The following is a 288,358-nucleotide window of genomic DNA, read 5'->3' on the forward strand; positions in this document are numbered from 1 at the left end:
TTTAGTAGGCCGGAACAGCCAATTTTTTTTAAAAAAACAGCAGTTAGTAAGAGGCAGAAGGTAGAAGCTCAGCTTTATTCAGTTGAGGACAACACCAGGCAGGGGCAGACCCCTTTAGTAGGCCGGAACAGCCAATTGCATTTTTAAAAATGGTAATTTGGAACTGAAGGTTGAAGCTCAGCTTTATTCAGTTGAGGACAACACCAGGCAGGGGCAGACAGACACCTTTAGTAGGCCGGAACAGCCAATTGCATTTTTAAAAATGGTAATTTGGAACTGAAGGTTGAAGCACAGCTTTATTCAGTTGCAGCTTCTTGGCAATAATATAAAGAAGACGAGACAGGACAACACTCGTTGGATGCCATATCTGTGTTTTCACTGGAAAAAAAACTGTCAGTTAACTACTTGTAGGAGAAAGTTTTTGTAGCTGGAGGCCACTTTTTGTATTGTACCAGTTTTTTGTTGTATGTTTGGAACTGAAGGTTGAAGCTCAGCTTTATTCAGTTGAGGACAACACCAGGCAGGGGCAGACACCTTTAGAAGGACGGAAAAGCCAATTTTTTTAAAAACAGCAGTTAATCTGAGCCAGAAGGTAGAAGCTCAGCTTTATTCAGTTGAGGCCAACTTGAATTAGGGACTGCAGACAGACTTTGCAGGCTGTCCCCTGTATGGACCATGCATCCAATACATTAACCCATTGAGCCACAAAGGACACGTAACCTTCCGTGGCCAGGCCTACAGGTCCATGTGTCTGTTGTCAGGTATACCTTCGGACTGACAAATTGACAGAATGCAAGGACAATGCGGTCTTTAACATGCAGGTGGAGGGGTGGGATGGCTTTTCTCGCAAAAGAATTGTCAACTGGGTAGCTCATAGCGTGGTATATCGTAGTTCATCCTGGCTTTATTAATATTAAATTAAATAAAAAAATAGGCTCTATGCACTTTATAATTGGTTCCAGGGGTACACGGGCAGCAGTGGTCTGGTCAGTGGAGGCCTAGTGGAAGGAGGGACCGCAGACAGGCTTCGAAGGCCTAACATAATTAAATTGGGCTGGCTGTAGGCACTTTATTATTAGTTAAAGGGGTACACGGGCAGCAGTGGTCTGGTCAGTGGAGGCCTAGCGGAAGGAGGGACCGCAGACAGGCTTCGAAGGCCTAACATAATTAAATTGGGCTGGCTGTAGGCACTTTATAATTGGTTCCAGGGGTACACGGGCAGCAGTGGTCTGGTCAGTGGAGGCCTAGTGGAAGGAGGGACCGCAGACAGGCTTCGAAGGCCTAACATAATTAAATTGGGCTGGCTGTAGGCACTTTATAATTGGTTCCAGGGGTACACGGGCAGCAGTGGTCTGGTCAGTGGAGGCCTAGTGGAAGGAAGGACCGCAGACAGGCTTCGAAGGCCTAACATAATTAAATTGGGCTGGCTGTAGGCACTTTATAATTGGTTCCAGGGGTACACCGGCAGCAGTGGTCTGGTCAGTGGAGGCCTAGTGGAAGGAGGGACCGCAGACAGGCTTCGAAGGCCTAACATAATTAAATTGGGCTGGCTGTAGGCACTTTATAATTGGTTCCAGGGGTACACGGGCAGCAGTGGTCTGGTCAGTGGAGGCCTAGTGGAAGGAAGGACCGCAGACAGGCTTCGAAGGCCTAACATAATTAAATTGGGCTGGCTGTAGGCACTTTATAATTGGTTCCAGGGGTACACGGGCAGCAGTGGTCTGGTCAGTGGAGGCCTAGTGGAAGGAGGGACCGCAGACAGGCTTCGAAGGCCTAACATAATTAAATTGGGCTGGCTGTAGGCACTTTATAATTGGTTCCAGGGGTACACGGGCAGCAGTGGTCTGGTCAGTGGAGGCCTAGTGGAAGGAAGGACCGCAGACAGGCTTCGAAGGCCTAACATAATTAAATTGGGCTGGCTGTAGGCACTTTATAATTGGTTCCAGGGGTACACGGGCAGCAGTGGTCTGGTCAGTGGAGGCCTAGTGGAAGGAGGGACCGCAGACAGGCTTCGAAGGCCTAACATAATTAAATTGGGCTGGCTGTAGGCACTTTATAATTGGTTCCAGGGGTACACGGGCAGCAGTGGTCTGGTCAGTGGAGGCCTAGTGGAAGGAGGGACCGCAGACAGGCTTCGAAGGCCTAACATAATTAAATTGGGCTGGCTGTAGGCACTTTATAATTGGTTCCAGGGGTACACGGGCAGCAGTGGTCTGGTCAGTGGAGGCCTAGTGGAAGGAAGGACCGCAGACAGGCTTCGAAGGCCTAACATAATTAAATTGGGCTGGCTGTAGGCACTTTATAATTGGTTCCAGGGGTACACGGGCAGCAGTGGTCTGGTCAGTGGAGGCCTAGTGGAAGGAGGGACCGCAGACAGGCTTCGAAGGCCTAACATAATTAAATTGGGCTGGCTGTAGGCACTTTATAATTGGTTCCATGGGTACACGGGCAGCAGTGGTCTGGTCAGTGGAGGCCTAGTGGAAGGAAGGACCGCAGACAGGCTTCGAAGGCCTAACATAATTAAATTGGGCTGGCTGTAGGCACTTTATAATTGGTTCCAGGGGTACACGGGCAGCAGTGGTCTGGTCAGTGGAGGCCTAGTGGAAGGAGGGACCGCAGACAGGCTTCGAAGGCCTAACATAATTAAATTGGGCTGGCTGTAGGCACTTTATAATTGGTTCCAGGGGTACACGTTCAGCAGTGGTCTGGTCAGTGGAGGCCTAGTGGAAGGAGGGACCGCAGACAGGCTTCGAAGGCCTAACATAATTAAATTGGGCTGGCTGTAGGCACTTTATTATTAGTTACAGGGGTACACGGGCAGCAGTGGTCTGGTCAACGGTGGCCGATTGTAATGAGTGTCTGCCAGTTAGTAGTCCAAAACAACAACTAAATGTGAATGTCTCGCATTAAAACAAAACAAAAACACTAAAGGGTGCAATCATTAGGTTCAGGGGTGGGATCCTCTGCGTTGTTTCAGACCTACTAATTTTGCGCAAAGTATTTACTGTGGTAAATAGAGGACACTGCCCCTGACTATGTTAAGTACCATCATACATGTCAACACAATGGTATTGTCAGTGGCAGGTATGGAAGGATGTCAGCGCATAGACTAAACATTGGTGGAAGTGTGAGAGATAACTGTGGAAGTGGTAGAGCAATGTTTGACCTGGGGGTGGGTGAACTCTCTTGTGGCTGGCGTTACAGGCCCAAGGCCCCTCATGTTACAACAGTGTGTCTGACGTTGGGTGCGCACCACCACCGCCAGAGACACTTTATTGTACTATGAGGAACCCAGTAGCAATGCCGTCGACCAAAAGCGAGTACACCCACCTCTTCAGACAAACAGCAGTCTCACGGGTGCTTGCGCCAAGTCGCGATACCACGGCCCCGTGTGGGGAGTTTGGCCATTTAGGGAGGTGTAAACATGTCGTATGCTGGACAATCAGCTGCAGCAAATTAGACATTAGAAAAGTAATTCACAGTAGTCCACAGGCAAGAGCTTTTCATAGGAAAGCTAGGTGTCAGCCGGGCAAGGTGGGGCAAAAGATTTCGAAATCCAGTTGTGGTTCATTTTAATGAATGTTAGATCGTCAACATTTTGGGTAGCCAGACGAGTCCTTTTTTCGGTTAATATTGAACCTGCAGCACTGAATACTCTTTCTGATAGGACACTTGCTGCCGGGCAAGCAAGCTCCTGCAATGCATATTCTGCCAATTCTGGCCAGGTGTCTAATTTTGATGCCCAGTAATCAAATGGGAATGACGGTTGAGGGAGAACATCGATAAGGGATGAAAAATAGTTAGTAACCATACTGGACAAATGTTGTCTCCTGTCACTTTCAATTGATGCAGCAGTACCTGTCCTGTCTGCGGTCATAGCAAAATCACTCCACAACCTGGTCAGAAAACCCCTCTGTCCAACGCCACTTCTGATGTGTGCACCCCTAACACTCCTAGTCTGTTGCCCCCTTGAGCTCGTGTGAGAACGATCACGTGCGCTGTGTGCTGGGAATGCCTGAAGCAAACGGTCAACAAGAGTTGATTGTTTGGTTGCTAATATTAGTTCCAAGTTCTCATGTGGCATAATATTTTGCAATTTGCCTTTATAGCGTGGATCAAGGAGGCAGGCCAACCAGTAATCGTCATCGTTCATCATTTTCGTTATGCGTGTGTCCCTTTTTAGGATACGTAAGGCATAATCCGCCATGTGGGCCAAAGTTCCAGTTGTCAAATCTCCGGTTGTGATTGGGTGAGGGGCAGTTGCAGGCAAATCTACGTCACTTGTGTCCCTCAAAAAACCAGAACCCGGCCTTGACACGCAACCAATTTCCAGTGCCCCCGGGAAAGGTTCCGCATTAAAAATATACTCATCCCCATCATCCTCCTCGTCCTCCACCTCCTCTTCGCCCGCTACCTCGTCCTGTACACTGCCCTGACCAGACAATGGCTGACTGTCATCAAGGCTTTCCTCTTCCTCTGGTGCAGACGCCTGCTCCTTTATGTGCGTCAAACTTTGCATCAGCAGACGCATTAGGGGGATGCTCATGCTTATTACGGCGTTGTCTGCACTAACCAGCCGTGTGCATTCCTCAAAACACTGAAGGACTTGACACATGTCTTGTATCTTCGACCACTGCACACCTGACAACTCCATGTCTGCCATCCTACTGCCTGCCCGTGTATGTGTATCCTCCCACAAAAACATAACAGCCCGCCTCTGTTGGCACAGTCTCTGAAGCATGTGCAGTGTTGAGTTCCACCTTGTTGCAACGTCTATGATTAGGCGATGCTGGGGAAGGTTCAAAGACCGCTGATAGGTCTGCATACGGCTGGCGTGTACAGGCGAACGTCGGATATGTGAGCAAAGTCCACGCACTTTGAGGAGCAGGTCGGAGAACCCAGGATAAGTTTTCAATAAGCACTGCACCACCAGGTTTAAGGTGTGAGCCAGGCAAGGAATGTGTTTCAGTTGGGAAAGGGAGATGGCAGCCATGAAATTCCTTCCGTTATCACTAACTACCTTGCCTGCCTCAAGATCTACTGTGCCCAGCCACGACTGCGTTTCTTGTTGCAAGAACTCGGACAGAACTTCCGCGGTGTGTCTGTTGTCGCCCAAACACTTCATAGCCAATACAGCCTGCTGACGCTTGCCAGTAGCTGGCCCATAATGGGACAACTGGTGTGCAACAGTGTCATCTGCCGATCGAGTGGTTGGCCGACTGCGGTCTGTGGAAGAGCTGTAGCTTCTGCAGGAGGACGAGGAGGAGGAGGAGGAGGGGGTGCGAACGCCTACAGCCAACTGTTTCCTAGACCGTGGGCTAGGCACAACTGTCCCGAAATTGATGTCCCCTGTGGACCCTGCATCCACCACATTCACCCAGTGTGCCGTGATGGACACATAACGTCCCTGGCCATGCCTACTGGTCCATGCATCTGTAGTCAGGTGCACCTTTGTACTCACAGATTGCCTGAGTGCATGGACGATGCGCTGTTTAACATGCTGGTGCAGGGCTGGGATGGCTTTTCTGGAAAAAAAGTGTCGACTGGGTAGCTCGTATCGTGGTTCAGCGTACTCCATCAGGGCTTTGAAAGCTTCGCTTTCAACTAACCGGTAGGGCATCATCTCTAACGAGATTAGTCTAGCTATGTGGGCGTTAAAACCCTGTGTACGCGGATGCGAGGATAAGTACTTCCTTTTTCTAACCAGAGTCTCATGTAGTGTGAGCTGAACTGGAGAGATGGAGATCGTGGAACTTGCGGGTGTGCCGGTGGACATGGCAGACTGAGAGACGGTTGGAGACGGTATTGTTTCCGCCGGTGCCCTAGATGCAATATTTCCGCCTACAAAACTGGTGATTCCCTGACCCTGACTGCTTTTGGCTGGCAAAGAAACCTGCACAGATACTGCCGGTGGTGCGGAAAATGGTGGCCTTACAGTGACGGAAGGGATGTTGCGTTGATGACTAGCTTCATTGGCCGAGGGTGCTACAACCTTAAGGGACGTTTGGTAGTTAGTCCAGGCTTGAAAATGCATGGTGGTTAAGTGTCTATGCATGCAACTAGTATTGAGACTTTTCAGATTCTGACCTCTGCTTAAGCTAGTAGAACATTTTTGACAGATGACTTTGCGCTGATCAATTGGATGTTGTTTAAAAAAATGCCAGACTGCACTCTTCCTAGCATCGGATCCCTTTTCAGGGATTGCAGACTGAGCTTTAACCGGATGGCAACGCTGTGCTCCAACAGGTTTTGGCTTTGACACGCGTTTTGGGCCAGATAGGGGCCCGGCAGATGGAACCTGTTGCGATGTTGATGCCTGCTGCGGCCCCTCCTCCACCTCCACTTCTGAACTACTGCTGCCTGCACCCTGTTCCCCCAATGGCTGCCAATCGGGGTCAACAACCGGGTCATCTATTACCTCCTCTTCGAGCTCGTGTGCAACTTCGTCTGTGTCACTGTGTCGGTCTGTGGTATAGCGTTCGTGGCGGGGCAACATAGTCTCATCAGGGTCTGATTGTGGATCTGTACCCTGAGAGGGCAATGTGGTGGTCTGAGTCAAAGGAGCAGCATAGTACTCTGGCTGTGGCTGTGCATCAGTGCACTCCATGTCAGAATCTACTTGTAATGGGCATGGCCTGTTAAATGTTTCACTTTCTAAGCCAGGGACGGTATGTGTAAAGAGCTCCATGGAGTGACCCGTTGTGTCGCCTGCTGCATCCTTCTCTCTTGTTGTAGTTTTTGCTGAGGAGGACAAGGAAGCGACTTGTCCCTGACCGTGAACATCCACAAGCGACGCGCTGCTTTTACATTTACCAGTTTCAGAAGAGGAGGCAAAAGAGCTAGAGGCTGAGTCTGCAATGTAAGCCAAAACTTGCTGTTGCTGCTCCGGCTTTAAAAGCGTTTTTCCTACTCCCAGAAAAGAGAGCGTTCGAGGCCTTGTGTAGCCAGACGACGAAACTGGCTCCACAGCTCCAGACTTAGGTGGAATATTTTTATCCCCACGACCACCTGATGCTCCACTACCACTACCATCATTACCAGCTGACAATGAACGCCCACGGCCACGACCTCTTGCACCAGACTTCCTCATTGTTTTAAAAAATTAACCAAAGTAACTTTATTTGTTGCTGTCAAACAACTTACACGGTGAGCTATAACTTCAGTATGATTTCAATATCCCTTAACAGGTTGGTGAGACCACAAGGAAAATCAGGCACAATGTTACACACTCTGTTTTCTGTGGCACAAAATCACAGAGATGACACACACGCAGGACTGTCACTGAAGCACTAATGTCAATATTATTCTCCCACCTAATTTTTTTTTTTTTTTTTTTCTCAGGGAGACTTTAGAAACCAAATAAGATAAAATGTTTTTTTCAGGGACAATTTAGAAACCAAATACTAATAAAAAAAAAAATAAATAGCCTTTCTATGGCCCACAATTAGAGAGAGAGAGGTGGCACACCCAGGAGTCAAGACTGGCACACAAGCTGAAAGGGCAATATTACTCTCTCACTGTTTTTTTATGTATTTTTTTTTTTTCAGGGAGACTTTAGAAACCAAATAATATTAAAAAAAGCAAAAAAATAAATAGGCTTTCTATGGCCCACAATTAGAGAGAGAGAGGTGGCACACCCAGGAGTCAAGACTGGCACACAAGCTGAAAGGGCAATATTACTCTCTCACTGTTTTTTTATGTATTTTTTTTTTTTCAGGGAGACTTTAGAAACCAAATAATATTAAAAAAAGCAAAAAAATAAATAGGCTTTCTATGGCCCACAATTAGAGAGAGAGAGGTGGCACACCCAGGAGTCAAGACTGGCACACAAGCTGAAAGGGCAATATTACTCTCCCACTGTTTTTTTATGTATTTTTTTTTTTCAGGGAGACTTTAGAAACCAAATAATATTAAACAAAGCAAAAAAATAAATAGGCTTTCTATGGCCCACAATTAGAGAGAGAGAGGTGGCACACCCAGGAGTCAAGACTGGCACACAAGCTGAAAGGGCAATATTACTCTCCCACTGTTTTTTTATGTTTTTTTTTTTTTCAGGGAGACTTTAGAAACCAAATAATATTAAAAAAAGCAAAAAAATAAATAGGCTTTCTATGGCCCACAATTAGAGAGAGAGAGGTGGCACACCCAGGAGTCAAGACTGGCACACAAGCTGAAAGGGCAATATTACTCTCCCACTGTTTTTTTATGTATTTTTTTTTTTCAGGGAGACTTTAGAAACCAAATAATATTAAACAAAGCAAAAAAATAAATAGGCTTTCTATGGCCCACAATTAGAGAGAGAGAGGTGGCACACCCAGGAGTCAAGACTGGCACACAAGCTGAAAGGGCAATATTACTCTCCCACTGTTTTTTTATGTATTTTTTTTTTTTCAGGGAGACTTTAGAAACCAAATAATATTAAAAAAAGCAAAAAAATAAATAGGCTTTCTATGGCCCACAATTAGAGAGAGAGAGGTGGCACACCCAGGAGTCAAGACTGGCACACAAGCTGAAAGGGCAATATTACTCTCCCACTGTTTTTTTATGTATTTTTTTTTTTTCAGGGAGACTTTAGAAACCAAATAATATTAAAAAAAGCAAAAAAATAAATAGGCTTTCTATGGCCCACAATTAGAGAGAGAGAGGTGGCACACCCAGGAGTCAAGACTGGCACACAAGCTGAAAGGGCAATATTACTCTCCCACTGTTTTTTTATGTTTTTTTTTTTTTTTTCAGGGAGACTTTAGAAACCAAATAATATTAAAAAAAGCAAAAAAATAAATAGGCTTTCTATGGCCCACAATTAGAGAGAGAGAGGTGGCACACCCAGGAGTCAAGACTGGCACACAAGCTGAAAGGGCAATATTACTCTCCCACTGTTTTTTTATGTTTTTTTTTTTTTCACGGAGACTTTAGAAACCCAATAATATTAAAAAAAACAAAAAAATAAATAGGCTTTGTATGGCCCACTGAATGAGAGATGGCACACACAGGAGTGGCACACAAGCCCTGACTGAGGCCAATATTTTTCTCCCACTGATTGATGTAGTGTTTTTGTGTTGAGGTAGATTTTAGAACACAAATCAAGGAAAAAAATAAATAGGCTTTCTATGGCCCACTCAGTGAGAGATGGCACACACAGGGATGGCACTGTAGCAGAAATGCCAATCTTAATCTTCCACAAAAAAACAAAAAAAAAAACAGGGACTGTCCTACAATTACTATCTCCCTGCAGTAATGTAAGCCAGGTATGGCAGGCAGCAATAGGAGTGGACTGATGCACAAATTAAATAAAAAGTGTGGACAAACAAAAAAGATAGCTGTGCAGAAAGGAAGGAACAAGAGGATATGTGCTTTGAAAAAAGCAGTTGGTTTCCACAGTGGCGTACACACAGCAATACAGCTATCACGGAGCCTTCTAGGGCAGCCCAATGAGCTACAGCGCTGAGGGAAAAAAAAAAAAAATGTAGCTTCCAGTGTCCCTGCACACCGAAGGTGGTGTTGGACAGTGGAAATCGCTACAGCACAAGCGGTTTGGTGGTTAGTGGACCCTGCCTAACGCTATCCCTGCTTCTGACGAAGCGGCAGCAACCTCTCCCTAAGCTCAGATCAGCAGCAGTAAGATGGCGGTCGGCGGGAACGCCCCTTTATAGCCCCTGTGACGCCGCAGACAGCAAGCCAATCACTGCAATGCCCTTCTCTAAGATGGTGGGGACCAGGACCTATGTCATCACGCTGCCCACACTCTGCGTTCACCTTCATTGGCTGAGAAATGGCGCTTTTCGCGTCATTGAAACGCAACTTTGGCGCGAAAGTCGCGTACCGCATGGCCGACAAGCACAGGGGTCGGATCGGGTTTCATGAGACGCCGACTTAGCCAAAAGTCGGCGACTTTTGAAAATGAACGACCCGTTTCGCTCAACCCTACTCAAAACCAGTTCAAGAAAAGAAAAATTTGTGCAAAAATTTAACAAAAATTTTACAAGCGTTTTCTTCTGGAGAATCTCGTTTTCCATGGACTCCGTACAGACTGAGTTCTGTGCTGCAGAAAACCTCAGCCTGGATTGGAAACACCAGGGAATAACGTTCCTTTATTTTTGCTCTATTTTCAATGAAATTATGGCTTAGTAAGAAAAGTCTTGATTTATTTTGCTGTCCTAGCACTGTATCTCAATAACTAGCTGTGTCCTGGGTATATGGGGGACCGGAGGCATATGCCTTTTGTATTTTGTTTAGGTGTCCTTTCTCAGATCTTTTCAGATTTTTCTCTTTCTGGAAAAGTGCCGAGCAATCTTCATACCGTTGGTAGAAGAAACAGTAATAAGTAACTGATTTGTAATAATTTGAGGATATCCTCAAGTCTTGGTGAGTTTTCTCTATCAGGGAGATCAGAGGCATACATGTAGGAATCCCACACAGTTTGCAGCTTTTTATATGAATATGGCGGGTTCTAGACTAGCAATGCAGGTATACCGGACACAGGCCGATAACAAGTGGTGTAACAGGTTTGTCACATATGGTTGGTGCACTCCCCTCCCTTGCAGGGTTTGTTAATGCTGACGTAGAGCAAACAGTGCAGGCAAATGTGGCTCAGGCTCCGGAAGCCGCAGCTTATGGATGACTGCTGCACGGTACATCGGCCTGACAGCACTGCAGAATATTACGGCAGCTGCCAGTCATGAATAATAACCATACAGAGAGCGACTGGCAAGGACTAGTCAGCGAGGTGAGTCCATCGGCAGATGTAGATAATGCTAGAAAAGTAATATTGAAAAATACTATTTCACATCTGGTATTGTGCACCTAATACGCGTGATACCTACACGTAACAGACTCATACAGATTACTCTATTTAACTCTTTGGGCTGGTACTATTAATGCACCATGATCATCCCAGGTGTGTGACTTGTGCAGTGATATTGGCTGAATCAGCCGATCCTGATGAAGGGGGTCGCAATCGATGGCTTATAAACTGAGCCATTGTGAATCTTCAAGGTGATTATATAGCAGTAATGCTGTATAGCACTGTTAATCAATTACTTTACATATGGACAGTGGCGTAACTATATGACCTCCGGTGCACAATTTGCACCTAGACCCCACCTGTATGTTGGTCAGATGTGTGGGCCCTTGTAGAGTTCTAAATCCGATAATGATAAGCGTGCTCGCCATGTAATAATGTTCCCCGTCCTGGCTGTTTCCTATAATAATCGTCCACATCAAGACCTCCATCCTGTAATAATCTCTTTTATCTTAGGCCCCATCCTGGTATAATGTGTCCCATCCTGTGCCCCTTCCTGTTATAATGTCCTCCATCCTGGGCCCGTTCCTGGTATAATGTGTCCCATCCTGTGCCCCTTCCTGTTATAATGTCCTCCATCCTGGGCCCGCTCCTGGTAAAATTTTTCCCATTTTGAGCTCCATCTGGTAATAATGTCTCCCATCCTGGTCCCCTCCCTAGTATAATGACTCCAGTCCTGGGCCCCTAACTGTGATAATATTTCTTATCCTGACTCCTTCCTGTAACAATGTCCCTCATCATACACCCCTTACTGGAATATAGTCCCCGAATTTATAACAATGTCCTCCATCCTGGGCCCTTTCCTGATATACTGACCCTCATCATGGGCCCCTTCCTTGTATATTGCTCCCCATCCTTGGCCCCTTCCTTCTATATTGCTCCCCATCCTGGCCCCCTTCCTTGCATAATGCTCCCCATTCTGGGCCCCGTTTCTTGTATAATGCTCCCCATCCTGGATCCCTTCCTTGTATAATGCTCTTATCCTAGGCCCCCTTCCTTGTATAATGCTCCCCATCCTGGATCCCATCCTGGCATAATACTCCCATCATGAGCCCCCTTCCTTGTATAATGCTCCCCATCCTAGGCCCCTTCCTTGTATAATGCTCCCCATCCTGGACCCCTTTCTGGCATAATACTCCCATTATGAGCCCCCTTCCTTGTATAATGCTCTCCATCCTGGGCCCCCTTCCTTGTTTAATGCACCCCATCCTGGCATATTGCTTCCCATCCTGCACCCCTTTCCTTGCATACTGCTCCCCTTCCTGACCCCCTTCCTTGTATACTGCTCCCCATCCTGGGCCTCGTTCCTTGCATACTGCTCCCCATCCTGGCCCCCTTCCTTGTATACTGCTCCCCATCCTGGCCCCCTTCCTTGTATACTGCTTCCCATCCTGGGCCCCCTTCCTTGTATAATGCTCTCCATCCCGGGCGCCTTCCTTGTTTAATGCTCCCCATCCTTGGCCCCCTTCCTTGTATACTGCTCCCCATCCTGACCCCCTTCCTTGTATACTGCTCCCCATCCTTGGCCCCATTCCTTGTATAATGCTCCCCACCCTGGGCCCCCTTCCTTGTATAATGCTCCCCATGCTGGGCCCCTTTCTTGTATAATGCTCCCCATCCTTGGCCCCCTTCCTTGTATAATGCTCCCCACCCTGGGCCCCCTTCCTTGTATAACGCTCCCTATCCTGGGCCCCTTTCCTGGCATAATGCTCCCCATCCTGGGCCCCCTTCCTTGTATACTGCTCCCCAACCTGGGCCCCCTTCCTTGTATAGTACTCCCCATCCTGGGCCCTCTTCCTTGTAAAATGCTCCCCATCCTGGACCCCTTCCTTGTATAATGCTCCCCATCCTGGGCCCCCTTTCTTGTATGATACTCCCCATCCTGGGACCTCTTCCTTGTATAATACTCCCCATCCTGGACCCCTTCCTGGCAGAATGCTCCCCATCCTGGGCCCCTTTCTTGTATAATGCTCCCATCCTTGGCCCTTTTCCTTGTATAATGCTCCCCATCCTGGGCCCCCTTCCTTGTATAATACTCCCCATCCTGGACCCCTTCCTGGCAGAATGCTCCCCATCCTGGGCCCCTTCCTGGCAGAATGCTCCCCATCCTGGACACCTTCCTTGTATAATGCTCCCATCCTTGGCCCCTTTCCTTGTATAATGCTCCCCATCCTGGGCCCCCTTCCTTGTATAATGCTCCCATTCTTGGCCCCCTTCCTTGTATAATGCTCCCCATCCTGGGCCCCTTCCTTGTATAATGCTCCCATCCTTGGCCCCCTTCCTTGTATAATGCTCCCCATCTTGTGCCCCTTCCTTGTATAATGCTCCCCATCCTGTGCCCCTTCCTTGTATAATGCTCCCATCCTTGGCCCCCTTCCTCCCCTTTGCAGGCCCTCTTCCTTGTATAATGCTCCCCATCCCGGGCCACTTTCTTGAATAATGCTGGAACAATTTCAAGGGTGCTAACAAATTTCGACCATGACTATATGTTACCCAATATTAAAATTCTAATACCAGAAAGAAGTCAAGGAATTATGGAAATTACAGGATCATGCTACCATGGCCTGCAGCGTCCTGTACTTGTCTCCCATCAAGCACATTTGTGATGTCATTGGTCGTGAAATTGCAGAGGAAGCTGCCAGCAGCGGATTGTTGTGAAAACCTTGATGATTTTCATGTAGAAGTGCATTCAGCAGCAGAGCATTCTTCAGAATCATTTGCAGCGCCCCAGAGTCCTGGTCGTTGCAGTACTGTTGCTCCACCACTAAGGGGGGCGATGGTACGTCCGATGGCACTTAAGGAGTTCACCTAACCAGGTATCACAGGCACCAATACACTTCACAGTCTGCCCTCCAGGGGGAGCAAAGGGTGCTATGTATTAGGCCACTCCTCACAATCTGGTAAAACTGGGGGTTGGATAGAAAGTTAGAGAGAAGCTGACTGGGTTGGAACCAGGCAACATCCTGTGGCAGGGGGTGTTGCGGGGGGAAAGATTCAGGGGGGTCCCTGTCAGGGGTGGGATCCTGACAGAGGCCTAGCGAACAAGATAGAGCGTTAAAGAACCGCGCCTGCACTACATTGCGGCAGTATCTCAAGAAAGGACAAGAAGCGAGGTTTATTGTGGAGACGTGAGAAACGAGATCACAGCAAAAAGGAGATAATACCAGTAGGAGTCGTGCCGTAAGATCGAGGCAACATCCTACTGAGGCACGTAGCCGGTGGCTGGAACGCCGAGGAAGTATTGGGCTCCAAGCATTACTTCAAACCAACGGCAGGGCAGTTGACTTTAGGTTGGCAGTCTCATCTAAATCACCTAAGCAGACAACGGAGGCAATTGTGGGAGAGGGGCGACACTAGGGTCCCGGAAGAACTCCAGGCCTACCCGTCATACGGGTGCGTCCTAGCCATATCATCTGGGGGATGGAGAAGAACATCAGAACAGATACGAGTTGTGAGAAAGAACATCAGAAACAGACACAACAGTTGTGAGGACTATCCCGTTGTGCTCAGCAGGGAAGTACTACAACACACAGGCGCTAGTAGGTAGGCACAGATTTCCACCTGCAAAGGGAACTCTGGATGTGCCTTCGGACCGGTCGGTCTCAGCCAGCCCTGTTAGCAGTACTCTGGATTGAGGATCCTGAAGCCTTCAGTAAAGAGGTAAAGAGACTGCAACCCTGTGTCCTCGTTATTCATTGCGACCTGCACCACGCACCATTATCTCATCTTTCATTGGACGCCCCTTAGCAGGGTCACGGACCGGGTCTAGCCACCGTGACAACCCCAAGACCGAGACAGAGAGGCCCGGTACCGAGTACCCCGCGGCCCTGTGTCTGGGGGCGCTCCAAACTAATATCCCCATTCATAGCAGCCAAGGTGTGTAAGTGCAAAGATTTCAGAGAGTGGCGCTCAGACTCAATACTGAATAAGTATAGATGTTTTGAAAATGTCTAAATTTTTTCATAATTTCCATATAATTTATTTATTTATCGATCCTGTGATTTTCATAATTCAAAATTGCCATATTTTGTGTCTTGTTACCTCACAACCTGGAATATCACTACTTAGTTTTTAGGCTTTGCATTAGTCCATGTAAAGAACATGCCTACAACTGTGAACATTTGGTTTTCTTTTTATTGTGAAGCAAACAACAAATGGGTCAAAAATAACTGAAAACTTCAGTGTGCATAACTATCCAGCCCCCTAAAGTCAGTACTCTGTAGAGCTTCCTTTTGCGGCAATTACGGTTGCACTATGGATAAGTCTCTATGAGCTTTCCACATCTTGCTACTGGGATTTTTGCCCATTCCTCAAGGCAAAACTGCTCCAGCTCCTTAAAGTTAGACGGTTTCCTCTGGTGAACAGCAATCTTCAAGTCTGACCACAGATTCTTATTTAGATTAAGGTCTGGGCTTTGAGTAGGCCACTCCAAAACATTTACATGTTTCCCCTTAAACCACTTGAGTGTTGTTTAGCAGTATGCTTTGGGTCAATGTCTTGAAAAGTGAAATTCTCTCCCAGTCTCAAATCACTCACAGACTGAAACAGGAATATCCCTGCATTTCGCATCCATCTTCCCCTCAAATCGGACTATTTTCCCTGTCCCTGCTGCCCAAAAACATCCTAACAGCAAGATGCTGCCACCACCATGTTTCTTTGTGGGGATGGTGTTTGGGGGGGTAATGAGCTGAGTTGGTTTGGCGGCAGACATAGCGTTTACCTTGGTGGCTAAAAAGTTCAATTTTGGTCTCATCTGACCACACCATCTTCCTCCATACATTTGGGGAGTCTCCCACATGTCTTTTGGGACACTCAAAATGTGCCTAACAATTTTTTTCTGCCCACTCTTCCATCTCAATGGAAGGCCATCTAAATGGAGTGCATGGCTTATTGTGGTCGTATCGTATGGACAGATACTGCAGTCTCTGCTTGGGAGCTCTGCAGCTCCTTCAGGGTTATCTCTATTCTCTGTGCTGCAACTCTTATTAATGCCATCTTTGCCCGGGTTGAGAGTTTTGTTGGGCGACCCTCTCTTGGCAGGTTTGTTGTGGTACTCTTTCCATTTGATGATAATGGATTTGATGGTTCTCCGGGGGTCATCAGAGATTGGGATATTGTTTCTGTAACCCAACCCTGACTTGTACTTCATGACAACTTTGTCCTGCAATCCAGCAGAGGGGTGCACAAAAGAACAGGAATGGGGGAAAACACACAAAGGAATTTTATTTTCTTTAAACTGTGGCCATGCTGGCCAATAATGGATGTTTCCGGTGCATTCAGTGCTTCCTGTCCTTAGTGAAGTAGAACAGTCCCAAATTTCTTCAACTAGCGCTTACATGTGATATTTTAACTTTTCTTAAAGTGGCTGTACTCAAACTAGGGTTTCTTTTTACTCACAGCCCAAGAAAAGTTGCCGCTCCCAGGCCTTGGCAGATGATGAACATGGTGCCTGATGAGAGAACTCATCAGGCACCATGCTCACTGGATGGGAACTCTCTACTCCCTCTCCTCTCTCTCCATGGAGCGTAGGGTTTGGGCACGGCTCCCTCCCGAGTCTCTGGTGCCACCTGCTGGACAAGCCACCCCTGAGGCCTATGTGTGGCAGCCCTTGCTTGAGGAGCAGAGGCCGCATGCGGCCACGTGGCCTTCTCGACCGGTACCTCTTTGAGGGTCTGTGAGGTACTTACCGGCCATGTCGCCATCAGGGACTTGAGACGTTCCACCCTGCTGCAGGGCTTCGGCCACACGGTTGCTTCTGCCTTGGGGTTCGGCTGCTGACATGGGACCCTCTGGTGGAACCTTTCATTTCATCAGTCCACCTGTCCACACGTCCTCTGTCGCATCCGCTGCCACTCCTCTCGGACGTTCCTTGTCCTCCACAGAGTGCTGCGCCATACCACTGGCTGTCTCTCTCCAGATGAGATCGATGACGCTCCATCTTTACCTACTTGCTCGCCCTTTCTGTCTCGTCATAGCAATGGCAAGTGTGCACCCATTTCCACAAATCAGCTACAGTTGCTGTCGGTGTGGCAGTGCTGCAGCAGCGCTTGCAAGTGCCAGCTCACCGTCTTGTGTGTGACGTGACCACGCGCTGGAACTCCACAATACATATGTTGGCAAGGCTTTATGAGAAGCAGAGGGCAGTAGTTGAATACCATCTACCACATGCCTGTCGGTATTCAGGTCAGCCTCCGCACATAAGAACTGACGAGATGCCTTACATCTGTGAGGTTCTATAAAACTTTGAGGAATGAACAAAGAGGGTGAGTGGTGATGATGCCATAATCAGCGAAACCATTTCGCTTTTGTGTCTACTCAAACGCTCGCTGCTCACAATTAAAAAGGAAGCTTTGCATGTGGACCAGGTGGAGATGGAGGAAGAAAGTACACAGGGTAATATTACCTAGCCCAGCCTCATCTCATCTTCTCAGTATGGATTGGATGATAATGAGGTGGAGGAGGCTGAGGAGGAGAGTGAACAGGAGATGGTTGCCTGTGCTACAGAGGGTACTACCCACTCCAGCTTCATTCCATCTCTGTGTGGATGGGCTGAGAAAGAGAAGGAGATAGAGAATCATCCTCCTGGTAGGGACAGGAAAGTTTTGCCTGTTGGGAGTCTGCCTTTCCTGTGACCCTCGCGTTATACGCATTTTAGCCAACACTGATTACTAGTTGTTCACCCTTCTCACTCCTTAAAAAATGGGAAAAAAGTATTCTCAGGCCCTCCTCTACATTTCTTCCAGTGTGCATTGCAGTCTGAAGCCCTCTTCTGTGTCTTCCAGTCCCTCCTCCTTAATTTTTGGCAGCCCTTTCATTTAGTGCATAGGCTTTATGGGTCTAGGAGTCCCACTACCTAACAATTTTAACAGCCTGTGTATAAGGCCCAACTTTATGTCTAATACAGGGTGTATCACGGGCTCCCTTCCTTCTAATTTTTGGCAATTTGTCCGCATAGACTTTGTGAGTATCAGAATCCCTCCTTCATAAATTATACAGGATGAGTCTGACCATGTCACACACCACATGCCCAGATTGCCCAGATAGGGTACATACCGTGGCAAAGTGAAGGACAGCATCCAATCCAGGTGAAAAAAGTTTCTTTATTGTGCCAAATGCGACGTTTCAACCATCAAAGGTCTTTTTCAAGCATGCTTGAAAAAGACCTTTGATGGTTGAAACGTCGCATTTGGCACAATAAAGAAACTTTTTTCACCTGGATTGGATGCTGTCCTTTCACTTTGCCATGGTATGTACTCTCCCACTTGGGTCCGGTGGAATTAGGACGGGCATCCCCTTGCCAGTTGTGCTGTCGGCTACCTTCTAATATTTGCCCAGACAGGGTAGTCAAATATTAAAATTACATTTACCAGTAACTACTGGTGGGTATAGTTCTGTTCTATTTCTCCTCTAGTATGTCATCCACTATGGTCATAGGGAACAGGGAAATACAGTGAGAGATGGCCCAGCTATTAAGGGGGAGGAGACGTTTTATTTCTCTTTTTAATTTTGCCTTGTACACTAGTCATTATACAGAATAGAATGTCTCCTGACATTGTTTCCTGTAAAATCCATTTTATCTTTGTTTTTGAAAGCTTTATTGTCAGTCCGTAAAAGTAGAGTAATACTCTGACACCATTGTTCCCAGCAGCGACCTTAGAGTCAGAGATGCGTCCAGGCGTCTTCCACACGTTGTTCCCATTCCATTTGAGGGCTGTTTCCATCCATTTGAGCGATTTTCCTGCCTCCCCAGTTCTCCTAGTAGGGTCTTAAGGACAAATGTTTGAGTTTCTCATTGACTTCCATCATACTCATTACCCAAGTGGGGTCCGTCCAAGTGTCCGAGCTGCTCGATCATTACTGATCATAACCAGTACAGGAGATATACAGGAGCAGACATGTCAGGCTGTGTTCTCACTTACCGCCATGTTTTGAAGCTCCTGCTCCACTTTTTCTGACAGGTGACTTTATTGGGATTAATGGTGCAGGATCGGTGAGCAGTTCTACCTGATTCAGGTTTGCATTAATTTCTGCTTTTATTTCCAAAGGATTTTTATGTGACTTTTATAAAAGTTCTGGAAAACCACGTCTGACATGATGTAATCCTCCGCGCACATAGTAATGATTCTGGAGCAGCACAGACTGGAACATTTCCCTACGGCGTCTCAGTCAGTGATAATGAATTTGCCCCTAATGTAAGAAATGTTTCAGCTTTTTATATAAATAAAATAAATAAATCTTTATTTTTATATAGCGCTAACATATTCCGCAGCGTTTTACAGTTTGCACACATTATCGTCGCTGTCCCCGATGGGCTCACAATCTAAATTCCTTATCAGTATGTCTTTGAAATGTGGGAGGAAACCGGAGTACCCGGAGAAAATCCACACAAATACGGGGAGAACATATAAACTCCTTGCAGATGTTGTCCTTGGTGGGATTTGAACCCAGCTCCCCAGCACTGCAAGGCTAACCACTGAGTCACCGTCAGAGGCGTAGCTAGGGTTTTGGTTCAGGGAGGGTGAAGTTTCTGAGTAGGCCCCTATCCAGGTAACCTTGATTACAACTCGGTGACGCACCCTAATAATGGAGGAGAACCTCAGCAGATGACCGCGCTGTTACTGAAGATAATCTCTATATAAAGACCAAGATGGATATTACCGCCATATGGTCAGTGGTAGATACTCTTTCCGGCTCGCTCCGCCCACGAAGGTACGTCTCCTCCTTCCCCTCGTGCTCCATGCGGCGCGGCAATGGCGGTTTTTGGCGGCAAACTGTCACAGTCTCTGGCACACAATACCTGGCGATGACAGGGCACGCAATCCTGTTCGTGACGCCTCAAGTACTCGGTGCCGGGTCCGGTAGGCTATTAAAGGGGATGTCACGGTGGCTGCGACCCGGTCCGTGGCCCTGGGGCTCAACGTTAAAAATGTTCAAAGTCTGTCGTGACGCCACCTGTGGTGTTCGGTCAGTAGTGGGACCGACGCTGCATTGAAGGGGTCCCCTGGGGGATATTGCGGCAGCATGGGTGTTACACTTCCCACAGGTGAAGCGGGGTCCCCAGGGGTCCTATGGTGTAAGGCGTGGATAGTATGTGCCGTTGAATAAATGGAGGAGACAAGTTGTAAGTCTTTACCTGGTTTACTGCAGATGGTATGCCACAGTCCAGGGCACCGGCAACAGGTATAATAGGAGTCCAGGCAGTCCAGAGACAAGTGGAATACCCTTGGCAGGTCAGGTTGGGGGCCTTCCACTCTGCGCTTGCTGTGTCTGAGGTCCCTGCTGCCAGTAAGTGCTCCAAACAAGGTCCTAGTAGTTTCCGCTGTCCTGGGACAGGTATCTGTATGGTAGGCAGCTTGAGCCGTCCCTTCTGGGGGGGTCTCCACACGGTGAATCCAGGCTCTAGGGTGCTGCTGTACCACAGGTGCAAATGGGCAATGTCCATGTAATCCTATGCCCTCCGGTTCTGCTCTGTGTCTTAGAAATCCACAAAAGCCTGGGGCTCCCAGTAACCGGTTTCTGCGCACTGACTCCTTGTAGGCCTACTCGTAGCCTCCTTGAGTCCTGTGTCTCCTCTCTGCTCCCTTCCTGTCTGTCCTCGCTCACAAGCTGTCTGTACAAACTAATCTGACTCCTCCTCCAAACCAGGATCTTTATTGAGGGAAGCTGCCCTAAACAGGGTTTTGAGCTCCCCCTCCTGGCCTGGATTTGGAAAGTGTGTGTGTGATAACCTGCCAAAGGGAATCTCACTTGTCTCCAGGCATAGCTCTACCCTTCCCGAGAGGAAGGCAGCACTACTGTGGTACCCGAACTCCTGGGGTGCCACATTAGTCCTACAGAACATATAAGAGATCACAGCAAAGTTACAGATAATGACTTACTGCTGACGATCTTTCTGATGGAATCGATCACTTTTCCCTTCTGTTCCATCTGGCCCAGAACGACATGACAACTTCTTCCAGCAACGACTCACCTGCAGAGAATACAACAAGGACACGTTTCAATTCTCACATTCCAGCCATCACCATCTATTCCCAACCTGCACAAACTCCTCATCCTGCTGATACCCCAATACTGAGCCGCTGCTGCCGTATGTGTCCCTATTTCTGCACCAGCTGTGTGGTTCTCTGTACCCTCTAAATTCTAAAGCACCCCTCTATAATATAGTAATGCCAGGTGCAAGTGCCCTAGAAAACAGAGCCCACATTTTGCCCCCTAGGAAGTAATAATGCCCTGTGTGACCCTGTGATAGTCACAGTAACCTGAGTTTCCTTATAACAATAAGTGCCCACTTTACATTTAATAATGTACAGAGTCTGCCCCCCGTACAGCTCCCGTACACACAGTATGATGCTCTCTTATACAGAGTATAATGCACACACACAGTATACTAACCCCTTAGTATCCCCCAAACTGTTTGATGGCTCCAACACTCTATGATGGTCCCTTTACTGTAATCTCCACACTGTATGGTTCCCCCTAGATAGCCTCCATATAGTATAATGCACCAGATCGTCCTAAATGTAGTATAATGCACTCCCCATAAGCCTCCATATAGTATAATGCACCCCCATAGGCCTACTCTATATTGTATAATGCACCCCCATAGGCATACTCTATAGCACAAGGCAGCACCCATAGGCAGATGCTGTAGTATAAGACAGCACCCCATAGGCAGACCCTGTAGTATAAGGCAGCACCCCATAGGCAGACTATGTAGTATAAGGCAACACCCCCATAGGCAGACCAAGTAGAATAAGGCAGCACCCCTATAGGCAGACCTTGTAGAATAAGGCAGCAACCCATAGGCAGACCCTGTAGTATAAGGCATCACCCCCATAGGCCGACCCTGTAGAATAAGGCAGCACCCCTATAGGCAGACCCTGTAGTATAAGGCAGCACCCCATAGGCAGACCATGTAGTATAAGGCAGAACCCCTATAGGCAGACCCTGTAGTATAAGGCAATATCCCCATAGGCAGACCCTGTAGTATAAGGCAGCACTCCTATAGGCAGACCCTGTAGTATAAGGCAACACCCCCATAGGCAGACCCTGTAGTATAAGGCAGCACCCCCATTGGCAGACCCTGTAGTATAAGGCCGCACCCCTATAGGCAGACCTTGTAGTATAAGGCAGCACCTCATAGGCAGACCCTGTAGTATAAGGCAGCACCCCATAGGCAGACCCTGTAGTATAAGGCAGCACCCCATAGGCAGACTCTGTAGTATAAGGCAGCACCCCTATAGGCAGACCCTGTAGTATAAGGCAGCACCTCATAGGCAAACCCTATAGTATAAGGCAGCACACCATAGGCAGACCCTGTAGTATAAGGCAGCAACCCTATAGGCAGACCCTGTAGTATAAGGCAACACCCCCATAGGCAGACCCTGTAGTATAAGGCAACACCCCCATAGGCAGACCCTGTAGTAAAAGGCAGCACTCCTATAGGCAGACCTTGTAGTATAAGGCAGCACCCCTATTTGCAGACCCTGTAGTATAAGGCAGCACCCAATAGGCAAACCCTGTAGTATAAGGCAGCACCCCTATAAGCAGACCCTGTAGTACTGTATAAGGCAGCACCCCTATAGGTAGACCCTGTAATATAAGGCAGCACCCCATAGGCAGATCCTGTAGTATAAGGCAGCGCCCCTATAGGCAGAACCTGTAGTATAAGGCAGCACCCCTATAGGCAGACCATGTAGTATAAGGCAGCCCCCATAAAAAATAAGTAAATACCCACCTCTCTTCTTCCTTGTTCCTCCGAAGCTCTGAGCGCCCGCTCATCTCCTGACAGCAGGCGCTGGTTAGTGACGTAATCGTGCTCGCTGTCAGTGTGGGCGTCGGTAATATTATATGTTGATATTGATGTCTGTATATAATATATTATTATTGATGTCTGTATATAGTATATTATTGTTGATGACTGTATATAATATATTATTATTATTGATGTATGTATAGGATATAGCATATCATTATTGATGTCTGGTTATAATGTAATATATTATTATTGATATCTGTATATAATATATTATTATTGATGTATGTATATAACATTATTGCTGATGTCTGTATATAATATAGTATATCATTATTGATGTCTGTACATAATATGTGAATATATTTTCATTTATATCTGTATATAGTATATAATTATTGATGTCTGTATATAATATGAGAATATATTATTAATATAATAGTATGTGGCTGCGTAGGAAAACAGGAGCCTGATCCCTGTGCTGGTGACGTCACGTGTGATGAGGGAATCCTCCCTGACTGGGAATAGCCCCCGTTCCTCTCCCTGATTGGCTGCCCGCAGTCCAACCCAGACCAACAGCGTCTGCAGGTGTGCACTGCGCATGCGTCCTCCGTGGTACTGGCGCTGTGATTCTTAGGGGGCTGCGGGGAGCCGAAGCGACAGCATGATGAGGAGCGGAGGAGGGGGAGACACGGATGATGGCCGGGACTGGGAGGTGAGGATGTGCCCGCTCCCCTCCGTGTGTAGTGCTGGATGCGGCTGCAGCGTACAGACTATAGGTCACTCCATCATGACCCGTGCAGTGACCGTGCGGGGAGCAACGGACTGTCATCACCCCCAGGCCCCGCACAGTGTACAAGCCGTGTCCTACAGATCAGCACCAGGGGGCAACTATAGTATAGTGTTATAGTATACGGACTGACCGCTCCCCCCACATCCCAGCAGTGTTATAGTATACGGACTGACCGCTGCCCCCACACCCCAGCAGTGTTATAGTATACGGACTGACCGCTCCCCTCACATCCCAGCAGTGTTATAGTATACGGACTGACCGCTCCCCTCACATCCCAGCAGTGTGATAGTATACGGACTGACCGCTCCCCTCACATCCCAGCAGTGTGATAGTATACGGACTGACCGCTCCCCTCACATCCCAGCAGTGTTATAGTATACGGACTGACCGCTCCCCTCACATCCCAGCAGTGTTATAGTATACGGACTGACCGCTCCCCCCACATCCCAGCAGTGTTATAGTATACGGACTGACCGCTCCCCTCACATCCCAGCAGTGTTATAGTATACGGACTGACCGCTCCCCTCACATCCCAGCAGTGTGATAGTATACGGACTGACCGCTCCCCTCACATCCCAGCAGTGTTATAGTATACGGACTGACCGCTCCCCTCACATCCCAGCAGTGTTATAGTATACGGACTGACCGCTCCCCCCACATCCCAGCAGTGTTATAGTATACGGACTGACCGCTCCCCTCACATCCCAGCAGTGTTATAGTATACGGACTGACCGCTCCCCCCACATCCCAGCAGTGTTATAGTATACGGACTGACCGCTCCCCTCACATCCCAGCAGTGTTATAGTATACGGACTGACCGCTCCCCTCACATCCCAGCAGTGTGATAGTATACGGACTGACCGCTCCCCTCACATCCCAGCAGTGTGATAGTATACGGACTGACCGCTCCCCCCACATCCCAGCAGTGTTATAGTATACGGACTGACCGCTCCCCTCACATCCCAGCAGTGTTATAGTATACGGACTGACCGCTCCCCTCACATCCCAGCAGTGTGATAGTATACGGACTGACCGCTCCCCCCACATCCCAGCAGTGTTATAGTATACGGACTGACCGCTGCCCCCACATCCCAGCAGTGTTATAGTATACGGACTGACCGCTGCCCCCACATCCCAGCAGTGTTATAGTATACGGACTGACCGCTCCCCCCACATCCCAGCAGTGGTATAGTATACGGACTGACCGCTCCCCCCACATCCCAGCAGTGTTATAGTATACGGACTGACCGCTGCCCCCACATCCCAGCAGTGTTATAGTATACAGACTGACCGCTGCCCCCATATCCCAGCAGTGTTATAGTATACGGACTGACCGCTGCCCCCACATCCCAGCAGTGGTATAGTATACGGACTGACCGCTCCCCCCACATCCCAGCAGTGGTATAGTATACGGACTGACCGCTGCCCCCACATCCCAGCAGTGTTATAGTATACGGACTGACCGCTCCCCCTACATCCCAGCAGTGTTATAGTATACGGACTGACCGCTGCCCCCACATCCCAGCAGTGTTATAGTATACGGACTGACCGCTGCCCCCACATCCCAGCAGTGTTATAGTATACGGACTGACCGCTCCCCTCACATCCCAGCAGTGTTATAGTATACGGACTGACCGCTCCCCTCACATCCCAGCAGTGTTATAGTATACGGACTGACCGCTCCCCTCATATCCCAGCAGTGTTATAGTATACGGACTGACCGCTCCTATTATACGGGCATACAGCTCTCAGCACATCCCAGTGCCGTCACGTACCAGATGGGTTCACCGTTATTCCAACAAGACGTACCAGCATAGTAAAGTGCCCATATATACTGTAACATACCCACATATACTGCAGTGTACCCACATATACTGCAGTGTACCCACATATACTGTAATGAACCCACATACATAGATACTCTGTAGTGTACCACCATATACTGTAACATTTCCACATATACTGTAATGTACCCACATATATAGATACTCTGTAACGTATCCATGTATACTGTAATGTATCAGCTTATATAGATATTCTGTAGTGTACCCACATATACTGCAACGTACCCACGTATTCTGCGATGTACTCACATATATAGATACTCTAGTGTGCCCACATATACTGAAACATATCCACATATACTGTAACGTACTCACATAGATACTCTGCAGTATATATATATACTGTAATGAGTTTGACGTATACTGCCCTTTAACATTAACCTTGTGAAGTAGGCCGAACTCTGCCCACAAGGGAGGGTATCCCTTGATCAGGGCTTCTCATCATCACCCTAAGTCCAATAACCCCATTTCTGTAGGTTCCATAGTCCAGAACCTTACATTAACTCCCAGAAAGACTTGTGATGCTCCCCTGATGAGTCCACCTGTATTGGTTGATGAAACACGTTGGGAGGGCACAAGACCACACTAGCGAGGGCTGGACCACACGTGGGTACTGTCATTGTTAGGACGGGAGACTTGCACGGGACATGACAGGGTTATTTCTAAGATAAAAGAACCCCTTCTTTCCCCCTATATTTCACTCTTGGACTTTGACGAGCCGTCAAATCCAGGACATTTGGAGGGTGAGACCATTCCATTTTATTACTGTGCACTGATTTATTGAGCACATTTGTTATTATATGTTGTTCAGCACTTGTGTTTGTGTGCATAATTTAGTTACTCAAGAAATGAGATGGCTGCAAGAAGATAAATAAAGCTGTACTCATCAGTCAGAATAAAGTAGCATAAAGAGATATAAAAATGTAACAAAGATGGGACTGCAACCATCTCACAGGCACGTCCAGGCCAACCAGGGAACACCTAAACAGGAGCATCTTATGACGAGAATGGTTGAAATAGCTAAAGAAGTAGAAAGCCAAACCAGGGGGAGTGTTTCACGTGACACATTGTGGCGAACACTGCAGAGGAATGGCATGTATGGAGATCACAAAAAAAGCTTCTCTTAAAGCCACACTTTTTGAACAGTACAATGATTCAAAACACACTCCATCCACCGTCCAGGCTATAAAAGAGGTCGTTCTTGAAGAAGGATGAAAGATAAACGTTGCAGTATGTCGCCAACTTGTTCATTCCATTCCTACAAAACTCGGCGCTGTCCCTGAAAATCATAGAGGTCATACAAAATACTAGATGTAGTTTTAGATGTAGGGTATAACTAATTTTAGTAAAATTGAAGATTTTGCAATGAAAATTATAGTATTAACCTTATTTTCATGTTATGGGTTAAAAAACGTATAAAACTCAGTCTTGTCAAAATTTTAGAAATTGTGCTTATGTTCAGTGAGATACTGATTCAAACCTTACCTTTCAAAGGGGGTGTACTCATTTATGCTTAGCTCTATCTACAGTTGTGCTCAAAAGTTTACATACCCCGTTAGAATTTTTACTTTCTTGGCCTTTTTTCAGAGAATATGAATGATAACATCAAAACTCTTTCTTCACTCATGGTTGGTGGTCAGGTTAAATCATATTGACAACCCAAAACATCCAAATGACCCTGATCGAAAGTTCACATACCCCATTTCTTAAAGGGAATCTGTCACCTAAAATTGGTGGGCTATGTAAATTGTTGTGAATTTGCTTTTTGCTCCCTCTAGTGGTTACTAGTTTTTTGACTCTGGTTTTTCTGTCATTCCTTTTATCCGCACCTGGGTCGTTAGTTAGGGGTGTTGCTTTATAAGCTCCCTGGACCTTCAGTTCAATGCCTGGCAACGTAGTTATCAGAGCTAGTTTGCTGTGCTCTTGTCTACTGATCCTGGTTCCAGTTATATCAGCTAAGTCTGCCTTTTGCTTTTTGCTATTTGTTTTGGTTTTGTATTTTTGTCCAGCTTGTTCCAAATCTATATCCTGACCTTTGCTGGAAGCTCTAGGGGGCTGGTGTTCTCCCCCCGGACCGTTAGACGGTTCGGGGGTTCTTGAATTTCCAGTGTGGATTTTGATAGGGTTTTTGTTGACCATATAAGTTACCTTTCTTTATTCTGCTATCAGTAAGAGGGCCTCTCTGTGCTAAACCTGATTCATTTCTGTGTTTGTCATTTCCTCTTACCTCACCGTCATTATTTGTGGGGGGCTTCTATCCAGCTTTGGGGTCCCCTTCTCTGGAGGCAAGAAAGGTCTTTGTTTTCCTCTACTAGGGGTAGCTAGATTCTCCGGCTGGCGCGTGTCATCTAGAATCAACGTAGGAATGATCCCCGGCTACTTCTAGTGTTGGCGTTAGGAGTAGATATATGGTCAACCCAGTTACCACTGCCCTATGAGCTGGATTTTTGTATTCTGCAGACTTCCACGTTCCTCTGAGACCCTCGCCATTGGGGTCATAACAGTTTGCCAGGCCAGTATTAAATGTTTAATGCATTGCAGAAGAGGGATTATAAGAAAGAAGATTCTGAGTTTTTTTTTTTTTTTTTTCTTCCCCTTTACCTCAGAGTGGCTATGCTTGCTGCAGACATGAATGTCCAGACCTTGATTACAAGTGTGGACCAGCTGGCTACTCGTGTGCAGGGCATACAAGACTATGTTATCAGAAATCCTAGGTCAGAACCTAAAATACCGATTCCTGAACTGTTTTCCGGAGACAGGTTTAAGTTTAGGAATTTCGTGAATAATTGTAAATTGTTTTTGTCCCTGAGACCCTGTTCATCTGGAGATTCTGCTCAGCAAGTAAAAATGGTTATTTCGTTCTTACGGGGCGACCCTCAGGATTGGGCTTTTTCGCTGGCGCCAGGAGATCCGGCATTGGCTGATCTTGATGCGTTTTTTCTGGCGCTCGGTTTACTTTATGAGGAACCCAATCTTGAGATTCAGGCAGAAAAGGCCTTGCTGGCTATGTCTCAGGGGCAGGACGAGGCTGAAGTGTATTGCCAAAAATTTCGGAAATGGTCCGTGCTGACACATTGGAACGAGTGTGCACTGGCCGCTAATTTTAGAAATGGCCTTTCTGAAGCCATTAAGAATGTTATGGTGGGTTTTCCCATTCCCACAGGTCTGAATGATACCATGTCCCTGGCTATTCAAATTGACCGGCGGTTGCGGGAGCGCAAAACCGCAAATTCCCTCATGGTGTTGTCTGAACAGACACCTGATTTGATGCAATGTGATAGAATCCTGACTAGAAATGAGCGGAAAATTCATAGACGCCGGAATGGCTTGTGCTACTACTGTGGTGATTCTACACATGTTATCTCAGCATGCTCTAAACGTATATCTAAGGTTGTTAGTCCTGTCACCGTTGGTAATTTGCAACCTAAATTTATTCTGTCTGTAACTTTGATTTGCTCACTGTCATCTTATCCTGTCATGGCGTTTGTAGATTCAGGTGCTGCCCTGAGTCTCATGGATCTCTCATTTGCTAAGCGCTGTGGTTTTACTCTTGAACCATTAGAAAATCCTATTCCTCTTAGGGGTATTGATGCTACACCATTGGCAGCAAATAAACCGCAGTATTGGACACAGGTTACCATGTGCATGACTCCTGAACACCGCGAGGTGATACGTTTCCTGGTTTTACATAAAATGCATGATTTGGTTGTTTTAGGGCTGCCATGGTTACAGACCCATAATCCAGTCCTGGACTGGAAGGCTATGTCAGTCTCAAGTTGGGGCTGTCGTGGTATTCATGGGGATTCCCTGCCTGTGTCTATTGCTTCTTCTACGCCTTCGGAAGTTCCGGAGTATTTGTCTGATTATCAGGATGTCTTCAGTGAGTCTGAGTCCAGTGCATTGCCTCCTCATAGGGACTGTGACTGTGCTATAGATTTGATCCCAGGCAGTAAATTTCCTAAGGGAAGACTGTTTAATCTGTCGGTACCTGAACATACCGCTATGCGTTCATATATCAAGGAGTCTCTGGAGAAAGGACATATTCGTCCGTCTTCTTCCCCTCTTGGTGCGGGATTCTTTTTTGTGGCAAAAAAGGACGGATCTTTGAGACCTTGTATTGATTATCGGCTTTTAAATAAGATCACTGTCAAATTTCAGTATCCTTTACCGCTGTTGTCTGACTTGTTTGCCCGGATTAAGGGTGCCAAGTGGTTCACCAAGATAGACCTTCGTGGTGCGTACAACCTTGTGCGCATTAAGCAAGGTGATGAATGGAAAACCGCATTCAATACGCCCGAAGGTCATTTTGAGTACTTGGTGATGCCTTTTGGGCTCTCCAATGCGCCTTCAGTTTTTCAGTCCTTTATGCATGACATTTTCCGGAAGTATCTGGATAAATTTTTGATTGTTTATCTGGATGATATTTTGGTTTTTTCTGATAATTGGGATTCGCATGTGGAGCAGGTCAGGTTGGTCTTTAAAATTTTGCGTGAAAATTCTTTGTTTGTCAAGGGCTCAAAGTGTCTCTTTGGTGTACAGAAGGTTCCCTTTTTGGGGTTCATTTTTTCCCCTTCTGCTGTGGAGATGGACCCAGTCAAGGTCCGAGCTATTCTTGATTGGACTCAGCCCTCGTCAGTTAAGAGTCTTCAGAAGTTCTTGGGCTTCGCTAACTTCTACCGTCGTTTTATCGCTAATTTTTCTAGCATTGTGAAACCTTTGACGGATATGACCAAGAAGGGCTCCGATGTAGCTAACTGGGCTCCTGCTGCCGTGGAGGCTTTCCAGGAGTTGAAACGCCGGTTTACTTCGGCGCCTGTTTTGTGCCAGCCTGACGTCTCACTTCCCTTTCAGGTTGAGGTGGATGCTTCGGAGATTGGGGCAGGGGCCGTTTTGTCGCAGAGAGGCCCTGGTTGCTCTGTTATGAAACCTTGTGCCTTTTTCTCTAGGAAGTTTTCGCCTGCCGAGCGAAATTATGATGTGGGCAATCGGGAGTTGTTGGCCATGAAATGGGCATTTGAGGAGTGGCGTCATTGGCTCGAGGGTGCTAAGCATCGTGTGGTGGTCTTGACTGATCACAAAAATCTGATGTATCTCGAGTCTGCTAAACGCCTTAATCCGAGACAGGCCCGCTGGTCATTGTTTTTCTCCCGCTTTGATTTTGTTGTCTCGTATTTACCAGGTTCAAAGAATGTGAAGGCCGATGCTCTTTCTAGGAGCTTTGTGCCTGATGCTCCTGGAGTCGCTGATCCTGTTGGTATTCTTAAAGATGGAGTTATCTTGTCAGCTATTTCTCCGGATCTGCGACGTGTGTTGCAGAGATTTCAGGCTGATAGGCCTGAGTCTTGTCCACCTGACAGACTGTTTGTCCCGGATAAGTGGACCAGCAGAGTCATTTCCGAGGTTCATTCCTCGGTGTTGGCAGGTCACCCGGGAATTTTTGGCACCAGAGATCTGGTGGCCAGGTCCTTTTGGTGGCCTTCCTTGTCAAGGGATGTGCGGTCATTTGTGCAGTCCTGTGGGACTTGTGCTCGAGCTAAGCCTTGCTGTTCTCGTGCCAGCGGTTTGCTCTTGCCCTTGCCTGTCCCGAAGAGACCTTGGACACATATCTCCATGGATTTCATTTCTGATCTTCCGCTATCTCAGGGCATGTCCGTTATCTGGGTGATATGTGATCGCTTCTCCAAGATGGTCCATTTGGTTCCTTTGCCTAAGCTGCCTTCCTCTTCCGATCTGGTTCCTGTGTTTTTCCAGAACGTGGTTCGTTTGCACGGCATCCCTGAGAATATTGTGTCAGACAGAGGATCCCAGTTCGTTTCCAGGTTCTGGCGATCCTTTTGTAGTAGGATGGGCATTGATTTGTCGTTTTCGTCTGCTTTCCATCCTCAGACTAATGGACAGACGGAGCGAACCAATCAGACTTTGGAGGCTTATTTGAGGTGTTTTGTCTCTGCTGATCAGGACGATTGGGTGACATTCTTGCCGTTGGCTGAGTTTGCCCTTAATAATCGGGCTAGTTCCGCCACCTTGGTCTCGCCTTTTTTCTGCAACTCTGGTTTCCATCCTCGCTTTTCTTCGGGTCATGTGGAGCCTTCTGACTGTCCTGGGGTGGATTCTGTGGTGGATAGGTTGCAGCAGATCTGGAATCATGTGGTGGACAACTTGAAGTTGTCACAGGAGAAGGCTCAGCGCTTTGCCAACCGCCGCCGCGGTGTGGGTCCCCGACTACGCGTTGGGGATTTGGTGTGGCTTTCTTCCCGCTTTGTTCCTATGAAGGTCTCCTCTCCCAAATTTAAACCTCGTTTTATTGGGCCTTACAAGATATTGGAAATCCTTAATCCTGTATCTTTTCGTCTGGATCTTCCTGTGTCGTTTGCTATTCACAATGTATTTCATAGGTCCTTGTTGCGGCGGTACATTGTGCCTGTAGTTCCTCCTGCTCCGGTGTTGGTTGAGGGCGAGTTGGAGTACGTGGTGGAGAAGATCTTGGATTCTCGCCTCTCCAGGCGGAGGCTTCAGTACCTGGTCAAGTGGAAGGGCTATGGTCAGGAGGATAATTCCTGGGTGGTCGCCTCTGATGTTCATGCGGCCGATTTAGTTCGTGCCTTTCATGCCGCTCATCCTGATCGCCCTGGTGGTCGTGGTGAGGGTTCGGTGACCCCTCACTAAGGGGGGGGTACTGTTGTGAATTTGCTTTTTGCTCCCTCTAGTGGTTACTAGTTTTTTGACTCTGGTTTTTCTGTCATTCCTTTTATCCGCACCTGGGTCGTTAGTTAGGGGTGTTGCTTTATAAGCTCCCTGGACCTTCAGTTCAATGCCTGGCAACGTAGTTATCAGAGCTAGTCTGCTGTGCTCTTGTCTACTGATCCTGGTTCCAGTTATATCAGCTAAGTCTGCCTTTTGCTTTTTGCTATTTGTTTTGGTTTTGTATTTTTGTCCAGCTTGTTCCAAATCTATATCCTGACCTTTGCTGGAAGCTCTAGGGGGCTGGTGTTCTCCCCCCGGACCGTTAGACGGTTCGGGGGTTCTTGAATTTCCAGTGTGGATTTTGATAGGGTTTTTGTTGACCATATAAGTTACCTTTCTTTATTCTGCTATCAGTAAGCGGGCCTCTCTGTGCTAAACCTGGTTCATTTCTGTGTTTGTCATTTCCTCTTACCTCACCGTCATTATTTGTGGGGGGCTTCTATCCAGCTTTGGGGTCCATTTCTCTGGAGGCAAGAAAGGTCTTTGTTTTCCTCTACTAGGGGTAGCTAGATTCTCCGGCTGGCGCGTGTCATCTAGAATCAACGTAGGAATGATCCCCGGCTACTTCTAGTGTTGGCGTTAGGAGTAGATATATGGTCAACCCAGTTACCACTGCCCTATGAGCTGGATTTTTGTATTCTGCAGACTTCCACGTTCCTCTGAGACCCTCGCCATTGGGGTCATAACAGTAAATGCCCTGTGTCCGGTCCGATGGGCGGTGTTTCCTCTTCTTTCCTTCACCCCTTCCTTCCCCGCCGTCTGCAATATTTTCTTGAATTTGAGTAGGTTTCCTCCGTAGTTCGCACGTGTGCAATGCAATCTTGCCTCGCGCACGTGCATTGTGATTTGCCCAACTGCCGGCAAAGCCCAAAAGCATTACTGCGCATGCGCCAGCGCACTATGTCCCGGAAGTATTTCACTGTGTTCCGAGACATAGTGTGCCTGTGCATGCGCAGTAATGCTTTTCGGCTCTGCCTGCAGTTGGGCAAAGCATACTGCGCGTACGCGAGGCAAGATTGCATTGCACACACCCAAACTACGGAGGACACCTACTCAAATTCAAGAAAATATTGCGGACAGCGGGGAAGGAAGGGGTGAAGGAAAGAAGAGGAAACGCCGCCCATCGGAACGGACACAGGGCATTTACATAGCCTGCGAATTTGAGGTGACTGATGCCCTTTAGTTTCAATGAATTTTATTAAGAGTTTTGAATGCAACATAATACAAACAGGTCTTAATGAAAAAAAACATAGGAGATATCTATGAAATCCCAGATGAGAGCAAATTATTGAATGTAATTCTGGTTTAGATAAACAGAATTAACAAAGACAGACAAACTTGACGAACAAAGGAAAGAGCACATAGGGGAAGGGTATATAAGTATATCCAACAAATTGAAAATGACTTCAGTTAAGTACGTAGAAATGCGTAAGGGGGGGCAGCCCCCAGTGGGTCCGGCAACCAAACAATCATAAATGCGCAGAGTCCAATATAAATCAATTCCGAGCAAGGCCTATAAATAAAAAAAGGTTAAGAAATATAGTAGAATGTGATCAAACAAACATTATGGAGAAAGTGTAAGTGCTTGAGTTAAAGAGGCATCAGAGTCAAGACCAAGCCAAGGTTCCCACACTCGGAAGAAGGCATTCCATTCATCGTTCCTGGTTGCTTGGATGCGTTCATATAATAGGATAGAGTTAATTCTATCTTTGACTAGTGAGATGGAAAGTGAATTAGTTCTCCATCTAGCAGCGATATGGATTTTAGTCGCCATGCAAATGATAGTTACCAATTTATGTAGGTGTTTAGAAAAACCAGGAAATCTTGCCCCCAGTAAAAATACTGTAGGATCAAGTGGGACCGTTCCCCCGTATAGCTTGTCAACTATTGACTTGATCTCGCTCCATAAAGCCACAGCAACCGGACAGTTCCACCAAGTGTGTAGCAAATCGCCTAAAGAATTACAACCTCTAAAACAGGTACTAGGCACATGTGGGTGAATGGCATGAAGTTTCACTGGCACATAATAGGCTCTATGAAGAAGTTTAATCGATGTTTCAGCTAAAGAGGTCTGATAGCAACCCTTTGTTAATGTATCGCAACATCCATGCCACACCTCCAGGGGCAGGACCAGACCCAGATCTCCTTCCCATTGTGACATAAATTTTAATTTTACGTCCTCGTTAGTGGCAATAAGAATAGAGTACACCAAAGAGACCATTCCCCTTCCCATAGGGTCGAGGAGGCATTTCTGTTCAAAACTCGAAGCAATAAAAGGGGTCCCATGTGGTAAGGACTGTCCGGCAAAATGAAGGATTTGGTTTATACGAAAAGTTTCTCCAAATGGAGGCTCAAATTTTTGGATGAATTCTTGTCTGCTAAATAAGATATTTAAGGGAGAGCAGAGTTGTTTGAATGTGGTGATACCTTTCATTATCCACCATGAAAAGAGAGCAGGCTCTAGGCCCGGTAGGAACGTAGGATTGCAAAATAAAGAGGTAAGTGGAGATGATTTAGATTGTAAACCATGTTTGAATCTCTCCTTTCTCCAGAGAATCAGGGAGTGTGCGGAGAAGGGGGCAGTTTCGGAAATATTTTGCGGGAGTCTGCCAGTAGACCACATGAGGCCAGGTAGGGAGAGAGGGCGTAGAAGAAAGGATTCTAAGTAAACCCATCTGGGACTTCTCGTGCCGGCATTAACGGAAGCTAGTTGGGCAATCTGGGCCGCTCTGAAATATAAAGTTAAGTTGGGAAGGGAGAGTCCTCCCAATTTTCTATGTAAAAACATGATGCCCTGTTTGATCCTTGGCCTCTTACCCCTCCAGATAAACTTTGAAATGAGATTTTGAATGTCTCGTAGGACATTCAATGGTACTGCAACTGGGAGGGAACAGAATAGATAAAGGAATCGTGGAAGCGAAACCATCTTAATGGCATGCAATCGTCCTAGCCATGACAAGTTCAGAGTGGACCACCGGGCTAAGTCAGCCTGAAATTTGCTAATTAAAGGAGGGTAGTTTCTTTTGTACAGGGACGACTTATGGGGCGTTAGGTTGATTCCGAGGTAGGTTAAAAAGTGATCTTTCTTACTAAAGCCGAATTGGGCTATAAGATTGTCTTGATCTGCCTTGGGGGTATTGACAAATAAAGCCTCGGATTTCTCAATATTAATTTTAAGACCTGATATTTTTTCAAAAGTGTGAAGAAGGGAAAATAGGTTAGGGAGGGTCGAGTATGGGTTAGTTAGAGATAGAAGGAGGTCATCGGCAAAAAGGCTGACTTTGTATTGATCTCCGAGATCAGTAGGCCCCAGAATATTTGGGTTGATCCTAATAGATTCTGCCAGGGGCTCCATAGCTAACGCAAATAGAGCTGGTGAAAGGGGGCATCCCTGACGCGTACCGCGTTGGATTATTATAGGAGGGGGATTAGTGGTCGGGAGTTTAAGATACGCCGTCGGATGGTCGTAGATTAGTTGTAGGGAGGAAATTAGTTTTTGTGGGAAGCCAAATTTGTTCAAGACTGAAAAGAGGTATGGCCAGGAGAGGGAATCAAAGGCTTTTTCTATGTCCAGAGCAACCATCATAAGTGATTTGTGGGAATGATTTGCAGAGTGAATAATGTTAAGGTTCCTCCTAATGTTATCTGGTCCCTGTCTCAGGGGGATAAAGCCTACTTGGTCTTGATGTATCAATGAGGGGAGAATCCCATTGAGCCTATCAGTGATAATTGATGTAAAAATTTTAAGATCAATATTTAACAAGGATATAGGTCTGTAATTTTTAACAAGTAGGTGATCTTTTTGTTGTTTAGGGATGACTGTTACGTGGGCTACATAAAATTCGGGAGGCATCTGAGAGCCATTTAAAAGAGCATTACAAAAGGCTGCAATATGGGGTAGGAGTGTAACCCTAAATTTTTTATAATACATGGAAGTTAGCCCATCAGGACCGGGGGCCTTTCCCGCCTTCAACTTTTTAATGGCAGATTCAATTTCCTCTGGTAAAATTTCAGATTGCAGTTGTTGGGCCAGTGGCGTCGATAAGGTAGGGAGGGATAAGTTCTGCAGGAATGATTGTAGGAGATGTGGGGGAGAGTCTTTAGGAGGGGAGTAGAGCTTCTGATAATACTCATAAAATGTTTTATAAATAGTCTCAGGATGGGCCGAGACACGGCCAGATTCCTCTTTGATAGAGGATATAGAATTTATAAGTTCCTTTGAACGTAATTGACGGGCCAGCAATTTAGTGGGTTTGTTTGCTTGTTTGTAAAAGGTGGCTCGAGTCCACGCTAAGGCTTTTTCTGTTCTATTGGTCAGGGTCGCGTCTAATTGGAGTTTAACATCGTGTATTTGTTTAATTAAAAAGCGAGACGTAGTCATCTGGTTCGCTTGTTCAAGTTTAGATAGCTTCGTTTCCAATCGACTCTGAAGTTCAGATCTGTTCCTCTTCCTAGTAGACGCTATTTTAATTAACGTTCCAGTGATGAATTTCTTATGGGCAAGCCATATATTGCCCGGGGAGGAGTCTGCGTTCAAATTGGATTGGAAAAAAAGTTTCAAGTCCTCTATGACCTGGGTAGATATCGCAGGGTCTACCAATAGGGATTCATTTAACCTCCATTTATAGAGTTTGGAGGAGATAATGTTAAATTGAAAGACAGATAGGACCGCGTCATGGTCGGACCACGAGGATGGGACATGGCGTGAAAATAAGACAGTGGGAAGGGATGTAGCCGTAGTCACCTGAAGATCAATTCGGGAATAGGATCCATGGGCTGGAGAAAAATATGTGTACCCTCTAGTTGAACCATTAAGTTCCCTCCATATGTCTACCAACCGACTCCCAGCCAGCATGCGAAGAATCTTTTTCCTGTCGGACTTAGGGATATCCGACCGTTTTAAAGAGTTACTGTCTAGGGATGGGTTTAGAGTAAAATTAAAGTCTCCGCACCATATCAAATGGTGGTAAGAAGTAGAGGAGAGTTTGGACAGGATTATTTTGAACGTCGCAAACTGAGAGCCGGCCGGCAGGTAACTGTTTACGATGCAGAGATTATGGCCCTGTAGCGTCCCCTGTAATATTATAAATCTGCCTTCAGGGTCTGAAAAATAGCTGACTAGTTGAAATGGGAAGTTGTTCTTGAGAAGTATGGCTACTCCCCTAGTCTTACGGTCCCATGAGGCTAGATAGAAACGTGAGTAATGGGGATCGAAATATTTAGGAGAGGAAGTGTTAGAGAAATGGGTTTCTTGTAGGCAAAGAATATCGGGTTTGTGCTTATGGTAATCTAAGAAGGCTTTTTTCCTTTTTATTGGCGAATTGAGACCTCTGACATTATGAGAGAAAACTCTACACATAGGAAATGGAAACAATTGTTATCCAAACTCTAGACACCACGGGCGCACCCCTCAACCTAAACAAATGATAACTCAAATCAACAATGGTAAAGAACCAACCTTGTATACTTATAGGGAGAAACATTAGGAAAGAGACAAAATACAGGGAAACACAGAGACAAAACATGAAAACAGATATAGAAACTTGGAACCAATGTCCAAAAGATATGGTGATCTGGAGATTCATATTACCGGAAAATCCAGTAATCACCAAGGGTGGGTGACATGTGAAAAACCCAGACATCAGACCCCTGTAATGGTAAGCCCTAGGGGAGGGGTGGGGGGCAAGGAAGGGAAAAAGGAGAGGGAAAGGAAGAAAAAAAAAAAAAAAAAAAAAAAAGGGAGAGGGGAGGGGGGGGGAAGGGGGAGGGAAAAGAATCGGGAAAGGAATAATGAGAGATCGGGCTTGCAATATAGATCTCCGCAATCGGGGAATCATTAGGATGGAGGCTATTTAGAACTGTAGGGAGACACAATACAGATTCTACTATTGTAGTAAACACGCAAAGAGAAAAAGGAACATGTTCAGCAAGTTGTCGTGATGAAGTCAGATCAGTACACCTGGAGAACAATCATGTGACACGTGTAGACTGGCTCCTGGTTGTGGGAGCTGATGACCATTCTCTGACAGGTCGCGATTTCCTTTGCGGCAAAGGCTGAGTCGATTCTGAGAATGGGATACCAGAAAGTTCTAGTGCCTTTTTTCCCTCATCCAATGAGCGACAGGTGTGTAGTTTATTCTCATAGGTGAAGGATAATGAGAACGGGTATCCCCAGCGATATTTAACTTGCGCCAATTGTAGTGCAGTGGTAACAGGCTTAAGGGCTCTCCTTCTGGAGAGCGTGGCTGGAGCAACATCAGCATATAAGCGCACCGAGGCAGGTAGAGTAGGTAGTGATGAGAGAGGACGTGCAGCATTCAAGATTAGGTCCCGGGATTCCTCATGGTGCATTTTAAGAACCACGTCTCTTGGAATATCAGAGGAGCGCTGCTTGCCTAGTGATTGGTGGATCCTAGTGATATATAGAAGCAAAGGATCCATATCTGGCAAAAGCGCGGCAAATAATGTGGCCGCTGTCTCTTTAAGCGCAGTGATGGACTCGGGCAGTCCGCGTATGCGGATGTTGCCCCTGCGAGACCTGTTCTCTAGATCTTCATTTCTCAGTTCTAATTCATTAATGCGGTCCGCATGGTACCTGAGGGTTTCTTGATCTTCTGCCAGAGCGTCCGCGGTGGCGTCCAACTTCTCCTCCAGGTCTGAGGTGCGCTGGGCAATATCTTGTAGTTGGCTAGCGATGGAATGCATAGCAGATTTAAGTTCTGTTCTAAATGTGTCCTGGAGAGTTTTAGTTAGAGTCGCAGTGGATATGGTAGATTCTCCTGTCTTGTGGGAGTCATCAGTTCCTGTGTCGGCGCTGCCTGTTTGCGAGGAAGCGGGAGTTGGCAGGGAGGAGGACGAAGCGGCCATCTTTCCCGCGCCACCGCCCGCTAGAAGCTCCTTTATAGTGCGGTTTGCTGTTTGATTAGCGTTACCTCTCCTAGGCATCGCGTGCTACCGACCTCCGTGCAGCAATAGGGATTCAGCGGAAGTAAGATTTCCCCGTTCACGGCACTTTAGGGGGGTGTAAATAGATGTCGGGTCGCGGAGCTTAGCAGAGCATATCTGTCTCTGTCAGAGTCCGCGCATGCGCCCTCTCGACTGATGCCCTTTAATACCGTGTATTGCCCGCTCTAACATCAATGACAGCTTGAAGTTTTTTTAGTAGTTGTGGATGAAGTTCTTTACTTTCTCAGATGTAAAGCTACCCACTTTTCTTGGCAATAAGCCTCCAGTTCCTGTAAATTCCTGGGCTTTCTAGCATGAGTGGGTTCTTGAAATCTCCTTAGATTGGCTCAATGATATCAACATCAGCAAACTGAGATATCCACTCCAGAAACTTCATTTTGTTCTGCTGTAGCCAATGACAGGTTGACTTGGCCTTGTCTTTTGGATCGCTGTCATATTGGAACATCCAAGTACGTCCCATGCGCAGCTTCAGGGCTGATGAGTGCAAATTTGCCTCCAGTATTTGCTGATAACGTGCTGCATTCATCTTTCCTTCAACTTTGAACAAGTTTCCTGTGCCTTTTGTAGCTTGCCCATCCCCAAAACATCAGTGATTCACCTCCATGCTTTACAGTAGGAATGGTGTTCCTTTCATTATAGGCCTTGTTAACCTCTCTCCAAATGTAATGTTTATGGTTGTGGCCAAAAAGTTCAATTTTGGTCTCATCACTCCAAATTACCTTGTTCCAGATGTTTTAAAGCTTGTCTTTGTGCTGTTCTGTGTGTTGTAGGCGAGATACTTTGTGGCATTTGTGCAGTAATGACCTTCTTCTGGCGACTCGACCATGCAGCCCATTTTTCTTTAAGTGCCTCCTTATTGTGCATCTTGAAACAGCCACACCGCTAGTTTTCAGAGAGTCCAGTATTTCAGCTGATGTTGTTTGTGGGTTTTTCTTTGCATCCCGAGTCATTTTCCTGGCAGTTGTGGACGACATTTTTGTTGGTCTACCAGACAGTGGTTTTATTTTTACAGAGCCCCTGATTTTCCATTTGTATTAATCACAGAACGCTTCTGACTGGCATTATCAATTCCTTGGAAATCTTTTTGTATCCCTTTCCTTTTATACAGTTCAACTACCTTTTCCAGTAGATCCGTTGCAAATTCTTTTGCTTTCCCCATGACTCTCAATCCTGAAACGTCAGTGGCTGGATGAAAGATGCAAGAATCTGTCTGGATTCCAGAAACTCACTCAGCTTTTATTCCAAGAAGAGGAGAAAAAGGGTGGCATTCACTGGTCTAAAAATCTAAAATTTATTGTGTACAGTCTGCTCTCCATTTGATGTTTTAAAGATTCACAATAAATTTTGGATTTTTAGACTTGAGTGCCACCCTTTTGCTCCTCTTCTTGGACTACCAGTACTGTTTTGCTCTGGGTGGGCACCCGAGAGTCAAGGTACATATGCCTGCAGCATTTTTGGTCTCCAGGTCTGGACATTGTGTCATAGGTGTTGCAGCATTGTGGGTTGCTTGGTGTTTGTGTCACTCAGCTTCTATGCACACACACTAATTACAAGCAAACAAGTCACAGGTGAAGATGTTACCTTTAGTACCGTATATACTCGAGTATAAGCCGACCCGAGTATAAGCCGACTCCCCTAATTTTGACACAAAAAACTGGGAAAACTTATTGACTCGAGTATAAGCCTAGGGTGGAAAATGCAGCAGCTACCGGTGAATTTCAAAAATGAAAATAGATGCTCCATACCGTTCATTATGGCCCCATAGATACTCCATATAAAGCTGTGCCACATATAATGCTCTGCACCGTTCATTATGGCCCCATAGATGCTCCATATAAAGCTGTGCCACATATAATGCTCTGCACCGTTCATAATGGCCCCATAGATGCTCCACATTAAGCTGTGCCATATATAATGCTCTGCACCGTTCAGTATGGCCCCATATATGCTCCACAGAAAGCTGTGCCACATATAATGCTCTGCACCGTTCATTATGGTCCCATAGATGCTCCACAGAAAGCTGTGCCACATATAATTCTCTGCACCATTCATTATGGCCCCATAGATGCTCCACATAAAGCTGTGCCATATATAATGCTCTGCACCGTTCATTATGGCCCCATAGATGCTCCACATAAAGCTGTGCCATATATAATGCTCTACACCGTTCATTATGGCCCCATAGATGCTCCATATAAATCTGTGCAATATATAATGCTGTTGCTGCTGCTGCAATAAAAAAAAAAAATTACATACTCACCTCTCTTGCTGCCCGCAGCTCCTCAGCATCCCGTCTCGGCGTCTCTCCGCACTGACTGTTCAGGCAGAGGGTGGCGCGCACACTAGTACGTCATTGTGCCCTCTGACCTGAACAGTCAGAGCAAGAGGACGAGGAAGACGGAGCGGCGCCCGGCGTGTGGAACGCGGACAGGTAACTATGACATACTTACCTGCTCCCGGCGTCCCTGGCTCCTTATCCCGGACAGCTGGTCTCCGGGTGCCGCAGCCTCTTCCTCTGTCAGCGGTCACCGTTACCGTCATTAGAGGAATGAATATGCGGCTCCACCCCTATGGGAGTGGAGTCCATATTCATAACTTTAATGAGCGGTCCCATGTGACCGCTGAACAGGGGAAGAGCTGCGGCACCGAAGACCGTGGGACGGGAAGGGGGAGCGCCAGGACTAGGTGAGTATGCGACAGTCCTCTCTCCCCCTCACCTGCCGACCCCACCGCCGACCGTGACTCGAGTATAAGCCGAGAGGGGCACTTTCAGCCCAAAAATTTGGGCTGAAAATCTTGGCTTATACTCGAGTATATACAGTATTCCTTCAAACCCATTTGTGTCAATTTCTGCGTATGTTATCAGGCCAAAATCACCAGGGCATGTGAACTTTTGATCAGGGTCATTTGTATGTTTTGAGTTGTCATTATGATTTAAAAAGAGAAAACACAGTAGTTTGACAATAAATGACTTCACCCAACCACTAACCATGGGGAGAGAAAAAGTTTTGGTGTTATCATTCATATTCTCTGAAAAAAGGCCCAGAAAGCAAAAATTCTGCCAGAGTATTATTATTATTATTATTATTATTATTATTTATTGTTATAGCGCCATTTATTCCATGGCGCTTTACAAGTGAGGAGGGGTATACATAATAAAAACAAGTACAATAATCTTGAACAATACAAGTCATAATAGGTACAGTAGGAGAGAGGACATTGCCCGCGAAGGCTCACAATCTACAAGGGATGGGTGAGGATACAGTAGGTGAGGGTAGAGCTGGTCATGCAGCGGTTTGGTCGATCGGTGGTTACTGCAGGTTGTAGGCTTGTCGGAAGAGGTGGGTCTTCAGATTCTTTTTGAAGGTTTCGATGGTGGGCGAGAGTCTGATGTGTTGTGGTAGAGGGTTCCAGAGTAGGGGTGATACGCGAGAGAAATCTTGTATACGATTGTGGGAAGAGGAGATAAGAGGGGAGTAGAGAAGGAGATCTTGTGAGGATCGGAGGTTGCGTGTAGGAAAGTACCGGGAGATGAGGTCACAGATGTAAGGAGGAGACAGGTTGTGGATGGCTTTGTACGTCATGGTTAGGGTTTTGTACTGGAGTCTCTGGGCAATGGGGAGCCAGTGAAGGGATTGACAGAGGGGAGAGGCCGGAGAATAGCGGGGGGACAGGTGGATTAGTCGGGCAGCAGAGTTTAGAATAGATTGGAGGGGTGCGAGAGTGTTTGAGGGGAGGCCACAGAGCAGGAGGTTGCAGTAGTCAAGGCGAGAGATGATGAGGGCATGGACTAGGGTTTTTGCAGATTCTTGGTTGAGGAATGAACGGATTCGTGCAATATTTTTGAGTTGAAGTCGGCAGGAAGTGGAAAGGGCTTGGATATGTGGTTTGAAGGAGAGATCAGTGTCAAGGATAACCCCGAGGCAGCGAGCTTGTGGGACTGGGGAGAGTGGGCAGCCATTTACTGTAATGGATAGGTTCGTTGGGGGGGGTCACGTGAGATGGGGGAAAGATGATGAATTCTGTTTTGTCCATGTTAAGTTTCAGAAATTTAGCGGAGAAGAAGGATGAAATAGTGGACAGACATTGAGGGATTCTGGTTAGTAGGGAGGTGATATCTGGTCCAGAGATGTAGATCTGTGTGTCATCAGCATAGGTGATACTGAAAGTCATGAGATTCTATGAGCTGTCCCAGGCCAAAGGTGTAAATGGAGAAGAGCAGGGGCCCAAGGACTGAACCTTATGGGACTCCGACAGAGAGGGGGCGAGGTGAGGAGGTGGTGTGTGAGTGGGAGACGCTGAATGTCCAGTCTGTTAGGTATGATGAGATCCAGGATAGGGCCAAGTCTGTGATGCCAAGGGATGAGAGGGTCTGTAATAATAGGGAATGGTCCACTGTGTCAAAGGCAGCCGACAGGTCGAGGAGGAGGAGAACAGAGTAGTGTCGCTTGCTCTTGGCGGTTAAGAGGTCGTTGGTGACCTTAGTTAGCGCAGTTTCAGTGGAATGGTGTGACCGGAAGCCAGATTGTAAGCGGTCAAAGAGGGAGCAAGAAGAGAGATAGGAGGACAGTTCAAGGTAGACGTGTTGTTCCAGTAGTTTGGAGGCATAGGGGAGAAGTGATATAGGGCGATAGCTAGATACAGAGGATGGGTCAAGAGAGGGCTTTTTGAGGATAGGTGTGATGGAGGCATGTTTAAAGCTTGAGGGGAAAACACCAGTTGTTAGTGATAGGTTGATGAGATGGGTTAGGGTTGGGATGAAGATTGTGGTGAGGTTTGGGATGAGGTGGGATGGGAGCGGGTCAAGAGCACAGGTGGTGAGATGCGATCTTGAGAGTAGAGTGGCGAGTTGATCTTCTGTAATGGAGGAGTAGTTGGTTTTGGAGGTGGAGGGTAGGGAAGCTGGGAGGAAGGGCTCTGGGGCTTGTTGACCAAAACTGTCTCTGATGTTATCAATCTTCTTCTTGAAGAATGAGGCAAAGTCTTCAGCAGAGATAAGTGAGGAGGGAGGAGGTGCTGGGGGACGGAGGAGAGAATTGAAGGTGTTGAATAACTGTTTAGGGTTGTGAGACAGGGAGGATATGAGAGATGAGAAGTAGGTTTGTTTAGCTGTGGCGAGTGCGGTCTTGAAAGTAGTGAGGGACTGTTTGAATGCGATTAAGTGGTCGTTGGAGTGGGATCTTTTCCATCTGCGCTCAGCAGCCCTGGAAGCTCGCCTCAGTTCTTTGGTCAGGCTGGTGTGCCAGGGCTGTCTGTTGATTTTGCAAGCTTTGGTATGTGTAAATGGGGCAGCAGATTCCAAAGCTACAGCTATTGTGGTGTTATATAGAGCGGCAGCGTCATCCGCATTGTGTATGGAACTTATGTCTGTGAGAGGGAGGAGGGATTCAGAGAATGAATGTAGGTCAAGATGTTTAAGATTTCTGCGAGGGTGTGAAAGTTTGTGGGGTGGAGACTCTAGACATGGAGTGGAGAGAGATGAGAATGTGAGAAGGTTGTGGTCAGAGAGAGGAAGAGGTGAGTTAGAGAGGTTAGATAGGGAGCAGAGGCGGGTGAAGATGAGGTCCAGTGTGTGACCATCTTTGTGAGTGGCTGCAGAAGACCATTGAGTGAGGCCGAAGGAGGAAGAGAGAGAGAGAAGTTTAGTGGCAGCTGAGAGGGAAGTGTCAATGGGGATGTTGAAATCGCCCATGATGATAGTGGGGATGTCTGCAGAAAGGAAATGAAGTAGCCAGGTGGTGAAGTGGTCAAAGAAGATGGTGGCTGGCCCTGGGGGGCGGTAAATGACAGCCAGTTGGAGGTTGGAGGGGGAGTAGATGTGCACAGAGTGCACCTCAAAGGAAGGGAGGGTAACAGAGGGTGGCAGTGGGATTGGGGTGAAGGAGCAGTTATCTGAGAGGAGAAAACCAACTTCTCCACCATGCTTGCTGCTGGGGCGGGGTGTGTGAGAAAGGTGGAAGCCACCGTAAGAGAGTGCAGCAGGAGAGGCTGTGTCAGAAGGGGTGAGCCAGGTTTCGGTGATGGCGAGGAAGGAAAGTTTGGTAGTAACAAAAAGATCGTGGATGTAGGAAAGCTTGTTACAGACAGAGCGAGCGTTCCACAGAGCTCCTGTTAGTGGGACTGGGGAAGCGGGGGCTGGGCGAATGGGTATAAGGTTAGAGAGGTTACGGAAGTTTGTGATGGAGCGTGGATGGGAGGTAGAAATGACTGTGGGAATGTGGTGAGGAGGACCAGGATTTGGAGAGATATCACCAGCAGTGAGAAGGAGCAGAGATAGTGTTAGCAGGTGGGAGCAGGACAGAGCGTGAGGGGGCTGCCTGTGCTTTGAGACAGAGGATTGTATGTTAAGGAACAGTTCTGAGGAGGAGGTGAGATGGATGGGGAGGATTGAAGAGGAGATGAACAGTTCCTTACTTGGTGTGGGGATTGGGGGAGGTAGCAGAAAGTGAAGGATTATAGGGGTGAAAGTGACAACAAACAGAAACATTGTTTGCAGTGACTGGCCAGTTACCTTCAGTTCCAATTCAGGTTTTAATTCTAATGTAATCCACACTTTTAGAACACACTTCTAGAAATCACACTGCAGACTGAAGTCATGCAGACTTGTGCTATGCAATATATGGAAAACTAAGTGCGTTCAGGTGTGGAGCAGAGAGGAGTGGTCTCTGCTCATCTTGGTCAGAGAATTAAGGGTCGACCAGATGCATACAATCAAGACTAAGTAAACAAGGTCATAAATATCACAGAGTAAGTTGGGGGTTAGCTGAAAGGCATACCATCACAATGCTAGGAGCAGAGGAAAGTCTATGTGCAGAGCTGGGTGATGTATTATGTGCACTTCATAGGAGAGCTGGATGAACATACCATCACAATGCTAGGAGCAGAGGAAAGTCTATGTGCAGAGCTGGGTGATGTATTATGTGCACTTCATAGGAGAGCTGGATGAACATACCATCACAATGCTAGGAGCAGAGGAAAGTCTATGTGCAGAGCTGGGTGATGTATTATGTGCACTTCATAGGAGAGCTGGATGAACATACCATCACAATGCTAGGAGCAGAGGAAAGTCTATGTGCAGAGCTGGGTGATGTATTATGTGCACTTCATAGGAGAGCTGGATGAACATACCATCACAATGCTAGGAGCAGAGGAAAGTCTATGTGCAGAGCTGGGTGATGTATTATGTGCACTTCATAGGAGAGCTGGATGAACATACCATCACAATGCTAGGAGCAGAGGAAAGTCTATGTGCAGAGCTGGGTGATGTATTATGTGCACTTCATAGGAGAGCTGGATGAACATACCATCACAATGCTAGGAGCAGAGGAAAGTCTATGTGCAGAGCTGGGTGATGTATTATGTGCACTTCATAGGAGAGCTGGATGAACATACCATCACAATGCTAGGAGCAGAGGAAAGTCTATGTGCAGAGCTGGGTGATGTATTATGTGCACTTCATAGGAGAGCTGGATGAACATACCATCACAATGCTAGGAGCAGAGGAAAGTATGTACACTTTTGAGCACAACTGTATCTATCTATCTATCCATCCATCTGCTACATGCCCATATCCTTATGTATCAGAAATTGTAACATACCTATATCCACGCATCTGCTGTAATGTACGGATTGTCTTCTGTTGTACAGGTGTATATCAAATGTTCTTTTTAGATGTGTTTGGTAGATTTACATCGGAATAGCTTTTTTTTTTTTTTTTTTTTTAGTCCTGACAAGCTTCCACTATCAAATTTACTCTTACTTTTCTGTGTTACTAAGTCCAAATGTAAAGGAAAGCAACAAGTAAACACAACCTGCCCAGTGTTCCCATCAACTGGTTATATAATTTCATATCTTCATATTATTGATGTTTTATATGTTTATAGATGGTGTTGGGGCATCATTGGAATGACTTAGGGCAAAGGCGCACAACATTTTTTGGTCCAAGGGCCACATACTGAATCAATCCCAATAGCCTCAAGAAATTTATATTTGAAAGTACTTACATCGGTACATCACCAGATCACCAGAACCACCATCAGTACATTAATACATCACCAGAACCAAGTTTTAAATATTTGATGAGGATTTGGAAAGTTTCTGCTTAGCCTCTGCTCCAAAATAATCAGTGGGTGAACACTGTAACTTAACCGGATTTTTTGGAGCAGAAACTTGCCAAATCCAACTCATAATCTCAAATCTTTACATTTTGAGGATTTTTTAGTTTTAACATAGCCATAAAATACATTACAGATTGCCACTTGAGTACAAGATCAGAATCACCATCAACATATGAATGCTGAGCAAGAACCACCATCTGTATATGAATGCAGTGCCAGGACCACCGTCTTTACATGAATGCGGAGCTAGAATCACCATCAGTACATGAATGCAGCATCAGAACCACTGCCAGTACATGAATGCGGCGGCAAAACCACAATCAGTTGGTAATGTCAGTTGTACATGTATACAGCACCAAGCTTAGTGCAGAGATGTAATGTCAGGTCAGCCCCATATATAATTGTACTAGATGGTAGCCCGATTCTAACGCATCGGGTATTCTAGAATATGTATGTAGTTTATTTATGAAGATTTTAGAATAATACATTGAATGCACAGGATTCGGCCGGCCGCGACCAATTAGCGAAGCGTGGTTCAAATCCCGTGCCAATTCGCGGCCGGACTGCGCCTGTCACTGATTGTTGCCGGCCATGTAGTATATAACAGCCCACGTAGTAAATAGCACAGCCACGTAGTATATAGCACAGCCCACGGAGTATATAGCACAGCCCACGGAGTATATAGCACAGCCACGTAGTATATAACACATCCCACGGAGTATATAGCACAGCCACGTAGTATATAGCACAGGCCACGGAGTGTATAACAGCCCATATAGCATATAACACAGTATGTTTACAGCCCATGTAGTATATTGCACAGCCCACGCAGTATATAGCAATGTGGGCATCATATCCCTGTTAAAAAAAGGAATTAAAATAAAAAATAGTTATATACTCCCCTTCCGTTGGACCCGGATCCAGGCGAAGCGGTTACCGACGCTCCTCGTGCCCTCCGGTCCCAAGAGTGCATTGCGGTCTCGCGAGTTGATGACGTAGCGGTCTCGCGAGACCGCTAAGTCATCATTTTGCGAGATCGCAATGCATGGAGCGGTCACCGGAGCGTCGCCAGGAGTGGGGAACGCCGGTTCTGGATCCGAGGGGCCGACGGACGGTGAGTATATAACGATTTTTTTTTTTATTATTATTTTTAACATTCGATCTTTTAACTGTTGATGCCGCATAGGCAGCTTCAATAGTAAAAAGTTGGTCACACAGGGTTAATAGCAGCGGTAACGGAGTGTGGCATAACGCGGTTTGTTACCGCTGCCATTAACCCTGTGTGAGCGCTGACTGGAGGGGATTATGGAGCGGGCACTGACTGCAGGGAGGAAGGAGCGGCCATTTTGCCGCCGGACTGTGCCTGTCGCTGATTGGTCGTGGCCGTTTTGCCGCGACCAATCAGCGACTTGGATTTCCATGACAGACAGAGGCCGCGACCAATGAATATCCGTGACAGACAGACAGAAAGACGGAAGTGACCCTTAGACAATTATATAGTAGATTGCTTGAACCTACAATTCTCAGAATGTCCTTAACAATGGTAAAAAGATACCGGGAGATGTTGTTACCAACCACTGCTCCTCTGTCTAATATCACCCCCACATAGCCCCTCTCCCATACTGTCCCTCAATATAATGTCCCCAACAGGTTCTCCTCTGCCCCAGTCCTGGCGCCAAAGTGCTGAAATGTATTCACATCTGAATGTAGCAAGAAGGGAGCAGTGTCTGTGGGTCGCAACAAACTCCTTGGCAGGCTGCATGCGTCCCGCAGGCCTGACCTAGAGGAAATGCTTCCATGTACTGCATGTATTACAGGTTGATGAGCACAGTGGTTATGGAGTAGATTGCTACTTGAAGAAAGTTCAGAAATAAATGCCTCTCGCCAGCTTCTACGTTGTGTTAGAAATATGTATGTGACTGTTTTTGTGCCCATCGTTGGCGTTCACATCATCTGTCTGCTGGCTATAATATACAGACTTCATATGTATCAGTTCTGTATATAGCGGCATTCTATCAGGACAATTCACGCCCTGGGCACTGTTCACATGGGTTTTCAGTGTTTGGTCTGCTTACTGCTTAGTGTTTGGTCATGATTACTATTTATTCACTTTCTTTGTCACGTTGTTCAATCATTACTGATCCTTCATACATGTGATACCTTTTCTCATGACCTTATGAGGACTGACAGTTTCTATGACATTGCTGGAGGGGGCGCTGCAATTACTGCAATACTATTGTACTAGTATAGTGAGGATCTGGACTTTTCCCCACATTTGTGTTTCTTTGTTTTTAACCCCTTCACCCTGAAGCCTGTTTTCACTTTCCTGACCAGGCCAATTTTTTTTTCAAATCTGACCAATGTCAATTTATAAAGGTCATAAATCTGGAACACTTCAATGAATCCCACTGATTCTGACATTGTTTTCTCATGACATATTGTACTTCATGTTAGTGGTAAAATTTCTTTGATATAACTTGCGTTTATTTGTGAGAAAAAAACAAATTTGGCGAAAATTTAGCAATTTTATTTTTCAACAAATTTTTATTAATTTCCCAAATTTAATAAAGGTAAGTGTAAAGGAAGAGGGTAAAAGGAACAAAGGGAACTAAGGTAAAGGGTAGAGGGAAAGAGTGAAAGGGACAAAGGGGAAAGAAAAGACAGGCATACATATACTTCCATATGCTTACAATTTTGCAATTTTAAAACTTCAATTTTTATACCCTTAAATCAGAGAAATGTCACACAAAATCGTTAATAAATAACATTTCCCACATGTCTACTTTATATCAGCTCAATTTTTGAAACATAATTTTTTTTTGTTAGGAAGTTAGAAGGGTTAAAAGTTGATCAGCGATTTCTCATTTTTACAACAAAACTATTTTTCACCAAAAATGTCCTTTTCCTTTAGAATTTCCTTTTTTTTAATTTTAATACGGTTAACTTGAGAAATAGCGTGATACATTTTGTTGTCCAATTTCTCCTGAGTATGCCGATACTCCATATGTGGGGGAATACTACTGTTTGGGCGCACTGCAGGGCTCGGAAGGGAAGGAGCGCCATTTGACTTTTTTAATGTAAAATTTGCTGGAATAATTAGCGGATGCTATTCATTTCTCTTATAGCGCACACAGTTACAGCAGCAGCCGCAAAAAAACCCCCCCAAACCTCCTACTTACCTTCCCTGCCTGCCCTCGTAGCATCCTGTTTCGGCTTCCAGCAGCTCCGAGCGATCACGTGTGCCCGGTGAGTGGAGACAGGTGAATGTTCATTACCATAATTAGCGAGGTCACGTGATCGCTCGGCCACAGAAGCTGCTGGAAGCCGCGTTGGCTTCCTTGACAGCACCCCGATGAAGCCAACATGAAACGCGCTTTGAGGCTCTGCGCTGTGGTACCTTAAGGCACCAGACAATGTGTAAGGACCTAGCGGGCATGGGAAATGTAGATGTTCTTGGGACGGTATGCACTTTACTTGCATTTTGTAATGGTCACCGGCCTATTACCCCAGGAGACCCCCAGGTCTTAATATTGTACCATGCACTATAGCAAAACATGGCAGAGATGCTCACCTGCCTAGGCCTCCAAACAAATGCACTATCAGGATGCAGTGGACCCATGTGGTTAAGATGGAAAAAACACAGGTGCAGCATAACCGATGAGGCAGCCACTCACAACCTACCAAACTAATGGAGGGGGTAGCTGCTTGGCACATTGCTGCACAAAAAAGACTTGTATGTGGTGCCGTTCACACAATGGAGATGCACAGCATCCAGGCAGGCCTAGTAGTGACACCCTTCTATTAGATCAGGCGGGCCTGCCCAGCGCTATCCAAATGCACCCCATGTGAACAGACACCACAGTTTACAAGAGAAAAATGGGTTTCCTCTTGTAAACTGTGGTGTCTGTTCACATGGGGTGCATTTGGATAGCGCTGGGCAGGCCCGCCTGATCTAATAGAAGGGTGTCACTACTAGGCCTGCCTGGATGCTGTGCATCTCCATTGTGTGAACGGCACCACATACAAGTCTTTTTTGTGCAGCAATGTGCCAAGCAGCTACCCCCTCCATTAGTTTGGTAGGTTGTGAGTGGCTGCCTCATCGGTTATGCTGCACCTGTGTTTTTTCCATCTTAACCACATGGGTCCACTGCATCCTGATAATGCATTTGTTTGGAGGCCTAGGCAGGTAAGCATCTCTGCCATGTTTTGCTGTTTTTTCTCATTTTTGGAGGATCTCTGAATCCTCTTTTTGTGCTTTTAGTTACCATGCACTATACCATATAATTGTCTGATGTTTTGGGTGCACATGTCGCTACGCACCCGATCTCAATTCTTTAGTATCTCTAGCACTTTATGCCAAATATGATATGTAAATCTCAATTGTTGATGTTATTGTTAGTGTAAGTGTAAATTTATACACATTTTACATTTTCTATGGTTGTGTTGGACATAGTATTCAGACCCTTTGCTCACTCATTTAAGTCACATGCTGTCCATTTCCTTGTGATCCTTCTTGAGATGGTTCTACTCCTTCATTGGAGTCCAGCTGTGTTTAATTAAACTGATAGGACTTGATTTGGAAAGACACATACCTGTCTATATAAGACCTCACAGGTCACAGTGCATGTCAGACCAAATGAGAATCATGAGGTCAAAGGAATTGGCCAAGGAGCTCGGAGACAGAATTGTGGCAAGGCACACATCTGGCCAAGGTTACAAAATAATTTCTGCAGTACTCAAGGTTTCTAAGAGCACAGTGGCCTCCATAATTCTTAAATGAAAGAAGTTTAGGACCACCAGAAATCTTCCTAGACTTGACCATCCAGCCAAAAGAAGAAACCCAAGATCACTGTGGCTGAGCTCCAGAGATGCAGTAGAGAGATAGGTGAAAGTTCCGCAAAGTCAACTATCACTGTCCCTCCACCAGTTGGGCTCTTATGGCAGAGTGGCCCGATGGAAGCCTCTCCTCAGTGCAAGACATATGAATGCCTGCATTGAGTTTGCTAAAAAAAACACATGAAGGACTCCCAGACTATGAGAATAATAATTCTCTGGTCTGATGAGACGAAGATAGACCTTTTTGGTGATGATTCTAAGCGGTATATATGGAGAAAACCAGGCACTGCTCATCAACTTCCCAATACAATCCCAACAGTGAAACGTGGTGGCAGCATCATGCTATGGGGGTGTTTTCAGCTGCAGGGACAGGACGACTGGTTACCATTGAAGGAAACATGAATGCGGCCAAGTACAGAGATATGCTGGTTGAAAACCTCTTCCAGAGTGCTCTGGATCTCAGACTTGGTCATGCTTGACCGAAGGTTCACCTTCCAAAAAGACAATGACCCTAAGCACACAGCTAAAATAACAAAGGAGTGGCTTCAGAACAATTCTGTGACCATTGTTGACTGGCCAAACCAGAGCCCTGACCTAAACCCAATTGAGCATCTCTGGAGAGACCTGAAAATGGCTGTCCACCAATGTTCACCATCCAACCTGAGGAACTGGAGAAGATCTACAAGGAAGAATGGCAGAGGATCCCCCAAATCCAGGTGTGAAAAACTTGTTGCATCATTCCCAAGAAGACTCATGGCTGTACTAGCTCAAAAGGCGCTTCTACTCAATACTGAGCAAAGGGTCTGAATACTTATGACTAGTGTTGAGCGATACCGTCCGATACTTCAAAGTATCGGTATTGGAAAGTATCGGCCGATACCGGCAAAGTATCGGATCTAATCTGATACCGATACCCGATACCAATACAAGTCAATGGGACTCAAGTATCGGACGGTATCCCTGATGGTTCCCAGGGTCTGAAGGAGAGGAAACTCTCCTTCAGGCCCTGGGATCCATATTAATGTGTAAAATAAAGAATTAAAATAAAAAATATTGCTATACTCACCTCTCCGACGCAGCCTGCACCTTACCGAGGGAACCGGCAGCCTTCTTTGCTTAAAATGCGCGCGTTTACTGCCTTCCGTGACGTCACGGCTTGTGATTGGTCGCGTGCCGCCCATGTGGCCGCGACGCGACCAATCACAGCAAGCCGCGACGTAATTTTCAGGTCCTGAATGCCTAATTCTAGGCATTCAGGATTTGAAAATTACGTTACGGCTTGTGATTGGTCGCGTCGCGGTCACATGGGCGACGCGACCGATCACAAGCCGTGACGTCACGGGAGGCAGGAAACGCGCGCATTTTAAAATTACGTCACGGCTTGTGATTGGTTGCGTGCCGCCCATGTGACCGCGACGCGACCAATCACAGCAAGCCGTGACGTAATTTCAGGTCCTGAATGCCTAATTCTGCATTCAGGACCTGAAAATTACGTCACGGCTTGCTGTGATTGGACGCGTCGCGGCCACATGGGCGGCACGCGACCAATCACAAGCCGTGCCGTCAAGGAAGGCAGTAAACGCGCGCATTTTAAGCAAAGAAGGCTGCCGGTTCCCTCGGTAAGGTGCAGGCTGCGTCGGAGAGGTGAGTATATCCCTATTTTTTATTTTAATTCTTTATTTTACACATTAATGTTGTTTCGATACCGATACCCGATACCACAAAAGTATCGGATCTCGGTATCGGAATTCCGATACCCGATACTTGCGGTATCGGAATGCTCAACACTACTTATGACCATGTGATATTTCCGTTTTTATTTTTTTTTTAAATTGCAAAAATTACTACATTTCTGTTTTTTTTTCAGTCACGATGGGGTGCAGAGTGTACATTAATGGGAAAAAATGAACTTTTTTGACTTTACCAAATGGCTGCAATGAAACAAAGAGTGAAAAATTTAAAGGGGTCTGAATACTTTTCGTCCCCACTGTGTATATCTGTGTATATATATGTGTGTGTGTATATATATATATATATATGTGTGTGTGTGTATATGTATATGTCTTTTCATACTGTGGCATTTGATAGGTCTGCTTCACACGTTCATTTTCCTATTTTATTTTTCATTTTTTGTCATAACTGCAGACGATTCCATTAGTCGATGTGGGTCTGACACGTCTGGTCCTGTCCATTGTTTGGTGGTTCTGATTTAACCCCTTAACGACCGCCGATACGCCTTTTAACGGCGGCCGCTAAGGGTACTTAAACCACAGCGCCGTTAATTAACGGCGCTGTGGAAAAAGTGAATAGCGCCCCCCAGAGTCGGATTTTCTCTGGGGTCTCGGTTGCCGAGGGTAGCCGAGACCCCAGAGAACATGATTCGGGGGTTTTTTACCGACCCCCGAGTTGCGATCGCCGGTAATTAACCGTTTACTGGCGGTCGCAACAAAAAAAAAAAAAACGCGATATGCCGTTTAATTTCTCTGTCCTCCGATGTGATCGCACATCGGAGGACAGAGAAATAGGGTCCCCGATGGCCCCCAATAGCCCCCCGATACTTACCTACCTCCCCCGGTGCTCCTCGTGGGTCCCCATGGGCGCCGCCATCTTTTTTCCGGGAAAAAATGGCGGGCGCACGCGCAGTACGCCCGCCGCCCGGCACCCGGAAGATCTTTGGGGTCTCGGCTGCCGGGGGTAGCCGAGACCCCAAAGAACATGATCGGGGTCGGTTTGCACCGACCCCTGTTTTGCGATCGCCGGTAATTAACAGTTTACCGGCGACTGCAAAAAAAAAAAAAAAAAGCGATCTGTATTTCTCTGTCCTCTGATGTGATCACACATCAGAGGACAGAGAAATAGGGGGATTCGGGGACCCTAACATTCTCACCCGGTGTCCCTGGGTCCTCTTCTGTCTTCTCCTGCCAGCCGGCTTTTTCCTTATGGCGGGCGCATGCGCAGTGCGCCCGCCATCTGCTGCCATCTGCCGGCCGGCAGGAGAAGACGAGTTAGGGCTAAAATTAGGGTTAGAGTTAGGGTTAGGGCTAGGGTTAGGGCTAGAGTTAGGGTTAGAGTTAGGGTTAGGGCTAGGGTTAGGGCTAGAGTTAGGGTTAGGGTTAGGGCTAGGGTTAGGGTTGGGGCTAAATTTAGGGTTAGGGTTAGGGTTAGGCTACTTTCACACTAGCGTTTTTTGGCTTCCGTCGCAATGCGTCGGAGAAAAAACGCATCCTGCAAAAGTGCTTGCAGGATGCGTTTTTTCTCCATTGGCTTGCATTAGCGACGCATTGCGACGGATTGCCACATGTCGCATCCGTCGTGCGACGGATGCGTCGTGCTTTGGCGGACCGTCGGCACAAAAAAAGCTACATGTAACTTTTTTGTGCGACGTGTCCGCCATTTCCGACCGCGCATGCGCGGCCGGAACTCCGCCCCCGCCTCCCCTCACAATGGGGCACCGGATGCGTTGAAAAAACAGCATCCGCTGCACCCGTTGTGCGGCGCTTACAACGCTAGCGTCGGTACGTCGGCCCGGCACACTGCGATGGGCCGAGTACGACGCTAGTGTGAAAGTAGCCTTAGGCTTCTATCACACTTGCGTCGGTACGGGGCGGTCGCAATGCGTCGGCCCGACGTACCGACGCACGTTGTGAAAATTGTGCACAACGTGGGCAGCGGATGCAGTTTTTCAATGCATCCGCTGCCCAGTCTATGTCCTGGGGAGGAGGGGGCAGAGTTACGGCCACGCATGCGCGGAAATGGCGGACGCGACGTACAAAAAAAAGGTTACATTGAACTTTTTTTGTGACGACGGGGCTAAAGTTATGGTTAGGGTTGGGGCTAAAGTTAGGGTTAGGGTTGGGGCTAAAGTTAGGGTTAGAGTTGGGATTAGGGTTTGGATTAGGGTTGGGATTAGGGTTACGTTTGGGATTAGGGTTAGGGGTGTGTTGGATTTAGGGTTTTGATTAGGGTTATGGTTAGGGTTGAGATTAGGGCTGTTTTGGGGTTAGGGTTGTGATTATCGTTAGTGTTGTGATTAGGATTATGGATCGGGTTAAGATTAGGGTTAGGGGTGTGTTGGAGTTAGGGTTGGAGTTATAATTTGGGGGTTTCCACTGTTTAGGTACATCAGGGGGGTCTCCAAACACGACAGCCAATTTTGCGCTAAAAAAGTCAAATGGTGCTCCCTCCCTTCTGAGCTCTGCCGTGCGCCCAAACAGTGGTTTACCCCCACATATGGGGCATCAGCGTACTCGGGATAAATTGGACAACAACTTTTGGGGTCCAATTTCTCCTGTTACCCTTGTGAAAATAAAAACTTGGGGGCTAAAAATCTTTTTTGTGGGAAAAAAAAATATTTTTTATTTTCACTACTATGCATTATAAACTTCTGTGAAGCACTTGGGCATTCAAAGTTCTCACCACATATCTAGATAAGTTCCTTAGGGGGTCTAGTTTCCAAAATTTGGTCACTTGTGGGGGGTTTCTACTGTTTAGGTACATCAGGGGCTCTGCAAACGCAACATAACACCCACAGACAATTCTATCAAAGTCTGAATTCCAAAATGGCGCGCCTTCTCTTCCGAACTCTGCCGTGTGCCCAAACAGTGGTTTACCCCCACATATTGGGTACCAGCATACTCAGGACAAATTGGACAACAACTTTTGGGGTCCAATTTCTCTTGTTACCCTTGTGAAAATAAAAATTTGGGGGCTAAAAAAATCTTTTTTGTGGGAAAAAAAAATATTTTTTATTTTCACTACTATGCATTATAAACTTCTGTGAAGCACTTGGGCATTTAAAGTTCTCACCACATATCTAGATAAGTTCCTTGGGGGGTCTATTTTCCAAAATGGGGTCACTTGTTGGGAGTTTCTACTGTTTAGGTACATTAGGGGTCTGCAAACGCAACATAACGCCCGCAGACAATTCTATCAAAGTCTGCATTCCAAAATGGCGCTCCTTCCCTTCCGAGCTCTGCCGTGCGCCCAAGCAGTGGTTTACCCCCACATATGGGGTACCAGCATACTCAGGACAAATTGGACAACAACTTTTGGGGTCCAATTTCTCTTGTTACCCTTGTGAAAATAAAAACTTGGGGGCTAAAAAATCTTTATTGTTAAAAAAAATATATTTTTTATTTTCACGACTCTGCATTATAAACTTCTGTGATGCACTTGGGCATTCAAAGTTCTCACTACACATCTAGATAAGTTCCATGGGGGGTCTAGTTTCCAAAATGGGGTCACTTTTGGGGGGTTTCTACTGTTTAGGCACATCAGGGGCTCTCCAAACGCGACATGGCGTCCGATCTCAATTCCAGTCAATTTTGCATTGAAAAGTCAAATGGCGCTCCTTTGCTTCCGAGCTCAGCCATGCACCCAAACAGTGGTTTACCCCCACATACGGGGTGTCGGCGTACTCAAGACAAATTGTATAACAACTTCTGGTGTCCATTTTCTCCTGTTACCCTTGGTAAAATAAAAATTTGGAGGCAAAAAGATCATTTTTGTAGAAAAAATGCGATTTTTTTATTTTCACGGCTCTACGTTATAAACTTCTGTGAAGCACCTGGGGGTTTAAAGTGCTCACTACACATCTAGATAAGTTCCTTAAGGGGTCTAGTTTCCAAAATGGTGTCATTTGTGGGGGGTCTCCACTGTTTAGGCACATCAGCGGCTCTCCAAACGTGACATGGCGTCCGATCTCAATTCCAGCCAATTCTACATTGAAAAAGTAAAACGACACTCCTTCTCTTCCAAGCTCTGCGGTGCGCCCAAACAGTGGTTTACCCCCACATATGGGGTATTGACGTACTCAGGAGAAATTGCACAACAACTTTTGTGGTCTAATTTCTCCTGTTACCCTTGTGAAAATAAAAATTTGGGGGCAAAAAGATCATTTTTGTAGAAAAAATGCGATTTTTTATTTTCACGGCTTTACGTTATAAACTTCTGTGAAGCACTTGGGGGTTCAAAGTGCTCACCGAATATCTAGATAAGTTCCTTAAGGGGTCTAGTTTCCAAAATGGTATCACTTGTGGGGGGTTTCCACTGTTTAGGCACATCAGGGGCTCTCCAAACGCGACATGGCATCCGATCTCAATTCCAGCCAATTCTGCATTGAAAAAGTCAAACGGTGCTCCTTCACTTCCAAGCTCTGCGGTGCGCCCAAACAGTGGTTTACCCCCACATATGGGGTATTGACGTACTCAGGAGAAATTGCACAACAACTTTTGTGGTCTAATTTCTCCTGTTACCCTTGTGAAAATAAGAATTTGTGGGCGAAAAAATCATTTTTGTGAAAACAAATGCGATTTTTTATTTTCACGGCTCTACGTTATAAACTTCTGTGAAGCACTTGGGGGTTCAAAGTGCTCACCACACATCTAGATAAGTTCCTTAAGGGGTCTAGTTTCCAAAATGGTATCACTTGTGGGGGGGTTTCCACTGTTTAGGCACATTAGGGGCTCCCGAAACGCGACATGGCGTCTGATCTCAATTCCAGCCAATTCTGCATTGAAACAGTCAAACGGTGCTCCTTCACTTCCAAGCTCTGCGGTGCGCCCAAACAGTGGTTTACCTCCACATATGGGGTATCGGCGTACTCAGGAAAAATTGCACAACAAAATTTGTGGTTAAATTTCTGTCTTTACACTTGTGAAAATTAAAAAAAATGGTTCTGAAGTAAAATGTTTGCAAAAAAAAGTTAAATGTTCATTTTTTTCTTCCACATTGTTTCAGTTCCTGTGAAGTACGTAAAGGGTTAATAAACTTCTTGAATGTGGTTTTGAGCAGCTTGAGGGGTGCAGTTTTTAGAATGGTGTCACACTTGGTTATTTTCTATCATATAGACCCCTCAAAATGACTTCAAATGAGATGTGGTCCCTAAAAAAAAATGGTGTTGTAAAAATGAGAAATTGCTGGTCAACTTTTAACCCTTATAACTCCCTAACAAAAAAATAAATTGTTTCCAAAATTGTGCTAATGTAAAGTAGACATGTGGGAAATGTTATTTATTAACTATTTTTTGTGACATATCTCTCGGATTTAAGGGCATAAAAATACAAAGTTTGAAAATTGCAAAATTTTAAAAATTTTCGCCATATTTCCATTTTTTTCATAAATAATCGCAAGTAATATCGAAGAAATGTTACCACTAACTTGAAGTACAACATGTCACGAAAAAACAATCTCAGAATCAGCGGGATCCGATAAAGCGTTCCAGAGTTATAACCTCATAAAGTGACAGTGGTCAGAATTGTAAAAATTGGCTCGGTCATTAAGTACCAAATTGGCTCTGTCACTAAGGGGTTAATGGAAGCCACAGTTCTAGTATGAACAGAGCCTGAGCACCCGTTCATATGGGACAGAAATATTTGTTTGAGTTTTATGTCGGATTTACACATGAAAAATCTGCAGTGGATTTTAATTGATCGCAGATTTGTTGTGGAATTGAATTATATGGGGAGAAAGAAAATTGCAATTATATCCTCGGTTTGTGTCTCTGTTGTAGATTACAGCTGCCCTCTGGCGTTTCGCTGGCGGTCTCTGTAACATGGTATTAGGTGATGGAGTCTTGTGTCAGCATGTGCCCTCTGCTGCAGTCGTATGTGTTGACGTTTCAGTGTTAGGCCACGTTCAGTATTTGGTCAGTATTTTACCTCAGTATTTGTTTCACTCCTGATTTTGGCTTACAAATACTGAGGTAAATTACTGACTAAAGACTGAATGTGTGAACATGGCCTGCATGCAGAGATTAACCAGGCTAGCGATGCCACCATAGCGCCAGGGGATTGCTATGATGAATATACGGTACTTTTTTTTTTTTTTGGCAGAGACAGAATTGTTTTCTGAAGTGTTTTTCAAACAAAAAATTATTTAGAAAACTCTTTTCTGAAAGTTGGGGGTGGGGGGAAAGGTATTGGAGGTGATTTTTTTTTCTTCTTTTGTTTTCCCTGAAATTTTATGTTTTAATCTGGTTTTTATTGAAAGGAAATTCAGAACAATCAAGTAACAAGGGATTCGGCAACATAACGATTACTGAGTACAAAAAGAAATCTCATTTACAACTGTATATCAAGACCTGTAGCCAACAAGTCCCGAAATAATAGTCCAACAAAACCTGGGATGGATGTAGGAATCCCCTATCCAGGGAGACTGTAGGACCTTTGGCGATACATATGAAGTATCTGCTGAAAGAGAGCCACCCAAACAAGAGAAGCTAGGTCACTCCAAATAATAATGGTATAAACATGAAAGGAAAGAATGAGACGAAGAAGAGGAATAAGGAGGGGGGGACCATGAAGTCTGATATAAAAGGGGGCGACTTGCACCCCTATAATGATGTCCGTCTAACTCTGAAAACAAATTTTAAGCAGTTTTTGTAGTGTTTTTTTCCTGAAGTATTTTGTTACAACCTTTTGTGATATGTTTATTTAGGTTTTGGACTTATTTCAGGAGGAAATCACCTCATAGATCATAGAAGTGATATGAAATTTTTCATCCATCAAGTGCTTTTTCAAAATTTGAACATGGAAAAAAATAAAAAAACCTGAACATATGAACAGTGTAAGGGTATGTTCACATTTTTGCAGTGTTTTTTTCTGCATCAAAACCCGGAGTATTGATAGGAAAAACGTGTACGCTTTGCATGCTTTTACGTGCGTATGTGAAGCATTTTTATTTGTGCTTATTTTCCATTCATTTGAAGGGATGAAAAACACTGAAAAAATTGACATGCTTTAGATTGGAAAAAAAAACAAAAAACACCAAGCAGGTAAAAACAAAAAATGAAATGGGGGGGTGGGGGGGGGGAAAGCATGGAGTGTGTTCTTGAGTTTTTTTTAAATTTCATTAACTTTGCTGGTGGTTTTTGTCGCTGAAAAAAGCAGCAAAAGAGCAAAAACGCCACTTGTGAACATACCCCAAAACATGGTTTAACAACTAAATGAATGGGAAGAATTTTTTTGCGTTTTTTGAAGTGATTTTTAGATTATGTTCTCATTTGAATTTTTTTAATGTGGTTTTTGGGGTGAATTCTACACGTGAAATCTACTTAAACAATCTTCCCATTCATTTGAAAGCGTGCTAGTAGTGCATATGTCACAATTTTTTGTGTGTGTTTAAAACGCCATGTTAATTCTGTGTTTAATTTTCTGCTGGTGAATTGAGGCAAAATAAGTGTATTTCACATATTTTATGGTGATTTTTCATGCATTTTTTGTTTTTTGCTTCCATAACCAATAGTGATGAGCGAATGTGCTGGGATAAGGAGTTCGCTCATCACTAATACACCCGCCATATTAATGCCGCACTATAATTAACACATTAAAAACCACAGACAAAAACTGCGCATCAAAATAGCAGAAACAAGCGCGTGTTTTTACACAACGGTGCAAAAAAAGAAAAAATTTCATCCAGAAAGGTCCAAGTAGAAGGAGCAATAGAGGGCAAGATGGCTGCGTGGTCCTGAACGCTCACGTCTGGTCATGCACCCAGTTCCTCGGTCCGGGTCTCTAGTACTTCATTCTGTAACTTGCTTTCTCTTCTTTTCACCAGTTCCTTGTGTGCAAGAGGAAGCTTGAAAGCAAAAAAGAAGCGCTACTCATCCTCTCCAAAGAGCTGGACACATGTCAGCAAGAAAGGGACCAGTACAAGCTGATGGCGAACCAGCTGCGAGAGCGGCACCAGGCGCTGAAGAGAAAGTATCGGGAGCTGATTGTATGTGCCAGCTTTATTATGTGTGTGGTCCTATCACTGGGAACATGGGGGCGTTAGAGATAAGAATACTCGGCACTCTACTTTTGTTGTATTTTTGATAATCACATTACAACAGCCACACTGTTCAGATTTTACCGTCAGCTAAGCCACATGAGCTTATTTTTTTGCCAGACATGGTATTTTTCTCATTTATAGAACCATTTCCTAAAACATCAATTTTTACTCATTTTTAGGGCCGAATGGGTCAGGGAATGGGATATTATTGCATTTTTTTTTATGTTTTATTTTTCCACTTTTCATTGTAAAATATTTTTTTCTGTAGATTTTACCACTTTCTTGTTTATCCTGTGGCGTAGCATTGCGAGGATAGGTCTTGAGCTTGTGCCATCCTTGCCAAGTAACTGTACTTTGTGGTGTGCAGGACGTGATGAACGTTTACATTGTGGAAAGCAGAGGCGACAACATTGTCATCGCAGTTGTGGATCCATCGTTAATGGGGTTGTATAGGCTTGTGATGAAAGTCAGCAGTCGCTCTATGTGACTGCAGACTTTGACTCCTCACAGTGTGCGCACCGCACACTGTCAGGATACTCCGGTGCCGGCAGCAAGAGCGAATTGACACTTGACCACATGTATGTGATTTGCATACTCCCAGCTACATTCCAGCTATAGCCGATGGCTATGGTCGAGGCTGAGCCTGTCTAGTTGGCATGTGACCTCTTCTATGCAAATCCACTTGCCATCTCTTGACAATCTTGTTCCCTGCAGCGGAGAATCCTGACAGTGTGCCAAGTTCTGAATCTCTGTACTGTACTCCAGTCCTTATCTAGCTTCTTTTCCTCTCAAACTCCACGCTGACAGGGCTGTTACTGCTGCCTCGTTCATGCACTTAGGGCAGCTGTTTGGAACTGCAGGTTTAGCAGATATCTGTACTACAGTGTGAGCATCTCTGCTCCATTCCTCCATGCTCAGACAGGGGGAAAATGTGTACATAGCTGAAACGGCTCTTTAAGGATGGAGATAAACTGAGAGAATAGGAACCTTCTCATAGATAGTAATTAAATAAGAAAGTTTAGGCTCTGCTCAATGAAGGCACAACTATGAGATCGCTGACTCCAGCACAGTGGCAATGGTATGTTGGTACTCTCAGGTAGTCTAAATGGGTCGTCTGACTCATCAGAATCTCGCTCAACCTCATTCTCTCTTTTCCTGTGCTTTGTACTGCCGCACTGCCTAGTCAGTGAGATTTCTGTGTCAAATTGTAAGCCGTCTGTGAAGCCTGTAAATTGAATGCTGATTTACTTTAAAGTACCGTAAGTCTAGAATAATTATAAACTACAAACATCTAAATCATCAGAGAGAAAAAAGATCGTGATTGCCACACATCTGACAAGACAATAAACCCTCAAAAACAGGAGCCTTTTAATATAAGCCAATATAATAGGCCAGAATATGGGATAGCTGCCAATTTAGGGCACTTCCATGGGGGAACATGGGTGTGTTCACCAGGGCGTATGCAGTATATACAGGAGAGGGGTCCCTTTTTATTTTGCCTTTCTTTTTTTGGTATTATGTCACTATTCGACCCTTCTCGTTGTGTGTAGTGAGGGGAACTCGCCTGTGGTAGGTGTGGACAATGACATTAAATATATGTATGTACCGTACATCTACTCTTATTAATAAGACCAAAGAAATTTGGGGGAATGACAAAGTTTAAAAAGAAGAAAAAAACTAAATTTGTGAAAATTTATTATTGTATAACTCTAAGATGCATTGTACAAAAAAAATAGCATTTTGATTCCATATCGTCTTCATTGAGGATTGGTACTCAAGGGCAGGAGTGGCGTCTTCTATGTCTACCTTCCTTCTCCTCAGTGGTAAATCACTGTTTAAAATTTCGATAAAAATGGCCTGCACTCCATAATGGGGTGGTCTGAATATAATTTCATTCTAAATGCCTATCTATTTAATACCATAATGCAATCTATTTTCTAATATACTTGAATTAAAAAGTCCCTACCATTCATTGCCTTACTAGACTCACTAACTTTTTATTTTACTACTAACTTTTTACAAACATCAGTGACCTCCGTTTTAGTGGCTACGCTAGTCCCTGCTCTACTGAGCATATGTCGGTTGTAAATTCTAATGGATGGTCAGTAGATGCAGTATGTACAGTGACAGTGCGCTCTCTCACCAGCTGTGATCAGAAGTAACGTGTCAGTGCACATTGTAATAATACCCAGCATTACATGCAGGGGCAGCTCTGTCTCTTGAAGCCAAGTATTATCACAATGTGCATTGACAGAGTTTTCTCCTTCTGGCTCGTTACTTTAGATCAGAGCCAGCAAGAGAGCGCATTGTCACTGTTTATAAGATAAGAATCTATTGAGCGTCTGTTGGAATTGACAACTGGTGCATGCTTAGTAGAGCAGGGACTAGACCAGCCCCTGAAATGGACATCGCTGATGACGCTTCGTGTCAGAGAGGGGGAAGGAGTTGCGGCAGTGACCATAGCCTCTGTCCCCTGATCGCTTAGCATGCCCTGGGATTCTTAAATGAAACATTATCAATAAGGAATTAGTATAAAAAAAATTAAGCAGTTGGATAGAGCAGTGAGGGAATGGGAGGGACTTTTTAATCACAGTATGTTAGAAAATAGATTAAATTGTGGCATAAAATTGATAAGCCTTTAGGATGAAAATTAATTTGTGTTTTAGACAACCCAATTAAACCTGTATTTTTACTGACATAGCATTTGTCAGCAATAGTGATGAGTGAGCGTGCTCGGATAAGGTGTTATCTCAGCATGCTCATGTGCTAACCAAGAGTCTTCGGTGTTTTTGAAAAATATGTTTGAGTCCCTGAGGCTGCATGGCTTTCGTCTCTTCGACAGTCGCAACACATGAAGGGATTTCCTAAAAAACAGGACATCCATGTATGAGTTGTGGCTGTCGAAAAGCTGCGAGACATAAAGCCGCGGGGACTCAACATATTTTTCGATCACGCCGAAGACACTTGGTTACTGCTGACAAAGTCCCTTTAAGCATCCTAGTTGTCATTGTGTTTAGTGACTTAGATGCTTCAGCTGAATGCAGTAACCATGTAATAATTGTGCTGCTCAGGTTCACATTGTTTTCTATGTATAAACAGTTCGGACACTCCTGTATTAGTGCATTATATGTATTATGTTGGCGGCACGGTGGTTAGAATTGTTTATATGTATTATGTTGGCGGCACGGTGGTTAGAATTGTTTATATGTATTATGTTGGCGGCACGGTGGTTAGAATTGTTTATATGTATTATGTTGGCGGCACGGTGGTTAGAATTGTTTATATGAATTATGCAGGCAACACAGTGGCACAGTGGTTAGAATTGTTTACATGTATTATGCGGGCAACTCGGTGGCACAGTGGTTAGAATTGTTTATATGAATTATGCAGGCAACACAGTGGCACAGTGGTTAGAATTGTTTATATGTATTATGCGGCAACGCGGTGGCACAGTGGTTAGAATTGTTTATATGAATTATGCAGGCAACACAGTGGCACAGTGGTTAGAATTGTTTACATGTATTATGCGGGAAACTCGGTGGCACAGTGGTTAGAATTGTTGTGCAGAGATAAGAGCTCATGACATTGTCCTCCCTGGCAAAGGTTAGTTGGTCAGTAAGGCGATACTTGGTGGAACAGAAACATAGCCTGGTTGTAGCCTAATAATCCTATATAAAGGCTCAGCGTCCATGTCTCCAGGGTGCCGGCTGGAAGGAGCCTATTGTTAGGGCTGACGTCAGGCCATTAGCAGCTGTGTTACTACCCGCTCCTTCCTCTTCACAGTCACCCTTGTATAACACTTAAGGTACCGTCACACTAAGCGACGCTGCAGCGATAGCGACAGCAATGCCGATCGCTGCAGCGTCGCTGTGTGGTCGCTGGAGAGCTGTCACACAGACCGCTCTCCAGCGACCAGCGATGCCGAGGTCCCCGGGTAACCAGGGTAAACATCGGGTTGCTAAGCGCAGGGCCGCGCTTAGTAACCCGATGTTTACCCTGGTTACCAGCGTAAAAGTTAAAAAAACAAACAGTACATACTCACCAGCGCGTCCCCCAGCCTCTGCATCCTGACGCTGACTGAGCTCCGGCCCTAACAGCAGAGCGGTGACGTCACCGCTGTTGCTTTCACTTTCAGTTTAGGGCCGGCGCTTTAGTGTCAGGAAGCAGAGGCTGGGGGACGCGCAGGTGAGTATGTACTGTTTGTTTTTTTAACTTTTACGCTGGTAACCAGGGTAAACATCGGGTTACTAAGCGCGGCCCTGCGCTTAGTAACCCGATGTTTACCCTGGTTACCAGTGTAAAATATCGCTGGTATCGTCGCTTTTGCTGTCAAACACGGCGATACACGGCGACCTAGCGACCAAATAATGTGCAGACCTTCTAGCAGCGACCAGCAATTTCACAGCGGGATCCAGATCGCTGCTGCGTGTCAAATACAGCGATATCGCCATCCAGGTCGCTGCAACGTCACGGATTGCTGGCGATATCGCCTAGTGTGACGGTACCTTTAGGAGAACACAATAGCATTCTGATTTTCAAGTTCAATCCCCATAATAAAATTTGTGCAATTAGGATTTGAGAAGGGAATAATTGTTCTGCTCAAGAAAAGCGTAACAATAGAAAATGGCTGGGAGCTGGGTCAAGAGCCGTAGAGAAAAGCGAGCATTAGAGACGTATGTTATTGCTTGGGGGATGGCGGCATCTGCCAACACATCTGACACTTGATTGCATTCCAAGAATTATCGATCAATACGAAAAAAGCTCCGTAATCACTTGTCACTTGTAGCAGAAGCAGTGTAGTAAGTGTGGCTATCCTCAGCATGGAAGTAGATGGGCCGTGACCTTCTTTCCCAGGGGTGCAACATGGGCAATAAAAAGTTGAAGGGACCTTCAAGTGGGAATCTTTCACCAAATTTGTCATGTTGAGCTGGACACGTAATGCAGTAGTGGCTGCAAAATGGAATTAAAAGTTGTTTTATTTGCTTACTTTTTTTTTTATTTCATCTCCGTTGTGGAGATATCAGCAATCAATTATTTGGCACCTTATGAGTTAACTTTAGTTAAAGGGCTATTCCTCTCTCCAAGATGCTATCCCAATATGTAAAAGGTGAAGTAGTAATAATAATAATAATACCAAATACCTCCAATTGGAAATGTAGTATAATTCTTCTGATTCGCTATGTTCCTTACTCCATGTGCTGTGCGCTGCAGTAGCTTAGGTATCACTATATATATATGTCACTATATGAGTGGTCTTAACCATGGATACCTAAGCTACTGCAATGCCCTGCACTTGGGGTAAGCAACATAGCAAATCAGAAGAACTATGCTACATTTCTAATTGGAGGTAATTGTCAATACTATTATTATTATTACACCTAATACATATTAGGATTGGTTCTTGGTGATGGGAATACCCCTTTAAGTCCAAGTGGGTGTTATTAGATAGTTTTCACTGGAGGCATGTACTTCTGCCTCTTTTATGAGACTGACTAATCATAAGCAGGCAGCAATATATCTTGCCAGCCAGAGTGTGCAGCCTAAATAAACAATGAAGATAATATTCCACAGCACACAAGTATTGAGCTAATATCTCCAGTTATTATGTCCACCCTTCTTGTGGTGTGCAATATATCGTCAGTGTTTATTTAGGCTGCACACTCTGCAGTTGTGTTCTTCCAGTCCTTGGGGTGGTGCAGGGAGTGGTTAGTCTCCCCTCACTATACTGTGAGCGTGCCTGTAATGACTCCCCGACACTTTGATTGACAGCATGCTTTGCACACACAAACTGTAGACACATTCTGCAGAGCAGGCAGTCAGTAATATGCCGGAGAGTGTGCTCCCTGTGTACTGAGCGCCCTCACTGTGCGCTGAGCTCTCTTCACTGTGCGCTGAGCTCCCTTCACTGCGCACCGAGCTCCCGTCAGTGGGCGCCGAGCTCCCTTCACTGGGCGCTGAGCTCCCGTCACTGGACGCCAAGCTCCCTTCACTGCGCACCGAGCTCCCGTCAGTGGGCGCCGAGCTCCCTTCACTGGGCAACGAGCTCCCTTCAATGGGCAACGAGCTCCCTTCACTGGGCGCCGAGCTCCCTTCACTGGGCGCCGAGCTCCCTTCACTGGGCGCCGAGCTCCCTTCACTGGGCGCCGAGCTCCCTTCACTGGGCGCCGAGCTCCCGTCACTGGGCGCCGAGCTCCCTTCACTGGGCGCCGAGCTCCCTTCACTGGGCGCCGAGCTCCCTTCACTGGGCGCCGAGCTCCCTTCACTGGGCGCCGAGCTCCCGTCACTGGGCGCCGAGCTCCCGTCACTGGACGCCAAGCTCCCTTCACTATGCGCCGAGCTCCCTTCACTGTGCGCTGAGCTCCCTTCAGTGGATGCTCCCACCTGCTGCAGAACATTGCATGATCGTGTTTTTGTTGCTGTTGTAATATGTGCTCATGGCATTATACAAATTACCTTAATACATTCCTTACCTAAACAGAACACACACACACTGATTTAGGTGGAGAATATTTTGGCCATGACCTTTTTGAAATCAATAACATACAATAAAAATGATCAATAACTTCCAACTTAATAAATCAGCTTTATCCAAACACCGCAGCTCAGCCACAAAAGCTCAAGCCCGTTAACCCAGAGCTTTCTGTCCATTCAGTTCCCTGAACGACTAATCCCCAGGTCGTGACTATTAAAAAATGGGAGGGCGGGCGAGGAGGCTTCTCCCAGGTGATTTCTCACACACAGGACCCGCAGCGCTCGCTCTCCCCCCTCATATACACAAACCTGTTACCATTTACTGTTAGCCCATCCAATCATGGTACAGTCACCGGGCAGAACACCCATCTACCCCTGATTGGTCAGCACCCCTGCCAACCACTACCATGCCACTAATGCCCCCATGTCCCCTAAAGATTTGGCGGGAAAGCACTTTTCCCCCCAATTAACCTCTTCAGGAGAAGACACATAATACAATAGATAATGCCATGTGTTCTCCTCATGAAGGACCGGAGACCCCCATTATAGCTGACGCTTTCCTTGTGTGGTATTTTAGAGTTACGGCTTCTTCTTTTTGAGGTGGACTTCGTTCCCATACTCATTAGAGGAAACTCATCCAAACTTGTCAGTGAATTATTCCCCTCTCCAAATTGGGAAAGCATGCAGGCCCGGCCTTACCACATGTGTTGGGAGGAATAGCTGCTGACTTAGGAATTGAGCATCACCTTGTCAACTCTAAAAGAAGAACCCCTATTTTTTTTATCATTGACAAACAAACAAATTGAATTAATACACAAGACAAGTTGACTTGGTTGCAAATTATTTGGCCACAGCCTTTATTAAAAATTCACTTACCAAACTTTAAACTTATAACCAAACGTAGCTCCGCAAAAGCTCAAGCCCGTAAACCATATCCAAAACCTGATGTCCATCCAGTTTCCTGAACGACTTACCCCAGGCCTGTGACTAAGCAAAAATTAAGGGAGGGAGCAGCAGTTCCTTCTGGCAGTGATGGGGAATGACAAACCCCCTTCATTGCTGCCTCTTCTTATCCCCCCAGCCTTCCTGCTCCTGCCTAGACTGCCCTATCAGCGGCCATTGCTGGGGGAAAAGCACTACTTCGCCCAGCGACATGCCACGGACAGGCCAAACAATCCCTGATATCAAAAAATACCAGGAAAGCTTGGCGGGAGAACTTTTCCCACCAAGCTTAACCTTTGGGTTACATTATGGCCTGGTAAAGCCATGTATAACCCTCCTAAAGGTCCGGGTTATATCAATCTATTACCCCAGCATTTCCAGAGATTAAAGTGACCCTGTTACCATGAAAAACCATAGACATAAGTAATAGAAAGTTGAATAAAACAATACTTTGATATCTGAAATTTTATTCCAGAGAAATCTATATTTTTCTTAATATGTAAAAGAGCTCTTAAGATCTATGGGCCGGACATAGATCTCCCTGAGAATCTGCATCTCATTTACATATTAAGAAAAATGTCGATTTCTCTGGAAAAAAACATCGGATTTCAGATATCAAGGTATCATTGTATTCAGCTTCCTATGACCTATAGGCCCATATAGACGGCGTAGGAGGGATGATCCTACTGACAGATTCCCTTTAAGAAATCAATGATGTGATTGTGATGTATGTTTTTCTATATTTTAATTATCTTTTATCACTTTTTCTGCTTACAGGATGGAGACCCATCGCTTCCTCCTGAGAAAAGAAAGCAGGTACTATAAAATATCTCATCATCCTTGGTTTTAGGATGTTTTTCCTCTATTAAAAAAAAATCCTAGGGGAGAGTAATAACCCTGCATGGTACCATAAAGAACACACAGGGAACAGAGAGGCGGCTTCTTATCCTAATCGTGTATCATGGGGAACAGTAGATAATCGGTGGGATTTAGGACGACCGCCATGTTGGCTGTCACACAATAACTGCTTCATTACAATGCCTTTTTTTCTTTATTAGTAGATGTCACTGATTCTCTGTTTTGGCACGGGGGGGCTTATGATAAACTTTTGCAGGCAAACCTGGCACAGCTGTTGGGGGAAGCTCGGGAAAGAAGCAAAAAGCTGGAAGTGGAGATGAAAGAGCTGCAGCAGCGACTGGGAGAAGTCCAGGGGGACAACAAGGTGATGGCTTGTCATGTGTTGTCCGTGGGGTACGGCTTTGTGTGGTGGGTCTACGTGATATCTGAGGCTGCCGGTAAAGAGCTAAGCCTCTTTCTACAAAGCTGGGCTTTGTTTTATCCACTGAATGGCGCTTAGCACACAATGATGAGATTTCATCAGAGGAGTCATTGTCCGGTAAGACAACGTCGTATTTATAGGATATCGGTCGCCATAAGCTTGTCCATTTCATGTAGACCATCAGCTGGACCAGTAAGGAGTAACAGGCAGTGGACTGCACTTTTGGAAAACTTTCGATGTGTCACGGGAACATGTGAGAAGTTTTGAACTTTAGGGGTCCAAGCGCAGGCACCTCACCGAGCACCAAAACAGGGTGCGGAAGAGCTCAACTGAGACGGAAAACACACTCCGTATACCGTAGTTTGTAGTGCAGCTGTCAACTACTAGACAGCCATAGTGGGTAAAAAAAAATGTACTCCCCCCTACTCCAGTCCTGCCCATCCAACGATGTCAGCTCTGCTGTTCCTCGAGGGTGATGTGACATTGTTGTGTCAGGCAATCTCTGCAGCATCCCCGGAACAGCATCGGTACAGGAAACGAGTACGGTATTCGCTTTTCTTGGGGGACTTGGTGCCTTAGGAAGGGGTTGTCCAAGTAATGGAGAGCCCCTTTAAGTTTTAGAGGAGCGCAGTGCTCGGCTGTCAGTGCATACACAAGATCAGCGGCAACAGCCTTGATACTCCCATAGCTGCCAGGAGAAAACTGAGATCCTGCCAGTTCCCCCTTTGGGACCACTCTACACATAATGGAGCCCCCCTTGTAGCTACTGTCTCTGAGCTGTGCGCTCGGGAATACGCATTTATAATGACCTCATTAGTATGTATTAACTCTTTCCTCTCAAGATTGCTCTCACTTGGAGGACACACTTCTCGTAGCAGTGATTGAGCATTGGGGCTGACGACATCGTGATTATAACCCCGGACGTAACGCTGAATGAAAGTTTAATGTTTGTGTCTGGGAATACTATGGTGAAAATGTATGCCATTAATGTGTGATGGGCTTGGGTCCATCATTAGCACCCACTTCCCATGTCCAGGACTGACCGCTTCAACAAGCCGTCATTGGTGTGGAGGCGACATGACAGGAGGTCCGCGCACATGTGAACTTGTCTCACATATGTACATTGCCACAGTCGTTGTCAGATTATTTGCTCGTATTTCCTGCAGAGTTGCTCCATAGGTGGCGCTACACTTTAGGGAAGCCATTCTTCAGTTTCCAGCACAGCTCCGGTCCTCTTCGGGAACAAAGACTGTTCTGCGGTTTTGCCGGCTCACACAGCGGATAACGTGTGGAGTGGTCGTGGCTTTCCCGATGTAAGTCCATGAGGGTGAGAATGAGTCTCCATCATTGAGAAGGTGACTTGTTCTGCCCATATAATCCGTCAGCTGGCTAGTCTGGTTTCAGGTCTTGTGGTCCAGAAGAGGAGCGGAGCAGTGCTGGAAACTGGAGAAAACCGCGATCGGTTAGGTATTTGAATACACTTGATGTATTACTTAAATATTTAGAGAGGGTCAGAGAAATAAATGCTGGATGTGCTTTAAAGTAAATCTTTTACCTGTTTTTTTCCATCTAACATGAGAGGAGCACAATGTAGGACTAGAGGCCCTGATTCCAGCGATGTGTCACTTGCCGGGCTGTTTGCTGTAGTTTTGATCTCAGCATTTTTTTCATCAGCAGGAGATTATCACTAGAGGACTAGTAAACCTGCTTCCACATAGTTCACCAGCACCCACACCACTGACTGGCAGTTTTCTGCCTATGCACAGTGCATAGCTGCCAATCAGTGGTGTGGGCGGAGCTATACACAGCTCATCATTCAGAGCACTGCTAGATCTACAGCAGATACAACAGGAATTTTACCAAAATTACAGCACGCAGCACAGTAAGTGATACATGACTGGAATCGGGGTCTCAACATCTAAATTACAAGTATAATACTGTAGTATTGTTGCTGTACTCGTGTGTTTTTATGTCTCCAGCTGTTAAGAATGACCATTGCCAAGCAAAGACTCGGAGATGATGAGGTTGGAGTTCGCCATTTTGCCCCGCACGAGCGAGAGGACCTAGTGCTGCAGCTGGAGAAAGCTAGAGAGCAGGTATTCATTTATTTCGGACAGATATGTGTGGCTCTTTTCGCACCCCAGTGTATGTTTGCTATCTGCACGGTGAAAGCTTCTGGTGCATGCGTTCAATGAATCCATGACTCTCCTCCAGTCACCAGCCAGAGGCCTTATGAATGTTCTGTTGGTCTCCATCGGCCGGTATACATCAGGGTGAAGTTATTTTGCTATATGTAAAGTTCTGTAGATTTTGCAATTCCAAAACTCAGATGGGAAAAAAAGTGGGTTAAAAATCTTAGCATTTTGGGGTTCTCACCTTTTGAAATTGAAAGGTTGTACCCTTCTCTAGTGAATAAAGCTGAAAACCTTTCCCAGCATGGCCCTGGAGGACCGAGGACCACAGGAGGCCATTGTGTTATTTCCAGTGACCGCCTTGTAAAGCATTTACAAAAGGATTTTCCTGTAAAAGAAAAAAAAAAGTAACAGGATCGTGTTTGCATAGTAAGACTTCACTTTTTATCTTTATGCCCTGAAATTTCTAATACATCTTAATAGTGACTAGAGCGTTTTTCTTCTGATACAGAGCACCAAATCCCCTGCATAGATGTGGATGTAATCTGCACATCTTGCTGCGGAGTTCTCTTTAAATAGTGACTATTCCTAAAATCATAAAATCTTGAGCTTACGTCCATTTGATCGTTTTGTTCTATATACTGTAGTACTTCACTATTACACTATATGGAGAATGGTGTTCTACTATGAAGCTAAGCTACAGGTGAAGACAGCCACGATGCCCTTCCTCAGCCATGGGGCCCTTGATCATGATCAGCCAGGGGGTCCTTGATCAGCCAGGGGTCCGTGATCATCAATAGGGGCCTTGATCATCTATAGGGGCCTTGATCATCTATAGGGGCCTTGATCATCCATAGGGGCCTGGATCAGCCAGTTGGGCCTTGAGAATCCATAGGGGCTTGAGCATCCATAGGGGCCGTCAGCAGCCATCCGGATGCCTTGACAGCCTGTCATTATCCTATCAACAATTGACAGCAGTAAATAAATGGTTAAATGGCAGCGATCAAAGCACGCTCTGATTGCTGCTGTCACAATCTGATGCCGGCTGTGTAACACAGCTGACATGCCGGTTATGAGCCTGTTCCATACATGTGGACCCAACATAGGACCTACTATTACATTCAGTCTTAGGAAGGGTTACTAGGGATCTGCGATATGTTTGCCGCCATGTATATGGTTTATAATCCAGAGACCTATAACTCATGGAAACAATTAGCGTTTTGTGTGATCTCGATTTGTTTGAGCATCAGGTGTCTCTAGTTTCGCACATGGTCATATTGTCAAAGAGCCAAAGTAACCTGGAATATACCTCATTTACAAAGAATATGGTATAAAGGGTTAACAATCATCACCTGGTTAGTGATCAGGGTGGATAAAAATCAATGTTTTTTTAAAAAAATAAAAAAAAAATCGGATTTTTTTTATTTAAATCGGATTTTTTTCAATAAACTGCTTTTTGAGGAAAATATTTTACCATCCAAAGGTTCTTCCATCATGAGATAAAGCTGAGTTGTTTAACTCAGTAGAATAAAGGCTGTATATGTGTAACATTCACAATGCCATGCTCTTCCAGAGGTTTCTGTAGGATTAGTGGGCAGTTTCTCTCCTATATTATCACAGACGCTCGCTTTACTTACGCAGTTCTCAAAACTGAATTTGACTCTGCAGAGGTCCCAGCCTCTTCTTCACGGCAAAAATGTTACAACATGAACAGAGTTGAGAAAAAGACCTTAATCCTATTGTTCTACAAACCTATGAATACAGAATATACAGAATCAACCCCTTTAGTGCCAAGTCCAAGAAGTTAGACAATATGTTTCTGATTGTTTGGAGTGGAATAGATCTGCACAACACAAGAAGAATGTGAATCTAAGTGTGAGGAGGAGGAGGAAGGGCAAGCAGACAAGAAAATGAAAGTGAAACTTTGAGCACAATACTGCAGCATAGCCACAGACAGACAAGTCTGGATCTGTTTGTGTGTACGATACGATCTGAGGTTTATTACATTCTTTCCTTATAATGGCAGCAGGCCGTAAAAGAGACCCAGTTTGGGAATATTTTAATGAAGCTCCTTCGCCTATCGGTAAGGCAGGCATGCGTGCAAAATGCAAACGATGCAACAAAGAGATGCAAGGCCTGGTGGCGCGAATGAGGCAACATCATGAGAAGTGCGGTGATGAAGATGACCAAAGAAACACTTCTGAACAGGCAGGATCTTCAGGTTGGTAAACCTTTTTATTGAATCCTATTTCTAAAGACTGAACTGTCATGTGTGAGAAAAATTATATTTCTTATTATTACTGCATGTTACTGTCATTTGGTACAGTTATGAAGAAAAACAAATATTCCTTTTGGGGCAGGGGCAGTGATGTGTTGTGTACAATAAGCTGAAATTGTATAAACAAAATAACAGCAATTACTTTTTTTGTTTAGGGGAATTCATGGATTCTGGAAACTATCCACCTCCAAGATCACCATCATCCTGTTCTACAGTTTGAGTTATCCATCCTGGATAGTGCTTCATTAGCAGCAGCAGCATCATCATCAGACACCCACAGCCACATATCACCATCACCCAAAAGGAAGAAAAAACCTTTACCTCCTGGAACCACCATAGATAGGTTTGTGATAAGAACTAGCAGATTAGAAAAAGAGTTGATTGATGAAAAAATTGCCCAGTTTATTTATGCAACGAACGCTTCTTTCCGTCTGACTGAGAACCCACATTTCATTAATATGGTTCAGTCACTGAGACCAGGATACAGTCCACCCAGCAGAGCTGATGTTGCAGGGAAACTGCTGGATCAAGTGTATGACAGAGAAATGGAGCAATGTGCAACAGCTCTGGAGGGTAAAATTGTTAACCTAAGTATTGATGGGTGGAGTAATGTCCACAATGATCCTATTGTATGTGCTTGTATAACAACAGAAGAAGGTAAAGTCTTCCTTGCACAAACAACTGATACGTCAGGAAATGCACACACAGCAGAATACTTACAAGAAGTGGCAGTAAAAGCTATAACGACATGTGAACAAAAATTCAAATGTCTAGTACGCAGTTTGGTCACTGACAATGCTGCAAACGTATCCAAGATGAGAAGAGATTTAGAAGAGCAGGGAGGGAATACAAAGCTGCTAATAACATATGGTTGCAGTGCTCATTTGCTGCACCTCTTAGCCAAAGACTTAAGTGTTCCAGAAATAAAGGCTAATGTTGTTGAAATTGCTAAATACTTCCGTAATAATCATTTTGCTGCAGCAGCTCTGAAAAGGATGGGTGGAACCAAGCTAACGCTCCCACAAGATGTTAGATGGAACTCTGTGGTGGACTGTTTTGAGCAGTATATCAAAAACTGGCCTATTCTGATGACACTTTGTGAAGAAAATCGAGATAAAATAGATGGCACTGTCACGGCCAAAATCCTCAACATTGGGCTTAAGAGAAATGTTGAACATATGCTGAGCTTCCTGAAACCCATCTCTCAAGCTTTAAACAAAATACAGAAAAATAGCTGTTTTATTGCGGATGCTGTTGAAATTTGGAAGGAACTGAGTGAACACTTAAAAACAGAACTACACATGGACAGAATTAAATTACAAGCAGTAAACAAACGAATGGGATAAGCACTGACTCCAGCTCATTTTTTGGCAAATATTGTCAATATCCAATATCGGGGTCAAAACCTAAGTGCTGAGGAAGAGGAGTTAGCTATGACATGGGTATCCAGCAATCATCCATCTTTAATGCCAACTATAATAAACTTCAGAGCTAAGGGGGAACCATTCAAGAAATATATGTTTGCTGAAGATATTTTAAGGAAAGTCACATCAGTAAACTGGTGGAAGTCACTTAAGCGCTTGGATTTAGAGACTGTTCAAGTAATGATTTCACTTTTAACAGCAGTAGCTTCTTCTGCAGGCGTTGAAAGAATATTCTCTTCCTTTGGACTCATTCATTCTAAATTGAGAAATTGGTTGGGACCCAATAAAGCAGGAAAGCTTGTTTTTCTTTTCCAGATTATGAATAGGAACAAAGAAGAAGATGATGATGAAGATGACGACAAGTGAGCTACAGAGGACAGCAGGGACAGTAGTATTTAAGTTTTTCATGTGTCGGCTGGGCTGACAGACTAAGTTTCTGAAAATATATATATATTTTGTTTAGCCAAATTAGTTAACAAACATGGATGTTTGTTTAAGCAAATAACTTATGCTGTAATGTTGTTATTGTTTCAGTTGAATAAATCTATTTAAATTGTTATTAAGGTCAGGATTATTTTTCTCCTTCCTAAGTAACAGAACACTGGTGTCCAAATATGAATGAATAACCCATTAAACTGGGGAGAAAAATGTAATATAAAAAGTGTTTCTAAAAATCTTCATCTACTTGCATGTTAAAGTAGCAAGAAGTAGTTTAGGTAGAAACTTTGATTTAAATCACTGATTTAAATTAAGCCTTACTGACTAGTGATTTAAATCGTGATTTAAATCAGTTAGATTTAAATCAAATCCACCCTGGTTGTGAAAAAGGCGCTGTATCGTAACGAGAAGATGGGCAATAGGCAAAATGTGAAAGTGATACCGGAATTACTTTATCTTTCGCTAAAGAGGGCAGTGAGCAGTGCTGGGGGCTAGTGAGGGGTGTTGGGGGCTAGTGAGGGGTGCTGGGGGCTAGTGAGGGGTGCTGGGGGCTAGTGAGGGGTGCTGGGGGCTAGTGAGGGGTGCTGGGGGCTAGTGAGCGGTGCTGGGGGCTAGTGAGCGATGCTGGGGGCTAGTGAGCGATGCTGGGGGCTAGTGAGCGATGCTGGGGGCTAGTGAGGGGTGCTGGGGGTTAGTGAGCCGTGCTGGGGGCTAGTGAGTGGTGCGGTGCCGGGGGCTAGTGATCGGTGCCGGGGGCTAGTGATCGGTGCCGGGGGCTAGTGAGCGGTGCCGGGGGCTAGTGAGCGGTGCCGGGGGCTAGTGAGCGGTGCCGGGGGCTAGTGAGCGGTGCCGGGGGCTAGTGAGCGGTGCCGGGGGCTAGTGAGCGGTGCCGGGGGCTAGTGAGTGGTGCTGGGGGCTAGTGAGTGGTATGTGGAGTCACATTTTATAAAGGTCTAAATGTATATTTTCTTTGTAATTTTGACTTAAACATAAAGGGGATATGGCGCTCATAGGGTAGCGCTCATAGCAATCTGCCTTCAACAACCATAGAGGTCTCGAGGAGACCTCTGGTTGTGATGGCAACGCACCGCTGACCCCCGATCACATGACAGGGGTCAGTGGTGCGAGTACTTCCGGCAGCGATTGTTAAATGCCGCTGTCAGTTTGACAGCGGCATTTAACTAGTTAATGGGCGTGGGCGGATCGCGATTCCACTTGTGCCCATTGTGCGCACATGTCAGCTGTTGAAAACAGCTGACATGTCGCGGCTTTGAGGTGGGCTTGTTTTCTTACAGTGACTGTTTTAGCAGCAGTAGCTTACTGCTCGTCCGCCACGCCCCTTCCTGTGATAGGCTCCTCAGCCATGGTCATTGTACATACAGAGCCTGGGGTGGGCGGGGTTTGCTTCCTCAGCTCTGCTGTATTGCTAAATCTAACTTTGATTTTGTCAGAATGACTGCACCCATTTATCTAAGTGATACACTGTTGGATTCAGCTTGTCTTTTCCTACATCATGCAGCTCTCACATGAGGTATCAAAAACCTGCTGACAGATTCCCTTTAAGTGAGATATTTCTTGTTTCATTTATAGGCATTTCTCATTTCCCCAGATTCTAAAGGGCAAACACAGGAGAAATGATGACTCGGATCGTAATGTAATCTCACAGTAAATTCCACGTCCTTTTCGTGAAAGGCTCAATCCAATTCAAAACCTTGACAGCTAAGACTGCCTTGTAGTAATTGGGGCTTACGAGGACCATACATACGAAATAACAGTGATTGACGGGTTATCAACCCGTTTTGCGCCAGGATCTTTATTGGTAGCGTTACTTGACAATAATCTGATGATATGTTTTCTTCCAGATGGAAAGCCTGGAGCACGACCTCAGAGCGGCGCTGGATGAACTCGAGGACGTGAAGCAGGAGCGATCATTCTTCCAAGATAAGTCTGAAAGGTTGAACCAAGAGCTTAACCATGTGCTTGGCGGCCATGAGAAGAGGATCATAGACATCGATGCCCTCTGTATGGAGAACAGGTGGGTCTTCAATAGTGATCGTGGGCTGTAAAAAGTAAATGACCGAGCGACAGACAGACGTATTTATCACAGTGTTAAGGTGGCGGCAAAAAGCTAAAATTTCCAGGCTACAATCATGTGCCTGAACATATGCTCAATTAAGTCCGGCATATGTTTAGTGGGTGTTCGTGTTGTCGCAGGCAATGGGCTGTTAAGCCACACATTACTTTTCTGCTTTCTTTGATTACTTCCTATTTTGGAATCACATCATTATCTAGTTCTATATTATTTACTGCAATAATGTAGAGCTGAGATGTGGAATCATTTTTGCTGTAGAGAAATATTTTGGATATGAGATGCCCGTGCTCCTTCAATAGCGATCAATTGCACTCTCTGATCGCGTTATGCTGACCCTCTGATCGCGTTATACTCACACTCTGATCACGTTACGCTCACCCTCTGATCACGTTATGCTCACCCTCTGCTCGCATTATGCTCACCCTCTGATTGCGTTATACTCACCCTCTGATCGCGTTATGCTCACCCTCTAATCACGTTATGCTCACCCTCTGCTCGCGTTATGCTCACCCTCTGCTCGCGTTATACTCACACTCTGATCGCGTTATGCTCACACTCTGATCGCGTTATGTTCACCCTCTGCTTGAGTTATGCTCACCCTCTGCTCGCGTTATGCTGACACTCTGCTCGCGTTATGCTCACCCTGTGCTCGCGTTATGCTCACCCTCTGATCGCGTTATGCTCACCCTCTGATCGCGTTATGCTCACCCTCTGATCGCGTTATGCTCACCCTCTGATCGCGTTATGCTCACCCTCTGATCGCGTTATGCTCACCCTCTGATCACGTTATACTCACCCTTTGATCGCGTTATGCTTACACTCTTCCCACACTCAATGAGAATAAGGCTGTCGGGGACTGTCTCTAAGAAACTACCTGGCTTCTCACACTTTTCTTTTGGAGGCTTACCAGCTTGAACTAGGAGATGCCTTGACATTACCATGTTAGATTGGGCAAAAGCAAGAAACCTCACACAGCCCCTTTAAAGTATTTTCCAGTTGCAGCTTTTCTACGTTCCTTCCACTATTAGAATGCAACAGAAGGATCTAAATGATGAGTGGAAACTTGTGTTTTATCTCCTCCTTTCGAATCATTATAACTTTATGTCCTTTCAGAATGCACTAGAACAGTTGGGCGATGGAAACACTGGGTGATAGGGAGCTGATGTAATGGTATTAAATGAACCTTCAGGGACTCCGAGTAATACAGTCCCTAAGCGACATCTGCTGAAGAACATTAATGAAAAAGTAGCTTCAGATACAAATATTGGACTGTAGAAAGCAGACGTAGAACTTCACACCATGTTCCCATGCATCTGTATATGTTACATCAGGACAACAAAGCATTCCCTTAATAAAAGGGAAGGTTTCATCAGGATGGTTAATGCTTATCAGGCTTGTTCGTAGGTGTGTAGTATGATATATTTCTATAATGATTTCAACACTCCAATTAATTAATACGAATGATAGAGATATTGATTGGTCATATTATATAATATACAGTATGTGTGTATATCTATCTATCTATCTATCTATATGTACTTTCAAGGAGTATAGCAGATAGCTAATTGAAAATTTGTCCAGCAACATGTCAATTGTTCCAAATGGTCAGTCTAAAAGGAATGTAAATGACCTAGTAATTTACATTTAGTGTACACTTTAAACTTATCTTCAAAGATGAGAACCAATGGAATGGACTTGTTCCCATGAGATGGTATCATGTAAATGTTAATTAGACAGATACGTGTTAGGGTATGTGCACACGTCCGGATTTCTTGCAGAAATTTCCTGAAGAAAACCGGACATTTTCTGCAAGAAATCCGCATTTTTTTTTTGCGTTTTTTTTCCATTTTTTTCGCGTTTTTTTAGCATTCTGCAAGCGTAATTAGCTTGCAGAATGCTAAAGTTTTCCAAGCGATCTGTAGCATCGCTTGGAAAACTGACTGACAGGTTGGTCACACTTGTCAAACATAGCGTTTGACAAGTGTGACCATCTTTTTACTATAGATGCAGCCTATGCAGCATCAATAGTAAAAGATAGAATGTTAAAAATAATAAAAAAAATAAAAAAAATGGTTATACTCACCTGCAGGCGTCCGTTCCTATAGATGCCGTTGTGGTTCAGGACCTTCCATGGCGTCGCGGTCACGTGAGCGGTCACATGACCGGTCTCGACCAATCACAAGACAGTGACGTCATCACAGGTCCTTCACAGCACACCAGCTTTAGAAACCGAAGCGGCAGCATGCAGCGGAGAGGCGGGAAGACATCAAAGGTGAGTATAGGACTATTTTTTATTTTAATTCTTTTTTTTTTTTACCAATTATATGGTGCCCAGTCTGTGGAGGAGAGCCTCCTCTCCTCCACCCTGGGTACCAACCGCACATAATCCGCTTACTTCCCGCATGGTGTGCACAGCCCCGTGCGGGAAGTAAGCAGATCAATGCACTCCTAGGTGTGCGGAATCCCCTGCAATTCCGCGTTTTAATGAACATGTTGCTTTTTTTTCCGCGATGCGATTTTTTCGCGGAAAAAAAGGCTACATTTGCACAAAAAATGCGGAATACACTGAAAATAATGGAAGGCATATGTTAGCGTTTTTATCACGTTTTTATAGCGAAAAAACGTGAAAAATACTGAACGTGTGCACATGGCCTTAAGCCCCGAGGGATGCCAGGTGGTGTTCTTATCTACTTGGCCTGAAGGCTTCAGTACACATACCATGATATAGATAAGAAGCCTTCAGATAAGATTCAATGGTCAGTTTTAACATATAAATGGAAGTATTGCCTGAGACTGGGGAGATTCAGAGACACGGATTGGATGAGAGAGGACACATGTGGCTTGGCTGCTCTTGCTTCCTGGACGATCAGTTATGAACTCCTACCATGCAAATGTAATGTATGACTTATGACTTTATTGATTATGTGCTATTTTGAGTGACTGTTTATATTTATTATCTTTTATTAAGTAAATTCATTTAACCCCTTCACCCCGAAGCCTGTTTTCACCTAAGTAACAGGGCCAATTTTTACAATTCTGACCACTGTCACTTTATGAGGTTATAACTCTGAAACGCTTTAACGGATCCTGGTGATTCTGACATTGTTTTCTCGTGACATATTGTACTTCATGATAGTGGTAAAACTTCTTTTATATGACTTGCATTTATTTGTGAAAAAAAACTAAAATTTGTCAAATTCTGAAAATTTAGCAATTTTCAAACTTTTAGTTTTTATGCCCTTAAATTAGAGAGTTATATCACATAATGTAGTTAATAAACAACATTTCCCACATGTCTGCTTTACATCAGCACAATTTTGGAAACATAATTTTTTTTTGTTAGGGAGTTATAAGGGTTAAATGTTGACCAGCGATTTCTCATTTTTGCAACAAAATTTGCAAAACCATTTTTTTTACGGACCACCTCACACTTGAAGTGACTTTGAGGGGTCCATATGACAGAAAATGCCCAAAAGTGACACCATTCTAAAAACTGCACCCCTCAAGGTACTCAAGACCACATTCAAAAAGTTTATTAACCCTTCAGGTGCTTCACAGGAATTTTTGGAATGTTTAAAAGAAATTGAACATTTAACTTTTTTTTCACAAAATGTTTACTTCAGATCCAATTTGTTTTATCTTACCAAGGGTAACAGGAGAAATTGGACCACAAAAGTCGTTGTACAATTTGTCCTGAGTACGCCGATACCCCACATGTTGGGGTAAACCATTGATTGGGCACATGGCAGAGCTCGGAAGGGAAGGAGCGCCATTTGACTTTTCAATGCAAGATTTGCTGAAATTGAGATCGGAACCCATGTCGCGATTGGAGAGCCCCTGACGTGCCTAAACAGTGGAAACCCCCACAAGTGACACCATTTTGGAAAGTAGACCCTCTAAGGCAGTGATTTTCAACCAGTGTTCCGCGGCACACTAGTGTGCCGGGACACATGGTCGGGTGTGCCGCGGGGAAAGTTCCCCAAACTATGCTTTAACCCTTTCTACCCTTTCAATTTGCGCTGCCTGGCACAAGCATCTCAGTCAGTGCAGGGCCAGGCACACATAGGGGTTAAGGACACAGCCAGCCAGTGTGACATTGTGGGCGGAGAGTTCTCCTGCTCTACTCTCCTGGCTGCAAGCAGTGCTGAACTTATCAGGCACAGGCAGATTCCCGGAGCTGCTACCGGCACCTGAGTGAGTGCCATGCTATCATTATCGTTGTATGTTCTGACAGTCTACTCTGGGGCGGCCATGGGCTGGGCGGCTGCAGCTGACATATATATATATATATATATATATATATATATATATATATATATATATATATATATATATATATATATATATATACTACAGCAGCCACCCAGCCCAGGAGGCCCCCAGCACAGCCTGTATAGATACAGTGTATATAATATATATACAGGACAGGTGCTGGGGGCCTGGGCTGGGCGGCTGTTGAAGTATATACACTGCACAGTACCTCTCCCCTGTATATATACACCACACAGTACCTCTCCTCCTGTATATATACACTGCACAGTACCACTCCTCCTGTATATATACACTGCACAGTACCGCTCCTCCTGTCCTGTATATATACACTGCACAGTACCACTCCTCCTGTCCTGTATATATACCCTGCACAGTACCGCTCCTCCTGTCCTGTATATATACACTGCACAGTACCACTCCTCCTGTCCTGTATATATACACTGCACAGTACCACTTCTCCTGTATATATATACACTGCACAGTACCGCTCCTCCTGTCCTGTATATATACCCTGCACAGTACCGCTCCTCCTGTCCTGTATATATACACTGCACAGTACCGCTCCTCCTGTCCTGTATATATACACTGCACAGTACCACTCCTCCTGTCCTGTATATATACCCTGCACAGTACCGCTCCTCCTGTCCTGTATATATACACTGCACAGTACCATTCCTCCTGTCCTGTATATATACACTGCACAGTACCACTCCTCCTGTCCTGTATATATACACTGCACAGTACCACTCCTCCTGTATATATACACTGCACAGTACCACTTCTCCTGTATATATATACACTGCACAGTACCGCTCCTCCTGTCCTGTATATATACCCTGCACAGTACCACTCCTCCTGTCCTGTATATATACACTGCACAGTACCGCTCCTCCTGTCCTGTATATATACACTGCACAGTACCACTCCTCCTGTCCTGTATATATACCCTGCACAGTACCGCTCCTCCTGTCCTGTATATATACACTGCACAGTACCATTCCTCCTGTCCTGTATATATACACTGCACAGTACCACTCCTCCTGTCCTGTATATATACACTGCACAGTACCACTCCTCCTGTCCTGTATATATACACTGCACAGTATCACTCCTCCTGTCCTGTATATATACACTGCACAGTACCACTCCTCCTGTCCTGTATATATACACTGCACAGTACCACTCCTCCTGTCCTGTATATATACACTGCACAGTACCACTCCTCCTGTATATATACACTGCACAGTACCACTTCTCCTGTACTGTATATATACTGCACAGTACCGCTCCTCCTGTCCTGTATATATACACTGCACAGTACCACTCCTCCTGTATATATACACTGTACAGTACCACTCCTCCTGTCCTGTATATATACACTGCACAGTACCACTCCTCCTGTATATATACACTGCACAGTACCACTCCTCCTGTCCTGTATATATACACTGCACAGTACCACTCCTCCTGTGTATATATACACTGCACAGTACCACTCCTCCTGTCCTGTATATATACACTGCACAGTACCACTCCTCCTGTATATATACACTGCACAGTACCACTCCTCCTGTATATATACACTGCACAGTACCACTCCTCCTGTCCTGTATATATACACTGCACAGTACCACTCCTCCTGTCCTGTATATATACACTGCACAGTACCACTCCTCCTGTACATATACACTGCACAGTACCACTCCTCCTGTATATATACACTGCACAGTACCACTCCTCCTGTATATATACACTGCACAGTACCACTCCTCCTGTCCTGTATATATACACTGCACAGTACCACTCCTCCTGTATATATACACTGCACAGTACCACTCCAAGGAGTTCCCCATTCTGGCCAACAAAGCTATTTTGACATTGCTCCCATTTTCGACCACATATCTATGTGAGCTGGGCTTCTCAAGCTTGACTGCGATAAAAACAAAACAGGGAGACTGAGAACTGTTGAGGAAGAGCTTTGTGTGTGTCTTTCCACCATTCCTGCCAGGATATCCCTTTTGTGTTTATCGAAACAGGCCCAGGTTTCACACTGAGTGAGTATAAATACATTTAGAATCTATATTATTAACTATATGTAGAATATGTACTGTTTTAGTGTCATTTTGTGCCATTTTGGTTGGTGGTGTGCCCCGGGATTTTTTAAGTATAAAAAGTGTGCCGCGGCTCAAAAAAGGTTGAAAATCACTGCTCTAAGGAACTAATCTAGATGTGTGGTGAGCACTTAGAACCTCCAAGTGCTTCACAAAAGTTTATAATGTAGAGCCGTAAAAAAAAAATTCATATTAATTTTCACAAAAAATGATCTTTTTGCCCAAAATATTTTATTTTCCCAAGGGTAACAGGATAAATTGGATGCCAAAAGTTGTTGTGCAATTTGTCCTGAGTACACTGATACTTCATATATGGGGATAAACCACTGTTTGAGCGCATGGCAGAGCTCGGAAGGGAAGGAGCGCCGTTTGACTTTTCAATGCAAAATTGGCTGGAATTGAGATCGGAACCCATGTCGCGTTTGGAGAGCCCCTGACGTGCCTAAACAGTGGAAACCCCCCACAAGTGACACCATTTTGGAAAGAAGACCCCCTAAGGAACTTATTTAGATGTGTGGTGAGCACTTTTAACCCCTAATTGTTTCACTAAAGTTTAGAATGTAGCGCTGTGAAAATAAAAAAATATTTTTTTCTTTCCACAAAATGATGTTTTAGCCCGCAATTTTTTTTTCCCAAGGGTAACAGGAGAAATTGGACCACAAAAGTTATTGTCCAATTTGTCCTGAGTGCGCTGATACCCTATACATGGGGGGGGGAACCACTGTTTGGGCGCACGGCAGAGCTCGGAAGGGAAGGAGCGCCGTTTGAAATGCAGACTTAGATGGATTGGTCTGCAGGCGTCATGTTGCATTTGCAGAGTCCCTGATGTACCTAAACAGTAGAAACCCCCATAAGTGACCCCATATTGGAAACTAGACCCCCCAAGGAACTTATCTAGATGTGTTGTGAGAACTTTGAACCAACAAGAGTTTCACTACAGTTTATAACGTAGAGCCGTGAAAATAAAAAATATTTTTTTTTTCACGAAAATGATATTTTAGCTCCTACGTTTTTATTTTCCCAAGGGTAACAGGACAAATTGGACCACAAAAGTTGTTGTCCGACTTGTCCTGAGAACGCTGATACCTCATATGTTGGGGGGAACCACTGTTTGGGTGCACAGGAGAACTCGGAAGGGAAGGAGCACTGCTTTAGTTTTTCAAAGCAGAATTGGCTGGAATTGAGATCGGACGCCATGTCGCGTTTGGAGAGCCCCTGATGTGCCTAAACAATGGAATCTCCCCAATTCTAACTGAAACCCCAACCCTAACCCCAGCCCTAACCCTAACCCCAACCCTAACCCTAGCCCTAACCCTAGTCCTAACCCTAGCCCTAACCCTAATGGGAAAAAGGAAATAAATACATTTTTTTAAATTTTATTATTTTTCCCTAACTAAGGGGGTGTTGAAGGGGGGTTTGATTTACTTTTATAGCGTTTTTTTGGCGGATTTTTATGGTTGGAAGCCATCACACACTAAAAGACGCTTTTTATTGCAAAAAATAGTTTTTGCATCACCACATTTTGAGAGCTATAATTTATCCATATTTTTGCCCACAGAGTCATGTGAGATCTTGTTTTTTGCGGGACGAGTTGACATTTTTATTGGTACCATTTTCGGCACATGACGTTTTTTGATCGCTTTTTATTCCGATTTTTGGGAGGCCGAATGAACAAAAACCAGCAATTCCTGAAATTCTTTTAGGGGGGGCGTTTATACCGTTCCACGTGTGGTAAAATTGATAAAGCAGCTTTATGTAATTTTTTAATGTTTTGGTGCTTTTACACAATAAAAACTATTTTATATAAAAAAAATAATTGTTTTTGCATCGCTTTATTCTGAGAGCTATATCTTTTTTTATTTTTCTGCTGATGATGCTGTATGGCGGCTTTTTTTTTGCGGGACATGATGACGTTTTCAGCGGTACCATGGTTATTTATATCCGTCTTTTTGATCGCGTGTTATTCCACTTTTTGTTCGCCTGTATGATAATAAAGCTTTGTTTTTTGCCTTGTTTTTTTTTTTTTTTTGCGGTGTTCACTGAAGGGGTTAACTAGTGGGATAGTTTTATAGAGCGGGTTGTTACGGACGCGGCGATAACAAATATGAGTACTTTTATTGTTTTTTTTTTTAAATTTACATAAATAAATGGATTTACTGGGAAATGTTTTTTTTTTCCTTTATTTGGGGATTTTTTTTTTATACATTCTATTTTTTTTTTTTTTACTTTCTACTATTGTCCCAGGGTGGGACATCACTGTATTAGATCAGATCATTGATCTGACAGTGTGCATAGCACTCTGTCAGATCAACGATCTGACAGGCAAGTTTAGGAAGCTTTCCGGCGCCTGCTCTCAGCAGCTCTCAGTAGGCGCCGGCTAGCCCGCGGCCATCTTGGATCCGGGGACTCCTTCCGGATCACCGGAGCAACGCGATTTCATCGCGTTGCTCCGGTGGGAGAGCGCAGGGAGTCCCCGTCCCTGCGCGATCCCCCTCTATGCCGCTGTCACTACTGACAGCGGCATCAGAGGGGTTAAATGCCCGCGATTGCTGCGGAGTGTCAGCTGTCATATACAGCTGACACCCGCACCCGATCACCGCGGCGCTCAGCGCGAGACCGCGGTGATCGGTGCGCCATACTAGTACCGCGGCTGGCACAGATGCAGTGCCCGCAGCGCAGTATTAGTACGGCGCATGTCACGAAGGGGTTAAGTTTATTCAATTGTCATGTGAGCATTTATTTATTCATCACAATTCTTTGAACCGTAACAAAACAGTAGGTTTCTGTGATGGTAATGTTTAAGATACTCCGACATTATAGAAATGTGCAGTGAACTGGATGTGTGTAAGTTTCTGTCTGACCAGTCAGTATTCCAGCTTCCCAATATTTGACCTTGGCGGTGGGTATATCTAGCCATGTTGTACTCGACAACTCCCTGCTCATCTTCACAGTCCTATTTCTACAATGCCTGTTGCTTGTACTCAGAGTATGTGGAATTTTTTTTTGTGCAAATGCATGTTTGTTTGTTTTTATCTACTTCACCCTTACATCTCCCCTCTTCCCCTATTATAGCCACATCCTTCTGACATAACAGGGACTGCCTGCTTAATCCAATACTGCTGATGCTGCTGTAATTAAAGGACTTTTTTTATTTATCCGCCTGAAATGATCCCTGCTTATGCACAGGAACCTTGAAATGATGCTCTATCTTTCTAGAATCGGGGTCTCTGTAACTTTCATGCTGCTCTCAGATTCCATAGCAAAAACATGCTGACAGATTCTCTTTACAAGAACAAATTGTACTTTACTCACCCTCCCCAGGTCAAGCACCAAGTCTCCTCTGCTGCTCCCAGTAACTGTTGTTGTCTGCAGAACTGATGTCACATCAGCAGCGCTGCAGCCAATAACTGAAATGAGTGGCTTTTGCCATCAAATCAGGCAAAGCTGAGCTTGGTGATTGACTGTAGCGTTGTGGGTGTGACATCGGCGCTGCAGCTCTGCAGCGGCGGAGACTCAGTGCTGGACCCTGGAAGGGTGTGTGAAGCAGTCTTTGTTTGTTTTGTTAAACAGACTGGGCTGGGGAAAGATCCTACTCAATATGTAGTAGGTGTAATATTAATAATATTAGCAAATACCTCCAATTAGAAATGTGGTATAGTTCTTCTGATTCGCTTTGTCGTTTATCCCCTGTGCAGGGCATTGCAGTAGCCTAGGTATCCATGGTTACAGGCACTGATGCAGTGACTAGTGATGGCCGAACCCGAACAGTAAAGTTTGGGGTCCGTACTGAACACTTAGTATTCGGGCCCAGACCCCGAACACAGACTTCTCCAGGAAGTCCGTGTTTCTGTTAGTGTTCGGCACCCTGAACATCGCATGTTTACCACACTGCCTCCGGCAGTCAGAGAGCGGCGGTGAGCCAGCAGCTGTGACCGGCGATAACATTTTTACCCCAAGTCACAGGCGTCAGTTGATAAGAGAGTACTACTCCCATCAGCCTATAAATTAACTCCTTCCCGACATGCCCCGTACTAGAACGGCGCATGTCGGGTCCCCTGCTTTGATGCGGGCTCCGGCGGTGAGCCCACATCAAAGTCGGGACATGTCAGCTGTTTTGTACAGCTGACATGTGCGCGCAATAGCGGCGGGTGAAATCGCGATTCACCCGCCGCTGTTAACCTGTTAAATGCCGCTGTCAAACGCTGACAGCGGCATTTAACCGGCGCTTCCGGCCACGCGGCCAGGAATGAGCGCATCGCCGACCCCCGTCACATGATCGGGGGTCGGCGATGCATCAGGATGGTAACTATAGAGTTCCTTTTGACCTCTATGGTTACTGATGCTGCCGTGCTGTGAGCGCCACCCTGTGGTCGGCGCTCATCGCAAGCCTGCAATCTGCTGATCGCTGCTATGTAGCAGAGCCGATCCACTTGTGCCAGCTTCTAGCCTCCCATGGAGGCTATTGAAGCTTGGCAAGAGTAAAAAAAAAAAAAAAATGTTTTTAAAAATATGAAGAAAATAAAAAAATATAAAATATAAAACCACCCCCCTTTCGCCCCATCCAAAATAAAAATAATAAAAAAAAAAATCAAACCTACACATATTTGGAATCGCCCGATCTATCAATAAAAAAAAAGCATTAACCTGATCACTAAACGGCGTAATGAGAAAAAAATTTGAAACGCCAGAATTATGGTTTTTTTTGGGTCGCCGCGACATTGCATTAAAATGTAATAACGGGCGATCAAAAGTGATATCATTAAAAACGCCAGCTCGGCACGCAAAAAATAAGCCATCACCCGACCCCAGATCACGAAAATTGGAGACGCTACGAGTATCGGAAAATGGCGCTTTTTTTTTTTTTTTAGCAAGGTTTTGAATTTTTTTTCACCACTTAGATTAAAAATAACCTAGATATGTTAGGTGTCTATGAACTCGTAATGACCTGGAGAATCATAATGGCAGGTCAGTTTTAGCATTTAGTGAACCTAGCAAAAAAGCCAAGCAAAAAACAAGTGTGGGATTGCACTTTTTTTGCAATTTCACAGCACTAGGAATTTTTTTCCCGTTTTCTAGTACAAGACATGGTAAAACCAATGGTGTTGTTCAAAAGTACAACTTGTTTCGCAAAAAATAAGCCCTCACATGGCCATATTGACGGAAAAATAAAAAAGTTATGGCTCTGGGAAGGAGGGGAGCGAAAAACGAAAACACAAAAACGAAAAAGGGCCGCGGCGGGAAGGGGTTAATAGAGTCCAAGAAAGAATAAGCAAAAACGTCTATTCCTGATAACTACAAACACAACTTCAATCTGCGTACAGAGGCACGACGATAAATTGCAACCAAGTATTATATAGTCAAAAATTCAATATTTATTGTTAACAATAAAAAAATAATAGAATTCAAATGAAATCAAGCTTAGGAACATAAGAGGAGTGCAGGAGCATCGGGACATAGAAATGATTGTCTGCACAGAGGAAATCGCACTACGAAAATTAAGGAAAATGACCAAACATGCAGAGACAATATGGAGTAAATTCTAATTCATAAATTGCAAATAAAGTGCATAGTGCATGAAGCAAATATTAGTAATTACCATAAGCTGTGCATGGGCTTCTGCTGATCATGATGAATGTAGTGAGTGCTAATAAAAATCTAGTGTGAAACTCATAGTGTTGTGAATAGTACAATACCTGTAAAGTGCTTGAGTGCAAAACAGTCCCTGCTGCCTCGCGCTCTCACCCCGACAGTGCCGTTTCGCGTTATGCTTCTTCTATGGCGGCGTGTGTAACATGGATGTAGTGCAGTGTCTTATATGCCTCCAATGTGAGCAACTAACGAGGCGATAATTGGATGTAGAGTTTCATTGCTGGGAAAAAGACCGGGCGCTTCTCCATTACTGATGGTCTGACCCAGAAATGAAAAGACTTCCGCTCAAGGGTTGAATGAAAACCTTGGTTTTGGGGCTTTTTTTATAAGCATTTAGAGATGTTTATATATTTTTCTGTTGTCTTTTTTATTTTTTTTTTATTTTTTGCATTATTTTTTCATTTTTATATTTTGTTTTTTTATATACAGTAATTTGTGTCATTCTGTGTTTTTTCATATGGTTGTTTTTATATATATTAATATTGTTTTTAATACATCTAATAGATTCCAGTTTGATGTAGTGTCTTTTTATCCGAGAATTACGATCTGCACGTTTTGATCGTGGGTCAGTCACGGATATCATGAATGTACTATTGTGTCCAAGTTAACCTGAAGGAGATCAGGACATAGGAACGCTTTCCTTGGAAGTATCTACCTCTATTTTAACATGATGGTGCGAACTACTCACAGTCCATGAATCATCTGATTTTTGTTTGTTTGAACTATGTATGGACATTTTCTTCATTTTATGGTCTACACAAATTTACACATTTTTATTATTTGTTTCACTATTTATTTACATATTATTTGTTATTGATTCTTTATATCTGATTTATTCTCTGTAAATCTAATTAATTTAATTATTGGTAAGGATTGTATTATTTATTAGTATTTATTTTACACATTTCTTTATTAATTTCTGAGTATTTTATACTTATTTATGGCACTGCAGCATTCATACATTCACTTTTCTCTTATCTACTTTTTATGTCTATTTATTTATTGATTTTATTCACAATTCCTGCATTAATTCTTTAGTATTTCATATTTCACCATAGCATTTATATATTTACTTTCCCTTCATTCACCTTTATGTCCATTTAGTTTTGAATACTTCATATAAATCTCACCATGGTTTCAGTGAGCCCTCACTTTCATACACGTCGTTGGTGGGAGGCGCGCTTCTCTGCTCTAAGGTCCCCTTGACTTCCGGTGCTGCGCAGTAGGTACAACATGCGTTCCAGCGCGGAGAGCGGAAGTCTTTTCTTTTCTGGGTCGGACCATCAGTAATGGAGAAGCGCCCGGTCTTTTTCCCAGCAATGAAACTACATCCAATTATCGCCTCGTTAGTTGCTCACATTGGAGGCATATAAGACACTGCACTACATCCATGTTACACACGCCGCCTAATCCACCGATGCCCATGTTCCTGTAAAAAAAAAAAAAAGAATAATAATGAACAACCATATCCCTCACCTGTCTGAAATGCAGATAATCCATACTGTCCCACAACGATTCAGATGATTAGAACGGTCACATAAGTGACTGCTTTCCCCACCAGCCAGCACACACTGACAGGAGCCTAGCGCTGAGTTCCCGCCATGAGAAAGTTCACCGGAGTTCTAACTGAACCCTGGTGAACTCAGTTACGGCACCGCTGCGTGAGAACTTTGATGACAGTGTGGCAAATGACGGATTTTCAGGCTTCCCGTGCATCTGGTCTGGTACCCAATCCAAACATTTTTTAGATGTTCGGCCGGACCAGAACATCCACAGGTTCACCCATCACTAACAGTGACCGTTAGTTAGACATCTCTTAGTGGTCGTAAACATGTATGCCTAAGCTACAGCAATGACCTGCCCATGGGGTATGCGACATAGCGAATCTGAAGAATTATACCACATTTCTAATTGGTGGTATTTGCTAATATTATTATTATTACACCTGCTACATATTGGGATAGGATCTTGTAGATCTCCTGTTCATTATCTGCAGTCTACAGACGCCGCCCTCCTGGTTGATTCTCCGTCTCTCCTCGTCACGGCCGGATGTTCTTCTTCCTTCATCATTGTGCGCCTCTTCTCTCACCTTAGACCTCCTCACTGAGATTCCATCTTATTTTTCTCCAGGTATTTGCAAGAGAGATTGAAACAACTGCAAGAAGAAGTTAATCTGCAGAAAAGCAACATTGTCAAGTACAAGGTAAAGGAAACCGGTTCTTGTTTGTATTTCCTGCAGCTGATTTCTTGCTCCTGTGTAAGTTTGTGTCATAGAATCACGAGCGCAGACTCCTGGATGGATAAACCCGGAGGCGCGGGCTCTCCAGAGAAAACAAGAATGATGAATGTTAACTGAAGTGGGATAACTCATTTAATCATGATTTATTTTTATTTTTTTTCACTTTTATAGCATTTTTTGTCCTTTATAAATTAAATTTTTTGACCATCCAGGGATTTTTTTTATTAATTTTTTTTCCTTTTTTTTTTTGCTGCTCCTTTCTATTTAACCCATGAAAAACATTTATGGCATATACTACAGTGTATGCCATAAATGTCTGATACATCCGCACCCACCTCTAGGACGAAGGGTTCCCTGATCCCCCCCCCCTCCCCATTTTATCTGTCATCTGACCCCCCGGTGAGTGGAGAGGTGGTAGCACATGCTTCGGATCTCTCATTCATCGCTATGGGAGAGTATCTGCTGCCTACAGCAATGAATGGAAAGAGCCGGCACATCGCCAGCACCTGCGCACTCCCTGGTGGTCTGACGCCGGCCAGAACGGGGGATTAGAGGATCAGCATTCTAGAGTTTCTAAAAAGCTTCCGCTCTATTGTCTTGCAATATTTTTACTATATTTTGGCCCTTACATGTGCAATAAGTAAGTCTTTAACTTTTTTGTACAATGATGGAATGTTTAAAATAGTAAAAAATACATTCCATTTATATTTTCTACCGCAGGTTACCCCTATGTTACAACCTGCCCTCTTAGCTCCTGTTGGAGGGAAAATAGCCCTGATACCATATCACGATCAATGGGGGTCTGTGTATAACTTTTAGGGAAAAAAAACACAACAATAATGCATTGTCCCATATGAGCAGAAATCCTTTTTTTATATTTTCGGATGAAGATGACGTTACAGAGCATCCCGAGCTTCGCACCACACCGATATCATTTAGAGGGAAAGTGTCATCTCCTATCCGTGTAACAGCTTCCTTCATTAGAGGTGTGAACATGTCCCAATGTCTCACCCCGGTTATATCACTGCAGTAATTACCGTACACACCATACACGATGCATGCTGGGCCTCCAGGGGCAAATGTACGATTGTTAGAGGGGCTGTTTAAGGGTCCCTGGTTATACTCCCTTAGTTGGCTTTCTTAAAATAAATTTTCTGATGATACATTCCCTTTAGCGTACACTTATTTGTTGTTTGATTTATCCTTCAATTTTCCATATATCTATCTTATATTTAAGTCCAAAATCTTGCAATTTTTCACACTAACCACTAGCCTTATATTCAACTCGCACTTCCTGATCTGCATAGAAGGCTTTTCAGCAGTCTCATTATCGTCACAGACAGGATTACAATGGCAGGTAGCATTTCTGTATACAGTAAATAACACAGGATCTACCCATCATAATAAATAATGTCACTCACTCCTTCCCATTCTGTGCAGAAGGCTTTTCAGAAGTCTAATTATCATCACAGACAGGATTACAATGTCAGGTACCACCTCTATACAGTATACAGTAAATAACACAGGATCTATCTATCATAATAAATAATGTCACTCACTCCTTCCCGTTCTGTGAAGAAGGCATTTCTGCATTCTCATTATCATCACCGACAGAATTACGATGGCAGGTAGCGCCTCTATATACAGAAAATAACACAGGATCTACCTATTGTGAGATAGCGCTCACTAACGGATAGCGGAATACTCGCTTGGCAACGGGATAAATGCACAAGGGCATGGTTTTTTAACACAAAACAGTCTATCCGGTTTATTCAGGTATCATAAACCGCAACCACGAACAGTTCATTACATCACTTCGTATAGGGCTTCATCTCACAGACACTAAACATGCTGGACCTTACTTTGTCCAGTTTCCATGGGTGACCGCATTCCGCTCAGTTCATTAGTTCATAAAACACAATAAGCACCAATAGTCTGTGGAGGTACCTTACGGGAGCTCCTGCTCCACCCGCTGACTCCTTGTCAGTCCTCTCTCCCTGGGAAAGCTGCCTTACAGGGATCACCAACTTGCCTGGCAGGCACACCTCAGTCAGTCCAGACACACCGAAGGGCGGTAGCTTCCCCAACACAGTAGCCTTCTCCGGCTCTGCATGTGCTTGGCCTCACCTCATGATCTTCAGTGATCCAGTCCACACACACAGGACCTCCCAACACAGAGGCCACTCAGGACCACGGCCTTATCAGGTGCTCTTCAGGGATCCGGTCCTCACTCTTGACCTCCCAACACCCAGGCCACTCAGGTCCACGGCGTAATCAGGTGCTCTTCAGGGATCCAGTCCCCACTCTGGACCTCCCAACCCCCAGGCCGCTCAGGTCCACAGCCTCATCAGGTGCTCTTCAGGGATCCGGTCCCCACTCTGGACCTCCCAACACCCAGGCCTCTCAGGTCCACGGCCTCACCAGGTGCTCTTCAGGGATCAGGTCCCCACTCTGGACCTCCCAACACTCAGGCCTTTCCTCTCACAGGACCTACCAGCCAAGAAGCATTCAGGTCCATACACAGGAACCATGTGACCCACACCCTGGTCACATTATCAAGCTGTAACCACTCCCATAGTTGGGTGGTGAGTGTGGCTAGTTCGACCCGCCCAGCTCTTAAACTAGCCCTGCCAGCCTCCCTCTAAAATAACACAATTACTTGTGGGACTACAGGTCCTAGAACAACCTTACATCAGGCTTACAGCGCAGAGTATCTTCCTCTGCGACACACATACCGTCCATTCACAATGCCAGACTTTGTCTCATCACCATAGTTATGCCTGCGACTGCCATGCATTCCTATGTCCTCAATACGCCTCCATGCGTATTCTGGGGAGACCATGCAGCGCCCCCTACCTCTAACAGGGGTCACTGCATCACACTATCATAATAAATAATGTCACTCACACTTCCTATTCTGTACAGAAAGCTTTTCAGAAGTCTCATTATCATCACAGACAGGATTACAATGTCAGATACCACCTCTATATACAGTAGATAACACAAGATCCACCAATCACAATCAGGGCTGTGGATTCAGAATCGGAGGCCATAATGGTGGAGTCAGAATCATTTAAATTGAGGAGTCGGAGTTTTGGCTTACGGACTCCACAGCCCTGATCACAATAGGTGATGTCACAGCTCCCCTCCTCTCCCTCACTGCACAATGACCTTTGTCTTTATGAGGACATGCTCATTAAACACTTCAATACAATTCAGAAGGGACTGGGTTCAGTTATTGCTGCTAATGTGCATGTCCCAACAGGAAGTAGGAATCTAAGATTAGGTCTTGTAGCCATTGTGAAAATTGCAAGATTTTAATTTTTATAGGCAGTGATATCAAATAAAAATGAAACACTCTTTAAATAATAGGTCATTCTCGGATGACACATTTCCATGCACTTCACATTTTACGTAGGCTTCAGGTTTCGTACTAGCATCCCTGTAATGTTTTGATGGTCAAGTAGTAGTGATCCTATAATATTTAATCTAAAAAAAAAAAAAAATGGTCCAGTATGTTTTTTTTGTATGTTTTTTTAATTTATGGGTCAGAGGTCCACATCACCTGCTTCGCTTTATTGAACTAGTGAAATGCTAATGTTTGTTCTGTCTGGATCCGCCACTAGAGGGAGCTCTCCGTGCATTATGTGTACAGCTCCCATTTAACCCCATAATAAATTGCTGTAAAGAGCTCTCCTCCCAGTGATGGGAGAAAGGATTATGTACCCCAAGGCTGGATAACTCCTTTAAGTTATATAAAAAAAAATTGTCCCCAAAGATGGGCAACCTTAAAGGGGTTATCCTCTAGCAACACTTATCCACTACAAGCGACATGTGTCCGCTGGAAAGGTGATATATGTGTGATCTATGGGGGTCCGACTGCCGGGCCCCCACCATTCTCAACAAACAGAGGTCCCTTTTCCCATGTGATTGGAGCAGTAGTGAGCATGTGCGGCCTCTGGTGCAGTCACTCACGCTTGCGCACTGCCACGCGCATAGAGCCAATAATGGAAATGGAGCAGTAGTCACACACCACTCCATTCCTACTTTGGGACCCCAACTTTCGTGATTGGTGGGGGTCTCATAGGTTGTGCATGTATCATCTATTTCAGACATGGCTAATAAAAGTTTGTGAAATAACCCCTGTAATTTACTGAGCTACATTGGAAGAATGACATGTTAGCCTTGTTTTTCTGACACTTTGGAAAAATGAAACTCTTCCGTCATACTGCAAAATATGACTAATATTCCCAGCCAGTATGTGCAGAGCAATTATTTCCCAATACGTCCTTTCTGCATAACGTGATCCATTGTGTTTCAGAATGCGCTGGAGAAGAGGAAGAATTCTAAGTCAAGCAGCAAATCTACCAGCAGCGCCCTGACGGGGGTGCTCTCTGCGAAACAAGGTAACGTATTTTTCGGATTATGACACACCGGACCATAAGACGCACCTAGGTTTTAGAGGAGGAAATTAGGGGAAAAAAACTGAAGCAAAAAATGTGGTCAATTCTGCAATACCTATCCTGGTATGCATGGCCCCCTCATCTCTATCCTGGTAAGCATGGCTCCTCATCCCTATCCTGGTATGCATGGCCTCCTCATCTCTATCCTGGTATGCATGGCTCCTCATCCCTATCCTGGCACGCATGGCTCCTCATCCCTATCCTGGCACGCATGGCTCCTCATCCCTATCCTGGCACGCATGGCTCCTCATCCCTATCCTGGTATACATGGTCTCCTCATCCCTATCGTGGTATGCATGGCTCCTCATCCCTATCCTGGTATGCATGGCTCCTCATCCCTATCCTGGTATGCATGGCTCCTCATCCCTATCCTGGTATGCATGGCCTCCTCATCCCTATCCTGGTATGCATGGCTCCTCATCCCTATCCTGGTATGCATGGCCTCCTCATCCCTATCCTGGTATGCATGGCTGGCCCCCTCATCCTTATCCTGGTATACATGGCCTCCTCATCCCTATCCTGGTAGGCATGGCCCCCTCATCCTTATCCTGGTATGCATGGCCTCCTCATCCCTATCCTGGTATACATGGTCTCCTCATCCCTATCGTGGTATGCATGGCTCCTCATCCCTATCCTGGTATGCATGGCTCCTCATCCCTATCCTGGTATGCATGGCTCCTCATCCCTATCCTGGTATGCATGGCCTCCTCATCTCTATCCTGGTATGCATGGCCTCCTCATCCCTATCCTGGTATGCATGGCCTCCTCATCCTTATTCTGGTATACATGGCCTCCTCATCCCTATCCTGGTATGCATGGCTCCTCATCCCTATCCTGGTATGCATGGCTCCTCATCCCTATCCTGGTATGCATGGCTCCTCATCCCTATCCTGGTATGCATGGCTCCTCATCCCTATCCTGGTATGCATGGCTCCTCATCCCTATCCTGGTATGCATGGCTCCTCATCCCTATCCTGGTATGCATGGCCTCCTCATCCCTATCCTGGTATGCATGGCTCCTCATCCCTATCCTGGTATGCATGGCTCCTCATCCTTATTCTGGTATACATGGCCTCCTCATCCCTATCCTGGTATGCATGGCCTCCTCATCCCTATCCTGGTATGCTTGGCCTCCTCATCCCTATCCTGGTATGCATGGCCTCCTCGTCCCTATCCTGGTATGCATGGCCTCCTCGTCCCTATCCTGGTATGCATGGCTCCTCATCCCTATCCTGGTATGCATGGCTCCTCATCTCTATCCTGGTATGCATGGCTCCTCATCCCTATCCTGGTATGCATGGCCTCCTCATCCCTATCCTGGTATGCATGGCTCCTCATCCCTATCCTGGTATGCATGGCCTCCTCATCCCTATCCTGGTATGCATGGCTGGCCCCCTCATCCTTATCCTGGTATACATGGCCTCCTCATCCCTATCCTGGTAGGCATGGCCCCCTCATCCTTATCCTGGTATGCATGGCCTCCTCATCCCTATCCTGGTATGCTTGGCCTCCTCATCTCTATCCTGATATGCATGGCCTCCTCATCTCTATCCTGGTATGCATGGCCTCCTCATCCCTATCCTGGTATGCTTGGCCTCCTCATCCCTATCCTGGTATGCATGGCCTCCTCATCCCTATCCTGGTATGCATGGCCTCCTCATCCCTATCCTGGTATGCATGGCCTCCTCATCCCTATCCTGGTATGCATGGCACCCTCATCCCTATCCTGGTATGCATGGCTCCTTATCCCTATCCTGGTAGGCATGGCTCCTTATCCCTATCCTGGTGTGCATGGCTCCTTATCCCTATCCTGGTAGGCATGGCCTCCTCATCCCTATCCTGGTATGCAGGACCCCATCCCGATCCTGGTATGATTGGTCCCATCCCGATCCTAGTATGATTGGTCCCATTCTGATTCTGGTATGATTGGCCCCATCCCAGTCCTGGTATGATTGGTCCCATTCTGATTCTGGTATGATTGGCCCCATCCCAGTCCTGGTATGCATGGACCCATCTGAAAAGATGAAAAAAAAAAAAAACCATTACACTTACCTTCCTCCGCTCCCTCGCAGCATCCTGCTCCGGTACCAGCAGCGGCTTAATGCTTGTAAGCAGTGCATGGCAGGGACGTCATGTGCTGCTCACAAGCAGAGCACAGCTGCTGGAATACTCACCGGGAACGTTCATCGGAGATCGTGGTGAGTATCCATTCCTCTTCAGTAGCGCGCAGTGTCAGCCGCCTGCTTCCCGCTGCTGCCGGTGGTTACGTGTGCTGATGCTTAAGAAAAATTAATATTCGGAATATTCATTTCTCTTAAGTATCGGCACACGTGACCGGCGGTGGCAGCATGAAGCCAGCGGCTGACACTGCGCGCTACTGAAGAGGTATGGATACTCACCGCGATCTGCGATGAACAGTCCCGGTGAGTATTCCATCAGCTGCCCTTTGGCTTGCAAGCAGCGCATGACGTCCCTGCCATGCACTGCTTACAAGCATTAAGCAGCTGCTGGCAATAGAGCAGGACACTGCGAGGAAGCGGAGGAAGGTAAGTGTAATGTTTGTTGGTTTGTTTTTTTTTGTTGGTTTTTTTAAATTTCTTCTGATGGGGCCATGCATACCAAGAGCGGGATAGGGCCAATCATACCAGAATAAGGATGGGACCAATCATTCCAGGAAGGGGATGGGACCAATCATACCTGGAAGGGGATGGGACCAATTATACCAGGAAGGGGATGGGGCCAATCATACCTGGAAGGGGATGGGACCAATCATACCAGGAAGGGGATGGGACCAATCATACCTGGAAGGGGATGGGACCAATTATACCAGGAAGGGGATGGGGCCAATCATACCAGAAAGGGGATGGGACCAATCATACCTGGAAGGGGATGGGACCAATCATACCAGGAAAGGGATGAGGCCAATCATACCAGAATAAGGATGGGATCAATCATACCAGCAACGGGATTGGGCCAATCATACTAGAATAAGGATGGGACCAATCATTCCAGGAAGGGGATGGGGCCAATCATTCCAGGAAGGGGATGGGGCCAATCATACCAGGAAGGGGATGGGGCCAGTCATACCAGGAAGGGGATGGGGCAGTCATACCAGAATAAGGATGGGACCAATCATACCAGGAAGGGGATGAGGCCAATCATACCAGAATAAGGATGGGACCAATCATACCAGGAAGGGGATGGGGCCAATCAAACCAGAATAAGGATGGGACCAGTCATACCAGGAAGCGGATGGGACCAATCATACAAGGAAGGGGATGAGGCCAATCATACCAGAATAAGAATGGGACCAATCATACCAGGAAGGGGATGGGGCCAATCAAACCAGAATAAGGATGGGACCAATTATACCAGAAAGGGGATGGGGCCAATTATACCAGGAAGGGGATGGGGCCAATCATACCAGGAAGGGGATGGGGCCAATCATACCAGAATAAGGATGGGATCAATCATACCAGCAACGGGATGGGGCCAATCATACCAGGAAGGGGATGGGGCCAATCATACCAGGAAGGGGATGGGGCCAATCATACCAGGAAGGCGATGGGGCCAATCATACCAGGAAGGGGATTGGACCAATCATACCAGGAAGGGGATGGGACCAATCATACCAGGAAGGGGATGGGGCCAATCATACCAGGAAGGGGATGGGACCAATCATACCAGGAAGGTGTTGGGGCCAATCATACCAGGAAGGGGATGGGACCAATCATACCAGCAATGGGATGGGACCAATCATACCAGGAAGGTGATGGGGCCAATCATACCAGGAAGGGGATGGGACCAATCATACAAGGAAGGCGATGGGGCCAGTCATACCAGGAAGGGCATGGGACCAATCATACCAGCAATGGGATGGGACCAATCATACCAGGAAGGCGATGGGGCCAATCATACCAGGAAGGGGATGGGGCCAATCATACCAGGAAGGCGATGGGGCCACTCATACCAGCAATGGGATTGGGCCAATCATACCAGAATAAGGATGGGATCAATTATACCAGCAATGAGATGGGACCAATCATACTAGGATGTCAGAAAGAAATGAATATTCATTGCCCTCCATGCCCATGGGGGTGGAAAGCAGTGCATATTCATTTCTCTTTAGCAGTGGGCACAGGAGTTAGCCAGAGCCGCCGGCTCCTGCCTCTGTAACCTTCTGCTCTGCCGAAACCGCTCCCCCACCTCCCCACCACAGCCAGAGCCGGTACATCCAGAATATAAGACGCACCCCCCATTTTCCTCCACATTTTGGGAGGAAAAAAGTGCGTCTTATATTCCCAAAAATACGGTACTACTCTGTAGGAATATGTACATTGGATAAGACAGTGTCTAACATAAGACCGGCTCTACAGAAAAGCGCTAAGCGTGACAAGTAGACTCTTTTTATGGAAAACTGCTCGACATAAACTCACTTGCCATAAACGTGTCATGTTTTTTCTTGATGCCACTGTTCTCCTGATTTTGGTGTTACTTTCTTTTTTTTTTTTCCTACACCTTTCCTTTCTTGAGATATGGCCCCCTTTTCCCTGTAGATGAATCCAATCTCTTTAGGCAATTGGGCGTGATCCTCAAGAAGACTCCCACAGGGAAGAGTTGATAGCCACCCCCACTTGGCTGTAAAGAGTTGATTTATATACAGGGAAAAATTGTCTATATCTCCAGAATGGTGAGGCGCAGGAACAAAAGAAAAACAGCACAGGATTCAGGAGAAAATCAGCATTTACATGAAGTGAAAAAATTACGTGTTTCTGGCAAGTGGCAGATCCTCTTTAGTAAGTCATTACGTAGAAGGATATGCCTATGATATGCCGCCATTATATGATCTATGAGGATTCATTATTTGGGACTCCCCAACGATCCTGCGGATATAGGGGCCTCATTCGCTAAGTTTCCATTGGTGTCCCAGTCCCACTGCCCTTCTGGGATTTGTAGTTGGTCTAATTAATGTGAATGAGGCTGTGCTGCTGGTGAGTGATCATCCACGGTGTCGCTTAATTCTCCAGATCCTTAGCGGCCCCAGAGACGAGTATCCCGCCAGTAATAATAGGGTATCTTAGAGATACGCCATCACTTTATAAGTAGGAAGACCCCTTGGATTTGCCCAGTGAGCTGCATTAGTGACATATAGTGACACTGACCATCTGGATAGACTTAATGACTGGGATCTTGATCCGTCGCCGTCTGTTCCTTTGTTTTGTGCAGTTCAGGAGCTGTTGTCAGAGGATCACGGCTGCAGTCTGCCGGCAACTCCACAGTCCATCTCTGATCTCAAGTCTCTGGCCACAGCTCTGCTAGAAACCATTCACGAGAAAAACATGGTTATTCAGCACCAAAGACAAACTAACAAGTACGTGCGCTGCCCCCCGATGGCCCCCTGTGTACTGCCCCCCGCTGCGTCCTGTCCCCTGTGTATTGCCCCCGCTGCGTCCGGCCCCCTGTGTACTGCCCCACTGTGTCCGGCCCCCTGTGTACTGCCCCCGCTGCGTCCGGCCCCCTGTGTACTGCCCCCGCTGCGTCCGGCCCCCTGTGTACTGCCCCCGCTGTGTCCGGCCCCCTGTGTACTGCCCCCGCTGCGTCCGGCCCCCTGTGTACTGCCCCCACTGTGTCCGGCCCCCTGTGTACTGCCCCCCCTGTGTACTGCCCCCGCTGCATCCGGCCCCCTGTGTACTGCCCCCGCTGCGTCTGGCCCCCTGTGTGTTGCATCTGGCCCCCTGTGTACTGCCCCCACTGTGTCCGGCCCCCTGTGTACTGCCCCCCCTGTGTCCGGCCCCCTGTGTACTGCCCCCGCTGCATCCGGCCCCCTGTGTACTGCCCCCACTGCGTCTGGCCCCCTGTGTACTGCCCCCGCTGCGTCTGGCCTCCTGTGTGTTGCATCTGGCCCCCTGTGTACTGCCCCCACTGTGTTCTTATAGGAAAGAAAGAAGAACATCCAAGATGTCTCATCGCACTGCAACAAGGAAGCTCAAGGCTCGGTCATACTGAGCATTTCCTTCAGATGATTGTACGCTGCAGGTCTCAGAATAACTTTTCTCTCTTTTGGGCCAAATGAATCAATAATCAAACATAAAAAGAGAAAAAAAAATCTTATTTTTCTAATGAATCTGGAAAGCTGGTCCCAAAAAGGAGCTTAAGCCCCCTTCCCCAGTGAGACCCCCACAGCACAAGTACTACTCTACTCACGGTCTGTTGGACTTTTACTTTCGATGGGTAATGGAGGACAGCTAAATCTGTGATTGGCTCCTAGACACATATATTCCTGCCTCGGCCATTAAAGGGAATAAAAAAGGAAGATCCAAATTGTACAAGAGATATTTCACAGTGGTCCCTTCAATAGACACATAGGGGGGATTACCATACCATTTAGTGCATGAAAGGAGGGACTTCTGGAACCATCACCATAGTTGCTCCTACAATTCCTATAGACGTCAGTGGAGACAGCCATGTCCAAGCGCTGCCACCGTTCCACTGGTTTCAGTAGTAAAAGTATCCGCTCAAATTTGGTGAATAGAATCCATTTCTGTCCCCATGACCTTGTAAGATGGCCGTTTCTTAGACGTTATCTCGTGTGGGGTGTAAAATCTGATGTCGGCTTGTGTCTCACTTTCCACATTCCTCCAGGATTCTCGGTAACAGGGTGGCAGAGTTGGAGAAGAAGCTCCGGACGTTGGAGGTGTCGGGATTATGGAGTCTTCCTGGTCAGTTCTTTTCTGGATTTATTTTGTAGACTGGATTTATTTCTTAGACCAGATTTATTTTGTAGACCTGTATTATGAGCTAATATTACTAATGTCCATGAAATCGGGCTGAGATTTTCCTTTCTTCCATGGTGTTTTCTGTGTGTAGAGTTGGCCTCGGGCTAAGCCTCCACATCCAACTGGGAATGTGTGAACATAGCAATAATCTTGAAGTGTAAATGGTTAAAATGATTCGGTGGAATGGATTTGTGATTATTTTTGCTGATATAACTTTTGTACAGAAACATACAATGCTGCTTAAAAGTTTTTGAATCCTTCCGAATTTTTTTCATATTTTCCGTATTTTTACTTAATTTTGACTTAAGTGAGAAAATGTTAAACATTGTCATTTTTTTTAAATGAGGAAAATGATCCAATATCATGTCTGTGAATGGCAAAAGTATGTGAACCTTTGCTCTCAATATCTGCTGTGCTTCCCTTGTGCAACAATAACTGCATCTAAATATTTCTGGTAATTGTTCATTAGTCCGGCACATCGGCTCATAGGAATTTTAGCCCATTCCTCCCTACAAAACAGCTACAACTCTGTTATGTTGGTGGGTTTTCTCTCATGAACTGGTCACATCAGATTCTTCCACATTTCTACAGGATTGACGTCAAGACTTTCACTTGGCAAGTCCAAAACTATTCTTCTGTGTCCATTCTTTTGTAGAATGTAGAACTACTTTTCTGCTTTGGGTTGTTGTATTGCTGCATCACCCATGTTCTCTTGAGATTCAGCCATGGACGGATGTCCTGACATTTTGCTTTATAATTTGCTGGTATAATTGAGAATTCACTCTTATATCTATTATGGCAAAACAGGTCCAAACCATGATACTACCACCATCATGTTTTACAAATGGCGTGAGGTTTTCATACTGTATTACAGTGGGTTTTTTTCTCCAAACAAAATGTTGTAGAGAAAAATTGTAAAATCCATAAAGACATCTCCAGAGAAGGGGACATATCTCCTTCTATTTGAACATATAGGATTAATTATAACTGGGGAAGTGAGAAAGAGTTGACACATCACCTCCATTGGTGTAGGACCTCTTGTCGTGAATAAGTAATTACAATATGGGATCTACAGAGAGCCTGCCACCGAGTCTAGGATTTGTACACTCACAAGTGGTCTGAGACGCTCATGGTGAAGTGAATAATATAACGCATTCACTCACATCACCGTAAGGCCAGCATAATACCTCCAACTTAATTGCGGTTAGATTTATGATGCTATCCATGCCATGTTTCATCTCCAGAGAATGATAAAATTGTGACAGGAAACATGATAACAGTATCTCCCGCATGGGACCTTCAGGGGCGACGATATCCTGAATGTTGGGGATCTCATAATCTTCTAAAGACCTAGTACATCCTACCACCAGTCCCGAATATGAGCTCACCAAGGGGAGGTATGTGAGTGTAACCTAGATCTAATAAAAATCAGAGTTTGGGTTTTTGTCATTTGTCAGTTCTGGACATAGTGCTCTGTGGTTCTGTCAGTTATTTTAAGGAGCTGCTCTGACGAGTACATACCTCCGCTTAGCTCTGGGCTATTTCCAGCTTCCAGGTCCATGTTAGGTACTTTTCTCTTGTTGTTCCTTTTATTCCATGTAATTGTATATAGCGTATTGTTTTGCTCCCATTCTGTAACAATATATATATATATATATATATATATATATATATATATATATATTTATTTATTTATTGTTTATAAACAGTACCTACCTTTCCAAATTGAATATATAAAATATAATATCTGTTCCTCTTGCTGTGTAAACCGCACCCCTGAAGCAATACGCTATCTCAACGGGTATCTAATTGGCCTGTATAAAAGACTGGTGGTGGCAGCTAGATCCTTTTGTTTCTGTGGAGTTGGTAGTGATCGTATTGGGGTATAAATATGTATTCCATGTTCCACACGCTCACTGCGAGTTCCCCAATAACCAGCCTAGTAGGGAAAACAGCTGTGGCCTCATCCATCGCTCATCGGTCAATTATGTAATTGTTCTGATGATTGGAGACAGCGGAGTTGCGTCCCCTGACACATAACACTTCTCATTTAAACTAAAAACCTCTATATTACATAGTTACATGGGTTGAAAAAAGACTTGGGTTCATCTAGTTCAGCATTTCTCCACCAGTTCTACATTCTCTATCACTAGATTATTTATAACTCACAATGCCATTTTTTTTGTGAGAAATTCTTCCAGCCCTTCTTTTTTTTTTTTAAGTAACTGCCTTTACTCCCTTATGCGACAGGGCATTCCACAGTCTCTGTAAAAAAAAAAACCCAAACCTTTTCCTATTTAGCTGGCGGAATCGCCTTTCGTCCACCTGTAATTAATACCCCCTGGTCACTTGTAATGAATCAGTCATGAGCCAGTTCTTTGTAGTGAGCACACATCTTGTCGTCAATTCTCAAGAAATTATTAAAGATGCGTTTTTTATTTAGCTCGTTTCGAAGTGACAGGCACGTCTTCTTTCGTAAACATCCCCTTATAGGTGGTTTTTTCTGGAAGAAGTGTCTGTCACTTTGAAACGCATTGAATAAAAACCGCATGTTCAATAATTTCCTGTGAATTGACGTCTTCAATAACTGAAAGCCTGGGAGGTATCCACAAATTCTCCATGTCTTTATCCTCTTTGGTTTTGACAATCCATAGATCCGCAGCTGCTGGACAACGATATAAAAACGAACAAACTCATGGATCAGGTTAGCACAATAATAAGAATGATAAGAATACCTTTTAATTGTTTGTCGGATAAGACCCGATTTGCTCTACACTCTCCATAGTGTTTTATCTCAAAACATTGTTGGAATAGTCTTCTGGCCTCTCCATATGATCTTTAGCAAACTGTAGAATGTTCTTTTTGGAGAACAGTGGCTTTCTCCTTGGACTCATGAACATTTACATTAATGTGAGAGAGGCCCTTAGTTGCTTAGAGATTACCTTGGGTTCCTTTGTGACAACACAGACTATAAAGGTACCTTCACATTAAGCGACGCTGCAGCGATAGCGACAACGATGCCGATCGCTGCAGCGTCGCTGTTTGGTCGCTGGAGAGCTGTCACACAGACCGCTCTCCAGCGACCAACGATGCCGAGGTCCCCGGGTAACCAGGGTAAACATCGGGTTACTAAGCGCAGGGCCGCGCTTAGTAACCCGATGTTTACCCTGGTTACCAGCGTAAAATGTAAAAAAAACAAAGAGTACATACTTACATTCGCGTCCCCCGGCGTCCGCTTCCTGCACTGACTGAGCGTCGGCCCTAACAGCAGAGCGGTGACGTCACCGCTGTGCTGTACTTTCACTTTCACTTTACGGCGCTCAGTCAGTGTGGGAAGCGGATGCCGGGGGACGCGAAGGTGAGTATGTACTGTTTGTTTTTTTACATTTTACACTGGTAACCAGGGTAAACATCGGGTTACTAAGCGCGGCCCTGCGCTTAGTAACCCGATATTTACCCTGGTTACCATTGTAAAACATCGCTGGTATCGTTGCTTTTGGTGTCAAACACGACGATACACGCCGATCTGACGACCAAATAAAGTTCTGAACTTTGTTCAACGACCAGCGATATCACAGCAGGATCCTGATCGCTGCTGCGTGTCAAACTAAACGATATCGCTAGCCAGGACGCTGCAACGTCACGGATCGCTAGCGATATCGTTTAGTGTGAAGGTACCTTAACTTACTTTTGAAGTAAGCTTTGTTGATTGAAGTCTCTGTTTAGAGATTATTTTGGAACCTTATCCAGCTTGATGAGCATCAACAATTCTTCTTCTGAGGTCCTCAGAAATCTCCTTTGTTCATGCCATGACACACTTCCACAAACTTGTAGATTTCTAATCTTTAAATAAAACAGGTCGCCCACTCACACCTAATTGTCATCCCATTTATTTAAAACACCAGACTCTAATTTAACCTTCAAATGTTCTGCTAATCCTAAAGGTTCACGTACAGACGTAATAATGGATAATTTTCATCATGCAAAAATGACTAAGGCTGGTTTCACATTTGCGTTTAAAAATGCAGCGTTTTTTAAAAAAAGCATGTGGTGAAAAAACGCATGTAAACGCATGCAAACGCTGCGTTTTTTAGACGCATGTAAAAAAACGCTGCGTTTTGACGCGTTTACATGCGTTTTTTCATGCGTTTGCATTTTTTAAACGCATGCTGAGAAGTGTGTGACAGCTGCCTATCATCAAAATCAACTAGAAAACCCACTATAAATAGAAATAGCTAGGGTTAGGGTTAGGGTTTGGGTTAGGGTTAGGATCCCTAGGGTTAGGGCTAGGGGTAGCTTTTTATTAGAAGAATGTCCTGGTCACCAGGTCACTGATAAGCCACCCCCCACCATCAAGGTGATAAAGGGATCCAAACCCTAACCGTACCCCTAACCCTAGGAATCCAAACCCTAAGCCTAACCCTAGGGATCCAAACCCTAACCATAACCCTAACCCTAACCATAGTGATCCATAGGGATTGGCTATTATGTTGACCTGGTGACCAGGACATTCTTCTAATAAAAAGCTTTGTTAAATGTGGACACCCCAAGATATACGGTATTGCTATAGAGTACTAAAAATATAAACTCGTAGAGTATTCACTGTCATATTGTTAGGGTTAGGGTTTGGATCCCTAGGGTTAGGGTTAGGGTTAGGGTTTGGATCCCTAGGGTTAGGGTTAGGATCCCTTTATCACCTTGATGGTGGGGGGTGGCTTATCAGGGTGTATTCTTGTTTTTTTCTATAAAAACACATGCGTTTTTAACGCAAGCAAACGCATGTGCTTAAAAACGCATGCGTTTACATAGACATCAATACATTTTTTTGCCGCAAAAAAACGCCTCTAGAAATTACTACATGTTGCATTTCCGCAAAAAACGCATGCATAAAAAAAACGCATACGACGTCAAACGCGGCAAAACGCATGCAAAAAAAACGATAAGTTTTTAATGTTAAACATAGAAAAAAAACGCATGCGGTTTTTTTGGTAAAAACGCTGCAGATCAAAACGCAATTGTGAAACCAGCCTAAGTCTAATATTTTCTACTCATTTGCTTTATTTGTTTTTCTGTATCTACTTTTAAGTACTTGTGTGAAAATCAGATGTAGTTTTAGGTAAACTTTATATAGAAATTGGGAAAATTCTGAAGGGTTCTCAAACTTTCTAGCACCACTGTATATAGCAAATATCTCACCCTGTAAAACCTCAGAGTTCCCAGTAATTATAACCACCAGGGCATCAGTCTGAGCAGGTGAGATGTGACTTTGTGAGTAATGGATGTAAAATGTACAACTAAAAACTGTTGCTCTGTGGAAACCATCAGTAAGCAGGCCCTGTTGGCAATCTTTGTATATGTGCATGAGAAGGCTGTGGCTAAATGGCCGCACTCGTCAGATGACGCAGAGATCATGTCTAATGGTTCTCTATGGGGTCTCATCACATGAATTTCAAATGTTTAGAAATGTGTTGCATTTTCTGTCTCTGGTCGCAAGTCACACACGACTTCAAAGCGGAACGCATGCAGCCGTGACTTAAATGTGATTTTTCTGCAATATTCCGTAATTGGTTCTTAAAGCAAAATCACAAATCTAAAATTGCTGTACGGCCACAAATCATAGACAAGATGCACAACTTGTCTTCGAATTGCTGTTGAACCGCACATGTCACCGTGTGTAGCCCCACCATTTCTGAAAACCCCTTTTTTTCCGAGCTGCAGTTTGTTTTTAAAAATAAACAAACTGTGCTTTGCTCACCCTCCTCTGGTCCAGCTCTGAGCCTCTGCCGCTGCTACCGATGACTGTTACTGCCAGCAGCACTGATGTCACATTGACATCGCAGCAGCTACAGCAGATCCTTTGAGCTCATTCACTGTCTGCAGCGCTTCCGTTGTTACGTCAGACACCAGGGAGCAGAGGTGGACCTGGGGAGGGTGAGAATGGTGGTTTGTTGTTTTTTAAAAAAATGCTGCTGAGGAAGCTACAAAACCTCTTTAATTAATGTCTTAAAGGGGAATGAAGGTTTTGAAGCCTTAAAGGAGAGAGACGCTAAAAAACCATTTAGTAAGAAAAGCGCAAGGTCTCTATATTCTTTTCATTCACATGAATGGAACAGCGGCGGAGATTTCTGCAATAAATCTGCCCCATGTGAACAGAACATGTCTATACAACTTCTACATGGAGTCTTTACACTGCTGAGATGTCGTCCTCTCGTCACAGCCTTCCTGTGTGATCTGAGATGTGAGCACTGTGATGATGTTACATGTGTACTGTGACTTATCACTCTCTCTCTTCCTCCCTTTTCTGCTTCATTAAAGGCCTCAGCTACAATGTGTCTGTGGGATTTGGGCGTAGGTTCTGTGTTTTCTATATATTTCATACAGACTGTGTTTTCTTACTCACCTTGGTGGAGGCTGCTGTTATTAATGGGACTGTGTAGTGTACAAAACCTATTGTGACACACCCGATTATGGATCATGGCCTCACTGGTGTCTGTCTCTTTCTTTCTTTCTTTCTTTCTTTCTTTCTTTCTTTCTTTCTTTCTTTCTTTCTTTCTTTCTTTCTTTCTTTCTTTCTTTCTTTCTTTCTTTCTCTTTTTGTCTTTCTTTCTTTCTCTTTTTGTCTTTCTTTCTTTCTCTTTTTGTCTCTTTCTTTCTCTTTTTCTCTCTTTTTCTTTCTTTCTTTCTTTCTTTCTTTCTTTCTTTCTTTTTCTTTCTCTCTTTCTTTCTTTCTCTTTTTCTTTCTTTCTTTCTTTCTTTCTTTCTCTTTCTCTTTCTCTTTTTCTTTCTTTCTTTCTTTCTTTCTTTCTCTTTCTTTCTTTCTCTTTTTCTCTTTCTCTTTCTTTCTTTCTTTTTCTTTCTTTCTTTTTCTTTCTTTCTCTTTTTCTCTTTCTTTCTCTTTTTCTTTCTTTTTCTCTCTCTTGCTTTCTTTCTTTCTCTTTCTTTATTTCTCTCCTTATTTTCTCTCTCTCCTCTTTTACTCTCTTTTCTCTGTCTCCTCGTTCTCTTGACTTACTTTATATTTTTTTCTTTCCCTCACTTTCTCTCTCTCCTTCCTTCTTTCTCTCTCATTCCTTCTTTCTCTCCTTCTCCCTCTGCTTCTCACTCTCTCCCTTCTTCTCTTTCTTTTTTTCTTTCTATCTTCATTTCTTTCTCTCCTTCTCTCTTGTTCTTTCTCTAACTCTCTCTTCCTCTTCCTCTCACTATTTCTCCCTCTCTCTCCCTCTCTTTCTCTCCCTCTTTCTTTTTTTTTCTTTTTCTTCCCTTCCTTCCCTTCCTTCCTTTCTTTCCTTCCTTCCTTTCTTTCCTTTCCTTCCTTCCTTTCCAAATTGCTCCCAGCGCCATACCAAAGAATCCTGACAGTGCGCACACTGCGGATTGTAGGATGCACAAGTCTGCAGCCAATTGGAGTGACTGCAGACTAGGGATGAGCGAATAGCTTTGGATAAGAGCTTATCCGAATAGCTGCCTCGGGAACCCGGATACCTGGAGCGCTCCCGATAATCAGCTGCATGTGTGTCACTTCTGTGTGACAGTCACAACACATGCATGGAGAGCCCAACAAACAGGCTCCCCATGCATGTGTTGTGTTGTGAATAGGCAGCTATTCGGTAAGCGCTATAGCTATTCAGATAAGCTCTTATCCGAAGCTATTCGATCAACCCTACTGCAGACTTGAACCCCAAGTCTGGAAAACCCCATTACAGGCAATATGACTTCAGAAAATTACCTATTGTTTAAATCTGTTTTGTTGTGTGTTACAAACATTTGTTTTTATACCATGATCTTTATTAAAGACCAAAATGAGTAATCTGGCAATTTTCATACCGGACTATTTTAGACTCATGTTGTTACATGAACAGCAGTTCGGTAGTTTCTTTATGATCAGAGGCCGGATGACAGTGACAGGTAGCACCTCTGTATACAGCTGGTAACACAGGATCCACCAATCACAGTAGGCGACGTCAGTGTTCCTCTTCCCACAGGCCTAATATTGTACCCCAGGATCCTCCATACACGTTACCATGTCTGTCTGGTGTCACACACAATCCGCCATGGTGGCCTCTTGTCATAGACAGCCTCTATGGAGCGTGGAACGCATTGTTTTTATATCAGATTTTAAAGGAAATTAACCCCTTGTTTAAGTCAATTGTTAATCCTTTCCCATAGAGGCCAATTTAATTTTTGTACCTTCTTTTTCTTCCCTTTCTTCTAGGAGCCATGTTTTAGCTAATTTTTATTTTGTTTCGTTTTTAACTTTCACAAACCCAGATGAGGCTTTGTTTTTTTTGTAGGACGAGTTGTTGTTTTGATGACACCAGGACACCATACACCTTACCATATATTGTACAGAACAACTGAAAAACAGGCAAAAAACAGTAAATGGGGTGAAAAAAAAAAACACAAAAAAATTCCAACATATTTTTTATCAGTTGTTTTAGTAGTGTTTACTATGCAGTATAATTAGTATAAATGGCTGCAGCCCAGCATGAATAACTGATTTATGTACGGTTTTGTTTGCTTTTTTATTTTTTTATTTAACAATTTGCACAATTTTGAAATTTGTAAAAAAAAAAAAAAAAAAAAAAGACTTTGTTGTTGTGTTGCCAACAACCACCTATAAGGGGATGTTGCCAAATTTTGGGGGGGAGCCAAGGTGACTAAGAACCAATGGCCTATGTTCAAGTAAAATTCAAGACAGATGGTTGTCACCATGATCATATACAGAAGATGAAATTTTAAAAAAATCTCTAATAATAATGAGTTTAACTGGAAATCCTGATGTTGAAGCTCATTTGATGAAGAAATCTGGGACTTTCTAATTTTGCTTAAGAAAACTAGAACATGTGCCGGAAATTATTCTAAGAGCTAACTTTCCAGAGTTTCTGATTTTGGCCCACTTGCATAGATTTTTTTTCTATGTGAAAGTCAATTGTACTACTCAAGAACATCATTTTGCCTGCATATCTACTATATGTGTGGGCTTATTATAGTGCTTTGGAACAAAGCACTATACTGTTATTCCACCGTGGTAAACTTCTTCTTATTCTTATTATTCAGTCCGCACGTAATGCGGCCCGAACCGCTAAACTCACAGACTCCAGTGAGGTGTCATTTCGAAGCCAGCGTCCCCAAGAGGTGTGCTAAGTATTTTTCGTGTCGATCGGATTTGTAGTTTTGGCGCAATTTGCGTTTGAAAAAAGTGTCTCAATGCGTTTCAATACGGAAATTTTCCAATACGTTTATAATGGGCCTGATTTCTGAGGCAATTTCTAAAAATAACTGCCACCTGGCTGATTAGCTCATTGATATGCGCAGTGAGACCCAGTTACTATGCCAACGCCTATAAACTCTACATCAGCCCACCAGGTCACAAGTTTTGTCAGATAATATCAGCTCTTAAAGTGACAGTACAGCACAATTACAAAGCACTATCTGTAGTCTTATCATTATTGCCCCGCTCACCAAATCGGACCCAGAGTGGCGCGGCCCGCCAAATCGGACCCAGAGTGGCGCGGCCCGCCAAATCGGACCCAGAGTGGCGCGGCCCGCCAAATCGGACCCAGAGTGGCGCGGCCCGCCAAATCGGACCCAGAGTGACCCCGCCCGCCAAATTGGACCCAGTGGCCTCAACCCTGAGGGACTACAACTACCAAACCAGCGCCTGAGGGGCACCCAAGTGTGAAAGTCTTGCAGGGGCAGCCCGGGCACCATTCCAAAGCACTATCTGTAGTTCCTTCAGGAAATACCCATCTAGTTAACCAGTTGCTATACCTTTGGTCTACCAGTGTACAGTCATGGACAAAAATTTTGAGAATGAGACAAATATTAATTTTTCCAAAGTCTACTGCTTCATTTTTTCTAATGGCAATTTGCATATACTCCTGAATGTCAGAGTGATCAGCTTAACAGCAATTACTGTACTTGCAAAGTCAATATTTGCCCAGAAAATGAACTTTAACCCCCCAAAACACATTTCAACATCATTGCAGTCCTGCCTTAAAAGGAGCAGCTAACATCGTTTTAGTGATTGATCCATTAACACAGGTGTGGGTGTTGATGAGGACAGGGCTGGCGATCAATCAGTCATGATTAAGTAAGAATGACATCACTGGACACTTTAAAAGGAGGCTGGTGCTTGGTATCATTGTTTCTCTTCAGTTAACCATGGTTATCTCTAAAGAAACACGTGCAGCCATCATTGCACTGCCCAAAAATGGCCTAACAGGGAAGAGTATCGCAGCTACAAAGATTGCACCTCAGTCATAAATCTATCGCATCATCAAGAACTTCAAGGAGAGAGCTTCCATTGTTGTCAAAAAAGGCTCCAGGGCGCCCAAGAAAGACCAGCAAGCGCCAGGACCGTATCTTACAACTGTTTCAGCTGCGGGATCGGACTACCAGCAGGGCCGAGCTTGCTCAGGAATGGCAGCAGGCTGGTGTGAGTGCTTCTGCACGCACTGTGAGGCGGAGACACTTTGAGCAAGGCCTGGTTTCAAGGAGGGCAGCAAAGAAGCCACTTCTCTCCAGAAAAAACATCAGAGACCGACTGATATTCTGCAAAAGGTACAGGGAGTGGACTGCTGAGGACTGGGGCAAAGTCATTTTCTCTGATGAATCCCCTTTTCGATTGTTTGGGACATCTGGAAAACAGCTTATTCGGAGAAGAAGAGGTGAGCGCTACCACCAGTCTTGTCTCATGCCAACTGTAAAGCATCCTGAAACCATTCATGTGTGGGGTTGCTTCTCAGCCAAGGGAATCGGCTCACTCACAGTCTTGCCTAAAAACACAGCCATGAATAAAGAATGGTACCAGAATGTCCTCCAAGAGCAACTTCTCCCAACCGTCCAAGAGCAGTTTGGCGCCCAACAATGCCTTTTCCAGCATGATGGAGCACCTTGCCATAAAGCAAAGGTGACAACTAAATGGCTCATGGAACAAAACATAGAGATTTTGGGTCCATGGCCTGGAAACTCCCCAGATCTTAATCCCATTGAGAACTTGTGGTCAATCATCAAGAGACGGGTGGACAAACAAAAACCAACAAATTCAGGCAAAATGCAAGCATTGATTATGCAAGAATGGACTGCTATCAGTCAGGATTTGGTCCAGAAGTTGATTGAGAGCATGCCAGGGAGAATTGCAGAGGTCTTGAAGACCTATTGGTACTCATAATATGATTGCAAATATATTTCTGTATGTGATATAAACATCAGACAAACACTAATAAAAACCAGAGGGCAGCAGATCATGTGAAAATATAATTTTGGTGTCATTCTCAAAAATTTTGGCCATGACTGTAGCTATGCTTACCAGGTGGGCTTGTGCTATTGATACTCATTCACTAAATCAATGGGTCAACCTGTGATTTGGGTGAGTGTGCCAATTACAACTTCTTCTCACAAAATTAGACTATCATCAAAAAGTTAATTTATTTCAGTTCTTTGATACAAAAAGTGAAACTCATAAATAGTCATTACAAACAGAGTGATCTATTTTAAGTGTTTATTTCTGTTAATGTTGATTATTATGGCTTACAACCAATGAAAACGCAAAAGTCAATATCTCAGTAAATTAGAATACTTTATAACACTAGCTTGAAAAATGATTTTAAAATCCTAAATGTTGGCCTACTGAAATGTATGTTCAGTAAATGCACTCAATACTTGGTCCTTTTTCATCAATTACTGCATCAATGCGGTGTGACATGGGGCGATCAGCCTGTGGCACTGCTGAGGTGTTATAGAAGCCCAGGTTGCTTTGATAGCAGCCTTCAACTCGTCTGCATTGTTGGGTCTGGTGTCTCATCTTCCTCTTGACAATACCCCATAGATTCTCTATGGGGTTAAGGTCAGGTGAGTTTGCTGCCAATCAATCACAGTGATACTGTTGTTTTTAAACCAGGTATTGGTACTTTTGGCAGTGTGGACAGCTGCCAAGTCCTGCTGGAGAATGACATTTCCATCTCCAAAAAGCTTGTTGGCAGAGAGAAGCATGAAGTGCTCTAAAATTTCCTGGTAGACGGCTGCGCTGACTTTGGTCTTGATAAAACACAGTAGACCTACACCAGCAGATGACATGGCTCCCCAAACCATCACTGATTGTGGAAACTTCACACTAGACCTCCAGCAGCTTGGATTGTGGCCTCTCCACTCTTCCTCCAGACTCTGGGACCATGATTTCCAAATGAAATCCAACAAAACCTTGGACCACTGAGCAACAGTCCAGTTCTTTTTGTCCTTGGCCCAAGTAAGACGCTTCTGGCGTTGTCTATTGGTCATGACACAAGGAATGTGACACTTTAGCCCATGTCCTGGATGTGTCTGTGTGTGGTGCCTCTTGAAGCAATGACTCAAGGAGCAGTCCATTCCTTGTGAATCTCCCCCATATTTTTGAATGGCCTTTTCTTAATCCTTTTAAAGCTGCGGTTATCCCGGTTGCTTGTGCACCTTTTTCTACCACACTTTTTCTTTCCATTCAACTTTTCATGACTATGCTTGGATACAGCACTCTGAACAGCCAGCTTCTTTAGCAATGACCTTTTGCGGCTTACCCTCCTTGTGGAGTGTGTCAATGACTGCCTTCTGGACATCTGTCAAGTCAACAGTCTTCCCCATGATTGTGGAGACTACTGAAACAGACTAAGGGACCTTTTTAAACGCTTAGGAAGACTTTGCAGGTGTTTTTTGTTAATTATTCTAATTTACTGAGATAATGACTTTTGGGTTTTCATTGGCTGTAAGCCATAATCATCAACATTAAAGGGAACCTGTCACCCCCAAAATCGAAGGTGAGCTAAGCCCACCAGCATCGGGGGCTTATCTACAGCATTCTGTAATGCTGTAGATAAGCCCCCGATGTATCCTGAAAGATGAGAAAAAGAGGTTAGATTATACTCACCCAGGGGCGGTCCCAGTACGATAGGCGTCGCGGTCCGGTCTGGGGCCTCCCATCTTCTTACGATGACGTCCTCTTCTTGTATTCACACTGCGGCTCCGGCGCAGCCGTACTTTGTCTGCCCTGTTGAGGGCAGAGCAAAGTACTGCAGTGCGCAGGCGCCGGGCCTCTGACCTTTCCCGGCGCCTGCGCACTGCAGTACTTTGTTCTGCCCTCAACAGGGCTGAAAAAGTAAGCCTGTTTCGGAGCCGCAGCATGACTAAAATAAGAGGACGTCATCGTAAGAAGATGGGAGGCCCCGGACCAGACCGCGACGCCTATCGGACCGGACCGCCCCTGGGTGAGTATAATCTAACCTCTTTTTCTCATCTTTCAGGATACATCGAGGGGTTATCTACAGCATTACAGAATGCTGTATATAAGCCCCTGATGGTGGTGGGCTTAGCTCATCTTCGATTTTGGGGGTGACAGGTTCCCTTTAACAGAAATAAACACTTGAAATAGATCACTCTGTTTGTAATGACTATATAATATATGAGTTTCACTTTTTGTATCGAAGAACTGAAATAAATTAACTTTTTGATGATATTCTAATTTTGTGAGAAGCACCTGTATATGGCAGATTCTGGAGAAAATTCTGAAGATAACCCACCACCTGAAGTATCTAAACAGATTCTTATTCCCCTCTCCTCGTCTATGACATATGCACCCTTAGCCAAACTGACCATGCATGTGTACGCCCACCTTAGCTCTGTATGTTATCTGAGCTCCAGCACAGTAAATTTTAGTAATGGAAATCAAGGAGATCTTTTTATGTAAATGATTTTGTTTCCATACACATATTTTTTTAAATAATTTTTCAAGGATGATTCTTTTAATTTTTCATGTCACTCTCCTTGTGGTGGAAAAAAAATCGAAATCTTGAAAGTTAAGCCCGTTGTTTGGCTGTCGGCTACCTTGCCCGACAGTCCTGTACAGAGGAGCCGTGACAGCTGCTATCATACTTCTCTGATTGCGGCTTATCTTGTCCAGAACAAAAGGATCGACAGTCTTAAATCAGATAGTCGGGAGGTCCACGTAGAAGTAAGACCGTTGGCCGAGGCGGTGATAACAGTAGTTTCAGCAAACCGTCTAATTTGTGAGGGGGCCTTAAGGTCAATTTGGCCACTTAACCACATTTCCGCACACTTATGCGACTGTTTCGGTAACCCCAATGGAGAGAACAACCTTTTCCAATAACACTGATTCTATATCTCTTGGCCATTTTGCATATATTTTAGATTGAGATCATGATATGGCTTCATTGTTTTCCTCGGGATTAGTCCGATATATTGTAACTTTCATTGTCTTTGGTAATTCCATTTCATTTTTTTACTTTTTACAAAAACCTACAAATTGCTTGTTTCATCACCGTAGGAATCAGGATAGAAGTTTAGAATAGAATATAACAAATGAAGTCGGCATTTGGGAACAAGCAGACAGCTCTGGGCTTCACGATGAGAAATCTCAAGTACAGAATGTGTTACATTAATGTTCAGTAACCTCACCATCCATCATTAAGCCACCTCGCTTTACGATGTCAAACGCTCCATAAAACTCTATAAACATTGAGCTTTGGATAAAGGACATTCAAGGGGCCAACAACGAATGTGTATGTATAATGCACAATATCTTTAAGAAAGGCTTTATTAATTCTCAGAATCTTTGGTTGTAGGTGGAGTGGTTCTAACAATGATAAAAAAAAAAGTATTTTTATTGTCAAAGTGATGGCCAGTATCTGACAATAAACTTCTGAATGTGCAGGTCTTCCCACCTTCATGTCAGTAGTTTATGGAAACACCTTAATGAGGACATTTTCACTTCTACTAGTTTGGTGGAATTTATTTATGTTGTTTTTAAAGTCAAAACTAGCACTACATTTTTATGTTCCACTCTTGGCATCGAAATGGCACGTGAGAAGGCAACCTCAGCATCATACACCATAGACTGTGTGGACATGTTATCAACTTTTCCGCATGTCATTTTCGTCACCATTCTTTCGGATCTCTTGATAGGCTTTAAATTTCATGCTCTGACTTGTTTATTCCACTTCCATGTTTCTGTCGGATTTATGTTTGAGGTTGTGACTTGTTAGAAAATAAATCTGGTCAGCTCAAGTTGTCTTGCAGGGTTTTCTATCTGGGAGTATGAACTTGCTAAGTCCTTTAGATGCCCTCAGAGCCGCCAAACTTTTCCTAAGCAAAGTCACTTTTGGAAAAAGTGGCGGTCTTAATGTTGTTCTTTGCGGTGGCGTTGTTTTTTTTTCCTATAAAAGTGAACGACTTCCAAAGGAAGCAAGAAACCATAAATCCAACTGATACATAATTCATTTGTGGATGGGTATTCCCGTTGACAACGTAGAATACTAAACTAGTAAAGACCCATGTTAGCCACTCCAAAACGAATATACGGTAAATAATCAGCAGAAAGGAAGTGTTTTAGCTAAAAATAAAAAACTTTCGTTGTATACAAAATTGTAAAAAAAAAACACATGAAAGTCAACACATAACGACGCACACCAGTACTGAGTGACCAAAAAAGTGCATAGTAAGAGATAACAAAAGGATTAATCTATATGTCAGAAACATTCAGTTATAAACATTTATCTGACACAAGTAAATTGGACAAATATCAAAACTAGTGTTTGCCTAGGGTGCTCAGGTGTGCAGCGAGTGAGTTTGCCTAGGGTGACTGGGTGTGCACCGAGTGAGTTTGCCTAGGGTGCTCAGGTATGCAGCGAGTGAGTTTGCCTAGGGTGCTCGGGTGTGCACCGAGTGAGTTTGCTTAGGGTGCTCGGGTGTGCACCGAGTGAGTTTGCCTAGGGTGCTCGGGTGTGCACCGAGTGAGTTTGCCTAGGGTGCTCTGGTATGCAGCGAGTGAGTTTGTCTAGGGTGTTCGGGTGTGCACTGAGTGAGTGTGCCTAGGGTGCTCTGGTGTGCACCGAGTGACTTTGCCTAGGATGCTCGAGTATGCACCGATTGAGTTTGCCTAGGGTGCTTGGGTATGCAGCGAGTGAGTTTGCCTAGGGTGCTCGGTTATGCACAAGTGAGTTTGCACCAAGTGAGTTTGCCTAGGATGCTCAAGTATGCACCGAGTGAGTTGCCTAGGGTGCTTGGGTATGCACCGAGTGAGTTTGCCTAGGGTGTTCGGGTGTGCACCGAGTGAGTTTGCCTAGGGTGCTCGGGTATGCAGCGAGTGAGTTTGCCTAGGGTGCTCGGGTATGCAGTGAGTATCGCGGGTACTCAAGGGACATGTTCGAGGCTCCCTGACGAGTAGTGGATAACCCCTTTAACTGCTTCACAGTTTCTAAATCCTGAAGCTGATGAAAGCAATACGAAAAGACTGAACATGTGCGCAGCATGTCATTTTTACATTGCTGTACATTTTGTGTAGTTCTTTTCAGATGGAATCCGCCTGAAAAAGACATCCTTCGTCAATTTTTCTGAATTCATATTGCCCTCTACCTTCTAGGGGTTTTCTTTGGAGGATCTTACACAACTGCCAAGGTAACACAGCTCAGTTACTTTAGAACCACCTCCTTCATGTTAATGGCTGATTGGCATGAAACTCCTTTTTCTTGGCACACAAGTGTTCTGCAGCAGCTGAGGTGTGTAGCTTAAGGTACCGTGCCCTGCGTGCACAATGTGCGTTGTTATCTGTCGCTTCTATCCATACTTGTACTTGTGAGTGTTCTCGTAGATGACCGCAGTGTGTACAGACTTCATACATGATTTGTATCCTCAGATCCCATGATCCCATTTAGTCGACACTGTCCATAATTAGTGAAGATTTTCCCCGTATCCATCCAGTATGACACATTTTTTCATTTTTGCGATGCTTGCTGGTAAGAGACATGGAGAGATAATATATACAACACATGACAACTGCTAGGTAAGGCTGTAGCTGCTCAATGAATGTCACACATAGCTGGTAATATAACCACTAGGTCATTTCACTTTCCCAAAACTAAAAGTGATCCTAAAGGGTTTCAACAAAATTGATGTTTTTTTTCTAAAAGTAGCACCACAGTGGTCGATCTGCTGTATCGCGAATAAGAGCTCAGTTCCATAGAAGTGAATAGGGTCCGAGCCACAACACATCATCTGTTGTCAGAAGTTGCACTGTCTTCGGCAGAAAGAAGCCACGTTTTTCCTATCCTGTATGAACTTCTTAACACAATTTAGACTGAAATAGGTTTTAGAAAAGCTTTTCATATAAGTTGTGTTAGTAGTAAAAAAAAAAACGACTGTGCTTAACTTACCCTCCCAGGGTCCAGCACTGAGTCGCCACCACAGCATCCTGCATCTTAGATTGTTTCACGTCGAAATCACTGCAGGCAATCGGAGCTCAGCGGCTCCATCTATGTAGACTTCACAAGCGGCTCAGAGCTGCTGATCTCACTGATTGGCTGTCGACATGACGTCCGCGCTGCTGACAATCACAGGCATCAGAAGGTGGAGACTCTACAACAGACTTGAGGAGGTTGAGTGAAACCAAGTTTGTTTATTTACTAATACATCTTATAGGAAAAGTGTTTCTGGAAGGGGTTGTCCACTTTTAAGAACGTGTTGGGTTTCCAACATTGAGGATGAGCATCGCAACCATGAATTATAATCTCTTCTTCCATTATCACCCATTTTACCTCATTAAGTGAACAACATTTTATTTATCATCTTGGTAGGGGGGGTCAAATAGTTTTTTTATTAATCTGAATATATTTCTATTATGTTTGTAGGTGGTCGGGACACAATATCATTACATGATCCAACAATGCCAACTACACAGAGACCAAAGTCACCGATGATGACTTTTACTGATGTACCTTGCCACAAACCTCTGATCTATGAAGGTAATGACTTGATGTGGTTGTACTACTTCTTTGACCCCAAACAGTTGTTTAAAAACCTATAAAAATAAGCTGTCTACAGTGAGAGAGCTGTGATCTGATGGACATGTTGCATTCCTTATGCTTTGTCTAAGGTGGCTTCTTCTATGGGAGCCTTTACTGTTTATGGAAATCCTGGCTATGAGAAAAAGTTAGTAAATAAATTAAGAACCAGTGATGGGTTGTATTTAATAGATTTTTTGTGTGTGTATTTGTGTATAGCACGCAGACAACCTGACGTGGAGAGATGTCCTACTGATGTGGACAAGCCAACCAAAAAGAAACCCAATCAGTTATTAGAGAACTCTCAAGATCCACTTGGTCATACTTACGAGAACATGTATCTTCATCCCTTAATACCTCTTCTTTGCTCAGAGCAAAAGGAATTGGAGACATCTGGGGAGCAAATTATTGACCTGGCTGAAGAACTGGCTTCTGTTGAGATGGAGGAAAACCACATGATAAGTTCTGACGGAGGCCACACTATTGCAGAAGATCCACCTCCTCTGGATAGTTTTGATACTCCATCGTCCAGTCCAGAACCCACTGAAAAACTAGAAGAGGAGCTTTTATCACCATCCAGCTTGGATGTAACTCAAGAAACGGTTGATGATAGTTTGGAGAACATTGTGCTTGAAAATGATTCGGACAGAAAAAATGACTATTCTGTATCTCCCGAACTGGATGAACATTCAATGACCGTGTGCAATTCTGAAAGTGTTCAGTCCACAGATGACCAGGGGTCATGACTACGTGCGCCAAGCTTCCAAAGATGTACCATATGTGTGTAAGGACCTGACTTGAAATACTGTGCAACATGCTGGAAAAATTCTAATTTCATGAAAGTCTGGACATTTCATTGGTTAGTGATTTTGGACATTTAATATTGGTATTTGTATGGTGAAGAAATGGCGGTGGCTTTGTCTTACAGTTTATGTTCGTGTGTGTGGACTTGTTGAAATGTTTGCAAACCAGAGATGATGGACCAATGATTTTGCACAGTCTGGAACAGTCAACCACTTATGTATGGCAATATTTGGCTAAAATATTTGGTAGCCACCTTATGAACAATCCCTTAGAAGTTTTGAGCTGTGTCCACATTAGCGCAGGTTGCCCACATTGGTGTGGATTGCAGAAAGTTCCAAAAGTTGATTGTTTAAGATAAAAAAAAAAAAAATCCATCTACTTACCTTCCCAAACTTCTGTCACTACCATGCCAAAGTCTCCCTGAAGAACCCTTACTGGTAATAACACGTTATTGCTGGACACCAGTAAACTGAGACCAGTGGTGAACCAGGGATACCTTGATATGGTAATGGTAGAAATTTGGAATAAGGAGTACACTTATTTATTGTATTTTTTTAATTCCTCATGATTTTTCTACAGGTTTCCAGGTAAACCTTATAAAATAAAATAAAAATCCCTACACTTATTAACTGTAAAAATCAGCATAATTTACTCTACAAAATATTTAGTTTAAATGGCAACAAAGCCCTCTTTGCTAAAAAAAAGACAAATTTTCTCATCAAAATAAATAATTATATTAATTCCTTTTAATATAAGAATTTATTTGAACCCTTAAAGGGAACCTGTCATCAGGTTTGTCCCATGTCAAATAAGGCCTGTACATTCCAACCTTGATGTACAGCATTGTAATATGCTGTATATCTGCCCCCAATCCAGCCTGAAAGACGAGAAAAAGACCTTTTATTATAGTCCCCTGGGGACAGTTGGGTGCAGTGGGCGTCACTGTCTTGGTCCAGTGCTTCCATCGGACCGGACCGCCGTGTAGGGGAGTATAATAAAAGGTCTTTTTCTTGTCTTACAGGCCGGATTGGGGGCACACGTTATATACAGAATTTTAGAATGCTGTATGTCAGGGCTGAAAGGTGGTGGCCATATCTCATAGGACAAACCTGGTGACAGGTTCCCTTTAAATGGCGCAGAAAGAAAATATTACAATTCATTCTCCTACATACGACAAAGCCTCATATGAACATGACATTAAAAAATAAAAATAAAGTTGTCTTCTAAAATGTGGAGAGGCAAAAACAAAAAAAGCTAGGCCTCTTTCAGGCTGGATCGTATTCTTTACTAATATATCATTAGTTCTGATCGTAGTCGTAGGGACTTGCTTATATTGGGGTTATCAAGCATTTTAGGCAAAGTGTGTCCATACATTTTTTTGGGTTGGCGGCTGGTTGAAACCAAAGGACGTGGAGCGATTTCCCAGCGTCTTCAGCAATCACTGATACTGACACTTCCATTGCATTTTAAGTAAGAAAAGAACATTTCATTAAATTATTTAATTTATGTTCCAAGGGTGTATTATGCTGACCTGACTATTCATCCCTTCCGCGATATTTCCTGTTTGTATTTCTCGATCCTGTAGAACTTACGGAGCACAAATACCTCTCTATAGGCCGCTAGATATACTAAAGATAAATCTTCCGTCCATCCGTGCGCAGGATGCATAGTCACTTCTGTACCGGATACTGTGTCGCCATGTCTTCTATATGTGTCGTGAGAATGTTTTTTTCCTTTAGCCATACATTAAGTAGTGATCTGTTCTACGCTCCAGATGTGCGGCAGTTTCTCGTTGTGCTTTTTACTTGAATGACCGATAATTTAATTTTATTTTACCATGATGTTATTGTAAGATGACCAGAAAGGCTGGAGAAATAAAGAATATGTTTTGCTGCTGAGATTCAGTCTTTTATTCTCTTAAAGGGAATCTGTCAACAGTTTTTTGCTATGTAATTCGAGAGCAGCATAGTGTAGGGGCAGAGAGTCTTATTCTTGAGATGTCTGTGTGATGATGTTTCAGTAAAATCAGTGTTTTATCAGCAGGATGTTATCACTACAGGACTAGGTGCCTTGTGCCTCCTAGTCCAGCCACGCTTCAATCACAGATGAGCAGCATTCCTTCAATATACATTGTACCCAGAAAGCTGCCAATCAGAGAAGTTGGCGGGGTTATACAGGGCTCAGCATTCCGAGCACTGCTAGATCTGTAGCAGATAAAACTGCATCAAAATGACAGTATGCAGACCAGCATGTGACACAAAGCTGGAATCAGCGCCTCTGCCTCTACATCATACTGCAAAAACCTGGTCATCGATTCCCACGTGGTTGTCCACTTAATGTTTTTTTTTATTCCATTGGCTGTTATATAAAAATATAACAAATTCAACTGGACTTCTCCAGGGCCGGGCTGGCTCATCGCTGTTGCCTTCAGTCCTTGTTCTCATTGTTGCACTTGAAATGTCACGTCGCCATTTTGTGATTGCTGCCGCCAATCATCGGGCTCAGTGATGCCGATGTGGATAGCACCAGACTGCTGAGCGCACTGATTGGCTGCAGCGGAGAGAGATGGCGCAGGGCCGGCAGTGGATAATGGAAGCACAGCAGCTGGAATTGTGGTTTTTATGTAGCCAATGGTCTAAACCAAAATTTAAACTGGACCATTGCCAGAGGGTGTCCTTACAATTTGATGATAGAAAAGAACACCCTTGTCTACAAGACTTTGAGTCCTTGACTTTGCTCCAGTTATTTGGATGACAATGTAATCTAAATGCACAATCTGAGGGATCTCGCCTGCCCCGCTGGAAATTCTTTCTTGTCTGAAGTCCAAGGGCCATTTGGAAATCAGCCTGATGTAGAGTTGCACAGCTAATCTGCGATGGAAAACCAGCAGACGAGTGATAGAAGAAATCCTAGACCGATCCAAGCCTTACCCAAGTGCAGCAGCCTTCCTGCTGTGCGGAGACTGAGCAGCCAGAGCTCCTGTGTCTGAGACAGCGGGAAACAGCATCAGAAGACTTGCAAGGACTCCACTCCCTGTAATACGTCCTGCTTGTCTGTAAATATTACTTGACAACAGGCGGCGGACAGCAAGTTGCTCAGAAGGTAGACCTTTTTTACTTGAAAGCAACATTTTTTGGCAATGAAAATGTTACATTTTTGATTGTGGCTACCTAGTTAATCTGATAAGCATACATTTGTTTGAAACAACATTGAAATGGAGTCTCACCCCCAAATACTCGTGATGGTAGGGACAGAGGCCCTGATCCAACCATGTGTCACTTGCGTTACTGGATGCAACAGTTGTGATAGAATCACAGTATTTTCTGCTGTAGATCTAGCAGAGCTCGAATGCTGAGTCCTGTACAAGCCGCCCACACCACTGATTGACAGAAAGCTGCCAATCAGTGATAGGGGCGTGGTTGAAGCACAAGTCATGTTTTCCTTACAAGTTTTTCTGCTTTTATCTTTACGGTTTATCCCCATTGAATATATCTTCCATGGATAATGCTACCAGGTGTTCATCTTGTGTGATGTATGCATGCCTTGAACAGCCGTTTGAGGGTGAATAGGTCTCTCGATGTCAGCGAGTTACGTGTTTGGAAGCCCAGGTAATAGATCTAAATGTACAGCTTACAACACTCTGGAACATTGTAAACCTGGAGAGGAGTTTAGAGATCACTGAGCTTGTGCTGGCTGGGGCCAGTGATATGGAGGAGGGTGGATGTGGGGAAGATCAGGACAGAGAAGTACGTAGCTGTGTAAATGTTACAAAAAGGGATAGGGGGAAAAGTGTCAGGGACTCCAGTCCTGATCTGGCACAACCTAGCAAAATATGCCTGTTTGATATTAGGAATGCAAGCCCAGGACTGGGATCACTACAGCAGAACATTGCTCTTAGCAACCAGGAAAACGACTGCTGTAGGAAGGAGGGAAATAGGAGTGCAGCAAAGGCCAGACAGATAGTAGTAGGAGATTCTATAATTAGGCAGACTGGGAGGGTCAACTGTCACCGAGGAGGCCTTGACTGCTGAACAGTGTGTTGTCTTTTGGGTGCTTGGGTTTGGTATATTGCAGATCAGATATACAGATTGCTGGGAGGGGCTGGGAAAAACTCAGCGTTCATGGTACACATCGGTATGAATGACAAGGTTAGAGGAAGGTGGAAGGTCCTTAAAAATTATTCTTAAAATGATTACAGGGATCTAGGAGAAAAGCTGAAGGCCAGGACCTCCAAGGTGGTATTTTTTTAGAAATACTGCTAGTGCCATGAGCATCACTAGAAAGACAATGGGAGCTTAGGGAGATAAATAAGTGGCTTCGAAATTGATGCAGGAAGGAAGTGTTTGGGTAAATGGAAAACTGGGCCGACTTCTTTGTCATCTATAGGCTCTACTATAGGGACAGGCTGCACCTCAATGGGGAGGGTGCAGCTATGCTTGGTCAAAAAATGGTCAGATGGATGGAGGAGCTTGCAAACTAGGATCTGGGGGAGGGAGGGTAGTTGTGCTAAAAAGGGGATAGATAGAGTAGACAGATAAGGGGCCTGGTACATGCAAGGAAAGTAGGGAGGTAAGAGTAAAGGTACCTTCACACTAAACGACTTTGCAACGATAACGACAGCGATCCGTGACGTTGCAGCGTCCTGGATAGCGATATCGTTGTGTTTGACACGCAGCAGTGATCTGGATACTGCTGTGATATCGCTGGTCATTGCTGAAAGTCCAGAACTTTATTTGGTCGTCAGATCGGCGTGTATCGTCGTGTTTGACAGCAAAAGCAACGATGCCAGCGATGTTTTACAATGGTAACCAGGGTAAATATCGGGTTACTAAGCGCAGGGCCGCGCTTAGTAACCCGATATTTACCCTGGTTACCATTGTAAATGTAAAAAAAACAGTACATACTCACCTTCTGATGTCTGTCACGTCCCCCGGCGTCCGCGCTGCTGCACTGAATGTGCCAGTGCCGGCCGTAAAGCAAAGCACAGCAGTGACGTCACCGCTGTGCTCTGCTTTTACTTTACGGCCGGCCGGAGCTCACAGTCAGTGCGGGAAGCAGACGGCCAGGGACCTGACGGACATCAGAAGGTGAGTATGTAGTGGTTTTTTTTAACATTTACAATGGTAACCAGGGTAAATATCGGGTTACTAAGCGCGGCCCTGCACTTAGTAACCCGATGTTTACCCTGGTTACCCGGGGACTTCGGCATCGTTGGTCGCTGGAGAGCTGTCTGTGTGACAGCTCTCCAGCGACCACACAGCGACGCTGCAGCGATCGGCATCGTTGTCGATATCGCTGCAGCGTCGCTTAATGTGACGGTACCTTAAGACATTTGCTAATATTAAATGTCTGCTGGCAATTGCAATAAGTCTTGTAAACAAAATGACTAAATTGGAGACTCTTATGACGGTCACAGATTGCAATGTGCTGGACATCACAGGAACCTGGCTGGACAAAAGCCATGACTGAGTGACATAGAGGGTTACACTACATTTAGAATGGACAGATTAGACAAAGGTGGAGGGGTGTGTATTTTCATTAAAGAGGTTGTCTACTACAATGTGTAGTGGGCATATCGATATAAACCTTGGAAATAAGGCTTTCTTCAAATACCTGGCATTTCCAAACGTGCCTGTGAGCAGCGCAATCACTGTCCGCTCATCCCGATGACGTGACACCCGGTTGCAGCTGCCTCTGATGTCCGGTGATGTCAAGTCAACTTTTGGAACTGGAACCTGACTCGGCATCACCGAGGCGGGATCCAGGCTCCCTGAGTGACTGGGCAGTGGGTGGAATTTCACCATATGTCACAGACCAGCATCACGTGGGCTCTATCCTGCACTGGTTTCATTAACAGAGCGCAGCAAGCCCATGCCATGCCGGGTTGTGACGTGCGGTGAAGCTCCGCTCTATCTATCTGCCCACTACACATTGTAGTAGACAACCTCTTTAAATCCAACTTAAGACCTGTGCTCACTAATGACATTGGGGGGAACTCTGACAATATAGAGTGTGTGTACATGGGAATGGCAGTACTGGAAAGCTGCTAATTGGAGTTTGCTACAGGCATCCTCATATAGCTGAACAGGTAGAGGATGAAATGCTGCAATTAATTAAAAGGGCAGCAAATGATAATAGGGTCCTTATTATGGGGGATTTTAACTATCCAGACATTCAGTGGGACACAGAAGCTTCTGGTTGTGCTAAAAGCTACAAGTTCTTATCCACAGTTCAGGACAATTACTGTTGTGATTCGGTTCGTGGGCTCCCCCGGTGGTCTCTTGTGGTACTGGTGTCCTGCAAGCTTTGCCTTCTCAGTTCACCTGTTCCTATCAGGATGTGGGAGTATCCTATTTAACCTTGCTCCTCAGTCATTCTAATGCTGGCCATCAATGTATCCAGAGTGATTCTGTTGCATGTTCCTGCTCCCAGTTTTCTGCTCAGCTAAGTTGGACATTTTAGTCCTTAAGTCTATTTTTGTATGTTTTGTCCAGTTTGCACTTATGTGAATCTCTGCAGCTGGAAGCTCTTGTTGGGCTGAAATTACCACTCCAGTGGCATGAGTTGTCACATGAGTTAAGGTAATTTCAGGATGGTGTTTTGAAGGGTTTTGCAGCTGACCGCGAAGTCCTCTGTTGTATCTTTCTGCTATTTAGTTAGCGGGCCTCTCTGTGCTAAATCTGCTTTCATACTACGTGTGTCTTTTCATCTGCTCTCACCGTTATTATATGTGGGGGGCTGCTATCTCCTGTGGGGACATTCTCTGGAGGCAAGCCAGGACTGTGTTTTCTTCTACCAGGGGTAGTTAGTTCTCCGGCTGGCGCGCGGCATCTAGAGACAATGCAGGAATGCCCCCTGGCTACTTCTAGTGTGGTGTTAGATCATAAAAGAATAGAACACCAACAAGGGTGACACAAATAGTTAAATTTTATTAAACAAATAGTAAACAGACAATTTAAAACCAGAATAAAATAGGGAAATGACAATGTGAACCACAGGCAGGAGGCACCACAGGAAAAACAGAGCCCAGTCAGGTTAAACCAAAATATTATAACTACTCAGCAATTACCCGTACATCTACAGAGTCACAAAGAAGTCCAAAAGTGCTAGGAGGGCTGTAGACCACCCCTACAACTAAGAGTAGCAAAGTACCAGTACGGTCAGAGATAGAACTCATATATTACCTGCTAGGATGCTGTAAAACTGTGGCGCCACCTGTCCCCTACGCGCGTTTCGGCGCTATTAGCCTTCTTCCGGGGGATGGCAACCTAAGTGTAATCCCTCCTTATAAAGGAGAACCTGCCCGACGATATTAACAGCAGCTGGTATAGAGCACCGCATGTGGCGGCGCATGTGAACGCCGACAACCCGGAAGAGGGCGCCGGCGAGGACGTCATCAGGTGGGTCGTCCCCCCGCGAGGCCACGCCCACCGGGGTGAGCGAAGCCCGGCGAGCTGGACAAACCACGTGATTGAGACGCCGTCACAAGCGCCCAAGGACCAGGAGTAAGCGCGCATGCGCACAGCGGAAAGAACCAAAAAGGACACAGCCAGGTAATATGGGAATAAATGTGCAAAAGTGGTGGTACATATATATATAAATTACAAGCAAATAAATAACATCTAAAGCATTAAAAGGTGATGGATAAAGTGCATTACAGAGTGCATGTAGCCGATATACAGTGACGTACATAGTAATACATATAAACAAATATCAAAAGTGATAATTATATATACAAATAGGATAAGTGAATAGTACACCAATATACGAATCGATGGTGGAATATATAAAATACTAGTCCGAAGATGTGTCCATGAAGATATATAGAAATGGGCTCCTGTAAAGCTGATTAAGGGCAAGTAATCACACCTAACTAAAGGAAAACAGAAAAAGAGAGAAAATTAAAACCATAAAAAGTTACCAATAAAAAAGAACAGCAAAGGGTTCAGGGAGTTTTCAAAAATGGAACATAACTTAACACTTCATTTAACCCTTGTGGTTGTAGGGAGCGGAGTTTCCAAATCCAAAATGTTTCCCTCTGAAATAGGAGACGACTAGCATTACCCCCACGAAGGCCCAAAACAATACGATCAATGCCCACCACCCGAAGACCAGAAGGGTCACACAGATGAAATTTCTTAAAATGGCGTGGGAGGGTTTTTAGAACCTCCATGTTCTCTTCCTCAGCAGCAGCCTGAATGTCCCGAACATGCTCTCTAGTTCTAACCTTAAGAGCTCGTGTGGTAAGACCCACATATATCTTGCCACACGGGCAAGAGGCATGGTACACCACCATTGTGGTTGTACACGTGATAGTCTGTGTGATTTTAAAAGAACGGCCGTCAGAAGATAGAAAATCTTGGGCTGACACTATATTTGGACATGCCACACACCTCCCACACGGGCTGCATCCCCAAATATTAACCCGAGTAGGGAAACCTGGAAAAATGGGAGGCGGAGGAGAGGGTGCCAAATAACTTTTCACAAGGTGGTCCCTTAGGTTCTGTGACCTACGTGCCGTAATGGAGGGTTTATCCGGTAAGTATTGTTTAAGAACAGGGTCTACCAGAAGGATCGGCCAAAATTTGGAAATTACATCCGACATTCTTTTCCATTGGGAGTGGTACTGTGTGACCAATCTCACCTGTGTGTCTGATTTATTAATCCTCGAGGAATAAAGGAGTTGGTGTCTGTCAGTATTCCGGGCACGATTGTATGCTCTCTTTAGACACCTCCTGCTGTATCCCCTTTCCCGGAAGCGGTTCATCATTTCACTAGCCCTCAATTCAAAGTCCTCATTACTGGTACAGATCCTTTTGATCCTGAGGAACTGGCCTACAGGAACAGAGTTAATCACATGAGGGGGGTGGGAAGAAGCGGCATGCAACACAGAATTAACCGCAGTATCCTTACGGAAAGCATCGGCACACAAAATCCCCCCCAGACCCCTCCCCACGGTGACATCCAAAAAATCAATAGAAGAAGGATCAAATTTATAAGACAACCGAATATTCAAATTATTGAGATTCAAGCCAGAAATAAACGACTGTAACTCCAATGGGGTGCCTCGCCAGATCATGAAAATATCATCAATGTAGCGGGTCCAAAATATGACCCGCTCCATTGATGAGTCATGATCCGAGGCAAAGAGGTCCCTCTCCCACAGCCCCAGGAACAGGTTAGCATAGGCCGGCGCACAGGCCGCGCCCATCGCTGTACCCTGGAGCTGCAGGTAGAAGGACCCATTGAAAAGAAAAAAATTTTTTGTCAAAAGAAATTGTAACAACTCTATCAAAAAGTCATTGTCACCGGGGGAGAAGCTGGTCATTGAAAGGAAATATCTGACTGCCCTCAAACCATCCTGGTGGCGAATACTTGTGTATAGTGACTCAACGTCACAAGTGACAAGCAACATGTCATCATCAATGTGTACGGAGTCTATTTTCTTTAAGAATTCTGAGGTATCCTTCAAATACGAAGGGATAGTCTCCACCAGGGGCTTGAGGAAAGAGTCAATATATCTGCCGATGCCCTCCGTAAGCCCACCCACCCCAGAAATGATAGGCCTACCTGGGGGATTGCCGACGTCCTTGTGCACCTTGGGTAAAAGATATAATGTAGGGACACGTGGGTCCTTGACCAATAGAACATCCCGTACCTGGGTGGATATGATGCCAAAATCTACGGCCCTCTGTAAGATTTTAAGTAGCTCCCCCTTGAAGGAAATCAGGGGGTTAAAAGTTAATTTTTTATAACATGAGGCATCCTTAAGCATCCGTGATGCCTCTGTAACATACATCTTCCTAGGCCATACCACCACATTCCCGCCCTTGTCTGCCGGCTTAAAAACAACATCATCAAGCTTTTTAAGGCGATCCAAACCCAATTTCTCTGCTCTCGACAGATTATTACAATAAATAGAATTTGGTATTTTTTCAAACTCATATGACACAAGTCTAACAAAAATGTCAACATTAGGGCAAAGTGACAAGGGCGGGAACTTCGTAGACCCAGGACGCAAGGACGGCGGCAACCTACCCAGGTTAGGACCAACGTGCTCACGGGCCAGCTCCTCCAGGATCCTCAGGGCCGCCTGTTCCTCTGGTAGTGGAAAGGCCTGCTGAATTTCCTCACTGTGATGCCATTTTTTAAAAATAAGAGACCTGGCAAACATGTGCAGGTCCTTGAGGGCTGTGAAAGGTTCAAACCGCCTACTAGGGGAAAAAGTAAAACCTTTTGTAAGTAGGCCAATCTCCTCTGGGCTAAAGGTATGCTCGGACAAGTTAATTACCTTAAGAGAGTCCTTCTGCCCATTCTGGCGTTCAGGACCACGCTTGTTACTGTTAGGTCTCTGTTCCCATTTACGTTTGCCCGCGTTGCCAAAACGGGTCTGCATTGACCTTTGTGAAGAATCTGATGTTTCCCCAGAAGATGACACTGATGACACCGAAGCTGATCTTTCATGCCTACCAGTGGGTACTGATTTCCTCCACCTATACACTGCTTTACGCTGAAAATCAGTGCTATCACGGAGGACTTTTTTCGCTTGTGTAGTTTTAATCTGGGTCTCCCAATCCACAGAACTTTTCTCTAAACTGGCATTGAAAACCGTAATGCACTCAGGGGTAGCCAGTCTCTTAAACTCTGAGAAAAGACCGTCTATTTCTGTTTCCAGTGATAAAACTGATTTCTTATTAAAGTCAACCAGCAGTTCCATAAACTGGATTGAGGCCTTAGAACAAACATCCTCCCATTTAGAGGTAAAGGAGTCATCAGATACTGGAAAGGAGGGGAACACCTGAATACGTAAGCCACGTGGTATTAACCCCTTCCTGATGTAGTTTTCCAAAAAGGCCCTATTCCACCAAATTTTGGTGCGTTTATGTAAGAGTTTTTTAATTTGGGTTTGAAGGATTGTAACATTCCCTTGTTCCCCTGAAGCTGTACCTGTAGAACCATTGTCAAAGACCTGAGCAATTTGTGATTGCCAGGCTATATCCCTAGATTTGTAATCCATAAAGCCAAGCAAGTTAAATCTGTGAAAAAATACACAGTATCAATATGAATCAGATCATGCAAGACCTGCACCTAGGAAACAAGAAGCGGTGCAGAAGTAACAGAAGGTGCCTAAATTAGCCTTAGATCATAAAAGAATAGAACACCAACAAGGGTGACACAAATAGTTAAATTTTATTAAACAAATAGTAAACAGACAATTTAAAACCAGAATAAAATAGGGAAATGACAATGTGAACCACAGGCAGGAGGCACCACAGGAAAAACAGAGCCCAGTCAGGTTAAACCAAAATATTATAACTACTCAGCAATTACCCGTACATCTACAGAGTCACAAAGAAGTCCAAAAGTGCTAGGAGGGCTGTAGACCACCCCTACAACTAAGAGTAGCAAAGTACCAGTACGGTCAGAGATAGAACTCATATATTACCTGCTAGGATGCTGTAAAACTGTGGCGCCACCTGTCCCCTACGCGCGTTTCGGCGCTATTAGCCTTCTTCCGGGGGATGGCAACCTAAGTGTAATCCCTCCTTATAAAGGAGAACCTGCCCGACGATATTAACAGCAGCTGGTATAGAGCACCGCATGTGGCGGCGCATGTGAACGCCGACAACCCGGAAGAGGGCGCCGGCGAGGACGTCATCAGGTGGGTCGTCCCCCCGCGAGGCCACGCCCACCGGGGTGAGCGAAGCCCGGCGAGCTGGACAAACCACGTGATTGAGACGCCGTCACAAGCGCCCAAGGACCAGGAGTAAGCGCGCATGCGCACAGCGGAAAGAACCAAAAAGGACACAGCCAGGTAATATGGGAATAAATGTGCAAAAGTGGTGGTACATATATATATAAATTACAAGCAAATAAATAACATCTAAAGCATTAAAAGGTGATGGATAAAGTGCATTACAGAGTGCATGTAGCCGATATACAGTGACGTACATAGTAATACATATAAACAAATATCAAAAGTGATAATTATATATACAAATAGGATAAGTGAATAGTACACCAATATACGAATCGATGGTGGAATATATAAAATACTAGTCCGAAGATGTGTCCATGAAGATATATAGAAATGGGCTCCTGTAAAGCTGATTAAGGGCAAGTAATCACACCTAACTAAAGGAAAACAGAAAAAGAGAGAAAATTAAAACCATAAAAAGTTACCAATAAAAAAGAACAGCAAAGGGTTCAGGGAGTTTTCAAAAATGGAACATAACTTAACACTTCATTTAACCCTTGTGGTTGTAGGGAGCGGAGTTTCCAAATCCAAAATGTTTCCCTCTGAAATAGGAGACGACTAGCATTACCCCCACGAAGGCCCAAAACAATACGATCAATGCCCACCACCCGAAGACCAGAAGGGTCACACAGATGAAATTTCTTAAAATGGCGTGGGAGGGTTTTTAGAACCTCCATGTTCTCTTCCTCAGCAGCAGCCTGAATGTCCCGAACATGCTCTCTAGTTCTAACCTTAAGAGCTCGTGTGGTAAGACCCACATATATCTTGCCACACGGGCAAGAGGCATGGTACACCACCATTGTGGTTGTACACGTGATAGTCTGTGTGATTTTAAAAGAACGGCCGTCAGAAGATAGAAAATCTTGGGCTGACACTATATTTGGACATGCCACACACCTCCCACACGGGCTGCATCCCCAAATATTAACCCGAGTAGGGAAACCTGGAAAAATGGGAGGCGGAGGAGAGGGTGCCAAATAACTTTTCACAAGGTGGTCCCTTAGGTTCTGTGACCTACGTGCCGTAATGGAGGGTTTATCCGGTAAGTATTGTTTAAGAACAGGGTCTACCAGAAGGATCGGCCAAAATTTGGAAATTACATCCGACATTCTTTTCCATTGGGAGTGGTACTGTGTGACCAATCTCACCTGTGTGTCTGATTTATTAATCCTCGAGGAATAAAGGAGTTGGTGTCTGTCAGTATTCCGGGCACGATTGTATGCTCTCTTTAGACACCTCCTGCTGTATCCCCTTTCCCGGAAGCGGTTCATCATTTCACTAGCCCTCAATTCAAAGTCCTCATTACTGGTACAGATCCTTTTGATCCTGAGGAACTGGCCTACAGGAACAGAGTTAATCACATGAGGGGGGTGGGAAGAAGCGGCATGCAACACAGAATTAACCGCAGTATCCTTACGGAAAGCATCGGCACACAAAATCCCCCCCAGACCCCTCCCCACGGTGACATCCAAAAAATCAATAGAAGAAGGATCAAATTTATAAGACAACCGAATATTCAAATTATTGAGATTCAAGCCAGAAATAAACGACTGTAACTCCAATGGGGTGCCTCGCCAGATCATGAAAATATCATCAATGTAGCGGGTCCAAAATATGACCCGCTCCATTGATGAGTCATGATCCGAGGCAAAGAGGTCCCTCTCCCACAGCCCCAGGAACAGGTTAGCATAGGCCGGCGCACAGGCCGCGCCCATCGCTGTACCCTGGAGCTGCAGGTAGAAGGACCCATTGAAAAGAAAAAAATTTTTTGTCAAAAGAAATTGTAACAACTCTATCAAAAAGTCATTGTCACCGGGGGAGAAGCTGGTCATTGAAAGGAAATATCTGACTGCCCTCAAACCATCCTGGTGGCGAATACTTGTGTATAGTGACTCAACGTCACAAGTGACAAGCAACATGTCATCATCAATGTGTACGGAGTCTATTTTCTTTAAGAATTCTGAGGTATCCTTCAAATACGAAGGGATAGTCTCCACCAGGGGCTTGAGGAAAGAGTCAATATATCTGCCGATGCCCTCCGTAAGCCCACCCACCCCAGAAATGATAGGCCTACCTGGGGGATTGCCGACGTCCTTGTGCACCTTGGGTAAAAGATATAATGTAGGGACACGTGGGTCCTTGACCAATAGAACATCCCGTACCTGGGTGGATATGATGCCAAAATCTACGGCCCTCTGTAAGATTTTAAGTAGCTCCCCCTTGAAGGAAATCAGGGGGTTAAAAGTTAATTTTTTATAACATGAGGCATCCTTAAGCATCCGTGATGCCTCTGTAACATACATCTTCCTAGGCCATACCACCACATTCCCGCCCTTGTCTGCCGGCTTAAAAACAACATCATCAAGCTTTTTAAGGCGATCCAAACCCAATTTCTCTGCTCTCGACAGATTATTACAATAAATAGAATTTGGTATTTTTTCAAACTCATATGACACAAGTCTAACAAAAATGTCAACATTAGGGCAAAGTGACAAGGGCGGGAACTTCGTAGACCCAGGACGCAAGGACGGCGGCAACCTACCCAGGTTAGGACCAACGTGCTCACGGGCCAGCTCCTCCAGGATCCTCAGGGCCGCCTGTTCCTCTGGTAGTGGAAAGGCCTGCTGAATTTCCTCACTGTGATGCCATTTTTTAAAAATAAGAGACCTGGCAAACATGTGCAGGTCCTTGAGGGCTGTGAAAGGTTCAAACCGCCTACTAGGGGAAAAAGTAAAACCTTTTGTAAGTAGGCCAATCTCCTCTGGGCTAAAGGTATGCTCGGACAAGTTAATTACCTTAAGAGAGTCCTTCTGCCCATTCTGGCGTTCAGGACCACGCTTGTTACTGTTAGGTCTCTGTTCCCATTTACGTTTGCCCGCGTTGCCAAAACGGGTCTGCATTGACCTTTGTGAAGAATCTGATGTTTCCCCAGAAGATGACACTGATGACACCGAAGCTGATCTTTCATGCCTACCAGTGGGTACTGATTTCCTCCACCTATACACTGCTTTACGCTGAAAATCAGTGCTATCACGGAGGACTTTTTTCGCTTGTGTAGTTTTAATCTGGGTCTCCCAATCCACAGAACTTTTCTCTAAACTGGCATTGAAAACCGTAATGCACTCAGGGGTAGCCAGTCTCTTAAACTCTGAGAAAAGACCGTCTATTTCTGTTTCCAGTGATAAAACTGATTTCTTATTAAAGTCAACCAGCAGTTCCATAAACTGGATTGAGGCCTTAGAACAAACATCCTCCCATTTAGAGGTAAAGGAGTCATCAGATACTGGAAAGGAGGGGAACACCTGAATACGTAAGCCACGTGGTATTAACCCCTTCCTGATGTAGTTTTCCAAAAAGGCCCTATTCCACCAAATTTTGGTGCGTTTATGTAAGAGTTTTTTAATTTGGGTTTGAAGGATTGTAACATTCCCTTGTTCCCCTGAAGCTGTACCTGTAGAACCATTGTCAAAGACCTGAGCAATTTGTGATTGCCAGGCTATATCCCTAGATTTGTAATCCATAAAGCCAAGCAAGTTAAATCTGTGAAAAAATACACAGTATCAATATGAATCAGATCATGCAAGACCTGCACCTAGGAAACAAGAAGCGGTGCAGAAGTAACAGAAGGTGCCTAAATTAGCCTTAGATCATAAAAGAATAGAACACCAACAAGGGTGACACAAATAGTTAAATTTTATTAAACAAATAGTAAACAGACAATTTAAAACCAGAATAAAATAGGGAAATGACAATGTGAACCACAGGCAGGAGGCACCACAGGAAAAACAGAGCCCAGTCAGGTTAAACCAAAATATTATAACTACTCAGCAATTACCCGTACATCTACAGAGTCACAAAGAAGTCCAAAAGTGCTAGGAGGGCTGTAGACCACCCCTACAACTAAGAGTAGCAAAGTACCAGTACGGTCAGAGATAGAACTCATATATTACCTGCTAGGATGCTGTAAAACTGTGGCGCCACCTGTCCCCTACGCGCGTTTCGGCGCTATTAGCCTTCTTCCGGGGGATGGCAACCTAAGTGTAATCCCTCCTTATATGAGTTTGAAAAAATACCAAATTCTATTTATTGTAATAATCTGTCGAGAGCAGAGAAATTGGGTTTGGATCGCCTTAAAAAGCTTGATGATGTTGTTTTTAAGCCGGCAGACAAGGGCGGGAATGTGGTGGTATGGCCTAGGAAGATGTATGTTACAGAGGCATCACGGATGCTTAAGGATGCCTCATGTTATAAAAAATTAACTTTTAACCCCCTGATTTCCTTCAAGGGGGAGCTACTTAAAATCTTACAGAGGGCCGTAGATTTTGGCATCATATCCACCCAGGTACGGGATGTTCTATTGGTCAAGGACCCACGTGTCCCTACATTATATCTTTTACCCAAGGTGCACAAGGACGTCGGCAATCCCCCAGGTAGGCCTATCATTTCTGGGGTGGGTGGGCTTACGGAGGGCATCGGCAGATATATTGACTCTTTCCTCAAGCCCCTGGTGGAGACTATCCCTTCGTATTTGAAGGATACCTCAGAATTCTTAAAGAAAATAGACTCCGTACACATTGATGATGACATGTTGCTTGTCACTTGTGACGTTGAGTCACTATACACAAGTATTCGCCACCAGGATGGTTTGAGGGCAGTCAGATATTTCCTTTCAATGACCAGCTTCTCCCCCGGTGACAATGACTTTTTGATAGAGTTGTTACAATTTCTTTTGACAAAAAATTTTTTTCTTTTCAATGGGTCCTTCTACCTGCAGCTCCAGGGTACAGCGATGGGCGCGGCCTGTGCGCCGGCCTATGCTAACCTGTTCCTGGGGCTGTGGGAGAGGGACCTCTTTGCCTCGGATCATGACTCATCAATGGAGCGGGTCATATTTTGGACCCGCTACATTGATGATATTTTCATGATCTGGCGAGGCACCCCATTGGAGTTACAGTCGTTTATTTCTGGCTTGAATCTCAATAATTTGAATATTCGGTTGTCTTATAAATTTGATCCTTCTTCTATTGATTTTTTGGATGTCACCGTGGGGAGGGGTCTGGGGGGGATTTTGTGTGCCGATGCTTTCCGTAAGGATACTGCGGTTAATTCTGTGTTGCATGCCGCTTCTTCCCACCCCCCTCATGTGATTAACTCTGTTCCTGTAGGCCAGTTCCTCAGGATCAAAAGGATCTGTACCAGTAATGAGGACTTTGAATTGAGGGCTAGTGAAATGATGAACCGCTTCCGGGAAAGGGGATACAGCAGGAGGTGTCTAAAGAGAGCATACAATCGTGCCCGGAATACTGACAGACACCAACTCCTTTATTCCTCGAGGATTAATAAATCAGACACACAGGTGAGATTGGTCACACAGTACCACTCCCAATGGAAAAGAATGTCGGATGTAATTTCCAAATTTTGGCCGATCCTTCTGGTAGACCCTGTTCTTAAACAATACTTACCGGATAAACCCTCCATTACGGCACGTAGGTCACAGAACCTAAGGGACCACCTTGTGAAAAGTTATTTGGCACCCTCTCCTCCGCCTCCCATTTTTCCAGGTTTCCCTACTCGGGTTAATATTTGGGGATGCAGCCCGTGTGGGAGGTGTGTGGCATGTCCAAATATAGTGTCAGCCCAAGATTTTCTATCTTCTGACGGCCGTTCTTTTAAAATCACACAGACTATCACGTGTACAACCACAATGGTGGTGTACCATGCCTCTTGCCCGTGTGGCAAGATATATGTGGGTCTTACCACACGAGCTCTTAAGGTTAGAACTAGAGAGCATGTTCGGGACATTCAGGCTGCTGCTGAGGAAGAGAACATGGAGGTTCTAAAAACCCTCCCACGCCATTTTAAGAAATTTCATCTGTGTGACCCTTCTGGTCTTCGGGTGGTGGGCATTGATCGTATTGTTTTGGGCCTTCGTGGGGGTAATGCTAGTCGTCTCCTATTTCAGAGGGAAACATTTTGGATTTGGAAACTCCGCTCCCTACAACCACAAGGGTTAAATGAAGTGTTAAGTTATGTTCCATTTTTGAAAACTCCCTGAACCCTTTGCTGTTCTTTTTTATTGGTAACTTTTTATGGTTTTAATTTTCTCTCTTTTTCTGTTTTCCTTTAGTTAGGTGTGATTACTTGCCCTTAATCAGCTTTACAGGAGCCCATTTCTATATATCTTCATGGACACATCTTCGGACTAGTATTTTATATATTCCACCATCGATTCGTATATTGGTGTACTATTCACTTATCCTATTTGTATATATAATTATCACTTTTGATATTTGTTTATATGTATTACTATGTACGTCACTGTATATCGGCTACATGCACTCTGTAATGCACTTTATCCATCACCTTTTAATGCTTTAGATGTTATTTATTTGCTTGTAATTTATATATATATGTACCACCACTTTTGCACATTTATTCCCATATTACCTGGCTGTGTCCTTTTTGGTTCTTTCCGCTGTGCGCATGCGCGCTTACTCCTGGTCCTTGGGCGCTTGTGACGGCGTCTCAATCACGTGGTTTGTCCAGCTCGCCGGGCTTCGCTCACCCCGGTGGGCGTGGCCTCGCGGGGGGACGACCCACCTGATGACGTCCTCGCCGGCGCCCTCTTCCGGGTTGTCGGCGTTCACATGCGCCGCCACATGCGGTGCTCTATACCAGCTGCTGTTAATATCGTCGGGCAGGTTCTCCTTTATAAGGAGGGATTACACTTAGGTTGCCATCCCCCGGAAGAAGGCTAATAGCGCCGAAACGCGCGTAGGGGACAGGTGGCGCCACAGTTTTACAGCATCCTAGCAGGTAATATATGAGTTCTATCTCTGACCGTACTGGTACTTTGCTACTCTTAGTTGTAGGGGTGGTCTACAGCCCTCCTAGCACTTTTGGACTTCTTTGTGACTCTGTAGATGTACGGGTAATTGCTGAGTAGTTATAATATTTTGGTTTAACCTGACTGGGCTCTGTTTTTCCTGTGGTGCCTCCTGCCTGTGGTTCACATTGTCATTTCCCTATTTTATTCTGGTTTTAAATTGTCTGTTTACTATTTGTTTAATAAAATTTAACTATTTGTGTCACCCTTGTTGGTGTTCTATTCTTTTATGATCTAAGGCTAATTTAGGCACCTTCTGTTACTTCTGCACCGCTTCTTGTTTCCTAGGTGCAGGTCTTGCATGATCTGATTCATATTGATACTGTGTATTTTTTCACAGATTTAACTTGCTTGGCTTTATGGATTACAAATCTAGGGATATAGCCTGGCAATCACAAATTGCTCAGGTCTTTGACAATGGTTCTACAGGTACAGCTTCAGGGGAACAAGGGAATGTTACAATCCTTCAAACCCAAATTAAAAAACTCTTACATAAACGCACCAAAATTTGGTGGAATAGGGCCTTTTTGGAAAACTACATCAGGAAGGGGTTAATACCACGTGGCTTACGTATTCAGGTGTTCCCCTCCTTTCCAGTATCTGATGACTCCTTTACCTCTAAATGGGAGGATGTTTGTTCTAAGGCCTCAATCCAGTTTATGGAACTGCTGGTTGACTTTAATAAGAAATCAGTTTTATCACTGGAAACAGAAATAGACGGTCTTTTCTCAGAGTTTAAGAGACTGGCTACCCCTGAGTGCATTACGGTTTTCAATGCCAGTTTAGAGAAAAGTTCTGTGGATTGGGAGACCCAGATTAAAACTACACAAGCGAAAAAAGTCCTCCGTGATAGCACTGATTTTCAGCGTAAAGCAGTGTATAGGTGGAGGAAATCAGTACCCACTGGTAGGCATGAAAGATCAGCTTCGGTGTCATCAGTGTCATCTTCTGGGGAAACATCAGATTCTTCACAAAGGTCAATGCAGACCCGTTTTGGCAACGCGGGCAAACGTAAATGGGAACAGAGACCTAACAGTAACAAGCGTGGTCCTGAACGCCAGAATGGGCAGAAGGACTCTCTTAAGGTAATTAACTTGTCCGAGCATACCTTTAGCCCAGAGGAGATTGGCCTACTTACAAAAGGTTTTACTTTTTCCCCTAGTAGGCGGTTTGAACCTTTCACAGCCCTCAAGGACCTGCACATGTTTGCCAGGTCTCTTATTTTTAAAAAATGGCATCACAGTGAGGAAATTCAGCAGGCCTTTCCACTACCAGAGGAACAGGCGGCCCTGAGGATCCTGGAGGAGCTGGCCCGTGAGCACGTTGGTCCTAACCTGGGTAGGTTGCCGCCGTCCTTGCGTCCTGGGTCTACGAAGTTCCCGCCCTTGTCACTTTGCCCTAATGTTGACATTTTTGTTAGACTTGTGTCATATGAGTTTGAAAAAATACCAAATTCTATTTATTGTAATAATCTGTCGAGAGCAGAGAAATTGGGTTTGGATCGCCTTAAAAAGCTTGATGATGTTGTTTTTAAGCCGGCAGACAAGGGCGGGAATGTGGTGGTATGGCCTAGGAAGATGTATGTTACAGAGGCATCACGGATGCTTAAGGATGCCTCATGTTATAAAAAATTAACTTTTAACCCCCTGATTTCCTTCAAGGGGGAGCTACTTAAAATCTTACAGAGGGCCGTAGATTTTGGCATCATATCCACCCAGGTACGGGATGTTCTATTGGTCAAGGACCCACGTGTCCCTACATTATATCTTTTACCCAAGGTGCACAAGGACGTCGGCAATCCCCCAGGTAGGCCTATCATTTCTGGGGTGGGTGGGCTTACGGAGGGCATCGGCAGATATATTGACTCTTTCCTCAAGCCCCTGGTGGAGACTATCCCTTCGTATTTGAAGGATACCTCAGAATTCTTAAAGAAAATAGACTCCGTACACATTGATGATGACATGTTGCTTGTCACTTGTGACGTTGAGTCACTATACACAAGTATTCGCCACCAGGATGGTTTGAGGGCAGTCAGATATTTCCTTTCAATGACCAGCTTCTCCCCCGGTGACAATGACTTTTTGATAGAGTTGTTACAATTTCTTTTGACAAAAAATTTTTTTCTTTTCAATGGGTCCTTCTACCTGCAGCTCCAGGGTACAGCGATGGGCGCGGCCTGTGCGCCGGCCTATGCTAACCTGTTCCTGGGGCTGTGGGAGAGGGACCTCTTTGCCTCGGATCATGACTCATCAATGGAGCGGGTCATATTTTGGACCCGCTACATTGATGATATTTTCATGATCTGGCGAGGCACCCCATTGGAGTTACAGTCGTTTATTTCTGGCTTGAATCTCAATAATTTGAATATTCGGTTGTCTTATAAATTTGATCCTTCTTCTATTGATTTTTTGGATGTCACCGTGGGGAGGGGTCTGGGGGGGATTTTGTGTGCCGATGCTTTCCGTAAGGATACTGCGGTTAATTCTGTGTTGCATGCCGCTTCTTCCCACCCCCCTCATGTGATTAACTCTGTTCCTGTAGGCCAGTTCCTCAGGATCAAAAGGATCTGTACCAGTAATGAGGACTTTGAATTGAGGGCTAGTGAAATGATGAACCGCTTCCGGGAAAGGGGATACAGCAGGAGGTGTCTAAAGAGAGCATACAATCGTGCCCGGAATACTGACAGACACCAACTCCTTTATTCCTCGAGGATTAATAAATCAGACACACAGGTGAGATTGGTCACACAGTACCACTCCCAATGGAAAAGAATGTCGGATGTAATTTCCAAATTTTGGCCGATCCTTCTGGTAGACCCTGTTCTTAAACAATACTTACCGGATAAACCCTCCATTACGGCACGTAGGTCACAGAACCTAAGGGACCACCTTGTGAAAAGTTATTTGGCACCCTCTCCTCCGCCTCCCATTTTTCCAGGTTTCCCTACTCGGGTTAATATTTGGGGATGCAGCCCGTGTGGGAGGTGTGTGGCATGTCCAAATATAGTGTCAGCCCAAGATTTTCTATCTTCTGACGGCCGTTCTTTTAAAATCACACAGACTATCACGTGTACAACCACAATGGTGGTGTACCATGCCTCTTGCCCGTGTGGCAAGATATATGTGGGTCTTACCACACGAGCTCTTAAGGTTAGAACTAGAGAGCATGTTCGGGACATTCAGGCTGCTGCTGAGGAAGAGAACATGGAGGTTCTAAAAACCCTCCCACGCCATTTTAAGAAATTTCATCTGTGTGACCCTTCTGGTCTTCGGGTGGTGGGCATTGATCGTATTGTTTTGGGCCTTCGTGGGGGTAATGCTAGTCGTCTCCTATTTCAGAGGGAAACATTTTGGATTTGGAAACTCCGCTCCCTACAACCACAAGGGTTAAATGAAGTGTTAAGTTATGTTCCATTTTTGAAAACTCCCTGAACCCTTTGCTGTTCTTTTTTATTGGTAACTTTTTATGGTTTTAATTTTCTCTCTTTTTCTGTTTTCCTTTAGTTAGGTGTGATTACTTGCCCTTAATCAGCTTTACAGGAGCCCATTTCTATATATCTTCATGGACACATCTTCGGACTAGTATTTTATATATTCCACCATCGATTCGTATATTGGTGTACTATTCACTTATCCTATTTGTATATATAATTATCACTTTTGATATTTGTTTATATGTATTACTATGTACGTCACTGTATATCGGCTACATGCACTCTGTAATGCACTTTATCCATCACCTTTTAATGCTTTAGATGTTATTTATTTGCTTGTAATTTATATATATATGTACCACCACTTTTGCACATTTATTCCCATATTACCTGGCTGTGTCCTTTTTGGTTCTTTCCGCTGTGCGCATGCGCGCTTACTCCTGGTCCTTGGGCGCTTGTGACGGCGTCTCAATCACGTGGTTTGTCCAGCTCGCCGGGCTTCGCTCACCCCGGTGGGCGTGGCCTCGCGGGGGGACGACCCACCTGATGACGTCCTCGCCGGCGCCCTCTTCCGGGTTGTCGGCGTTCACATGCGCCGCCACATGCGGTGCTCTATACCAGCTGCTGTTAATATCGTCGGGCAGGTTCTCCTTTATAAGGAGGGATTACACTTAGGTTGCCATCCCCCGGAAGAAGGCTAATAGCGCCGAAACGCGCGTAGGGGACAGGTGGCGCCACAGTTTTACAGCATCCTAGCAGGTAATATATGAGTTCTATCTCTGACCGTACTGGTACTTTGCTACTCTTAGTTGTAGGGGTGGTCTACAGCCCTCCTAGCACTTTTGGACTTCTTTGTGACTCTGTAGATGTACGGGTAATTGCTGAGTAGTTATAATATTTTGGTTTAACCTGACTGGGCTCTGTTTTTCCTGTGGTGCCTCCTGCCTGTGGTTCACATTGTCATTTCCCTATTTTATTCTGGTTTTAAATTGTCTGTTTACTATTTGTTTAATAAAATTTAACTATTTGTGTCACCCTTGTTGGTGTTCTATTCTTTTATGATCTAAGGCTAATTTAGGCACCTTCTGTTACTTCTGCACCGCTTCTTGTTTCCTAGGTGCAGGTCTTGCATGATCTGATTCTAGTGTGGTGTGTAGGTTTAGCATCGCGGTCAGCTCTAGTTTCCATCACCCGAGAGCTTGTCCGTTTATTCTATGCTTCTGATGTTTCCTTGCCATTGGAAACCATAACAGTATGGCCAGCCCGAATGTTTAATCTATAGGCTGAAGCAGGAGAGAAAAGGAACTGTGTGAAACCTTTTTTTTTTTTTTTTTTTTACCCTTCCTCTGAAGTTGCACTCCAGCTCTAATTGCAGTCTCCTGTTTTCCTCTCCTCTTAACCCCTGAATGGCTCAGACTTTATCTGTTGAAATATGGATCCCCAGAGTCTGGCTACCAATTTGAATAATCTTGCCTCTAAAGTTCAGAATATAAAGATAAAATATTCAGTGGCGCTCAGACCCCAGCTGGGTTTGATGCTGCAGATTTATACCACCACCACACTGTGGTTATAAGGATATAGTCCTATAAATAATATAATAAATAATTAAATTTGCGCAAAAAACCCAAAATACCTATGTAAATATTCAAAATTTAATATTAGAAATAGAAGCTAATAGTTTACATCATAATAATGAAAAATAAGCACATATAGAAAAACAATATACTGAAGACCCAAATAAAACAAAACAATTTATCCAATTTCTCTATTATAAATATAATGAAAAAATAGGGGATCCTTGATAAGCACTTTATATACCTCCTACTGCATATATGTCAGATGTTCATCTGTAGCACAAAGAGATCTCTCAGAGAAATGCGGTAGCGGAATAATAATTAGCTAAAAACTTAAGATAATGAACCGTTCTGATGTTTACTAAGAACAATAAAATAAAGGGTTAATGAACCCAAGTCACTTTGAGAAGATGCCCCGGCCGGTGGCAGAGCTTCAATAAATCCGAAAAGGCAGCGCGTAGCAGCCGAATTAGCCGGGTCGGAAACCAGCTGCACGCGCCGCCTATTACCTTAGGTGGAGCTCGTCCTTGCGTAGTGGTCCTGTCTTTCTTTAAAGGATATCCCAACTGCTGGGCAATTCTTCAGTTAAGTCCTTCACTACGTTCTCCGCCTCCTGGCGGTATCGTTCTCTGGAGCAAGACCTGCCGTGACGTATTGAGTCACGTGAGCAGGAAAGTAATTGACAGGCTGAACATTCAGGGATCCCTGAAGAAGGAAAGCGTTCTTTCCGAAACGCGTAGGATTGTGGCCCCTACGGCGACCCGTACTCTCTGAACGTTCAGCCTGTCAATTACTTTCCTGCTCACGTGACTCAATACGTCACGGCAGGTCTTGCTCCAGAGAACGATACCGCCAGGAGGCGGAGAACGTAGTGAAGGACTTAACTGAAGAATTGCCCAGCAGTTGGGATATCCTTTAAAGAAAGACAGGACCACTACGCAAGGACGAGCTCCACCTAAGGTAATAGGCGGCGCGTGCAGCTGGTTTCCGACCCGGCTAATTCGGCTGCTACGCGCTGCCTTTTCGGATTTATTGAAGCTCTGCCACCGGCCGGGGCATCTTCTCAAAGTGACTTGGGTTCATTAACCCTTTATTTTATTGTTCTTAGTAAACATCAGAACGGTTCATTATCTTAAGTTTTTAGCTAATTATTATTCCGCTACCGCATTTCTCTGAGAGATCTCTTTGTGCTACAGATGAACATCTGACATATATGCAGTAGGAGGTATATAAAGTGCTTATCAAGGATCCCCTATTTTTCATTATATTTATAATAGAGAAATTGGATAAATTGTTTTGTTTTATTTGGGTCTTCAGTATATTGTTTTTCTATATGTGCTTATTTTTCATTATTATGATGTAAACTATTAGCTTCTATTTCTAATATTAAATTTTGAATATTTACATAGGTATTTTGGGTTTTTTGCGCAAATTTAATTATATATTATAAAGTTCAGAATATACAAGATTTTTTGTTACATGCTCCTCGGTCTGAACCTAAAATTCCTATACCGGAGTTTTTTTCTGGAGATCGATCTTGTTTTCTAAATTTTAAATACAATTGTAAATTGTTTCTTTCGCTGAGATCTCATTCTGCTGGAGATCCTGCCCAGCAAGTAAAAATTGTTATTTCTTTACTGCGGGGTGACCCCCAAAATTGGGCATTTTCATTGGCACCAGGGGATCCTGTGTTGCTCAATGTGGATGTGTTTTTTCTGGCTTTGGGGTTGCTTTATGAGGAACCAAATTTGGAGATTCAGGCTGAGAAAGCCCTAATAGCCCTCTCTCAGGGGCAAGATGAAGCCGAAATATATTGGCAAAAATTTCGAAAATGGTCTGTGCTTACTCAGTGGAATGAGTGCGCTCTGGCGGCAATTTTCAGAGAAGGTCTCTCTGATGCTGTAAAAGACGTCATGGTGGGGTTTCCTGCGCCTACTGGTCTGAATGAGTCCATGACAATGGCAATTCAGATTGATCGGCGTTTACGGGAACGCAAACCTGTGCACCAGTTGGCGGTGTCTTCTGAAGAGGCACCGCAGAGTATGCAATGTGATAGCTTTCTGTCCAGAAGCGAACGACAGATTTATAGGCGCAAAAATCATTTGTGCTTCTATTGTGGAAATTCTACTCATGTTATATCAGCATGCTCTAAACGAACAAAGAAAGTTGATAAATCCTCTGCTATTGGCACTTTGCAGTCCAAGTTTATTTTGTCTGTAACTCTAATTTGTTCGTTATCTTCTATTGTTGCGGATGCGTATGTGGATTCTGGCGCCGCTTTGAGTCTTATGGATTGGTCCTTTGCCAGGCGCTGTGGGTTTGATCTAGAGCCTCTGGAAGTTCCTATACCTTTAAAGGGTATTGATTCTACACCATTGGCTAGTAATAAACCACAATACTGGACACAGGTGACTATGCGTATGACTCCAGACCATCAAGAGGTGATTCGCTTCCTTGTACTGTATAATCTACATGATGTGTTGGTGCTGGGATTGCCATGGTTGCAAACTCATAACCCAGTCCTTGACTGGAAAACAATGTCTGTACTAAGCTGGGGATGTCAGGGAAATCATGGGGACACATCTTTGGTCTCCATTGCTTCATCTATTCCCTCTGAAATTCCTGAGTTTTTGTCTGATTATCGTGAGGTTTTTGAGGAATCTACTCTTAATTCTCTTCCTCCTCACAGAGATTGCGATTGCGCCATAGATTTGATCCCTGGTAGTAAATTTCCTAAGGGTCGTCTATTCAATCTGTCTGTACCTGAACATGCTGCCATGCGAGAGTATATTAGGGAGTCCTTGGAAAAGGGACATATTCGTCCTTCTTCGTCTCCTCTTGGAGCGGGGTTCTTTTTCGTAGCTAAAAGCGATGGTTCTTTGAGACCTTGTATTGATTATAGACTCTTGAATAAGATCACAGTCAAGTATCAGTATCCTTTGCCATTGCTGACAGATTTATTTGCTCGCATTGAGGGGGCGAAGTGGTTCTCTAAGATTGATCTTCGCGGTGCGTATAATTTGGTGCGAATTAAGCAGGGGGATGAGTGGAAAACCGCATTTAATACGCCCGAGGGCCATTTTGAGTATTTGGTGATGCCTTTTGGTCTGTCAAATGCCCCTTCCGTCTTTCAGTCTTTTATGCACAATATTTTCCGTGAATATCTGGATAAATTTATGATTGTGTATTTGGACGATATCTTGATTTTTTCGGATGACTGGGAATCTCATGTTCAACAAGTTAGGAGGGTTTTTCAGGTTTTGCGGACCAATTCTCTGTTTGTTAAAGGTTCAAAGTGTGTTTTTGGGGTTCAGAAGATTTCTTTTTTGGGGTACATTTTTTCCCCCTCTTCTATTGAGATGGATCCTGTGAAGGTTCGGGCTATTTGTGACTGGACGCAACCGACTTATCTTAAGGGCCTTCAGAAATTTTTGGGCTTTGCTAACTTTTATCGTCGATTCATAACTGGTTTTTCTAGCGTTGTCAGGCCTTTGACTGATTTGACTAAAAAGGGTGCTGATGTTGCAGATTGGTCTCCTGCTGCTGTGGAGGCCTTTTGGGAGCTTAAGCGCCGTTTTTCTTCTGCTCCGGTGTTGTGCCAGCCTGATGTTTCTCTTCCTTTTCAGGTGGAAGTTGATGCTTCCGAGATCGGAGCGGGGGCGGTTTTGTCGCAGAAAAGTTCAGATTGTTCAGTGATGAGACCTTGTGCGTTCTTTTCTCGAAAATTTTCGCCCGCCGAGCGAAATTGACGTCGGTAATCGGGAGCTTTTGGCAATGAAGTGGGCATTCGAGGAGTGGCGTCATTGGCTTGAGGGTGCTAAACATCAGGTGGTGGTCTTGACTGATCACAAAAATTTGATTTATCTTGAGTCAGCCAGACGTCTGAATCCTAGACAGGCGCGCTGGTCGTTGTTTTTCTCCCGGTTTAATTTTGTGGTTTCGTATTTGCCAGGTACTAAGAATGTGAAGGCGGATGCCCTTTCTAGGAGTTTTGAACCTGATTCCCCTGGTGATTCTAAACCTACGGGTATACTTAAGGATGGGGTGATATTGTCTGCTGTCTTCCCAGACCTGCGACGTGCTTTACAAGAGTTTCAGGCGGATCGGCCTGATCGTTGTCCGCCTGGTAGATTGTTTGTGCCGGATGAGTGGACCAATAGAGTCATCTCGGAAGTTCATTCTTCTGCGTTGGCAGGTCATCCGGGAATTTTTGGTACCAGAGATTTGGTGGCCAGGTCCTTCTGGTGGCCTTCCCTGTCTCGGGACGTGCGTACTTTTGTGCAGTCTTGCGATGTTTGTGCTCGGGCCAAGCCTTGTTGTTCTCGGGCTAGTGGGTTGTTGTTGCCCTTGCCTGTTCCTAAGAGGCCTTGGACACACATCTCTATGGATTTTATTTCTGATCTCCCTGTTTCTCAGAAGATGTCCGTCATTTGGGTGGTGTGTGACCGCTTTTCTAAGATGGTTCATTTGGTGCCCTTGCCCAAGCTGCCTTCCTCATCTGAGTTGGTGCCCCTGTTTTTTCAGAATGTGGTTCGGCTGCATGGTATTCCGGAGAATATCGTTTCCGACAGGGGATCCCAGTTTGTGTCCAGATTTTGGCGGGCGTTTTGTGCTAGGATGGGCATTGATTTGTCTTTTTCGTCTGCATTTCATCCCCAGACAAATGGCCAGACGGAACGTACTAATCAGACCTTGGAGACTTATTTGAGGTGTTTCGTGTCTGCTGATCAGGATGACTGGGTCTCCTTTTTGCCGTTGGCTGAGTTTGCCCTTAATAATCGGGCCAGTTCTGCCACTTTGGTCTCCCCTTTCTTTTGCAATTCGGGGTTCCATCCTCGTTTTTCATCTGGTCAGGTGGAGTCTTCGGATTGTCCTGGAGTGGATACCATGGTGGATAGGTTGCATCGTATTTGGGGGCAGGTGGTGGACAATTTGGAGTTGTCCCAGGAGAGGACTCAACGTTTTGCTAATCGCCATCGTCGTGTTGGTCCTCGTCTTCGTGTTGGGGACTTGGTGTGGTTGTCCTCCCGTTTTGTCCCTATGAGGGTCTCTTCTCCTAAGTTTAAGCCTCGGTTCATCGGTCCTTATAAGATTTTGGAAATTCTTAACCCTGTGTCTTTTCGTTTGGACCTCCCAGCATCCTTTGCTATCCATAATGTCTTCCATCGGTCATTATTGCGGAGGTATGAGGTACCACTTGTGCCTTCTGTTGAGCCTCCTGCTCCTGTGCTGGTTGAGGGTGAATTGGAGTACGTGGTGGAGAAAATCTTGGACTCCCGTGTTTCCAGACGGAGACTTCAATATCTGGTGAAATGGAAGGGCTACGGTCAAGAGGATAATTCTTGGGTTACAGCTTCTGATGTTCATGCTTCTGATTTGGTCCGTGCCTTTCATAGGGCTCATCCAGATCGCCCTGGTGGTTCTTGTGAGGGTTCGGTGCCCCCTCCTTAAGGGGGGGGTACTGTTGTGATTCGGTTCGTGGGCTCCCCCGGTGGTCTCTTGTGGTACTGGTGTCCTGCAAGGTTTGCCTTCTCAGTTCACCTGTTCCTATCAGGATGTGGGAGTATCCTATTTAACCTTGCTCCTCAGTCATTCTAATGCTGGCCATCAATGTATCCAGAGTGATTCTGTTGCATGTTCCTGCTCCCAGTTTTCTGCTCAGCTAAGTTGGACATTTTAGTCCTTAAGTCTATTTTTGTATGTTTTGTCCAGTTTGCACTTATGTGAATCTCTGCAGCTGGAAGCTCTTGTTGGGCTGAAATTACCACTCCAGTGGCATGAGTTGTCACATGAGTTAAGGTAATTTCAGGATGGTGTTTTGAAGGGTTTTGCAGCTGACCGCGAAGTCCTCTGTTGTATCTTTCTGCTATTTAGTTAGCGGGCCTCTCTGTGCTAAATCTGCTTTCATACTACGTGTGTCTTTTCATCTGCTCTCACCGTTATTATATGTGGGGGGCTGCTATCTCCTGTGGGGACATTCTCTGGAGGCAAGCCAGGACTGTGTTTTCTTCTACCAGGGGTAGTTAGTTCTCCGGCTGGCGCGCGGCATCTAGAGACAACGCAGGAATGCCCCCTGGCTACTTCTAGTGTGGTGTGTAGGTTTAGCATCGCGGTCAGCTCTAGTTTCCATCACCCGAGAGCTTGTCCGTTTATTCTATGCTTCTGATGTTTCCTTGCCATTGGAAACCATAACAAATTACCTCTCTCAGCTTGTAGATGAACCGACCAGGGGAGGTAATCTGCTGGATCTGGTTCTGTCAAATAGACCAGATACAATTGCAAATCTACAGGTCAGAGAGCATTTCGGCACCAGTGACCATAATATGGTAAGTTTCACTGTAATTTTCAAACATTCAAAGGGGAAATTTAAAAAAAAAACCTGGATCTTTAGGAAAGCTGATTTCATCAAATTAAGGGAAGTTTAAGATTAAATTAAGTAAATACTACCAAATCCTGTAGAAAATGTATACCCTCTGGTAGTAAAATGTCCAGGAATAGAAAGAAACCATTATGGATAAAGAAGACAGTACAAAGTTTTTAATAAGACAAAAACAAAGGGAATTCAAAGTCTTGAAGGCCAAGAATACAGAAGTTGCATTTCAGGAGTATAAAGATCTCAATAAGAAAATTAAAAAAAGAAATCAAGCTAGCAAAATTAGCTACTGAAAAACAAATTGCCAGAGACATTAAAATAAACGTCCAAAATTTATATAAATACATCAATGTCAAAAAGAAAAAAACAGATGGTATCGACCCCTTAGGCTATGTGCACACCTATATTGGTCCACTGCGAATTTTTCCGCAGCGGATTTGATAAATCTGCAGGGCAAAAACGCATTTTTCTTTAGGAGCAGCTGTAAAACCGCTGCGGAATCCGCAGAAAGAAGTGACATGCTGCGGAATGTAAACCGCTGCGTTTCCGCGTGTTTTTTTTCCGCAGCATGTGCTCAGCGTTTTTTGTTTTCCATAGGTTTACATTGTAATCCGCAGCGTTTTCCGCATCGTGTGCACATACCCTTAAAAGACGATAATAAGACCATTATAGAGGACAAAGAAAAGGCTGAGATATTAAACAGGCACTTTTCATCCGTGTTCACCAATGACCTGTATCTTCCAGGGATCTTTCAACAAGACAAAAATCAAAGTTCACCACTTCATGACTCACAGAAGAAGAGTACACCTGCGTCTGAGCAAATTAAAAATTAAAAATCCACAGATACTGAGGGAATTGAGCTTAGTAATTGACAGTCTGATGTATCTCATCTTCTTAGACTCTCTTGTAATAAGGTTGGTGCCACAGAATTGGAGGATGGCTGATGTGGTACTGATATTTAATTCACCATTCCAGCTTGTTTTATTGCACCGCTAGAGTGGTGCTTTAAAAGTAATTCCCCTGTCTCACACTCACCTGCCGCCGCCTTCATCCTTTTCTAGCCTTGCTGCCTGTCTGTCTCAGGTGAAAAGTGACCTGCTGGCAGCTCCAGGGTTTCATGGTGGTCACTTTTCCCTACATCTCGTTTTGGCTCTCACAGACTTGCATTGAGCTCTTGAGATATAACTTCTGACTTCAGGCCAGCCAGAAGTTACAAGCACAAGATGGCACCACAGTACTGGAGCAGCGTCTGTGAAACTTAAAGCTTCCGGAAGGTGAGTATAAGAAGGGGGCAGGGGGCTTACATTTAATGCGCCACTCCAGCACTGAAAAAAAAACGCTGGAGTGGTGCTTTAAGGAAGGTAAGAAGGTGGATCCGGTCAACTACCATCCGATAAGCCTGATATCAGTAGTGTGCAACATTTTTGAGGTCATTATAAGAGATGACCTGCTGAAATATATTGCAGAGAATAATATGATAACCGACAACCAGCACGGATTCACGTAGAATAAGTCATGTCTAGCAAAATTTGGGGATTTCTATGAGGAGGTAAGTGCAAATTTGAATGTTGGTCCTGCGGCTAATGTGATTTATCTGAACTTTGTAAAGGCATTTGATACTGTATCACATAACCGCTTTATACTGAAGCTACATGTTATAATCCTTAGTGGTTGAGGATCACGAATTACTCCAGCTAAGTAACAAACATAGGACAAGCTCTAGGGAGGTGGCAAACTGGACTGACCGCAAATCTGAACCTATCCAAACACACTAGAAGTAGCCGGTGAACGTGCCTAAAAATCCTAGACGTCTCGAGCCAGCCTGAGGAACTAACTACCCCTAGAGAGAAAGAAAGACCTCTCTTGCCTCCAGAGAAATAATCCCCAAAGATATAGAAGCCCCCAACAAATAATAACGGTGAGGTAAAAGGAAGGCACATACACAGGGGTGAAAACAGATTCAGCAAATGAGGCCCACTAATACTAGATAGCAGAAAATAGTAAAGGGGTCTGTGCGGTCAGTAAAAACCCTTACAAAATATCCACACTGAGATTTCAAGAACCCCTGCACCAACTAACGGTGTGGGGGGAGAAACTCAGTCCCCTAGAGCGACCAGCAAGCGAGGAGATCACATCTTAGCAAGCTGGACAAGAAACATGATGAATGCTGATAATCAAAAAATGAACGGACAAAAATTTAGCTTGTCTTGAAGAGGCTGGGAGCAAGGTAATCACAAGGAATCTGAAGAGCACTGAATACATTGGTAGCAGGCAAGGAACTGAGTATGCAGGTGAGCTAAATAGGAAACCAACCAGGATAACGAACCAGCTGATGCAGCCAACCTGCAGAAAGACACTACACAGTACCGCTTGTGACCACTAGAGGGAGCCTAAAAATAGAGTTCACAACGGTACCCACCCCTTGAGGAGGGGTCACCGAACCCTCATCAAAACCCCCAGGGCAATCAGGATGAGCCGCGTGGAAGGCACGAACCAAATCGGCCGCATGAACATCAGAGGCGACAACCCAGGAATTATCCTCCTGACCATAACCCTTCCACTTCACCAAATACTGAAGCCTCCGTCTAGAGATACGAGAATCCAAAATCTTCTCCACCACATACTCCAATTCTCCCTCGACCAGCACCGGAGCAGGAGGCTCAACAGAAGGAACCACAGGTACCACATATCTCCGCAACAAAGACCTATGGAACACATTATGAATGGCAAACGATGCTGGGAGATCCAAATGAAAAGACACCGGGTTAAGGATTTCCAAGATCTTATAAGGACCGATGAAGCGAGGCTTGAATTTAGGAGAGGAGACCTTCATAGGAACATACCGAGAAGACAGCCACATCAAATCCCCAACACGAAGTCGGGGACCCACACCGCGGCGGCGGTTGGCAAAGCGCTGAGCCTTCTCCTGTGACAACCTCAAATTGTCCACCACATGGTTCCAAATCTGCTGCAACCTATCCACCACAGAGTCCACCCCAGGACAGTCAGAAGACTCAACCTGACCCGAGGAAAAACGAGGATGGAAACCAGAATTGCAGAAAAAAGGCGAAACTAAAGTAGCAGAACTAGCCCGATTATTAAGGGCAAACTCGGCCAATGGCAAAAAAGTCACCCATTCATCCTGATCAGCAGAAACAAAACATCTCAAATAAGTTTCCAACGTCTGATTAGTTCGCTCGGTTTGGCCATTAGTCTGAGGATGGAAGGCCGACGAAAAAGATAAATCAATGCCCATCTTAGCACAAAAAGTCCGCCAAAACCTGGACACAAACTGGGATCCTCTATCAGACACAATATTTTCAGGAATGCCGTGCAAGCGAACCACATTCTGAAAAAATAGAGGAACCAAATCGGAGGAGGAAGGCAACTTAGGCAAGGGCACCAAATGGACCATCTTGGAAAAACGATCACACACCACCCAGATGACAGACATTTTCTGAGATACTGGAAGATCCGAAATAAAATCCATGGAAATGTGCGTCCAAGGCCTTTTCGGGACAGGCAAAGGCAAAAGCAAACCGCTGGCACGAGAACAGCAAGGCTTAGCCCGAGCACAAATCCCACGAGACTGCACAAAGGAACGCACATCCCGCGACAAGGAAGGCCACCAGAAGGACCTAGCCACCAAATCTCTGGTACCAAAAATCCCAGGATGACCCGCCAACACCGAAGAATGAACCTCGGAAATAACTCTGCTGGTCCATCTATCCGGGACAAACAGTCTCTCTGGTGGACAACGGTCAGGTCTATCCGCCTGAAATTTCTGCAGCACTCGTCGCAAATCTGGGGAAATGGCAGACAAAATCACTCCCTCTCTGAGAATACCAGCCGGCTCAGAAACTCCCGGAGAGTCAGGCACAAAACTCCTAGAAAGTGCATCAGCCTTCACGTTCTTCGAACCAGGCAGGTATGAGACCACGAAGTTGAAACAGGAGAAAAACAGCGACCAACAAGCCTGTCTAGGATTCAGGCGCTTGGCAGATTCGAGGTAAATCAGGTTTTTGTGATCAGTCAAGACCACCACACGATGTTTAGCTCCTTCGTGCCAATGTCGCCACTCCTCAAATGCCCACTTCATAGCCAATAACTCCCGATTACCAACATCATAATTCCGCTCGGCAGGCGAAAACTTTCTTGAAAAGAAAGCACATGGCTTCATCACAGAGCCATCAGAGCTTCTCTGCGACAAAACAGCCCCTGCTCCAATCTCAGAAGCATCAACCTTGACCTGGAAGGGGAGAGAGACATCTGGTTGACATAAGACTGGAGCTGAAGAAAACCGGTGCTTCAGTTCCCGAAAGGCCTCCACGGCCGCAGGAGACCAATTAGTCACATCAGAACCCTTCTTGGTCAAATCCGTCAAAGGTTTAACCACGCTAGAAAAATTAGCGATGAAACGACGGTAAAAATTAGCAAAACCCAAGAACTTCTGAAGACTCTTAACAGACGTAGGCTGAGTCCAGTCATGAATAGCCTGGACCTTGACTGGGTCCATCTCCACAGTAGAAGGAGAAAAAATAAAACCCAAAAAGGAGACCTTCTGTACTCCGAAGAGGCATTTTGAGCCCTTCACAAATAAAGCATTAGCACGCAGGACCTGAAACACCATCCTGACCTGCTTCAGATGGGACTCCCAATCATCAGAAAAGACCAAAATGTCATCCAGATAAACAATCATAAATTTATCCAGATATTCTCGGAAGATGTTATGCATGAAGGACTGAAACACAGAAGGAGCATTAGAGAGTCCAAAAGGCATCACCAAGTACTCAAAATGGCCTTCGGGCGTATTAAATGCTGTTTTCCATTCATCTCCCTGCTTAATGCGCACAAGGTTATACGCACCACGGAGATCTATCTTAGTGAACCAACTGGCCCCCTTAATCCGAGCAAACAAATCAGACAATAGTGGCAAAGGATACTGAAATTTGACTGTGATTTTATTCAGAAGACGATAATCTATACAAGGTCTCAAAGAACCGTCCTTCTTGGCCACAAAAAAAAAATCCTGCACCAAGAGGGGAAGAGGATGGGCGAATATGTCCCTTCTCCAAAGACTCCTTTATATAATTCCGCATCGCGGCATGCTCTGGTATAGACAAATTAAAAAGTCATCCCTTAGGGAATTTACTACCAGGAATTAAATTTATAGCACAGTCACAATCCCTATGAGGGGGCAGGGCACTGAACCTGGGCTCATCAAATACATCCTGGTAGTCAGACAAAAACTCAGGGACCTCAGAAGGAGTGGAAGAAGCAATAGACACCAACGGAGTATCGCCATGAATTCCCTGACAACCCCAACTTGACACAGACATAGCTTTCCAATCTAAAACTGGATTATGAGTCTGCAGCCATGGCAGACCTAAAACAACAACATCATGCAAATTATGCAAAACAAGAAAGCGAATCACCTCCTGATGTACGGGAGTCATGCACATGGTCATTTGCGTCCAATACTGAGGCTTATTCTCAGCCAATGGCGTAGCATCAATTCCCCTCAGAGGAATAGGAAATTCCAAAGGCTCCAGGACAAAACCACAGCGCCTGGCAAACGACAAATCCATCAGATTCAGGGCAGCACCCGAATCCACAAAAGCAATAACCGGGTAGGACGACAAAGAACAAATCAAAGTAACAGACAAAATAAATTTAGGCTGTATCGTACCAATGGTGACAGGTTTAGCGATTTTTTTTAAACGTTTAGAGCATGCTGAGATAACATGAGTAGAATCACCACAGTAAAAGCACAACCCATTTTGACGTCTATGATTTTGTCGCTCAATTCTGGTCAGAGTTCGGTCACATTGCATAGACTCAGGTCTCTGTTCAGAAAATACCGCCAAAGGATGAGCAGATTTGCGCTCCCGCAAACGCCGATCAACCTGAATGGCTAAAGCCATAGAATCACTCAGACTTGTAGGGGTGGGAAACCCCACCATAACATTCTTAATGGCCTCAGAAAGACCTTCTCTGAAATTTGCAGCCAGGGCACACTCATTCCATTGAGTAAGCACCGACCATTTCCGAAATTTTTGACAATACACGTCTGCTTCATCCTGACCTTGAGAGATAGCCAGCAACGCTTTTTCTGCCTGATTCTCAAGATTAGGCTCCTCATAAAGCAGTCCAAGAGCCAGAAAAAATGCATCTACACTAAGCAATGCAGGATCTCCCGGCGCCAGAGAGAAGGCCCAATCTTGAGGGTCGCCACGAAACAAGGAGATAACAATTTTAACTTGCTGAGCGGAATCACCAGAGGAACGAGGTCTCAGAGACAGAAATAACTTACAATTATTCTTAAAATTCTGAAACCTAGATCTATCTCCAGAAAACAACTCAGGAATGGGTATCTTTGGTTCTGACATAGGGCTATGAATAACAAAATCCTGAATACTTTGCACCCGTGCAGCAAGATGATCCACACTAGAAGTCAGAGTCTGAACATTCATGTCTGCAGCTGAGCTCAAAACCACCCAGAGTTCAAGGGGATGAAAGAAGCTAAACAGACTGCAGCAAAGGAAAAGCGGGAGCGAAAAAAAAAAAATGTACTCAGGTCTTCTTTTTATCCCACTTCTGCGATGCATTAAACACTTTTTTGGCCTGCTATACTGTTATGATCCTTAGTGGTTGAGGATCACGAATTACTCCAGCTAAGTAACAAACATAGGACAAGCTCTAGGGAGGTGGCAAACTGGACTGACCGCAAATCTGAACCTATCCAAACACACTAGAAGTAGCCGGTGAACGTGCCTAAAAATCCTAGACGTCTCGAGCCAGCCTGAGGAACTAACTACCCCTAGAGAGAAAGAAAGACCTCTCTTGCCTCCAGAGAAATAATCCCCAAAGATATAGAAGCCCCCAACAAATAATAACGGTGAGGTAAAAGGAAGGCACATACACAGGGGTGAAAACAGATTCAGCAAATGAGGCCCACTAATACTAGATAGCAGAAAATAGTAAAGGGGTCTGTGCGGTCAGTAAAAACCCTTACAAAATATCCACACTGAGATTTCAAGAACCCCTGCACCAACTAACGGTGTGGGGGGAGAAACTCAGTCCCCTAGAGCGACCAGCAAGCGAGGAGATCACATCTTAGCAAGCTGGACAAGAAACATGATGAATGCTGATAATCAAAAAATGAACGGACAAAAACTTAGCTTGTCTTGAAGAGGCTGGGAGCAAGGTAATCACAAGGAATCTGAAGAGCACTGAATACATTGGTAGCAGGCAAGGAACTGAGTATGCAGGTGAGCTAAATAGGAAACCAACCAGGATAACGAACCAGCTGATGCAGCCAACCTGCAGAAAGACAACACTACACAGTACCGCTTGTGACCACTAGAGGGAGCCTAAAAATAGAGTTCACAACACTACAGAAGCAATGACTAGGGGAAACTATATGCAGATGGGTAAGGAATTGGCTAAATGACAGGAAACAGAGTTGTCATAAATGGTACTTTCTCTAAATGGGATATAGTCAGTAGTGGGGACCGCAGGGATCTGTGCTAGGACAGATTCTTTTTAACCTCTTTATTAATGACCTTGTGGATGGGATTGAGAGTAAAGTGTCAGTTTTTGCTGACGACACCAACTACCGTATTTTCCGGCGTATAAGACGACTTTTTAACCCCTAAAAATTGTCCCAAAAGTCGGGGGTCGTCTTATACGCCGGGTACGGATGCACAGAGCAATCCTGGATGGTTCCCAGTGTCGGAAGGAGAGGAGACTCTCCTTCAGGCCCTGGGATCCATATTCATGTAAAAAATAAAGAATAAAAATAAAAAATATGGATATACTCACCCCTCCGACGGCCCCTGGCTCTCACCGGTACAAGCGTCTGACTCCGTTCCTAAGAATGCAGTGAGTGAAGGACCTTCGATGACGTCGCGGTCACATGAGCGGTCACGTGAGCGGTCGCGTGACCGCGACGTCATCGCAGGTCCTTCACTCACTGCATTCTTAGGAACGCAGACAGACGCTTGCACCGGTGAGAGCCAGGGTCCGTCAGAGGGGTGAGTATATCCATATTTTTTATTTTTATTCTTTATTTTTTACATGAATATGGATCCCAGGGCCTTACGGAAAGTCTCCTCTCCTCCAGACCCTGGGAACCACACGCCGTATAAGATGACTGGGCGTATAAGATGACCCCCGTCTTATACGGCGGGTATATCCCAAATTCCATATTTTATATGGAAAAGTTGGGGGTCGTCTTATACGCCCAGTCGTCTTATACACCAGAAAATACAGTATGTAGGATATTAAAATCTGACCTTGACATAACAATATTGTACTGTCAATCTGGATAGATGATTAAATGGGAAAACACTTGGCAGATGAGGTATAATGTAGATAATTGTAAAGTAATGCACCTAGGACAGAGTAATCCTACAGCTGTATATACATTAAATGGAAGCATACTTGGGACTACAGAACATGAGAAGGACTTGGCTATCCTGGTTACAGGTAAGCTGAGCGGTAGTACTCAATGTCAAGCAGCAGCTGCAAAAGCAAACAAGAATTTAGGGTGTTTACAAAGACAGATAAAATCCCGCCATCCCAATGTATTATTACCCATTTATAAATCACTTGTGAGGCCACATCTTTGAATATGGGATCCAGTTTTGGGTTCAACATTTTAAAAAGGATGTTCAGAAGTTAGAATCAGTTCAACGGTGGGCAACTAGGTTATTACAAGGGATGGAAGGCCACTCATATGAGGAGAGGTTGGAAAAGTTAGGCATGTTTAGCTTAGAAAAAAGACACCTCCGAGATCTCATTTACATGTGTAAATATATGTGTGGTCCTTACAAAGAATGTCACATGATTTATTCCTTCCAAAGACCATACTAAGGACTAGGGGGCCCTCTGTCATGATCTCCATGGCCAGAGAACTAGCATAAGCCTCAATAGGAACAAGCTCTTGGAAGATGTAACTATACTGACCATGAACTAAACCTACCGCATCATCTAGAAGTAGCCAGGTAGCATGTCCTACTTTTTATCCCTATATGCCCAGCGCCGGCCGGAGAACTAAATAATGCTAGCAGAGGGAAATATAAGACCTGACTCACCTCTAGAGAAATGCCCAAAAAGGAGACAGAGGCCCCCCACATATATTGGCGGTGATATGAGATGAAACAACAAACGCAGCAGGAAAATAGTTTTAGCAAATTTGAGGTCCGCTTTCTAGATAGCAGAAGACAGAAAGCATACTTTCATGGTCAGTAGAAAACCCTAACAAAACACATCCAGAAATTACTTTAGGACTCTGGCATTAACTCATAATACCAGAGTGGCAATTCCTGATCAACAAGAGCTTTCCAGACACAGTAACGAAACTGCAGCTGTGAACTGGAACCAAAATACAAAAACAAAACATGGACGAATGTCCAACTTATCTAGTAGATGTCTGGGAGCAGGAACAAGCACAGAGAGGCTTCTGATAACATTGTTGACCGGCAAGCATCTAACAGAGAAGCCAGGTTATATAGCGACACCCAGATCTAATCAGAACAGGTGAACAGGGAAGATGATGTCACAAGTTCAATTCCACCAGTAGCCACCGGGGGAGCCCAGAATCCAAATTCACAACAGTACCCCCCCCTCAAGGAGGGGGCACCGAACCCTCACCAGAACCACCAGGGCGATCAGGATGGGCCCTATGAAAGGCACGAACCAGATCAGAGGCATGAACATCAGATGCAGTGACCCAAGAATTATCCTCCTGGCCGTATCCCTTCCACTTGACCAGATACTGGAGTCTCCGTCTGGAAACACGGGAGTCTAGGATTTTTTCCACAACGTACTCCAACTCACCCTCAACCAACACCGGAGCAGGAGGCTCAACGGAAGGCACAACCGGTGCCTCATACCTGCGCAATAACGACCGATGAAAAACGTTATGAATAGAAAAGGATGCAGGGAGGTCCAAACGGAAGGAAACAGGGTTAAGAATCTCCAATATTTTATACGGACCGATGAACCGAGGCTTAAACTTAGGAGATGAGACCCTCATAGGGACAAAACGAGAAGACAACCACACCAAATCTCCAACACAAAGCCGAGGACCAACACGACGGTGACGGTTGGCAAAAAGCTGAGTCTTCTCCTGGGACAACTTTAAATTGTCCATCACCTGCCCCCAGATATGATGCAATCTCTCCACCACCGCATCCACTCCAGGACAATCCGAGGATTCCATCTGACCGGAGGAAAATCGAGGGTGGAACCCCGAATTACAGAAAAACGGGGACACCAAAGTGGCAGAGCTGGCCCGATTATTGAGGGCGAACTCCGCCAATGGCAAAAAAGCAACCCAATCATCCTGGTCAGCAGACACAAAACACCTCAGATATGTCTCCAGGGTCTGATTAGTCCGCTCGGTCTGGCCATTAGTCTGAGGGTGAAAAGCAGACGAAAAAGACAAATCTATGCCCATCCTAGCACAGAATGCCCGCCAAAATCTAGACACAAATTGGGTTCCTCTGTCAGAAACGATATTCTCAGGAATACCATGCAAACGAACAACATTTTGAAAAAACAGGGGCACCAACTCGGAAGAAGAAGGCAATTTGGGCAGGGGAACCAAATGGACCATCTTAGAAAAACGGTCACACACCACCCAGATGACAGACATCTTCTGAGAAACAGGCAGATCTGAAATAAAATCCATCGAGATGTGTGTCCAAGGCCTCTTAGGAATAGGCAAGGGCAACAATAATCCACTAGCCCGAGAACAACAAGGCTTGGCCCGAGCACAAACGTCACAAGACTGCACAAAGCCTCGCACATCTCGTGACAGGGAAGGCCACCAGAAGGATCTTGCCACCAAATCCCTGGTACCAAAAATTCCAGGATGACCTGCCAATGCAGAAGAATGTACCTCAGAGATGACTCTACTGGTCCAATCATCAGGAACAAACAACCTATCAGGCGGACAACGATCCGGTCTATCCGCCTGAAACTCCTGCAAGGCCCGCCGCAGGTCTGGAGAAACGGCTGACAAGATAACTCCCTCCTTAAGAATACCTGTGGGGTCAGAGTTGCCGGGTGAATCAGGCTCAAAACGCCTAGAAAGGGCATCCGCCTTAACATTCTTAGAACCCGGTAGGTACGATACCACAAAATTAAACCGAGAGAAAAATAATGACCAGCGCGCCTGTCTAGGATTCAGGCGCCTGGCGGTCTCAAGATAGATCAAATTTTTGTGGTCAGTCAATACCACCACCTGATGTCTGGCCCCCTCGAGCCAATGGCGCCACTCCTCAAACGCCCACTTCATGGCCAAAAGCTCCCGATTCCCAACATCATAATTCCGCTCAGCGGGCGAAAATTTACGGGAAAAGAAGGCACAAGGCCTCATCACGGAGCAGTCAGAACTTTTCTGCGACAACACTGCCCCAGCCCCGATCTCAGAAGCGTCGACCTCAACCTGAAAAGGAAGAGTCACATCAGGCTGACGCAACACAGGGGCAGAAGAAAAACGGCGCTTAAGCTCCTGAAAGGCCTCCACAGCATCAGGGGACCAATTAGCAACATCAGCACCCTGTCTAGTCAAATCGGTCAATGGCTTAACGACATCCGAAAAACCAGAAATAAATCGACGATAAAAGTTGGCAAAGCCCAAAAATTTCTGAAGACTTTTAAGAGAAGAGGGCTGCGTCCAATCACAAATAGCTTGAACCTTGACAGGATCCATCTCAATGGAAGAGGGAGAAAAAATATATCCCAAAAAGGAAATTCTCTGAACCCCAAAAACGCACTTAGAACCCTTGACACACAGAGAATTAGACCGCAAAACCTGAAAAACCCTCTTAACTTGCCGGACATGAGAGTCCCAATCATCCGAAAAAATCAGAATATCATCCAGATACACTATCATAAATTTATCCAAAAAATCGCGGAAAATATCATGCATAAAGGACTGGAAGACTGAAGGGGCATTAGAAAGACCAAAAGGCATCACCAAATACTCAAAGTGGCCCTCGGGCGTATTAAATGCGGTTTTCCACTCATCCCCCTGCCTGATCCGCACCAAATTATACGCCCCACGGAGATCAATCTTAGAGAACCACTTGGCCCCCTTTATGCGAGCAAACAAATCAGTCAGCAACGGCAATGGGTATTGATATTTAACCGTGATTTTATTCAAAAGCCGATAATCAATACATGGTCTCAAAGAGCCGTCTTTTTTTGACACAAAGAAAAAACCGGCTCCTAAGGGAGATGACGATGGACGAATATGTCCCTTTTCCAAGGACTCCTTTATATATTCTCGCATAGCAGTATGTTCAGGCACAGACAGATTAAATAAACGACCCTTTGGGTATTTACTACCCGGAATTAAATCTATAGCACAATCGCACTCACGGTGCGGAGGTAGTGAACCCAGCTTGGGTTCTTCAAAGACGTCACGATAATCAGACAGGAACTCAGGGATTTCAGAGGGAATAGATGATGAAATGGACACCAAAGGTACGTCCCCATGAGTCCCCTTACATCCCCAGCTCAACACAGACATAGCTCTCCAGTCAAGGACTGGGTTGTGAGACTGCAGCCATGGCAATCCCAGCACCAAATCATCATGTAGATTATACAGCACCAGAAAACGAATAGTCTCCTGGTGATCCGGATTAATACACATAGTCACTTGTGTCCAGTATTGTGGTTTATTATTAGCCAATGGGGTGGAGTCAATCCCCTTCAGAGGAATAAGAGTCTCCAAAGGCTCTAAATCATACCCACAACGATTGGCAAAGGACCAATCCATAAGACTCAAAGCGGCGCCAGAGTCGATATAGGCGTCCGTAGTAATAGATGACAAAGAGCAAATCAGGGTCACAGACAAAATAAATTTAGACTGTAAAGTGCCAATGGATTTATCAAGCTTTTTAGTACGCTTAAAGCATGCTGATATAACATGAGTAGAATCCCCACAATAGAAACACAACCCATTTTTCCGTCTAAAATTCTGCCGCTCGCTTCTGGACAGAATTCTATCACACTGCATGTTTTCTGGCGTCTTCTCAGTGGACACCGCCAGATGGTGCACTGGTTTGCGCTCCCGCAGACGCCTATCGATCTGAATGGCCATTGTCATGGACTCATTCAGACTTGCAGGCACAGGGAACCCCACCATAACATCCTTAATGGCATCAGAAAGACCCTCTCTGAAAGTAGCCGCCAAGGCACACTCATTCCACTGAGTAAGCACAGACCATTTACGGAATTTTTGGCAGTAAATTTCAGCTTCATCTTGCCCCTGCGATAGGGACATCAAAGTTTTTTCTGCCTGAAGTTCCAAATGAGGTTCCTCATACAGCAAGCCCAAGGCCAGAAAAAACGCATCCACATTGCGCAACGCAGGATCCCCTGGTGCCAATGCAAAAGCCCAATCTTGAGGGTCGCCGCGGAGCAAGGAAATCACAATCCCAACCTGCTGTGCAGGGTCTCCAGCAGAACGAGATTTCAGGGACAAAAATAACTTACAATTATTTCTAAAATTCTGAAAGCTAGATCTATTCCCTGAGAAGAATTCCGGCAAAGGAATTCTCGGCTCTGATACCGGAGCATGAACAACAAAATCTTGCAAACTTTGTACTTTCGTGGCGAGATTATTCAAACCTGCAGTTACACTCTGTAGATCCATTATAGACAGGTGAACATAGAGCCATTCAAAGATTAGAAGGAGAGAGAAAAAAAAAGAAAGACTGCAGCATAGACAGACTGGCAAGTGATCCAATTAAGAGCACACTAACTACTAGAGAAAAAAAAAAAAAAATTTTCAGCAGACTTCTTATTTCTCTCCTTTCTCAGCCAAGGATTTTAACCCTTTAGTGGGCCGGTCAAACTGTCATGATCTCCATGGCCAGAGAACTAGCATAAGCCTCAATAGGAACAAGCTCTTGGAAGATGTAACTATACTGACCATGAACTAAACCTACCGCATCATCTAGAAGTAGCCAGGTAGCATGTCCTACTTTTTATCCCTATATGCCCAGCGCCGGCCGGAGAACTAAATAATGCTAGCAGAGGGAAATATAAGACCTGACTCACCTCTAGAGAAATGCCCAAAAAGGAGACAGAGGCCCCCCACATATATTGGCGGTGATATGAGATGAAACAACAAACGCAGCAGGAAAATAGTTTTAGCAAATTTGAGGTCCGCTTTCTAGATAGCAGAAGACAGAAAGCATACTTTCATGGTCAGTAGAAAACCCTAACAAAACACATCCAGAAATTACTTTAGGACTCTGGCATTAACTCATAATACCAGAGTGGCAATTCCTGATCAACAAGAGCTTTCCAGACACAGTAACGAAACTGCAGCTGTGAACTGGAACCAAAATACAAAAACAAAACATGGACGAATGTCCAACTTATCTAGTAGATGTCTGGGAGCAGGAACAAGCACAGGGAGGCTTCTGATAACATTGTTGACCGGCAAGCATCTAACAGAGAAGCCAGGTTATATAGCGACACCCAGATCTAATCAGAACAGGTGAACAGGGAAGATGATGTCACAAGTTCAATTCCACCAGTAGCCACCGGGGGAGCCCAGAATCCAAATTCACAACAGCCCTCATTACAGGTGGAAGAAAGGAGATTCCGACAGCTAAATAGGAAAGGGTTCTTTACAGTTAGAGAAGTCAGACTGTGGAATGCCCGACCACAGGAGGTAGTAATGGCCGACACGATAACAGCTTTTAACAATGAGCTGGATGATTTCCTCAGTACAAATAGCATTGTGGGTTATAGTTAATTTAGTGACAAAAAATTTATAATTGGTGGAGAAAAGTTGAACTTGATGGACCTCGGTCTTTTTTCCTATGTAACTATATATATAACACTACAATCAAATGTTTGTGGTTTCTGGCATTTATTGATGAGTATAGGGTAGTGGACAGTGCTATTCTAGGAAGATGAAATAGTGAAATCTTTAGCTTTATTGCTCTTTTCTTAATGTTATTAAATCACAGAATATATTTTGAAACTGTACACGAGTATGGGGATTAGTAACAAATGCTCTGATCATTGTTAAGAAGTTGAGCCTAAATTAAGCAAGTTCTAATAGTGAAGTAGGGAAAAACAAGTATCCAACATTAGCCAGAACTTCTTCAGTTTTTAGCTTTTCGTATGTTGTTGAGACGCCTGGAGACTCTTGGGTTCTTCAGGCTCGCATTATCTTGAATGTACTTATCCCAGCTGCTGTTTGTAGTGAAGCCAATCACACAACAAGCAAGACGTGTGCCGGCGTTTCCATTTTCCAAACTGGCCTGGTTATTGCCTTTGCCAAGATCATCAGCCAATTTGTGGACAACAATTGATCTTCCAACTGCGGTGTATGGACCGAACAGCGTGGCTTCAAGATCTGTAAGATGTTGTTCAATCTTCCCGTTTCGGACGCGAAAATTGTGGAAATCACCAGGGTGACCAGGATGATTTACTGAATGCGGATTGAAATGTCCACCAGTAGAGTCACAACCATTGCTAAGGTCACCATAACTATGGATATGAATGGCTCTTGAGGTTTGATTGACATCCATAGGAAACCCTTGTATAGTGAAGACCGCTTCTAACTTTCCATGTGGATAGATTTGCTTAAGCAAAATCTTGCCTGTGATTTGTAGCTCAGCTGCGTTCAGTTTGGGATTTGGCTGTAGATTACATGTGGCATAGATAGCTTTATCTGGATGGCTCCAAACTGGAATGGCATTCAGGGTCGTGGCCCATAAGTCATTTACCTTCTTTGACATATCTGTTAATATTTCACATTGGCAGGCTTCTTGCATCTCTGCTCTGGTGCTAAAGCAAACGGAGATAAAGAGTATAACACTCCTGAAAAGTGCAGAACGCATGGTTTACCTATGTCTGTAAAAAAAAAAAAAAAAGAAACTCCATTAAGTTATTGGGTGAAATAGGTTTCTTTAGTCTATTTATATGGAAAGAAATGAATAGAGCAGCCTCTGTAAAACGTATTCAAACACTAATTATGTGAAATCTAGACTACATATATTATAAAAATGAAGGTACCGTATGTACTCGAGTATAAGCCGAGGCACCTACTTTTGCCATGGAAAACTGGGTAAGCTTATTGACCCGAGTATAAGCCGGGTATGCATTGTCCCCTCATCCCTGTCCTGCTATGAATGGCTCCCCCTTCCCTGTACTGGTATTAATGCCTCCCCATCCCTGTCCCTGTATGCATGCCTCCCCTGTCATTGTATGCATGCCTCCCTCTTCCCTGTCCTGGTATTAATTCCTCCCCGTCCCTGCCCCTGACTGCGTGCCTCCCCCCATTCCTTCCCTGTATGCATGCCTCCCCATTCAGTCCTTGCATGCATGCCTCCCCCGTTTAGTCCCTGTATGCATTCCTCCCCCGTTCAGTCCCTGTATGCATGCCTCCTGTTCAGTCCCCTGTATGCATGCATGCCTCCCCTTCCCTGTACTGGTATGAATGCCTCCCTGCCCCTGTCTTTGTGCCTCCCCCCATTCTTTCCCTGTATGCATGCCTCCCCCGTTCAGTCCCTGTATGCATGCATCCCCGTTCAGTCCCTGTATGCATGCCCCCCCCGTTCCCTGTACTGGTATGAATGCATCCCCCATTCAGTCCTTGTATGCATACCTCCCCTGTTTTGTCCCTGTATTCATGCCTCCCCCATTCAGCCCCTGTATCCATGCCTCCTCCATTCAGTCCCTGTATGCAGGCCTCTCCGTTCAGTCCCTGTATGCATGCCCCCCGTTCCCTGTACTGGTATGAATGCCTCCCCTGTTCAGTCCTTGTATGCATACCTCCCCCGTTTCGTCCCTGTATTCATGCCTCTCCCTTCCCTGTCCTTTTATAAATGCCTCCCCCGTTCTTTCCCTGTATGCATGCCTCCCAGTTCCATCCCTGTATGCATGCCTCCTTATTCCCTATCCCTGTGTGCATGTTTCCTATTAAAAAAAATACAAACATCATACTTACCTGCGCGCCTTCGGTGCTGGCACTGCATCTCGTTCCGGCTGCCGGCGCCTGCCTGCAGCTCTTCCTGTGCTCAGCGGTCATGTGGTACTGCTCATTAAGGTGATGAATATGCGCTCCACCCCTATGGGAGTGGAGACGCGTCCATATTCATCACAGTAATGAGCGGTACCATGTGACCGCTGAGCACAGGAAGAGCTGCAGGCAGACGCCGGCGGCCGGAATGAGATGCAGTGCCAGCACCGAGGGCATGCAGGTTGGTGAGTATGATGTGTGTGCTGGCTCCTGGCACCCGCTGCTCTGCCGAGGGGGGGAATTTTCAGCACAAAAAAAGTGCTGAAAAACTCAGCATTTACACGAGTATCTACGGTACTTGGCACACAAATTAGCCAATTCATGAGAGCCCACCAGTCGTGACAAGGCATGCCTTTCTTTGAGGTCACAAAAGACCCCACAAAAACATCCAAAGAACTGCAGGCCTCATTTGCCTCAGTTAAAGGGAACCTGTCACCACGTTTTTGGAAGATGGGATAAAAATAGCGTTAAATAGGGGCAGAGGTGGGCATTACATTAGTGTGTTTGTTATGCGTTTATTACCCACCTAAGTTGCCGAAATAACTTTGCAAAGTCTCCGTTTTCGCCTGTCAATCAGGCTAGTCTGGTCAGATGGGCGTTGTCTTCACCCAGATTTGGCGTAGTTTTCCGTTGGTGGCGTAGTGGTGTGCGCATGCCCAAGGTCCCGAATCCTCTGCCAGGGGATTTAAAATAGCGCGGTGTTCGTTATTGCATTGGTGATCGGTGGGCGCGGCCATCTTCCTTTGGCCGCGCGTGCGCAGAAGCGGCGCTCTGCTGGCCGCGGCTTCAGGAAAATGGCCGCCGCGATATCCATCTGCGCACGCGCGGCATCGCGGCGGCCATTTTCCTGAAGCCGCGGCCAGCAGAGCGCCGCTTCTGCGCACGCGCGGCCAAAGGAAGATGGCCGCGCCCACCGATCACCAATGCAATAACGAACACCGCGCTATTTTAAATCCCCTGGAAGAGGATTCGGGACCTTGGGCATGCGCACACCACTACGCCACCAACGGAAAACTACGCCAAATCTGGGTGAAGACACCACGCCCATGCGACCTGACCAGCCTGATTGACAGGCGAAAACGGAGACTTTGCAAAGTTATTTCGGCAACTTAGGTGGGTAATAAACGCATAACACACACACTAATGTAACGCCCACCTCTGCCCCTATTTAACGCTATTTTTATCCCATCTTCCAAAAACGTGGTGACAGGTTCCCTTTAAGGTCAGTGTTCATGACTCCACCATAGCAAAGAGACTGGGCAAAAATGGCCTGCATGGCAAAGTTCCAAGGCGAGAACTACTGCTGAGCAATACGAACATAAAGGCTCAACTCAGTTATGCCAGAAAACATCTTGACGATTTCCATGACTTTTGGGAAAATACACTGTGGACTGACAAGACAAATGTTAAATTTTTTGGAAACTATATGTCCCAATACATCTGGCATAGAAGTAACACAGCATTTCAATAAAGGAACCTAAAGTATGGTGGTGGTAGTGTAATTGTCTAGGGATGTTTTTCTGCTTCAGGACCTGGAAGACTTGCTGTGGTAAATTGAACCATGAATTCTGCTGTCAACCAAAAAATCCTGAAGGAGAAAGTCCGGCCATCTGTTCGTGACCCCAAGCTGAAGCGCACTTAGTTATGCAGCAGGACAATGATCCAAAACACACCAGCAAGTCCACCTCTGAATGGCTTAAGAAAGACAAAATGAAGACTTTGGAGTAACCTAGTCAAAGTCCTGACATTAATCCGATTGAGATGCTGTGGGATGACCTTAAAAAAGTGGTTAATGCTTGGAAACAGCCTAATATGTCTAAATTACAACAATTCTGCAAAGGTGAGTGCGCCACTATTCCTCCAGAGCATTGTAAAAGACTCATTGCCAGTTATCGCAAACGCTTGATTGCAGTTGTTGCTAAGTGTGGCCCAACCAGTTATTAGATTTAGAGGGCAATCACTTTCACACAGGACCCTGTAGGTTTGGATTTCTTTTTTCCCTTAATAATAAAGACCTTCATTTAAATACTGTGCTTTGTGTTATCGTTGTCTAATATTTAATTTTGCTTTGTGATCTGGAACATTTAAGTGTGACAAGCATGCAAAATAATAGGAACTCAGGAAGGGGCAAACACTTTTTTTGTTGCCATCAAAGGAGGGGGCCCAAAGAGATTTCTTGCACTCCGGCCCCTAGCTGTCAGTGTCCGCCCCTGCGACAACTACATAGACATATACAGCAATAGCTGGCTCTGACTCAATAATTTCTGTAGAAGAACTTTTCTGGGAATGCTCTGAACTTGGCAAAGGTCATTACGAGCAAAAGAGAAGCAGGTAGATCGGATCATTTTCTGATTACACATTCTCTTTAAAGTGGAGATTTGGATGGCATTATGAGAGGGGGAACATCTGAAAATACAGATTTCGGGACTGATTTTATAGGTCTGGTCCTCGGAATGAACTGATTTAGAAGACTGGGGTCTGGTGTAGGAATTGATGTCGCCTATATCATCAGCCTGGATTTTCTACTTCCGTGTCCATTGTGTATATTGTACCATCATTCTACTTTCAAAGAAGTTGTATATTTTTATCATGGATAATAAAAATGAGGGTAAAGAACCTCTCATAGTTTGCTGCACAGCCTGGCACTGTCTCCCCACATCCATGGTACTATTGTCAGCACCTAAATAAACATACACAATTCTAAGTAATAATACACAATAATACGCAATTCTAAGTAAAAAATATCCTGCGATTTTCTCTAACAGTAATGAAGAAAATCTGAAAATATCTGCAGTGGAAAATGCTTTAATATATTGGAAAACTTTACTTTTTCCTTCAACTACAAGGATATCAATAACCTGTAGTTAAATTATCAAAGGGAGCAGAAATTTTGTTGGAGAATAGAATGGCCGTTTCTGGCCCAGTGGAGCGTAAGATGGAAGATTCAGCAGAGAGACGTTCAATAATGAAGTAATAACCGGGGTTACACTTGGAGACAGTAACAGCTTTCCCCGGGGCCTCACCACACTACATTCATGTGAAGGATTTTCTCATGGGATTTTTTATACATCTGTCGATGGGGCCTTACTAGGTCAAGGTTACCCACAGTTCAGAAGAAGTGAAGCATTACATGGCGGCCATTGAAATCAATAAGTGTTTGTGTAATGCATTGATATAATAGTCCTCCAGAATGGAAGACTTTCTCTTACAGTGCTCTTTGCCCTTGACAATTGGACAGGTGTCACTCTGGGCACATAGTAGATATTGTCTAAAGAGGACCGTCCCCGGTAATGCGGTACAGTATTCACTTTCAGTGAAGGGCTTTTTGCCCTATTTCATATTTCTTGATTATAACTGCACTTTAGAAAATATTATTATTTTCCTAGAACTCTATTAGACATGTTATAAGAGATTAAAACTCATCTTTAATAAAAAAAAAAAAATAGATGTGCCATGACCTATTTTAATGTTGCTGGTCAATTTAAAGGAGTATTCTCATCTCTAAGATCCTATCCCAATATGTAGTAGGTGTAATAATAATAATATTAGCAAATACCTCCAATTAGAAATGTAGAATAGTTCTCCTGATTCGTTATGTCACTTACACCATGTGCAGGACATTGCAGTAGCTTAGGTATTCATGGGGGAGCGAGAGCTCCTCTGTTTGGGATAGTCAGGCAAGATAGCTGTAGACCCAAGCATAGTTTGTATTACAGCTATCTAAAGTGTTTGAGTGGGCGTAAAAGAGCATCTACACTGAAAAATGTATCACAAATGTGCGTTCCTAGCAGCTCTCATTTCCTGATGATTGGTCAGTGTAAACAGGCTGTCAGTCAGTGTAAACAGGCTGTCAGTTACTCAACAAACCCTAAGGGCTTGTTCACACTTTCCTTTTTTGCTGCGGATTTTTCAGCTGCGGATTTGGAAAAACCGCAGTGCAAAACCGCGGTGGTTTTCGCTGCTGTTTTTTGTGCGGTTTCTACTGCGGATTCCACTGCGGGTTTCCAACTGCACTTTCCTATTGGTGCTGGTGGAAAACCGCTGCGGAATCCGCAGAAAGAATTGACATGCTACTTCTTTTTTTCCGCAGAAAATCAGCGCGGATTTTCAAGCGGAAAAACGCAAAGTGGGCACAGCGGTTTTTGTTTTCCATAGGGTAACATTGTACTGTACCCTGCATGGAAAACGGCTGCGGATCCGCAGCTGCAAATCTGCTGCGGATCCGCAGCAAAAACCGCAAAGTGTGAACATAGCCTAAGGGTATGTGTCCACGTTCAGGTTTGCTTCAGGCTTAGGTCAGGATTTTATGCAGGTAAAATCCTGACCAAAAATGCACCTGAGGTCACTGGCAGGTCACCTGCGGTGTTCCTGCGTGTTTTGCTCATTGTAGCAACATGCTGCGTTCTGAAAAAACGCACCGCATGTGCGTTTTTGCGGGAAAAATGCATGCGTTTTTTAATGCACAGTGGAGACGGGATTTCATTAAATCCCCTCCACTATGCTGTAACATCTGGACTCTGCGTTTTTGACGCTGCGGCTCAGCGCTGCGTCAAAAACGCAGCGTTTCCTGAACGTAGACACATACCCTAAAACTGCTAATTTGTTGAGTGAAATGATTTTTAAGCTTGTTTAAAAGTCATCGTTTTTGGCAGCACATCGTTCTATCGTCCTTTGTAAACAGGACCGGTGTAAACAGGCCAGATTAACCCCCCCGCCCAGAATATACCCGGGGTTAAAGTGGCCTAGGCCAGATTATACCCCGGGTATATTCTGGCCTAGCCCAAACTATACCCCTGGGTATAAATTGGACTAGTCCAGATTATACCCCTCCAGGTCAGAATATACCCTAGCTGCTGTAGATCAGGCAGCACACAGGCGCCCCAGGCAGCGCATAGGGGCCCAGGCAGTGCACGGGGCCCCAGGCAGTGCACGGGGCCCCAGGCAGCACACAGGGGCCCCAGGCAGCCCACAGGGCTCCAGGCAGTGCACACGGGGCCCCTGGCAGAACACAGGGCCCCAGGCAGCACACAGGGGCCCCAGGAAGTGCACAGGGCCCCAGGCAGCCCACAGGGCCCCAGGAAGCCCACAGGGCTCCAGGCAGCGCACAGGGGCCTCAGGCAGCACACGGGGCCCCTGGCAGAACATAGGGCCCGAGGCAGCACACAGGGGCCCCAGGCAGCCCACAGGGACCCCAGGCAGCCCACAGGGCCCCAGGCAGCACACAGGGGCCCGGGCAGCGCACAGGAGCCCCAAACAGCGCACGGTGCCCCAGGCAGCGCACAGGACCCCAGGCAGCCCACAGGGCCCCAGGCAGCACACAGAGGCCCCAGGCAGCGCACAGGGGCCCCAGGCAGCCCACAGGGCCCCTGGCAGAACACAGGGCCCCAGGCAGCGCACATCGCACAAGGGCCCTAGATATCTTATGCTAGTTTCACATTTGCGCACAGCTGTGTACGCTCTCAGTGAAGCCCCGCCCATTGTCATGCCCGCCAATTAAGCGCCGCCCAGGTGCGCATGCGGCCGCATGCGGCCTGCGTACCCTATCTTTATCATTGGGTACGCAGGCCCTGCGGATGTTTGCGTTTGCGTCTGCATGCGTTGTTTTGACAATTCGGTGAATGCAAGAAAATCCAACTTGTTGCCTTCGCCGCGGGTTGCAGCACCGTCAAAAGAATGTTGGTGGAGCTTAACCGGCAGGGCGCAGCAGTGGTCAAGGCTTCACTGAGAGCGTACTCATGCGCACGACTGTACGCAAATGTGAAACTAGGATTGAGTGATATGCTCAAGAGCAGGGCCCCAGACATCGCACAGGGGGTCCCAGACAGCATACAGTGGGTCCCAGATAGCGCACAGGGGGGCCCAGACAGCGCAAAGGGGACATGCGCTCTGTCTATTTCCCCCCCTTGCGCGCTATCTCTTACCCCTTTGCTCACTGTCTGCCCCCTTTGCGCTGTCTGGGCCCCCCTGTGGGCTACCTGGGGTCCTGTGAGCTGCCTGGGGCTCCTGTGGGCTGCCTGGAGCCCTGTGCGCTGCCTGGGGCCCTGTGGGCTGCCTGGGGCCCCTGTGGGCTGCCTGGGGTCCTGTGCACTGACTGGGGCACAGTGCGCTGTTTGGGGCTCCGTGCGCTGCCTCGGGCCCCTGTGTGCTGCCTCAGGCCCCTGTGTGCTGCCTCGGGCCCCTGTGTGCTGCCTGGGGCCCTGTGCGCTGCCTGGGGCCCTGTGCGCTGCCTGGGGCCCCTGTGTGCTGCCTGGGGCCCTGTGTGCTCCCTGGGGCCCCTGTGTGCTGCCTGGGGCCCTGTGCTCTGCCTGAGGCCCTGTGCGCTGCCTGGGGTGCCTGTGTGCTGCCTGGGGCCCTGTGCACTGCCTGGGGCCCCTGTGGGCTGCCTGGGGCCCCTATGTGCTGCCTGGGGCCCCGTGCTCTGCCTGGGGCCCTATGCGCTCCCTTGGGCCCCTGTGTGCTGCCTGGGGCCCCTGTGGGCTGCCTGGGGCCCTGTGGGCTGCCTGGGGCCCTGTGTGCTGCTTGGGGCCCCGTGCACTGCCTGGGGCCCTATGCGCTCCCTGGGGCCCCTGTGTGCTGCCTGGGGCCCTGTACTCTGCCTGGGGCCCTGTGCGCTGCCTGGGGCGCCTGTGTGCTGCCTGGGGCCCTGTGCGCTGCCTGATATACAGCAGCTGGGGTATATTGTGACCTGGAGGGGTATAATCTGGACTAGTTCAATTTATACCCCGGGGTATAGTTTGGGCTATGCCAGAATTTCCAGGGGTATAATCTGGCCCAGAGGAGTATAAACTGGACTAGTCCAATTTATACCCCGGGTATATTCTGGGCGTGGGGTTAAACTGGCCTTTTACACCGATGCTGCCTAGAACAATGACAGGGTATGGAGACAGAACGATCAGTTACCGAATGTTCTGTGCACATGGGAAGTGCCACTAACCCGACTAAACATGCTATTAAACTACCACTGGTAGGCAAACATGTAGCCGGTTGGCGGTCGTTAATCAGCTGCCATCGGACAGTGTAAACAGCCCCTAATAAACAGTGGGGATAACTAGATTTTTTGTTTCATTTACATCTTTAGTTCTAGGTTTAGTGTGCCTAAGAAAGCAAACAAGAAAACAAAATTCAAGAACATTTTAATTAAACAGGATTAATTTAGAACTAAGCAGGAAATGCAAACAGAAGCTTAGCCACACTCTGGTACAAAGCCAGGTGAGTCAGCTTCAATGTATAGGCAACTTCTGACAGATAAACTTTCCCCTAACTGATCACCTTCATATACTTGTCTGCCGGAGACAGTGTGAGGCCGGAGACACACTGGTGCGAGAGACGGCCGAGTCTCGCTGGTTAAAAGCAAGCTGTGGCACCTGCATTCCGGAGCTGAGCGTGCAGCTCCATGTATTGCTATGGAGCCGCACGCTCCGCTCCGGAGTGCAGGTGCCACAGCTTGCTTTTAACCAGCGAGACTCGGCCGTCTCTCGCACCAGTGTGTCTCCGGCCTTATAATAATACTGGTTAGTCAAGCTATTATTCTCAGTTTTTCTTTTCTTTTTGGCCTCTTCACAAATACAATTCTTCAGGGTTTTGAATTCTTCTAAAAAGTGCCATGAATCTCATTTGTTGTGCATAATAAGTGTTTTTATTACCTTTTTAAGGGCATTATTGCTTATTCTTTGTGGCTAAGAACTTACAGGCAGGTAGCTGATAACTACCTGCCTGTTCTGCACGGCGCCGATCCCTCCTGGCTCAGAGTGGTCATAAACAGTTCTTCCCTGGGATTCTGCTGCATCATTTGACCTCATCTCAACCGAGCAGCTCTTTTTTTTTCTGGTCTGATCTGTCAATGGGGCGTCACTGTCTATGTCATACTAATTGATAGCTTGCTCCCCGCAGTTAGGCAGCGGGGATCCAGCTGTCAATCAGCATGACATCAATAAAGATTCCTCTTTAACACAGAATAACGGAAGAGAAAATTTTGCTCTGTCGACGTGATGTCATTGGATGCAACATGATCCATACAGATTTTCCATACAGCCATGACTTGCATAGCTCCCAACCGTCCCTCATACTGCGGGACTGTCCCGATTGTGAAGCTGTGCCCCGCAGTCCCGCACAGACTCTGCTTCTCCGGCACAGCCAGCAGGAGAAGCAGCCGACATGCCCCCTTGATTAGGCCACGCTCCTTCCGTTACAGCAATCCAGTGCAGCCTGTTAGCCAGAGCAATCCAGTGTACGAACCTCCCTTAGCATCTTCCGTATTGCGCCTTAGCTTGGTTGAGAGTGCTCACTTGCACAGAGTGAAAGCTCATTGAATCTCTGCCTTGCACTCCCACACTGACACTGCAAAAAAACAGCGAACAAACCCAGTATCACTGTGGGATGGTGTCATCGATCTTTCCTGTCTGCAGCGATCGCTCGCTGTGCACAGGGTCACATGGTATCACTAGCTGCACACAGGGTCACGTGGTATCGCTTGTTGCACACAGGGTCACATGGTATGGCTCGCTGCAGACAGGCTCACATGGTATCGCTTACTACACACAGGGTCACACGGTATTGCTCGCTGCACACAGGGTCACGTGGTATCACTCTCTACACACATGCTCACGCGGTATAGATTGCTGCACCCAGGGATACACAATATCGTTCACTCCATACAGGATCACAGTATCGCTCGCTGCACACAAGGACACACGGTATAGCTCGCTGCACACAGGGTCACACGGTATCGCTCGCTGCACACAGGGTCACACGGTATCGATTTCTGCACACAAGGCCACACTGTATTGCTCACTGCACACAAGGTCACACTGTATCGCTCGTTGGCTGCAGACAGGGTCACACGGTATTGCTCGCTGGACACACTATCGCTCGCTGTACACAAGTTTACATGGTATTGCTCACTGCACATAGGGCCACACGGTATTGCTCGCTGCACACAGGGTCACATGGTATCGCTCACTGCACACAGGTTCACACAGTATCACTCGCTGCACACGGGGTCACATGGTATCGCTCACTAAACACAGCAAGCATCACACGGTATTGCTCACTGCACATGGGGTCACACAGTATCACTCGCTGCACATGGGGTCACACAGTATCGCTCGCTAAACACAGCAAGCATCACACGGTATTGCTCACTGCACACAGGCTCACACAGTATCGCTCACTGCACACAGGGTCACACGGTATCACTCACTGTACACTGGGTCACACGGTATCGCTCGCTGCACACAGGGTCACACGGTATCGTTCGATGCACACAGGGTCACACGGTATCGCTTGCTGCACACAGGGTCACACGGTATCGCTCGCTGCACACAGGGTCACACGGTATCGCTTGCTGCACACAGGGTCACACGGTATCGCTCGCTGCACACAGGGTCACACGGTATCGCTTGCTGCACACAGGGTCACACGGTATCGTTCGCTGCACACAAGGTTACACTATCACTCGCTGGCTGCAGACAAAGGCACACGGTATCGCTCGCTGCACACAGGCTCACACATTATCGCTCGCTGCACACAGGCTCACACGGTATTGCTTGCTGCACACAGGGTCACACGGTATCGCTCGTTGCACACAGGGTCACATAGTATAGCTTGCTACACACAGGCTCACATGGTATCGCCCTCTGCACACAGTCACACAGTATCGCTCTCTGCACACAGCATCACACGGTATAGCTCGCACACAGGTTCATTCGGAATCGCTCACTGCACAAAGGGCCACACGGTATCGATCGCTGCACACAGGGTCACATGGTATCACTCGCTGCACACAGGTTCACACAGTATTGCTCACTGCACACAGGGTCATACGGTATCGCTCGCTGCACACAGGGTCACACGGTATCGCTTGCTGCACACAGGGTCACACGGTATCGCTTGCTGCACACAGGGTCACACGGTATCGCTTGCTGCACACAGGGTCACACGGTATCGCTCGCTGCACACAGGGTCACACGGTATCGCTCGCTGCACACAGGGTCACACGGTATCGCTCGCTGCACACAGGGTCACACGGTATCGCTCGCTGCACACAGGGTCACACGGTATCGCTCGCTGCACACAGGGTCACACGGTATCGCTCGCACACAGGTTCATTCGGAATCGCTCACTGCACAAAGGGCCACACGGTATCGATCGCTGCACACAGGGTCACATGGTATCACTCGCTGCACACAGGTTCACACAGTATTGCTCACTGCACACAGGGTCATACGGTATCGCTCGCTGCACACAGGGTCACATGGTATCACTCGCTGCACACAGGCTCACACGGTATCGCTTGCTGCACACAGGCTCACACGGTATCGCTTGCTGCACACAGGGTCACACGGTATCGCTTGCTGCACACAGGGTCACACGGTATCGCTCGCTGCACACAGGGTCACACGGTATCGCTCGCTGCACACAGGGTCACACGGTATCGCTCGCTGCACACAGGGTCACACGGTATCGCTCGCTGCACACAGGGTCACACGGTATCGCTCGCTGCACACAGGGTCACACGGTATCGCTCACTGCACACAGGGTCACACGGTATCGCTCGCTGCACACAGGCTCACACGGTATCGCTCGCTGCGCACAGATTCACACAGTATTGCTCACTGCACACAGGGTCACACGGTATCGCTCGTTGCACACAGGGTCACACGGTATCGCTCGCTGCACACAGGGTCACACGGTATCGCTCGCTGCACACAGGGTCACATGGTATCACTCGCTGCACACAGGCTCACATGGTATCGCTCGCTGCACACAGGGTCACACGGTATCGCTTGCTGCACACAGGGTCACACGGTATCGCTCGCTGCACACAGGCTCACACGGTATCGCTCGCTGCACACAGGGTCACATGGTATCGCTCGCTGCACACAGGCTCACACGGTATCGCTCGCTGCACACAGGCTCACACGGTATCGCTCGCTGCACACAGGCTCACACGGTATCGCTCGCTGCACACAGGCTCACACGGTATCGCTTGCTGCACACAGGCTCACACGGTATCGCTCGCTGCACACAGGCTCACACGGTATCGCTTGCTGCACATAGGGTTATACAGTATCGCTTCCTGCACACAAGTTCATTCAGTATCGGGCTGCTGGGCACAATAATTCTGTGTGCACTTCCTATGCACACAGAAGTTCCAACAGTAAAAGATCACTTTGTGAGCATAGAATATCAATGTTCTCGGCAGCACAAGTCTACAAGTCTATTTACGTAGGACAGTGTGGTGCTGAGAACACAGCTTTATAAGTTACCTTCATTTCACTGAACAAATGGGCATCTTCCTTGTTCGATGATTGGCAGCCGGATTACACTGACTGATTATTGGGAAATGAGTGTTGCTAGGAACGTTCGCTCGTGATAATCGGCCAGTGTAATCTGACGTATTTTTTACACGATCTCAAACAGACAGACAGAAATCCTGGAGAAAACACAGGTTAACCACATTTGTGATCAGTTCCATTTTCGGCTGGTGACCCAATTAAACTGTGCCCGCTTAGCCATAAGGCTAGGATTATCACTCTTTAGCTCCAGTACAGACAAGGCAGAGGGGGGAGGCTTCTGCTGCAGCCAGAGCAGCTACATGTACTCCAGCCTTAAACCCAACTAATTAATGTCCAAACCTAACCTACCTATCCCTAACACTACTCATAATGGAGAGGCTGAACAAGGATAACAAGTTTCATGGCTCTGATCTTCTCAACAGATAGGAGAGGAGTGAGGTGATCAGAACCAGGAATGGCTTTTTCTCCTGTCAACATGAAGCTTAATCTCTAGGTTTGGTCAGACATCTTGTGAGTGACCAGTCATAGCGATCAGTGAGCGAACATCTGTGATTGGCCCCGCAGCTGAGCTCCATGCCAATCAGCTTTCTGGGGACAGCCATCGCCACCAACCGGGAGCAAGAACAACTGACCAGGACATATATTTTTGTCATAGGTCCTTAAAAGGTTAAATCTGCCATGTGGTTAGTGCTAGTTTTTATGGTCTTTACCAAGGGGGCATTGCTCAAGGGATTCCCTGGAGGAAATGTCTTTCAGCTGCTCTGCATAATTACCCTGTATGGAACTATCCCTTGTAAAGACCACATAAATTATCCTTAAACAAAAAGGACCATATCTCTGGAACCATGTGGTGGCTTTAAAAAAAAAAAAAGAACAGAATACTCAGGGGGGAAGTGGGAATAAAAGACGAGCAAAAACCATCCACTTTTGACTTGACGAATTCTTAAGTTTTTAGAAGGCAACTTAGGAACCCGGACGATCAGGATGAACAATACTGGCAATTGCACTGATACACAAGAATCTATTATAGCTTTGGAGACAGATAAAAGTCTATGTAAAACCTATATATAGTTCCATGTGCTATTTTTTTGCCTTCAGTTAAGAACATGAAATAAATGGTATAAATGTCAAAAGGAAAACGGGTATAAAAATAGTCAAAAACAGGCGCTAGTAACCGGACAACCATGTCTGCTTTTCTTAAAACGAAACAGCACAAAAAACCCTGTGAAAGTAGATAAATTATAAAACTTGTGGCAGAGGTGTAATAGTAATATAACACGCTGACAGCCTATTGCTGCACATCAAGGACAGCGTGTTCCATCATCCAAATGTAAGCGATGCACCGGTCATCAATTACTAATGCTGTCATAGGGACATAGACTCCATTTCACACCAGTCTGCATTAAGGGTCTGATTTTCCTCACGTTTTCAGCAATTACACTGATAATTACCTGTGTCGCTGGAGCCGCTGTGTACAGATGTGGAGATGAGACGAGGATGTGAGCGGGGTCTTGGATGTGCCGAGGTTTTGTAACGTTCTGCTATGGGAGTGTCTGCTGTGAGTACTACACCATTAGCATTTACATTCCTGTGGACTCGATTTTTGGATCCGAGTCATTAACATTTGGTTATGTAAGCCGTACACAACAAATCTGTGCTGCAGCGAGGACTTGGGTGACGTCCAGCCCTTACTTAACAGGCGCATGATGTTGTGGATGTAACAGTGGCTTTTACTAGAAATGGGGAAAAATCTGGATACAATCAGAGATAATTGACACTAATGGTCTAAAACACCCAACTAATCGCTTATCCTGGAACAACGGTAGATCGGAAGTTTGAGCAATATCATGGGAAAGCCCTTAAGGCTACGTTCACACGATCCGTTTTTTGCTGCGGATCCGTAGCGGAATTGCAGCTACGGATCCGCAGCCGTTTTCCATGCAGGGTACAGTACAATGTTACCCTATGGAAAACAAAACCCGCTGTGCCGACGATCCTTTTTTTCGCTGGAAAATCCGCGCGGATTTGCCAACGGAAAAAAGAAGTACCATGTCAATTCTTTCAGCGGATTCCGCTGCGGGTTTCCAACAGCACCAATAGGAAACTGCAGTTGGAAACCCGCAGTGGAATCCGCAGAAGAAAAAGGACACAAATCCGCCGAGAGAAGCACCGCCGTTTTCCACTGCGGATTTCCCCGAAAAAGGACCGGAAAAATCCGCAGTGAAAAACGGATCGTGTGAACGTAGCCTTAGTCGTGATCTTTATTTCTTATTTGGATGTATGTCGTATTTCTCTCTTCCATCGTTACGAATAAGTCAAATAGGTAACAATATTCAGCCTGAATCATCAAGCATTTTCCGCAGAATACTGGCAAAAAATCTGTTTGAACTGTTGAAAAACAAAGTTGGCCCCAAATTTTGCCATTGTTGGTATTTTTAAGTCAGTCCTGGCCAGGTAACTTTATAAAAAAAAAAGGTAGCCAAATTTACCAACACCAGGTCACAATATTAATGCACTGGAGGATACAGCAGCTCCCATGATTACGGCGTAGGCAAAATACTGATGAAACAACCAAAGACACACCTAGCATTCGTGGAGGGGGTGGTTGCCTAGTATTAAAAATACACTCGGATAGAGCTTTTATAAGATGCCAGTCACACAGCTAAGTTTAGTCCTTAGTTTCCGACCATTAGTGACGCCCATACTATTAGAACAGACATGCTGCCCAGCACAATATAAGTGCACCCCACAAGTACAGACTTCCCAATTCCCCAAAGCAACACTAAAGAGACAGTCTGCATCCTTGAAAAGATGTATAAAATGCATGGTGTACTGGCTGATATTTTGGCCAAGACACGCAAGCTTGCAACTCACGTCAAAGGTCCTCATTGTTTTTCAAGTCACTACTAAATACTCTGCCTTTATCATGGGGGTCTGCTGCATCCTGCAGTGCTTTAATATTATGACATGGTGTCGGTAAATATGGCTGCCTGTTGTGATTTGCTCAGTCCTGGCCAGGTTCGCTAACTTTTTGAAAAGGTAAGATGGAGCTTGGCTAAGCACACTCAACAATTACATCAAATATGACACCACAAAAATGGAACATATTAAGACAGAAATGTAAGCAAGCCATATGCTAATGTTTCTTTCAGTGGTGAAGATGCGAAAAAAAAATCATTAAGAAGCTAATCACACTCCAGCACGCCCTTCATTAAAACGGGCATGCAAAATTAATTGGGCCATAGTGTCTGCAAGTTTGTTGCCAGTTATTAGGTGTTGTCCTATCATACCTTATAAATGTCTAATCAATAGGGTTCTGACTCTCAGTTTCCATAGTCTCCAGTGTGAATGGAGCAGTGGTGTACATGAGTGACCACTGATGCTATTATACACAGTAAAGTAGGCACACTGAGGCTCTATTTACAAAATGGACTTTGGTAACTTTGTTCTTAAGGTCGTTAGGATCCCTATCAGTCTGTCCTTCTGTAATCACACATGTATCACAATAGGGGATACACTTTTTCATCTGTCAGTTTTGTACATTGAACACTAAAATCAAACAGGGAATAGTTAGAGGTTTTAAATAGTTACATAGTTTCACAGTTCCACCTCTCAGTGTGTTGATTGACAGCTCGACTATCCAATCTGAGACTGTGAGGTGTAGGCTGTCTCCAAGTGTTCATTATTCCAGGTAATTGCCATGCTACTTATCTGAACTGTGTCTCCGAGAACTCTGCCAGATGTACATTTAGCTTGTGAGGTTTGTTCTCCTGTGCCTTGAGTTCTGTATGCTTGATCTGTTGCCTGACCTTGGACTTCGTTCTGACCATCCGCCTGTTTAACCCCTTTAGCTCTGATCCGTCCTTCCTCCTCCACTATAGCTGCTGGATTTTTTTTTGTTGAAAAAAAGATGGGGGTCTCCGTTCCTGCCTTGATTCCGAGAACTAAACAAGGTCACAGTTAAGAATATTTACCCACTTCCACTCATCCCCGACCTACATAAATCAGCTTCTGGGGGCCAGGGTGTTTTCGAAACTTGATCTTGGAGGGGCTTACAATTTGGTACGCATCCGGAAGGGTGATCAAAGGAAACGGCGTTTTTGACATCTGAGTTTCTTTTTGAAAACCTTGTTATGCCTTTTGGATTATATAATGCACCTGCTGTGTTTCAAAATGTTATGAATTATATTTTTTCTGATTGAATTGGAAGATATGTTATGACTTACATCGATGACATTCTAATTTTCTCGCCAGACTTGGACACTCACCAGGAACATGTCCACGTTGTGTTACAGAAATTGAGGGAGATCTCTGTTTGCTAAATTCAAAAAATGTGTTTTTTTCCTGTTCAGTAAGGCTATGTGCACATGTCAGGATTTCTAGCAGAAATTTTTCTGACAAAAACCGGACATTTCTGCCAGAAATCCGCATGCGTTTTTTGACGCGTTTTTGATGCGTTTTTTTGTGCGTTTTTTCATGCGTTTTTTCCAAATGCATAGAATTGCGGGAAGAACGCAGAAAATCCGCAAAATTAATGAACATGCTGCTTTTTTTACCGCAATGCGTTTTTTTCGCGGAAAAAAACGTACCATGTGCACAAAACATGCAGAATGCATTCTAAAGGATAGAATGCATAATGCATGCATTTTTAATGAGTTTTTATAGCATTTTTATCTTGAAAAAACACGAAAAAAACACGAAACAACCTGAACGTGTCCACATACCCTAAATCTCTTTCTTGGGGTTTATCTTATCAGCAGAAGGATTTAAGTTTGTCCCTGGGAAGCTGCAGGCCATAATTGATTGGGTTTATTCTCGCGATCTTAAGTCTTTGTAGCATTTTCTGGGATTCACCAGCTATTAGGGTCACATGTCAGGATTTCTTGCAGAAATTTTCCTGACAAAGACATTTCTGCCAGAAATCCGCATGTGTTTTTTTTCGCTTTTTTGACGCGTTTTTTTGTGCGTTTTTTTTTGCGTTTTTTCTTAATGCATAGAATTGCATGAATAACGCGGAAAATCCGCAAAATTAATGAACATGCTGCTTTTTTTACCCCGATGCGTTTTTTTCGCGTAAAAAAACGCATCATGTGCATAAAACATGCAGAATGCATTCTAAATGATAGGATGCATAATGTATGTGTTTTTAATGAGTTTTTATAGCGTTTTTATAGCGAAAAAACGCTAAAAACCTGAACGCCTTACACGTAAGGGGGCGAATCTCAAGGTTTGGTCGCTGGGTGCTAGCAGGGCTTTTGAAAGATTTAAAGATTGTTTTATGTCCGCACCCATTCTGATCCAACCTGATCTCCAAGAATCGTTCATTGTGGAGGTGGATGCTTCAGAGATCGGAGTGGGGGCAGTCTTATCAGAGGGGCCCAAAACTCTGACTAACCTGGGTCCATGTGCTTTTATTTCTAAAAAATTTTCACTGGCAGAGAGAAATTATGATGTTGGAATTGGGAGTTACTTGCTGTCAAATTGGCCTTTGAGGAATGGAGGCATTTTTTGTAGGGGGTGGTTCAACCAGTTACGGTGATCATGGAACACAAGAATTTATCTTACATTGAATCAGATAAAAAGTTAACTCCTAGATAGGCCAGATGGTCCTTGTTTTTCTCTTGGTTTAATTTTTCTATTACATTCAGACCAGGGTCAAAGAATGTGAAAGCTGATGCTTAAATCTCGTAGTCTAGATTCCATTTCTCCTCCAGAATCTCCATCCTCCAATATTCCTCAGGGTATTGTGGTGTCTATGGTAACCTTGGAATTGGAAGAGGAGATTCATAAAGTCCAGTCGTTGGCTCCTTCCACTTCCCCAGGGTCCAAATTATTTTTGCCTGTGTACCTAAGATTGTGGGTGTTACAGGAATTTCATGATTCCATTTTAAGTGGTCATCCTGGGGTTACTGCCAAAAGGAAAGCCGTTGCGAGACTTTTTTGGTGGCCGTCCATGCATAATGATATTGAAGATTTTGTATCTGCTTGTGAAGTCTGCAAACGCGCCAAAATCAGTCATAGCCAGATGGCTGAGGAATTGGTTCCATTGCCAATTCCAGAAAACCATGGACTCATTTGTCCATGGATTTCATTACAGATTTGTCACGGTCTGATGGGAAGATTGCTATCTGGGTGGTAGTTGATCGATTCAGCAAACAAGCACATTTTGTTCCTTTGTCAGGATTAATGCAGAGACACTCTCCAGGTTGTTTATTTCTCATATTGTAAGGTTACATGGGATCCCTCTGAACATTGTGTATGATAGTGGGGTGCAATTTGTCTCTAAATTTTAGAGAGCTTTTTGCTGTAAAGTATGGATTGACTTGTCATTTTCATCTGCTTATCACTCTGAAACCAATGGTCAGACTGAGAGGACAAATCAATCTTTGGAACAAATTTGAAGGTGCTTTGTGGCAGCGTGACAGAAGGACTGATCTTCGTTTTTACCTCTCGCTGAGTTTGCTTTTAACAGTCGAGTAAATCAATCTACCGAAACTTCACCATTTTCATCCCCATTTTGGTGAATTTTCTAGGATTAGTTCTGAATGCTCTGGAGTGGAGATTGCCATACAGTTACTTGGGAATGTCTGGAGGGAGGTTCAAAAGAATATTGGGACTGCCCACATTCGCCAAAAATGAAAGGCCGATAGAAGACGTTCAGTGAGTCCTGTTTTTAAGACTGGGGATAAGGTTTGGTTGCATTCTAGGAACATTAAACTTAAAGTGCTGTCGGCAAAGTTGGGTTATAAGTTTATTGGTTCATATGAGATCCTAGAGGTGGTCAATCCTGTGGCATTTAGATTAAAGCTTCCTCCATCCCTTCGCATCCCTAACATACTCCATAAATCACTATTAAAGGAGTATGTCCCTTCTATATTGTCTCCCTCATCCCTGCCTCCACCACTTTCAGTAGATGGTGGTCTGGAGTATGAGGTTCAGAGGGTTGTGGATTCCTGGAAGATCCGTAATTCCATCCAATACCTCATCCACTGGAGGGGATACGGACCAGAGAAGAGATCCTGGGTCCCTTCTTGAGATGTGAAGGCTGATTGGTTAGTCACGGTCTTCCATCTAAAATTTCCTGGGAAGACTGGAGGTCCAGTGGCTCCCCCTAGAAGAGGGGATACTGTCACAGTTCAACTGCTCAGTGTGTCTGGGGTGCAGTTACTAACAGCTTGGCCATCATCCAATCTGGTAAAGGGGCGTGCTGTGCTGTCAGTGTGTTGATTGACAGCTCGACTATCCAATCTGAGATGTGAGGCGTTGGCTGTCTCCAAGTGTTCATTATTTCAGGTAATTGCCATGCTACTTAACTGAGCTGTCTCTCCCAGAACTGTGCCAGACGTACACTTAGCTTGTGAAGTTTGTTCTCCTGTGCCTTGAGTTCTGTATGCTTCATCTGTTGTCCGACCTTGGACTTCGTTCTGACCATCCGCCTATTTAACCCCTTCAGCTCTGATCCATTATCCTCCTGGTACTCTGACCTCAGACTATGCTTTTGCCTCTTCCTTCTGTTAATGACATACCCTAGCATTACACATAGGTGAAGAAAAGACTTCAGTCCATTAAGTTCAACCTTTCACCACCAATTATACATTTTTCATCACTAAACTATCTACATCCTACAATATTATGTGTACTGAGGAAACCATCCAGCCCATTTTTAAAAGCTGTTATAGTGTCTACCATTACTACTTCTTTTGGTCGGCATTCCACCTTCTGACTGATCTAACTGTAAAGAACCCTTTCTTCTTTAGCTGTTGGAATTGCCTTTCTTTCACACTTAACCCCTTAAGCCCCGAGGGTGGTTTGCACGTTAATGACCGGGCCAATTTTTACAATTCTGACCACTGTCCCTTTATGAGGTTATAACTCTGGAACGCTTCAACGGATCTTGGCGATTCTGACATTGTTTTTTCATGACATATTGTACTAAGTAAGGGTTAAAAGTTGACCAGCAATTTCTCATTTTTACAACACCATTTTTTTTAGGGACCACATTTCATTTGAAGTAATTTTGAGGGGTCTATATGATAGAAAATACCCAAGTGTGACACCATTCTAAAAACTGCACCCCTCAAGGTGCTCAAAACCACATTCAAGAAGTTTATTAACCCTTCAGGTGTTTCACAGGAATTTTTGGAATGTTTAAATAAAAATTAACTTTTTTTTACGCAAAATTTATTTCAGCTCCAATATTTATTTTATTTTACCAAGGGTAACAGGAGAAAATGGACCCCGAAAGTTGTTGTACAATTTGTGCTGAGTACGCTGATACCCCATATGTGGGGGTAAACCACTGTTTGGGCGCATGGCAGAGCTCGGAAGGGAAGGAGCGCCATTTGACTTTTCAATGCAAAATTGACAGGAATTCAGATGGAACGCCATGTTGCGTTTGGAGAGCCCCTGATGTGCCTAAACATTGAAACCCCCCACAAGTGACACCATTTTGGAAAGTAGACCCCTTAAGGAACTTATCTAGATGTGTGGTGAGCACTTTGACCCACCAAGTGCTTCACAGAAGTTTATAATGCAGAGCCGTAAAAATAAAAAATCATATTTTTTCATAAAAATTATCTTTTCGCCCCCAATTTTTTATTTTCCCAAGGGTAAGAGAAGAAATTGGACCCCAAATGTTGTTGTGCAATTTGTCCTGAGTACGCTGATACCCGATATGTGGGGGTAAATGACTGTTTGGGCGCATGGCAGAGCTCGGAAGGGAAGGAGCGCCGTTTGACTTTTCAATGCAAAATTGACTGGAATTGAGATGGGACACCATGTCGCGTTTGGAGAGCCCCTGATGTGCCTAAACATTAAAACCCCCACAAGTGACACCATTTTGGAAAGTAGACCCCCTAAGGAACCTATCTAGATGTGTTTTGAGAGCTTTGAACCCCCAAGTGCTTCACTACAGTTTATAACGCAGAGCCAAGAAAATAAAAATTCTTTTTTTTTTCTTCACAAAAATGATTTTTTAGCCCCCAGTTTTGTATTTTCACAAGGGTAACAGGATAAATTGGACCCCAAAAGTTGTTGTCCAATTTGTCCTGAGTATGCTGATATCCCATATGTGGGGGGGGAACCACTGTTTGGGCGCATGGCAGAGCTCGGAAGGGAAGGAGCGCCATTTGGAATGCAGACTTAGATGGATTGGTCTGCAGACGTCACGTTGCATTTGCAGAGCCCCTGATGTACCCAAACAGTAGAAACCCCCAAAAGTGACCCCATATTGGAAACTAGACCTCCCAAGGAACTTATCTAGCTGTGTTGTGAGAACTTTGAACCCTCAAGTATTTCAGTACAGATTACAAAGCAGAGCCATGAAAATAAAAAATCTTTTTTTTCCCCACAAAAATGATTTTTAGCCCCCCAAATTTATATTTTCCCAAGGGTAACAAGAGAACTTGGACCCCAAAAGTTGTTGTCCAATTTGTCCCGAGTATGCTGATGCCCCATATGTTGGGGTAAACCCCTATTTGGGCGCACGGGAAAGCTCGGAAGGGAAGGAGCACTGTTTTACTTTTTTCAATGCAGAATTGGCTGGATTTGAGATCGGACGCCATCTCGCGTTTGGAGAGCCCCTGATGTGCCTAAACAGTGGAAACTCCCCAATTCTAACTGAAACCCTAATCCAAACACACCCCTAACCCTAATCCCAACGATAACCCTAACCACACCCCTAACCCTGACACACCCCTAACTCTAATCTTATCCGTAAATGTAATCCAAACCCTAACCCTAACTTTAGCTCCAACCCTAGCCCCAACCCTAACCCTTGCCCTAACCCTAGCGCAAACCCTAGCCCTAACCCTAACCGTAGCCCTAACTTTAGCCCTAATCCTAGACCTAACCCTATCCGTAACCCTAACCCTAGCCCTAACCCTAGCTCTAACCCTAATGGGAAAATGGAAATAAATACATTTTTTTTAATTTTATTATTTTTCCCTAACTAAGGGGGTGATGAAGCGGGGTTTGATTTACTTTTATAGCATTTTTTATAGCGGATTTTTACGATTGGCAGCCGTCACACACTAAAAGACGCTTTTTATTGCAAAAAAGTTTTTGCGTCTCCACATTTTGAGACCTATAATTTTTCCATATTTTGGTCCACAGAGTCATGTGAGGTCTTGTTTTTTGCGGGACAAGTTGACGTTTTTATTAGTAACATTTCCGGGCATGAGACATTTTTTGATCGCTTTTTATTCCGATTTTTGTGAGGCAGAATGACAAAAAACCAGCTATTCATGAATTTCTTTTGGGGGGGGCGTTTATACCGTTCCATGTTTGGTAAAATTGATAAAGCATTTTTATTCTTCGGGTCAGTGCGATTACAGTGATACCTCATTTATATCATTTTTTTATGTTTTGGCGCTTTTATACGATATAAACTATTTTATAGAATAAATAATTGTTTTGGCATCGCTTTATTCTGAGGACTTTTTTCTTTTTTCTTTGATGACGCTGTATGGTGGCTTGTTTTTTGCGGGACAAGATGACGTTTTCAGCGGTACCATGGTTATTTATATCCGTCTTTTTGATCTCGTGTTATTCCACTTTTTGTTCGGCGGTATGATAATAAAGCGTTGTTTTTTGTCTCGGTTTTTTTTTTTTCCTACGGTGTTCACTGAAGGGGTTAACTAGTGAGACAGTTTTATAGGTTGGGTCGTCACGGACGCGGCGATACTAAATATGTGTACTTTTATTGTTTTTTTTTAATTTAGATTAAGAAATGTATTTATGGGAATAATATATATTTTTTTTTCTTTATTTAGGAATTTATTTATTTATTTATTTTTTTTACACATGTGGAATTTTTTTTTTTGTACATTTTTACTTTGTCCCAGGGGGGGAAATCACAGATCGCTGATCTGACAGTTTGCACAGCACTCTGTCAGATCGGCGATCTGACTTACAGTGCTGCAGGCTTCCCAAGCTCTTGCTCTGAGCAGGCACTTGGTAAGCCACCTCCCTCCCTGCAGGACCCGGATGCCGTTGCCATTTTGGATCCGGGCCTGCTGCAGGGAGGAGAGGTAAGAGACCTTCGCAGCAACGCGATCACATCGCGTTGCTCTGGGGGTCTCAGGGAAGCCCGCAGGGAGCCCCCTCCCTGCGCCATGCTTCCCTATACCGCCGGCACACCGCGATCATGTTTGATCGCGGTGTGCCGGGGGTTAATGTGCCGGGGGCGGTCCGTGACCACTCCTGGCACATAGTGCCGGATGTCAGCTGCGATAGGCAGCTGACACTCGGCCGCGATCGGCCGCGATCGGCCGCGCTCCCCCCGCGAGCGCGGCCGATCGCATATGACGTACTATTCCGTCACTGGGAATTAAGTCCCAGGTCACCTTGATGGGATAGTACGTCATATGGGATTAAGGGGTTAATGAGTACCCCCTGGTCCTTAGTATGGTCTTTGGAAGGAATAAGTCATGTGCCAGTCCTTGGTACTGAGCACACATATATTTATCTATATAAGTGCCCAACTTTTCCAACCTCCATTATATGGGAGGTCTTCTGTGACGACACGGCATTTTATCTTAATTAACCAGACGTCTATGTTCAGTAAGCCAGGAGTAATAGACTGTTATCTATATTTTGACTTTTGAATTTATTTGTTCTTCAGTTGGTCAAGAATCATACATTGTTGTCATATAAGTCTTAAACCTTGACTTTTGATCATTTTGAATGGCTAATGGTTGCCTCTTACATCAGCTCCTACAACTTATCATCTGCTATGTTTGCAAGACAGTAATGCAGGGTCATTGAACAATGGATTCTTGCTTAATATGTTGAATGACCATTGTGTCATTGTCTCCTTCAGAGAGGAAGAGAGATAGAACTCTAGTGCCACCTATTGGAAGGTAGCAATCCTACAAGTCAATGTTGACCCTTTATTGAGCCTTGTCACATGACTTAGGAACTGATCTGTCTTCCTCTCTGAATTCCAGTTTAGAATTTTCTGGAATTCAGTTTACAGCGGTCGAGAATAAGAAATGTACAACTTGTGATTTCTGACAATTTTTGTAAATAAAAAAAGGACTGATCATTTATTGTATAATTTTCATGAATATAGGTATTCTGTGCATAAATTTCAGCCATTCTTACATGATAGCAAATAGCTTAATACATAGCCGCATAAAAAGTTAAAATGCTCCTTTAACCCATTCCTTATTCTAACAGAGGCACAAAATGACTTTCCAAAGAGCTCAATCGATAAAACTTATCTAAAGAGCACACAATTCCTGCAACTCCCATAGGCATTACTTAGTATATACTTCAATGTACAATATGATAAACTTCATATTTATTTGTAACCTGCTTAGATCAGATATCCGCAAATGATTTTATCTTGACAAACTCGAATCACATTGAGCCACAATGTGTACTGATGGTAAACCCATCCTAAATATTTTTATGACCCATTTAAAAAATGATAAACTTTTATTATTAATTTACAACTCAGAACACATATCTAGAACCATTTCAACTTTTATTTGAGGAATTATATAGGTTTAACTGCACACAAGAACAGATGGTCTTATATTATTTTATTTTTATCCTAGAAAACGTATTTGTTTATCCCAGGCTGTTTTCCATTCACCTACTGTTGATTTACCTACCACGTCTGCTAGGAGTCTCTTCCAAGCATTTATTTCTCCTTCAGTAAGCTTAAAGTCTTCAACATTGGAAATGTAACAGCACGCAGAAAAAGTCATGGAAGTGTGGAAATTAAGTGATGGCTACATGTGTTAATGATATGCAAATGATTAAAAAATGGAAACCAAATTTAAAAAATATCGAAATTTATTTAGTATCGAGGATGAGTGCCAAACACAGAAGTACGTGCACTCATATGCCCTAGTATGATATCAGTGAGGTTATTAATCGTTGTCTGAGCAATGTTCTGCCACCTTGGCCAAGCAAAACGTCAAAATCCGCAGCTAGCAGCTCCCTTTGCAAATATCGACCAATAACATCCTAGAGTCAGGGGACGAGGAAGACCCAAAATGGTTTCTGGGACACTTTGAAGAAATGGCTTCTGTTTTCATGACCAAATCAATGCAAAGCCAAGCTGTTAATGTATCTGGAATAAAGGCTAGCGGAATCTTATGCCACTCCACACCATAATCCTGGAAGAAGGACCAGTGTGACATTCCTTCGTGAAGGCCTCTTCATGGCATTGCTGACATGGTCTCCAGACCAATCTCTGGCTATCATTGTATCTAAGCTAAAAGCAAAACTCATACCTGAAGAGGATAGACTTCTATTCCATCATCCATTGATGTCTTTCTCTGCCCATTATAGCCTTTGACAGCGGTGTTGTGAACTCAATGGAACACCTTCACAAGGAAATGTCAAACTGGTCCTTCTCTCAAGATTATGGTAAGGGGTGGCATAATGTACAGTAGCCAGACCCCTCTAGTCTTCATTTCAGGTACACTAACAGGTGGCCTTTACATTGATCAAGTCAAGGAACCAGTGGTATGGTCATTTATCTAAAGTGTCCAAGGAGCTGTTTTTAACACAACAATGTGAGGTTTCCTGTTGCTCGTGTTATATCCTGCAAGGCCTAAACATGCTACCACGGCTTTTAGCATCTCTGGACTTTTCTTGCATTGTGCACATCTTAGAGCTGCCAGCAGAGTATGTTGATGATTTGCCCAAGTGCATTCAGCATACAGAACATTCCTTAAACAAACATTAATAACCTCCTAGACAGAAGCCAAGGTGTGTAAGTGTGTGTATTTCTGGCCATTGTGCTCATACTCGATACTGAATAAATGGAGATGTTTTGAAATGTTTTCTCCATACTTTCATAATTTGCATATCATTAACAAGTCTATCTGTCCTGTGATTTCCAGAATTACACAACTTTTCCTTCTTAGTGTTGTCATTTCAATATTGAGAAATGTATATTTTCTGACATTGGTTCTTATTTATGCCACTTGCCATAGTTGAACTATATATTAGTAACCTATATTACTTACTTTTTTAGCATATCTTTTTTTTTAAGCAATTTCTTTTGCAATTTCTAAATAGACAACTGGTTATTAAGCCCTCCTGCTTAAAATTGAAGAGTAGCTCATCTTTGAACCAGTTCTGATTTACCAGTGCCTTTCTTTTAGTGAGGTCCCCAGAGCTGGACCCAGTATTTCCGATGTGATCTCACTAGAGCCCTTTCCAGTTGGTTCTCGATTTCCCTTTATCTATTTGCTATTACTTTATCTACGCTGCCAAGTATTTCACTTGAGTTCACTATTATCTGGCCACACTGTCACCTAATTTGAAGAGAAGACAAAAAGTCTTTGCTTTAATCCTTCTTTAAATCGCGTTCTACAAAATCCTAGAATCTATGCAACATATTACACAAGGCGATTGTCCTCCACTCTCAAAATATAGCTACAATTTAAACACCTGCAACCATTTCATTAAAATCAGAAATTCAGGAGTCTTTAGTCGAAGCGGTGAATTTATCCCAGCTGGTCTTACTGCTTGAACCGATCACACAACAAGCAAGACGTGTGCCGGCATTCCCATTTTCCAGACTGGCCTGATTATCGCCTTTACCTAGGTCATCAGCCATCTTATGAACAACAATCGATTTACCAAAAACAGAGTATGGACCGAACAGTGTGGCATGAAGATGAGTTAGACGTTGCTGGATCTTTCCATCTTGCACTATAAAATTCCCAAAGTCCCCTGGATGCTGAGGATGATTTACAGAAAAAGGGTTGTAATGTCCACCAGTAGAGTCACAGCCATTGCTGAGATCTCCAAAATTGTGGATATGAACTGCTCTGGTAGATTCACTGTGATTCAGAGGAAATCCTTCCACGTTGAAGTGTGCTTCCAGCTTTCCATTGGGATAGGGTTGCCTGAATAAAACCTGTCCTGTAATTTTGGCTTCACTTGCATTCAGTTTTGGATTTGGCTGCAGATTACATATCCCATACGTATTGTTATCGGGATTGTTCTTGATGGGAATTCCAATGAGGATTGTGTTCCATATGTCATCCACCTGTTGGGACATGACCGTCAGCATTTGAGCTTCATCGCTGGGCAGTGTCCCAGTTTCTACACTGTAGAAAGCATATATATATAAGATGGAGGCTGAGTAAAACATGGAGGTCATGATGATATGTTTCCTAAAGAAAAACAAAGACAGACGTTATTCAACCCACTACTAAGTAATATATGTAAATCTAATAACCACATAATAGCCCCATGTCCAAAGGCTTGATCAACGTTAATGGTGGCCCTTCTATATAGTGAGGTGGGGGATCATCCAAAGGAAACAGGGAACTTATATACAAAGGCATGTCCAATAACTCCAAGATAAAGGCTGGTGGTGGGCCCTCAGATGGCGGAGACCCTACCACTGTTCTATGTCCTCTCTAAAAATCTGTCCTTCTAGTTGGTGCCATAGGTGTGCCGGTTTCTCATATAGAACTATTGTCCTTGATCAAGTGATAGATCAGGTGCCATTTGCAGGTGTATGACATGAAGAAAACAAAGAAAAAGGCTATTGACATAAATGAGGTGCACAAAGTTATTTCACTCCAAACATTTTCAGAATATCTATAGGACAGATTTTGTCTGTATGTATCTGCAGAATAGGGTTCTGCAATCCTCCTGTCTGACTGATGCCCCAGACATAGTTGTGGGAAAGCTGGCCCGATGGCACGTGCCAGGTCGCTACTTTCACTAGTATGGAATTTTCAAATAAACCTGAGCAATTGCAAGTTGGAGAGAGGGATCAGTGCCCTGTTCTAGAGATATGTGCAGGTCCAAGAGGTGGGATCAGCATTAGTGATGAGCGAATATACTCGTTACTCGAGATTTCCCGAGCATGCTCAGGGGTCCTCCGAGTATTTTTTAGTGTTCGGAGATTGTTTTTCTTGCCGCAGCTGAATGATTTACATCTGTTAGCCAGCATAAGTACATGTGGGGGTTGCCTGGTTGCTAGGGTATCCCCACATGCAGGGCCGTTTCTTCAACAGGGCGGGCAGGGCGGCCACACGGGGCGCCGTGGGGCCGGGGGGCGCAGGAGAGGCCTCGGGCCCCGGTGGTCCCCTGCCCGCTGCTGCTGCTGTTTAAGGGCTGTCAGGGGCGCGGATGCCGCGCTCAGTGCTGAGCGCGGGCGCGCCCTGCCCGAACTCAGCTGCAAATCTGACAGCTGAGCGGTCAGATCATCGCCTCGCGTCGCCGCGCCCCCCCCCCCGCACCGCACATAATGGTTGCGGCCACCTCGGCGCCGCCACTCACCCATACCTCCCAACCGTCCCGATTTCAGCGGGACAGTCCCGCTTTGGCACCGGGGTCCCGCTGTCCCGCTTCGGGCATTTAAAATCCCGAATTTGCGGCCGCCGGTGAAGCCCCGCCCACTTCCGGGACGTAGAGAGAGCCTGTTTTTTTTTTTTTTTATATAAAAGCTGCCTCCTGACCGCCCGCGCAACACCCCCCCCCCCTCCCGCCCCCTGTGCGGCGCTGCCACGCTGAAGGAGAGAGCCTGCAGCAATCAAGAAGAAAGGTCAGCGATTCACTACCTCTGGCTGTGTGTGCACGGAGCTCCGGCTTCTGCTCTTAGCTGCTATCCCGGCAGAGAAGGAGAGACGGGGGAGGTGCCGGGATAGTGCAGAGCTGTGAGCAGGAGACTGAAGACTTCAGCAGAGAGCTGCACATGGACATCAGCCGCCCCTGCATCACAGAGGAGATTGTGTGTGTGTGATGTGTGTGATGGCTGCGTGTGTGTGTGTGTGATGGCTGGGTGTGTGTGTGTGATGGCTGTGTGTGTGTGATGGCTGCGTGTGTGTGTGTGTGATGGCTGCGTGTGTGTGATGGCTGCGTGTGTGTGTGTGATGGCTGTGTGTGTGTGATGGCTGCGTGTGTGTGTGTGATGGCTGCGTGTGTGTGTGATGGCTGCGTGTGTGTGTGTGATGGCTGCGTGTGTGTGTGTGATGGCTGCGTGTGTGTGTGATGGCTGCATGTGTGATGGCTGCGCGTGTGTGTGTGTGTGTGATGGCTGCGTGTGTGTGTGTGATGGCTGTGTGTGTGATGGCTGCGTGTGTGTGTGATGGCTGCGTGTGTGTGTGTGATGGCTGCGTGTGTGTGATGGCTGCGTGTGTGTGATGGCTGCGTGTGTGTGATGGCTGCGTGTGTGTGATGGCTGCGTGTGTGTGTGATGGCTGTGTGTGTGTGATGGCTGTGTGTGTGTGATGGCTGTGTGTGTGTGATGGCTGTGTGTGTGTGATGGCTGTGTGTGTGTGATGGCTGTGTGTGTGTGATGGCTGTGTGTGTGTGATGGCTGCGTGTGTGTGATGGCTGCGTGTGTGTGTGATGGCTGCGTGTGTGTGTGTGTGTGATGGCTGCGTGTGTGATGTCTGCGTGTGTGTGTGATGGCTGCATGTGTGTGTGATGGCTGCGTGTGTGTGTGTGTGTGATGGCTGCGTGTGTGTGTGTGATGGCTGCGTGTGTGTGTGTGTGATGGCTGCGTGTGTGTGTGTGTGATGGCTGCGTGTGTGTGTGATGGCTGCGTGTGTGATGCATTTGTGTCAAAGCTGCATGTGTTTGTGAGCTGCGTGCGTGTGAGCTGCGTGCCTGTGTGTGAGCTGCGTGCCTGTATGTCATTATACAGTATGGAGCATCATGTGTGGTCATTATACAATATGGAGCATCATGTGCGGTCATTATACAGTATGGAGCATCATGTGCGGTCATTATACAGTATGGAGCATTATGTGTGGCCATTATACAGTATGGAGCATCATGTGCGGTCATTATACAGTATGGAGCATCATGTGCGGTCATTATACAATATGGAGCATCATGTGCGGTCATTGTACAGTATGGAGCATCATGTGCGGTCATTATACAGTATGGAGCATCATGTGCGGTCATTATACAGTATGGAGCATCATGTGTGGCCATTATACAGTATGGAGCATCATGTGCGGCCATTATACAGTATGGAGCATCATGTGTGGCCATTATACAGTATGGAGCATCATGTGCGGCCATTATACAGTATGGAGCATCATGTGCGGTCATTATACAGTCTGGAGCATCATGTGCGGTCATTATACAGTCTGGAGCATCATGTGCGGTCATTATACAGTCTGGAGCATCATGTGCGGTCATTATACAGTCTGGAGCATCATGTGTGGCCATTATACAGTATGGGGCACTGTGTGGCCATATTTTTTTGTTTATAATTATTGTATATGAAACAGTGTGATCGGCAGTGCTAAATGGGTGTGGTTGGGATGTGGATATGGGTGTGACTAATTATGAATGGGTGTGGTCAGAGGCGTGGCCTAAAATTTGCCGCGGCGCGCAAAGCGCGCCGCAAACTTTGTCCCTCTTTCCCATCTTCAAAAGTTGGGAGGTATGACTCACCTCCGCTCCGCGCTGGATGAACAGCGAGAATGAACAGCCAGGATGAGGCAGCTCGGCCACTCCCACACTGATAGCAGGGGCGCCGCGCTCTCGGCTGAGCACGGGCGCTCCCTGAGACAGTGATCAAAGAGCTAAGCACACACACTATCACTGTCAGACTAGGCTGCCTGGCTGTTGCCAATTTCAATGCTGGACAGGACAGGCTGCAGTCTAGTCTGACAGTGGTAGCAGTATAGCAAAAATGCCCACCCCCTGCCTATGGATTAGTCCTTCCCTTCCCAGCAGCCCCATTTAGCAGTCTGAGCGCGCTCAGACTCAGAGGGCAGAGGGCACTGACACACTGAACAGGTGAGGGGGTCTGAGGGATGGGATGGGTTGGGCTAGCCTTTTTTTTTGGATGGGGACCCCCACACCTGCCCCCCCCCCAACCACCCTTGGGGCATGCTGATTTGGCATGCCCCACAGCATGAAACCCGGGAGGGGGCCCAGCTGACTTACCTCATCTTTGGCAGTCTGGTGGCATCCTCACCCAGGCGAGAAGTGTTGGAAAGAGTTATGGCAGTAACTGTATACCTGGCAACCAATAATTTAGCTTTTCGAGGATCGTCAAATACATTGTTTACACCAAATAATGGACATTTCCTTGGGCTTATAGAGCTTCTTGGAAAATTTGAACCAGTAATGAGAGATCATTTAAAACGAATTACTTCCCAGGAAATCCATACACATTACTGTGGAAATTTAATTCAAAATGAAATTATCTGCTTGATGGCCTCTCAGGTGAAGAAATGTATTCTAGAAAAAGCCAAAAGATCTAAGTATTTTTCAATAATGTTGGACTGCACACAAGATGCAGGTCACACTGAACAGTTGTCATACACCTTAAGATTTGTTGATATAGATGATGATCACGTAGCAATAAAGGAACATTTTATTGGCTATCGTCCTGCTACTGATACATCTGGGGAAAGTCTCGCCAATCTCCTTTTAGAAGAGATTAGTAAATGTGACCTGGAATTAGAAAATGAACTGGCAGAAAAGCTGAATTATTCGGAAGCTATTAATGCTTTTGCAGCGGCTAAATCTAGAAGAGTCAGTTTCTCATAAATCTGCAACCTACAATTTTTAGGATCTGTTTCCAAAATAATTAATAGATATTATTTACCTACAACTTTGTTCTCACCGTTAATAATTAGCATACTTGTCCCTTTTCCCCAAGTTCTATATAAGTTAAAGGCAAATTATAATTTATTAAAAAAAGGGAAGATACAAGCCTGCTCTCTATTTATTACTCAAGCCCACAAAAATAATGTTTATTATTTTCGGTGCCGGGGGGGGGGGGGGGGGGAGAAATTTCCTACTCTCGCCCTGTGTCATTTTTGGGCTAGAAACTGCCCTGCCCACATGTACTTATGCTGGCTAACAAATGCAAATAATTCAGCTGCGGCGCTAAAAACTAAATCTCCGAGCACTAAAAAATACTCGGAGGACCCCGAGCGTGCTAGAGAAATCTCGAGTAACGAGTATATTCGCTCATCACTACAAATGACTATAAATGATCCAGTCATAAGACAAAATGTACATATACAGTGCCTACAAGTAGTATTCAACCCCCTGCAGATTTAGCAGGTTTAATAAGATGCAAATAAGTTAGAGCCATCAAACTTCAAACAAGAGCAGGATTTATTAACAGATGCATAAATCTTACAAACCAAAAGGTTTTGTTGCTCAGTTAAATTTTTATAAATTTTAAACATAAAAGTGTGGGTCAATTATTATTCAACCCCTTGGTTTAATATTTTGTGGAATAACCTTTGTTTGCAATTACAGCTAATAATCGTCTTTTATAAGACCTGATCAGGCCGGCACAGGTCTCTGGAGTTATCTTGGCCCACTCCTCCATGCAGATCTTCTCCAAGTTATCTAGGTTCTTTGGGTGTCTCATGTGGACTTTAATCTTGAGCTCCTTCCACAAGTTTTCAATTGGGTTAAGGTCAGGAGACTGACTAGGCCACTGCAACACCTTGATTTTTTGCCTCTTGAACCAGGCCTTGGTTTTCTTGGCTGTGTGCTTTGGGTCGTTGTCTTGTTGGAAGATGAAATGACGACCCATCTTAAGATCCTTGATGGAGGAGCGGAGGTTCTTGGCCAAAATCTCCAGGTAGGCCATGCTATCCATCTTCCCATGGATGCGGACCAGATGGCCAGGCCCCTTGGCTGAGAAACAGCCCCACAGCATGATGCTGCCACCACCATGCTTGACTGTAGGGATGGTATTCTTGGGGTCGTATGCAGTGCTATCCAGTCTCCAAACGTCACGTGTGTGGTTGGCACCAAAGATCTCGATCTTGGTCTCATCAGACCAGAGAACCTTGAACCAGTCAGTCTCAGAGTCCTCCAAGTGATCATGAGACTGTAGACGAGCCTTGACATGACGCTTTGAAAGTAAAGGTACCTTACGGGCTCGTCTGGAACGGAGACCATTGCGGTGGAGTACATTAATTATGATATTGACTGAAACCAATGTCCCCACTGCCATGAGATCTTCCCGGAGCTCCTTCCTTGTAGTCCTTGGGTTAGCCTTGACTCTTCGGACAAGCCTGGCCTCGGCACGGGAGGAAACTTTCAAAGACTGTCCAGGCCGTGGAAGGCTAACAGTAGTTCCATAAGCCTTCCACTTCCGGATGATGCTCCCAACAGTGGAGACAGGTAGGCCCAACTCCTTGGAATGGGTTTTGTACCCCTTGCCAGCCTTGTGACCCTCCACGATCTTGTCTCTGATGGCCTTGGAATGCTCCTTTGTCACATGTCACATGGGCAGCCACGACCAATCACAAGCCGTGACGTCATCTAAGGCCATTCACGCGCTCATTCTTAAGAAGGAAGGCTGCCGGAAAGAAGCAGGGCGCGTCCGAGGGTGAGTATATACCTAATAGGAATATACTCACCCTCGGCTTCTTTCCGGCAGCCTTCCTTCCTAAGAATGCGCGCGTGAATGGCCTTAGATGACGTCACGGCTTGTGATTGGTCGTGGCCGCCCATGTGACCGCCACGCGACCAATCACAAGCCGTGACGTAATTCTCAGGTCCTAAATTCCTAGTATTAGGAATTTAGGACCTGAGAATTACGTCACGGCTTGTGATTGGTCGCGTGGCGGTCACATGGGCGGCCGCGACCAATCAGAAGCCGTGACGTCATCTAAGGCCATTCACGCGCGCATTTTAAGCAAAGAAGGCTGCCGGTTCCCTCGGTAAGGTGCAGGCTGCGTCGGAGAGGTGAGTATATCAATATTTTTTATTTTAATTCTTTATTTTACACATTAATATGGATCCCAGGGCCTGAAGGAGAGTTTCCTCTCCTTCAGACCCTGGGAACCATAGTATCCCATTGCACTGCATTGGGTTTCGTGTTTCGGCCGACCCCGACCCCGACTTTTTTATAGGATCGGCCGATTTCACTCGACCCGACTTTTGAGAAAGTCGGGTTTCGTGAAACCCGACCCGATCCTATAAAAATAAAAGTCGCTCAACCCTAGTGACCACCACACTGGCCAATCGATTAATAGGTGGTGTAAACTTAGGGTAAATAGTCCCAAGATGCACCAAATGTATGACCTTTTGATAAAGTTGGTGCATTTTTCTACTGCCTCATCTACAGTGCATTGAAAAAGTATTCATACCCCCATCAACTTTTCCAGATTACACCCACATGCTGAAATGTATTTTATTGCTATTTGAGGTGATATACCGACACAAAGTAGCAAGTATTTGTGAAGTGTAATGAAAATGATACATGGTTTTCTAATTATTTTAAAAATATAAATCAGAAAATTGTGACGTGCATTTGATGTCAGCCTCCTGCAGTTTGATGCCACTAACTAAACTCAGGAGTGACCAATTGCCTCCAAAAGTCACATAATTAGTAAAATGAGTTCACCTTTGTGTAATTTATTCTCAGTATAACTACATCTGTTCTATGAAGTCCTCGAGGAACACACCAGACAGATCAGGGATAAAGTTGGGGAGAAAAGTAAAGCTTGGTTAGGTTATAAAAAAAATAGCCCTGGAGTAGTGATGAGCGAATATACTCGTTGCTCGGGTTTTCTCAAGCACGCTCGGGTGTCCTCCGAGTATTTGTTAGTGTTCGGAGATTTAGTTTTCATCACCTCCGCTGAATGGTTTACAGCTATTAGCCAGCTTGATTACATGTGGGGATTCCCTAGCAACCAGGCAACCCCCACATGTATTCAGCCTGGCTGGTAGCTGTAAATCATTCAGCTGAGGCGATGAAAACTTAGCTTAATCTCCGAGCAGTCATAAATACTCGGAGGACACCCGAGCGTGCTCGAGAAAACACGAGCAACGAGTATACTCGCTCATCACTACCCTGGAGCACTGTTCAATCCGTCATCTGAAAATGGAAGGAGTATGGCACAAATGCAAACCTACATTAGACACATCACTCTCAAAACACCATCCACATCATCAAACATAGTGGTGGCAGTATTATGCTATGGGAATGGAAATTTGTAAAAGCTGATGGGAAGATCGATGAAGCTAAATACAGGGCAATCCTGGAGGAAAACATGTTAGAGGTTGCAAAAGACTTGAGATTAGGGCACAAGTACAGCCGATAATGACCCTAAACGGCATATACTGCCAGAGTTACAATGGATGGTTTAGATGAAAGCATATTCATGTGTCACAGTCCAAACCTAAATCCCACTGAGAATCTGTGGCAAGACTTGAAAAACGAAGTTCCCCAAAACTGTCCATTCAATCTCACTGAGCAAGAGATAGTTTGCAAAGCAGAATGGTCAGAAAATCCAGCTTTTAGATGTGCAAAGTTGGTAGAGACAGACCCCCAAATACTTGCAGCAGTAATTGTAGCAACAAGTGGTCCTACAAAATATTAAATCGCATGTAGCAATTTTCAGATTTATATTTTTAAAATATTTAGAAAACCCTGTATCATTTCCTTTACACCTCACAAATTCTTGCTACTTTGTGTTGCTATATCACATAAAATCCAAATAAAAAACATTTAAGTTTGAGGATGTAATGTGAAAACGTTCACAGGGAATCAATACTTTTTTAAGGCACTGTACATTTATAATGTCCAAACATTAGACTGGATTAGTAAATTTGCCCCACTGTATCTAAAAAATGACTAAAGGACTAAAAAGAAAATCTGTAAGAAATAAAGTTTTGGTCTGGTAAAAATCAGTTGATTCATGAACAAATGACTTGAAAAAAGAATAATACATGTACACATGATCTAGAACAATATCTTCTACTAAAACTTCACCAAGGACAATACACATGCAAATGGATGAAAGGAAAAAAAATAAAACTAATGGAACGCAGCCAAATTGTTTTTGACCAATAAAAATTAAGATCTACTAATTCACCGGCTCAAGACTGGACACATTTTCTTTTTTTATTTGCAGACGATTTTAAGATCTCCAACGCTTTTTGCATCTTTTTTTCCTTGACATATTGTGCAATATTGAGGGAAAAAAGAAAATACTAGTCTGTTGTTTTGTATTTTGTTTATGACCATAAAACACATATTACATTTTGTTTTCCTTTCCATAAACAATCACTTTCATATATCGTACAGGTTTTTTTTAATAATTTGTTAAATGAGAGGGGGGGTTAAGAACAGCAACTCAGACTAGTAGAGGCATTTTATTATATATTTGCCTTTTTTATTTTATACCTCCATTACTTTCATACATTTGGGAATTCATAAGGTCAAAAAGGACATTTCCCAGTTACAGGTTAAATTCAGCATTCACGGCAAAGCTGTCGTGGGTGTGTTAGGATCCGGCAACTCCTGTTCCTCCTAACACTCAATGATCACATCAACGCTTGACTCAGAGAAGGAAGCTCTCTAATCTCTTCCTGTACTGTACACATAGTTTTTGTTCAACACTTAGCATACTGTGATCAGGAAGGCAGAGATGGTAATCAACCACTTCTGTCTTCTCTATGGGGAGTCTGGCCGTGTCTGACAGTCCATTCCCAACTCCTGCAGCTATATGATCTCATGCATCTTCTTACTTTGCAACGACGTTTGAGAACGTCACTGAAGGGTAATATGAAGAACACACGGACATTTTAAGTCTATAGTTGATCTAGATGTAGTTAAATGACTTTACTAAAAGTGTTCTTACAGACATTACGATATTTTCACAACCTAAAACTGACATTTTTAAAGAGAAGTTGTGGCCACCTAGTTTGTTGGTTACAGATAATAATCCATAAAAGTTAGAAAAAAAAGATCATTGTGATAAACAAAGCAATACATTTTAAGTTCAAGGCTAAGGTTAACACTTAATTATTACAAATTTTGATAAAAATGAGCCAAATGGTCAGTCCATAGTAAATATATCCTACAAGAACTGTACAAGTTCTTCACTTCACCAATAAAATAGGCTTGGTTGAACATAGTGATATTAGGGTCAGGTACTGAAGTTGCCGAAGAAAGAGTCTACACAAAGTCTGTGTGATGGCAACATTTCTGAACGGTGTATGTGATATTTTACACTTTTGGTATAAACTAGGAGAGCTTTGAACATTTGATCACACAATGCCACAAGAAATAAATTTTCATGGAATATCTAGAAATGTTAAAGATCTGATCTTCAGGCTTTCAATTTTAGGATGAGCTTCACAGAACTGTGTACAAAACATTGGAACCCAAGATTTCACATCATCATTTTTATGATTTTTATAAGTTCTCCTTCCCCAGCGCCACTTCTAACCAGCACTTCAGAATATATACTACATGTATAAATATACTGTAGCGTGAAGTGTATCTATTTATTAAGCTTTCTTATATAGCGCAATATGTTCCTTAACACTTTACAGACATCATCATCGCTGTCCCCATTGGGGCTCACAATCTAGATTCCCCATCAGTATAGGAGGAAATCGGAGAACCCGGAGGAAACACACACAAACACGGGGAGAACATACAAACTCCTTGCAGATGTTGTCCTTGGTGGGATTTGAACCCAGGACCCCAGTGCTGCAAAAACAAAGAGTCATTACTAGCAAAAGCCAAAATTAATTCACTCACATGCATTGGCAAATGTTTGTGTGTATTTTCTGACGATTTCTACTGTGGATTTGCTGTAAGTCTTAAATAGAAATCTGAAGCTGTACCCCCTGGATTTCTGCTCTGGATCATATTTTAATCTCACATTCCTTAAAATTACAAAAAGAAAATATGAAAAAAAATGTAAAGAATCTGGTGAACTATTTTAAAACCTTTGAGTAAAAACACAAGTAGAAGCGCTGTATACAATAAACCCACATAAAAGACACATTACAATGGGAAAATAAATGTGCTCCTGCTGTAAGTTTGTTTCTAAAAAGAATAAAAACTAATTACATTTTGCTAAATTGCTGACTGTGAAGTTCTCGCTCCGATGTGCATGAAATAACATTTACCTGGATAGTTGTTTGCAGCCGCAGTGTATTCTAGGGATTTGCAGAGATGAAAGGAAAGAATCTGACTGTGCTCCAAGTATATGAGGTCTGGGATGTCCGGAGGTTTTGTAGCACTGTACAAGGGGGGTGGCCACACCGACTGGGAGCCCTCATTATAATACACATTCCAGGGCTCCACGCTACTGCCTCGCTTCCTTTAGCTGAGTCATGCAGCCACTTGTAAAACTCCTTGTTTTCGCAGACATAGAACCCCTTGAGTCAGTATATCACAGTTTGTCCATAATAAAACAGCAGCTACTTACGTGGAGTTATCCAACTTTTATAACAGTTAAAAAAGCCACAAATGCTGTAGAAAAAAAAAATCAAACAACTATGCTGAGTATTTTTTTGTTTTGGTGATCCAGCACTGATCCTCCACCGGTCCTCTCGGATTTATTACAAGCATCCGGCTCCGGAATGCTGCAGCTGATCAGTGGCCTCAGCGGTCACATATTGTACTACTGGCCTCCTGGCTCCCATCGCTGAGAGGTAATGTGAGTTGTACAACACACCACCCTTGTGGCCACTGATCATGTGAAGGGAAAGAAAAGGGGAAAGAGAAAAAGTCCTTGTTCAGAGGACTTCCAAATTCCTGCACTTCAACCTTTGGATCCTGATAATTTCGTGTCATTGGCCAAGAATAAACATGGATTGCCAAACTACAGTGGCAGGTAAAAGTGTGGGCAACTTTGGTCAAAATTACCGTTATTGTGAACAGTTAAGCAAGTTGAAGATGAAATGATCTCTAAAAGGCCTAATGGTACAGATTACACATTTGTATTTTAGGCAAATATATATATATATATATATACTAATTTTTTACATTTTAAAAATTACAAAAAAGGAAATGGGCACCCTACTTGGTTAGTACCTAGTAGCACCCTCTTTTTCAAGTATCACAGCTTGTAAATGCTTTTTGTGTCCAGCCAAGAGTCTTTCAATTCTTGTTTGAGGGATTTTAATCCATTCTTCCTTCAAAAATTCTTCCAGTTCAGTGACATTCCTGGGTTGTATTGAATGCACTGTTATTTTGAGGACTAGCCACAGATTTTCAGATCAGGGGACTGTGAGGGCCATTGTAAAGCCTTCAGCTTGCACCTTTTGAGGTCATCTATTGTGGATTTTGACGTATGTTTAGGATCATTATCCATTCGTAGAAGCCATCCTCTTTTCAACTTCACCCTTTTTATTACTGGAATTCATACTCACCCACAATAGTTTCATTTTTGATAAAAAAATCTTTTTACAGAAGCAGGGGACTGCTATGGGGGCGTCCTGTGCGCCCTCATATGCAAACCTGTTTCTGGGTGCCTGGGAAAGAGAGGTTTTTTCCAGTAATCCCGTCTTGGGCACAGAGAACATACATCATTGGATGAGATATATAGATGATGTGTGGTTTATCTGGGAAGGCCCAAGACGGGATCTGGATCTGTTTATGGACAGGCTCAACACAAATGATTTAAATATTAAACTGACATACAAAGTGGGGTGGGAATTAGAATTCTTAGATATTTTGATAAGAACTGCACCAAGTGGCAACTTGACTACTGAAATATATAGGAAGCCAACTGCAATGAATACTCTGTTGCATGCTGAGTCGTCTCACCCTAGCTCTACCACAAGGGGTATACCTACAGGCCAATTTTTAAGGCTTAAGAGAATATGCGCGGATGAGTATTCCTTTGAGGAACAAGCTAAAGCCTTAAGGGCAAGATTCAGGGAAAGGGGTTACAGCAGAAAGATCATAAGAGATGGCTATCATCGGGCCAATCATACCCCAAGAAATGATTTACTCTATAAAAATAAAAAAATCGGGAGTAAAGATGAGGGACAGGTTAGGCTTATTACAACGTACAATAGCCAATGAATAAACTTTAGAGAAATTATCAAGAAGCATTGGCCTATTTTATTGTCTGATGCCACTCTTAGGAAGTGTCTTCCATCAACTCCATTAATCACAGCCCGTAGATCTAAAAATCTAAAAGATTTGTTGGTGCATAGCCACTATGAACCCCCTAAACAGAAGAGTAAAACATGGCTGGAAATGAATGGTTGTTTTCCCTGTGGACACTGTAAAGGGTGCACTAATATTGTTAAAAGCAAGGAATTCCTTTACTCAGGTGGTAAGCGCACTTATGAGATACGACATTTTATTACGTGTTCAACTAAAGGTGTGGTATATAGTGCTCAATGCCCATGCGGGAAACTATATGTTGGTCTTACGACTCGGGAATTACGGATACGTGTAAGGGAACACGTGAGAGATATTGACAATGCAAAGGAATGTGAAGTACGTCCCAGCTCAAAACCATACCACGACATTTCTTTCGATGTCATAAAAGTGATTCCAGCCTTTTAAAAGTGAAGGGCATTGACTTATTACAAATGGGTCCGAGAGAGAATGTAGAGAGAATTAGAATGTAAATGGATCTACAGGCTGGGCACGATAGCCCCAGCAGGATTAAATGAAAGTTTTGGTTTCAGTGCGTTCCTCTGAACCACCACTTTATATTGTCTTATCTCTTATTGTCATTTTTAGAATTTTTAGGGGTTAGAGGGTTTGTTTTTATTTGATTTATAGTTTACTAGCTGAAGAGCCCGGCGTTGCCTGGGCATAGTAAATATCTGTGGTTAGTTATAGCACCTCACTTCTCTTATTTTCCCATCACGCCTCTCATTTTCCCCATCACATCTTTCATTTTCCCCCTCACATCTCTCATTTTCTCCCTCACACCTCTCATTTTCCCCCTCACTCCTCTTATTTTCCCCCTCACTCCTCATTCCCCCCTAACACTTGTCATTTCGACCTCACATCTGTCATTTTCCGATCACTCCACTATTTTCCCTCACTCCTCTCATTTTGCACTCACTCCTTTTTATTTTCACCTCACACCTCTCATTTTCACCTCAGTATATACATGTTTGTCATCTCCCTTATATATAGTATACACCTGTATGTCATCTCCTGTATATAGTATATACCTGTATGTCATCTCCCCTGTATATAGTATATACCTGCTGTGTGTCATCTCCCCTGTATATAGTATATACCTGTATGTCATCTCCTCCTATATATAGTATATACCTGTATGTAATCTCCTCCTGTATATAGTATATACCTGTATGTCATCTCCTCCTATACATAGCATATACCTGTATGTCATCTCCTCCTGTATATACTATATACCTGTAGGTAATCTGCTCCTGTATATAGTATATACCTGTGTGTCATCTCCTCCTGTATATAGTATATACCTGTATGTCATCTCCTCCTGTATGTAGTATGTACCTGTATGTCATCTCCTCTATATAGTATATACCTGTGTGTCATCTCTCCTGTATATAGTATATACCTGTGTGTCATCTCCCCTGTAAATAGTATATACCTGTGTGTCATCTCTTCCTGTATATAGTATATATCTGTATGTCATCTCCTCCTGTATTAGACCTCGTTCACACGTTATTTGGTCAGTATTTTTACCTCAGTATTAGTAAGCTAAATTGGCAGCCTGATAAATCCCCAGCCAACAGTAAGCCCACCCCCTGGCAGTATATATTAGCTCACACATACACATAATAGACTGGTCATGTGACTGACAGCTGCCGGATTCCTATATGGTACATTTGTTGCTCTTGTAGTTTGTCTGCTTATTAATCAGATTTTTATTTTTGAAGGATAATACCAGACTTGTGTGTGTTTTAGGGCGAGTTTCGTGTGTCAAGTTGTGTGTGTTGAGTTGCGTGTGGCGACATGCATGTAGCGACTTTTGTGAGATGAGTTTTGTGTGGCGACATGCGTGTAGCAACTTTTTGTGTGTCGAGTTGCATGTGACAGGTTAGTGTAGCAAGCTGTGTGCAGCAAGTTTTGCGCATGGCGAGTTTTGCGCATGGCGAGTTTTATGTGTGGTGCCTTTTGAGTATGTGCAAGTATTGTGTGAGGCAACTTTTGCATGTGTTGCAACTTTTGTGCATGTGGCAATTTTTCCGCGTGTGCAAGTTTTGCGTGTGGCGAGTTTTCCATGAGGTGAGTTTTGCACGTGTGGCGAGTTTTGCATGTGGAGAGTTTTGCGCGTGGCGAGTTTTGAGCGGCGACTTTTGTGTGGCGAGGTTGGTGTATGTGTGGTGAAATGTGCGCTGAGGGTGGTATATGTGTTCGAGCACGTGGTAGTGTGTGGCGCATTTTGTGTGTGTGTTCATATCCCCGTGGTGGTGTGGTGATTATCCCATGTCGGGGCCCCACCTTAGCAACTGTACAGTATATACTCTTTGGCGCCATCGCTCTCATTCTTTAAGTCCCCCTTGTTCACATCTGGCAGCTGTTAATTTGCCTCCAACACTTTTCCTTTCATTTTTTCACCATTATGTAGATAGGGGCAAAATTGTTTGGTGAATTGGAAAGCGCGGGGTTAAAATTTCACCTCACAACATAGCCTATGACGCTCTCAGGGTCCAGACGTGTGACTGTGCAAAATTTTGTGGCTGTAGCTGCGACGGTTCAGATGCCAATCCCGGACATACACACATACACACATACATACACACATTCAGCTTTATATATTAGATGTGCTAATCTGCTGCTTGTTTAGTCTCTTCTAGAACTATTATGTGACTGCTCTGAAAAGAAGGCTGCCGATCTCAAGCTACTAGCAACAGAACATCTCTTAGAAATATATAATCTGGGGTCTATTTTAGCCACTGAAACATACACATAATGGGTGTGTGTATTATTAGGGTATTATATGTATTACATTTTATCTATATTATCACATGGAAACATCTAATTTTTTAAGCATTTTTCTATTGTTATTTATGAATCACTATGAGCAACACATATATGCCTTAACAGGCATAATAATATAGGCACTGTTAATATAGGATTTTTATAATGATTAAATAATTGTATATATTGAGCACTGTTGTTTTGTATTGGTTTATCTTATAAAAAAATAATAATAATATTTGTTTCATAAAAGTATACACCCCTTTCTTAAATCACTTTTTTTATATAATGATTATTGTAATATGTCGATATTGTTTCTGATGGCTGAATTAAATCTATATTTGTGCTTGATAATAGTGGTTATCTTGCAGCGCTCACTGTAGTCTTGGTTGTGCGCGCTGTTTCGGTTCTTTCCGGTCACAGACTCGGAAATCTTCGGTCTTTTGAGTCAGCTGTTGATGCGTGGGCAGCTACTGCTGCTACGTGTATCTTCAGCGCTCCTGACCGAGGACGATGAGTCATTTCGATGTGACTGGGGAACGGGCCGGCGCGCCAGGTTACTATGACGACCATTGAGCTCTGCAGAATCACAGGCGGCTTGTTTATTGGTTTCAGGGCAGTATAAGAGACCGGACTTCCCTCTACCCTGGCACGCCCCCTGAAGAAGTGTTCACGAAACGCGCGTCGGGGATAGAGGGACCAGGACTCTTCACCCAGCAATGTAAGCATGGCATTGTTTCTTTATTCTCAGCATATAGTTAGCAAGAAGTTATTTGTATGAGGACAGATAGCAAGCCTTGATATTCATCTATCTAGCGATAGTTTGAGAGGCACTATATTTGTTACTATAGTTCCTTGTCTGTAAAAATGCTAGTCATTGGATCCATTACCCTCACTAGGCTTTTTAGCGGTTGACACTGAGAGGTTTTGTTATTGGATCTATATGAGTTTAAGCTGTATAATTTATGCATAATGCCTGCATCATTGGCCATGAGTGAATAGTAACCTTGTGAGTCCCTCATTATCTGAGATATTATGGTTTGTTTGTTATTTTGTACATGTTTTTATGTGGGATAAATAGTGTTGAGCGATACCGTCCGATACTTGAAAGTATCGGTATCGGAAAGTATCGGCCGATACCGGCAAAGTATCGGATCTAATCTGATACCGATACCCGATACCAATACAAGTCAATGGGACTCAAGTATCGGACGGTATCCCTGATGGTTCCCAGGGTCTGAAGGAGAGGAAACTCTCCTTCAGGCCCTGGGATCCATATTAATGTGTAAAAGAAAGAATTAAAATAAAAAATATTGCTATACTCACCTCTCCGACGCAGCCTGGACCTCACCGAGGGAACCGGCAGCGTTCTTTGCTTAAAATGCGCGCGTTTACTTCCTTCCGTGACGTCACGGCTTGCTGTGATTGGTCGCGTCGCGGTCACATGGGCGGCACGCAACCAATCACAAGCCGGAACGTAATTTTAAACTCCTGAATGCCTAGAATTAGGCATTGAGGACCTGAAAATTACGTCACGGCTTGCTGTGATTGGTCGCGTCGCGGCCACATGGGCGGCACGCGACCAATCACAAGCCGTGACGTCACGGAAGGAAGTAAACGCGCGCATTTTAAGCAAAGAACGCTGCCGGTTCCCTCGGTGAGGTCCAGGCTGCGTCGGAGAGGTGAGTATAGCAATATTTTTTATTTTAATTCTTTATTTTACACATTAATGTTGTTTCGATACCGATACCCGATACCACAAAAGTATCGGATCTCGGTATCGGAATTCCGATACCCGCAAGTATCGGCCGATACCCGATACTTGCGGTATCGGAATGCTCAACACTAGGGATAAATAAAATAACTATTTTTTATATCATGAGCATGTTGTGCTTTTGTCAGTCTCATTGCTGTGTGTAGCTTTTTGATGACACTGATTGGTTTATATTTAGATGTTCTTTTGCATACTTCTAACACTGAATTTTATGGTGAGGACGCAAGAGAGGTTTTCTTCTGATGACTCTTCCATGAAGGCCATATTTGTGTAGGTGTCTCTGAACAGTAGAACAATGTACCTCAACTTTAGAGTCTGATAAATCTTTTGCAGTCAAGCAGGGGTTCTGATTTGCCTCTCTAGCAATCCTACAAGCAACTCTCACTAAAACTTAGCTTGGTCTTCCAGACCTAATCTTGACCTCCATTGTTCCTGTTAACTGCCATTTCTTAATTACATTTCGAACTGAGTAAAGGGCAACTTGAAAACGCTTTGATATCTTCTTATGGCCTTCTTATGCTTTGTGAACCTCCACCATTTTCATTTTTAGAGTGCTAGGCAGCTGCTTAAAAGAATCCATGGCTTCTGTTTTTTGGCACAAGGTTAGAGGAGGCTGGGTTTTTATAAAGCTGGGAAATTTGCACCACCTGGCCTTTCCTTATGATGATAGTGAACACGCCATAACCATCATAGGCTAATTAAGGTCTGAAACATTGGTCAACGTTATCTGAGCTCACAAATCTGCAAGGGAGCTCAAACTTTTGCATTGTACCATTTCCCTGTTTGTAATTTTTTAAAATAGAAAAAAGTGTCAATATATGTGTCATCTTTAACTTTAGGCCTTTTAGAGATCATTTCATCTTCAACTTGCTTAACTCTTCACAATAACTGTAATTTTTACCATGGGTGCTCAAACTTTTACATTCCACTGTATTGTCATTACTGACATTAATTTTTTACATTTTTGAATCGTATTTTTCTATGCCAGAATTTTTTCTTTTATATATACTGAATATTCGTCCCTTACTCCTTCATGTGTGTTCTATTCCACAAAATCTATATGTCAACAGTTGTATTACACATTTTATGTTACATAACTTCTATCCAGAAGTTGTTGTCATCGTGGAAGCTTTATATTGACTTTTACTTTACTCCAACAAACATTAATGAATTTCAGTGAGTACAAATGTTCTTACTTCCCCTATGTTTTCGTGCATCACAGTAAGTAGCTACTCCTATCAGGAAACTTTTGATTGCTCTTCGTACATTTGTGTTTCTTGTATTCTTCTGATGCTTTTGTATTTGTACTGAAATTTATTACTTGAAAAACTAAATAACATTTTTTAGAAATAAAATGTTCCTTTATGTAAGATTATTTGTTCTATGGTAATTGTATGAATTTTGAAAGGGGTTGTATCATTAAGGCTTAGAGCAAACTGCCCACTCAAGAAGTACAGCGGGTTAAATACTGTAAATATTAACGTATTATCAATTTTCTAAGTAAATAATAATAATAATAATTTTTTATTTATATAGCGCCAACATATTCCGCAGCACTTTACAATTAGCGGGGACATGTACAAACAATAAATTCAATACAAGTTAAGACCATTTAAACAGTGACATTAGGGGTGAGGTCCCTGCTCGCAAGCTTACAATCTACAAGGAAATGGGGGGACACAATAGGTGAAAAGTGCTTGTTATTTCAGGTCTGGCAATTATAATAAATAGGGATTTTCATATAAAGCTGCATGATCCGGTCATCAGCCCGTGTGTTTAAGTGCAATAGTCAAGTATCAAGTGCAGTTATCATGTGCATGGAGGGTGTGGAGACAGATGAATAGTAGGGTGCAGATTCAGAATAATATTTGGAAGGAGGGAACAGGGCAAAGTTAGTTTACTGAGTAGTTGATCTGGTTGGCTTGTTTGAAGAGATGGGTTTTTAAAGTGCGCTTGAATAGGTCGGGGCTAAGTACCAGCCTGATCGTCTGGGGAAGTGCATTCCATTGAGCTGGCGCAGCACGAGAGAAGTCTTGGAGACGGAGGTGCGAGGTTCGGATTACGGGGGATGTTAGTCTTAGGTCATTTGTAGAACGGAGGGCACGTGTAGGGCGATAGACAGAGATGAGAGAGGAGATATAAGGCGGTGCAGAACTGTGGAGAGCTTTGTGGGTGAGAGAGATGAGTTTATACTGGACCCTGTAGCGAATGGGTAGCCAGTGTAATGACTGGCACAAGATGGAGGCATCGGTGAAGCGGCTGGACAGAAATATGACCTTCGCTGCCGCATTCAAGATGGATTGGAGAGGAGAAAGTTTGATAAGAGGGAGACCGATCAGAAGAGAGTTGCAGTAGTCCAGACGAGAATGAATAATAGCGACAGTAAGAGTCTTAGCAGTTTCAAAGGTGAGAAAAGGTCGGATTCTGGAGATGTTTTTAAGATGCAGGTGACAAGAACGAGTGAGTGATCGGATATAGGGAGTAAAGGAAAGTTCGGTGTCGAATATGACCCCAAGACAGCGGGCATGCTGCTTGGGAGTTATGGTTGAACCCTCCAGGGTAATTTTGACGTTGGGTAGAGTGAGGTTAGTAGAAGGGAGAAACACAAGAAGTTCCGTTTTGGAGAGATTTAGTTTCAGATAGAGGGAGGACATGATGTTAGAGACAGACAAACAATCCTTGGTATTTTGAATTAGGGTAGGGGGTGATGTCAGGGGAAGAAGTGTACAATTGGGTGTCATCAGCATAGAGATGGTATTGGAACCCAAATCTGCTGATTGTTTGTCCAATAGGGGCCGTGTATAGAGAGAAGAGGAGAGGGCCTAGGACTGAGCCTTGCGGAACCCCGATAGTAAGGGGACGAGGAGAGTAAGAGGAGCCGGCAAATGATACAGTGAAGGAGCGGTCAGAGAGGTAGGAGGAGAACCAGGAGAGGGCTGTGTCCTTGAGGCCTATAGAGCGGAGCATAGTGAGAAGGAGCTGGTGATCCACAGTGTCAAATGCAGCAGAGAGATCCAGGAGAATCAGCAGAGAGCAATGACCTTTGGATTTTGCTGTTATTAGATCATTAGAGACTTTAGTGAGGGCAGTTTCAGTGGAGTGTAAAGAGCGGAAACCAGATTGTAAGGGGTCGAGAAGAGAGTTATCCGAGAGATAGCGGATTAGATGGGTGTGGACCAAGTGTTCCAGGAGTTTAGAGATGAAGGAAAGGTTAGAGACAGGTCTGTAGTTAGCAGTGCAGTTCTGGTCCAGGGATGGCTTTTTAAGTAAAGGGGTTATGATGGCATGTTTAAATGAGGCGTTAAAGATACCTGAAGAAAGAGAGAGGTTAAATATTTTAGCCAGGTGAGTGGTGACCACTGGTGAGAGAGACTGTAGGAGATGTGAAGGAATGGGGTCACTGTTGCAGGTTGTAGGCCGAGCAGGAGTGAGGAGCTTGGAAACTTCTTCTTCTGAAACAGGCTCAAAGATGTCTAGTGAGCTTGAGGTGCGGCAGGGAAGGGGGTCCAGGCACTGAGGAGATTGGGCTGAGATATCCTGATGGATGTGGTTGATTTTTTCTAGGAAATAAGTGGCCAGATCCTCACCACTGAGATTGGTGATGGGGGCCTGTACTTTAGGTTTTAGGAGGGAGTTTAAGGTTTCACAAAGTCGTTTTGGGTTGTTGGATAGTGAGGTGATGAGGGTGGTGAAGTGGGATTGTTTGGCCAGATAAAGGGCAGAGTTATAGGTTTTGAGCATGAACTTATAGTAGATGAAGTCTTCTGCTAAGAGAGATTTTCTCCACTGCCGCTCTGCACACCTTTAGCAACGCTGAAGAAAGCGTGTTTGCATAGTGTGCCAGGGCTGCCATTGTCTGTGTCGGGTCTTTCTGTGTGTAGAAGATGCTGCTTCATCTAGGGCATTCTTCAGTGTATTATTGAAGTGTGACAATGCTAAGTCTGGACAGGAGAGGGAGGAGATGGGGGCTAAAGATGGGTGGAGATTGTCCATAAGCTGCTGGGTATTAATGGTACATGAATTCCGATAAGTGTGGTAAGTGTGGGTGTCCTGGGTGAGGAGACAATTCTTGACAGAAAAGGAAAGAAGGTTGTGGTCTGAGAGCGGGAGAGGGGAGTTAGTGAAGTCGTGCAGCGATCCGGGATGGGAGAAAACCAGGTCCAGAGTATTCAAGTCCTCATGAGGAGGAGAATTAGTAAACTGTGAGAGGCTGAATGAAGAAGTTAGAGAAAGAAGATGAGAGGCAGATTGGGAGAGGGGATCATTGATGGGGATGTTAATGTCTCCCATGATGAGGGTGGGGATGTCAAAGGATAGAAAGTGAGTAAGCCAGGTGGCAAAGTGGTCTAGAAACAGGCGGGAGGAGCCTGGAGGGCGATAAACAACAGCCACTCGCAAGGAGAAGGGCTTAAAGAGTCTGACAGCGTGGACTTCAAAGGAAGGAAATGAAAGTGAGGGAACCGGGGGGATGACCTTGAAAGCACATTGTGATGAAAGGAGCAAACCAACACCTCTACCCTGTCTGTTCTCAGGTCTGGTGGTATGTGAAAATTTCAGCCCACCAAACAAGAGAGCGGCAGCGGCAGTGGTGTCTGAGTGCTGGAACCAGGTTTTTGTAATAGCCAGAAGGTTAAGGGAATTAGAGAGGAAAAGATCGTGAATGTAAGTTAATTTGTTACACAAAGACCGTGCATTCTAGAGAGCACAGTGGAAAGCGATAGGAGGCATGCACTGAATGTTAATAAGATTAGCAGGGTTTCTATATGCAGCTGGAGGAGAGTAATGTATGCTGGTGGAGGGAGGCCCAGGGTTGGGGGAGATGTCTCCTGCAACTAGTAGAAGGAGAAAAAACAGAAAGAGCAGGTGGTGGGATGATTTGTATGAATGTTTTGAGTGCTGCATGGAGGTAGTGGCTGGTTTGGAGTGGGTAAGAAATATCAGTAGAGCCTCAGAGTTATACATGAGAGGGGAGAAGGGAGGGGTGGCTATAGAGAGAGTGCCCAGAATGTGTTAAAGGGCGGGCGAGTTGTGAGAAAGCAGAAGTAAAAACAAATAAGAAGCAGATTGATATGATCAATGCATAATGTAGTATGACTGACCAAGAAGCATGATTGTTTGAAAAACTTATGCACCTTACCTGTCTCCTGCCCTGTCCAACTGCCATTGTCTAACTGCCAAGCACTTGATCCTGATGCACTTAATATCTGTTGCACACGCAACCCTGCATGCGTGCTATCCCAGCCAGACTAAATATATATGAAATGAAATGACTGCTAACATCAGGAACCAAATGGCCATAATCAGCAATTAACCAATTAGCATAAGGCCAGAGCAGGCATTACTATGCAGATGCTGAACAAGGCCATAGAACAGTGGGAAAAAAGGGAAAAAAAAAAAGATACTAAATATATATATATATATTATATTTCTAATGGAGATATTGATGTGAAATTCTCGCCAGCTCTAGGTGACAACCCATCTAATCCACACAGGCAAAGAAATCAAACCATAGATTACCCTAAATTATGTTATGTGTAATGAGAAATGACACAGGAAAAAAGTATTGAACACATGAAGAAAGAGGTGAAAAAAGCCAGGGAAAGTCATTATATCAGTTGAAAGCTATCAGTTATTAGAAAGTAATCCTGCCACTTAGTGAAAAATGATATCAGCTGGTTCAACTGATGGCCTATAAAAAAGGTGTCTCATTACCAGGGTGCCACACAAGAAATATCACATGATGGGTAAAACCTATTGTTGCAAAATATACTGATGGCATTGGGTACAGAAGAATTTTTAAACTACTGAAGGTTCCATTAAAGAGAACCTGTCATCAGGATCATCCATGTTAAAATAAAGGTATGGGCTGAATCGTGCTGTCATACTGATTTAATACATACTTTAGTGTAAAAATCTGCAGCCTAGTTTTCGTTAAATCATGATAAATTTTGGTTTCCTCGGCGCTTCATGTATCGGGATAGGACTTGTGGGAGGAAATGTGGGTAGCGTCTTCAGCTCAGAGAGCTCTGCTACGGCCCCCCTCCACTGTGCCTGTTGCATTTTTTATCATCATGCATTCATTTATATTTTGGGCTGGCGCCATCTTGGCTGTGGACAGCGCTCTTGATGTAGGCAGACTTTATGAAAATGGTACAGTCACATACAAAGATAGACCTCCGGTGGTCTTCAGGCAAATGGCGTCGGAAGTGGCGCATGCACAGAATGAGATCTCGGCTTGTTATGGTATCCACAATGAAAAGCTCCAAATGTGTATTGTAGGCAAAGTGCACAGAAAGAGTCTGCACTTAGCCAAAGACAGACCCTATCCATACACAATATTAGGGCTCTGATGAGACCACATCTTTGTGATGGCAGACACCTTGCTTTTCTGTCTACCTAAGGGATTAGTCAGATGAATGTATAATTTGGATGGGGATCACACCATAATGCTCAGACTGGCCGGCAGCTCTACAGACTCAAGCGTGACAACATGTATTTCTCTGCAACTGTCACGCTTGAGTGGAAAAGCCACCGGCCATTCTGAGCATTGCGTTTTGACTCATCCAAATTGTACGACTGTCTGATTCCATATCACAGGTGAGTTCATTCTTTATTATCCTCAATTAGTAAGATTGCATGTGATTTTAACAGAAATGGGCGAATAAGCTTCTGCCAGCCTCTTTTTATTTCTTAGCCAACCTAAGTGTTTTTTTGTGTGAAACATATGAGGCTTTCTGATCTATCCAAATTGGAATGAGCATCTTTTTACTTTGTAAGCCTTCTGTTATGCATCAGCACTAAATAGTCTAAGTTAATGAAATGAGAAAAATATAGGCATAAACTACATTTATGGGATCAAATAACTAAAAATTGGCATGTGCACATGCATTCTTCTCTTTTGCTTGGAAGCCCCTAAATATTTCTGGTGCAAGCAATTACTTTCATAAGTCACATGCTTAGTGAAAGGAAGTCCTCCTGTGTGCAATCTGAGTGTAAGGCTGGTTTCACACTTGCATTTTGATCTGCAGCGTTTTTAAAAAAAACGCATGTGGTGAAAAAACGCATGTAAACGGGGCAAAACGCTGTGTTTTTTAGACGCATGCATTTTTGCATGCAGAAAAAAAACGCGGCATTTTGCCACGTTTACATGCGTTTTTTCCTGCGTTTGCGTTTTTTAAACGCATGCTGAGAAGTGTGTGACAGCTGCCAATCATCAAAATCAACTAGAAAACCCACTATAAACAGAAATAGCTAGGGTAAACCTAGGGATCCTAACCCTAACCCTAACCCTAGGGATCCTAACCCTAACCCTAACCCTAACCCTAGGGATACTAACCCTAACCCTAACCCAAACCCTAACCCTAGGGATCCTAACCCTAACCCTAACTCTAACCCTAACCCTAGGGATCCTAACCCTAACCCTAACCCTAAGGGTTAGGATCCTAACCCTAAAGGTTATGGTTAGGATCCCTAGGGTTAGGGTTAGGGTTAGGATCCCTAGGGTTACTAGCAGGGGCGTAGCTAGAACTTTTGCCGCCCGGGGCTGTTCCCGAGTTTGGCACCCCCCCCCCCAGAACGTATGCGATTTTCACACTTAGTCATGTACCGATGAGCTCCTCTCCCTTAAGCTCCCAATGTTCAGTGAAAAACTGAGAGAAGCAGAAGAGAAGCTCGTTGTTACAGGACCATGAGTATGAAAATCGCATATGAGTGACGTGTCCATGTGTCGACGACTGGAACCTGCAGAGGTGAATCCTGACATCGCAGCTTCTGAATTCTCACAACGCATGCACTGCACACTTTTAGGATTCTCCCTTGCCGGTGGACAATCATGTCAGCACAAGCATGTGATTTGTATACTTCTGACCACATTCCGACTAGACGTGCCCGGCCTCACTCAGTTCATTTTCATAGAGTGAGGCCACACATGTCTAGTCAGCACGTGACCGCATGTATGTAAATCGCCAGCACCAGAGAATCCTGACAGTGTGCAGGGCGCACTGTGAGAAGTCTGCAGTCACAAAGAATGACTGCAGACTCATTACAAACCTGGACATCCCCTTTAATGCTCCTAACATAAATAAAAACATGAGAGTTAGTCAGTATCACAAATAACATGTACATCCAGGTACCTTATAGATGACGTCGCCTCTGGAGTTGTTCTCCTTCATTTCTTCATCTTGTCCAGACCCAATGATGAGTTTTCTCATCCACAGCCGTCTCTGCAGACTTCCATCTTCTCCGTTCTTTTGCAGAAAATCTCCACATGATGCCCTTAAAGATACAAGTGTCATTATAATGCTGTCTGCACCCATCCCCCATACTGTTTCCTCATATATGCCCCCCCATCTCCCCCTTTGCTCTTCATTTTGTGTCCTCAGATCTCCCCCACACATTAAATCCCCCCATCCCCATGACAAATCTCCCCCCACACACATTCAATCCCCCATCTCCACACACAATAAATACCCCATCTCCACTCATATTAAACATCCCCCCACAATAAATCCCCCCATCTCCACTCATATTAAATATCCCCAATCCAATAATATATCCCACTATCCCCACTCACATTAAATCCCCCCCACTCACATTAAATCCCCCCACAATATATCCCCCATCCCCACTCACAGTAAATCCCCCCCCACAATATATGCCCCCCATCCCCACTCACAGTAAATCCCCCCCACAATATATGCCCCCATCCCCACTCACAGTAAATCCCCCCCACAATATATGCCCCCATCCCCACTCACAGTAAATCCCCCCCACAATATATGCCCCCCATCCCCACTCACAGTAAATCCCCCCCACAATATATGCCCCCCCATCCCCACTCACAGTAAATCCCCCCCACAATATATGCCCCCCATCCCCACTCACATTAAATCCCCCCCACAATATTTTCCCCCATCCCCACTCACAGTAAATCCCCCCCTGCACCTTCGGTGTCTTCAGCTCCACTGGAGCACTTACCACCGCTCTGCATCTCCTGCACCTGCTCTGCCTCTGCCGCGCAGGTGAGTGACGTCAGCAGCGTGATCACATGACCTGATCACGCTGCTGGCGTCGCTCTGACCCGGAAGTCAGAGCTTCAATTGTACTCGCATCACAGATACGAGTACAATTGAACACTGGGAGCCGGCACGCTGCAGCTTCTCTGTGCCGGCTGTCAGCTTGACAGTCGGCACAGAGAACAGCTGACTCCTAGTGCGGGGGGTGATAGAATGCAGCCGCCGGGGGAGACACTGCGGACCGCCGCTTTAGGCGGCCCGACTGCGCCCCCCTGCCGGCTGCTCCCCCCTAGATACGCCACTGACTCACTCCCGCATTGTGCCGCCCCCCCGCATTGTGCCGCCCGGGGCGGCCCGCCCCCCCGCACCCCCCTTCCTACGCCACTGCCTGCGCCCCCATCCTGTCATGTGCTGCTCCATCCTGCATCCCCATCCTGTCATGTGCTCCCATCCTGCGCCCCGATCCTGTCATGTGCTGCTCCATCCTGCATCCCCATCCTGTCATGTGCTGTTCCATCCTGCGCCCCCATCCTATCATGTGCTGCTCCATCCTGAGTCCCCATCCTGTCATGTGCTCCCATCCTGCGCGCTGAGTGCGGGCGGCTTTGCTGAGTGCGGGCGGCTTTGCTGAGTGCGGGCGGCTGTGCTGAGTGCGGGCGGCTGTGCTGAGTGCGGGCGGCTGTGCTGAGTGCGGGCGGCTGTGCGTGGCTGTGCTGAGTGCGGGCGGCTGTGCTGAGTGCGGGCGGCTGTGCTGAGTGCGGGAGGCTGTGCTTGGCTGTGCTGAGTGCGGGCGGCTGTGCTGAGTGCAGGCGGCTGTGCTGAGTGCGGGCGGCTGTGCGTGGGCGGCTGTGCGTGGCGGTGCTGAGTGCGGGCGGCTGTGCGTGGCGGTGCTGAGTGCGGGCGGCTGTGCGTGGCGGTGCTGAGTGCTGGCGGCTGTGCGTGGCGGTGGTGAGTGCGGGCGGCGGTGCTGAGTGCGGGCGGCTGTGCGTGGCGGTGCTGAGTGCGGGCGGCTGTGCGTTGCGGTGCTGAGTGCGGGTGGCTGTGCGTGGCAGTGGTGAGTGCGGGCGGCGGTGCTGAGTGTGGGCAGCTGTGCGTGGCGGTGCTGAGTGTGGGCGGCTGTGCGTGGCGGTGCTGAGTGCGGGCGGCTGTCCGTGGCGGTGCTGAGTGCGGGCGGCTGTGCGTGGCGGTGCTGTGCTTGGCGTTGCTGAGTGCGGGCGGCTGTGCGTGGCGGTGCTGTGCTTGGCGGTGCCGAGTGTGGGCGGCTGTGCGTGGCTGTGGTGAGTGCGGGCGGCTGAGCATGGCGGTGGTGAGTGCAGGCGGCTGTGCGTGGCGGTGGTAAGTGCGGGCGGCTGTGCGTGCGGGCGGCTGTGCGTGGCGGTGGTGAGTGCGGGCGGCTGTGCGTGGCGATGCTGTGCTTGGCGGTGCTGAGTGCGGGCGGCTGTGCGTTGCGGTGCTGTGCTTGGCGGTGCTGAGTGCGGGCGGCTGTGCGTGGCGGTGCTGAGTGCGGGCGGCTGTGCGTGGCGGTGCTGAGTGCGGGCGGCTGTGCGTGGCGGTGCTGTACTTGGCGGTGCCGAGTGCGGGCGGCTGTGCGTGGCTGTGGTGAGTGCGGGCGGCTGAGCATGGCGGAGGTGAGTGCGGGCGGCTGTGCGTGGCGGTGGTGAGTGCGTGCGGGCGGCTGTGCGTGGCGGTGGTGAGTGCGGGCGGCTGTGCGTGGCGGTGGTGAGTGCGGACGGCTGTGCGTGCCGGTGGTAAGTGCGAGCGGCTGTGCGTGGCGGTGGTGAGTGCTGGCGGCCTGAGCAGACGGGGACACTGGCGCGCTGAGGGGGTCAGGTGCCGGAGTCGCCGCTAGCTCAGGCTCCCGGCACTTGCTATATTTACCTGTCCCCCGTTCCACTGCTGCGCTCCGCTCCATCTTCCGGGTCCTCTGCCTGTGACTGTTCAGTCAGAGGGTGGCACGCATTAAGCACGTCATCGCGCCCTCTGAACCGTTCAGTTCAGAGGGCGCGATGACGCGTTAATGCGCACCGCCCTCTGACTGAACAGTCGCAGGCGGAGGATGGAGCAGCGCGCATCACTGGAACGGGGACAGGTAAATATAGCATATACTCACCCTCCTGGCACGTCCCTGCTTCTCCGTTGGAGATCGCGGTGTGCGTTCAGTGCTTACGCATACCGCGATCTCCTGGGAGCCTCACTCTGTGGGGTCCAGACTGCGCCGGCGCTTGCGCAGTCTATAAAGGCTTCGGACAGAGTGACGCTCCCAGCGTTATATTATAGATATCCCAATTTCTGATGATCCCCAGAGCACCATCAAATCCATTATGATCAAATGGAAAGAACATGTTACCACAACAAACCTGTCAAGAGAGGGCTGTCCAACAAAAACTCTCTGCCAGTGAAAGGAAGGACATTAATCAGACAGGCAGCACAGAGACCAAAAGTAACCCTGAAGGAGCTGCAGAGGTCCCAAGCAGATACTGGAGTATCTGTCCACATGACTACAATGAGCCGTACACTCCATAGAGATGGCCTTTATGTAAGAGTGGGCAGAAAAAAGCCTTAACTTACAAATTGTAAGGGTTCTTTTGAGTTTGCCAAAAGACATGTGGGAGACATCCAAATATATGGAGGAAGGTGTTGTGGTGACATGAAACCAAAATTGAACTCTTTGGCCACAAAGATAAATGATATGTCTGGCACCAAACCAACACTTCATCCCAAGAACACCATCCCCACAGTGAAACATGGTGGTGGCGACATCATCCTGCAGGGATGTTCTTTGGCAGCAGGGACAGGGAAAATGGTCTGAGTCGAGGGGAAGATGGATGGTGTGAAATGCAGGGATAGACTGCAGAGACCCGTGTGTCGTAAACAGTGCCTTCCCCCCTCCCGCCAATCCCATAATGAAAACACATACAGGCCTGGATGGATTGAACAGGTTGGTCATAGTTTATTAATTTGATAAGCAGAGAGAGGCAATTACAATTCACAACGGACTCATCGCTGAAGGCCTTGTCTGTGACCGCCAGGCCGATGAGCGGTTACAAACCTTTGCCCCCTCTACACTTCCGCTGTGACATAATAACAACATGAAGAACATATATTTTTTAAACTTTTAACAATAGTAGTGCAGAGCATTCATGAAAATATAAGGGAGGGAGGGAGGAAAACAGCTTCCAAGGGTCAACCGGGGAGAAAGAGGAAGGCACTGAACCCAGGCCCCTGAATTTAACCCCTTCCCGACCTGTGAAGCCACTTAGGTGTCATGAAAGTCGGTGCCAATCCGACCTGTGACGCCTATGTGGCGTCATGTAGGGATCACGTCCCTGCAGATCGGGTGAAAGGGTTAAGTCCAATTTCACCCGATCGGCAGGGACAGGGGGAGTGGTACTTTAGCCCAGGGGGGGTGGCTTTGCCCCCACGTGGCCACGATTGCTCTGATTGGCTGTTGAAAGTGCAACAGCCAATCAGAGCAATTTGTAATATTTCACCTATGAAATTTGGTGAAATATTACAATCCAGCCATGGCCGATGCTGCAACATCATCGGCCATGGCTGGAGACCGCGATCTGACCCCCCCACCGACTGACAGCGGCGATCTGCCGCCACTGTCAGTCTTTCCTCCCCTCTGTTTTGTGCTCCGCTGCCTTCCGCTGCCCTCCGCTGCTTTCCTCTCCATCCTCTCCCCTCCGGTGCCCCCCCGCTGTCCGATCCCATCCCCCGTACCGCTGGAGTCACGGGGACCCTCCCGGTGTCTGTCCGGCATCTTTGATGGGCGCCGCCATCTTCCAAAATGGCGGGCGCACGCGCAGTGCGCCTGTCGAATCTGCCGGCCGGCAGATAATAATAATAATCTTTATTTATATAGCGCCAACATATTCCGCAGCACTTTACAATTAAGCTTCATTACAGGTACATTTTGATCACTGTGAAAGGTTATATCACAGTGATCAAAATAAAAAAAATAGTAAATAAAGCCCCCCTTATCACCCCCATAAGTAGGGAAAATAATGAAATAAATAAAATATATTTACTTTTATTTTTCACTAGGGTTAGGGTTAGAACTAGGGTTAGGGTTAGGGCTAGGGTTAGGGCTAGGGTTAGAATTAGGGTTAGGGTTGCAATTAAGGTTAGAATTAGGCTATGTGCACACGGTGTGGATTTGGCTGCGGATCCGCAGCGGATTGGCCGCTGCGGATTCGTGGCAGTTTTCCATCACGTTTACAGTACCATGTAAACCTATGGAAAACCAAATCCACTGTGCCCATGGTGCGGAAAATACTGTGCGGAAACGCTGCATTGTATTTTCCACAACATGTCAATTCTTTGTGCAGATTCTGCAACGTTTTACACCTGTTCCTCAATAGGAATCCGCAGGTGAAATCCGCACAAAAAACACTGGAAATCTGCAGTAAATCCGCAAGTAAGTGCGTTTTACCTGCGGATTTTTCAAAAACGGTGCAGAAAAATCAGCACACAAATCCGCAATGTGGGCACATAGCCTTAGGGTTAGGGCTGGAACTAGAGTTAGGGTTGGAATCAGGGTTAGGGTTGGAATTAGGGTTAAGATTAGAGTTAGGGGTGTTTTGAGGTTAGGGTTAGGCTTGTGGTTAGGCTTGTGGTTAGGGTTGGGATTAGGGTTGGTTGTGTGTTGGGGTTAGGGTTGGGATTAGGGTTTAGGGGTGTGTTGGGGTTAGGGTTGGGGTTAGGGTTGTGATTACGGTTATGGTTAGAGTTGGGATTAGAGTTAGGGGTGCGTTGGGGTTAGTGTTGGAGTTAGAATTGAGGGGTTTCCACTGTTTAGGAACATCAGGGGGTCTCCAATCACAACATGGCGCCACCATTGATTCCAGCCAATCTTGCATTCAAAAAGTCAAATGGTGCTCCCTCCCTTCAGAGCCCCGACGTGTGCCCAAACAGTGGTTTACCCAAACATATGGGGCATAAGTGTACTCAGAAAAAATTGTACAACAATTTTAGGGGTCCAATTTCTCCTGTTACCCTTGGAAAAATTAAAAAAGGGGCTAAAACATTATTTTTGTGGGGAAAAAAAAGATTTTTTATTTTCATGGCTCTGCGTTATAAAATTTTGCGAAGCACTTGGGGGTTCAAAGTGCTCACAACAATTCTAGATAAGTTCCTTGGGGGGTCTAGTTTCCAAAATGGGGTCACTTGTGGGGTTTTTTCACTGTTTAGGTACATGAGGGGCTCTGCAAATGCAACGTGACGCCTGCAGACCATTTCATCAAAGTCTGCATTTCAAAACGTCACTACTTCCTTTCCGAGCCCCGACGTGTGCCCAAACAGTGGTTTACCCCCACATATTGGGGATCAGTGTACTCAGGACAAACTGGACAACAACTATTGGGGTTCAGTTTCTTGTGTTACCCTTGTGAAGATAAAAAATTGCGGTCTAAAAAATCACTTTTGAGGAAAAAAAATGATTTTTTTATTTTCATGGCTTTGCGTTATACATTTTTGTGAAGCACTTGGGGGTTCAAAGTGCTCACCACACATCTAGATAAGTTCCTTTGGGGTCTAGTTTCCAAAATCGGGTCACTTGTGGGGGGTTACTACTGTTTAGCTATCTCAGGGGCTCTGCAAACCCAACGTGATGCCCGCAGACCATTCCATCAAAGTCTGCATTTCAAAACGTCACTACTTCCTTTCCAAGCACCGACGTGTGCCCAAAGAGTGGTTTACCCCCACATATTGGGCATCAGCGTACTCAGGACAAACTGGACAACAACTATTGGGGTTCAGTTTCTCGTGTTACCCTTGTGAAAATAAAAAATTACGGGCTAAAAAAATCATTTTTGAGGAAACAACATGATTTTTTATTTTCACGGCTCTGCGTTATAAACTTTTGTGAAGCACTTGGGGATTCAAAGTGCTCACCACACATCTAGATAAGTTCCTTGGGGGGTCTAGTTTCCAAAATGGGGTCACTTGTGGGGGGTTTCTACTGTTTAGGCACATCAGGGGCTCTGCAAACGTAACATGACGCCCGCAGACCATTCCATCAAAATCTGCATTCCAAAACATCATACTTCCCTTCCGAGCTCTGCCATGCACCCAAATAGTGGTTTACCCCCACATATGGAGTATGAGCATACTCAGGACAAACTGGACAACAACTTTTGGGGTCCAATTTCTCGTTACCCTTGTGAAAATAAAAAATTATGGGCTAAAGTATAATTTTTGAGGAAAGAAAAAATATTTTTTATTTTCTTGGCTCTGCATTATAAACTTCTGTGAAGCACTTGGGGGTTCAAAGTGCTCATCACACATCTAGATGAGTTCCTTTGGGGGTCTAGTTTCCAAAATGGTGTCACTTGTGGGGGAGTTCAAATGTTTAGGCACACAGGGGCTCTCCAAACGCGACATGGTGACCGCTAACAATTGGAGCTAATTTTTCATTCAAAAAGTCAAATAGCGCTCCTTCCTTTCCAAGCCTTGCCGTGTGCCCAAACAGTGGTTTACCCCCACATGTGAGGTATCGGTGTACTCAGGAGAAATTGCTCAACACATTTTAAGATCCATTTTATCCTGTTACCCATGTGAAAACAAATAAATTGAGGCTAAAAGAATTTTTTTGTGAAAAAAAAGTACTTTTTCATTTTTACGGATCAATTTGTGAAGCACCTGGGGGTTCAAAGTGCTCACTATGCATCTAGATAAGTTCCTTGTGGGGTCTAGTTTCCAAAATGGGGTCACATGTGGGGGAGCTCCAATCTTTAGGCACACGGGGTTCTCCAAACGCGACATGGTGTCCGCTAAAGATTGGAGCCAATTTTTCATTCAAAAAGTAAAATGGCGCTCCTTCCCTTCCGAGCCATGTCGTGTGCCCAAACAGTAATTCCCCCCCACATATAGGGTATCGGCGTACTCAGGACAAATTGTACAACAACTTTTGTGGTCCAGTTTATCCTTTTACCCTTGGGAAAATAAAAAACAGTTCTTCCATGTTGCTTCTACTGCTGTGAAACACCTGAAGGGTTAATAAACTTCTTGAATGTGGTTTTGAGCACCTTGAGGGGTGCAGTTTTTAGAATGGTGTCACTTTTGGGTATTTTCAGCCATATAGACCCCTTAAAGTGACTTCAAATGTGAGGTGGTCCCTAAAAAAATGGTTTTGTAAATTTCGTTGTAAAAATGAGAAATCGCTGGTCAAATTTTAACCCTTATAACTTCCTAGCAAAAAAAAATTTTGTTTCCAAAATTGTGCTGATGTAAAGTAGACATGTGGGAAATGTTATTTATTAACTATTTTGTGTCACATAACTCTCTGGTTTAACAGAAAAATTCAAAATTTGAAAATTGCAAAATTTTCAACATTTTCGCCAAATTTCCTTTTTTTCACAAATAAACGCAAAAATTATTGACCTAAATTTATCACTAACATGAAGCCCAATATGTCACGAAAAAACAATCTCAGAACCGCTAGGATCCGTTGAAGCGTTCTTGAGTTATTACCTCATAAAGGGACACTGGTGGTCAGAATTGCAAAAAATGGCCAGGTTATTAAGGTCAAAATAGGCTGGGTCATGAAGGGGTTAACACCTGAGTGTGTGGCCGGACGCCCCTTCCTCTGTCTTCCTGTTGGTCAGCTGGGCGTCCCAATTACTGCATCACCTGGGGAGTAGTGGGAGGGGGGAATTGGGTACTGCATGGAGTTTCCTTCTAGCTTTCCCCTACGGGCTCCGCAGTCAGAGGCACGTTCCTTATACAGTACCATGCCTGCCAGGCTGCAGAGGCTCGTGTGTCTTAAACAGTGCCTTCCCGCCTCCCGCCAATCCCTTAATGAAAACACCGACAGGCCTGGATGGGTTGAACAGGTCGGTCACAGTTTATTAATTTGATAAGCAGAGAGAGGCAATTACAATTCGCAGCAGACTCATCGCTAAAGGCCTCGTCTGTGACCGCTAGGCGAGCAAGCCAATGAGCGGTTATGAACCTTTGCCCCTCTACACTTCCACCATGGAGGATCATGTATATGACCAACACAGGACTCCGGCCCAGACCCAACATCATTGGGGCCTGTTCAACTCCATCCTGCAAGCCGGACAAATATATGATGAGCCCGATGTCCATGAGGTGAATGCCGTCCGGTCTCAATAGAGCTGAGTTATCTACTACCAGCTCATGGTGGCGGACCACGATGCCATATTTTCCTTTCACAAATTTCGCCATCCTCGCGTTGATCCTTCTTCTTGATTTCTCAATGGCTTTTTGAGTCCTTAGCTCCATGCCAGACTGCTCATGGTACTATCTCTGACCACACCAACACCATATCCGGTAATAAACAGGGAAAACACTCTATGTCTATTGACATCACTGTATAGAGCTCAGCACCTTTTCGTTTGCCCAGATCGTTACCGCCAGTGTGTAGCACTAGTATCACCGACCCTTTGGCCCTCTTTGCGATGTTGACCATTTACAGGAAGATCTGACGCCACCGGAGGCCTCTGATGCCTCTCCAGTTGACCTCCAGTTTAGGGAAGCCTAAATTTTTTCCACCACGCCGTAGTTTGACCCTTTTGAATGCCCAATGGACAAAAGAATGTCCCACTACCCAAACTGTGGGCTTATAGCCACCTGTAAGAGACACGATGTGTTAGAGCAGGTCTGGTCTTAAAAATCTGGCAAAACATGCGGATTTTCAACAACCCATTCTCTGTACTTTGACTTCCGATACACCTGCTCTAGCTGCTTCGGTGGCGGCTCCTATTCTGAAGGAATGTGTTCCGTATTCCTTTGGGTTAATGCCGACTGCCTCTAAGCACTGTTTAAAGATTGCGTGAAACTGATATTTAGTAAGAGGGGACTCGTCGATGTGTGAGAGAAAGAATCTTATTACCGTATAGTGTCTGACTATTTTTACGGGGCATATAGGGCCGTCTGACGACTTGACCAAGACCCACGTCCCTCTACCGGTGGGATCGCATTTGGATTTCCGCACCCTAATACGCAGAACGTCGCCGCATATGACGAGGTCTTCGTTGATTAACCCGCCTACCGATGCTGTTTTTGACTGCGGCACCAGTTCGTTAATGCGAAGTTCCCCAAAGAATGCGATTGCGAACGCTGTAGATACTAGGATTGACTCGTATTGTGACTTCCACACTGATTAAGAAATTGCGATAATATCATGCAATAGACTTAAAGAAACAGGAACGACACTGCTGACTAGGTTGAAGCCTTTTCCAGCCTTTAACAGCTTGTTTGATGAAAAAATATTTAGTTACATCCATCCACCACATTAGCTGAAAGAAGGCTATTCCCAATAGATGCCATTGTGCTGATGTACCTGACGCGTCTCTACGCTTGAGCCGATTCAAGAGTTCTACCGACACGTCGCATCTCGCCCGATCGCACCTATCCACTGTTCTTCCTTGAATTAGAGAGCACCACTCTTCCTATACCTTACCATAAACCTGCCAGGTAGCTGGTGTCACTGAAACGCGGATTAAGGGCATCAGTGATTGGCCACTGTGTCCCAAAGGGAAGGAGGACACTGTATGCCCGATGGCTGTGCGTTGGGGAGCAAGACTTCGAAGGCCTGCCAATCGGAAGATAATAGAGCATTAACGATCTTATCATCTACAACCGACGTAAATCAGGCACTGCACCAGATGTTGTGTTTTAGGCATAATAGTGCTAGGCTCTACAAAGTACTGATTTTAGGGGGAATAAATAGTTATGTACACTGATTAATTTTCTGTAATTTACAAAATTACTGACGGAGTAATTTTGTCCTAGTTGTTGCTTTGTACACAATAAAAAGAAAAACAAATGTTCACAGTTACAGGTATGTTCTTTACATAAACTGATTCAAACTTCAAATTCCTGAAATTCCAGGTTGTGAGGTAGCAAAACACGAAAAATGCCGAGAGGGTGCATACTTTTGCAAGACACTGTATAACATAAGACATGAATATAGACATCAGTAAAGCAATATAACATCGCACATCCAATTCCCCTAATTTGAATAGTCAGCCCCTTTTTGCCGTTCAAAAATAATGATATATAAAAACAAGTATATAAATATATTTGGTATCACTGTAGCTCTAACGTTCCGATCTATGAAAATTAGTTAACTGTTATGGTAAATGTTGGAAAGTTAGAAAAAAATCTAAATGCCATAATTACTGATACAAGTTTGGCAGCAGTAACCTGAAGAATCATAATGTCAGATCATTTTTTTACCACACAATGAACACAATGAAAACACCCCCCCCCCCCCAAACAAAAATGAAAGAACTGTGGGTTTCTTCCACTATTTTGCTCCACTTAGAATGTTTTTAGTTCATCGTATGGTAAAGTGGATGGTGTAATTCAAAACTACAATTTCTACATATAAGTTATTGGGGGCACCATGGACAATTTACTACTGGGATCCAACCTTGACCAATGAAAAATGGAAACAACAACACAACAGAAACAAGCATTGGTCATGAAAGATGGGGATCACCAGACAGCAGGATGGTATGCAAAAAGAATTACACAACTTTATTGAGGTATAACATAGATAATGAGAACATTAAAAACATTTAAAAACAGTTAGAAAAAAGAGATTATAGCCCAAGATAAGGCACATGCCTGGAACCAATGTTATGGGAAACAATAAGAATAGTACATAAGTACACGCATATATACCTGGTTTTAAGGGCCTATATGGACAGCATATTAATCAATCTAGAAGTATGTAGATAGAAATTAATCATCATAAGACCCTAGAATATGTATAAATGGATACTTTCTAAAAAAATTGAATATAGGTCTATAATGAGGCCTTCAGGTTAACAGTCATAGATTGTATGTGCCCACAGGTAACAAACAATAATAGATGTATACTCTCAGTACAAAAGAAAGGGACAAATATCAATGCCCAACATGTGAAAATCCAACTTACAAATAATGAGAGTATAACATTCCAAGTGCGTTGGTTACCCACAAGTGAGCTAGGACCAAAACCAGCACATCCATAATCCCTCCATGAGGCAAACAGACCTAATAACCCTCAGATAATACCAGGCATGACAGGAACAACGAAAACCCGACGCGTGTCGCCACTAGAGTGGCTTCATCACCCCACTCTAGTGGCGACACGCGTCGGGTTTTCGTTGTTCCTGTCATGCCTGGTATTATCTGAGGGTTATTAGGTCTGTTTGCCTCATGGAGGGATTATGGATGTGCTGGTTTTGGTCCTAGCTCACTTGTGGGTAACCAACGCACTTGGAATGTTATACTCTCATTATTTGTAAGTTGGATTTTCACATGTTGGGCATTGATATTTGTCCCTTTCTTTTGTACTGAGAGTATACATCTATTATTGTTTGTTACCTGTGGGCACATACAATCTATGACTGTTAACCTGAAGGCCTCATTATAGACCTATATTCAATTTTTTTAGGAAGTATCCATTTATACATATTTTCTCTATATTTGCTAGGGTCTTATGATGATTAATTTCTATCTACATACTTCTAGATTGATTAATATGCTGTCCATATAGGCCCTTAAAACCAGGTATATATGCGTGTACTTATGTACTATTCTTATTGTTTCCCATAACATTGGTTCCAGGCATGTGCCTTATCTTGGGCTATAATCTCTTTTTTCTAACTGTTTTTAAATGTTTTTAATGTTCTCATTATCTATGTTATACCTCAATAAAGTTGTGTAATTCTTTTTGCATACCATCCTGCTGTCTGGTGATCCCCATCTTTCATGACCAATGCTTGTTTCTGTTGTGTTGTCAAAACTACAATTTATCCTGCAAAAAAAAGGGGAAAAATGTGAAGGAAAAAAATTAAATAGTTGTGGCTCTTGGAAAAAGGTTTGGTCAAAAATGGAGAGTCTGATGAGCAGCGACATCACCGAGGACAGGAGAGGAACGGCGCTGGATATCGGAGAAGGCGGCGTAAGGCAAGTAAAGTAACACATACAGATATACTGTACATATCCTGTATACACATATCAACAGATTTAGTGAAAAAACCCTTCAGGACCAGGACTTACCAGACCCTGTACTCCAGTTGAGACGTTAATGTGTCCTGGAGGACAAGATCCAGTGCAGGTTTCTTTCCTGTGGAGCACAAAGTATACATTGGTGTCCAATTATGGGGATGTGGGATAATTATTAGTGAGGTGGCTCTAGTAGAAATTCCTTGGAGAATGTCATCATTGGCATGTTGATGAACAAAGCACATCTGAGGTTCTTATCTGGCGTCAGGGATCCGAGGTCAGAAGTAATTACACCCTGGGAAAAACATGAGGAACAAGGCCGGCCGAGCTCTATGGGTCATATGAATGGGGGTTCTGTGTTATATGGGTGCCAGGTAAGTACAAAATACCGGTAGATATTATTTGATTTTCCAAATTATGAGTCTTATGGATCCCCACCACATCACTACTTTCACTAAGTTTAAAGGGAATCTGTCACTAGATTTTTGCAACCCCATCTGAGAGCATCAAGATGTTGGGGGCAGAGACCATAATTTTAGTGATTTATACTTTACTGGGCTGCTTGCTGTAGTTTTGATAAAATCATTGCTGTATCTGCTGCAGATCTAGCAGTGCTCTGAATGCTGAGCTCTGCATAACCCCGCCCCCAATACTGATTGGCAGATTTCTGTGTGCGCTGCATATAGGCAAAAAGCTGCCAATCAGCAGTACTACTGAGTACTACCTGGCAGCCGGTTTACTAGTCATCCAGTGATAATCTCCTGCTGATAAAACAGTGATTTTATCAAAACTATAGCAAGCAGCCCAGTAAGTGACACATTGCTGGAATCAGGGTCTCCTTCTCTACATCATGCTGCTCTCAGAAGTTGGCAAAAACCTTGTGACAGATTCCCTTTCAGTCTGTTTGTTAAAGAGACATCTACCTGATTCTTCATAAAGCACATAGGCTTGTCTTCCTTTGAGATCCTTAGAAAATTGATTGTATAATGTACTGTAAATGACTCTGAAGTTGTGGTGAGGAATCTCAAATCCACATTAATTCCAGCAATTATGCTGTATCCATGGATTTTACATACTGTAATAGTAGTGCAGCGCCCCAGAGTCCTGGTTGCTGCAGTAATGTCGCTCTTCCACCAGGGGGAGTGATATTATGTCTGATGGTACTAAAGGAGTTCATCTTTCCAGGTATCTCAAAACAGAAACCACACTTCACACTCCAGACCACCAGGGGGAGCCTTTCTCCTATCTACTAGGGCACTCCTCACATAAGGGTAAAACTGGTGGGCTGGATAGAAAGTTAGGGAGAAGCAGACTGGGCTTCGCCCAGGTAACACCTGTCAGGCAGACAGGGGGAAAGGAGGAACATCTGAGCTGCAGACAGAGGGTCCCTGTCAGGGGTGGGATCCTGACAGAGGCCTAGCACGAGACAGAAAGACACGGAGCTGCGCCTGCCCCACGTGCGGCAGCATCCTAAGGAAGGACAAGAAAGGAATTGTGTTGCAGGGAGTGAGAAACTAAGTCACAGCACAAGGAGATAACACCAGAAGGAGTTCTATCCTGTAAGAGGCTGCCTCCTTCTGAGGCGCATAGCCGGTGGCCGGAATACCGAGGGAGTAATTGACTACGCATTACTTCAAAGACCGGCAGGACAGTCAATTCCATGTTGGCTGCCCGACCTTAAAACCTAAGAAGACACAGTGGCAAATTGTGGGGGTCGGGGCGTCTCTAGGGTCCCTATAAACAACCCTCAGGCCATCAGTCATACGGGTATGTCCTATCCATACCATCTGGGGGACAGAGAGGAAGAAATAACATCTAGAACATCTACAAAGGTTGTGAGGACTGTCCCGTGGTGCTCAGCAGTAAGGTACTACAACACACAGGCGCTAGAAGGAAGGCTACTGATTTCCACCTGGATAAGGGGACTCTGGATTTGCCTTCAGATTGGCCGGACTCTGCCTGCCCTGTGAACGGTACTCTGGACTGTGGATGCTGAAGTCTTCAGTAAAAGGTAAAGAGACTGCAACCTTGTGTCCTCGTTATTCTCTGCGCCTTATATCACCCACCATCACCACCTACACTTCTGGGAAGCCCTGGGGACATACTTCACCTGTGGGAAGGTATACCATCTAGCTGCCATTCCATCACCCCAGCGGACCCCTAAGCAGCGTCGGTCACCCTGACCGAATACCACAGGTGGCGTCACGAACACCAGACAAACTACACCTTTAATTGGACGCCCCTCAAAAGGGCCACGGACCGGGTCAGGCCACCGTGACATCCCCAGAACCAAGAGGGACCCGGTACCAAGTACCCCATTGCCCTGACATGGGGGCGCTCCAGTAGCAGCTGCCATATTCTCTCAGTAAGGGTAAAGTCTTCACTAAATACAGATTTAATTTCAGAATTGTGAATTTTGCCTCAATTCAGGCAGAGAAAGAAGCAGATCTCTCTGATAATTGATAGATCACAAAGTTTCTTATGTTCATGATTGATTTATGAAATAAAAATGAAAACGACGATTACTCTTTAAGCACCTCCTTCAAAACTGTCGCAATGAGGTCATGGACCAGTTCCTGGAAATTAAAGGGGTTGTCTATAATTATGAGATCATGTGGGGTTTCGGGTGTCAGACCCCCATCAATCTCATACTTTCAGCTTATACAACAGAGAGGTGATCAATTGCACAACAACTAAAAAAATCTTGGTGTCTTTTTTAGGCGGCCTGCTCCCAGGGTCATTTTAGGCGAAGAATCAGAAAATTGCAGCAGACAGTCCATATCAGCTCTAGGTTCTTACATCTGGTTCAATTTATAAAATTGAGTCCACTCATTAAAAGTCTCTTCTGCGGAATCGGGATGTTAGAACAAGCATTCCTATTCAAATGGGAAATGTATCGCCTTTGTTTCACAACTATCTGTCTCCTTCCTTTCCTAAAATGCCCACTGGCATAAAAATGTAAAGCTTAAATGACATGTTCGCTTTTATTCTGTTATATTACATAATTATGTACAAAAAATGTAGATGGTAAATTTTGTTTTTTGTAGACTACGTTAATTTATATCTTAAAGGTTTCTCAACCTGATCTGTTTAAATCATGTGCATACGGATTTAAAGGGAACCTGCCACATCCGATAACGCTATTAACCTGCAGATATGGGGTTAATCTATAGGTTAATAGCATTATGGAGGTGATCGACTGCAGTACTGAAAGTGCGGCACCTGGGAGAAAATACATTTTATTTCTCCCAGGAGTCGCTGGCTTTCAGTCATACAAGTGTGCACGGAGTAATTATGACAATGACAGCCAGCACAGCGGTGCATCAGTACATAGCCGGCTGTCAGTCAGTGCCAGGGTGTGGTCATAGCTGCCACTCTCACTGCAGTCAGCTGTGATTGTAATCGCTCTGGGCATGCCTGCATAACAGAAAGCCGGCGGCTCCAGGGAGAAAGACATTTAATTTTCTCCCTGATGTTGTACTTTCCGTATAGCATCCAGGTACCTCCATAATGTGATTAACCAGCAGATTAAAACATACAGTGGGTACGGAAAGTATTCAGACGCCTTTAAATTTTTCACTCTTTGTTTTGTTGCAGCCATTTGGTAAATTCAAAAAAGGTCATTGTTTTCTCATTAATGTACACTCTGCACCCCATCTTGACTGAAAAAAAACAGAAATGTAGACATTTTTGCAAATTTATTAAAAAAGAAAAACTAAAATATCACATGGTCATAAGTATTCAGACTCTTTGCTCAGACTCTCATATTTAAGTCACTTGCTGTCCATTTCCTTGTGTTCCTCATTGAGATGGTTCTACTCCTTCATTAGAGTCCAGCTGTGTTTAATTAAACTGATAGGACTTGACTTGGAAAGGCACACACCTGTCTATATAAGACCTCACAGCTCACAGTGCTTGTCAGACCAAATGAGAATCATGAGGTCAAAGGAACTGGCCAAGGAGCTCAGAGACAGAATTGTGGCAAGGCACAGATCTGGCCAAGGTTACAAAAAATTTCTGCAGTACTCAAGGTTCCTAAGAGCACTGTGGCCTCCATAATCCTAAAATAGAAGAAGTCTGGGACCACCAGAAGTCTTCCTAGACCTGGCCGTCCAGCCAAACTGAGCAATCGTGGGAGAAGAGCCTAGGTGAGAAAGGGAAAGAAGAACCCCAAGATCACTGTGGCTGAGCTCCAGAGATGCAGTAGGGAGAAAGTTCCACAAAGTCAATTATCACTGCAGCCCTCCGCCAGTCGGGCCTTTATGGTAGAGTGGCCGGACGGAAGCCTCTCCTCAGTGCAATACATATGAAAGCCCACACAGAGTTTGCTATAAAACACATGAAGGACTCCCAGACTATGATAAATAAGATTCTCTGGTCTGATGAGATGAAGATAGACCTTTTTGGTGATAATTCTAAGCGGTATGAGTGGTGAAAACCAGGCACTGCTCATCACCTGCCCAATACAATCCCAACAGTGAAATATGGTGGTGGCAGCATCATGCTATAGGGGTGTATTTTCAGCTGCAGGGACAGGTCAACTGGTTGTCATTGAAGGAAACATGATTGCGGCCAAGTACAGAGATATCCTGGATGAAAACCTCTTCCAGAGTACTCTGGACCTCAGACTTGGCCGAAGGTTCACCTTCCAACAAGACAATGACTTTAAGCACACAGTTAAAATAACAAAGAAGTGGCTTCAGAACATCTCTGTGAACATTCTTGACTGGCCCAGCCAGAGCCCTGGCCTAAACCCAATTGAGCATCTCTGGAGAGACCTGAAAATGGCTGCCCACCAACGTTCACCATCCAACCTGATGGAACTGGAGAAGATCTACAAGGAAGAATGGCAGACGATCCCCAAATCCAGGTGTGAAAAACTTGTTGTATCATTCCCAAGAAGACTCATGGTTGTACTAGCTCAAAAGGTGCTTCTACTCAATACTGAGCAAAGGGTCTGAATACTTATGACCATGTGATATTTCAGTTTTTCTTTTTTAATAGATTGGCAAAAATGTCTACATTTCTGGGGTTTTTTCAGTCAGGATGGGGAGCAGAGTGTATATTAATGAGAAAAAAATGAACTGTTTTGAATTTACCAAATGGCTGCAATGAAACAAAGAGTGAAAAATGTAAAGGGTCTGAATACTTTCCGCACCCACTGTATATATGTAGGTTAATTGCGGTATTAGACCTGACAGGTTCCCTTCAAGTTTTAACAAGTTTTTCATCTTGTTCTTCAGTTATCCGGTTTGTGCTTTTTGCGTACAAGTTAGCAGGTACAGAGAGAGGGCTCACGCACTTCCATAATGATGGCAGAATGTTGTAATAATTTTATGTGGGATCATCTTGATAGATCCCACTCTTGGAAGTCATACAAACTTCTTGTGTGTCGAATGACTCCAGGAGTTTGTATCATAAAGTGTTTTTTTGTTATGAAATAAGTAGATTTTCACGTTGTACACTTTTCTTTTTCTTCATGTTTAAAAATATATTAATTTAAACACTACAAATAAAATATCCAGACTTTTTTTTATGGACGAGCAGATTAAAGAGAGGCATATGTTTTATGATCTGAATCTCAAAAAGTAGAGTTTATAGGGGAAACTGGTGTCATTTTTTTTGAATCAACATGTCAAATATATCTAGAAACAGTTCCAACAATGGAGGCACCAAAATGTGTGTTGGCCAGTACTAAAGTGGTAGTCCAGGACTTTTTTTTTCACTTTGGGTGTAAAAACTAACAGACAGGTAATTGCTAACAGAGGCAACTACCTGCCTGTTCTACCTGGCGCTGGCTCAGAGCGGTCCTGACCGTTCCTTCTGGTGATTCCACTTCCGGGCTTCTCAGTTAATGAGGCCTGACTGCTGATATCATGCCCATCGGCAGGCGGCTCCCCGCAGTCACATCTTGTCAACAGAGCAGAGAGGGTGAGAAGCAGATGAGCTGTCGAGAGAATGTTAGTGGAGGTCGCTAAATTGTTGTCAGGAGTGGTCTGTGATCGCTCCGCCGTGCACAACAGACAGGTAGTTAGCAACTATCTCCCTCTTAGGTCTTAGCCACATTGTAAAAGAATAGTATTGAATAACCCCTTTAAACTGGAAGTCTCTCTTTAGGGACATCTTGACATTTATAAAGAGGAAATGTACAGAAAGCTGGAAGAGTAAAGAGCTGGCAGACATCACTTCTTTCAGGGAAGCCTTTCCGATTGTCATACATTTAGATACAAGTGCATTATTGTAGCAATCATTCTGTTTAATTTGCCATCTCCTGCAGTCTGATATTTACATGAGGAGCAACATACGAACCCAGGAAACCAATTTACCACGTCCCACTGTTGTTTATTCCTATGGCAGAAGGCCAGGAAGACTGCGGGAGCCGCACATCAGAAAATCCACTTAGCTGTTTGGTCTGTGATGGACAAATCAACCTGCAGCCTCCATTATATCAAATAAATCTCCCTGTGCTCTCATTATTTCGGTCTGTTCTCCAGGAATTTTACAATCTTCAGCCATTTATTTTACTAAATTACCTTCTGAAAGCCTTGTAGAAGTAAAGTTAAGAGCCACTTAGCCTGCCATATTTATCTCTTATATGTCATCTTCGCCACTTTATATTCTGACTCCACGTTTCTTAGAGAAGAATGCTGCTGTGTTATTCTCATATAGATCTACAAAGTGTTCTCTTTTCCCAAGACGACCATTGCATAAATACAAAGGTGGAATATGAAGGTGCACTGGAAATTCTGTATCGTGGAACATATTATCCAATGGATTGTCAAGAATTATGGGAATGAAACTCAGCAACAATCGAAAGGAAAAGGTCAATGATCATCTTTGGTTCTTGCACCCTTTATAATTATGGTACCAAAATGTAGCAGTGCATGTTTCTTGACGCTGGCAGCATTGCCCTTTGTTTAAAGGGGTTGTTGACTACTAGGACAACCCCTTCTTGTTCTAAATGTTTGACCCCGATAAAGTGAAAAAGCTTATACTCACCTCCTGTGCTGGCACTTATGTTCCCGGGGCTTTCGTGCAGTTGTTATGACACATGAGCCCGGTGCCCAATCAGCACTGGGATCCCGGTCCCCACCTTTGAACATCAAGAGGAAGTGCGAGAGCAGCCAGGACTTCCTCATGATGTTCAACTCTTCTGAAGGCGAGGACAGTGACGCCAGCGCTGATTGGGCACCAGGATCACGTGTCATAACAACCGCACAAAAGCCCTGGGAACGTGAGTAATAATAATAATCTTTATTTATATAGAGCCAACATATTCCGCAGCGCTTTATAGTATAACAATTTCAAACACAACAGTCATAAGTAACAATGTTAACAATACAATAATTAAAGCAAAATAAGACGACCCTGCTCGTGAGAGCTTACAATCTACAATGAGTTGGGGGAGATACAAAGTACAAGTGTGTATTTACAATGATGTATTTACAGTGATGGTCCAGCCATCTTCAGGGGGTGGGGGATAGATGGAGATAGTGAATGGGCTACACACAAACATAAAATGACTTTGATTAGGGAACGTGATAGGCCGCTCTGAACAAATGTGTTTTGAGGGGGCGCCTAAAACTATGCAAATTCTGGATGGTCCTAATATCTTGGAGTAGAGCATTCCAGAGGATTGGCGCAGCACGGGAGAAGTCTTGGAGTCGGGAGGTACGGATTAGTGCAGAGGTTAGTCGAAAGTCGTTTGAGGGAGGAAATGTAAGGGGGTGCTGCACTGTGGAGAGGTTTGTGGGTGAGAACAAGTACTTTGAGTTGTATCCTATAATGAATGGGCAGCCAGTGTAGTGACTGGCGAAGAGCGGACGTGTCCGAGTAATGATTAGCTAGATGGACGACCCTGGTTGCTGCATTAAGGATGGAATGGAGAGGGGAAAGTCGAATGAGGGGGAGTCCAATTAATAGAGCATTGCAGTAGTCCAGGCGGGAGTGGATTAGGGCAACAGTGAGGGTTTTTGTTTCCATGGTGAGAAAAGGGCAGATTCTAGAGATGTTCTTTAGGTGTAAGCGGCACGAGCGGGCAAGAGATTGTATATGGGATGTGAAGGAGAGATCGGAGTCAAATATAACACCCAGAGAGCGCGCCTGCTGCCAGGGTGTTATTATGGTGCCACCCACGGAGAGGGAATTGTCAGATTTAGAGAGGTTAGCAGATGGCGGGAGCAGAAGTTCAGTTTTGGAGAGATTGAATTTCAGATAGAGAGCAGACATGATGTTGGAGACTGCAGACAGACAGTCACTGATGTTCTGTAGTACAGCGGGAGTAAGGTCAGGGGATGACGTATATAGTTGTGAGTCATCAGCGTAAAGATGGTACTGAAAGCCAAATCAGCTGATGGTCTGTCCAATTGGGGCCGTGTAGAGGGAGAAGAGAAGGGGGCCAAGGCCTGAGGTACCCCAACAGTGAGAGGAAGAGGAGATGAAGTGGAGCCAGAGAACAAAACACTGAAGGAGCAGTCAGAAAGGTAGGAGGAGAACCAGGAGAGAGCAGTGTCCTTAATGCCTAGTTACTGGAGCCTAGAGAGTAGGAGAGGGTGGTCAACAGTGTCAAAGGCTGCAGAAAGGTTGAGAAGAATGAGCAGAGAGTGGTCACCATTGCATTTTGCTGTCAGAAGGTCATTGGTCACTTTGATGAGAGCAGTTTCTGTCGTATGTAGGGGGCGGAAACCGGACTGTGAAGGGTCTAGGAGGGAATGATTAGAGAGGTAACAGGTAAGGCGGGAGTAGATCAGGCACTCCAAGAGTTTAGAGATGAAGGGGAGATTGGAGACTGGTCTTTAGTTATTTGTGCAGGATGAGTCGAGGGTAGGTTTCTTTAGTAATGGAGTAATGATAGAGTGTTTGAAGGAGGATGGGAAAATGCCTGAAGAGAGGGAGAGATTAAAGATTGTAATTAGGTGAGTTGTGACAACTGGAGAGACTGGAGGAGATGAGAGGGAATGGGGTCAGTAGTGCATGTAGTCGAATGAGAAGAAGAGAGGAGCTTGGAGACTGCTTCTTCTGTGATGAGATCGAATGTGGAGAGTGAGCTAGGGGAAATGCAGGGAGGGATGGGAGTCACTGCACTTAGTGGCTGGATGCGGATTTCCTGACGGATGTTATCTATTTTCTCTATAAAGTGGGAGGCCAGGTCATCAGCACAAATGTCTGTGAAAGGGGCTTGTGCTTTTGTCCTGAGGAGGGAGTGAAAGGTGTCTAAAAGTTTCTTGGGGTCGTTGGATAGTGAGGAGATCAGGGTGGTGTAACAGGTCTGTTTGGCGAGGTGAGGGGCAGAATTATAGGTTTTTTACATAAATTTGAAGTGGATGAAGTCTTCTGGTGTGCGAGTTTTCCTCCATAAGCGTTCAGCACTCCTAGAGCATAGCTGGAGAAATCGAGTTTGCGATGTAAGCCAGGGCTGTACCGATACTGCTGGAATGGCGCCAACAATAGAGGTGAGTATAGGCTTTTTTATTTTATCACGGCAAAGTGTTGAGTATGAGAAGGGTTGTCCAAGTAGTGGACGACTTCTTTAGCCATTAGATCCTGAGGCACCTCAATATCTCATCTGCTCAGACTGTAAATCACACATTTTGCTGTTACTTATTAATTTTCTTTTATTCTCAAAAGTGCCCCTGTGCAAACACTAGTTTTGGGTCATTCACCACCAATCCAGCACAAAGAGCTGGCTCTCTTCTGTGAATGTAGAGAGCTGGTACCCCAATAGAGCAACTTACAGTTTCTAAATACCTCGCTCTGGGGGTAAAATGATGCTGTTCAGATACCGATGCGTACAAACCCCACCTATGTAGCCTGAAAAAAATGTGACCACATCAGGCAGCAGTGATTTTACTTTAATATATGGTCACCAACGGGTGAACTCATATTTATTAGGGATCAGTTTGGGATCGAAATGAGCTGGCTCTTTTTGAAGAGTGGGGCCGAATTATCCAGATTACCAAAAAGAGACAGACTGCCCATCATAAGCAAACACATATACAGTAGGTTCTGTTTCTTGTGCCAGCACATGACCAGAGCGGTGTCTCATGTGTCAGCAGAATTTCACACCTCAACGTGTTTATATTTGCTTATAATTGTTTCAAAGCCTAGTTCAGTAATACCCTTGCATGGCCAGCCATTCCTCCGTTACAGATAAATCAGCGTTGGAATTCATATGCAAATGAGGCTGAGGAACTATTTGTAGATTTAAGCATCGGTCATTCCAACTCTACAGTATTCCTCGTCCAGCTCCATCTTCTCCTACTTGATTGACGACTCTTGTCTGTTACACAGAATAGAGGCTGTCAGCCATGCAGGAGGAGGCAGCCTGAGCGGGGAATAGAGCTGGAGTGACAGAGGCTTCAGATCTACAAATAGCTCTTCTCCCTCATTTGCATGTGAATTCAAACGCTGCTTTCTCAGTAATGGAGGAACGGACTGGCCTCATAAAGATATTGCTGGACTTGTGTTTGCATACTTCCAGAAATCATTGTCTGTGAACAAATTTTGCCGTGCCATCTACAAATCCAAGTGAAAGCTCTATCATGAAAAAAAGAAGCCATATATCTCAACAAACCATAAATTCTGCTGTCTTCTCTGGGCTACAGCTTACTAAAAATGGACTGAGGCAAAATGAAAAACTGTTCTGTGGTCAAATGAATCAAAATGTGAAATTATTTATGGAAACTACAAACGCGGAGAGGGACCATCCAGCTTGTTATCGGCACACCGTTTCTGCCTCTCTGATGGTACAGGGTTGTACAACCCCTGGCAAAAATTATGGAATCACTCACTGGCTTTGGAGGATGTTCATTCAGTTGTTTAAGTTTGTAGAAAAAAAGCAGATCACAGACATGGCACAAAACTAAAGTCATTTCAAATGGCATCTTTCTGACTTTAAGAAACACTAAAAGAAATCAAGAACAAAAAATGTGGTAGTCAGTAATGGTTACTTTTTTTAACCAAGCATAGCGGAAAAATTATGGAATCACTCAATTCTGAAGAAAAAATTATGGAATCACCCTGTAAATGTTCATACCCAAAAATAACACCTGCATCAAATTACATCTGCTCGTTAGTCTGCATCTAAAAAGGAGTGATCACACCTTGGAGAGCTATTGCACCAAGTGGACTGACATGAATCATGGCTCCAACAGGAGAGATGTCAATTGAAACAAAGGAGAGGATTATCAAACTCTTAAAAGAGGGTAAATCATCACGCAATGTTGCAAAAGATGTTGGTTGTTCACAGTCAGCTGTGTCTAAAATCTGGACCAAATACAAACAACATGGGAAGGTTGTTAAAGGCAAACATACTGGTAGACCAAGGAAGACATCAAAGCGTCAAGACTGGAAACTTAAAGCAATATGTCTCCAAAACTGGAAATGCACAACAAAACAAATGAGGACCGAATGGGTGGAAACTGGAGTCAATGTCTGTGACTGAACTGTAAGAAACTGCCTAAAGGAAATGGGATTTACATACAGAAAAGCTAAACGAAAGCCATCATTAACACCTAAACAGAAAAAAACAAGGTTACAATGGGCTAAGGAAAAGCAATCGTGGACTGTGGATGACTGGATGAAAGTCATATTCAGTGATGAATCACGAATCTGCATTTGGCAAGGTGATGATGCTGGAACTTTTGTTTGGTGCCGTTCCAATGAGATTTATAAAGATGACTGCCTGAAGAGAACATGCAAATTTCCACAGTTATTGATGATATGGGGCTGTATGTCAGGTAAAGGCACTGGGGAGATGGCTGTCATTACATCTTCAATAAATGTACAAGTTTATGTTGATATTTTGGACACTTTTGTTATCCCCATCAATTGAAAGGATGTTTGGGGATGATGAAATCATTTTTCAAGATGATAATGCATCCTGCCATAGAGCAAAAACAGTGAAAGCATTCCTTGAAAATAGACACATAAGGTCAATGTCATGGCCTGCAAATAGTCTGGATCTCAATCCAATAGAAAATCTTTGGTGGAAGTTGAAGAAAATGGTCCATGACAAGGCTCCAACCTGCAAAGCTGATCTGGCAAAAGCAATCAGAGAAAGTTGGAGCCAGATTGATAAAGAGTCCTGTGTGAGGGTATGTGCACACGTGAGGATTTCTTGCAGAAATTTCATGAAGAAAACTGGACATTTTCTGCAAGAAATCCGCATTTTTTTTTTTGCGTTTTTTTCCCGTTTTTTTCGCGTCTTTTTTTTAGCATTTTGCAAGCGTAATTAGCTTGCAGAATGCTAAAGTTTTTCAAGCGATCTGTAGCATTGCTTGGAAAACTGACTGACAGGTTGGTCACACTTGTCAAACATAGTGTTTGACAAGTGTGACCATCTTTTTACTATAGATGCTGCTTATGCAGCATCTATAGTAAAAGATAGAATGTTTAAAAATAATAAAAAAAAATAAGAAAATGGTTATACTCACCCTCTGCAGACAGCCGATATCCTCAGCGGCGTCCTTTCCTATAGATGGTGTGGTTCAGGACCTTCGATGACGTCGCGGTCACGTGAGAGGTCACATGACTGGTCTCGCGACCAATCACAAGACAGCGACGTCATCGCAGGTCCTGAACCACACCATCTATAGGAACCGAAGCGGCAGCATGCAGCGGTGAGAGGCGGGAACACTCCGGGGGCCATCGAAGGTGAGTATATGACTATTTTTTATTTTAATTTTTTTTTTTTGACCAATTATATGGTGCCCAGTCCGTGGAGGAGAGTCTCCTCTCCTCCACCCTGGGTACCAACCGCATATAATCTGCTTACTTCCCGCATGGTGGGCACAGCCCCATGCGGGAAGTAAGCAGATCAATGCACTCCTAGGTGTGCGGAATCCCCGCAATTCCGCATTTTTAATGAACATGTTGCTTTTTTTTCCGCAATGCGATTTTTTCGCGGAAAAAATGCAACATTTGCACAAAAAATGCGGAATACACTGTAAATAATAGGAGGCATATGTTAGCGTTTTTTTCGCGTTTTTATCACGTTTTTATAGCAAAAAAACACAAAAAAACGCGATAAATACTGAACGTGTGCACATGGCCTGACACTCATTAAGTCCATGCCTCAGAGACGGCAAGCTGTTATAAAAGCCAGAGGTGGTGCAACAAAATACTAGTGATGTTTTTTGTCTGTTTGTTTTTCATGATTCCATAATTTTTTCCCTATGGTTAAAAAAATGTGGTAGTCAGTAATGGTTAAAAAAAGTAACCATTACTGACTACCACATTTTTTGTTCTTGATTTCTTTTCTACAAATTGAGATACTGATTTGGCTTTTATCCTAAGTCATATTGCACGACTCGTTAAAGGGTTGATTGTGACTTGTAGGATCGCTACTTCCAACAGGTGGCGCTGTAGAGTTAAGTCCTCTTTTTCTCAGAAGAGGCAATTTGCATATTTGATTTCTTTTAGTGTTTCTTAAAGCCAGAAAGTTGCCATTTGAAATGACTTTAGTTTTGTGCCATGTCTGTGATCTGCTTTTTTTCTACAAAATTAAACAACTGAATGAACATCGTCCAAGGCCCGTGATTCCATAATTTTTGCCAGGGGTTGTATTAATGCCTACGGCACTGGAAGATTACACATCTTGAAAGGCACTACCAATGCTGAGCATTATATCGAGGTTATAGAACAACACATGCTCCATAGGGATAAGATCTATTTCAGGGAAGTACTTGCATATTCAGCAAGACAATGCTAAACCACATACTGCATCCATCAAACAGCATGACTTCACAGAAGAATAGTTCAGTTGATGAGTTGGTCATCTATATTTCACCAACAGAAAACATTTGGTGCATTATGAAATGTAAAATCCAGCAAAGACCCCGGACTGTTCAGACACTAGAATCCTACATCAGACAAGCATTCTGTTAGAATGTTTTGTTTTTGACCATCCGCCATCTTGTTGTGGTTTTCTGGCTGCTGGTCTTTTTCCCCTGGTGCTGGGTTGTCTTAGGTCAGGTGATTGTATCACCCTTTATTACCCAGCACCTGCCTCCCAGTCCTTGCTGGACAACAGTGTTAATCCGCTTGAGTTCTGGCTAGGTGCTTTGATAGCTTTATGTGTGTGATATTGTGCAGTTCTGGGATCTCTGGTTCTGCTATCTTTAGTTTCTGTTTTCAGTTGGTTTCTGCAGCCGTCTCTGTCTTTTCTATTAGGAGGTGACCTGTTTTTATACCCAGTCCTTAGATCTTTCAGGGACCTCCTTCCCCCTATGTATAGGTCTTCGCTTGAGTTTATCCTTGGATCGTCAGTGGGTCTATTCACAAGGAATGGGTCGCCCACTCCATTGTAGGGTATCAGCCGAGTCTCAGTGCAGGGTCAGTTTTCCCCCTTCTATACCAGTTCTGTGCTGCAGTTCCGTAACACACTCTCGGCAATCAGTTTTCTGACTTCGGAGACTTGTAAAAAGAATACGATACTACAGAAAGGTAGACCTGGTCATGTCCAAATTTTTCTAAGAAGCGTTGTTACCATCATTTTCTAAATGAATTATTTTCATTGACTCATAGAATGTTAGAGTTGGAAGGGACCTCAAAGGTCCAACCCCCTGCTCAATGCAGGATTCACTAAGGCACCTCAGATAGATGTCTGACCAGCCTTTGTTTGAAGACTTCCATTGAAGGAGAACTCACCACCTCTCATGGCTGCCTGCTCCACTCACTGATCACCCTCACTGTCAAAAAGTTTTTTCAAATATCTAATTTGTATCTTCTCCCATGCAGTTTCATGCCATTGCTTCCCGTGTTTCCATGTGTAAATCACAAGAATGATTCCTCTATACCAGGGGTCCCCAACCCATAGCTTGCAAGCCACATGTGGCTCACCTGCTCCTGACATGTGGTTCGCCGACGGTCACAGAAAAAAAGTCCCCAGGGAGCCGCCCCGCTGCCCGTAATAACCGCCCAGGGCCGGCGTCAGCACCCGGGCAAGTGCCCTGAGCAGGCAGGGGGCCCACTCGCCATCGGGGACACTGGCGTGCTATGGTGCCGGCCCCCATGAGTGGACCCCCCGCCTGCTCAGGGCCCTGGCACTTGCGATACTTACCTCTCCCGGTTCCAGCTCTGCAGCGTCTTCCATCCTCTGACTGTGATGTTCAGGTCAGAGGGTGCGATGACATCACCAGTGTGCGCCCCCTGCCTGAGCAGTCACAGCGCAGAGAGCAGGAAGACGCTGAGGAGTCCAGAGCAGAGCAGCGACAAGCAGCGAGAGGTGAGTATTTCATTTTTTTTATACTTGGAGCAATATATGGGGACCATCAGAAGGGGCCCATATATGGAGCATTATATGGGGCCAATTCTATAGGGAGCATCTTATGGGGCCAGTAATATAGGGAGCATCTTATGGGGCCAATTCTATAGGGAGCATCTTATGGGGCCAGTAATATAGAGAGCATCTTATGGGGCCAATTTAATATGGATAATCTTATGGGGCCAATTCTATAGGGAGCATCTTATGGGGCCAGTAATGTAGGGAGCATCTTATGGGGCCAATTCTATAGAGAGCATCTTATGGGGCCAGTAATATAGAGAGCATCTTATGGGGCCAATTTAATATGGATAATCTTATGGGGCCAATTCTATAGGGAGCATCTTATGGGGCCAATTCTATAGGGAGCATCTTATGGGGCCAATTCTATAGGGAGCATCTTATGGGGCCAATTTAATAGGGAGCATCTTATGGGGCCAATTCCATATGGAGCAGTATATGGGGCTAATTCCATATGGAGCAGTATATGGGGCCAATAATATATGAAGCATCTTATGGGACTGTTAAAGGGTATTGACTTTTAAGATTGCTACTTCCAACAGGTGGCACTAGAGTTCAAGTCCTCTTTGGCTAAGCAATTTGCATAACAATAATGTAAAATACATAAGGATAGAGTGAAAGTGAAAATCTGTATGTTATTATTTGTGCCTTCTCTAGGTTTTTCTATGACTATCTGCATTGTGGCTCTCGACCAACTTTCATAGCGGAATGTGGCTCTCAAGGTAAGAAAGGTTGGGGACCCCTGCTCTACACTGTGACAGCCCTTCAGATATTTGTAGACAGCTATTATGTCTCCTCTTAGCCTTCTTTTTTGCAGGCTAAACATTCTCAGATCCTTTAATCTTTAATTTTCTTCAAACGAAATGGAAAATGGTGTTCTATTCACCTTCTGATCTGTTCTATGTTCTGCTGTGAATAACATATGTCGATAAAGAGATTTCCAACTCATTCCCTTCTAGTTTTCTCTACATTTTACACATCGTTCCAACTTTTATGGAATTGGCATCTTATATTGTGTACATTGAACCGTAAACACATGTATTACACCTATTCATACTTGTCTAGCTCAGTGAGAAGCAACGACTTTGTCGCCCAACGTACATGAGCCAAGAAAGGAAGCACAAGTTACTGTATCCAGCAAAACAAGACTCCAGACAGCTGTGTAAAATACTGTATGTGTGGTCTTTATAGTCAAATATCGCTTGGTACAAGGGTAGTTATGGCTGTAAGAAAAAATTCTAGCTCTGAAGGAAAAGTGTAATTCTTAGGTAAAAGTATGAAAAAAAGTTGGAAAAGTTGGGCGAAATAAACAATCATAATTTTTTTTTGCATTCCACTGCATTTGGTAAGTATCATGTTATGCCAGTGCACATAATTAATGTAATCTAATGACAAGTGTGGTCAGTGCTACGGCTCTCCGCGCAGCTAGTGACATAGCATGGCTTCTTTTATACTTTGTCTTCCTAAATGTCTTCTATAACTTTGTATTTGTAATGCAGCCCTCTAGTGGTGATTTGCAGAATGCAACTTGTTTACGGCGTAGACGCCTTTGCAATGGCCTGTGGTTCTTCCTATCCTGTAATTGCAGGTATTGCTTCAAATCAAACTTCATGAACTACTATAGGTGCAAGAATATAAATCCAACACGATAGCGGATTCCAAAGCTGAAACAAGCTTTGGCTAGGAAACGTGTGAAAAAGGCTATGTTTTACTCCATCCTACTCATCTCATGCATTAGAGACATCTGACTATATACTGTATATACAAACAGACCATGGCGAAGGAGGAATAGTCCATGTCAGACCTTGAATTTGGTCTTCATAAATGTCAAAGTGGATCTGTCACCTGATTTCACGATAAAATCCAAATACATTTTCTTTAAACGGATCTCAGGCCGGATAAGGCAGGCGTACTTGCTGTGAAAAATCCGAGCCAGAATGTCAGTCTAATTTATGGAACTTTCCCTAATATTAAAATGAGCATGAGCAGAACTTCTAAAATGCTCATTTTAATTTGAGGATTATACAAGCACTCGCTGTCAGGATTTTTCTGTGTCAGATTTTCAGTTCTCCTATGTTCATTGTAGGATTACTCTTTAAGAAGACCACCCATTCAGAAGACTATGCAGCCATGTGTGGCCATCCTACAGTGGTTTCATGAGTGCTGTGAAATCAGCGTTGACCATCAGAAGTATATTTTTTTCGGAATGTCATCTCCTCTTTTGGGCTTTAGGTGTCTCCATATCACACTTATGATGTTTGCGGCTCTTTTATCCATCTCACTGCTGGTTGATCTATTTGTACTTCGAGCAGATGGAGCTTGATCGGCTTCAGGATTCTTGTTTGCTTCTCTTGACTTCCTACACCTTTCTAAAGGAGTTCTCTAACACACAAGTTGAACAGATCAATCTATTACTAGGTCATGTCCCACCTTAAATTAGTGGTCTTCCCTGCTGCCATCTTGTTTTCTGCAGTTTATTAAATGGGTTGACCCGGTTAAGGACAGTGGATAGGTCATCAATAGGAGATCAGTGGGGTGCCGAGTGTTGGCGGTTATCACCAGACGTAATGTCGGAGCACATCTCTGCACAGTCTATTAGCGGATGCATCTTAGCTCCCATTCTCATAATCTGCAGTACTCCGCAGTGTCCAATAAACAGTGTACGGAGCTCTGCTGTTCAGCTCCGAATCTACATCCAGTCACCGCAGGAGCTGATTAGTGGAGCAAGGTGTTGGACACCCACCGATCTGATAAGGTACAATGATAAGCCTGGACAACCCCTTTAGACAGAAGCTTTCCTGGTATTTTTTCCTGTAAACTAAGCTCCTCTTCTACTTTCCGCTGCTCCACTGATTCTGGGCCAGGGTTTCTCTTTCTTCGGTGCCCATCCATTCAAACATTATGGACACTGGAACTAATTCTGACGTTTTTCTAAAAATATATGGATAATAACACAAATAACAATAAAAAACAAACTGAATACAATTTGGACTAATATTAAATTTTGAGAGTCTCGAATTCTAACATTTTCTATCTACTGGCTAACATGGTACAAAGATATATTTTTCCTGCATCAGTTATGGACTAGTGAGGCTTTGTCCTACATCTATCTGCAGGTTATTTCCGCTGTTCCACCAAATAGGATTTCTTCCAAGTTCTCTGCCTTTACTGGAAATAATGAAGCAGCGTAGGGTTGACTTCCCAGGCCATTGTTAGCTCTCAGTCATCCACAATCAGATTATCCTGTGTTATTCACTACATTATCACACCAACGGGCAGACACAAACTAATAATCACAGCTAATCTACAGAACCATCCCTGGCTGCCAACGATCGCAACTCATGGGGAATGGAATCTATCAGAGGAAGTAACACAAAATGAGAATTGTCTGTTCATGGTTTAATGGGGATAAGGCTTTCTTTCAAAAGTACATTTTTTAGAATATTCCTCAAACTGCACATATTTCGACTATAACAATATGTCTCATGTGACCAGTGACCTGGAGTGATGGCATGGAGGAACTCTCTGGGTATGTGCACAGTTTTCTGGGGAGTCTATTGGAAAGACTGCAAAGATTAAAAACAAATTGGAAATTTGTATATAACAAAAAAAATGTTGGTTTGTGTTGCCTTTTTCACACGGTCAGTATTTGGTCAGTATTTGACATCAGTATTTGTAAGCCAAAACCAGGAGTGGGTGATAAATGCAGAAGTGGTGACGGGTTCTATTATACTTTTCCTCTGATTGTCCCACTCCTGGTTTTGGAGGAGGTATAGGGGGCAGTCGTAAGTCTGATCCGCACCTACACAGCACAGGAATGGCAGGGGAGGCAGAGTGTCCATTCATCTCTGCACTCTCCGTGACACTATGGTGGCTAGCTAAGATGCAGGAGGATCGAAACATTGGTATCATTTGGTAGAAACAGACACCAGGTAGGGTAACACTACATGACAAATGTAAAGTCACTTTTCAGTGCCAGGATGGAGGGGAAATAAATCTGTTTTTGATTTAAAAAGGAACACAAGCCAATAGTGCATGTAGTGTGTTGTTTTTTTTATTTACACTTTTTTTATGTGGAAATAAGTAGTTCATGTGAAATGTTGTTCATTCCCTCTGATGCATCTTACTTACACTTTAAATTAAAAGGCAACTTTTTTTTTATAAATGAGTGACACGTAAGAGGTGCACAACCTTTTTTTTTACATTTTTGTTTCTTTTTATGCTCCATTCCAGGTTTTGGCTTATAAATATCCATTATCATTTACTTAGTTAATTTTGAAGATAGAATTTTCTAAGTATGCAACATAAAGTGCTAGTCTTTTGTTTTTATAAATTCTATTTCTTGATTGTAATGCTAGTCACTAGGGTAGAGCTAAACGGATCGTTCATTTTCATAAGTCGCCGACTTTTGGCAAAGTCGGCGTCTCATGAAACCCGACCCGATCCCTGTGTGGGGTCGGCCACGCGGTACGCGAACTTGGCGCGAGAGTCGCGTTTCGTATGACGCGTTTAGCGCCATTTTTGCAGCCAATGAAGGAGCGGTAGAGTGATGACATAGGTGTTAGGGGGCGTACACAACTAACGGCATTTTTTGCGATGTGCAAAGTGTAAGATGAGCGTTCTGGGAGCGATGTGCAAAATCAGCGTTCAGGAGAGAGAGAGAGAGAGAGAGAGAGAGAGAGATTAAAAAAAATAAATAATTTCTTCATTGGGTTTCGTGTTTCGGCCGATCCCCGAATTTGAACGGTGGTCGGCCGATTTCACTCGACTCGACTTTTAAGACAGTCGGGTTTCACAAAACCCGACTCGACCCTAAAAAACTAAAGGTCGCTCAACCCTACTAGTCATGACTTACAGAGAGTGAGGCAGGGTAGTCAAATGTTCCGGGATCAGATACCAAGAGAACATGTAGTAAACAAAAGGGAAAAGGCAAAGGCAAAGTCAGGTCACAGTCCGAGGTCAGAATAGCAGGAAAATAGCAGATCAGAGCAAAAAGGCTAGGCAAACGGATGGTCGGAACGAGGTCCAAAGTCAGGCAGCAATAGATCAATAAACAGAGCACAGAATTACCAGGCAAACAGCACCACCGAGCGAATGCTACGATTGATAGAGATCTGGGTATGAGAGCTCAGCTACGTAGCAAGGTAATCATTTAGAAACAGGGATCACCTGCTCAACACCTACCAGTCTCGGATTGGACAGCTAAGCTGTCAAAGTACCAACAGCTCAGCACAACCCTGCACCTAATTGGATGACTGAGCTGTCACTCACTGCTCTCATGACACACTGAAGGGAGGAATCGTGACACTGATTTTGATGTCGGGTATCTTGTTCTAACTGGAATAACCAATGTACCTCTGATGAAGCCGGATTAGCAGTGAAACTTGTTGGGAGGGAGGATGCACTTGTGTGTTAGATTTTAACAATTTCCTGTCTGTCCCTTGCAAAAGTAAGGCAGTGTGCACAGAACCACCACCAATGTAATTTTTTCACCAATAGCAGAGTTGAGAAATAGTGCTCTCAAACAGTTATACTGGAAAATCCACATATTAGGGACCTAGTCCGCCAGTTGTATTTTAAATTTGCACCCATTTGGACAATTTTATGTACATTGGTATAAGCGGCACGGGATATAATATGTCAATGCTTGTCCCCACCATTAAAATAAACAATATGTTTCACTAATCTAAGTGAGTTTGTTTATGTAGGAGTCCTCCAAACGAGTCCTTAGGATCTGACTAGTGATGAGTGAACATGGTCGGATAATGCCTTATACGAGTGTTGAGTCCTTATCAGTCCCCGGCTTTCTGATGTAGAGAGATCCAAGTAAAATAACACGCAATACAAAAGGTTCGTGTGTTATTGACAGGGATAGCCCTCTGGAGCGCTTCTGACTCACAGGGACTCACCCCCTCCTTTTTATATAGGAAAAGAGATAAGGATTACAGACATGCGTACAAGGGCTCATATTCTCTAACAAAAGAATATCTATTCTGCTGGTCACGTCCAACTTCTGGAATGTAGGTCAAAGGTCACAATAACAAGAAGGAATGCTTCCATAAAAGGAAATATGTCTACCTTGCTCAAGTTTCTTCATATACGTCTCTGAGTAGAGGAAGACAAAATGGATTCTTCAATCTGATCTCTACAATTCCCCCCTTTGACATATTCCTTTTATAATCTATCACAAATCCCCCTTTAACATATCCATATTTTAGATTACCACAGGGCCAAAGACAAAGCCTTTATTTTTGGTATTACACATGTACACGCTTGTATTCAATAAGAGAATCAAATCTACTATCAATTCTTCCGTTTAACTCTCACAACCTTTTCTTTGTTTTGCAATAAGTATACTAAAATATAAAAACAAAAATTAGTACAGTAATATTAATTAGAATCACTAGAGGATAACATAAGAATGAAGAAGAAAATTTATACTCTTGCATCTATTACACAAAATTTATCTGCGCATACTGAGATACTCTTGAGCACAATCTGGAATAGTACGTATATGACTACAATAATCATAACTATATGTATTATGCTCTGCATAATCCCATCAACCCACCCGCCGATTCCTCTGAACCAGTTGGCTGGGTTGAGAAAAGAAAAAGTATCAGACCACCAGCTATCCTTATTCTGGTCATTGTCTTTATCATACTGATCTCTGAGTCGTTGTACATCCTTTAATTTAAATGTCATGTACTAATTTTCTATGATGTTGTACGAATCTATTGTTCAAAGGGGTTAAAGAATTCAGTTTATCCCATGCCTCCGTTGAGGTTAATACTATTAACATCAATGTTATGAGTTTTATACTGCTCTTTTGCAATGGCTTGCATGTATCCATGATGCCTTTCCTTCGAGCTTGACTGATGTAGGTGTTGTCAACAGGACTTGGAAGGGTCCGTCAAACCTTGGTTCAAGAGCCTTTCTGGTGTGTCTTTTTACATAGACTTGATCACCTGGTTCCAACTTGTGACTCCCTTCAGTGTTGTCAGGATCTGGAAGGGAAGCAAAAACTTGTGCATGCACCTTAGTTAATTGTTTCTGAAGATTTTGCACATAAGAAGTCAATGACTCAATATTTAACACAAGTTGCTGTGGAAAATAACATCCTAAATTGGCAGTCCTGCCAAACAAAATTTCATATGGAGACAGTTTAGTCTTACCCCTTGGGGTATTGCGTATTGAGTAAAGGGCCAGTGGAAGGCATTCTGTCCAAGGCTTTCCTGTTTCAGCCATGGCTTTCTGTATTTTTAATTTTAAAGTTCCATTCATGCGTTCCACCTTACCAGAACTTTGAGGATGGTACGGAGTGTGTAACTGACTTTCAACACCCAACATTTTCAGTACATTTTGAAATATTTCTCCAGTGAAATGAGTACCCCTATCTGACTCGATCACTTCAGGGAGACCGTAACGGGGTATCAGTTCGGCAACTAGCTTTACAGCAGTGTTTTTAGCTGAAGCCTTCCGAACTGGATAGGCCTCTGGCCACCCTGAGAACATGTCCACACACACCAACACATACTCATACCCATTACTTTTTGGCAGCTGGATAAAGTCTATCTGTAATCGCTGGAACGGATAGAGAGGTCGGACGTGATACTTCATAGGGGTCTTTGTTGTCTGTCCAGGATTATGTGTTAGGCATATAACGCATGCAGCACAATAGTCTCTTGCATAGTTGCCAAAACCTGGAGCCAACCAGACTTGCTTTGCCAGTAGTGTCATTGCATTTGCAGACACATGAGTAGGGTGGTGCAGTCCACCAACTACAATCGGGTACCAGGCTCTAGGTAGACATATTAGTCCATCTTTCTTCCAAATTCCTGCTTGTTCTTCTGCCCCTTCCTTTTTCCACCTGTCCCTCTCCTCTTCTCCTGCATCTTCCTGTGCTTGTCTCAGTCTATCTTCAGTATTTTCTGTGGGGTTTACAGTATGAACCTGCTGTAAGGGTTTGACTGCCGCTGCTTTGGCTGCTTTATCAGCCCTATCATTTCCCCTAGATTCCCTAGTGTCGAGTCTCACATGTGCAGCTACCTTAATTACTGCTACTTCTTTTGTTTCTTGTGCAGCCTCTAAGATCTGTTTGATCAGAGAAGCATGTTTTACAGGTTGGCCTGACGCTGTCATATAACCTCTAGCTCTCCAGATTACTCCAAAATCAAACACAATACCATATGCATACCTAGAATCAGTGTATATATTAGCTGTCTGATTCTCAGCTATTTTTAGCGCTTCAATCAATGCTGTTAGTTCTGCTTCTTGTGCAGACTGTTTCGGTGGAAGTGGCTCTGCTTTGAGAGTTTCAGATTCTGACACAACTGCATACCCTGTATGGAAGTTACCTGTGTCATCTGCAAACCTACTACCATCTATAAACAGCTCTAAATCTGGATTTTGAAGTGGTGTTTCGGATACATTGGGTAAGCCTGCCGTTTCTTGTAAAATGAGCTCTGTACAATCATGTGTGTCTGTAGGGAAAAAATTTGCGTGTGGATCAGTGTCCTTATTCCCCCCTTCAGACTCGAGAGGTAGCAGTGTAGCTAAATTGAGAGTCTGAAGCCTTGCAAATGTGATAGTAGAGGGGAGCAGCAAAGAACACTGTAGCCGCAAATGTCTGGCCATGGAAATGTGTTTTGGCTGGACCTGGTTTAATATCCCATAAACATCATGCGTAGTTTGAACTGTGAGTGGATGCTCTAGGACAATTTCTGATGCTTTGTCCAACAATAGTGAGACAGCAACAACCACACGTACACAGGTTGGCGCTGCCCTGGCTACTGGATCTAACCTTGCTGAAAGATATGCAATTGGTCTTTGTTTCCCTGCATGCTTCTGGGTAAGAACTCCTGTAGCATGGGAATCAACTTCTGCAGCCATAAGCTGAAATGGTTTGGTGTAGTCTGGTAGCCCTAACGCTGGAGCTGAAACAAGAGCATCTTTTAATTGTTGAAACGAAATCTGACCTTCTTTTGTCAACAAATAAGGTTCACTTTTTACACAGTCATACAGTGATTGCATTAGTTGACTGGCATGTATAATCCATTGTCTACAATGAGACACTATTCCTAAAAATGCTCGTAGCTGTTTATGATTTCTAGGCTCATTCATCTGTCTTATTGCTTCAGTTCTTTGAGGTGTAAGATGCTTTTTACCTTGAGAAATGCAATGACCTAGAAAGACCACTTTGGTCTGACAAACTTGTAGCTTTTGTCTATTCACTTTACACCCTTCTTTTTCTAGAAAACATAGTAAACTCACAGTGGACCTTTCTGCAGTTTCTAAATCTGGGCAGCAAAGTAGTAGGTCATCCACATACTGCAAAATTACTACCTGTGTTTCAGGTCCAAACCTTTGAAGAACTGTTTGTAGGGCATTTGAATAAAGAGTAGGGGAGTGTATCATTCCCTGTGGAAGGCGTGTCCACGCCAACTGTTTGCCCTTAAATGTAAATGCAAACAAATGCCAACTATCTTGGTGTAAAGGAACCGAGAAAAATGCATTTGAAAGATCTATTACAGTAAACACTTGAGAACTGGCTGGTATCTGTGATAGTAACGTATGAGGATTGGGTACAACTGGGGTGATTGGATCTAGAACTTTGTTTATTTCTCTTAGATCATGTACCATACGATATTTGGGCATGGAACCCTTATCAAGAGTTCTCTTCTTGACTGGATACAGAGGAGTGTTAGCAGGTGATTGTATCTCTACCAGAACTCCTCTCTCTCTATATCCCTCTATCTGTTTTGTAAAAAGTCTCCTTACTGAAGCATCAGTCAAATCCAATCCTTCATCCCTAAAGCTATTTTCTAGTTCCTGACTATATTCTTCAATACTTTGCCCAAATTTCTGCATAATCACACCTGTAGACCCCCTTTCCCTCTGTTTTCCCCTCATGAAAATTATTAATGCCTCTGTGAACTGGGTACCTGATGCTTCTGTCTGTAAGGCACCCCCTTCTGCCACTGGTCTATTGGGCTGTAAGTGTGTCAATAATTCCTGAAAAAGTCCGGGGGACATTTTCATTCTACATAATTCTTCCCCGTCCGCCCAGACCCCAGCATGAGTCTGCATGATTTGTTGTATATATTGTGCAAATCTAACTGGAAACTGGACAGGATCTGGTGCGTTATGTAAGAGGGACATACCCTCGGCAGGGGACCAAGGGAAGTATTGGCGTGTGTTATGGTAGTGGGTTGCCATTACTCCATTGGCGCCAGCTTCTCTAAAAGGTCTAGGTACTACCCTAACAGGGGCAAGTACAGCGCCATATCTAGGTGTACCACAGGCTAGGCAATCATTTCTCCAATCTGGATTTTGTTGTCCACAGTGTGAACATTCCCATCCTCCTACCCCACCAAGATTGGGATACAAGGCTGGAAATTGTTTTCCTCCTTCTGCTCTTCCAGATGGTACAAATGATTGGGCTTTTGGATCTAGGTAAGGTGGTGGGATTATATTACAACTTTTTCCCTTTCCCATGATCCATTTGGAAGTGTCTGGATCATACTTCCAATTCTCCTCTTTAGCTGTTTTTGAGACCTCTATCATACAGTGTATGATTTCTTCCCACCCATTGTCTTTGATAATTCCACCTCGTTCTTTACTCAGTCTTTCCCATTCTGTACTGAACATAAGTGCTTCTGAAATTCCCAATTTTCTCTTACTCTTCTAATCTGACTTCTGACTGCCTTTCCACATCTTTCCTGTATGATATCTGCTGCTTCCACTTGTCCTAAGACAGTTTTGGTCTGTTTATTTCTCATTTTAGCTATTTCTACCCCAGGTGACGTTTGGACAATCACTGTGGTGATGTCTCGTTGCCTTCTCTCCTAGGGAGCTAAAATATCCTTTCAATATTTGCTATTTCTACCCCAGGTGACGTTTGGACAACCACTTCCTCTGTTGGTGGCGTCTCGTTGCCTTCTCTCCTAGGGAGCTAAAATATTGAAGGGCTTGTCTGCTCTGTTTCTTCTAATATGCAGGACGTACTTAAGTGCTATTATGCACACAGACCCAGCAACACCATACAGATCACAAAACTTTCTGTGTCAGTTAGCATACTTGTCCCAGGCTCATGGACCCGCGTCCTGGGCTCATTCTATCACACCTTATCCAGGGAATGTAGAAACAAGTTCTATAGGAGAGTCAAGCATGGGCGGAGGTCTCCCAGAAGGACGCTACCTCATAACCCAGTTAGGCTGACTTCACCAATAACCTTGTTCTAACAATCGTGGCTTATTGTTCTACGCACTTCTATTCTTCTTTCACAACATGTCACAACCTTCACACTGCTCACACACTGTTCACACACTGTTCACTCACTGCCCACACACTGCCAGGGACTAGACTCATAAATCTATACAATATGGTAACCCGAGTTCTATAGGTATCTACTCCCTACTAGACTAACCCAGCATGACACGGCTCATAGAGATCTTTCGGATAATACAGGGCAGATAAAAGAGAACTAATAATGTCTCTTACCTGGCCAGGTATTTTTTCATTTGCCGTCCATTATCCCAGATCTCCGTTGTCCGTATCCGCAGGTGAATCTTGAGTAAATACTCTCGTCTCGGGTCCCTGTTCGAGCGCCAGGTAATGTTGAGTCCTTATCAGTCCCCGGCTTTCTGATGTAGAGAGATCCAAGTAAAATAACACGCAATACAAAAGGTTCGTGTGTTATTGACAGGGATAGCCCTCTGGAGCGCTTCTGACTCACAGGGACTCACCCCCTCCTTTTTATATAGGAAAAGAGATAAGGATTACAGACATGCGTACAAGGGCTCATATTCTCTAACAAAAGAATATCTATTCTGCTGGTCACGTCCAACTTCTGGAATGTAGGTCAAAGGTCACAATAACAAGAAGGAATGCTTCCATAAAAGGAAATATGTCTACCTTGCTCAAGTTTCTTCATATACGTCTCTGAGTAGAGGAAGACAAAATGGATTCTTCAATCTGATCTCTACACGAGCATGCTCGGTGTTATCCAATTATCTTTGCTGTGGTCCTATATTATGTGCGCAGTCCCTGTGGATGCATGATTTGCAGCTGTTAGACAGCCTGAACGCATGTGGGGATCCCCTAACAAACAGGCAAACCCTGCATGTGTTTAGGCTGTCTAACAGCCAAAAATCATGCAGCCACAGGGACTGCGAACACAATATACAATTCCTCCACATAGTATAATGCACCCCATAGTCGTCCACATAATATAATGCACCCATAGTACTCCATATTGCATAATGCATACCCAATAGTTCTCCATATAGCATAATGTGCCCCATAGTCCTCCACATAGTATAATACACACCCTATAGTGCTCCATACAGTATAATACGACCCCATAGTGCTCCATACAGTATAATACACCCCATAGTGCTTCATATAGTAAAATACACACCCTATAGTGTTGTGAACTCTATTTCTGGGCTCCCTCTTGTGGTCACAAGTGGTACTGTGTGAGTGCTGTCTTTCTGCAGGTTTGAAACTGGCATCAGCTGTCTCGTTATCTGTGGGCTGGTTTTCTATTTAAGCTCACTTGGACTCTCAGTCTATGCCTGCTGTCGTTGTATTCAGTGCTATTCTGATTGCTCCTGTCTACATCCGTAATCAGTCTCTCCATGAGAAGCTAAGTTCTGTTTGCTTATTCTTGCTCATCTATGTTCAATATGTTTCCTAGAATATTATGAGTTTTGTCCAGCTTGCTAATATGTGATTTCTCTGCTTGCTGGTAGCTCTGGGGTGCTGAGTTGCTCCCCCCACATCGTTAGTTGGTGTGGGGGTTCTCGCATTCTCTGCGTGGATATTTTTGTATAGGGTTTTTTACTGACCGCACAGATCCCTTGCTATTCTCTGCTATCTAGTGTTAGCGGGCCTCATTTGCTTAACCTGTTTCATCTCTGCGTTTGTCGTTTCCTCTTAACTCACCGTTATTATTTGTGGGGGGCTGTTCTATATCTTTGGGGTTATTTCTCTGAGGCAAGTGAGGTCTTACTTTATCTCTAGGGGTAGTCAGTTTCTCAGGCCGTGAAGAGACGTCTAGGATTTCAGGAAACGTTCCACGGCTACCTTTAGTGTGTTTGGTTAGGATCAGGTTTTGCGGTCAGTCCAGTTACCACATCCCCAGAGCTTGTCCTATTTTCTCTGACTTAGCTGGTTAGATTTGTGATCCTAAGCCACTGGGATCATAACAGTACAGCAGGCCAGAAAAGTGTTTAATGCATCGCAGAAGTGGGATAAGAGAAGCCCTGAGTACAATTTTTTTTTTTTCCTCTCCCTTTGCTGCAGTCTGTCCAGCTTCTCTCATCCCCTTAATCTCTGGGTGGCTTTGAGTTCAGCTGCAGACATGGATATTCAGAGTCTGACTTCTAGTGTGGATCATCTTGCTACAAGGGTGCAAAGCATTCAGGATTTTGTTGTTCACAGTCCTATGTCTGAGCCAAAAGTACCTATTCCTGAGTTGTTTTCTGGAGATAGATCTCGGTTTCTGAATTTTAAGAATAATTGTAAATTATTTCTTTCTTTGAGACCTCATTCCTCTGGTGATTCCGCTCAGCAAGTTAGAATTGTTATCTCCCTGTTACGTGGCGACCCTCAAGATTGGGCCTTCTCCCTGGCGCCGGGAGATCCTGCATTGCTGAATGTGGATGCGTTTTTCTGGCGCTTGGATTGCTTTATGAGGAACCTAATCTTGAGAACCAGGCAGAAAAGGCCTTGCTGGCTCTCTCTCAGGGCCAGGATGAAGCTGAGGTGTATTGTCAAAAATTTCGGAAATGGTCGGTGCTTACTCAATGGAATGAGTGTGCCCTGGCTGCAAATTTCAGAGAAGGTCTTTCGGAAGCCATTAAGAATGTTATGGTGGGGTTCCCCACGCCTGCAAGTCTGAATGACTCAATGGCTTTGGCCATTCAGATTGATCGGCGTTTGCGGGAGCGCAAATCTGCGCACCATCTGGCGGTGTTTTCTGAACAGAGACCTGAGTCTATGCAATGTGACCGAATTCAGACCAGAATCGAGCGGCAAAATCATAGACGTCAAAATGGGTTGTGCTTTTACTGTGGTGATTCAACTCATGTTATCTCAGCATGCTCTAAGTGCGTAAAAAAGATCGCTAAATCTGTCACCGTTGGTACTATACAGCCTAAATTCATTTTGTCTGTTACTTTAATTTGTTCTTTGTCATCCTACTCGGTTATGGCTTTTGTGGATTCAGGCGCTGCCCTGAACCTGATGGATTTGTCGTTTGCCAGGCGCTGTGGTTTTGTCCTGGAGCCTTTGGAATTCCCTATTCCACTGAGGGGTATTGATGCTACACCATTGGCTGAGAATAAGCCTCAGTATTGGACTCAAGTGACCATGTGCATGACTCCTGTGCATCAGGAGGTGATTTGCTTTCTTGTGCTGCATAATCTGCATGATGTTGACGTTTTGGGTCTGCCATGGCTGCAGGCCCATAATCCAGTTCTGGATTGGAAAGCTATGTCTGTTTCAAGTTGGGGTTGCCATGGGATTCATGGCGATGCTCCTTTGGTGTCAATTGCTTCTTCCACTCCTTCTGAGGTCCCTGAGTTTTTGTCGGACTACCAGGATGTATTTGATGAGCCCAGATCCGGTGCCCTGCCTCCTCACAGGGATTGTGATTGTGCTATAAATTTGATTCCTGGTAGTAAGTTCCCTAAGGGACGACTTTTTAATTTGTCTATACCAGAACATGCCTCAATGCGGAGTTATATAAAGGAGTCTTTAGAGAAGGGACATATTCGCCCGTCCTCCTCCCCTCTTGGTGCAGGATTCTTTTTTGTGGCCAAGAAGGATGGTTCTCTGAGACCTTGTATAGATTATCGTCTTCTAAATAAAATCACGGTCAAATTTCAGTATCCTTTGCCATTATTATCTGATCTGTTTGCTCGGATTAAGGGGTCCAGTTGGTTCACCAAGATAGATCTTCGTGGTGCATATAACCTTGTGCGTATTAAGCAGGGGGATGAATGGAAAACAGCATTTAATACGCCCGAGGGCCATTTTGAGTACTTGGTGATGCCTTTTGGACTCTCTAATGCTCCTTCTGTGTTCCAGTCCTTCATGCATGACATCTTCTGAGAATATCTGGATAAATTTATGATTGTGTATCTGGATGACATTTTGGTCTTTTCTGAGGACTGGGAGTCCCATGTGAAGCAGGTCAGGATGGTATTTCAGGTCCTGCGTGCTAATGCCTAATTTGTGAAGGGCTTAAAATGTCTCTTCGGAGTACAGAAGGTTTCCTTTTTGGGTTTTATTTTTTCTCCTTCTACTATTGAGATGGACCCAGTCAAGGTCCAGGCTATTCATGACTGGACTCAGCCTACATCTGTTAAGAGTCTTCAGAAGTTCTTGGGTTTTGCTAATTTTTACCGTCGCTTCATCGCTAATTTTTCTGGCGTGGTTAAGCCCTTGACGGATTTGATCAAGAAAGGTTCTGATGTGACTAATTGGTCTCCTGCGGCAGTGGAAGCCTTTCGGGAGCTGAAGCACCGGTTTTCTTTAGCTCCAGTATTATGTCAGCCTGATATCTCTCTTCCTTTCCAGGTCGAGGTGGATGCTTCTGAGATTGGAGCAGGGGCTGTTTTGTCGCAGAGAAGCTCTGATGGCTCTGTGATGAAGCCTTGTGCCCTCTTTTCAAGAAAGTTTTCGCCTGCCGAGCGGAATTATGATGTTGGTAATCGGGAATTGTTGGCTATGAAGTGGGCATTTGAGGAGTGGCGACATTGGCTCGAGGGAGCTAGGCATCGTGTGGTGGTCTTGACTGATCACAAAAATCTGATTTATCTCGAGTCTGCCAAGCGTATGAATCCTAGACAGGCTCGTTGGTCGTTGTTTTTCTCCCGTTTCGATTTCGTGGTCTCGTACCTGCCTGGTTCGAAGAACGTGAAGGCTGATGCCCTTTCTAGGAGTTTTGTGCCTGACTCTCTGGGAGTTTCAGAGCCGGCTGGTATCCTCAAAGAGGGAGTGATTTTGTCTGCCATTTCCCCAGATTTGCGACGAGTGCTGCAGAAATTTCAGGCTGAGAGACCTGACCGTTGCCCACCAGAGAGACTGTTTGTCCCAGATAGATGGACCAGCAGAGTTATTTCCGAGGTTCATTCTTCGGTGTTGGCAGGTCATCCTGGGATTTTTGGTACCAGAGATTTGGTGGCTAGGTCCTTCTGGTGGCCTTCCTTGTCGCGGGATGTGCGTTCCTTTGTGCAGTCCTGTGGGATTTGTGCTCGGGCTAAGCCTTGCTGTTCTCGTGCCAGCGGTTTGCTTTTGCCTTTGCCTGTCCCGAAGAGGCCTTGGACGCACATTTCCATGGATTTTATTTCAGATCTTCCAGTATCTCAGAGAATGTCTGTCATCTGGGTGGTGTGTGATCGCTTTTCCAAAATGGTCCATTTGGTGCCCTTGCCTAAGTTGCCTTCCTCCTCAGATTTGGTTCCTTTATTTTTTCAGAATGTGGTTCGCTTGCACGGCATCCCTGAAGATATTGTGTCTGACAGAGGATCCCAGTTTGTGTCCAGATTTTGGCGGATTTTTTGTGCTAAGATGGGCATTGATTTGTCTTTTTCGTCGGCCTTCCATCCTCAGACGAATGGCCAAACCGAGCGAACTAATCAGACCTTGGAAACTTATTTAGGATGTTTTGTTTCTGCTGATCAGGATGATTGGGTGACTTTTTTGCCATTGGCCGAGTTCGCCCTTAATAATCGGGCTAGTTCTGCTACTTTGGTTTCGCCTTTTTTCTGCAATTCTGGTTTTCATCCTCGTTTTTCCTCGGGTCAGGTTGAGCCTTCTGACTGTCCGGGGGTGGATTCTGTGGTGGATAGGTTGCAGCAGATTTGGAACCATGTGGTGGACAATTTGAAGTTGTCACAGGAGAAGGCTCAGCGCTTTGCCAACCGCCGTCGCGGTGTTGGTCCCCGACTTCGTGTTGGGGATTTGGTATGGCTGTCTTCTCGGTATGTTCCTATGAAGGTTTCCTCTCCTAAATTCAAGCCTCGCTTCATCGGTCCTTATAAGATTTTGGAAATCCTTAACCCGGTGTCTTTTCGTTTGGACCTCCCAGCATCGTTTGCCATTCATAATGTGTTCCATAAGTCTTTGTTGCAGAGGTATGTGGTGCCTGTGGTTCCTTCTGTTGAGCCTCCTGCTCCGGTGCTGGTTGAGGGCGAATTGGAGTGCGTGGTGGAGAAGATCTTGGATTCTCGTATTTCCAGACGGAGGCTTCAGTATTTAGTTAAGTGGAAGGGCTATGGTCAGGAGGATAATTCCTGGGTTGTCGCCTCTGATGTTCACGCGGCCGATTTGGTTCGTGCCTTCCATGCGGCTCATCCTGATCGCCCTGGGGGTCTTGATGAGGGTTCGGTGACCCCTCCTCAAGGGGGAGGGTACTGTTGTGAACTCTATTTCTGGGCTCCCTCTTGTGGTCACAAGTGGTACTGTGTGAGTGCTGTCTTTCTGCAGGTTTGTGACTGGCATCAGCTGTCTCGTTATCTGTGGGCTGGTTTTCTATTTAAGCTCACTTGGACTCTCAGTCTATGCCTGCTGTCGTTGTATTCAGTGCTATTCTGATTGCTCCTGTCTACATCCGTAATCAGTCTCTCCATGAGAAGCTAAGTTCTGTTTGCTTATTCTTGCTCATCTATGTTCAATATGTTTCCTAGAATATTATGAGTTTTGTCCAGCTTGCTAATATGTGATTTCTCTGCTTGCTGGTAGCTCTGGGGTGCTGAGTTGCTCCCCCCACATCGTTAGTTGGTGTGGGGGTTCTTGCATTCTCTGCGTGGATATTTTTGTATAGGGTTTTTTACTGACCGCACAGATCCCTTGCTATTCTCTGCTATCTAGTGTTAGCGGGCCTCATTTGCTTAACCTGTTTCATCTCTGCGTTTGTTGTTTCCTCTTAACTCACCGTTTTTATTTGTGGGGGGCTGTTCTATATCTTTGGGGTTATTTCTCTGAGGCAAGTGAGGTCTTACTTTATCTCTAGGGGTAGTCAGTTTCTCAGGCCGTGAAGAGACGTCTAGGATTTCAGGAAACGTTCCACGGCTACCTTTAGTGTGTTTGGTTAGGATCAGGTTTTGCGGTCAGTCCAGTTACCACATCCCCAGAGCTTGTCCTATTTTCTCTGACTTAGCTGGTTAGATTTGTGATCCTAAGCCACTGGGATCATAACACTATAGTGCTCCATATAGTACAATGCACACCATCGCAACATAGTCCTCCACATAGTACAATGCAGCCCCAGACAGGACTACAAGTAGCCCTAGACAGGACTTCAATGCAGCCCCAGACAGGACTTCAATGCAGCCCCAAACAGGACTACAGTGCAGCCCCAGACAGGACTACAGTGCAGCCCCAGACAGGACTACAGTGCAGCCCCAGACAGGACTACAGTGCAGCCCCAGACAGGACTACAGTGCAGCCCCAGACAGGACTACAGTGCAGCCCCAGACAGGACTACAGTGCAGCCCCAGACAGGACTACAGTGCAGCCCCAGACAGGACTACAGTGCAGCCCCAGACAGGACTACAGTGCAGCCCCAGACAGGACTACAGTGCAGCCCCAGACAGGACTACATTGCAGCCCCAGACAGGACTACAGTGCAGCCCCAGACAGGACTACAGTGCAGCCCCAGACAGGACTACAGTGCAGCCCCAGACAGGACTACAGTGCAGCCCCAGACAGGACTACAGTGCAGCCCCAGACAGGACTACAGTGCAGCCCCAGACAGGACTACAGTGCAGCCCCAGACAGGACTACAGTGCAGCCCCAGACAGGACTACAGTGCAGCCCCAGACAGGACTACAGTGCAGCCCCAGACAGGACTACAGTGCAGCCCCAGACAGGACTACAGTGCAGCCCCAGACAGGACTACAGTGCAGCCCCAGACAGGACTACAGTGCAGCCCCAGACAGGACTATATTGCAGCCCCAGACAGGACTACAGTGCAGCCCCAGACAGGACTACAGTGCAGCCCCAGACAGGACTACAGTGCAGCCCCAGACAGGACTACAATGCCGCCCCAGACAGGACTACAATGCATCCTCAGACAGGACTATATTGCAGCCCCAGAAAGGACTACAATGAAGAGCTAGACAGGACTACTGTTATGATCCTTAGTGGTTGAGGATCACAAATTACTCCAGCTAAGTAACAAACATAGGACAAGCTCTAGGGAGGTGGCAAGCTGGACTGACCGCAAATTTGAACCTAACCAAACACACTAGAAGTAGCCGGTGAACGTGCCTGAATTCCTAGACGTCTCGAGCCAGCCTAAGGAACTAACTACCCCTAGAGAGAAAGAAAGACCTCTCTTGCCTCCAGAGAAATAATCCCCAAAGATATAGAAGCCCCCAACAAATAATAACGGTGAGGTAAGAGGAAGGCACATACACAGGGGTGAAAGCAGATTCAGCAAATGAGGCCCACTAATACTAGATAGCAGAAAATAGAAAAGGGAATCTATGCGGTCAGTAAAAAACCCTTACAAATATCCACTATGAGATTTCAAGAACCCCCACACCAACTAACGGTGTGGGGGGAGAAACTCAGTCCCCTAGAGCAACCAGCAAGTGAAGAAATCACATTTTAGCGAGCTGGACTAAAAACATAATGAACACTGATAATCAAAAAATGATCAAACAAAAACTTAGCTTGTCTTGGAGAGACTGGGAGCAAGGTAGACACACGGAATCTGAAGAGCACTGAATACATTGATAGCAGGCAAGGAACTGAGTATCCAGGTGGGCTAAATAGAAAACCAACCAAGGATAACGAACCAGCTGATGAAGCCAACCTGCAGAAAGACAACACTACACAGTACCGCTTGTGACCACTAGAGGGAGCCCAGAAATAGAGTTCACAACAGTACCCCCCCCTTGAGGAGGGGTCACCGAACCCTCATCAAGACCCCCAGGGCGATCAGGACGAGCTGCGTGGAAGGCGCAAACCAAATCGGCCGCATGAACATCAGAGGCGACAACCCACGAATTATCCTCCTGACCATAGCCCTTCCACTTAACCAGATACTGAAGTCTCCGTCTAGAGATACGAGAATCCAAAATCTTCTCCACCACATACTCCAATTCGCCCTCAACCAGCACCGGAGCAGGAGGCTCAACAGAAGGAACCACAGGTACCACATACCTCCGCAACAAAGACCTATGGAGCACATTATGGATGGCAAACGATGCCGGGAGATCCAAACGAAAAGACACCGGGTTAAGGATTTCCAAGATCTTATAAGGACCGATGAAGCGAGGCTTAAACTTAGGAGACGAGACCTTCATAGGAACATACCGAGAAGACAGCCACACCAAATCCCCAACACGAAGTCGGGGACCCACACCGTGGCGGCGGTTGGCAAAGCGCTGAGCCCTCTCCTGTGACAATTTCAGATTGTCCACCACATGGCTCCAAATCTGCTGCAACCTATCCACCACAGAATCCACCCCAGGACAGTCAGAAGACTCAACCTGACCCGAGGAAAAACGAGGATGGAAACCAGAATTGCAGAAAAAAGGCGAAACCAAGGTAGCAGAACTAGCCCGATTATTAAGGGCAAACTCGGCCAATGGCAAAAAAGTCACCCAATCATCCTGATCAGCAGAAACAAAACATCTCAAATAAGTCTCCAACGTCTGATTAGTTCGCTCGGTTTGGCCATTAGTCTGAGGATGGAAGGCCAATGAAAAAGACAAATCAATGCCCATCTTAGCACAAAAAGTTTGCCAAAACCTGGACACAAACTGGGATCCTCTATCAGACACAATATTTTCAGGAATGCCGTGCAAGCGAACCACATTCTGAAAAAATAGAGGAACCAAATCGGAGGAGGAAGGCAGCTTAGGCAAGGGCACCAAATGGACCATCTTGGAAAAACGATCACACACCACCCAGATGACAGACATTCTCTGAGATACTGGCAGATCCGAAATAAAATCCATGGAGATGTGCGTCCAAGGCCTTTTCGGAACAGGCAAAGGCAAAAGCAACCCGCTGGCACGAGAACAGCAAGGCTTAGCCCGAGCACAAATCCCACAAGACTGCACAAAGGAACGCACATCCCGCGACAAGGAAGGCCACCAGAAGGACCTAGCCACCAAATCTCTGGTACCAAAAATCCCAGGATGACCCGCCAACACCGAAGACTGAACCTCGGAAATAACTCTGCTGGTCCATCTATCCGGGACAAACAGTCTCTCTGGTGGACAACGGTCAGGTCTATCCGCCTGAAATTTCTGCAGCACTCGTCGCAAATCTGGAGAAATGGCAGACAAAATCACTCCCTCTCTAAGAATACCAGCCGGCGCTCAGAAACTCCCGGAGAGTCAGGCACAAAGCTCCTAGAAAGTGCATCAGCTTTCACGTTCTTCGAACCAGGCAGGTATGAGACCACGAAATTGAAACGGGAGAAAAACAACGACCAACGAGCCTGTCTAGGATTAAGGCGCTTGGCCGACTCGAGGTAAATCAGATTTTTGTGATCAGTCAGGACCACCACACGATGTCTAGCTCCCTCGAGCCAATGACGCCACTCCTCAAATGCCCACTTCATAGCCAACAACTCCCGATTACCAACATCATAATTTCGCTCGGCAGGTGAAAACTTTCTTGAAAAGAAAGCACACGGCTTCATCACAGAGCCCTCAGAACTTCTCTGTGACAAAACAGCCCCTGCTCCAATCTCGGAAGCATCAACCTCGACCTGAAAGGGGAGAGAGACATCTGGCTGACATAAGACTGGAGCTGAAGAAAACCGGTGCTTAAGCTCCCGAAAGGCCTCCACGGCCGCAGGAGACCAATTAGTCACATCAGAGCCCTTCCTGGTCAAATCCGTCAAAGGTTTAACCACGCCAGAAAAATTAGCGATGAAACGACGGTAAAAATTAGCAAAACCCAAGAACTTCTGAAGACTCTTAACAGACGTGGGCTGAGTCCAGTCATGAATAGCCTGGACCTTGACTGGGTCCATCTCCACAGCAGAAGGAGAAAAAATAAAACCCAAAAAGGAGACCTTCTGTACTCCGAAGAGGCATTTTGAGCCCTTCACAAATAAAGCATTGGCACGCAGGACCTGAAACACCATCCTGACCTGCTTCACATGGGACTCCCAATCATCAGAAAAGACCAAAATGTCATCCAAATAAACAATCATAAATTTATCCAGATATTCTCGGAAGATGTCATGCATGAAGGACTGAAACACAGAAGGAGCATTAGAAAGTCCAAAAGGCATCACCAAGTACTCAAAATGGCCTTCGGGCGTATTAAATGCTGTTTTCCATTCATCTCCCTGCTTAATGCGCACAAGATTATACGCACCACGGAGATCTATCTTGGTGAACCAACTGGCACCCTTAATCCGAGCAAACAAATCAGATAATAGTGGCAAAGGATACTGAAATTTGACTGTAATTTTATTCAGAAGGCGATAATCTATACACGGTCTCAAAGAACCGTCCTTCTTGGCCACAAAAAAGAATCCTGCACCAAGGGGGGAAGAGGATGGGCGAATATGTCCCTTCTGAAAAGACTCCTTTATATAACTCCGCATCGCGGCATGCTCTGGTATAGACAAATTAAAAAGTCGTCCCTTAGGGAATTTACTACCAGGAATTAAATTTATAGCACAGTCACAATCCCTATGAGGGGGCAGGGCACCGGACCTGGGCTCATCAAATACATCCTGGTAGTCAGACAAAACCTCAGGGACCTCAGAAGGAGTGGAAGAAGCAATAGACACCAATGGAGTATTGCCATGAATTCCCTGACAACCCCAACTAGACACAGACATAGCTTTCCAATCTAAAACTGGATTATGAGCCTGCAACCATGGCAGACCCAAAACGACAACATCATGTAAATTATGCAGAACAAGAAAGCGAATCACCTCCTGATGAACGGGAGTCATGCACATGGTCATTTGCGTCCAATACTGAGGTTTATTCTCAGCCAATGGCGTAGCATCAATTCCCCTCAGAGGAATAGGAAATTCCAAAGGCTCCAGGACAAAACCACAGCGCCTGGCAAATGACAAATCCATCAGATTCAGGGCAGCACCCGAATCCACAAAGGCCATAACCGAGTAGGACGACAAAGAACAAATCAAAGTAACAGACAAAATAAACTTAGGCTGTATAGTACCAATGGTGACAGGTTTAGCGATTTTTTTTAAGCGTTTAGAGCATGCTGAGATAACATGAGCAGAATCACCACAGTAAAAGCACAACCCATTTTGACGTCTATGACTTTGTCGCTCAATTCTGGTCAGAGTTCGATCACATTGCATAGACTCAGGTCTCTGTTCAGAAAATACCGCCAAAGGATGAGCAGATCTGCGCTCCCGCAAACGCCGATCAACCTGAATGGCTAAAGCCATAGAATCACTCAGACTTGTAGGGGTGGGGAACCCCACCATAACATCCTTAATGGCTTCAGAAAGACCTTCTCTGAAATTTGCAGCCAGGGCACACTCATTCCATTGAGTAAGCACTGACCATTTCCGAAATTTTTGACAATACACCTCTGCTTCATCCTGCCCTTGAGAAAGGGCCAGCAAAGCTTTTTCTGCCTGATTCTCAAGATTAGGCTCCTCATAAAGCAGTCCAAGAGCCAGAAAAAACGCATCCACATTAAGCAATGCAGGATCTCCTGGCGCCAGAGAGAAGGTCCAATCCTGAGGGTCGCCACGTAACAAGGAGATAACAATCTTTACTTGCCGAGCGGAATCACCAGAGGAACGAGGTCTCAGAGATAGAAATAACTTACAATTATTCTTAAAATTCTGAAACCTAGATCTATCTCCAGAAAACAACTCAGGAATGGGTATCTTTGGTTCTGACATAGGGCTATGAATAACAAAATCCTGAATACTTTGCACCCGTGCAGCAAGATGATCCACACTAGAAGTCAGAGTCTGAACATCCATGTCTGCAGCTGAGCTCAAAACCACCCAGAGTTCAAGGGGATGAAAGAAGCTAAACAGACTGCAGCAAAGGAAAAGCGGGAGGAAGGAAAAAAAAATGTACTCAGGTCTTCTTTTTATCCCACTTCTGCGATGCATTAAACACTTTTTGGCCTGCTATACTGTTATGATCCTTAGTGGTTGAGGATCACAAATTACTCCAGCTAAGTAACAAACATAGGACAAGCTCTAGGGAGGTGGCAAGCTGGACTGACCGCAAATCTGAACCTAACCAAACACACTAGAAGTAGCCGGTGAACGTGCCTGAATTCCTAGACGTCTCGAGCCAGCCTAAGGAACTAACTACCCCTAGAGAGAAAGAAAGACCTCTCTTGCCTCCAGAGAAATAATCCCCAAAGATATAGAAGCCCCCAACAAATAATAACGGTGAGGTAAGAGGAAGGCACATACACAGGGGTGAAAGCAGATTCAGCAAATGAGGCCCACTAATACTAGATAGCAGAAAATAGAAAAGGGAATCTATGCGGTCAGTAAAAAACCCTTACAAATATCCACTCTGAGATTTCAAGAACCCCCACATCTACTAACGGTGTGGGGGGAGAAACTCAGTCCCCTAGAGCAACCAGCAAGCGAAGAAATCACATTTTAGCGAGCTGGACTAAAAACATAATGAACACTGATAATCAAAAAATGATCAAACAAAAACTTAGCTTGTCTTGGAGAGACTGGGAGCAAGGTAGACACACGGAATCTGAAGAGCACTGAATACATTGATAGCAGGCAAGGAACTGAGTATCCAGGTGGGCTAAATAGAAAACCAACCAAGGATAACGAACCAGCTGATGAAGCCAACCTGCAGAAAGACAACACTACACAGTACCGCTTGTGACCACTAGAGAGAGCCCAGAAATAGAGTTCACAACAGACTACATTGCAGCCCCAGACAGGACTATGCTGCAGCCCCAGGTAATGCAACCCTAGACAGGACTACAATGCAACCCTAGACAGGCCTTCAATGCAACCCTAGACAGGACTACAATGCAACCCCAGACAGGACTACAATGCAACCCTAGACAGGACTACAATGCAACCCCAGACAGGACTACAATACAACCCCAGACAGGCCTACAATGTAACCCCAGACAGGACTACAATGCAGCCCCAAACAGGCCTACAATGCAACCCTATACAGGACTACAATGCAACCCTAGACATGACTACAATGCATCCCTAAACAGGACTACAATGCAACCCCAGACAGGACTACAATGAAGCCCCATAGGAGTATAGAGCAGTCCAATAGGTATATAATGCAGCTCCATAGGAGTATAATGCAGCCCCATAAAATATAATGCAGCCAAATAGAGTATAACGCACCCCATAGAGTATAATGCAGCCCCAAAAATGTCATACAGCCCCACAGAATATAACACAGTCCCACAGAGTATAACGCAACCCCACAGAATGTAATGCAACTCTATAGAATATAATGCAGCCCGATAGAATATAATGTAGCCCCCATAAATGAATACAGTACTCACCTCTCATCATTCCCCACTGCAGCACGTCTCCTCATGCCACTGGCTGAGGGCCCCTGGGTAGTGGGGGCCCTAGTCAGGTGCCTAGTCTGCCTGACTCTAACACCGGCCATGAACTGCAGTCATGTGGTGCCCAAGCGAGGCTGATCCTTTGTTTCACTTTCCTTTTGCCACTGAAGAAATATTGGAGCCCCAGACAGATTGACTCTGGATCTTCTCATCAATGACTGTAGACCGTGTAATTTTGAGACTCTTCAGATTCTGAAGGCCTAGCTTCTCTGGATGTTCGGGCAGGTGCAGAAGACAGTAGGTGTTCCATCTGAGAAAATTGGTCCAATTATGCTGTCATCCAAGTGCGATCCGTAGTTTTTTGCAGACCCATATACATGAACGGGCGACATTATCGGAGGCAAATTGTGCATGCTGTAATTGTTTTTCCTCGGATCACTCGGTCTGAGAAAAACTATAGGACATATGCACTGCTTAATCGAATAACATTGGTCTGAGTGCGATCTGATGTTTTGACGGATCGCACTATGGCTGTCCGCACATAAAAGTGCCATAATCTTCCCCTTCCTATGTGCAATAGTTCCCTCTGATGACTATAACAGGATCCAGCAGAAGCAGTCCTTGGAATCTTGTATTTTGGAAGGATCAGAGTTCAGGACCGTAACTAGGGCAATAATGAATATACAGTTTTCTACTTTTTGTAATCGCCGACTTGCAGTACAAGCGTGGAATATTCATGCCCACATCACCATAATATCCGGTAAGCTCACTCTATAACCATGAGCAGAACAAATTCCAGTTTGATTTCAGGATCCTTTGTATTGCAAGCTTGACAGGTTTATATAATAGCACACTTAAGTATTATTATATAAACGAGAAAGTGACAGATCCGTGGGGAAATGCAAGAGCAGAAAATGATCATACACTGGAAATAAATCATGTAGGCAGCTCGGAATAAAAACAATATGCTGCATGCTATTTTCTGCCTCTGCGTCTACCTGTAATTGTCAGAATTGTAAATTCATTTGCTGTTTTAAAGGGAGGTGATCAGCAATTCTGAGCCTGGGAAAACGCTAACATCGCTAGGCAGGAGACCTGTGAGGGCGTTTAAAGCGCACCTGTCATTTCAGGTGACTTCTCAAACTAAGTTATCCTCTGTGTATTTCTGGCTGATACGTTGTTTCTGCATTTCTCAGCGTTTCGCCCCTCTGCAGGCTGTATCGAATTTTCACTTGACTTTGGCCAACTGGCCTATTTGTTCTCTATTTCTACCCATAATGCATTAATAAAAGTTAGGTAATAGGTTCTATGGGCCACAATATTCTGCCACTGAAAAAAACAACTCATCCTGACAAAAGGAAGCTGTCAGCCAAATAAAATCGACCAAAAAAAATAAAAATAAAGCTATGGATCCTGGAGTATGACAATGAAAAAACAAAAAAAAATAGTTTTGCTCTACAGGCCCAAAATGGGCAAATCCTTAAAGAGAACCAGTCCCTGGGTTAAAAGTATCCAGCCTTAGTGCTTAGGCTACGTTCACATTTGCGGTGTGCGCCGCAGCGTCGTCGCCGCAACAAAACGCATGCGTCGTGCGGCCCTATCTTTAACATTGGGGCCGCATGTACATGCGGTGTCATGCGTTGTGTTGCGTTGTACGCCGCATGCGGCGTTAGGGCGCACCTGTCAGGGCGCGGCAAACGCAACATGTTGCATTTTTCGGGCGGCGCCGACCTTTTAAAAAACGCATGCGTCGTGTTTGCGTCGTCAATGCGCCTTTTTCCCCATTGACTTGTATTGACAACGCAGACGACGCAAGTACTTGCGTCGTGGTGCGTTGTACGACGCATGCGTTTTCCAATAAAAAATGCAAAACATTGTCTAGACTTTGTCTAGACACTAAAAAAACACTATATATATATAAAAAAAAAGGGGTTTGGCATTGTCTTTCACAAGGCTATCTACAGAGAAGACTGACTGAAGGGAATCTGCTTTCCAAACCTGTAAGTATATATTTCTCTTTGCATATTTTTTATTCTGTGTTTTATTTCTTGATTTTGATTTAATTTGTGCAATGTTTGGTGTGTGCTATTGTACGGTTATGGCACTGTGGGTTGTTATTGAAAAATTGTGTTTTTTAATCTGGTTCTGATGTACTGCTGGCGTTTATTGTCTTCGGCCTTGCTTGGTTTTGGGTTGGTTTTAATGGATTTTGGGTTGTTCTGGTGTCATGCGGTTGTTCAATGTCTTTTTTTTGGCTGATTTTTTCTTGTTAAATTTCTGGTGCATGTCTTTTTCTGGTTTCTATTGTTGGGGGTAACCGTATGGCGTTTTCTTGGCTCATGTCTTGCTGTGTTTTTTATGCTGTTGGCATTTTTTTTTCTTTCCTTGAGTGTCTTTTCTTGCTGGTGGGGGGGCTCCATTTATGATGTTTCATTTGTATTGTATTGTTCCGTGCTGCTATGCCATTCTATTTTCAATTGTATTTTCCCTCTTTTTTTTTTTTTTTTTATCTCTGATGGTTTTACGTCTTTTTCCGTATGGCTTCCGTATGTATCTCCTTCCTTGACTGTTTGCATTGCCAAGTGTGTAGTATAATGTTTTTTTTTTTTGTTTTTTTTTGGTGGGGCCCTTTTTTTTAAATTTCATGTGTTTTCTTTTCTATTTGACTATGGTTTATCTTTTGGGTTGCTGTATTTTGTAACAGCGGTTGTCCCGTAATGTTTATTGCTTATTATCTAGAATGGTATTTATCGCCTTTTTCTGATGTATTTCTGTGGTTCGATGTCACCAGATGGTGTTGTTTTGGATCATGTCTTGTTGTAATTGTAAAGTATGGCGTTCATTAGTTTGCTATTTCATTGTGCCTTTTTTTTTCCTGTAAGGTTTTTTTTGTACATTTTTATAATTAAAAATTAGCACATAGGTGTCTATTTTTGCTTAATTTTGTTTGGGTCTATTCTTGTATTGTTTCTTCTATTGTCTTCTCTTGCAATGTATGGCGTTGTGGTGTTGCTTTTTGAGTTTGCATTGTCCTATCAGTCAACAGTCAATTGTGGTTGTTTTAATGTTTTGGGCCTATTTTATTGTATGTGGCATTGTTAGCGTTGGATGTGATTTTTTGCTCATTTTTTCATTGCAGAGCAAACTTGCAAGAATGGCCAGTGACTCCGAACATAGCCAATCGGCGCGGGGGAGTGCGGTGAGTAATTATGTCCAGTTGCTTACTATTCGCTGCCATTTGTAGCATTGACAATAATTTTTGTATACAATTTTTACAGGCTTCTTCAAGTGAGGGAGAAGGCACACAGCGGGAGCAGAGAGCTCGGGGCCAAGGTGTGGCGTCAGGCCGGCGAGTGAGTATTTTTTTTTTTTTTTGAGTAGCATCCTGCTGTGAGGAACATTACATTTCAGTAGCATCCTGCTTTCACTAGGGATGTTTACTAAGCTTAATTACATTATAGCTTTTCAGGGCAGCAAGTATTGGGGGAAGGTAACATAAAGTTGAACTCCCTGCACAAAAACATTCCAAAATACAGGTGTAGAAACCATCAATATACATACATCAAATGGCAAAGGATAGGGCAAAGGTACAAATCATGACAGGTGCTGGTGGTTGTTAATATTTGCATATTTGTAACCTTTTTGTTTTCTAATTTTTCTAGGTTTCACAACGGGACCAAGGAGACAGTGGCATAGATGTGGACCTCCTGATCTCCAGCATCCAGGAGCGTGGCCCGTTGTGGGACAGCCGTGACCCCCGGCACATGGACCAGGTGGTGTTGAGGCGTTTGTGGGTTGAGGTGGCAAAGTCGCTGTGGGATGGCTTTGAAAGCGCTTCAGGCACAGACAGAAGCAACTTTGGTGAGTATTGCTGATACGCCCTGCTGATACGCTGCTATGACCCATCTTGCCAGCATAAACACAACCATGTGTGATGCGATCAACGCCTAAACTTTGCATCGCACACGGTTGTTTTATCCTTTTAAAATGCTAAATATGTAACCTTTTTTTTTTCTTTGCATTCACAGTTAAAAAGTTGAGGACCAGATGGCGATCCATGAAGGACCGTTTCAATAAGGGGATCCGTGCTGAGGAGGAGCAATCTCGGAGTGGTGCTGCTGCGGCCAAGTCTGTGCCCTACAAATATAACAGGGCACTACAGTTCCTAAGACCGATCCTTGGCCGCCGACAGTAAGTATTTATCCCACATACCATATTGCACAGCCACATTGTACATTGCCCAGCCACATAGCATATTGCACAGCCACATAGTACATTGCCCAGCCACATAGCATATTGCACAGCCACATAGTACATTGCCCAGCCACGTACATTGTGCATCCACATAGTATATTGCCAGGCCACTATATCGCAGCCACATAGTACACGTTTTAGCCACGTATCCAGATAGTATATTTCCCAGGCACATAGTGTATTGGCCGTCCATGTAGTCAGCGTAGCATATTGGCCATCCACGTAACTTTTTCCCTAGTGGAATGGTATATAGGCCATTAGTAATTTTTTGGGTTAAGCGTGAGTCCTTGTAGTCCATGACAGGTTACTTTCTGAGTCAGGGTAGTTCTGATCGCAGGAATAATGATGACGTCTCGATCACATGATCCTAACGTCATGGCCGTTCCTGCGATCAGATCAGCAAAGTCAGTGTGAATTTTTTTCTTTTTTTTTTAAATTTTTATCTTGACGTTAAATTTTATACTATTTTTGCGGCATAGGCAGCGTCAAGAAAGAGTTTTAGACAAAATTTTTTTTTACCCATGACAGTGGTATGCGGTCAAAAGGCTTTGGCAGTGGGAATGAACATTAATTTTCTGCCGTTGGTATGTCCATGATTGTTATCGTCAGCCATAACGGTCAGCTGGTGATAACAATCAGCAATTTATTATAGGCCACACAGACTGAGAGACAGGGGATTGTAATGTATTGTTGTGTAATGTAATTTTAATTTTATTACAGGAGTTGGCGTATGTGATGTTATTAATTAAAGACTAATTTTTCCCTTATCTTTTCACAGGACACACAGCAGCACCCTCGAGCGAGCTCGTCCCGCAGGAGCGGACCTTCATGAATCGCCATCTGACCCGTCACAGCCATCCCACAGCGACAGCAGGCTTGCACCACCATCTGGAGAACCGGCAGCCGGGCCATCAGGTGTTCCCCTGCCCGAGGCCTGTGGCGCACCTTCGTTCGGGAATTCCCGACATTGCCAGCGGGCCTCGGACAGGCCAGCCATGCCCGAATTTTTGCATTTGAGCACGGTTTTCCAGAACTGTTTCAAGGCGTTGAGCGATAAAATGGACACTCGTCTGTCCAATATCGACCGGCGCCTTGAAACTATGGAATCCGAGCTCTCGAGTCCGGCCAAACATTTTTTTAGTACCATTGCTAAGGGCATGGTGGAACACCTTACGCCGGAACTCCAGATTTCGGTGATGCAGGCCTGCAACACTGCCTACGTGAGGGCTCTGCAGCAGGCTCGGGTCATGCAGTCAGCGACAATGCCCGTAGTGCCGTCGCTGGCTAGCATGACTCCGACTCCTGCTGCAGAGCCACTCCAGCCACCCCACCGAGATCCACGTGCCGAGCGAAGCCACCACAGGCACCATAGCATTGTGCCGCCGACTCCTGCTCCTGCCAGGCCCTCATCCTCCCGTAGCCGTCATTCTGGGGGAGCTGCCGCGGGAGAGAAGAGAAAAAGGAAACGAAGGAGGACACACACGGAGGCTCTGGCTGCTCCAATACAGACACCAAGTGCGCGTCGGGGCTCTAGCCGCAGCAGGAGCAGCCAGGGCCAACCAAGAACCTGGCAAAGGCTTGTGTTGCCTCCTCCCTCCCCTACAGATGTGGCGGTTTCATCACCTGTATACCCTGCGGAGGGTTTGGACCTTCCTTCCAGTCTCCTGGACTCTGACTCAGCATCCTCTTCCTCTCCCCGTTCCCAACCACCAGAGACTTACCATTCACCGCTGGTAGCGGAGGTTGATACCCCCTAAGTTTCTTTCCCCTTTTATTTTCTGTTTCCCCCCAATAAAAATTGTTTGATTTAAAACAATATTTGTTCTTATTTTCCAGTATACTTCTCGGCAATTCACGCCGTGCGCAGTCTACACATATTTTGTGCTTCAAACACCTCATATATGCAATGTCAGACAGTATTTTTATTTTGCCTTTTTTTGGGTGTCTCTCATTGCTGTATGAGGTGTTTACAAACACTAAAGTGTATGAGGTGTTTTCAATCACTAAGGGTATGTGTCCACGCTCAGGATTGCATCAGGATTTGGTCAGGATTTTACATCAGTATTTGTAACCCAAAACCAGGAGTGGGTGATAAATGCAGAAGTGGTGCATATGTTTCTATTCTACTTTTCCTCTAATTTTTCCACTCCTGGTTTTGGCTTACAAATACTGATGGAAAATCCTGACAAAATCCGGATGCAATCCTGAACGTGAACACATACCGTAAAGGTACCTTCACACTTAAGCAACGCTGCAGCGAAACAGACAATGATGCAGATCACTGCAGCATCGCTATTTGGTCGCTGGAGAGCTGTCTGTGTGACAGCTCTCCAGCGACCAACGATGCCGAGGTCCCCGGGTAACCAGGGTAAACATCGGGTTGGTAAGCGCAGGGCCGAGCTTCCGATGTTTACCCTGTTTACCAGTGTTAAATGTAAAAAAAACTACAGTACATATACTCACAATCGCGTCCCCCGGCATCCGCTTCCCTGCACTGACTGAGTGACGGCATCACCGCTGTGCTGTGCATTCACTTTACGGCCGGCGCTCAGTCAGTGCAGGAAGTGGACGCCGGGGGACGCGAACATGAGTATATGTACTGTTGTTTTTTTTTAACATTTAACACTGGTAACCAGGGTAAATATCTGGTTACTAATCGACGCCCTACGCTTAGTAACCCGATATTTACCCTGGTTACCATTGTAAAACATCGCTGGTATCGTTGCTTTTGCTGTCAAACACAACGATACACGGCAATCTGACAAACAAATAAATATGATATGGTATGGTATAAATTTGTTCTTTGAAGCAGGGTAGAAAACTTAGAAACATTTTTTATTAAACAACAACATTTTAAAAACAAAGGGTTCCAATTTTTTAGATAAGGCACATTACATTTGTGAAGTATAGGTACATGCCAAATTTGACATAACCAAACCAACCTAAACGGATTACATTTATTGCACATTTACTGGAGAATTAGTTTATTATTATATTATATTTGTAGCACAGTCACAGTAGAGGTATTTATTGGTGTAGTTAAAACCAGAATACAGTCCAACAGTAACATTATTACACCATTTGATCTTGCCATGACACACGGCCAACATCTGACACAAAATAGGCCGCAAAACGATCCCTCATCTGCGCAATTTCCACACTTGTCCTCAGAGGATGATCATGGTAATCGGGCAATGGGTTGGCTATTGGTTCATCAAGTTCCACATTCAGTCTCTCTTTGGCCATAATGTAATTGTGGAGAACCACACAAGCCTTCACCACCTCATCCACTGTTTCAATTTTAAGATTAATGGCGGATCCTAATATCCGCCATTTGGAGACAAGGATGCCAAAGGCGCACTCCACAGTCCTTCTGGCCCTGGACAGTCTGTAATTGAAAACCCTTTTTGTATGGTCCAAGCCCCGACTGGAGTAGGGTTTCAATAGGTTGGCAGACATTTGGAATGCCTCATCCCCAACCACAACCAAGGGCATCGCAGGGCCTTCGGTTTGGGGAAGAGGTCGTGGCTGGGGGAAATTAAAATTGTTGCCATATAATTTTTGGCCCATATCCGACTCTTTAAATGTGCGTGAGTCATTTGCACGGCCAAACGCACCAATGTCCACTGCGAGAAAACGGCCGTCCGCACCGGCAATTGCCATGAGCACAGTTGAAAAGTATTTTTTGTAATTGTAGAAAAGGGATCCACTTTTGGCAGGCTTGGTAATCCGAATGTGCTTTCCATCCACTGCGCCAATACAGTTTGGAAAAGAACACACTTGCTCAAATTTCTGTGCGTTGGCCTCCCAGATTTCACTAGTAGGGACGGGTAAAAATTCCTCCCGGAGATTATCTCACAAAGCGCGGCATGTCTCAGCAATAATTCCGGAAAGAGTGGAGACTCCAATCCGGAATTGAAAATGAAGGGATCTCAAGGTCTCTCCGGTAGCCAGAAAACTGCCAAGAAGATAAAGAAATTACATTAAAGTACATTGCAATTTATAAAAGTACATTGACCATACCAAACCCAAAAAAATGTAAAAAAAACCCAAAAAAACATCAGTCATTCAAACAGCTACGTACCGTAGAGTCACCAGCAGCCGTTCCTCTGCGGAAATAGATCTCCGGAGCTGCGTGTCCTGCCTGCTAATGGCTCCTTCTACCCGACGCAGAAGATAGCGGAAGCTGTCTTGAGACATCCTGGTATATTCGAAATATTTCTCCAGGTTGTCATTGAGTTCGCCAAACAAACAATGGTATGCTCCACGGCTCTCCCGGACTTCCACGATAGGGTGTATCCAAAAGCGGCGACGACTCCATCTCCGTTTTTCCCTTTCCCTTTCATGAAAACAGGCAAGAGCATAGGCATTAGCCAAGGAAAATTCCATCTCCATATCCATGTAGATACTGTCCATGGGACGCTCCATCATGAATACCAGCAAAATGGGAGGAATTCATCTCTGCCAGGGTATATATACACAATTACATAACACCAACCCTCTTCTAGCCATTGGTGGTCCTTATCTATTGTGTAGACACTTTTTTTTTTTTGGGGGGGGGATGAAGAATGACTCACTGCAGAAAAACGCATGCGTCGAAAAACGCTGCGTTTTTTGGTCAAAACGCAACTGCGTTTCCAAAAAACGCTGCGTTTTTCGACGCATGCGTTGAACGCATGCGTCGAAAAACCATGCGTTTGTACTGCGTTTTTGTTGCGTTGTGCGTTGCGGCGACGACGCTGCGGCGCACACCGCAAATGTGAACGTAGACTTACTTTTTTCTCGCTGATCCTCTGAGTACGTAGTTCTTTTTGTAAATCCACCATATGGTGCCAGAGATATGGACCTTTTTCTATAGAGCTAATTTTTATGATTTTACCATATCTTGTATTGCTAATGCATGTACAGTATATCTTTAGGCACCAAGTATCCAAACAGCGCAGAGAAATGTAACCCTATGGTGGCGTCATTGATGAGACCTGCTATAGCCTCATTTGTAGTACATGTTCTCTTCTTTATCACACATGATAGTAAAATTGTACGTATAAGCACGCATGCAGACGTCTGTGAACCTAGGTCCAGTTATGGACCACACTGGAAGCAGGTCTCCCGACCAGAGCGTGACAGCCTCACACAATTATACGAAGCGGTCATGCTTCAGTCCGGAGCCCTTCGTCCGGTCTGTGATCGGACCGAGATCCATGGACATCTGTATGAGCAGTGAGCCAAAATTTGTCTTAAAATCAGATCTTGCACACTGATGGACAGCAGCTCGTTTTTTTCTTGAAATAGTAATTAAAAAAAAGACGCGCAAGAAGGTCCTCAAGAAACAGTGGCGTTAATAGTATGGAACACAAATCATTAACACTTACTACGAGCCCTGTAATACAGATATTGTATGAATTCTACCACTGAAATTGGTTTTAGAAAACTAGCAGGAGACTGTTGGCAACTTGAGATCACTCTACACATTAGCGGCCAAAGGTACTGCACACGTGGGGCGGCGATGCCAATGTATGTGAAGGAAATTGCAAGAAACAGCATAAAACCCCTTGAACGTTTTTCAGACTTCAATTATTCAAAAGTAGCTTATTTTTCCATCATTACATTTTTCATGGAATCACTTCATAAGCTTGAGAAAGGGGGAGGACCCTCGAAACGTGCCACAAGTGCAGACCTTCTGATCGTCAAGCCGCGTCCCTGCCTCTATACTTGCTCTTCAGCGTAAACGCATTGTCTACACCGGATTCTGTGGATCTGTTTCACCATGGTGATTTATTGCTTATAAACTGATTCCATGAAAAATGTAATGATGGTAATAATGTATTAGCTACTTATGGATAATTGGAATATGAAATATTTCAAGGGGTTTTATGCAGTTTTTTTGCAATTTGTTATATACAGTACATCAGTGTTGAGGAATGGCAGTATTGTGGCATCACTAATATCAGGTACATGGAAGACGTATTCATATTACAGAAGCCCTGCCATCAAAGTGTTTATCGTCTTAAGGGTGCAGACGGCCGTATTACTCATGTGAGGATCACATCACAATCCTCGTACTGGCCGTCGGCTCTCCTGACCGGAGTGTGACAGTTGTATAGAAATACTTGCCATCATGCTCAGGTCAGGAGAGCCGACGGCCAGTACGAGGATTGTGATGTGATCCTCACTCAAGTAATGTTGCCGTCCGTCTGTGCCATGAGTCTATTTTCCTTGCATGAGTCATCCCCCTATTCAACTCCTGACGCAGCTGCTCTGCCCCCTTCCCTGTCAGGGACTGTGCAGTGATGTAGAATTGTAGTTTTAATGATGACTCATGCAAAGAAAAGAGACTTCCTGTTTCAACATAAGTCAAGAAGGATTCAGCTAGGCTAGGTTCACACTTGCGTACCGAGGAATTGCGGACAGCTGCATACTTTCTCCCTGAAGCTCCGCCCACTTACGCACTTCTTCCATTTAGGTCCGCCTACTTCTGCATGTGTCCTGCGTACCTATCTTTAATGTTGGGTACGCAGGACATGCGAATATATGCGGATGCGTCGTTTTGATGAACGCGCCGATGCACGGGAACGCAACAAGTTGCGTTTTGTGCGGGCGCGTCAAAACGATGCATCTGCATATATTTGCATGTCCTGCGTACCCAAGGTTAAAGATAGGTACGCAGGACACATGCAGAAGTAGGCGGAGCTTAACGGAGGAAGTACGCAGCCCTCCGCAGAGCCCCCGAAAGCTAATATGAACCCGGCCTTAGTCAGGTTTTAATTAAGTGATGTCATAGACCTAAGGCTGCCGTTACACTAGCAGTATTTTGGTCAGTATTTTACATCAGTATTTCCAGCCAAAACCAGGAGTGGAACAATTAGTGGAAAAGTATTAAACATATGCACCACGTCTGTATTTATCACCCACTCCTGGTTTTGGCTTACAAATACTGATGTAAAATACTGACCAAATACTGCTAGTGTGACGGCAGCCTAATAGAAAACTGAAGAATTAACTTGGTAGAAGGACAAAATGACAATTGTAAGTACACATCATAATATGATAACTGCAGTACATTAAGAGGTTACAAATTTTGATACGAGTGCTTCTTTAAAGTCATCTTATTTTACTGTATACAAAAATTAAGAGACCACTGCAAAATGTTCAGTTTGTCTGATTTTTATCTTTACAAGTATATTTGAGTAAAATGTAAATTGTTCTTTTATTCTATAAACTTCTGACAACATGTCTCCAAATTTCCAAGCAATACATTTTGTTTTTTTTTTCTGAAAAGGAGAAATTACAAAAAACAAACAAACAGTGCTTTCAGACCTCAAATAATGCAAAGAAAACAAGTTCATAATCATTTAGAAACAACAATATTAATGTTTTAACTCAGGAAGAGTTCAGGAATCAATATTTTGTGGAATAACCATGATTTTTAATCACAGCTTTCATGCGTCTTGGCATGCTTTCCACCAGTCTTTCACACTGCTCCTGGTGCAAAAATGTAAGCAGTTCTTCTTTGTTTGATGGCTTGTGACTATCCATCATCCTCTTGATTATATTCCAGAGGTTTCCAATGGGGTTCAGGTCTGGATATTGGGCTGCCCATGGCAGGGTTTTGATGTGGTGGTCTCTTAATTTTTGCCAGAGCTGTATATATCAATTTATGAGTGTGATGCTAAATGACTACACATGCACAAACCATGAGACAGGGTAGTCAAGAGGTCCAGGTTCAGATACCAAGGGAGCTCATCATAAAAAGAGGGGTGAGACAAAGGAGTAGTCTGGTCACAGGGTCAGAATTTCAAAAAGGTAGCAGATCAAGACAAAGGGGCTAGGCAAATGGATGGTCAATGGTAAGGTCCAAAGTCGGGCAACAAGAATCAGAACACAAGCTTAGCGCACAGAGCAACTGAATACCACTTGAGCTAAGCTACAACTGGCAAGGTCTGATAACAGTAAGTTAATTAGCCAGGTAATCACCCAGAATAGGTGACACCTGGAAGACCCTGCAGGCCCGGACAGATTGGGCAGTCCAGCACGCCCCTACCTCAGATTGGGCAACTGGGCTGCAACTCACAATACTGACAGATCAGCATGCCCCTATCCAAGAGTGGCTGAGCTGTCACTCACAGCATGGTGGAATCGTGACAGTGCCCCCTCTTCAAAGGGAGTGCCACCAGACCACCAGGTTTCCAAGTAAACCTAGAATGGAAGGCCCTCACCAGGAGATCAGATTTCACAGCTCTGGCTGGAACCCAAGAGCTCTCCTCTGGTCAGCATCCCTTCCAAAGGATGAGATACTGGAGAGAATTACGGACCTTTTGAGAATCCACAATTTTTTGTTCCTCATACTCTAAACTGTCATTGAGAGAAACCAGAGAATGCGCAGATGAGGGAGACAAAATCGAAGGGACAAACTCCTTTAACAGGGATCTATCGAAGCCGTAGGGATGCAAAGGGACAGAGGAAGCTTCAACCTAAAAGCCACTGGATTGACCACTTCCAGAATCTCATATGGACCGATGAACTTCGAACCCAACTTCGCCGACGGTACTTAAGTTTAATATTTTAGGATAAAAACAAAGATTATGTTGGTGCGGTGCTAATGATGTTGGGGAGGATTAGCGCAACAACATAACCTTTATGTTTTTTTCTCTACTGGTTCCTTTGGTGTACAACAGACACTGCCTGGCTATGCACATCACCGCCTATACTCCAGATGTTACATTCCCGCTT

At 44.8% G+C, this 288,358-nt stretch overlaps 3 protein-coding genes across 8 annotated transcripts; 1 reads left to right on the plus strand and 2 right to left on the minus strand.

Moving 5' to 3' along the window:
• Positions 1–10,577: 10,577 nt before the first annotated feature.
• On the plus strand, positions 10,578–124,717 carry CCDC149 (coiled-coil domain containing 149). 5 transcript variants are annotated; one of them, XM_077279956.1, is made up of 13 exons: positions 10,587–10,726; positions 61,412–61,573; positions 69,818–69,856; positions 70,155–70,262; positions 72,299–72,415; positions 78,454–78,626; positions 92,846–92,918; positions 97,276–97,360; positions 102,644–102,788; positions 104,060–104,136; positions 110,509–110,541; positions 121,863–121,976; positions 122,235–124,717. In XM_077279956.1, exons 1-13 carry the CDS (start codon positions 10,679–10,681, stop codon positions 122,759–122,761), a joined length of 1,701 nt encoding a protein of 566 aa, XP_077136071.1. In that variant the 5' UTR covers positions 10,587–10,678; the 3' UTR covers positions 122,762–124,717. The 5 variants fall into 5 exon arrangements, with proteins under 5 accessions (XP_077136073.1, XP_077136071.1, XP_077136074.1 ...); XM_077279959.1 differs by lacking the exon at positions 10,587–10,726 and adding an exon at positions 18,884–18,993; XM_077279955.1 differs by lacking the exon at positions 10,587–10,726 and adding an exon at positions 23,121–23,271.
• A 43,134-nt stretch (positions 124,718–167,851) lies between these two features.
• Positions 167,852–182,796, minus strand: LOC143788553 (extracellular superoxide dismutase [Cu-Zn]-like). Its single transcript, XM_077278337.1, has 2 exons — positions 182,657–182,796; positions 167,852–168,740 (listed from the first exon to the last, which is right to left on the minus strand). The coding sequence occupies exon 2, from the start codon at positions 168,725–168,727 to the stop codon at positions 167,987–167,989; it is 741 nt and encodes a 246-aa protein (XP_077134452.1). The 5' UTR covers positions 168,728–168,740; positions 182,657–182,796; the 3' UTR covers positions 167,852–167,986.
• A 10,427-nt stretch (positions 182,797–193,223) lies between these two features.
• On the minus strand, positions 193,224–207,218 carry LOC143793202 (extracellular superoxide dismutase [Cu-Zn]-like). Of its 2 annotated transcripts, none has more exons than XM_077279961.1 (2): positions 207,063–207,218; positions 193,224–196,351 (listed from the first exon to the last, which is right to left on the minus strand). In XM_077279961.1, the coding sequence occupies exon 2, from the start codon at positions 196,336–196,338 to the stop codon at positions 195,649–195,651; it is 690 nt and encodes a 229-aa protein (XP_077136076.1). In that variant the 5' UTR covers positions 196,339–196,351; positions 207,063–207,218; the 3' UTR covers positions 193,224–195,648. The 2 variants fall into 2 exon arrangements, with proteins under 2 accessions (XP_077136076.1, XP_077136075.1); XM_077279960.1 differs by lacking the exon at positions 207,063–207,218 and adding an exon at positions 206,689–206,709.
• Positions 207,219–288,358: the final 81,140 nt, after the last annotated feature.

This window comes from Ranitomeya variabilis, chromosome 1 (genome assembly GCF_051348905.1).
Source record: "Ranitomeya variabilis isolate aRanVar5 chromosome 1, aRanVar5.hap1, whole genome shotgun sequence".
In the NCBI taxonomy this organism is placed as follows: domain Eukaryota; kingdom Metazoa; phylum Chordata; class Amphibia; order Anura; family Dendrobatidae; genus Ranitomeya; species Ranitomeya variabilis.

Coding starts and splice junctions, on each gene's coding strand:
- CCDC149 (XM_077279955.1), top strand. CDS start 23,221: ATGATGAGGAGCGGAGGAGGGGGAGACACGGATGATGGCCGGGACTGG. Junction 23,272..61,411: donor ATGATGGCCGGGACTGGGAG/GTGAGGATGTGC, acceptor TCTTTTCACCAG/TTCCTTGTGTGCAAGAGGAA. Junction 102,789..104,059: donor CACCAAAGACAAACTAACAA/GTACGTGCGCTG, acceptor ACATTCCTCCAG/GATTCTCGGTAACAGGGTGG.
- LOC143788553 (XM_077278337.1), bottom strand. CDS start 168,727: ATGCGTTCTGCACTTTTCAGGAGTGTTATACTCTTTATCTCCGTTTGC.